The 278,697-nt window shown below is 56.4% G+C and overlaps 1 protein-coding gene across 2 annotated transcripts; it reads left to right on the forward strand.

Moving 5' to 3' along the window:
• Window positions 1-18,279: 18,279 nt before the first annotated feature.
• ppp1r17 (protein phosphatase 1 regulatory subunit 17) lies at window positions 18,280-208,992 on the forward strand. Of its 2 annotated transcripts, none has more exons than XM_072467368.1 (4): window positions 18,280-18,399; window positions 108,351-108,458; window positions 162,019-162,180; window positions 208,671-208,992. In XM_072467368.1, the coding sequence occupies exons 2-4, from the start codon at window positions 108,380-108,382 to the stop codon at window positions 208,730-208,732; spliced, it is 303 nt and encodes a 100-aa protein (XP_072323469.1). In that variant the 5' UTR covers window positions 18,280-18,399; window positions 108,351-108,379; the 3' UTR covers window positions 208,733-208,992. The 2 variants fall into 2 exon arrangements, with proteins under 2 accessions (XP_072323469.1, XP_072323470.1); XM_072467369.1 differs by lacking the exon at window positions 18,280-18,399 and adding an exon at window positions 18,443-18,542.
• The last annotated feature ends 69,705 nt before the right edge of the window (window positions 208,993-278,697 follow it).

Genomic DNA, 278,697 nt, shown 5'->3' on the forward strand with positions numbered 1-278,697 from the left:
CCCACTACAGACGTGAGGCTCACCGGTCTATAGTTGCCGGGGTTGTCTCTGCTCCCCTTTTTGAACAAAGGGACCACATTTGCTGTCCTCCAGTCCTCTGGCACTATTCCTGTAGCCAATGATGACATAAAAATCAAAGCCAAAGGTCCAGCAATCTCTTCCCTGGCCTCCCATAGAATCCTAGGATAAATCCCATCAGGTCCCGGGGACTTATCTATTTTCAGCCTGTCCAGAATTGCCAACACCTCTTCCCTACGTACCTCAATGCCATCTATTCTATTAGCCTGGGGCTCAGCATTCTCCTCCACAACATTATCTTTTTCCTGAGTGAATACTGACGAAAAATATTCATTTAGTATCTCGCCTATCTCTTCAGACTCCACACACAATTTCCCATCCCTGTCCTTGACTGGTCCTACTCTTTCCCTAGTCATTCGCTTATTCCTGACATACCTATAGAAAGCTTTTGGGTTTTCCTTGATCCTTCCTGCCAAATACTTCTCATGTCCCCTCCTTGCTCGTCTTAGCTCTCTCTTTAGATCCTTCCTCGCTACCTTGTAACTATCCATCGCCCCAACCGAAACTTCACACTTCATCTTCACATAGGCCTTCTTCTTCCTCTTAACAAGAGATTCCACTTCCTTGGTAAACCACGGTTCCCTCGCTCGACGCCTTCCTCCCTGTCTGACCGGTACATACTTATCAAGAACACGCAGTAGCTGATCCTTGAACAAGCCCCACTTATCCAGTGTGCCCAACACTTGCAGCCTACTTCTCCACCTTATCCCCCCCAAGTCACGTCTAATGGCATCATAATTGCCCTTCCCCCAGCTATAACTCTTGCCCTGCGGTGTATACTTATCCCTTTCCATCATTAACGTAAACGTCACCGAATTGTGGTCACTGTCCCCAAAGTGCTCTCCTACCTCCAAATCCAACACCTGGCCTGGTTCATTACCCAAAACCAAATCCAACGTGGCCTCGCCTCTTGTTGGCCTGTCAACATATTGTTTCAGGAAACCCTCCTGCACCCACTGTACAAAAAACGACCCATCTATTGTACTCGAACTATATATTTTCCAGTCAATATTTGGAAAGTTAAAGTCTCCCATAATAACTACCCTGTTACTTTCGCTCATATCCAGAATCATCTTCGCCATCCTTTCCTCTACATCCCTAGAACTATTAGGAGGCCTATAAAAAAACTCCCAACAGGGTGACCTCTCCTTTCCTGTTTCTAACTTCAACCAATACTACCTCGGAAGAAGAGTCCCCATCTAGCATCCTCTCCGCCACCGTAATACTGCTCTTGACTAGCAGCGCCACACCTCCCCCTCTTTTGCCTCCTTCTCTGAGCTTACTAAAACACCTAAACCCCGGAACCTGCAACATCCATTCCTGTCCCTGCTCTATCCATGTCTCCGAAATGGCCACAACATCGAAGTCCCAGGTACCAACCCACGCTGCCAGTTCCCCTACCTTGTTTCGTATACTCCTGGCATTGAAGTAGACACACTTCAAACCACCTACCTGAACGCTGGCCCCCTCCTGCGACGTCAAATCTGTGCTCCTGACCTCTATACTCTCATTCTCCCTTACCCTAAAACTACAATCCAGGTTCCCATGCCCCTGCTGCATTAGTTTAAACCCCCCCAAAGAGCACTAACAAATCTCCCCCCCAGGATATTTGTGCCCCTCGTAGATTTATTTGTTCTCAAGGGCAGCACTGTGGATAGCACAATTGCTTCACAGCTCCAGGGTCCCAGGTTCGATTCCGGCTTGGGTCACTGTCTGTGCGGAGTCTGCACGTCCTCCCCGTGTCTGCATGGGTTTCCTCCGGGTGCTCCGGTTTCCTCCCACAGTCCAAAGATGTGCGGGTTAGGTGAATTGGCCAATGATAAATTGCCCTTAATGTCCAAATTGCCCTTGGTGTTGGGTGGAGGTGTTGCGTTTGGGTAGGGTGCTCTTTACAAGAGCCGGTGCAGACTCAAAGGGCCGAATGGCCTCCTTCTGCACTGTAAATTCAATGATAATCTATGATTAATCTAGGAAAAAGGTTCGGCACAACATCGTGGGCCGAAGGGCCTGTTCTGTGCTGTATTTTTCTATGTTCTATGTTCTATGTTCTTTCATGGCTGTGGGCATTTGATGGCCATCTCTCATTATCTTTGAACTCAGTGGTTTGCTAAGGGCAGTTAAGAATCAATCACATTGATGTGGGTCAGGTGTCACATATAAACTAGACCAAGTAAGGATGACAGACTTCCTTCCCTGAAGGATATTTGTGAACCAGATGGGTCTTTAGAATAATCAATGACAGTTGTCATGGTCATCATTATTGAGACTAATGGACAAGCTTTATATTCCAGGTTTATTCCATTTTACCAGCTGCTATGGTAGAATTTGAACCTATTCCCTGGAGCATTAGCCTGGGCCTCTGGATCATCAGTACCATGACATGACTACAATTCCACTGTCTCCCCATTATAACTCTCAAGAACAGAAGAAGGAAGTTTACTTGTAGGTTATGTAAAAAGATAAATCTTTACGATTCAACATGTAAATGTATATGCATATCACCCACTCAATGCACAAACCCCACATAAGAAAATGTGATTACAAATGATTTTTGGCGGCACGGTGGTGCATTGGTTAGCACTGCTGCCTCACGGCGCTGAGGACCCGGGTTCAATCCCAACCCTGGTTTACTATCCATGTGGAGTTTGTGTGGTGGTATGTATTAGGGGTAATACGGTACACCACGTGTCGACAGGCTATAGGTGGAGGGGTGCCAGGTCCTGATAGGATCTGCCACCTACTGGACTCCACCCAGAAATGCCGGTATAAGAACCCAGTTTTTCCCTCCATTTCCCTCAGCAGCTGCATTCTGTAACCACGCTGCTGGGGATAAAGTTCTGCTTAATAAAGCCTTCAATTGACATTATCTCAACCTGCCTCGCGTCATATTGACGGTGCTACAATTTATTAAGCAGAATTTAAATTGAAGAAAACGACGTGGGAACATGGAGCTCCGAATCACCCCGGAGTGCCTGCGCATCGCACCCCAAGCAGCTAACTCGGCCTCTATCTTCAAGCACTGGATGGCATGCTTTGGGAGGACGGTTTCACCGGTGCCATCGCCGCGCTGAAGGATATCTACATCCGGCCCGTCAACCAGGATTTTGCTCGCTACCAGCTCGCCACACGACGGCAATTTCCGGGGGAATCGCTGGACGAGTTTTATCACGCCCTGCAGATCCTGGGTCGAAACTGCAACTGCCCAGCGGTAACAGCGAGTGAACACACAGAGCTCCTGGTCCGCGATGCGTATGTGGCAAGTTTAGCCTCTTACCAGATCCGCCAGAGGCTTCTGGAGAAAGAATCTCTGGGACTTACAGAAGCTCGGGCCCTGGCGGCATCCCTCGATGTGGCCTCGCGTAACGCCCGCGCCTACGCCCCCGACCGCACTACAGCCCCTTGGGCTCCGTGGACCCCCGCTGCGGTCGACTCTCCGACACCCCCCCCACCCCCGCAAACCTGCGCGGCCAAAACACCAGACCAACCGGGGGGGCCCCGCTGCTATTTTTGCGGCCAGCCGAAACACCCTCGGCAGCGATGCCCGGCCCGCGCGGCTACCTGCAAAAGCTACGGGAAGAAGGTCCACTACGCGACGGTATGCAAGTCCCGCGGGGTCGCCGCTATCTCCGGGGAAGAAACGGGACCACAGACCCAGCCCCCCCAGCGATCCACGTGTGACCAACGGACGCCGCTATTTTGGACCCCGGACGCCACGAGGGAGAGATGGGCGCCGCCATTTTGTCCACCCCCGACCGCGCTCGATCCGTGGACGCCATCTTGGCTGAAGGACCCCGACACAGACGGCCACATACTGCCTGATTACGATGCTCAACTTCAACAACCACGTCTGGCTTCGACGACCCTCGACCAGTCGCGACCCCGGATGCTCCAGACTGCAACCACTACAGTCCTAGTGAATAGCTACGAGACGCCGTGTCTTATCGACTCTGGGAGCACTGAGAGCTTCATTCATCTGGACACGGTAAGGCGCTGTTCCCTCGTAATTCGGCCAAGCACCCAGAAAATTTTCCTGGCGGCGGGATCCCACTCCGTTCAGATCACGGGGTTCTGCATCGCTTACCTAACGTTGCAGGGGAGGGAGTTCCGAAATTACCGGCTGTATGTCCTCCCCCATCTCTGTGCGTCCACACTCCTAGGGTTGGACTTCCAATGCAACCTCCAGAGTTTAACATTTAAATTTGGCAGCCCTATACCCCCACTGACTGCGGCCTCGCGACCCTCAAGGTTGAACCGCCTTCCTTGTTTGCGAACCTCACCCCGGATTGCAAACCCGTCGCCACAAGGAGCAGACGGTACAGCGCCCAGGACCGAGCATTTATCCGGTCCGAAGTCCAGAGGCTGCTGAAGGAAGGCATCATCCAGGCTAGCAACAGTCCCTGGAGAGCGCAAGTGGTAGTTGTTAAGACCGGGGAGAAACAGAGGATGGTCATCGACTATAGTCAGACCATCAACAGGTACTCTCAACTAGATGCGTACCCTGTCCCCCGCATATCCGACATGGTCAATCGGATTGCACAGTACAAGGTCTTTTCCACCGTGGACCTCAAGTCCGCCTACCACCAGCTCCCCATCCATCCCGGTGACCGCAACTATACTGCCTTCGAAGCAGACAGGCGGTTATACCACTTTTTAAGGGTTCCATTCGGCGTCACGGACGGAGTCTCGGTCTTCCAACGAGAGATGGACCGAATGGTTGACCAGCACGGTTTACGGGCCACGTTCCCGTATCTCGACAACGTCACCATCTGCGGCCACAACCAGCAGGACCACGACGCCAATCTCCAAAAATTCCTCCAGACCGCTCACGCCCTGAACCTCACTTACAACAAAGAAAAATGCGTGTTCCGCACCGATCGTCTAGCCATCCTGGGCTACGTAGTGCGTAATGGAGTGATAGGTCCCGACCCTGAACGCATGCGCCCCCTCATGGAGTTCCCTCTCCCCCACTGTGCCAAAGCCCTGAAACGTTGCCTGGGCTTCTTTTCTTATTACGCCCAGTGGGTCCCCCAGTACGCAGACAAGGCCCATGCACTAATCCAGTCCACTACTTTTCCCCTGACGACAGAGGCATGCCAGGCCTTTAGCCGCATCAAAGCGGATATCGTAAAGGCCACGATGCGCGCCATCGACGAGTCCCTCCCCTTCCAGGTCGAGAGCGACGCATCGGATGTTGCTCTGGCGGCCACCCTCAACCAAGCAGGCAGACCCATGGCCTTCTTCTCCCGAACCCTCCACGCTTCAGAAATCCGCCACTCCTCAGTGGAAAAGGAGGCACAAGCAATAGTGGAAGCTGTGCGACACTGGAGGCATTACCTGGCCGGTAGATTTACACTCCACACTGACCAACGGTCGGTTGCCTTCATGTTCGATAATGCACAGCGGGGCAAGATCAAGAACGACAAGATCTTGCGGTGGAGGATCGAACTCTCCACCTTCAATTATGAGATCTTGTATCGTCCCGGAAAGCTAAACGAGCCATCCGATGCCCTATCTCGCGGCACATGTGCCAATGTACAAGTGGACCGTCTACAAGCCCTCCACGAGGACCTCTGCCACCCGGGGGTCACTCGTTTCTACCACTTCCTTAAGGCCCACAATCTCCCTTACTCCGTCGAGGACGTCCGAACAGTCACCAGAAACTGCCAGATATGCGCTGAGTGCAAACCGCACTTTTTCAGGCCAGATAAAGCGCACCTGGTTAAGGCCTCTCGACCCTTTGAACGCCTCAGTTTGGATTTCAAAGGCCCCCTCCCCTCCACCAACCGCAAAGCGACTTCCTGAACGTCGTTGACAAATACTCCCGTTTCCCTTTCGCCATACCCTGCCCCGACATGACCGCGTCCACGGTCATTAAAGCCCTCGGTACCATTTTTACACTGTTCGGTTTCCCCGACTATATCCATAGCGACAGGGGGTCCTCCTTTATGAGTGACGAACTGCGTCAATTCCTGCTCAGCAGGGGCATAGCCTCGAGCAGGACTACCAGTTACAACCCCCGGGGGAACGGGCAGGTAGAAAGGGAGAATGGAACGATCTGGAAGGCCGTCCTGCTGGCCCACCGGTCTAGGAGCCTCCCAATTTCCCGCTGGCAGGAAGTCCTCCCGGATGCCCTTCACTCTATCCGGTCCCTGCTGTGCACCACCACGAATCAAACGCCGCACGAGCGCCTCCTCCTCTTTTCTAGGAAGTCCTCCTCTGGAACGCCACTTCCGACCTGGCTAGCAGCTCCGGGGCCCATTCTGCTCCGGAAACATGTGCTGGCGCACAAGTCAGATCCGTTGGTGGAACGGGTGCATCTCCTTCACGCCAACCCGCAATACGCCTATGTGGAGTACCCCGATGGCCGACAGGACACGGTCTCCCTGCGAGATCTGGCGCCCGCCGGAGCTACCCACACCCCCCCAACGCCAATCACCACCTCCTCACTCCCGCCGGTTCATCCCGCAGCCACCCCCTTCCCGGGGGGTTCGGTTCTCCTCCCAGACCCGCCCAGGAGTAAGGACACAGGGGACAGCGCTACGCTCCCAGAGTCGATGGAACTCGAGCCAGCGCCATCACCACCACGCCCACGACGATCGGAAAGGACGACCAGGGTCCCCATCCGGCTCATCGAATCACTTTAATTCTCAACGTTTTCAGTTATTGTGTCTTGTTATAGTTATGGCACCATGCCGACCCTGTTTGGCCCGTTGGCCCAGTTTTCAGGTATTGTGTCTTGTTATAGCTATGGCATCATGCCGACCCTGTTTGGCCCGTTGGCCCAGTTGAAGCGATAATTTTGTGTTTTGTTCAAAGTTACAGCACAGTACCGACTCTTTTCAACAAGGGGTGAATGTGGTGGTATGTATTAGGGGTAATACGGTACACCACGTGTCAACAGGCTATTGGTGGAGGGATGCCAGGTCCTGATAGGATCTGCCACCTACTGGACTCCACCCAGAAATGCCGGTATAAGAACCCAGTTTTTCCCTCCATTTCCCTCAGCAGCTGCATTCTGTAACCACGCTGCTGGGGATAAAGTTCTGCTTAATAAAGCCTTCAATTGACATTACCTCAACCTGCCTCGCGTCATATTGACGGTGCTACAGTTTGCACGTTCTCCCCGTGTCTGCGTGGATCTCACCCCACAAACCAAAGATGTCCCAGGTTGCATTCCCGCTTGGGTCACTGTCTGTACGGAGTCTACATGTTCTCCCCGTGTCTGCATGGGTTTCCTCAGGGTGCTCCGGTTTCCTCCACAAGTCTCGAAAAATGTGCTTGTGAGGTGAATCTGAATTCTACCTCTGTGTACTCAAACAGGCGCCGGAGCGTGGTGAGTCGGGGATTTTCACAGTAACTCCATTGCACTGTTAATGTAAGCCTACTTGTGACAACAATAAAGATTATTAAAAATTGCCCCTTAATTGGACATTTTTTTACAAATCAAAAAATAACATGATTTTCTTGCACATAGGTGTTAAAAGTCGAAAACTTCACTGTCACCCTTGCTTCTTTCGACATTAAGGCTTAAAGTTTGCAGGCCTGTGATTCATTTTTGGTCTACTGAAGAAATAAAGATCGGAGGTTTATGAAAATGGATTTACAGTGGCTGACTGCACGGAGTTGCAAAATTATTTGTCCTCACTCCAGCTGAGGTGTATTCGTACCCCATGCAGTGCTCGAGGCCAGCCTAAATTCTCTGCCACCTGATGCATTTTAGGTCATACATACATACATAGAAGATAGGAGCAGGAGGAGGCCTTTTGGCCTGGTCCTTTTCCTTTGCTGTTCTGGAATTCTTCTGATTTATTTTTTTCTGCCTGCTCCCACAATGTGTCTTATTAAATGTCCTTAAAAAAAACCTTGCTGTCACGTGATTGAACATAGCATCTGTTTCCCAGTCACCTCACAAAATGGTCTCTGACTGCTTGGCCTTTGACACACAGTGGTATTCAGGGCTCACACATTTACACATCCTTGTGACAGAGTGGGATTCCTCTCGCCCCCATTCTTTGGAATTTCTCTCTGAAGACACAGGTATCTGCAAGTCTATTCTGAACAATTTGCATTTGGTTAACAGCAACTATTAATCTCCAGAAAAAGTTAATTGCTTTTTAATGACTTCTGAACAAAATGTCCAACAATATAATTTTAATGTCATGTCTAGACATGCAGGATAGCTTCCATAAGGCCCTTATGTAGTTCCATGTATATTGACAAAAAATTAAAAAAGTCACCTGACTTCTCAGCTCCATTTCGTTTCAATAAACAGTGTGACCATTCTCCATTTTGCTTTAAAGTAGCATGTTACTTTCAGCCTGCGAATCCATATCGTGTAAGCATGACAAGGCCTTGTTTTGCAAGAAAGCATTTAAAAATGATTTAAAACTAGGGCTGATCTGCTGAGTTTAGTGGTCTCATACTTTAGTGGAGACATTCTGATTCCATTGGCTACAGGCCATACTGGGGAGTTTGTCTGCCAGACAATATTTGGATTTGATGGTATTGATGTTAACGTATGTCGATTGGAAGTATTTATTCTGTTTTTAAGCCATCTGTGCTGACAATTTCCATTGGTTGGCATAAACTTTTCCTGATGAAATTTGCTCTCAAGGAATTTTTTTTAAAATAATATATTTTATTCAACTTTTTCGGCCAGACAAAACAGTACAAAGGTTTTTCCCCTTTGTACAACAGCAAAACAAGATAAATAACCGTGACCGTATTTTAACAAATAAATAAATAATATATAAACTAAATGGCAACTGCCATAACAAAAGTAATAGCTCTCCCAAATAATAAAATCAGCAATTCAATATACATAACCAAGTACCAATATCTTTACAAAAACACCCCTGAGGACCCAACTGCCCCCCCCCACCCCGCCCTCTCCACCCCCCCCCCCCCCCCCCACCCCCGGTTGCTGCTGTTACCTTCCCATTTCCTTTATCGTTCTGCGAGGTAGTTAATGAACGGTTGCCACCGCCTGGTGAACCCCTGAGCCGAACCCCTTAGTGCAAACTTTATCCGTTCCAGTTTTATAAACCCTGCCATGTCGTTTATCCAGGTCTCCACGCCCGGAGGCTTGGCTTCCTTCCACATAAGCAGTATCCTTCGCCGGGCTACTAGGGACGCAAAGGCCAAAACATCAGCTTCTCTCGCCTCCTGCACTCCCGGCTCTTCTGCAACCCCGAATATAGCCAGCCCCCAGCCTGGCTCGACCCGGACCCCCACCACCTTTGAAAGCACCTTCGCCACCCCCACCCAGAACCCCTGCAGTGCCGGGCATGACCAAAACATGTGGGTGTGGTTTGCTGGGCTTCTCGAGCATCTCCCACACCTATCCTCTACTCCGAAAAATTTACTGAGCCTTGCTCCGGTCATATGTGCCCTGTGCAAAACCTTAAATTGTATCAGGCTAAGCCTGGCGCACGAGGACGAAGAGTTTACCCTACGTAGGGCATCTGCCCACAGTTTCAATCTCTTCCCCCAGCTCTTGCTCCCATTTTCCCTTCAGCTCATCCACCATGTTCTCCCCCTCATCTCTCATTTCCCTGTATATATCTGACACCCTACCATCCCCCACCCATGTCCCCGAGATCACTCTATCCTGAATCTCCTGCGTCGGGAGCTGCGGGAATTCCCTCACCTGTTGCCTCGCAAAAGCCCTCAGTTGCATGTATCGAAATTCATTCCCTTGGGGCAACCCATATTTTTCCATCAGCGCTCCCAGACTCGCAAACATCCCGTCCAGGAACAGATCCCTCAGTTGCACAATCCCAGCTCTCTGCCATGCTCCAAATCCCCCATCTATTCTCCCCGGGACAAACCTATGATTATTTCTTATCGGGGACCGCACCGAGGCTCCCGTCATTCCCCCATGCCGTCTCCACTGCCCCCAAATTTTCAGTGTTGCCACCACCACTGGACTTGTGGTGTATTTCTTCGGGGAGAACGGCAGCGATGCCGTCACCAGTGCTTGTAGGCTGGTTCCTTTGCAGGACGCCATTTCCAATCTCTTCCACGCTGCTCCCTCCCCTTCTCCCATCCACTTACACACCATTGAAATATTGGCGGCCCAATAGTACTCACTTAAGCTCGGTAGTGCCAGTCCCCCCCTCTCCCTGCTACGCTGCAAGAACCCCCTCCTCACTCTCGGGGTCTTCCCAGCCCACACAAAACTCATGACGCTTTTCTCGATCTTCTTGAAAAAAGCCTTTGTGACCATCACCGGGAGGCACTGAAACACAAAAAGGAATCTCGGGAGGACTACCATTTTGACCGCCTGCACCCTCCCCACCAGTGACAGGGGCACCATGTCCCATCTCTTAAAATCCTCCTCCATCTGTTCCACCAATCGTGTTAAATTAAGCCTATGTAAGGTTCCCCAACTCCTGGCTATCTGGATCCCCAAGTACCGGAAATCCCTTGTTACCCTCCTCAGCGGTAAATCCTCTATTCCCCTGCTCTGCTCCCCCGGATGTACCACAAACAACTCACTCTTCCCCATGTTCAATTTGTACCCCGAGAATTCCCCAAACTCCCCGAGCGTCTGCATTATCTCAGGCATCCCCTCCACCGGGTCCGCAACATACAACAGTAAATCATCTGCATACAATGATACCCGGTGTTCTTCTCCTCCCCTGAGTACTCCCCTCCACTTCCTGGAGCCCCACAGTGCTATGGCCAGGGGCTCAATTACCAATGCAAACAGTAACGGAGACAGGGGACACCCCTGCCTCGTCCCTCTAGAAAGACGGAAGTAGTCAGACCTCTGCCTGTTCGTGATCACACTTGCCACCGGGGCCCTATATAGCAGCTGTACCCATCCAATGAACCCTTCACCAAAACCAAATCTCCTCAACACTTCCCACAGGTAGTCCCACTCCACCCTGTCAAATGCTTTCTCGGCATCCATCGCCACCACTATCTCCGCCTCCCCCTCTGGTGGGGGCATCATCATCACCCCTAGCAGTCTCCGTATGTTCGTGTTCAGCTGTCTCCCCTTAACGAACCCAGTTTGATCCTCATGGACCACCCCCGGGACACAATCCTCTATCCTCGTCACCATTACCTTGGCCAGGACCTGAGCATCTACATTCAAAAGGGAAATGGGCCTGTAGGACCCACACTGCAGCGGGTCTTTATCCTTCTTCAAAAGTAACGATATTGTCGCCTCCGACATAGTCGGGGGCAACTTCCCCCTTTCCCTGGCCTCATTAAAGGTTCTCGTCAAGAGCGGGGCCAGTAGGTCTATATATTTCCTATACAATTCCACCAGGAACCCATCCTGTCCCGGGGCCTTCCCTGCCTGCATGCTCCCAATCCCCTTTACCACCTCCTCCACATCCATCTGTGCTCCCAGTCCCGCCCTCTCCTGTTCCTCTACCTTCGGGAATTCCAGCTGATCCAGGAAATGCATCATTCCCTCCTTCCCTTCCGGGGGCTGAGCCTTATCCAACCTCTCATAGAATGTCTTAAACACCCCATTCACTCTCTCCGCTCCCCGTTCCATCTCTCCCTCCTCATCCCTCACCCCACCTATCTCCCTCGCCGCTCCCCTCTTCCTCAATTGTTGGGCCAGTAACCAACTCGCCTTCTCTCCATACTCATACTGCACTCCCTGTGCCCACCTCCACTGTGCCTCTGCCTTACCCATGGTCAGCAGGTCAAATTCCACATGTAACCTTTGTCTTTCCCTGTACAGACCCTCCTCCGGTGCCTCTGCATATTGCCTGTCCACCCTCAGAAGTTCTCTCAGCAATCGCTCCCTTTCTTTACTCTCTTGCTTCCCTTTCTGTGCCCTTATGGATATCAGTTCCCCTCTGACCACCGCCTTCAACGCCTCCCAGACCACTCCCACCTGAACCTCTCCATTGTCATTAGGCTCCAAGTACCTTTCGATACACCCCCTCACCCTTAGACATATCCCCTCATCCGCCAACAGGCCCATATCCATTCTCCAGAGTGGGTGCTGTTCCTTTTCCTCTCCTACCTCCAGAACTACCCAGTGTGGAGCGTGGTCCGAGATGGCTATGGCCGTGTACTCCGTCCCTGTCACTTTCGGAATCAGTGCCCTTCCCAGGACAAAAAAGTCTATCCGTGAATATACCTTGTGAACATGGGAGAAGAATGAGAACTCCTTACTCCTAGGTCTGATAAATCTCCAAGGATCTACTCCTCCCATCTGCTCCATGAAGTCCTTAAGCACCTTGGCCGCTGCCGGCCTCCTCCCGGTCCTGGACCTCGACCGGTCCAGCCCTGGATCAAGCACTGTATTGAAATCGCCCCCCATTACCAACTTTCCCGCCTCCAGGTCCAGGATACGCCCCAACATACGCCTCATGAAGTTTGCATCATCCCAGTTCGGGGCGTATACGTTCACCAGAACCACCGCCTCCCCTTGCAGTCTGCCACTCACCATCACGTATCTACCCCCACTGTCCGCCGCTATGGTCTTTGCCTCAAACAGTACTCATTTCCCCACTAAAATAGCCACCCCCCTATTCTTCGCATCCAAACCCGAATGAAACACCTGTCCCACCCATCCTTTACGTAGTCTGACCTGATCTGTCAATCTCAGGTGCGTCTCCTGCAACATAACCACATCTGCCTTTAATTTCTTTAGGTGTGCGAGTACCCGCGCCCTTTTAATCGGCCCATTCAGCCCTCTCACGTTCCACGTGATCAACCGGGTTGGGGGGCTCTTTACCCCCCCCCCCCTTGTCGACTAGCCATCCCCTTTTTTACCCCAGCTCCTCACCCGGTTCCCACGTACCCGTATACCCCACCGACGGTGCCCTCCCGCCTCGACCACCCCACCCAAAACAGCTCCCCCTTCCACTTAGCAGTAGCAATCCAGTTAGCTCCCTCCCCCCCCCCCCCCCCCCCATCCGCTAGATCCCTCTCTAGTGTAATTACACCCCCCATGTTGCTCCCAGAAGTCAGCGAACTCTGGCTGACCTCGGCTTCCCCGTTTACCCTCGGCCTCTCACTGTGCGAGGCCCCCACCTTCCTGCGTCCCTGTTCCTGCCTTAATTACCATAGCGCGGGAACGAGACCCGCGTTTCCCACTCAGCCCCGCTTTCCTACCCACCGGCGCCCACAGTTCCTCATACTCCCCCCCCCCCCCCCAAACGAGGGGAAGAGAGAAAATTTACAGGATTAAAGAGTTAACAATTGAAAAATCATCCCCCCCCTTCCTCGTCCCACACAGTCACCCCACCACTTTGCCCCAGAAGCTCTTTCTCTCGCCAGACTATTCCAGCTTCTCGTCCACTATGAATGTCCACGCCTCTTCTGCCGTCTCAAAGTAGTGGTGCTTCCCTTGGTGTGTGACCCACAATCTCGCCTGTTGCAGCATTCCAAATTTCACCTTTTTGTGAAGCACCGCCTTAGCCCGATTAAAACTTGCCCTCCTTCTCGCCACCTCCGCACTCCAATCCTGCAGCTCCGAGTTTTCTTCGCCCATCTTAGGACCATCTCTCTGTCATTGTAGCGGTGAAACCTCACCACTATAGCTCGAGGTATTTCTCCTGCCCTTGGTCTTCGCACCATAACTCGATAAGCTCCCTCCACCTCCAAAGGGCCCGTCGGGGCCTCCGATCCCATTAGCGAGTGAAGCATCGTGCTCAAATATGCCCCGACGTCCGCCCCCTCTACGCCCTCGGGAAGGCCTAAGACTCTTAGATTCTTCCTCCTCGAATTATTCTCCAGGGCTTCCAACCTCTCCACACAACACTTGTGCTGCGCCTCGTGCGTTTCTGTCCTTACCACCAGGCCCTGTATTTCATCCTCAATTTCAGCAGCCTTTGCCTTCACGACCCGAAGCTCCAGCTCCTGGGTCCTCTGCGCCTCCTTTAGCCCTTCAATCGCCTGTAGCATCGGGGCCAACACCTCCTTCTTCAACTCCTTCTTCAGCTCTTCCACACAGCGCCGCAGGAACTCTTATTGCTCCGGGCCCCATATCGAACGGCCACCTTCCGACGCCATCTTGCTTCGAGCTTCCCTTCCTTGCCGCTGCTCCGAAGGATCCACTGCAATCCTGCCGCTATCCTCTCCTTTGTCCATCAACGTCTGGGGGGATTCCCTTCTATTTCACCGCACAGTGATTTTGGCTGTTTAAAATTGCCATTGGGGCTCTTATCAAGAGCCCAAAAGTCCGTTCCAACGGGAGCTGCCGAAACGTGCGGCTTAGCTGGACATCACCGCACCCGGAAGTCCCCCTCTCAAGGAATTTTGACAAAAGTCGAGTGTCAGGAGCAATAAGAATCACCACTACTTGCCTTCAAACAACCGCGCAACCTCAAACGAACCATTGTTTGCAGCAAACTACCCAGTCTTCAGAACAGTGACCACGACACCACACAACCCTGTCATGGCAATCTCTGCAAGACGTGCCAGATCATCGACATGGATACCACTATTACACGTGAGAACACCACCCACCAGGTACGCGGTACATACTCGTGCGACTCGGCCAACGTTGTCTACCTCATACGCTGCAGGAAAGGATGTCCCGAAGCGTGGTACACTGGCGAGACCATGCAGACGCTGCGACAACGAATGAACGGACATCGCGCAACAATCACCAGGCAGGAATGTTCCCTTCCAGTCGGGGAACACTTCAGCAGTCAAGGGCATTCAGCCTCTGATCTCCGGGTAAGCGTTCTCCAAGGCGGCCTTCAGGACCCGCGACAACGCAGAATCGCCGAGCAGAAACTTATAGCCAAGTTCCGCACACATGAGTGCGGCCTCAACCGGGACCTGGGATTCATGTCGCATTACATTCATCCCCCACCATCTGGCCTGCGAAATCCTACCAACTGTCCTGGCTTGGTACAATTCACACCTCTTTAACCTGGGGTTACCCCATCTCTGGATCTGTAAAGATTTAATCACCTGCTAATGCTCGCATTCCAAGCATTGTTTGGCATCTTTGAATTTGTCTATATATGTGTTTCTGGAACAGACCTCTTCATTCACCTGAGGAAGGAGCAGCGCTCCGAAAGCTAGTGACATCGAAACAAACCTGTTGGACTTTAACCTGGTGTTGTAAGACTTCGTACTGTGCTCACCCCAGTCCAACGCCGGCATCTCCACATCATAAGAACTTTTAACATGGGGTTGATGTATGGATGAGGATATGAACTCAAGATGGAACTCTGATAGATTATTTCTTAGTGTCCAAAAAGGTTAGGAGGGGTTATTGGGTTACGGGGACCGGGTGGAAGTGAGGGCTTAAGTGGGTCGGTGCAGACTCGATGGGCCGAATGGCCTCCTTCTGCACTGTATGTTCTATGTTTGTATGTTCTATTATTTCAATTAATTGGAATAGTTTTTTTATAACTTGAATTACATTTTGAGTTCTGTGAACAGATGATTTTCTTTATTTTGCTGTTATTATTCATTTGTGGGTAATTTTTTTAAGGAACAAACCATGAACCCAAAATTGACTTTCATGTGGACAATAAAGTGAAGTTGATTTGAAACACAAACAAGCTCAGTAAGAACTGTTTTAAATATAAAAGGGTCACTTTTAACCCGATACACACACCACAAGCCATGCTGACGGGTGGATTAAGATCTCAGAGTTTGGGCGAGATTTTCCGGCTGTTCACACCGACAGGATCTTACGGCCCCACCAACAGCGCATCCCCACCCTGGGTTCCCCGGCGGTGTGGGGAGGATTCAATGGGAAATCCCATTGAGAGCAACAGGACCAGAAGATTCCAGCCAAAGGCAGGCCGCCTACCACCGCTGCCGGGAAGCCAGAGAGTCTCAGCCTTTGCTTCCCTGTGCTCTGTCAACTGAACTAAACCTCGGAACAGCATACGAGCCATGTCTGTCCCAGCCAGGTGGGGCCTACTTAAGATTTGAAAGTCATGGCTCAATTATACCATTTAACAAGAAAGCTCTGCAAAGCCAGTCGGCACCAAATGTAAAAACAGACCCTGCTCTCAGGAGAAGCCAGAAGGGACCAAGATATTTGAATGATCTTTCCTGAAGATTCACACTTCTTGGTGTAACAATCAATCCGTGGGGGCCCCAGGCTTCTTCCTCAACTTTTGTAGCTGTTATCCCCCTCGCAGATTATCTATCTTGCTCAGAACCATTTACTTCAGTCATATGGCGTCTCGCATGATTCCCACTCCCAACCACTGATCAGGGCATTGGTTTTTGGACACTACTGGGACAAATCTGAATTTAAATATGAGAGCTTAGGGTTAAAATGGCCTGGTCCTCTCTTCAAGGAGCCCTCAGGGGTTTCTTATTTCCCACAGCCTGTCCAAACCAAACACACTGTAAATTCAAATTCAGGCCCTTCAATCGGAAAACATCTATTTTGGTTTTAGGTGCGTTTAGCAGAATGTTTCTCTGTGTCTGCAGCACTGAGAAACACCCTGCTATTCATGGGATCTTTTTTGTTTTTTGGATCCGGGATGTTTCTCTCTGCCAAGGCCGCACTTAGAATCACTTAAATAGGCTCCTCGCAGAGTGGGACGTAATTTTGGAAGGCTGTCCCAATTTTTCCCCCCACTCTTTCAGGCCCCCCCCCCCACATTTTTGACACCCCAACCATGGAGAGGCCCCAGGAACATCACCCCATCCCCATCCACCTGGTAAGGTCACCCAGGACCCAATCCCTGGCTTTGCAAACCTGGCACCAGGGTGCCTTGGTATTGCCAGCCTGGGACCCTGGCAGGGGCACTGTAAGGGTACCAGGCTGACAGTCCCAAGGTGAGTGTAAAGGTACCACCGTGCCTAGTCCCCAACCACGAGGGTCTCTAATGGCCTGGGAGACCCCTCAGGTGCCATTATGACTGGGTCCACATTTGTGTGGACCAGAACGAAATGGCACCCTGCCGAGATCACCCAGGTGTGGCCCTTAGGTCCTGGGCGCTGGGAGAATCCCGCAAACACAAACTAAATTAGCTTAATGGCTCACTTAAATATGCAGATCTGGAACAAGCCCAATTGGGCCCTAGATCAAGATCGCAAGATTCAACGGCCTCGCCGCCACAACAAGTCGGGCATGATGAGGTAACTGAATCGTGACCATTATCTCTAATTTTGCATAGATCCAAAGGTCCCCATTTAGTTAGGGTGCTAGGATGACACTGCAAGGCTGGCAGGGGCACTGTCAGGGGTGGGAGGCCTTACCATGTGGAGAGGGGTGCTCCCAAAGATTGGGGGGGGGGGGGGGGGGGGGGTCCTAAATGGGGCGGGAAGATCGGGGCAGCCTTGGTGCCTAAATCTGCAAGGAACCTTCTGCTGGTGAGCTTCAGAGAGAAACTCCACAGCCCCCCAAAAAACCAATAAAGTGCCAGAGAAAGCGGAGTGTTTCTCGGCGCTGTAGCCGCCAAGGAACACCCCGCTAAATGCGTCCAAAACTGGACGTATTTTCCGATTGAATCGCGCCCAAAAATTCCAAACTTCCATCAGTGTTCACTGATATCTTCAGAAAATAGCTGGGTTGTACCTGTTTTGTTAAAATAACTCATTCCCACATTTCCGTGAGGAATTTGCGAATTGGTGAAACTTTAAAAATAGTATTGTTTAGAAGGTAACTTTTTCAACTAAATTCAGGTTTGAATCCTATTTTACTCCGGAGTCAGCTATTTATTCCAAATGTTTTATGCAATGGAATAGGGACGGGGTAACAAATAATGTAACATCGTATTAAGCGTGAACATGTATAAATCTGTTACTTTTATTGAAATAAAAGACAGTTCAATGCAAAAGAAAGTTATTAATTCAAGTGTTGTAGCCCCAATTGGGTTCGTTTGTAAGTAAGCGAGACATGTGAAGCATCTATCAAGCTGCTAGTCAATCTGTCCTGCGCTCCCAGCAATTTATTGTGGAGCTGTGATTATTTTTTGCTTCATCTGTTCAGATCTTTCGAATTTTCTTCCAAAGTAAGCGTGGACCATGATTACTGCTTACTGTGACGCTACCATTCCAACTGATTGACTTTCTGCCCGTATTTCATTTCTGTGGCTTCTTTAAAGTTCCCATAAAATACAACACTGATGGCTCTCTCAGCGCGTCGTTGAAATTACCAGGCGTCGCAAATTGCCCAACTTTTATAAATGTCAGGGGCTCTGGTAGAACCTGCGCTTTATTTTCTGGAGATGTAAAAAAAAGTCTTCAGGCCATAATTAGTGCTTTGAAAGAGATTAATTGGAAGTGAGGAAAAGCCATGGAAACACAGCATTGCCATGACAACATCCGATGATGGCTAGATAAGCCTGAGGTGAGACTCAGAGCAGTAGAGCAGAGAGATTCTCCTTCATGAAAACAGCTGTCAGCTTTGTATTCGTGAGTAGTAGATCTATATTGCCGAGTATGTGTATTGCTAGTTCTACTTATGTTCCCAGCTAAAACTTTAAAACAATGACAGTGATACAGTCAGCACAGAGCAGTAAAACCTAGATATTGTTAAAAGCTTTCAAATAATAGAGGTAAGTATAATGATGAGTATTCCAGTTAGTGTCCGAGCTCTGTTCAAAAGTTAAAGAAGTTTGCACCTAATTTTTCAAGTTCTATGTAAGTCAATCTGAGAGAAAAGTTAAACTGTGCACTTTGCTAAGAATGACCAAGGGCATGGTTCATTCAGGAATGGACTGTGAACAAGCCATGTATTGTGAAGCAACGTAACTTCCTACAAGACCACAAAGACTTGTGTTTTCAAAGTGCTGTTTTGCCGTGTACGGTGCAGTCAGGCAAATCAGGGTCTAACTGTAATTAAGGAAGAATGATTTAAGTTAGCCGATTAGCTTTTTTTTCTTTCACAGATGAACAAAGTTTCTTCAGGTCATTGCCCGTTACAATTTTTCTTTAACACCCATCAAATGTGAGTTTTGTTTCAGCAATCGTTGAGCAGTTAGTTCCATGCGTGGAGAAATAGGTGTCGGCAGCAAAGGTTGTACCATAGTTAAACAGATTCCTCTCTTCATTGATACTTTATAATTTTTGTATTATGGATTTGGATAAAGCTGAATGGGACCCGAGATGTTTTTTGCCAGGCTGTGGGAATTTGAACAAATTAGTTGTTAATATGATTCTGAATGTCTGGTTGAGCCTTTTTACTTTGGGGTACTAATGAAATTATGTAACTCTTAGGTTTGTCAATTTATTATCTTGTACAATTTTATAACATGAAGTTGAATCTGGAAGCCCAGCTTATCAATTTTAAAAGAGTAGTCTCGAGATGTGGGTGTCACTGACAAAGCTGGTATTTATTTCCCATCGCTGGTTGCCTGGAGAGAGTGTTTATTTTACAATACAATGAAATCTACTTAGGGTGCTATTTTCTGACCTCATTGCGCTCTCGCTCGAGCAAGACGAGGCCGGTGAATAGCAGGAGAGGCAGAAAATGAGAACTGCGCCGGGCGCCAAACTGTTTGCAATGCAACCGGCCCGCTCCCATAGGAGAAATCGGGATCTCACCGTAGTGTGGTGAGAAACCAATTATCACCACTTAAGCAGCATGATTGCACAGTGGTTAGCACAATTGCTTCACAGCTCCAGGGTCCCAGGTTCGATTCCCGGCTTGGGTCACTGTCTGTGCGGAATCTGCACGTTCTCCCCGTGTATGCGTGGGTTTCCTCCGGGTGCTCCGGTTTCCTCCCACAGTCCAAAGATCTGCAGGTTAGGTGGATTGGCCATGTTAGACCCTGATTTGCCTTACTGCACTGTACACGGCAAAACAGCACTTTGAAAACACAAGTCTTTGTGGTCTTGTAGGAAGTTACGTTGCTTCACAATACATGGCTTGTTCACAGTCCATTCCTGAATGAACCATGCACTTAGTAATTCTTAGTAAAGTTCACAGTTTAATATTCCTCTAAGATTGACTTACATAGAACTTGAAAAATTAGGCCCTTAGTCCAAAAAGGTTAGATGGGGTTACGGGGATAGGGTGGTGATGTGGGCTTAGATAGGTTGATCTTTCCATGGGCCGGTGAAGACTTGATGCGGGGCCTCCCCAGCAAGTGAGTGGTCACGCTGGCGCCGATTAGTACTCCTTTTGGAAAACGTTATCTTGGCGGATGGGCTGTTGAGGGGAGCCGAGGGCGTGAGCAGCATTTTTGCCCACATGAGCCCAGGCATGCTGCCCCTGTACTCGGGGATTGAAGGGGGGGAGTGTTCAGTTGTGGGGGGGGGGGCAACTGCAGGGTGCAGCACCAGTTGGGGGTTGACTGCCACAGGGGCTGGGGGTCTCAGGGCTGGGGTACACCTGCGGAGTGGTGGGGTGGTTGGGGGAGCGCGGATGTTTACTGGTCAGCCATGGCAACTATGGTTGCCATGGTTACTATGGTTCCTGAAACCAGGGGAAACCCCAGCCTGTCTGCCCCACTGACCAACTATAACTCCCAATGACCACGGAGGTCCCTGACGGTGCAGCTGAAGGCTATTGCTAATAGAGAATTGGCAATCACGGTTAAATTAGCACTTCATACATCCCAAGTGGATCCTCGTGGGTGGGCAGACCATGTAGCATATGGGGCTCATTGCCTAACATCCCAATCACACCTTGATGCCTGGACACTCTGCCTGAACACTGCTGGAGGCAGCAGCACAGGCACAGCTGTCAACCTCCGAACACCCAAGTGATGGGTCCCAGCCCCGGACACATATCTGCGGCTGGGTGTCCGTGGGCAGGGCATGTCGGGTGGGTGGGGGGAGGCGAGGCCGCATGTGTGGAGGGATGGGGCATGGGATTGGTGGAACAAAGAACCAGAGGCGTCATACTGGTTGTTCTGAGGGTATTTTAATGTTCCTCGCACAAGTGTACAAAAGTGCCCACGATCACGATGGTGCTGCCCACTATCTCCACCCTCCTTCTCCCCTTCCCCCCCACCCCCAATGCACACTCCACTCCTTACACCCCTCCCACCTCCCCTCATCCCCTCAGTGCCCTTAGCGATCCTCGATGTGCTTGGCCCTCCTTGTTGTACCGTTACGTCTAGGTATGTCCCTGGATGTACATCAGAGGTGGAGGGAGCCAATTGCTTACCTCGTCCCATGGCCTTCGATGCCCCGGAGGGGGTCCTCTGCAGGCGCTGAGGCCGGAGAGCCCCAGCTCACTTGTCGACAGCACATGCACAGCTGTTCCGGATGCTGGCTGCGAGACGCAACCTCATCAGAGGTGTGGAACTCGGAGGAGCTGGTGGCTACCATCGTCAGTGCATAGGATGGGTCCGGATTGCCACCCAGCACCCCCTCCTCCCGGGCAGTGCCCATAGGGCCCAGGGTTTCACCTCTGGATGGAAGGGCAGCTGGTTTGAGCCCTTGCTGCCCCTGCATCATCTGGTTATGCCAGCACTGGCAGCTCCCCAATGCCTGCACCATAGAACAGTACAGCACAGTACAGGCCCTTCAGCCCACGATGTTGTGCCGACCATTTATCCAAATCTAAGATCAACCTAACTTACACCTCTTCAATTTACTGCTGTCCATGTGCCTGTCTAAGAGTTGCTTAAATGTCCCTAATGACTCTGACTCCACCACCTCTGCTTGCAGTGCATTCTACGCACCCATTAGTCTCTGTGTAAAGAACCTACCACTGACATCTCCCCTATACCTTCCTCTAATCACCTTAAAATTATGTCCCCTCGTGACAGCCATTTCCGCCCTGGGGAAAAGTCTCTGGCTATCCACTCTATCCATGCCTCTCATCACCTTGTACACCTCTATCTAGTCACCTCTCTGCCTTCTTCGCTCCAGTGAGAAAAGCCCTAGCTCCCTCAACCTTTCTTCATAAGACATGCCCTCCAGTCCAGGCAGCATCCTGGTAAGTCTCCTCTGTACCCTCTCCAAAGCCTCCACAACCTTCCTATAATGAGGCGACCAGAACAGGACACAATACTCCAAGTGTGGTCTAACTAGCGTTTTATAAAGCTGCAGCAAAACCTCGCGGCTCTTAAACTCAATCCCCCTTTTAATGAAAACCAACACACCATACACCTTCTTAACAACCCTATCAACCTGGGTGGCAACTTTGAGGGATCTATGTACATGGACCTCAAGATACCCCTGTTCCTCCACACTTCCAAGAATCCTGCCTTTAACCCTGTATTCAGCATTCAGATTCGACCATCCAAAATGAATCACTTGATCATTTATCAAGGTTGAACTCCATCTGCCACTTCTCAGCCCACCTCTGCATCCTGCCAATGTCCTGTTGTAACCTGCAACAACCCTCAACACTATCATAGAACATAGAACGATACAGCGCAGTACAGGCCCTTCGGCCCACGATGTTGCACCGACATGGGAAGTCAAAAAACAAAAACCATCTAACCTACACTATGCCATTATCATCCATATGCTTATCCAATAAACTTTTAAATGCCCTCAATGTTGGCGAGTTCACTACTATTGCAGGTGGGGCATTCCACGGCCTCACCACTCTTTGCGTAAAGAACCTACAAGTCTGTGAGGAAGGATAGACAGTTGATAGGTGTAGAAGCCAAGTATTTCAAATACAACTAGTATAGGTAAAAGTTAGCTGTTTAAGCATAAATGTTGAGCCCCACTTTTAATACCCATTTATACAGCATAATTCACGTCACTGCGGCGTGCGGCCCGATCACTGCAGCGTGCGGCCCGGTCACTGTGGCGTGCTGCCCGGTCACTGTGGCGTGCAGCCCGGTCACTGCGGCGTGCTGCCCGGTCACTGCGGCGTGCGGCCCGATCACTGCGGCGTGCAGCCCGGTCACTGTGGCGTGCAGCCCGGTCACTGTGGCGTGCGGCCCGGTCACTGTGACGTGCTGCCCGGTCACTGCAGCGTGCAGCCCGGTCACTGTGACGTGCGGCCCGATCACTGTGGCGTGCGGCCCGATCACTGTGGCGTGCTGCCCGGTCACTGTGGCGTGCTGCCCGGTCACTGTGGCGTGCGGCCCGGTCACTGCAGCGTGCGGCCCGGTCACTGTGGCGTGCGGCCCGATCACTGTGGCGTGCTGCCCGGTCACTGTGGCGTGCTGCCCGGTCACTGTGGCGTGCAGCCCGGTCACTGCGGCGTGCTGCCCGGTCACTGCTGCGTGCGGCCCGATCACTGCGGCGTGCAGCCCGGTCACTGTGGCGTGCAGCCCGGTCACTGTGGCGTGCGGCCCGGTCACTGTGACGTGCTGCCCGGTCACTGCGGCGTGCAGCCCGGTCACTGTGGCGTGCTGCCCGGTCACTGCGGCGTGCTGCCCGGTCACTGTGGTGTGCGGCCCGGTCACTGTGGCGTGCTGCCCGGTCACTGTGGCGTGCGGCCCGGTCACTGTGGCGTGCGGCCCGGTCACTGCGGCGTGCGGCCCGATCACTGTGACGTGCAGCCCGGTCACTGCGGCGTGCTGCCCGATCACTGTGGCGCGCTGCCCGATCACTGTGACGTGCTGCCCGATCACTGTGGCGTGCGGCCCGATCACTGTGGCGCGCTGCCCGATCACTGTGGCGTGCTGCCCGATCACTGCGGCGTGCGGCCCGGTCACTGTGGCGTGCGGCCCGATCATTGTGGCGTGCGGCCCGATCACTGTGGCGTGCTGCCCGATCACTGTGGCGTGCAGCCCGATCACTGTGGCGTGCGGCCCGATCACTGTGGCGTGCTGCCCGATCATTGTGACGTGCGGCCCGGTAACTGCGGCGTACGGCCCGATCACTGTGGCGTGCGGCCCGATCACTGTGGCGTGCGGCCCGATCACTGCGGCGTGCGGCCCGATCACTGCGGCGTGCTGCCCGATCACTGCAGCGTGCAGCCCGGTCACTGCGGCGTGCTGCCCGGTCACTGTGGCGTGCTGCCCGGTCACTGCGGCGTGCAGCCCGATCACTGCGGCGTGCGGCCCGGTCACTGCGGCGTGCTGCCCGATCACTGCGGCGTGCGGCCCGGTCACTGCGGCGTGCGGCCCGATCACTGCAGCGTGCGGCCCGGTCACTGCGGCGTGCGGCCCGATCACTGTGGCGTGCGGCCCGATCACTGTGGCGTGCGGCCCGATCACTGCGGCGTGCGGCCCGATCACTGTGGCGTGCTGCCCGGTCACTGTGGCGTGCGGCCCGGTCACTGTGGCGTGCTGCCCGGTCACTGTGGCGTGCGGCCCGATCACTGTGGCGTGCGGCCCGATCACTGTGGCGTGCGGCCCGATCACTGTGGCGTGCTGCCCGGTCACTGTGGCGTGCGGCCCGGTCACTGCGGCGTGCGGCCCGATCACTGTTGCGTGCAGCCCGGTCACTGCGGCGTGCGGCCCGGTCACTGTTGCGTGCAGACCGGTCACTGCGGCGTGCGGCCCGAACACTGCGGCGTGCGGCCCGAACACTGCGGCGTGCTGCCCGATCACTGTGGCGTGCGGCCCGGTCACTGCCGCGTGCTGCCCGGTCACTGTGGCGTGCGGCCCGATCACTGCGGCGTGCGGCCCGATCACTGCGGCGTGCGGCCCGGTCACTGTGGCGTGCGGCCCGGTCACTGCCGCGTGTTGCCCGGTCACTGTGGCGTGCGGCCCGGTCACTGCCGCGTGCTGCCCGGTCACTGTGGCGTGCGGCCCGGTCACTGCCGCGTGCGGCCCGATCACTGCGGCGTGCGGCCCGATCACTGCGGCGTGCAGCCCGGTCACTGCAGCGTGCGGCCCGGTCACTGCAGCGTGCGGCCCGATCACTGCGGCGTGCGGCCCGATCACTGCGGCGTGCAGCCCGGTCACTTGGCGTGCGGCCCGATCACTGTGGCGTGCGGCCCGGTCACTGCCGCGTGCTGCCCGGTCACTGTGGCGTGCGGCCCGGTCACTGCCGCGTGCTGCCCGGTCACTGCGGCGTGCGGCCCGGTCACTGTGGCGTGCGGCCCGGTCACTGCCGCGTGCGGCCCGATCACTGCGGCGTGCGGCCCGATCACTGCGGCGTGCAGCCCGGTCACTGCAGCGTGCGGCCCGGTCACTGCAGCGTGCTGCCCGATCACTGCGGCGTGCGGCCCGATCACTGCGGCGTGCAGCCCGGTCACTGCGGCGTGCGGCCCGATCACTGCGGCGTGCTGCCCGGTCACTGCAGCGTGCGGCCCGGTCACTGTGGCGTGCGGCCCGGTCACTGTGGCGTGCTGCCCGGTCACTGTGGCTTGCGGCCCGGTCACTGTGGCGTGCGGCCCGATCACTGTGGCGTGCTGCCCGATCACTGTGGCGTGCGGCCCGATCACTGCGGCGTGCGGCCCGGTCACTGCAGCGTGCGGCCCGGTCACTGCAGCGTGCGGCCCGGTCACTGTGGCGTGCGGCCCGATCACTGCGGCGTGCGGCCCGGTCACTGTAGCGTGCGGCCCGGTCACTGTGACGTGCGGCACGTTCACTGCAGCGTGCTGCCCGATCACTGCGGCGTGCTGCCCGATCACTGCAGCGTGCGGCCCGGTCACTGTGGCGTGCGGCCCGGTCACTGTGGCGTGCGGCCCGATCACTGTGGCGTGCTGCCCGATCACTGTGGCGTGCTGCCCGGTCACTGTGGCTTGCGGCCCGGTCACTGTGGCGTGCGGCCCGATCACTGTGGCGTGCTGCCCGATCACTGTGGCGTGCGGCCCGATCACTGCGGCGTGCGGCCCGGTCACTGCAGCGTGCGGCCCGGTCACTGCAGCGTGCGGCCCGGTCACTGTGGCGTGCGGCCCGATCACTGCAGCGTGCAGCCCGGTCACTGCGGCGTGCTGCCCGATCACTGCGGCGTGCTGCCCGGTCACTGTGGTGAGCGGCCCGATCACTGTGGCGTGCGGCCCGGTCACTGCAGCGTGTTGCCCGGTCACTGTGGCGTGCGGCCCGATCACTGCGGCGTGCGGCCCGATCACTGTGGCGTGCAGCCCGATCACTGCGGCGTGCAGCCCGGTCACTGTGGCGTGCGGCCCAGTCACTGTGGCGTGCTGCCCGGTCACTGTGGCGTGCGGCCCGATCACTGTGGCGTGCTGCCCGATCACTGTGACGTGCGGCCCGGTCACTGTGGCGTGCTGCCCGGTCACTGTGGCGTGCTGCCCGATCACTGCGGCTTGCGGTCCGGTCACTGTGGCGTGCGGCCCGATCACTGTGGCGTGCTGCCCGATCACTGAGGCGTGCTGCCCGATCACTGTGACGTGCTGCCCGGTCACTGCGGCGTGCTTCCCGGTCACTGTGGCGTGCGGCCCGATCACTGTGACGTGCTGCCCGATCACTGCGGCGTGCAGCCCGGTCACTGTGACGTGCTGCCCGATCACTGTGACGTGCTGCCCGATCACTGTGACGTGCGGCCCGGTCACTGTGACGTGCTGCCCGATCACTGCGACGTGCTGCCCGGTCACTGCGGCGTGCGGCCCGATCACTGTGGCGTGCGGCCCGGTCACTGCGACATGCTGCCCGATCACTGTGGCGTGCTGCCCGATCACTGTGACGTGCTGCCCGATCACTGCGACGTGCTGCCCGGTCACTGTGGCGTGCTGCCCGATCACTGCGGCGTGCGGCCCGGTCACTGCGGCGTGCGGCCCGATCACTGCGGCGTGCTGCCCGATCACTGTGACGTGCTGCCCGATCACTGTGACGTGCAGCCCGATCACTGCGGCGTGCAGCCCGGTCACTGTGGTGTGCTGCCCAATCACTGCGACGTGCGGCCCGATCACTGCGGCGTGCGGCCCGGTCACTGCGGCGTGCGGCCCGGTCACTGTGACGTGCTGCCCGATCACTGTGGCGTGCAGCCCGGTCACTGTGGCGTGCGGCCCGGTCACTGTGACGTGCTGCCCGATCACTGCGGCGTGCGGCCCGGTCACTGCGGCGTGCGGCCCGATCACTGTGGCGTGCTGCCCGGTCACTGCGGCTTGCGGCCCGGTCACTGTGGCGTGCGGCCCGATCACTGTGGCGTGCGGCCCGGTCACTGCGGCGTGCGGCCCGATCACTGTGGCGTGCGGCCCGATCACTGTGGCGTGCGGCCCGGTCACTGTGACGTGCTGCCCGATCACTGCGGCGTGCGGCCCGGTCACTGCGGCGTGCGGCCCGATCACTGTGGCGTGCTGCCCGGTCACTGCGGCTTGCGGCCCGGTCACTGCGGCGTGCGGCCCGATCACTGCAGCGTGCTGCCCGGTCACTGCGGCGTGCTGCCCAGTCACTGTGGCGTGCGGCCCGGTCACTGCGGCGTGCAGCCCGATCACTGCGGCGTGCGGCCCGATCACTGCGGCGTGCTGCCCGATCACTGTGACGTGCGGCCCGGTCACTGCGGCGTGCGGCCCGATCACTGTGGCGTGCAGCCCGGTCACTGTGGCGTGCGGCCCGGTCACTGTGGCATGCAGCCCGGTCACTGCGGCGTGCGGCCCGGTCACTGTGGCGTGCAGCCCGGTCACTGTGGCGTGCAGCCCGGTCACTGTGGCGTGCGGCCCGATCACTGCGGCGTGCGGCCCGATCACTGTGGCGTGCAGCCCGGTCACTGTGGCGTGCTGCCCGGTCACAGTGGCGTGCGGCCCGGTCACTGCGGCGTGCGGCCCGATCACTGTGGCGTGCGGCCCGATCACTGTGGCGTGCAGCCCGGTCACTGCGGCGTGCGGCACGTTCACTGCGGCGTGCGGCCCGATCACTGTGGCGTGCAGCCCGATCACTGTGGCGTGCAGCCCGGTCACTGCGGCGTGCGGCCCGATCACTGTGGCGTGCAGCCCGATCACTGTGGCGTGCAGCCCGGTCACTGCGGCGTGCGGCCCGATCACTGTGGCGTGCGGCCCGGTCACTGCGGCGTGCTGCCCGATCACTGTGGCGTGCTGCCCGATCACTGTTGCGTGCAGCCCGGTCACTGCAGCGTGCAGCCCGATCACTGCGGCGTGCAGCCCGGTCACTGTGACGTGCGGCCCGGTCACTGTGACGTGCTGCCCGATCACTGTGACGTGCAGCCCGATCACTGCGGCGTGCAGCCCGGTCACTGTGACGTGCGGCCCGGTCACTGCCGCGTGCTGCCCGGTCACTGCGGCGTGCGGCCCGGTCACTGTGGCGTGCGGCCCGGTCACTGCCGCGTGCGGCCCGATCACTGCGGCGTGCGGCCCGATCACTGTGGCGTGCGGCCCGATCACTGCGGCGTGCGGCCCGATCACTGCGGCGTGCTGCCCGATCACTGCAGCGTGCAGCCCGGTCACTGCGGCGTGCTGCCCGGTCACTGTGGCGTGCTGCCCGGTCACTGCGGCGTGCAGCCCGATCACTGCGGCGTGCGGCCCGGTCACTGCGGCGTGCTGCCCGATCACTGCGGCGTGCGGCCCGGTCACTGCGGCGTGCGGCCCGATCACTGCAGCGTGCGGCCCGGTCACTGCGGCGTGCGGCCCGATCACTGTGGCGTGCGGCCCGATCACTGTGGCGTGCGGCCCGATCACTGCGGCGTGCGGCCCGATCACTGTGGCGTGCTGCCCGGTCACTGTGGCGTGCGGCCCGGTCACTGTGGCGTGCTGCCCGGTCACTGTGGCGTGCGGCCCGATCACTGTGGCGTGCGGCCCGATCACTGTGGCGTGCGGCCCGATCACTGTGGCGTGCTGCCCGGTCACTGTGGCGTGCGGCCCGGTCACTGCGGCGTGCGGCCCGATCACTGTTGCGTGCAGCCCGGTCACTGCGGCGTGCGGCCCGGTCACTGTTGCGTGCAGACCGGTCACTGCGGCGTGCGGCCCGAACACTGCGGCGTGCGGCCCGAACACTGCGGCGTGCTGCCCGATCACTGTGGCGTGCGGCCCGGTCACTGCCGCGTGCTGCCCGGTCACTGTGGCGTGCGGCCCGATCACTGCGGCGTGCGGCCCGATCACTGCGGCGTGCGGCCCGGTCACTGTGGCGTGCGGCCCGGTCACTGCCGCGTGTTGCCCGGTCACTGTGGCGTGCGGCCCGGTCACTGCCGCGTGCTGCCCGGTCACTGTGGCGTGCGGCCCGGTCACTGCCGCGTGCGGCCCGATCACTGCGGCGTGCGGCCCGATCACTGCGGCGTGCAGCCCGGTCACTGCAGCGTGCGGCCCGGTCACTGCAGCGTGCGGCCCGATCACTGCGGCGTGCGGCCCGATCACTGCGGCGTGCAGCCCGGTCACTTGGCGTGCGGCCCGATCACTGTGGCGTGCGGCCCGGTCACTGCCGCGTGCTGCCCGGTCACTGTGGCGTGCGGCCCGGTCACTGCCGCGTGCTGCCCGGTCACTGCGGCGTGCGGCCCGGTCACTGTGGCGTGCGGCCCGGTCACTGCCGCGTGCGGCCCGATCACTGCGGCGTGCGGCCCGATCACTGCGGCGTGCAGCCCGGTCACTGCAGCGTGCGGCCCGGTCACTGCAGCGTGCTGCCCGATCACTGCGGCGTGCGGCCCGATCACTGCGGCGTGCAGCCCGGTCACTGCGGCGTGCGGCCCGATCACTGCGGCGTGCTGCCCGGTCACTGCAGCGTGCGGCCCGGTCACTGTGGCGTGCGGCCCGGTCACTGTGGCGTGCTGCCCGGTCACTGTGGCTTGCGGCCCGGTCACTGTGGCGTGCGGCCCGATCACTGTGGCGTGCTGCCCGATCACTGTGGCGTGCGGCCCGATCACTGCGGCGTGCGGCCCGGTCACTGCAGCGTGCGGCCCGGTCACTGCAGCGTGCGGCCCGGTCACTGTGGCGTGCGGCCCGATCACTGCGGCGTGCGGCCCGGTCACTGTAGCGTGCGGCCCGGTCACTGTGACGTGCGGCACGTTCACTGCAGCGTGCTGCCCGATCACTGCGGCGTGCTGCCCGATCACTGCAGCGTGCGGCCCGGTCACTGTGGCGTGCGGCCCGGTCACTGTGGCGTGCGGCCCGATCACTGTGGCGTGCTGCCCGATCACTGTGGCGTGCTGCCCGGTCACTGTGGCTTGCGGCCCGGTCACTGTGGCGTGCGGCCCGATCACTGTGGCGTGCTGCCCGATCACTGTGGCGTGCGGCCCGATCACTGCGGCGTGCGGCCCGGTCACTGCAGCGTGCGGCCCGGTCACTGCAGCGTGCGGCCCGGTCACTGTGGCGTGCGGCCCGATCACTGCAGCGTGCAGCCCGGTCACTGCGGCGTGCTGCCCGATCACTGCGGCGTGCTGCCCGGTCACTGTGGTGAGCGGCCCGATCACTGTGGCGTGCGGCCCGGTCACTGCAGCGTGTTGCCCGGTCACTGTGGCGTGCGGCCCGATCACTGCGGCGTGCGGCCCGATCACTGTGGCGTGCAGCCCGATCACTGCGGCGTGCAGCCCGGTCACTGTGGCGTGCGGCCCAGTCACTGTGGCGTGCTGCCCGGTCACTGTGGCGTGCGGCCCGATCACTGTGGCGTGCTGCCCGATCACTGTGACGTGCGGCCCGGTCACTGTGGCGTGCTGCCCGGTCACTGTGGCGTGCTGCCCGATCACTGCGGCTTGCGGTCCGGTCACTGTGGCGTGCGGCCCGATCACTGTGGCGTGCTGCCCGATCACTGAGGCGTGCTGCCCGATCACTGTGACGTGCTGCCCGGTCACTGCGGCGTGCTTCCCGGTCACTGTGGCGTGCGGCCCGATCACTGTGACGTGCTGCCCGATCACTGCGGCGTGCAGCCCGGTCACTGTGACGTGCTGCCCGATCACTGTGACGTGCTGCCCGATCACTGTGACGTGCGGCCCGGTCACTGTGACGTGCTGCCCGATCACTGCGACGTGCTGCCCGGTCACTGCGGCGTGCGGCCCGATCACTGTGGCGTGCGGCCCGGTCACTGCGACATGCTGCCCGATCACTGTGGCGTGCTGCCCGATCACTGTGACGTGCTGCCCGATCACTGCGACGTGCTGCCCGGTCACTGTGGCGTGCTGCCCGATCACTGCGGCGTGCGGCCCGGTCACTGCGGCGTGCGGCCCGATCACTGCGGCGTGCTGCCCGATCACTGTGACGTGCTGCCCGATCACTGTGACGTGCAGCCCGATCACTGCGGCGTGCAGCCCGGTCACTGTGGTGTGCTGCCCAATCACTGCGACGTGCGGCCCGATCACTGCGGCGTGCGGCCCGGTCACTGCGGCGTGCGGCCCGGTCACTGTGACGTGCTGCCCGATCACTGTGGCGTGCAGCCCGGTCACTGTGGCGTGCGGCCCGGTCACTGTGACGTGCTGCCCGATCACTGCGGCGTGCGGCCCGGTCACTGCGGCGTGCGGCCCGATCACTGTGGCGTGCTGCCCGGTCACTGCGGCTTGCGGCCCGGTCACTGTGGCGTGCGGCCCGATCACTGTGGCGTGCGGCCCGGTCACTGCGGCGTGCGGCCCGATCACTGTGGCGTGCGGCCCGATCACTGTGGCGTGCGGCCCGGTCACTGTGACGTGCTGCCCGATCACTGCGGCGTGCGGCCCGGTCACTGCGGCGTGCGGCCCGATCACTGTGGCGTGCTGCCCGGTCACTGCGGCTTGCGGCCCGGTCACTGCGGCGTGCGGCCCGATCACTGCAGCGTGCTGCCCGGTCACTGCGGCGTGCTGCCCAGTCACTGTGGCGTGCGGCCCGGTCACTGCGGCGTGCAGCCCGATCACTGCGGCGTGCGGCCCGATCACTGCGGCGTGCTGCCCGATCACTGTGACGTGCGGCCCGGTCACTGCGGCGTGCGGCCCGATCACTGTGGCGTGCAGCCCGGTCACTGTGGCGTGCGGCCCGGTCACTGTGGCATGCAGCCCGGTCACTGCGGCGTGCGGCCCGGTCACTGTGGCGTGCAGCCCGGTCACTGTGGCGTGCAGCCCGGTCACTGTGGCGTGCGGCCCGATCACTGCGGCGTGCGGCCCGATCACTGTGGCGTGCAGCCCGGTCACTGTGGCGTGCTGCCCGGTCACAGTGGCGTGCGGCCCGGTCACTGCGGCGTGCGGCCCGATCACTGTGGCGTGCGGCCCGATCACTGTGGCGTGCAGCCCGGTCACTGCGGCGTGCGGCACGTTCACTGCGGCGTGCGGCCCGATCACTGTGGCGTGCAGCCCGATCACTGTGGCGTGCAGCCCGGTCACTGCGGCGTGCGGCCCGATCACTGTGGCGTGCAGCCCGATCACTGTGGCGTGCAGCCCGGTCACTGCGGCGTGCGGCCCGATCACTGTGGCGTGCGGCCCGGTCACTGCGGCGTGCTGCCCGATCACTGTGGCGTGCTGCCCGATCACTGTTGCGTGCAGCCCGGTCACTGCAGCGTGCAGCCCGATCACTGCGGCGTGCAGCCCGGTCACTGTGACGTGCGGCCCGGTCACTGTGACGTGCTGCCCGATCACTGTGACGTGCAGCCCGATCACTGCGGCGTGCAGCCCGGTCACTGTGACGTGCGGCCCGGTCACTGCCGCGTGCTGCCCGGTCACTGCGGCGTGCGGCCCGGTCACTGTGGCGTGCGGCCCGGTCACTGCCGCGTGCGGCCCGATCACTGCGGCGTGCGGCCCGATCACTGCGGCGTGCAGCCCGGTCACTGCAGCGTGCGGCCCGGTCACTGCAGCGTGCTGCCCGATCACTGCGGCGTGCGGCCCGATCACTGCGGCGTGCAGCCCGGTCACTGCAGCGTGCGGCCCGATCACTGCGGCGTGCTGCCCGGTCACTGCAGCGTGCGGCCCGGTCACTGTGGCGTGCGGCCCGGTCACTGTGGCGTGCTGCCCGGTCACTGTGGCTTGCGGCCCGGTCACTGTGGCGTGCGGCCCGATCACTGTGGCGTGCGGCCCGATCACTGTGGCGTGCTGCCCGATCACTGTGGCGTGCGGCCCGATCACCGCGGCGTGCGGCCCGGTCACTGCAGCGTGCGGCCCGGTCACTGCAGCGTGCGGCCCGGTCACTGTGGCGTGCGGCCCGATCACTGCGGCGTGCGGCCCGGTCACTGTGGCGTGCGGCCCGGTCACTGTGACGTGCGGCACGTTCACTGCAGCGTGCTGCCCGATCACTGCGGCGTGCTGCCCGGTCACTGCAGCGTGCGGCCCGGTCACTGTGGCGTGCGGCCCGGTCACTGTGGCGTGCGGCCCGATCACTGTGGCGTGCTGCCCGATCACTGTGGCGTGCTGCCCGGTCACTGTGGCTTGCGGCCCGGTCACTGTGGCGTGCGGCCCGATCACTGTGGCGTGCTGCCCGATCACTGTGGCGTGCGGCCCGATCACTGCGGCGTGCGGCCCGGTCACTGCAGCGTGCGGCCCGGTCACTGCAGCGTGCGGCCCGGTCACTGTGGCGTGCGGCCCGATCACTGTGGCGTGCGGCCCGGTCACTGTGGCGTGCGGCCCGGTCACTGCAGCGTGCAGCCCGGTCACTGCGGCGTGCTGCCCGATCACTGCGGCGTGCTGCCCGGTCACTGTGGTGAGCGGCCCGATCACTGTGGCGTGCGGCCCGGTCACTGCAGCGTGCTGCCCGGTCACTGTGGCGTGCGGCCCGATCACTGCGGCGTGCGGCCCGATCACTGTGGCGTGCTGCCCGGTCACTGTGGCGTGCTGCCCGGTCACTGTGGCGTGCGGCCCGGTCACTGTGACGTGCAGCCCGATCACTGCGGCGTGCAGCCCGGTCACTGTGGCGTGCGGCCCAGTCACTGTGGCGTGCTGCCCGGTCACTGTGGCGTGCGGCCCGATCACTGTGGCGTGCTGCCCGATCACTGTGACGTGCGGCCCGGTCACTGTGGCGTGCTGCCCGGTCACTGTGGCGTGCTGCCCGATCACTGCGGCTTGCGGTCCGGTCACTGTGGCGTGCGGCCCGATCACTGTGGCGTGCTGCCCGATCACTGAGGCGTGCTGCCCGATCACTGTGACGTGCTGCCCGGTCACTGCGGCGTGCTTCCCGGTCACTGTGGCGTGCGGCCCGATCACTGTGACGTGCTGCCCGATCACTGCGGCGTGCAGCCCGGTCACTGTGACGTGCTGCCCGATCACTGTGACGTGCTGCCCGATCACTGTGACGTGCGGCCCGGTCACTGTGACGTGCTGCCCGATCACTGTGACGTGCTGCCCGGTCACTGCGGCGTGCGGCCCGATCACTGTGGCGTGCGGCCCGGTCACTGCGACATGCTGCCCGATCACTGTGACGTGCAGCCCGATCACTGCGGCGTGCAGCCCGGTCACTGTGGTGTGCTGCCCAATCACTGCGACGTGCGGCCCGATCACTGCGGCGTGCGGCCCGGTCACTGCGGCGTGCGGCCCGATCACTGTGGCGTGCAGCCCGGTCACTGTGGCGTGCGGCCCGGTCACTGTGACGTGCTGCCCGATCACTGCGGCGTGCGGCCCGGTCACTGCGGCGTGCGGCCCGATCACTGTGGCGTGCTGCCCGGTCACTGCGGCTTGCGGCCCGGTCACTGTGGCGTGCGGCCCGATCACTGTGGCGTGCTGCCCGATCACTGTGACGTGCGGCCCGGTCACTGTGGCGTGCTGCCCGGTCACTGTGGCGTGCTGCCCGATCACTGCGGCTTGCGGTCCGGTCACTGTGGCGTGCGGCCCGATCACTGTGGCGTGCTGCCCGATCACTGAGGCGTGCTGCCCGATCACTGTGACGTGCTGCCCGGTCACTGCGGCGTGCTTCCCGGTCACTGTGGCGTGCGGCCCGATCACTGTGACGTGCTGCCCGATCACTGCGGCGTGCAGCCCGGTCACTGTGACGTGCTGCCCGATCACTGTGACGTGCTGCCCGATCACTGTGACGTGCGGCCCGGTCACTGTGACGTGCTGCCCGATCACTGCGACGTGCTGCCCGGTCACTGCGGCGTGCGGCCCGATCACTGTGGCGTGCGGCCCGGTCACTGCGACATGCTGCCCGATCACTGTGACGTGCAGCCCGATCACTGCGGCGTGCAGCCCGGTCACTGTGGTGTGCTGCCCAATCACTGCGACGTGCGGCCCGATCACTGCGGCGTGCGGCCCGGTCACTGCGGCGTGCGGCCCGGTCACTGTGACGTGCTGCCCGATCACTGTGGCGTGCAGCCCGGTCACTGTGGCGTGCGGCCCGGTCACTGTGACGTGCTGCCCGATCACTGCGGCGTGCGGCCCGGTCACTGCGGCGTGCGGCCCGATCACTGTGGCGTGCTGCCCGGTCACTGCGGCTTGCGGCCCGGTCACTGTGGCGTGCGGCCCGATCACTGTGGCGTGCGGCCCGGTCACTGCGGCGTGCGGCCCGATCACTGTGGCGTGCGGCCCGATCACTGTGGCGTGCGGCCCGGTCACTGTGACGTGCTGCCCGATCACTGCGGCGTGCGGCCCGGTCACTGCGGCGTGCGGCCCGATCACTGTGGCGTGCTGCCCGGTCACTGCGGCTTGCGGCCCGGTCACTGCGGCGTGCGGCCCGATCACTGCAGCGTGCTGCCCGGTCACTGCGGCGTGCTGCCCAGTCACTGTGGCGTGCGGCCCGGTCACTGCGGCGTGCAGCCCGATCACTGCGGCGTGCGGCCCGATCACTGCGGCGTGCTGCCCGATCACTGTGACGTGCGGCCCGGTCACTGCGGCGTGCGGCCCGATCACTGTGGCGTGCAGCCCGGTCACTGTGGCGTGCGGCCCGGTCACTGTGGCATGCAGCCCGGTCACTGCGGCGTGCGGCCCGGTCACTGTGGCGTGCAGCCCGGTCACTGTGGCGTGCAGCCCGGTCACTGTGGCGTGCGGCCCGATCACTGCGGCGTGCGGCCCGATCACTGTGGCGTGCAGCCCGGTCACTGTGGCGTGCTGCCCGGTCACTGTGGCGTGCGGCCCGGTCACTGCGGCGTGCGGCCCGATCACTGTGGCGTGCGGCCCGATCACTGTGGCGTGCAGCCCGGTCACTGCGGCGTGCGGCACGTTCACTGCGGCGTGCGGCCCGATCACTGTGGCGTGCAGCCCGATCACTGTGGCGTGCAGCCCGGTCACTGCGGCGTGCGGCCCGATCACTGTGGCGTGCAGCCCGATCACTGTGGCGTGCAGCCCGGTCACTGCGGCGTGCGGCCCGATCACTGTGGCGTGCGGCCCGGTCACTGCGGCGTGCTGCCCGATCACTGTGGCGTGCTGCCCGATCACTGTTGCGTGCAGCCCGGTCACTGCAGCGTGCAGCCCGATCACTGCGGCGTGCAGCCCGGTCACTGTGACGTGCGGCCCGGTCACTGTGACGTGCTGCCCGATCACTGTGACGTGCAGCCCGATCACTGCGGCGTGCAGCCCGGTCACTGTGACGTGCGGCCCGGTCACTGCCGCGTGCTGCCCGGTCACTGCGGCGTGCGGCCCGGTCACTGTGGCGTGCGGCCCGGTCACTGCCGCGTGCGGCCCGATCACTGCGGCGTGCGGCCCGATCACTGCGGCGTGCAGCCCGGTCACTGCAGCGTGCGGCCCGGTCACTGCAGCGTGCTGCCCGATCACTGCGGCGTGCGGCCCGATCACTGCGGCGTGCAGCCCGGTCACTGCAGCGTGCGGCCCGATCACTGCGGCGTGCTGCCCGGTCACTGCAGCGTGCGGCCCGGTCACTGTGGCGTGCGGCCCGGTCACTGTGGCGTGCTGCCCGGTCACTGTGGCTTGCGGCCCGGTCACTGTGGCGTGCGGCCCGATCACTGTGGCGTGCTGCCCGATCACTGTGGCGTGCGGCCCGATCACCGCGGCGTGCGGCCCGGTCACTGCAGCGTGCGGCCCGGTCACTGCAGCGTGCGGCCCGGTCACTGTGGCGTGCGGCCCGATCACTGCGGCGTGCGGCCCGGTCACTGTGGCGTGCGGCCCGGTCACTGTGACGTGCGGCACGTTCACTGCAGCGTGCTGCCCGATCACTGCGGCGTGCTGCCCGGTCACTGCAGCGTGCGGCCCGGTCACTGTGGCGTGCGGCCCGGTCACTGTGGCGTGCGGCCCGATCACTGTGGCGTGCTGCCCGATCACTGTGGCGTGCTGCCCGGTCACTGTGGCTTGCGGCCCGGTCACTGTGGCGTGCGGCCCGATCACTGTGGCGTGCTGCCCGATCACTGTGGCGTGCGGCCCGATCACTGCGGCGTGCGGCCCGGTCACTGCAGCGTGCGGCCCGGTCACTGCAGCGTGCGGCCCGGTCACTGTGGCGTGCGGCCCGATCACTGTGGCGTGCGGCCCGGTCACTGTGGCGTGCGGCCCGGTCACTGCAGCGTGCAGCCCGGTCACTGCGGCGTGCTGCCCGATCACTGCGGCGTGCTGCCCGGTCACTGTGGTGAGCGGCCCGATCACTGTGGCGTGCGGCCCGGTCACTGCAGCGTGCTGCCCGGTCACTGTGGCGTGCGGCCCGATCACTGCGGCGTGCGGCCCGATCACTGTGGCGTGCAGCCCGATCACTGCGGCGTGCAGCCCGGTCACTGTGGCGTGCGGCCCAGTCACTGTGGCGTGCTGCCCGGTCACTGTGGCGTGCGGCCCGATCACTGTGGCGTGCTGCCCGATCACTGTGACGTGCGGCCCGGTCACTGTGGCGTGCTGCCCGGTCACTGTGGCGTGCTGCCCGATCACTGCGGCTTGCGGTCCGGTCACTGTGGCGTGCGGCCCGATCACTGTGGCGTGCTGCCCGATCACTGAGGCGTGCTGCCCGATCACTGTGACGTGCTGCCCGGTCACTGCGGCGTGCTTCCCGGTCACTGTGGCGTGCGGCCCGATCACTGTGACGTGCTGCCCGATCACTGCGGCGTGCAGCCCGGTCACTGTGACGTGCTGCCCGATCACTGTGACGTGCTGCCCGATCACTGTGACGTGCGGCCCGGTCACTGTGACGTGCTGCCCGATCACTGTGACGTGCTGCCCGGTCACTGCGGCGTGCGGCCCGATCACTGTGGCGTGCGGCCCGGTCACTGCGACATGCTGCCCGATCACTGTGACGTGCAGCCCGATCACTGCGGCGTGCAGCCCGGTCACTGTGGTGTGCTGCCCAATCACTGCGACGTGCGGCCCGATCACTGCGGCGTGCGGCCCGGTCACTGCGGCGTGCGGCCCGATCACTGTGGCGTGCAGCCCGGTCACTGTGGCGTGCGGCCCGGTCACTGTGACGTGCTGCCCGATCACTGCGGCGTGCGGCCCGGTCACTGCGGCGTGCGGCCCGATCACTGTGGCGTGCTGCCCGGTCACTGCGGCTTGCGGCCCGGTCACTGTGGCGTGCGGCCCGATCACTGTGGCGTGCGGCCCGGTCACTGCGGCGTGCGGCCCGATCACTGTGGCGTGCGGCCCGATCACTGTGGCGTGCGGCCCGGTCACTGTGACGTGCTGCCCGATCACTGCGGCGTGCGGCCCGGTCACTGCGGCGTGCGGCCCGATCACTGTGGCGTGCTGCCCGGTCACTGCGGCTTGCGGCCCGGTCACTGTGGCGTGCGGCCCGATCACTGCGACGTGCGGCCCGATCACTGTGACGTGCGGCCCGGTCACTGCGGCGTGCGGCCCGATCACTGTGGCGTGCAGCCCGGTCACTGTGGCGTGCGGCCCGGTCACTGTGGCATGCAGCCCGGTCACTGCGGCGTGCGGCCCGGTCACTGTGGTGTGCAGCCCGGTCACTGTGGCGTGCAGCCCGGTCACTGTGGCGTGCGGCCCGATCACTGCGGCGTGCGGCCCGATCACTGTGGCGTGCAGCCCGGTCACTGTGGCGTGCTGCCCGGTCACTGTGGCGTGCGGCCCGGTCACTGCGGCGTGCGGCCCGATCACTGTGGCGTGCGGCCCGATCACTGTGGCGTGCAGCCCGGTCACTGCGGCGTGCGGCACGTTCACTGCGGCGTGCGGCCCGATCACTGTGGCGTGCAGCCCGATCACTGTGGCGTGCAGCCCGGTCACTGCGGCGTGCGGCCCGATCACTGTGGCGTGCAGCCCGATCACTGTGGCGTGCAGCCCGGTCACTGCGGCGTGCGGCCCGATCACTGTGGTGTGCGGCCCGGTCACTGCGGCGTGCTGCCCGATCACTGTGGCGTGCTGCCCGATCGCTGTTGCGTGCAGCCCGGTCACTGCAGCGTGCAGCCCGATCACTGCGGCGTGCAGCCCGGTCACTGTGACGTGCGGCCCGGTCACTGTGACGTGCTGCCCGATCACTGTGACGTGCAGCCCGATCACTGCGGCGTGCAGCCCGGTCACTGTGACGTGCGGCCCGGTCACTGCGGCGTGCAGCCCGGTCACTGCGGCGTGCAGCCCGATCACTGTGACGTGCGGCCCGGTCACTGTGACGTGCGGCCCGATCACTGCGGCGTGCGGCCCGGTCACTGCGGCGTGCGGCCCGATCACTGTGGCGTGCTGCCCGGTCACTGCGGCGTGCGGCCCGGTCACTGCGGCGTGCGGCCTGATCACTGTGGCGTGCAGCCCGGTCACTGTGGCGTGCGGCCCGATCACTGTGGCGTGCGGCCCGATCACTGTGGCGTGCAGCCCGGTCACTGTGGCGTGCTGCCCGATCACTGTGGCGTGCGGCCCGATCACTGCGGCGTGCTGCCCGATGACTGCGGCGTGCGGCCCGGTCACTGTGGCGTGCGGCCCGATCACTGTGGCGTGCGGCCCGATCACTGTGGCGTGCAGCCCGGTCACTGTGGCGTGCTGCCCGATCACTGCGGCGTGCTGCCCGATCACTGTGGCGTGCTGCCCGATGACTGCGGCGTGCGGCCCGGTCACTGTGGCGTGCAGCCCGGTCACTGTGGCGTGCGGCCCGATCACTGCGGCGTGCGGCCCGATCACTGTGGCCAGCGGCCCGATCACTGCGGCGTGCGGCCCGTTCACTGTGGCGTGCGGCCCGATCACTGTGGCGTGCTGCCCGATCACTGCGGCGTGCGGCCCGATCACTGCGGCGTGCTGCCCGGTCACTGTGACGTGCTGCCCGATCACTGTGGCGTGCTGCCCGATCACTGCGGCGTGCGGCCCGATCACTGTGGCGTGCGGCCCGGTCACTGCGGCGTGCGGCCCGGTCACTGCAGCGTGCTGCCCGGTCACTGTGACGTGCTGCCCGGTCACTGTGGCGTGCAGCCCGGTCACTGTGGCGTGCTGCCCGGTCACTGCGGCGTGCTGCCCGGTCACTGTGGCGTGCTGCCCGATCACTGTGGCGTGCTGCCCGGTCACTGTGACGTGCTGCCCGGTCACTGTGGCGTGCGGCCCGGTCACTGGGACGTGCTGCCCGGTCACTGTGGCGTGCTGCCCGGTCACTGTGGCGTGCTGCCCGGTCACTGTGGCGTGCTGCCCGGTCACTGTGACGTGCTGCCCGGTCACTGCGGCGTGCAGCCCGATCACTGTGACGTGCTGCCCGGTCACTGTGGCATGCTGCCCGGTCACTGCGGCGTGCGGCCCGGTCACTGCGGCGTGCTGCCCGGTCACTGCGGCGTGCTGCCCGATCACTGTGGCGTGCGGCCCGGTCACTGTGGCGTGCGGCCCGGTCACTGTGGCGTGCGGCCCGGTCACTGTGACGTGCGGCCCGGTCACTGTGGCGTGCGGCCCGGTCACTGTGACGTGCTGCCCGGTCACTGTGGCGTGCGGCCCGGTCACTGTGGCGTGCGGCCCGGTCACTGTGGCGTGCGGCCCGGTCACTGCGGCGTGCTGCCCGGTCACTGCAGCGTGCGGCCCGGTCACTGAGGCGTGCTGCCCGGTCACTGAGGCGTGCTGCCCGGTCACTGCGGCGTGCGGCCCGGTCACTGCAGCGTGCGGCCCGGTCACTGCGGCGTGCTGCCCGGTCACTGCGGCGTGCAGCCCGGTCACTGCGGCGTGCTGCCCGGTCAATGCGGCGTGCGGCCCGGTCACTGCGGCGTGCGGCCCGGTCACTGTAGCGTGCTGCCCGGTCACTGCGGTGTGCTGCCCGGTCACTGCGGCGTGCGGCCCGGTCACTGCGGCGTGCGGCCCGGTCACTGTGGCGTGCAGCCCGATCACTGAGGCGTGCAGCCCGATCACTGTGGCGTGCAGCCCGATCACTGTGGCGTGCGGCCCGATCACTGTGGCGTGCAGCCCGGTCACTGTGGCGTGCTGCCCGATCACTGTGGCGTGCGGCCCGATCACTGCGGCGTGCTGCCCGATGACTGCGGCGTGCGGCCCGGTCACTGTGGCGTGCGGCCAGATCACTGTGGCGTGCGGCCCGATCACTGTGGCGTGCAGCCCGGTCACTGTGGCGTGCTGCCCGATCACTGCGGCGTGCTGCCCGATCACTGTGGCGTGCTGCCCGATGACTGCGGCGTGCGGCCCGGTCACTGTGGCGTGCAGCCCGGTCACTGTGGCGTGCGGCCCGATCACTGCGGCGTGCGGCCCGATCACTGTGGCGTGCGGCCCGATCACTGCGGCGTGCGGCCCGTTCACTGTGGCGTGCGGCCCGATCACTGTGGCGTGCTGCCCGATCACTGTGGCGTGCGGCCCGATCACTGCGGCGTGCTGCCCGGTCACTGTGACGTGCTGCCCGATCACTGTGGCGTGCTGCCCGATCACTGCGGCGTGCGGCCCGATCACTGCGGCGTGCGGCCCGGTCACTGCGGCGTGCGGCCCGATCACTGTGACGTGCTGCCCGATCACTGTGGCGTGCTGCCCGATCACTGCGGCGTGCTGCCCGATCACTGCGGCGTGCTGCCCGATCACTGCAGCGTGCGGCCCGATCACTGTGGCGTGCTGCCCGATCACTGCGGCGTGCGGCCCGGTCACTGCGGCGTGCGGCCCGGTCACTGCGGCGTGCTGCCCGGTCACTGTGACGTGCTGCCCGGTCACTGTGGCGTGCAGCCCGGTCACTGTGGCGTGCTGCCCGGTCACTGCGGCGTGCTGCCCGGTCACTGTGGCGTGCTGCCCGATCACTGCGGCGTGCTGCCCGGTCACTGTGACGTGCTGCCCGGTCACTGTGGCATGCGGCCCAATCACTGTGACGTGCTGCCCGGTCACTGTGGCGTGCTGCCCGGTCACTGTGACGTGCTGCCCGGTCACTGTTGCGTGCGGCCCGGTCACTGGGACGTGCTGCCCGGTCACTGTGGCGTGCTGCCCGGTCACTGTGGCGTGCTGCCCGGTCACTGTGGCGTGCTGCCCGGTCACTGTGACGTGCTGCCCGGTCACTGCGGCGTGCAGCCCGATCACTGTGACGTGCTGCCCGGTCACTGTGGCATGCTGCCCGATCACTGCGGCGTGCGGCCCGGTCACTGCGGCGTGCTGCCCGGTCACTGCGGCGTGCTGCCCGATCACTGTGGCGTGCGGCCCGGTCACTGTGGCGTGCGGCCCGGTCACTGTGGCGTGCGGCCCGGTCACTGTGGCGTGCGGCCCGGTCACTGTGGCGTGCGGCCCGGTCACTGTGGCGTGCGGCCCGGTCACTGAGGCGTGCTGCCCGGTCACTGCGGCGTGCAGCCCGGTCACTGCGGCGTGCGGCCCGGTCACTGCAGCGTGCGGCCCAGTCACTGCGGCGTGCTGCCCGGTCACTGCGGCGTGCGGCCCGGTCACTGTGGCTTGCGGCCCGGTCACTGTGGCGTGCGGCCCGATCACTGTGGCGTGCTGCCCGATCACTGTGGCGTGCGGCCCGATCACCGCGGCGTGCGGCCTGGTCACTGCAGCGTGCGGCCCGGTCACTGCAGCGTGCGGCCCGGTCACTGTGGCGTGCGGCCCGATCACTGCGGCGTGCGGCCCGGTCACTGTGGCGTGCGGCCCGGTCACTGTGACGTGCGGCACGTTCACTGCAGCGTGCTGCCCGATCACTGCGGCGTGCTGCCCGGTCACTGCAGCGTGCGGCCCGGTCACTGTGGCGTGCGGCCCGGTCACTGTGGCGTGCGGCCCGATCACTGTGGCGTGCTGCCCGATCACTGTGGCGTGCTGCCCGGTCACTGTGGCTTGCGGCCCGGTCACTGTGGCGTGCGGCCCGATCACTGTGGCGTGCTGCCCGATCACTGTGGCGTGCGGCCCGATCACTGCGGCGTGCGGCCCGGTCACTGCAGCGTGCGGCCCGGTCACTGCAGCGTGCGGCCCGGTCACTGTGGCGTGCGGCCCGATCACTGTGGCGTGCGGCCCGGTCACTGTGGCGTGCGGCCCGGTCACTGCAGCGTGCAGCCCGGTCACTGCGGCGTGCTGCCCGATCACTGCGGCGTGCTGCCCGGTCACTGTGGTGAGCGGCCCGATCACTGTGGCGTGCGGCCCGGTCACTGCAGCGTGCTGCCCGGTCACTGTGGCGTGCGGCCCGATCACTGCGGCGTGCGGCCCGATCACTGTGGCGTGCAGCCCGATCACTGCGGCGTGCAGCCCGGTCACTGTGGCGTGCGGCCCAGTCACTGTGGCGTGCTGCCCGGTCACTGTGGCGTGCGGCCCGATCACTGTGGCGTGCTGCCCGATCACTGTGACGTGCGGCCCGGTCACTGTGGCGTGCTGCCCGGTCACTGTGGCGTGCTGCCCGATCACTGCGGCTTGCGGTCCGGTCACTGTGGCGTGCGGCCCGATCACTGTGGCGTGCTGCCCGATCACTGAGGCGTGCTGCCCGATCACTGTGACGTGCTGCCCGGTCACTGCGGCGTGCTTCCCGGTCACTGTGGCGTGCGGCCCGATCACTGTGACGTGCTGCCCGATCACTGCGGCGTGCAGCCCGGTCACTGTGACGTGCTGCCCGATCACTGTGACGTGCTGCCCGATCACTGTGACGTGCGGCCCGGTCACTGTGACGTGCTGCCCGATCACTGTGACGTGCTGCCCGGTCACTGCGGCGTGCGGCCCGATCACTGTGGCTTGCGGCCCGGTCACTGCGACATGCTGCCCGATCACTGTGACGTGCAGCCCGATCACTGCGGCGTGCAGCCCGGTCACTGTGGTGTGCTGCCCAATCACTGCGACGTGCGGCCCGATCACTGCGGCGTGCGGCCCGGTCACTGCGGCGTGCGGCCCGATCACTGTGGCGTGCAGCCCGGTCACTGTGGCGTGCGGCCCGGTCACTGTGACGTGCTGCCCGATCACTGCGGCGTGCGGCCCGGTCACTGCGGCGTGCGGCCCGATCACTGTGGCGTGCTGCCCGGTCACTGCGGCTTGCGGCCCGGTCACTGTGGCGTGCGGCCCGATCACTGTGGCGTGCGGCCCGGTCACTGCGGCGTGCGGCCCGATCACTGTGGCGTGCGGCCCGATCACTGTGGCGTGCGGCCCGGTCACTGTGACGTGCTGCCCGATCACTGCGGCGTGCGGCCCGGTCACTGCGGCGTGCGGCCCGATCACTGTGGCGTGCTGCCCGGTCACTGCGGCTTGCGGCCCGGTCACTGTGGCGTGCGGCCCGATCACTGCGACGTGCGGCCCGATCACTGTGACGTGCGGCCCGGTCACTGCGGCGTGCGGCCCGATCACTGTGGCGTGCAGCCCGGTCACTGTGGCGTGCGGCCCGGTCACTGTGGCATGCAGCCCGGTCACTGCGGCGTGCGGCCCGGTCACTGTGGTGTGCAGCCCGGTCACTGTGGCGTGCAGCCCGGTCACTGTGGCGTGCGGCCCGATCACTGCGGCGTGCGGCCCGATCACTGTGGCGTGCAGCCCGGTCACTGTGGCGTGCTGCCCGGTCACTGTGGCGTGCGGCCCGGTCACTGCGGCGTGCGGCCCGATCACTGTGGCGTGCGGCCCGATCACTGTGGCGTGCAGCCCGGTCACTGCGGCGTGCGGCACGTTCACTGCGGCGTGCGGCCCGATCACTGTGGCGTGCAGCCCGATCACTGTGGCGTGCAGCCCGGTCACTGCGGCGTGCGGCCCGATCACTGTGGCGTGCAGCCCGATCACTGTGGCGTGCAGCCCGGTCACTGCGGCGTGCGGCCCGATCACTGTGGTGTGCGGCCCGGTCACTGCGGCGTGCTGCCCGATCACTGTGGCGTGCTGCCCGATCGCTGTTGCGTGCAGCCCGGTCACTGCAGCGTGCAGCCCGATCACTGCGGCGTGCAGCCCGGTCACTGTGACGTGCGGCCCGGTCACTGTGACGTGCTGCCCGATCACTGTGACGTGCAGCCCGATCACTGCGGCGTGCAGCCCGGTCACTGTGACGTGCGGCCCGGTCACTGCGGCGTGCAGCCCGGTCACTGCGGCGTGCAGCCCGATCACTGTGACGTGCGGCCCGGTCACTGTGACGTGCGGCCCGATCACTGCGGCGTGCGGCCCGGTCACTGCGGCGTGCGGCCCGATCACTGTGGCGTGCTGCCCGGTCACTGCGGCGTGCGGCCCGGTCACTGCGGCGTGCGGCCTGATCACTGTGGCGTGCAGCCCGGTCACTGTGGCGTGCGGCCCGATCACTGTGGCGTGCGGCCCGATCACTGTGGCGTGCAGCCCGGTCACTGTGGCGTGCTGCCCGATCACTGTGGCGTGCGGCCCGATCACTGCGGCGTGCTGCCCGATGACTGCGGCGTGCGGCCCGGTCACTGTGGCGTGCGGCCCGATCACTGTGGCGTGCGGCCCGATCACTGTGGCGTGCAGCCCGGTCACTGTGGCGTGCTGCCCGATCACTGCGGCGTGCTGCCCGATCACTGTGGCGTGCTGCCCGATGACTGCGGCGTGCGGCCCGGTCACTGTGGCGTGCAGCCCGGTCACTGTGGCGTGCGGCCCGATCACTGCGGCGTGCGGCCCGATCACTGTGGCGTGCGGCCCGATCACTGCGGCGTGCGGCCCGTTCACTGTGGCGTGCGGCCCGATCACTGTGGCGTGCTGCCCGATCACTGTGGCGTGCGGCCCGATCACTGCGGCGTGCTGCCCGGTCACTGTGACGTGCTGCCCGATCACTGTGGCGTGCTGCCCGATCACTGCGGCGTGCGGCCCGATCACTGTGGCGTGCGGCCCGGTCACTGCGGCGTGCGGCCCGGTCACTGCAGCGTGCTGCCCGGTCACTGTGACGTGCTGCCCGGTCACTGTGGCGTGCAGCCCGGTCACTGTGGCGTGCTGCCCGGTCACTGCGGCGTGCTGCCCGGTCACTGTGGCGTGCTGCCCGATCACTGTGGCGTGCTGCCCGGTCACTGTGACGTGCTGCCCGGTCACTGTGGCGTGCGGCCCGGTCACTGGGACGTGCTGCCCGGTCACTGTGGCGTGCTGCCCGGTCACTGTGGCGTGCTGCCCGGTCACTGTGGCGTGCTGCCCGGTCACTGTGACGTGCTGCCCGGTCACTGCGGCGTGCAGCCCGATCACTGTGACGTGCTGCCCGGTCACTGTGGCATGCTGCCCGGTCACTGCGGCGTGCGGCCCGGTCACTGCGGCGTGCTGCCCGGTCACTGCGGCGTGCTGCCCGATCACTGTGGCGTGCGGCCCGGTCACTGTGGCGTGCGGCCCGGTCACTGTGGCGTGCGGCCCGGTCACTGTGACGTGCGGCCCGGTCACTGTGGCGTGCGGCCCGGTCACTGTGACGTGCTGCCCGGTCACTGTGGCGTGCGGCCCGGTCACTGTGGCGTGCGGCCCGGTTCATGTGGCGTGCGGCCCGGTCACTGCGGCGTGCTGCCCGGTCACTGCAGCGTGCGGCCCGGTCACTGAGGCGTGCTGCCCGGTCACTGAGGCGTGCTGCCCGGTCACTGCGGCGTGCGGCCCGGTCACTGCAGCGTGCGGCCCGGTCACTGCGGCGTGCTGCCCGGTCACTGCGGCGTGCAGCCCGGTCACTGCGGCGTGCTGCCCGGTCAATGCGGCGTGCGGCCCGGTCACTGCGGCGTGCGGCCCGGTCACTGTAGCGTGCTGCCCGGTCACTGCGGTGTGCTGCCCGGTCACTGCGGCGTGCGGCCCGGTCACTGCGGCGTGCGGCCCGGTCACTGTGGCGTGCAGCCCGATCACTGAGGCGTGCAGCCCGATCACTGTGGCGTGCAGCCCGATCACTGTGGCGTGCGGCCCGATCACTGTGGCGTGCAGCCCGGTCACTGTGGCGTGCTGCCCGATCACTGTGGCGTGCGGCCCGATCACTGCGGCGTGCTGCCCGATGACTGCGGCGTGCGGCCCGGTCACTGTGGCGTGCGGCCCGATCACTGTGGCGTGCGGCCCGATCACTGTGGCGTGCAGCCCGGTCACTGTGGCGTGCTGCCCGATCACTGCGGCGTGCTGCCCGATCACTGTGGCGTGCTGCCCGATGACTGCGGCGTGCGGCCCGGTCACTGTGGCGTGCAGCCCGGTCACTGTGGCGTGCGGCCCGATCACTGCGGCGTGCGGCCCGATCACTGTGGCGTGCGGCCCGATCACTGCGGCGTGCGGCCCGTTCACTGTGGCGTGCGGCCCGATCACTGTGGCGTGCTGCCCGATCACTGTGGCGTGCGGCCCGATCACTGCGGCGTGCTGCCCGGTCACTGTGACGTGCTGCCCGATCACTGTGGCGTGCTGCCCGATCACTGCGGCGTGCGGCCCGATCACTGCGGCGTGCGGCCCGGTCACTGCGGCGTGCGGCCCGATCACTGTGACGTGCTGCCCGATCACTGTGGCGTGCTGCCCGATCACTGCGGCGTGCTGCCCGATCACTGCGGCGTGCTGCCCGATCACTGCAGCGTGCGGCCCGATCACTGTGGCGTGCTGCCCGATCACTGCGGCGTGCGGCCCGGTCACTGCGGCGTGCGGCCCGGTCACTGCGGCGTGCTGCCCGGTCACTGTGACGTGCTGCCCGGTCACTGTGGCGTGCAGCCCGGTCACTGTGGCGTGCTGCCCGGTCACTGCGGCGTGCTGCCCGGTCACTGTGGCGTGCTGCCCGATCACTGCGGCGTGCTGCCCGGTCACTGTGACGTGCTGCCCGGTCACTGTGGCATGCGGCCCAATCACTGTGACGTGCTGCCCGGTCACTGTGGCGTGCTGCCCGGTCACTGTGACGTGCTGCCCGGTCACTGTTGCGTGCGGCCCGGTCACTGGGACGTGCTGCCCGGTCACTGTGGCGTGCTGCCCGGTCACTGTGGCGTGCTGCCCGGTCACTGTGGCGTGCTGCCCGGTCACTGTGACGTGCTGCCCGGTCACTGCGGCGTGCAGCCCGATCACTGTGACGTGCTGCCCGGTCACTGTGGCATGCTGCCCGATCACTGCGGCGTGCGGCCCGGTCACTGCGGCGTGCTGCCCGGTCACTGCGGCGTGCTGCCCGATCACTGTGGCGTGCGGCCCGGTCACTGTGGCGTGCGGCCCGGTCACTGTGGCGTGCGGCCCGGTCACTGTGACGTGCGGCCCGGTCACTGTGGCGTGCGGCCCGGTCACTGTGACGTGCTGCCCGGTCACTGTGGCGTGCGGCCCGGTCACTGTGGCGTGCGGCCCGGTCACTGTGGCGTGCGGCCCGGTCACTGAGGCGTGCTGCCCGGTCACTGCGGCGTGCAGCCCGGTCACTGCGGCGTGCGGCCCGGTCACTGCAGCGTGCGGCCCAGTCACTGCGGCGTGCTGCCCGGTCACTGCGGCGTGCGGCCCGGTCACTGCGGCGTGCTGCCCGGTCACTGCAGCGTGCGGCCCGGTCACTGCGGCGTGCTGCCCGGTCACTGTGGCGTGCGGCCCGGTCACTGCGGCGTGCGGCCCGGTCACTGTGGCGTGCGGCCCGGTCACTGAGGCGTGCTGCCCGGTCACTGAGGCGTGCTGCCCGGTCACTGCGGCGTGCGGCCCGGTCACTGCGGCGTGCGGCCCGGTCACTGCGGCGTGCTGCCCGGTCACTGCGGCGTGCAGCCCGGTCACTGCGGCGTGCTGCCCGGTCACTGCGGCGTGCGGCCCGGTCACTGCGGCGTGCGGCCCGGTCACTGTAGCGTGCTGCCCGGTCACTGCGGTGTGCGGCCCGGTCACTGTAGCGTGCGGCTCGGTCACTGCGGCGTGCGGCCCGGTCACTGCGGCGTGCAGCCCGGTCACTGTGGCGTGCTGCCCGGTCACTGCGGCGTGCTGCCCGATGACTGCGGCGTGCGGCCCGGTCACTGCGGCGTGCGGCCCGATCACTGCGGCGTGCAGCCCGGTCACTGCGGCGTGCTGCCCGGTCACTGCGGCGTGCGGCCCGGTCACTGTTGCGTGCGGCCCGGTCACTGGGACGTGCTGCCCGGTCACTGTGGCGTGCTGCCCGGTCACTGTGGCGTGCTGCCCGGTCACTGTGGCGTGCTGCCCGGTCACTGTGACGTGCTGCCCGGTCACTGCGGCGTGCAGCCCGATCACTGTGACGTGCTGCCCGGTCACTGTGGCATGCTGCCCGATCACTGCGGCGTGCGGCCCGGTCACTGCGGCGTGCTGCCCGGTCACTGCGGCGTGCTGCCCGATCACTGTGGCGTGCGGCCCGGTCACTGTGGCGTGCGGCCCGGTCACTGTGGCGTGCGGCCCGGTCACTGTGACGTGCGGCCCGGTCACTGTGGCGTGCGGCCCGGTCACTGTGACGTGCTGCCCGGTCACTGTGGCGTGCGGCCCGGTCACTGTGGCGTGCGGCCCGGTCACTGTGGCGTGCGGCCCGGTCACTGAGGCGTGCTGCCCGGCCACTGCGGCGTGCAGCCCGGTCACTGCGGCGTGCGGCCCGGTCACTGCAGCGTGTGGCCCAGTCACTGCGGCGTGCTGCCCGGTCACTGCGGCGTGCGGCCCGGTCACTGCGGCGTGCTGCCCGGTCACTGCAGCGTGCGGCCCGGTCACTGCGGCGTGCTGCCCGGTCACTGTGGCGTGCGGCCCGGTCACTGCGGCGTGCGGCCCGGTCACTGCGGCGTGCGGCCCGGTCACTGAGGCGTGCTGCCCGGTCACTGAGGCGTGCTGCCCGGTCACTGCGGCGTGCGGCCCGGTCACTGCGGCGTGCGGCCCGGTCACTGCGGCGTGCTGCCCGGTCACTGCGGCGTGCAGCCCGGTCACTGCGGCGTGCTGCCCGGTCACTGCGGCGTGCGGCCCGGTCACTGCGGCGTGCGGCCCGGTCACTGTAGCGTGCTGCCCGGTCACTGCGGTGTGCGGCCCGGTCACTGTAGCGTGCGGCTCGGTCACTGCGGCGTGCGGCCCGGTCACTGCAGCGTGCAGCCCGGTCACTGCGGCGTGCTGCCCGGTCACTGCGGCGTGCTGCCCGATGACTGCGGCGTGCGGCCCGGTCACTGCGGCGTGCGGCCCGATCACTGCGGCGTGCAGCCCGGTCACTGCGGCGTGCTGCCCGGTCACTGCGGCGTGCAGCCCGGTCACTGCGGCGTGCGGCCCGGTCACTGCGGCGTGCTGCCCGATCACTGCGGCGTGCGGCCCGGTCACTGTGGCGTGCGGCCCGGTCACTGTGACGTGCTGCCCGGTCACTGTGGCGTGCGGCCCGGTCACTGTGGCGTGCTGCCCGGTCACTGTGGCGTGCTGCCCGGTCACTGTGGCGTGCTGCCCGGTCACTGTGGCGTGCTGCCCGGTCACTGTGGCGTGCGGCCCGGTCACTGTGACGTGCTGCCCGGTCACTGCGGCGTGCGGCCCGGTCACTGTGGCGTGCGGCCCGGTCACTGTGACGTGCTGCCCGGTCACTGTGGCGTGCGGCCCGGTCACTGCGGCGTGCTGCCCGGTCACTGTGACGTGCGGCCCGGTCACTGTGACGTGCTGCCCGGTCACTGTGGCGTGCTGCCCGATCACTGCGGCGTGCGGCCCGGTCACTGTGGCGTGCGGCCCGATCACTGTGGCGTGCTGCCCGGTCACTGCAGCGTGCTGCCCGATCACTGCAGCGTGCTGCCCGATCACTGAGGCGTGCTGCCCGATCACTGCGGCGTGCTGCCCGATCACTGCTGCGTGCGGCCCGGTCACTGTGGCGTGCTGCCCGGTCACTGTGGCGTGCTGCCCGATCACTGAGGCGTGCTGCCCGGTCACTGTGGCGTGCGGCACGTTCACTGCGGCGTGCGGCCCGATCACTGTGGCGTGCTGCCCGGTCACTGTGACGTGCTGCCCGATCACTGCGGCGTGCTGCCCGATCACTGTGGCGTGCTGCCCGGTCACTGCAGCGTGCTGCCCGATCACTGAGGCGTGCTGCCCGGTCACTGTGGCGTGCTGCCCGATCACTGTGGCGTGCTGCCCGGTCACTGCAGCGTGCGGCCCGGTCACTGTGGCGTGCTGCCCGATCACTGTGGCGTGCTGCCCGGTCACTGCGGCATGCAGCCCGATCACTGTGGCGTGCGGCCCGATCACTGTGGCGTGCTGCCCGATCACTGTGGCGTGCGGCCTGATCACTGTGGCGTGCGGCCCGATCACTGTGGCGTGCGGCCCGATCACTGTGGCGTGCGGCCCGATCACTGTGGCGTGCGGCCCGATCACTGTGGCGTGCTGCCCGGTCACTGCAGCGTGCTGCCCGATCACTGTGGCGTGCGACCCGATCACTGTGGCGTGCGGCCCGGTCACTGTGGCGTGCTGCCCGGTCACTGTGGCGTGCAGCCCGATCACTGCGGCGTGCGGCCCGGTCACTGTGGCGTGCTGCCCGATCACTGCGGCGTGCGGCCCGGTCACTGCGGCGTGCTGCCCGATCACTGCAGCGTGCGGCCCGGTCACTGCAGCGTGCGGCCCGGTCACTGTGGCGTGCTGCCCGATCACTGTGGCGTGCGGCCCGGTCACTGTGGCGTGCGGCCCGGTCACTGTGGCGTGCTGCCCGATCACTGCAGCGTGCGGCCCGGTCACTGTGACGTGCTGCCCGATCACTGTGACGTGCTGCCCGGTCACTGTAGCGTGCGGCCCGATCACTGTGGCGTGCTGCCCGATCACTGCAGCGTGCGGCCCGGTCACTGTGACGTGCTGCCCGATCACTGTGACGTGCTGCCTGGTCACTGTGGCGTGCTGCCCGATCACTGCGGCGTGCTGCCCGATCACTGTGACGTGCTGCCCGGTCACTGCGGCGTGCAGCCCGGTCACTGCGGCATGCAGCCTGATCACTGTGGCGTGCTGCCCGATCACTGTGGCGTGCTGCCCGATCACTGTGGCGTGCTGCCCGGTCACTGCAGCGTGCTGCCCGATCACTGAGGCGTGCTGCCCGGTCACTGTGGCGTGCTGCCCGATCACTGTGGCGTGCTGCCCGGTCACTGCAGCGTGCGGCCCGGTCACTGTGGCGTGCTGCCCGATCACTGTGGCGTGCTGCCCGATCACTGTGGCGTGCTGCCCGGTCACTGTGACGTGCTGCCCGATGACTGCGGCGTGGGGCCCGGTCACTGCGGCGTGCGGCCCGGTCACTGCGACGTGCTGCCCGGTCACTGCGGCGTGCGGCCCGGTCACTGTTGCGTGCAGCCCGGTCACTGCGGCGTGCGGCCCGAACACTGCGGCGTGCGGCCCGAACACTGCGGCGTGCTGCCCGATCACTGTGGCGTGCGGCCCGGTCACTGCCGCGTGCTGCCCGGGCACTGTGGCGTGCGGCCCGATCACTGCCGCGTGCGGCCCGATCACTGCGGCGTGCGGCCCGGTCACTGTGGCGTGCGGCCCGGTCACTGCCGCGTGTTGCCCGGTCACTGTGGCGTGCGGCCCGGTCACTGCCGCGTGCTGCCCGGTCACTGTGGCGTGCGGCCCGGTCACTGCCGCGTGCGGCCCGATCACTGCGGCGTGCGGCCCGATCACTGCGGCGTGCAGCCCGGTCACTGCAGCGTGCGGCCCGGTCACTGCAGCGTGCGGCCCGATCACTGCGGCGTGCGGCCCGATCACTGCGGCGTGCAGCCCGGTCACTTGGCGTGCGGCCCGATCACTGTGGCGTGCGGCCCGGTCACTGCCGCGTGCTGCCCGGTCACTGTGGCGTGCGGCCCGGTCACTGCCGCGTGCTGCCCGGTCACTGCGGCGTGCGGCCCGGTCACTGTGGCGTGCGGCCCGGTCACTGCCGCGTGCGGCCCGATCACTGCGGCGTGCGGCCCGATCACTGCGGCGTGCAGCCCGGTCACTGCAGCGTGCGGCCCGGTCACTGCAGCGTGCTGCCCGATCACTGCGGCGTGCGGCCCGATCACTGCGGCGTGCGGCCCGGTCACTGCGGCGTGCGGCCCGATCACTGCGGCGTGCAGCCCGGTCACTGCAGCGTGCGGCCCGGTCACTGCGGCGTGCAGCCCGGTCACTGTGGCGTGCGGCCCGGTCACTGCGGCGTGCTGCCCGGTCACTGCAGCGTGCGGCCCGGTCACTGCAGCGTGCGGCCCGGTCACTGCAGCGTGCTGCCCGATCACTGCGGCGTGCGGCCCGATCACTGCGGCGTGCAGCCCGGTCACTGCAGCGTGCGGCCCGGTCACTGTGGCGTGCGGCCCGGTCACTGCGGCGTGCTGCCCGGTCACTGCAGCGTGCTGCCCGGTCACTGTGGCTTGCGGCCCGGTCACTGTGGCGTGCGGCCCGATCACTGTGGCGTGCTGCCCGATCACTGTGGCGTGCGGCCCGATCACTGCGGCGTGCGGCCCGGTCACTGCAGCGTGCGGCCCGGTCACTGCAGCGTGCGGCCCGGTCACTGTGGCGTGCGGCCCGATCACTGCGGCGTGCGGCCCGGTCACTGTGGCGTGCGGCCCGGTCACTGTGACGTGCGGCACGTTCACTGCAGCGTGCTGCCCGATCACTGCGGCGTGCTGCCCGGTCACTGCAGCGTGCGGCCCGGTCACTGTGGCGTGCGGCCCGGTCACTGTGGCGTGCTGCCCGGTCACTGTGGCTTGCGGCCCGGTCACTGTGGCGTGCGGCCCGGTCACTGCAGCGTGCGGCCCGGTCACTGTGGCGTGCGGCCCGATCACTGCAGCGTGCAGCCCGGTCACTGCGGCGTGCTGCCCGATCACTGCGGCGTGCTGCCCGGTCACTGTGGTGAGCGGCCCGATCACTGTGGCGTGCGGCCCGGTCACTGCAGCGTGCTGCCCGGTCACTGTGGCGTGCGGCCCGATCACTGCGGCGTGCGGCCCGATCACTGTGGCGTGCAGCCCGATCACTGCGGCGTGCAGCCCGGTCACTGTGGCGTGCGGCCCAGTCACTGTGGCGTGCTGCCCGGTCACTGTGGCGTGCTGCCCGATCACTGCGGCTTGCGGTCCGGTCACTGTGGTGTGCGGCCCGATCACTGTGGCGTGCTGCCCGATCACTGAGGCGTGCTGCCCGATCACTGTGACGTGCTGCCCGGTCACTGCGGCGTGCTTCCCGGTCACTGTGGCGTGCGGCCCGATCACTGTGACGTGCTGCCCGATCACTGCGGCGTGCAGCCCGGTCACTGTGACGTGCTGCCCGATCACTGTGACGTGCTGCCCGATCACTGTGACGTGCGGCCCGGTCACTGTGACGTGCTGCCCGATCACTGTGACGTGCTGCCCGGTCACTGCGGCGTGCGGCCCGATCACTGTGGCGTGCGGCCCGGTCACTGCGACATGCTGCCCGATCACTGTGACGTGCAGCCCGATCACTGCGGCGTGCAGCCCGGTCACTGTGGTGTGCGGCCCAATCACTGCGACGTGCGGCCCGATCACTGCGACGTGCTGCCCGATCACTGTGGCGTGCGGCCCAATCACTGCGACGTGCGGCCCGATCACTGCGGCGTGCGGCCCGGTCACTGCGGCGTGCGGCCCGATCACTGTGGCGTGCAGCCCGGTCACTGTGGCGTGCGGCCCGGTCACTGTGACGTGCTGCCCGATCACTGCGGCGTGCGGCCCGGTCACTGCGGCGTGCGGCCCGATCACTGTGGCGTGCTGCCCGGTCACTGCGGCTTGCGGCCCGGTCACTGTGGCGTGCGGCCCGATCACTGTGGCGTGCGGCCCGGTCACTGCGGCGTGCGGCCCGATCACTGTGGCGTGCGGCCCGATCACTGTGGCGTGCGGCCCGGTCACTGTGACGTGCTGCCCGATCACTGCGGCGTGCGGCCCGGTCACTGCGGCGTGCGGCCCGATCACTGTGGCGTGCTGCCCGGTCACTGCGGCTTGCGGCCCGGTCACTGTGGCGTGCGGCCCGATCACTGCGACGTGCGGCCCGATCACTGTGACGTGCGGCCCGGTCACTGCGGCGTGCGGCCCGATCACTGTGGCGTGCAGCCCGGTCACTGTGGCGTGCGGCCCGGTCACTGTGGCATGCAGCCCGGTCACTGCGGCGTGCGGCCCGGTCACTGCGGCGTGCAGCCCGGTCACTGCGGCGTGCAGCCCGGTCACTGTGGCGTGCGGCCCGATCACTGCGGCGTGCGGCCCGATCACTGTGGCGTGCAGCCCGGTCACTGTGGCGTGCTGCCCGGTCACTGTGGCGTGCGGCCCGGTCACTGCGGCGTGCGGCCCGATCACTGTGGCGTGCGGCCCGATCACTGTGGCGTGCAGCCCGGTCACTGCGGCGTGCGGCACGTTCACTGCGGCGTGCGGCCCGATCACTGTGGCGTGCAGCCCGATCACTGTGGCGTGCAGCCCGGTCACTGCGGCGTGCGGCCCGATCACTGTGGCGTGCAGCCCGATCACTGTGGCGTGCGGCCCGGTCACTGCGGCGTGCGGCCCGATCACTGTGGCGTGCGGCCCGGTCACTGCGGCGTGCTGCCCGATCACTGTGGCGTGCTGCCCGATCACTGTTGCGTGCAGCCCGGTCACTGCAGCGTGCAGCCCGATCACTGCGGCGTGCAGCCCGGTCACTGTGACGTGCGGCCCGGTCACTGTGACGTGCTGCCCGATCACTGTGACGTGCAGCCCGATCACTGCGGCGTGCAGCCCGGTCACTGTGACGTGCGGCCCGGTCACTGCGGCGTGCAGCCCGGTCACTGCGGCGTGCAGCCCGATCACTGTGGCGTGCGGCCCGATCACTGTGGCGTGCTGCCCGGTCACTGCGGCGTGCGGCCCGGTCACTGCGGCGTGCGGCCTGATCACTGTGGCGTGCAGCCCGGTCACTGTGGCGTGCGGCCCGATCACTGTGGCGTGCGGCCCGATCACTGTGGCGTGCAGCCCGGTCACTGTGGCGTGCTGCCCGATCACTGTGGCGTGCGGCCCGATCACTGCGGCGTGCTGCCCGATGACTGCGGCGTGCGGCCCGGTCACTGTGGCGTGCGGCCCGATCACTGTGGCGTGCGGCCCGATCTCTGTGGCGTGCAGCCCGGTCACTGTGGCGTGCTGCCCGATCACTGCGGCGTGCTGCCCGATCACTGTGGCGTGCTGCCCGATGACTGCGGCGTGCGGCCCGGTCACTGTGGCGTGCAGCCCGGTCACTGTGGCGTGCGGCCCGATCACTGCGGCGTGCGGCCCGATCACTGTGGCGTGCGGCCCGATCACTGCGGCGTGCGGCCCGTTCACTGTGGCGTGCGGCCCGATCACTGTGGCGTGCTGCCCGATCACTGTGGCGTGCGGCCCGATCACTGCGGCGTGCTGCCCGGTCACTGTGACGTGCTGCCCGATCACTGTGGCGTGCTGCCCGATCACTGCGGCGTGCGGCCCGGTCACTGCGGCGTGCGGCCCGGTCACTGCAGCGTGCTGCCCGGTCACTGTGACGTGCTGCCCGGTCACTGTGGCGTGCAGCCCGGTCACTGTGGCGTGCTGCCCGGTCACTGCGGCGTGCTGCCCGATCACTGCAGCGTGCGGCCCGGTCACTGCAGCGTGCGGCCCGGTCACTGTGGCGTGCTGCCCGATCACTGTGGCGTGCGGCCCGGTCACTGTGGCGTGCGGCCCGGTCACTGTGGCGTGCTGCCCGATCACTGCAGCGTGCGGCCCGGTCACTGTGACGTGCTGCCCGATCACTGTGACGTGCTGCCCGGTCACTGTAGCGTGCGGCCCGATCACTGTGGCGTGCTGCCCGATCACTGCAGCGTGCGGCCCGGTCACTGTGACGTGCTGCCCGATCACTGTGACGTGCTGCCTGGTCACTGTGGCGTGCTGCCCGATCACTGCGGCGTGCTGCCCGATCACTGTGACGTGCTGCCCGGTCACTGCGGCGTGCAGCCCGGTCACTGCGGCATGCAGCCTGATCACTGTGGCGTGCTGCCCGATCACTGTGGCGTGCGGCCCGATCACTGTGGCGTGCGGCCCGATCACTGTGGCGTGCGGCCCGATCACTGTGGCGTGCGGCCCGATCACTGTGGCGTGCGGCCCGATCACTGTGGCGTGCGGCCCGATCACTGTGGCGTGCGACCCGATCACTGTGGCGTGCGGCCCGGTCACTGTGGCGTGCTGCCCGATCACTGCGGCGTGCGGCCCGGTCACTGTAGCGTGCGGCCCGGTCACTGCGGCGTGCCGCCCGGTCACTGTGGCGTGCGGCCCGATCACTGTGGCGTGCAGCCCGGTCACTGCGGCGTGCGGCCCGGTCACTGTGGCGTGCGGCCCGATCACTGCGGCGTGCGGCCCGGTCACTGTGGCGTGCGGCCCGGTCACTGTGACGTGCGGCACGTTCACTGCAGCGTGCTGCCCGATCACTGCGGCGTGCTGCCCGGTCACTGCAGCGTGCGGCCCGGTCACTGTGGCGTGCGGCCCGGTCACTGTGGCGTGCTGCCCGGTCACTGTGGCTTGCGGCCCGGTCACTGTGGCGTGCGGCCCGGTCACTGCAGCGTGCGGCCCGGTCACTGTGGCGTGCGGCCCGATCACTGCAGCGTGCAGCCCGGTCACTGCGGCGTGCTGCCCGATCACTGCGGCGTGCTGCCCGGTCACTGTGGTGAGCGGCCCGATCACTGTGGCGTGCGGCCCGGTCACTGCAGCGTGCTGCCCGGTCACTGTGGCGTGCGGCCCGATCACTGCGGCGTGCGGCCCGATCACTGTGGCGTGCAGCCCGATCACTGCGGCGTGCAGCCCGGTCACTGTGGCGTGCGGCCCAGTCACTGTGGCGTGCTGCCCGGTCACTGTGGCGTGCTGCCCGATCACTGCGGCTTGCGGTCCGGTCACTGTGGTGTGCGGCCCGATCACTGTGGCGTGCTGCCCGATCACTGAGGCGTGCTGCCCGATCACTGTGACGTGCTGCCCGGTCACTGCGGCGTGCTTCCCGGTCACTGTGGCGTGCGGCCCGATCACTGTGACGTGCTGCCCGATCACTGCGGCGTGCAGCCCGGTCACTGTGACGTGCTGCCCGATCACTGTGACGTGCTGCCCGATCACTGTGACGTGCGGCCCGGTCACTGTGACGTGCTGCCCGATCACTGTGACGTGCTGCCCGGTCACTGCGGCGTGCGGCCCGATCACTGTGGCGTGCGGCCCGGTCACTGCGACATGCTGCCCGATCACTGTGACGTGCAGCCCGATCACTGCGGCGTGCAGCCCGGTCACTGTGGTGTGCGGCCCAATCACTGCGACGTGCGGCCCGATCACTGCGACGTGCTGCCCGATCACTGTGGCGTGCGGCCCAATCACTGCGACGTGCGGCCCGATCACTGCGGCGTGCGGCCCGGTCACTGCGGCGTGCGGCCCGATCACTGTGGCGTGCAGCCCGGTCACTGTGGCGTGCGGCCCGGTCACTGTGACGTGCTGCCCGATCACTGCGGCGTGCGGCCCGGTCACTGCGGCGTGCGGCCCGATCACTGTGGCGTGCTGCCCGGTCACTGCGGCTTGCGGCCCGGTCACTGTGGCGTGCGGCCCGATCACTGTGGCGTGCGGCCCGGTCACTGCGGCGTGCGGCCCGATCACTGTGGCGTGCGGCCCGATCACTGTGGCGTGCGGCCCGGTCACTGTGACGTGCTGCCCGATCACTGCGGCGTGCGGCCCGGTCACTGCGGCGTGCGGCCCGATCACTGTGGCGTGCTGCCCGGTCACTGCGGCTTGCGGCCCGGTCACTGTGGCGTGCGGCCCGATCACTGCGACGTGCGGCCCGATCACTGTGACGTGCGGCCCGGTCACTGCGGCGTGCGGCCCGATCACTGTGGCGTGCAGCCCGGTCACTGTGGCGTGCGGCCCGGTCACTGTGGCATGCAGCCCGGTCACTGCGGCGTGCGGCCCGGTCACTGCGGCGTGCAGCCCGGTCACTGCGGCGTGCAGCCCGGTCACTGTGGCGTGCGGCCCGATCACTGCGGCGTGCGGCCCGATCACTGTGGCGTGCAGCCCGGTCACTGTGGCGTGCTGCCCGGTCACTGTGGCGTGCGGCCCGGTCACTGCGGCGTGCGGCCCGATCACTGTGGCGTGCGGCCCGATCACTGTGGCGTGCAGCCCGGTCACTGCGGCGTGCGGCACGTTCACTGCGGCGTGCGGCCCGATCACTGTGGCGTGCAGCCCGATCACTGTGGCGTGCAGCCCGGTCACTGCGGCGTGCGGCCCGATCACTGTGGCGTGCAGCCCGATCACTGTGGCGTGCGGCCCGGTCACTGCGGCGTGCGGCCCGATCACTGTGGCGTGCGGCCCGGTCACTGCGGCGTGCTGCCCGATCACTGTGGCGTGCTGCCCGATCACTGTTGCGTGCAGCCCGGTCACTGCAGCGTGCAGCCCGATCACTGCGGCGTGCAGCCCGGTCACTGTGACGTGCGGCCCGGTCACTGTGACGTGCTGCCCGATCACTGTGACGTGCAGCCCGATCACTGCGGCGTGCAGCCCGGTCACTGTGACGTGCGGCCCGGTCACTGCGGCGTGCAGCCCGGTCACTGCGGCGTGCAGCCCGATCACTGTGGCGTGCGGCCCGATCACTGTGGCGTGCTGCCCGGTCACTGCGGCGTGCGGCCCGGTCACTGCGGCGTGCGGCCTGATCACTGTGGCGTGCAGCCCGGTCACTGTGGCGTGCGGCCCGATCACTGTGGCGTGCGGCCCGATCACTGTGGCGTGCAGCCCGGTCACTGTGGCGTGCTGCCCGATCACTGTGGCGTGCGGCCCGATCACTGCGGCGTGCTGCCCGATGACTGCGGCGTGCGGCCCGGTCACTGTGGCGTGCGGCCCGATCACTGTGGCGTGCGGCCCGATCTCTGTGGCGTGCAGCCCGGTCACTGTGGCGTGCTGCCCGATCACTGCGGCGTGCTGCCCGATCACTGTGGCGTGCTGCCCGATGACTGCGGCGTGCGGCCCGGTCACTGTGGCGTGCAGCCCGGTCACTGTGGCGTGCGGCCCGATCACTGCGGCGTGCGGCCCGATCACTGTGGCGTGCGGCCCGATCACTGCGGCGTGCGGCCCGTTCACTGTGGCGTGCGGCCCGATCACTGTGGCGTGCTGCCCGATCACTGTGGCGTGCGGCCCGATCACTGCGGCGTGCTGCCCGGTCACTGTGACGTGCTGCCCGATCACTGTGGCGTGCTGCCCGATCACTGCGGCGTGCGGCCCGGTCACTGCGGCGTGCGGCCCGGTCACTGCAGCGTGCTGCCCGGTCACTGTGACGTGCTGCCCGGTCACTGTGGCGTGCAGCCCGGTCACTGTGGCGTGCTGCCCGGTCACTGCGGCGTGCTGCCCGATCACTGCAGCGTGCGGCCCGGTCACTGCAGCGTGCGGCCCGGTCACTGTGGCGTGCTGCCCGATCACTGTGGCGTGCGGCCCGGTCACTGTGGCGTGCGGCCCGGTCACTGTGGCGTGCTGCCCGATCACTGCAGCGTGCGGCCCGGTCACTGTGACGTGCTGCCCGATCACTGTGACGTGCTGCCCGGTCACTGTAGCGTGCGGCCCGATCACTGTGGCGTGCTGCCCGATCACTGCAGCGTGCGGCCCGGTCACTGTGACGTGCTGCCCGATCACTGTGACGTGCTGCCTGGTCACTGTGGCGTGCTGCCCGATCACTGCGGCGTGCTGCCCGATCACTGTGACGTGCTGCCCGGTCACTGCGGCGTGCAGCCCGGTCACTGCGGCATGCAGCCTGATCACTGTGGCGTGCTGCCCGATCACTGTGGCGTGCGGCCCGATCACTGTGGCGTGCGGCCCGATCACTGTGGCGTGCGGCCCGATCACTGTGGCGTGCGGCCCGATCACTGTGGCGTGCGGCCCGATCACTGTGGCGTGCGGCCCGATCACTGTGGCGTGCGACCCGATCACTGTGGCGTGCGGCCCGGTCACTGTGGCGTGCTGCCCGATCACTGCGGCGTGCGGCCCGGTCACTGTAGCGTGCGGCCCGGTCACTGCGGCGTGCCGCCCGGTCACTGTGGCGTGCGGCCCGATCACTGTGGCGTGCAGCCCGGTCACTGCGGCGTGCGGCCCGGTCACTGTGGCGTGCGGCCCGATCACTGTGGCGTGCGGCCCGATCACTGCGGCGTGCGGCCCGGTCACTGCGGCGTGCGGCCCGGTCACTGCGGCGTGCAGCCCGGTCACTGTGGCGTGCGGCCCGGTCACTGCGGCGTGCAGCCCGGTCACTGTGACGTGCAGCCCGATCACTGCGGCGTGCGGCCCGGTCACTGCAGCGTGCTGCCCGATCACTGCGGCGTGCTGCCCGGTCACTGTGACGTGCAGCCCGATCACTGCGGCGTGCGGCCCGGTCACTGCGGCGTGCTGCCCGATCACTGCGGCGTGCTGCCCGGTCACTGTGACGTGCGGCCCGATCACTGCGGCGTGCGGCCCGGTCACTGCAGCGTGCTGCCCGATCACTGCAGCGTGCTGCCCGGTCACTGTGGCGTGCGGCCCGGTCACTGCGGCGTGCGGCCCGATCACTGCGGCGTGCGGCCCGGTCACTGCGGCGTGCGGCCCGATCACTGCGGCGTGCGGCCCGATCACTGCAGCGTGCGGCCCGGTCACTGCAGCGTGCGGCCCGGTCACTGTGGCGTGCTGCCCGGTCACTGTGGCGTGCAGCCCGGTCACTGCGGCGTGCTGCCCGGTCACTGCTGCGTGCTGCCCGGTCACTGCTGCGTGCGGCCCGATCACTGCGGCGTGCAGCCCGGTCACTGTGGCGTGCGGCCCGGTCACTGTGGCGTGCGGCCCGGTCACTGTGACGTGCTGCCCGGTCACTGCGGCGTGCAGCCCGGTCACTGTGGCGTGCTGCCCGGTCACTGCGGCGTGCTGCCCGGTCACTGTGGTGTGCGGCCCGGTCACTGTGGCGTGCTGCCCGATCACTGTGGCGTGCTGCCCGGTCACTGTGGCGTGCGGCCCGGTCACTGCGGCGTGCGGCCCGATCACTGTGGCGTGCAGCCCGGTCACTGCGGCGTGCTGCCGGATCACTGTGGCGTGCGGCCCGATCACTGCGGCGTGCGGCCCGGTCACTGCGGCGTGCGGCCCGGTCACTGTGTTGTGCTGCCCGGTCACTGTGTTGTGCTGCCCGGTCACTGTGACGTGCGTCCCGGTCACTGTGACGTGCTGCCCGGTCACTGTGGCGTGCGGCCCGGTCACTGTGGCGTGCGGCCCGGTCACTGTGGCGTGCGGCCCGATCACTGTGGCGTGCTGCCCGGTCACTGCGGCGTGCTGCCCGGTCACTGTGACGTGCTGCCCGGTCACTGTGGCGTGCGGCCCGGTCACTGTGGCGTGCGGCCCGGTCACTGTGGCGTGCGGCCCGGTCACTGTGATGTGCGGCCTGGTCACTGTGACGTGCGGCCCGGTCACTGTGGCGTGCGGCCCGGTCACTGTGGCGTGCGGCCCGATCACTGCGGCTTGCGGCCCGGTCACTGTGGCGTGCAGCCCGGTCACTGCGGCGTGCGGCCCGGTCACTGTGACGTGCTGCCCGGTCACTGCGGCGTGCGGCCCGGTCACTGTGGCGTGCAGCCCGGTCACTGTGGCGTGCGGCCCGGTCACTGTGGCGTGCTGCCCGGTCACTGCGGCGTGCGGCCCGGTCACTGTGGCGTGCTGCCCGGTCACTGCGGCGTGCTGCCCGGTCACTGCGGCGTGCGGCCCGGTCACTGTGGCGTGCTGCCCGGTCACTGTGGCGTGCGGCCCGGTCACTGTGGCGTGCAGCCCGATCACTGCGGCGTGCGGCCCGATCACTGCGGCGTGCGGCCCGGTCACTGCAGCGTGCGGCCCGGTCACTGTGAAGTGCGGCCCGGTCACTGCAGCGTGCGGCCCGGTCACTGTGGCGTGCTGCCCGATCACTGTGGTGTGCAGCCCGATCACTGCGGCGTGCTGCCCGATCACTGTGGCGTGCAGCCCGGTCACTGTGACGTGCGGCCCGGTCACTGTGACGTGCTGCCCGATCACTGTGGCGTGCTGCCCGATCACTGTGGCGTGCTGCCCGGTCACTGTGACGTGCTGCCCGATCACTGTGACGTGCTGCCTGGTCACTGTGGCGTGCTGCCCGATCACTGCGGCGTGCTGCCCGATCACTGCGGCGTGCAGCCCGGTCACTGTGACGTGCTGCCCGGTCACTGCGGCGTGCTGCCCGATCACTGCGGCGTGCTGCCCGGTCACTGTGACGTGCTGCCCGGTCACTGCGGCGTGCAGCCCGGTCACTGCGGCATGCAGCCTGATCACTGTGGCGTGCGGCCCGATCACTGTGGCGTGCTGCCCGATCACTGTGGCGTGCAGCCCGATCACTGTGGCGTGCGGCCCGATCACTGTGGCGTGCGGCCCGATCACTGTGGCGTGCAGCCCGATCACTGTGGCGTGCGGCCCGATCACTGTGGCGTGCTGCCCGGTGACTGCGGCGTGCAGCCCGGTCACTGTGGCGTGGGGCCCGGTCACTGCGGCGTGCTGCCCGATGACTGCGGCGTGGGGCCCGGTCACTGCGGCGTGCGGCCCGGTCACTGCGACGTGCTGCCCGGTCACTGCGGCGTGCGGCCCGGTCACTGTTGCGTGCAGCCCGGTCACTGCGGCGTGCGGCCCGAACACTGCGGCGTGCGGCCCGAACACTGCGGCGTGCTGCCCGATCACTGTGGCGTGCGGCCCGGTCACTGCCGCGTGCTGCCCGGTCACTGTGGCGTGCGGCCCGATCACTGCCGCGTGCGGCCCGATCACTGCGGCGTGCGGCCCGGTCACTGTGGCGTGCGGCCCGGTCACTGCCGCGTGTTGCCCGGTCACTGTGGCGTGCGGCCCGGTCACTGCCGCGTGCTGCCCAGTCACTGTGGCGTGCGGCCCGGTCACTGCCGCGTGCGGCCCGATCACTGCGGCGTGCGGCCCGATCACTGCGGCGTGCAGCCCGGTCACTGCAGCGTGCGGCCCGGTCACTGCAGCGTGCGGCCCGATCACTGCGGCGTGCGGCCCGATCACTGCGGCGTGCAGCCCGGTCACTTGGCGTGCGGCCCGATCACTGTGGCGTGCGGCCCGGTCACTGCCGCGTGCTGCCCGGTCACTGTGGCGTGCGGCCCGGTCACTGCCGCGTGCTGCCCGGTCACTGCGGCGTGCGGCCCGGTCACTGTGGCGTGCGGCCCGGTCACTGCCGCGTGCGGCCCGATCACTGCGGCGTGCGGCCCGATCACTGCGGCGTGCAGCCCGGTCACTGCAGCGTGCGGCCCGGTCACTGCAGCGTGCTGCCCGATCACTGCGGCGTGCGGCCCGATCACTGCGGCGTGCAGCCCGGTCACTGCAGCGTGCGGCCCGGTCACTGTGGCGTGCGGCCCGGTCACTGCGGCGTGCTGCCCGGTCACTGCAGCGTGCGGCCCGGTCACTGTGGCGTGCGGCCCGGTCACTGCAGCGTGCGGCCCGGTCACTGCAGCGTGCGGCCCGGTCACTGTGGCGTGCGGCCCGATCACTGCGGCGTGCGGCCCGGTCACTGTGGCGTGCGGCCCGGTCACTGTGACGTGCGGCACGTTCACTGCAGCGTGCTGCCCGATCACTGCGGCGTGCTGCCCGGTCACTGCAGCGTGCGGCCCGTTCACTGTGGCGTGCGGCCCGGTCACTGTGGCGTGCTGCCCGGTCACTGTGGCTTGCGGCCCGGTCACTGTGGCGTGCGGCCCGATCACTGTGGCGTGCTGCCCGATCACTGTGGCGTGCGGCCCGATCACTGCGGCGTGCGGCCCGGTCACTGCAGCGTGCGGCCCGGTCACTGCAGCGTGCTGCCCGGTCACTGTGACGTGCTGCCCGGTCACTGTGGCGTGCGGCCCGATCACTGCAGCGTGCAGCCCGGTCACTGCGGCGTGCTGCCCGATCACTGCGGCGTGCTGCCCGGTCACTGTGGTGAGCGGCCCGATCACTGTGGCGTGCGGCCCGGTCACTGCAGCGTGCTGCCCGGTCACTGTGGCGTGCGGCCCGATCACTGCGGCGTGCGGCCCGATCACTGTGGCGTGCAGCCCGATCACTGCGGCGTGCAGCCCGGTCACTGTGGCGTGCGGCCCAGTCACTGTGGCGTGCTGCCCGGTCACTGTGGCATGCTGCCCGATCACTGCGGCTTGCGGTCCGGTCACTGTGGTGTGCGGCCCGATCACTGTGGCGTGCTGCCCGATCACTGAGGCGTGCTGCCCGATCACTGTGACGTGCTGCCCGGTCACTGCGGCGTGCTTCCCGGTCACTGTGGCGTGCGGCCCGATCACTGTGACGTGCTGCCCGATCACTGCGGCGTGCAGCCCGGTCACTGTGACGTGCTGCCCGATCACTGTGACGTGCTGCCCGATCACTGTGACGTGCGGCCCGGTCACTGTGACGTGCTGCCCGATCACTGTGACGTGCTGCCCGGTCACTGCGGCGTGCGGCCCGATCACTGTGGCGTGCGGCCCGGTCACTGCGACATGCTGCCCGATCACTGTGACGTGCAGCCCGATCACTGCGGCGTGCAGCCCGGTCACTGTGGTGTGCTGCCCAATCACTGCGACGTGCGGCCCGATCACTGCGGCGTGCGGCCCGGTCACTGCGGCGTGCGGCCCGATCACTGTGGCGTGCAGCCCGGTCACTGTGGCGTGCGGCCCGGTCACTGTGACGTGCTGCCCGATCACTGCGGCGTGCGGCCCGGTCACTGCGGCGTGCGGCCCGATCACTGTGGCGTGCTGCCCTGTCACTGCGGCTTGCGGCCCGGTCACTGTGGCGTGCGGCCCGATCACTGTGGCGTGCGGCCCGGTCACTGCGGCGTGCGGCCCGATCACTGTGGCGTGCGGCCCGATCACTGTGGCGTGCGGCCCGGTCACTGTGACGTGCTGCCCGATCACTGCGGCGTGCGGCCCGGTCACTGCGGCGTGCGGCCCGATCACTGTGGCGTGCTGCCCGGTCACTGCGGCTTGCGGCCCGGTCACTGTGGCGTGCGGCCCGATCACTGCGACGTGCGGCCCGATCACTGTGACGTGCGGCCCGGTCACTGCGGCGTGCGGCCCGATCACTGTGGCGTGCAGCCCGGTCACTGTGGCGTGCGGCCCGGTCACTGTGGCATGCAGCCCGGTCACTGCGGCGTGCGGCCCGGTCACTGCGGCGTGCAGCCCGGTCACTGCGGCGTGCAGCCCGGTCACTGTGGCGTGCAGCCCGGTCACTGTGGCGTGCTGCCCGGTCACTGTGGCGTGCGGCCCGGTCACTGCGGCGTGCGGCCCGATCACTGTGGCGTGCGGCCCGATCACTGTGGCGTGCAGCCCGGTCACTGCGGCGTGCGGCACGTTCACTGCGGCGTGCGGCCCGATCACTGTGGCGTGCAGCCCGATCACTGTGGCGTGCAGCCCGGTCACTGCGGCGTGCGGCCCGATCACTGTGGCGTGCAGCCCGATCACTGTGGCGTGCGGCCCGGTCACTGCGGCGTGCGGCCCGATCACTGTGGCGTGCGGCCCGGTCACTGCGGCGTGCTGCCCGATCACTGTGGCGTGCTGCCCGATCACTGTTGCGTGCAGCCCGGTCACTGCAGCGTGCAGCCCGATCACTGCGGCGTGCAGCCCGGTCACTGTGACGTGCGGCCCGGTCACTGTGACGTGCTGCCCGATCACTGTGACGTGCAGCCCGATCACTGCGGCGTGCAGCCCGGTCACTGTGACGTGCGGCCCGGTCACTGCGGCGTGCAGCCCGGTCACTGCGGCGTGCAGCCCGATCACTGTGACGTGCGGCCCGATCACTGCGGCGTGCGGCCCGGTCACTGCGGCGTGCGGCCCGATCACTGTGGCGTGCTGCCCGGTCACTGCGGCGTGCGGCCCGGTCACTGCGGCGTGCGGCCTGATCACTGTGGCGTGCAGCCCGGTCACTGTGGCGTGCGGCCCGATCACTGTGGCGTGCGGCCCGATCACTGTGGCGTGCAGCCCGGTCACTGTGGCGTGTTGCCCGATCACTGTGGCGTGCGGCCCGATCACTGCGGCGTGCTGCCCGATGACTGCGGCGTGCGGCCCGGTCACTGTGGCGTGCGGCCCGATCACTGTGGCGTGCGGCCCGATCACTGTGGCGTGCAGCCCGGTCACTGTGGCGTGCTGCCCGGTCACTGTGGCGTGCGGCCCGATCACTGCGGCGTGCGGCCCGATCACTGTGGCGTGCGGCCCGATCACTGCGGCGTGCGGCCCGTTCACTGTGGCGTGCGGCCCGATCACTGTGGCGTGCTGCCCGATCACTGTGGCGTGCGGCCCGATCACTGTGACGTGCTGCCCGGTCACTGTGGCGTGCGGCCCGGTCACTGCAGCGTGCTGCCCGGTCACTGTGACGTGCTGCCCGGTCACTGTGGCGTGCAGCCCGGTCACTGTGGCGTGCTGCCCGGTCACTGCGGCGTGCTGCCCGGTCACTGTGGCGTGCTGCCCGGTCACTGTGACGTGCTGCCCGGTCACTGTTGCGTGCGGCCCGGTCACTGGGACGTGCTGCCCGGTCACTGTGGCGTGCTGCCCGGTCACTGTGGCGTGCTGCCCGGTCACTGTGGCGTGCTGCCCGGTCACTGTGACGTGCTGCCCGGTCACTGCGGCGTGCAGCCCGATCACTGTGACGTGCTGCCCGGTCACTGTGGCGTGCTGCCCGATCACTGCGGCGTGCGGCCCGGTCACTGCGGCGTGCTGCCCGGTCACTGTGGCGTGCGGCCCGGTCACTGTGGCGTGCGGCCCGGTCACTGTGGCGTGCGGCCCGGTCACTGTGGCGTGCGGCCCGGTCACTGTGACGTGCGGCCCGGTCACTGTGGCGTGCGGCCCGGTCACTGTGACGTGCTGCCCGGTCACTGTGGCGTGCGGCCCGGTCACTGTGGCGTGCGGCCCGGTCACTGTGGCGTGCGGCCCGGTCACTGAGGCGTGCTGCCCGGTCACTGCGGCGTGCAGCCCGGTCACAGCGGCGTGCGGCCCGGTCACTGCAGCGTGCGGCCCGGTCACTGCGGCGTGCTGCCCGGTCACTGTGGCGTGCGGCCCGGTCACTGCGGCGTGCTGCCCGGTCACTGCAGCGTGCGGCCCGGTCACTGCGGCGTGCTGCCCGGTCACTGTGGTGTGCGGCACGGTCACTGCGGCGTGCGGCCCGGTCACTGTGGCGTGCGGCCCGGTCACTGAGGCGTGCTGCCCGGTCACTGAGGCGTGCTGCCCGGTCACTGCGGCGTGCGGCCCGGTCACTGCAGCGTGCGGCCCGGTCACTGCGGCGTGCTGCCCGGTCACTGCGGCGTGCAGCCCGGTCACTGCGGCGTGCTGCCCGGTCACTGCGGCGTGCGGCCCGGTCACTGCGGCGTGCGGCCCGGTCACTGTAGCGTGCTGCCCGGTCACTGCGGTGTGCGGCCCGGTCACTGCGGCGTGCGGCCCGGTCACTGCAGCGTGCAGCCCGGTCACTGTGGCGTGCTGCCCGGTCACTGCGGCGTGCTGCCCGATGACTGCGGCGTGCGGCCCGGTCACTGCGGCGTGCGGCCCGATCACTGCGGCGTGCAGCCCGGTCACTGCGGCGTGCTGCCCGGTCACTGCGGCGTGCAGCCCGGTCACTGCGGCGTGCGGCCCGGTCACTGCGGCGTGCGGCCCGGTCACTGCAGCGTGCAGCCCGGTCACTGCAGCGTGCTGCCCGATCACTGCGGCGTGCGGCCCGGTCACTGTGGCGTGCGGCCCGGTCACTGTGACGTGCGGCCCGGTCACTGCAGCGTGCAGCCCGGTCACTGCAGCGTGCTGCCCGATCACTGCGGCGTGCGGCCCGGTCACTGTGGCGTGCGGCCCGGTCACTGTGACGTGCGGCCCGGTCACTGCAGCGTGCAACCCGGTCACTGCAGCGTGCTGCCCGATCACTGCGGCGTGCGGCCCGGTCACTGTGGCGTGCGGCCCGGTCACTGTGGCGTGCTGCCCGATCACTGCGGCGTGCGGCCCGGTCACTGCGGCGTGCGGCCCGGTCACTGCGGCGTGCGGCCCGGTCACTGTGGCGTGCGGCCCGATCACTGCGGCGTGCGGCCCGATCACTGTGGCGTGCGGCCCGATCACTGCGGCGTGCGGCCCGTTCACTGTGGCGTGCGGCCCGATCACTGTGGCGTGCGGCCCGATCACTGCGGCGTGCGGCCCGATCACTGTGGCGTGCGGCCCGATCACTGCGGCGTGCTGCCCGGTCACTGTGACGTGCTGCCCGATCACTGTGGCGTGCGGCCCGATCACTGCGGCGTGCTGCCCGATCACTGTGGCGTGCGGCCCGATCACTGCGGCGTGCTGCCCGGTCACTGTGACGTGCTGCCCGATCACTGTGGCGTGCTGCCCGATCACTGCGGCGTGCGGCCCGGTCACTGCGGCGTGCGGCCCGGTCACTGCAGCGTGCTGCCCGGTCACTGTGACGTGCTGCCCGGTCACTGTGGCGTGCAGCCCGGTCACTGTGGCGTGCTGCCCGGTCACTGCGGCGTGCAGCCCGGTCACTGCGGCGTGCGGCCCGATCACTGGGGCGTGCGGCCCGATCACTGGGGCGTGCGGCCCGGTCACTGTGGCGTGCGGCCCGGTCACTGTGGCATGCTGCCCGGTCACTGCGGCGTGCAGCCCGATCACTGTGGCGTGCTGCCCGGTCACTGCGGCGTGCTGCCCGGTCACTGTGACGTGCTGCCCGGTCACTGTGGCGTGCGGCCCGGTCACTGTGGCGTGCTGCCCGGTCACTGTGGCGTGCTGCCCGGTCACTGTGGCGTGCTGCCCGGTCACTGTGGCGTGCGGCCCGGTCACTGTGACGTGCTGCCCGGTCACTGCGGCGTGCGGCCCGGTCACTGTGGCGTGCGGCCCGGTCACTGTGGCGTGCGGCCCGGTCACTGTGACTTGCTGCCCGGTCACTGTGGCGTGCGGCCCGGTCACTGCGGCGTGCGGCCCGGTCACTGCAGCGTGCTGCCCGGTCACTGTGGCGTGCTGCCCGGTCACTGCGGCGTGCTGCCCGATGACTGCGGCGTGCGGCCCGGTCACTGTGGCGTGCTGCCCGGTCACTGCGGCGTGCTGCCCGATGACTGCGGCGTGCGGCCCGGTCACTGCGGTGTGCGGCCCGGTCACTGCGGCGTGCGGCCCGGTCACTGCAGCGTGCAGCCCGGTCACTGCAGCGTGCTGCCCGATCACTGCGGCGTGCTGCCCGATCACTGCGGCGTGCAGCCCGGTCACTGTGGCGTGTGGCCCGATCACTGTGGCGTGCAGCCCGGTCACTGCGGCGTGCAGCCCGGTCACTGCGGCGTGCAGCCCGGTCACTGTGGCGTGCTGCCCGATCACTGTGGCGTGCGGCCCGGTCACTGCGGCGTGCAGCCCGGTCACTGCGGCGTGCAGCCCGGTCACTGCGGCGTGCAGCCCGGTCACTGTGGCGTGCGGCCCGATCACTGTGGCGTGCGGCCCGGTCACTGCAGCGTGCAGCCCGGTCACTGTGACGTGCTGCCCGGTCACTGTGACGTGCGGCCCGGTCACTGTGACGTGCTGCCCGGTCACTGTGGCGTGCTGCCCGATCACTGCGGCGTGCGGCCCGGTCACTGTGGCGTGCGGCCCGATCACTGTGGCGTGCTGCCCGGTCACTGCAGCGTGCTGCCCGATCACTGCAGCGTGCTGCCCGATCACTGAGGCGTGCTGCCCGATCACTGCGGCGTGCTGCCCGATCACTGCAGCGTGCGGCCCGGTCACTGTGGCGTGCTGCCCGGTCACTGTGGCGTGCTGCCCGATCACTGCGGCGTGCTGCCCGATCACTGTGGCGTGCTGCCCGGTCACTGCAGCGTGCTGCCCGATCACTGAGGCGTGCTGCCCGGTCACTGTGGCGTGCTGCCCGATCACTGTGGCGTGCTGCCCGGTCACTGCAGCGTGCGGCCCGGTCACTGTGGCGTGCTGCCCGATCACTGTGGCGTGCTGCCCGGTCACTGCGGCATGCAGCCCGATCACTGTGGCGTGCGGCCCGATCACTGTGGCGTGCTGCCCGATCACTGTGGCGTGCGGCCTGATCACTGTGGCGTGCGGCCCGATCACTGTGGCGTGCGGCCCGATCACTGTGGCGTGCGGCCCGATCACTGTGGCGTGCGGCCCGATCACTGTGGCGTGCTGCCCGGTCACTGCAGCGTGCTGCCCGACCACTGTGGCGTGCTGCCCGATCACTGTGGCGTGCGGCCTGATCACTGTGGCGTGCGGCCCGATCACTGTGGCGTGCAGCCCGGTCACTGTGACGTGCTGCCCCGTCACTGTGACGTGCGGCCCGGTCACTGTGACGTGCTGCCCGGTCACTGTGGCGTGCTGCCCGATCACTGCGGCGTGCGGCCCGGTCACTGTGGCGTGCGGCCTGATCACTGCGGCGTGCTGCCCGGTCACTGCAGCGTGCTGCCCGATCACTGCAGCGTGCTGCCCGATCACTGAGGCGTGCTGCCCGATCACTGTGGCGTGCTGCCCGATCACTGTGGCGTGCGGCCCGGTCACTGCGGCGTGCAGCCCGGTCACTGTGACGTGCAGCCCGATCACTGCGGCGTGCGGCCCGGTCACTGCAGCGTGCTGCCCGATCACTGCAGCGTGCTGCCCGGTCACTGTGGCGTGCGGCCCGGTCACTGCGGCGTGCGGCCCGATCACTGCAGCGTGCGGCCCGGTCACTGCGGCTTGCGGCCCGATCACTGCGGCGTGCGGCCCGATCACTGCAGCGTGCGGCCCGGTCACTGCAGCGTGCGGCCCGGTCACTGTGGCGTGCTGCCCGGTCACTGTGGCGTGCAGCCCGGTCACTGCGGCGTGCTGCCCGGTCACTGCTGCGTGCGGCCCGATCACTGCGGCGTGCAGCCCGGTCACTGTGGCGTGCGGCCCGGTCACTGTGGCGTGCGGCCCGGTCACTGTGACGTGCTGCCCGGTCACTGCGGCGTGCAGCCCGGTCACTGTGGCGTGCTGCCCGGTCACTGCGGCGTGCTGCCCGGTCACTGTGGTGTGCGGCCCGGTCACTGTGGCGTGCTGCCCGATCACTGTGGCGTGCTGCCCGGTCACTGTGGCGTGCGGCCCGGTCACTGCGGCGTGCGGCCCGATCACTGTGGCGTGCAGCCCGGTCACTGCGGCGTGCTGCCGTATCACTGTGGCGTGCGGCCCGATCACTGCGGCGTGCGGCCCGGTCACTGCGGCGTGCGGCCCGGTCACTGTGTTGTGCTGCCCGGTCACTGCGGCGTGCGGCCCGGTCACTGTGGCGTGCAGCCCGGTCACTGTGGCGTGCGGCCCGGTCACTGCGGCGTGCTGCCCGGTCACTGCGGCGTGCGGCCCGGTCACTGTGGCGTGCTGCCCGGTCACTGCGGCGTGCTGCCCGGTCACTGCGGCGTGCGGCCCGGTCACTGTGGCGTGCTGCCCGGTCACTGTGGCGTGCGGCCCGGTCACTGTGGCGTGCGGCCCGATCACTGCGGCGTGCGGCCCGATCACTGCGGCGTGCGGCCCGGTCACTGCGGCGTGCGGCCCGGTCACTGTGACGTGCGGCCCGGTCACTGCAGCGTGCGGCCCGGTCACTGTGGCGTGCTGCCCGATCACTGTGGCGTGCAGCCCGATCACTGCGGCGTGCTGCCCGATCACTGTGGCGTGCAGCCCGATCACTGTGGCGTGCTGCCCGGTCACTGTGACGTGCTGCCTGGTCACTGTGGCGTGCTGCCCGATCACTGTGGCGTGCAGACCGATCACTGTGGCGTGCGGCCCGATCACTGTGGCGTGCGGCCCGATCACTGTGGCGTGCGGCCCGATCACTGTGGCGTGCGGCCCGATCACTGTGGCGTGCGGCCCGATCACTGTGGCGTGCGACCCGATCACTGTGGCGTGCGGCCCGGTCACTGTGGCGTGCTGCCCGATCACTGCGGCGTGCGGCCCGGTCACTGTGGCGTGCGGCCCGGTCACTGCGGCGTGCAGCCCGGTCACTGTGGCGTGCGGCCCGGTCACTGTGACGTGCAGCCCGATCACTGCGGCGTGCGGCCCGGTCACTGCAGCGTGCTGCCCGATCACTGCAGCGTGCTGCCCGGTCACTGTGACGTGCAGCCCGATCACTGCGGCGTGCGGCCCGGTCACTGCAGCGTGCTGCCCGATCACTGCAGCGTGCTGCCCGGTCACTGTGACGTGCAGCCCGATCACTGCGGCGTGCTGCCCGGTCACTGTGGCGTGCGGCCCGATCACTGCAGCGTGCTGCCCGGTCACTGTGGCGTGCGGCCCGGTCACTGCGGCGTGCGGCCCGATCACTGCAGCGTGCGGCCCGGTCACTGCGGCGTGCGGCCCGATCACTGCGGCGTGCGGCCCGATCACTGCAGCGTGCGGCCCGGTCACTGCAGCGTGCGGCCCGGTCACTGTGGCGTGCTGCCCGGTCACTGTGGCGTGCAGCCCGGTCACTGCGGCGTGCTGCCCGGTCACTGCTGCGTGCGGCCCGATCACTGCGGCGTGCAGCCCGGTCACTGTGGCGTGCGGCCCGGTCACTGTGGCGTGCGGCCCGGTCACTGTGACGTGCTGCCCGGTCACTGCGGCGTGCAGCCCGGTCACTGTGGCGTGCTGCCCGGTCACTGCGGCGTGCTGCCCGGTCACTGTGGTGTGCGGCCCGGTCACTGTGGCGTGCGGCCCGGTCACTGCGGCGTGCGGCCCGATCACTGTGGCGTGCAGCCCGGTCACTGCGGCGTGCTGCCGGATCACTGTGGCGTGCGGCCCGGTCACTGTGGTGTGCGGCCCGGTCACTGTGGCGTGCTGCCCGATCACTGTGGCGTGCTGCCCGGTCACTGTGGCGTGCGGCCCGGTCACTGCGGCGTGCGGCCCGATCACTGTGGCGTGCAGCCCGGTCACTGCGGCGTGCTGCCGTATCACTGTGGCGTGCGGCCCGATCACTGCGGCGTGCGGCCCGGTCACTGCGGCGTGCGGCCCGGTCACTGTGTTGTGCTGCCCGGTCACTGCGGCGTGCGGCCCGGTCACTGTGGCGTGCAGCCCGGTCACTGTGGCGTGCGGCCCGGTCACTGCGGCGTGCTGCCCGGTCACTGCGGCGTGCGGCCCGGTCACTGTGGCGTGCTGCCCGGTCACTGCGGCGTGCTGCCCGGTCACTGCGGCGTGCGGCCCGGTCACTGTGGCGTGCTGCCCGGTCACTGTGGCGTGCGGCCCGGTCACTGTGGCGTGCGGCCCGATCACTGCGGCGTGCGGCCCGATCACTGCGGCGTGCGGCCCGGTCACTGCGGCGTGCGGCCCGGTCACTGTGACGTGCGGCCCGGTCACTGCAGCGTGCGGCCCGGTCACTGTGGCGTGCTGCCCGATCACTGTGGCGTGCAGCCCGATCACTGCGGCGTGCTGCCCGATCACTGTGGCGTGCAGCCCGATCACTGTGGCGTGCTGCCCGGTCACTGTGACGTGCTGCCTGGTCACTGTGGCGTGCTGCCCGATCACTGCGGCGTGCTGCCCGATCACTGTGACGTGCTGCCCGGTCACTGCGGCGTGCAGCCCGGTCACTGCGGCATGCAGCCCGATCACTGTGGCGTGCGGCCCGATCACTGTGGCGTGCTGCCCGGTCACTGCGGCGTGCTGCCCGGTCACTGTGACGTGATGCCCGGTCACTGTGGCGTGCGGCCCGGTCACTGTGGCGTGCGGCCCGGTCACTGTGGCGTGCGGCCCGATCACTGTGGCGTGCGGCCCGGTCACTGTGACGTGCGGCCTGGTCACTGTGACGTGCGGCCCGGTCACTGTGGCGTGCGGCCCGGTCACTGTGGCGTGCGGCCCGATCACTGCGGCTTGCGGCCCGGTCACTGTGGCGTGCAGCCCGGTCACTGCGGCGTGCGGCCCGGTCACTGTGACGTGCTGCCCGGTCACTGCGGCGTGCGGCCCGGTCACTGTGGCGTGCAGCCCGGTCACTGTGGCGTGCGGCCCGGTCACTGTGGCGTGCTGCCCGGTCACTGCGGCGTGCAGCCCGGTCACTGCGGCGTGCTGCCCGGTCACTGCGGCGTGCTGCCCGGTCACTGCGGCGTGCGGCCCGATCACTGTGGCGTGCTGCCCGGTCACTGCGGCGTGCGGCCCGATCACTGTGGCGTGCAGCCCGATCACTGCGGCGTGCTGCCCTGTCACTGTGGCGTGCTGCCCGATCACTGCGGCGTGCTGCCCTGTCACTGTGGCGTGCTGCCCGATCACTGCGGCGTGCTGCCCGGTCACTGCGGCGTGCGGCCCGATCACTGTGACGTGCAGCCCGATCACTGTGGCGTGCGGCCCGGTCACTGCAGCGTGCGGCCCGATCACTGCGGCGTGCTGCCCGATCACTGCGGCGTGCGGCCCGGTCACTGCAGCGTGCAGCCCGATCACTGTGGCGTGCGGCTCGATCACTGCGGCGTGCGGCCCGATCACTGCGGCATGCGGCCCGGTCACTGCGGCGTGCTGCCCGGTCACTGTGACGTGCGGCCCGGTCACTGTGACGTGCGGCCCGGTCACTGCGGCGTGCTGCCCGGTCACTGCGGCGTGCTGCCCGGTCACTGCGACGTGCAGCCCGGTCACTGTGACGTGCGGCCCGATCACTGTGGCGTGCGGCCCGATCACTGCGGCGTGCGGCCCGGTCACTGTGGCGTGCTGCCCGATCACTGCGGCGTGCTGCCCGATCACTGTGACGTGCTGCCCGGTCACTGCGGCGTGCTGCCCGGTCACTGCGGCGTGCTGCCCGGTCACTGCGGCGTGCTGCCCGGTCACTGCGGCGTGCAGCCCGGTCACTGCGGCGTGCTGCCCGGTCACTGTGGCGTGCTGCCCGGTCACTGTGGCGTGCTGCCCGGTCACTGTGGCGTGCGGCCCGGTCACTGCGGCGTGCAGCCCGGTCACTGCGGCGTGCTGCCCGGTCACTGCGGCGTGCTGCCCGGTCACTGCGGCGTGCAGCCCGGTCACTGCGGCATGCTGCCCGGTTACTGTGGCGTGCTGCCCGGTCACTGCGGCGTGCAGCCCGGTCACTGCGGCGTGCTGCCCGATCACTGTGACGTGCGGCCCGGTCACTGTGGCGTGCTGCCCGGTCACTGTGGCGTGCTGCCCGGTCACTGTGACGTGCGTCCCGGTCACTGTGACGTGCTGCCCGGTCACTGTGGCGTGCGGCCCGGTCACTGTGGCGTGCGGCCCGGTCACTGTGACGTGCTGCCCGGTCACTGTGACGTGCGTCCCGGTCACTGTGACGTGCTGCCCGGTCACTGTGGCGTGCGGCCCGGTCACTGTGGCGTGCGGCCCGGTCACTGTGGCGTGCGGCCCGGTCACTGTGGCGTGCGGCCCGGTCACTGTGGCGTGCGGCCCGGTCACTGTGGCTTGCGGCCCGATCACTGTGGCGTGCTGCCCGGTCACTGCGGCGTGCTGCCCGGTCACTGTGACGTGCGTCCCGGTCACTGTGACGTGCTGCCCGGTCACTGTGGCGTGCGGCCCGGTCACTGTGGCGTGCGGCCCGGTCACTGTGGCGTGCGGCCCGATCACTGTGGCGTGCTGCCCGGTCACTGCGGCGTGCTGCCCGGTCACTGTGGCGTGCGGCCCGGTCACTGTGGCGTGCTGCCCGGTCACTGCAGCGTGCTGCCCGGTCACTGTGACGTGCGTCCCGGTCACTGTGGCGTGCGGCCCGATCACTGTGGCGTGCTGCCCGGTCACTGCAGCGTGCTGCCCGGTCACTGTGACGTGCGTCCCGGTCACTGTGACGTGCTGCCCGGTCACTGTGGCGTGCGGCCCGGTCACTGTGGCGTGCGGCCCGGTCACTGTGGCGTGCGGCCCGATCACTGTGGCGTGCTGCCCGGTCACTGCGGCGTGCTGCCCGGTCACTGTGGCGTGCGGCCCGGTCACTGTGGCGTGCGGCCCGGTCACTGTGGCGTGCTGCCCGGTCACTGCGGCGTGCGGCCCGGTCACTGTGGCGTGCTGCCCGGTCACTGCGGCGTGCTGCCCGGTCACTGCGGCGTGCGGCCCGGTCACTGTGACGTGCTGCCCGGTCACTGCGGCGTGCGGCCCGGTCACTGTGGCGTGCGGCCCGGTCACTGTGGCGTGCTGCCCGATCACTGTGGCGTGCTGCCCGGTCACTGCGGCGTGCGGCCCGGTCACTGTGGCGTGCAGCCCGGTCACTGTGGCGTGCGGCCCGGTCACTGTGACGTGCTGCCCGATCACTGTGGCGTGCGGCCCGATCACTGCGGCGTGCTGCCCGATCACTGCGGCGTGCGGCCCGATCACTGTGACGTGCAGCCCGGTCACTGCGGCGTGCGGCCTGATCACTGTGGCGTGCAGCCCGGTCACTGTGGCGTGCGGCCCGGTCACTGGGGCGTGCAGCCCGATCACTGTGGCGTGCGGCCCGGTCACTGTGACGTGCTGCCCGGTCACTGTGGCGTGCGGCCCGATCAGTGTGGCGTGCAGCCCGGTCACTGTGGCGTGCGGCCCGATCACTGTGGCGTGCTGCCCGGTCACTGTGGCGTGCGGCCCGGTCACTGTGGCGTGCGGCCCGGTCACTGTGGCGTGCGGCCCGGTCACTGTGGCGTGCGGCCCGGTCACTGCGCGTGCTGCCCGGTCACTGCGGCGTGCGGCCCAATCACTGTTGCGTGCAGCCCGGTCACTGTGGCGTGCTGCCCAGTCACTGCGGCGTGCAGCCCGGTCACTGTGGCGTGCGGCCCGATCACTGTGGCGTGCGGCCTGATCACTGCGGCGTGCGGCCCGATCACTGCGGCGTGCGGCCCGATCACTGCGGCGTGCGGCCCGGTCACTGCGGCGTGCTGCCCGGTCACTGCAGCGTGCTGCCCTGTCACTGCGGCGTGCTGCCCGATCACTGTGGCGTGCGGCCCGGTCACTGTGGCGTGCGGCCCGGTCACTGTGGCGTGCGGCCCGGTCACTGTGGCGTGCGGCCCGGTCACTGTGGCGTGCGGCCCGATCACTGTGGCTTGCTGCCCGGTCACTGTGGCGTGCTGCCCGGTCACTGTGGCGTGCGGCCCGGTCACTGTGGCTTGCGGCCCGATCACTGCGGCGTGCGGCCCGATCACTGTGGCGTGCGGCCCGGTCACTGCGACGTGGTTCCCGGTCACTGCGGCGTGCGGCCCGATCACTGTTGCGTGCAGCCCGGTCACTGCGGCGAGCGGCCCGATCACTGCGGCGTGCGGCCCGGTCACTGCGACGTGCTGCCCGGTCACTGCTGCGTGCGGCCCGATCACTGTGGCGTGCGGCCCGGTCACTGTGACGTGCAGCCCGGTCACTGTGGCGTGCTGCCCGGTCACTGCGGCGTGCTGCCCGGTCACTGCGGCGTGCTGCCCGGTCACTGCGGCGTGCTGCCCGGTCACTGTGGCGTGCAGCCCGGTCACTGTGGCATGCTGCCCGGTCACTGTGGCGGGCGGCCCGGTCACTGTGGCGTGCTGCCCGGTCACTGTGACGTGCAGCCCGGTCACTGTGGCGTGCTGCCCGGTCACTGCGGCGTGCTGCCCGGTCACTGCGGCGTGCTGCCCGATCACTGTGGCGTGCGGCCCGGTCACTGTGACGTGCAGCCCGGTCACTGTGGCGTGCTGCCCGGTCACTGCGGCGTGCGGCCCGGTCACTGCGACGTGCTGCCCGGTCACTGCGACGTGCTGCCCGGTCACTGCGGCGTGCGGCCCGATCACTGTTGCGTGCAGCCCGGTCACTGTGGCGTGCTGCCCAGTCACTGTGGCGTGCGGCCCGATCACTGTTGCGTGCAGCCCGATCACTGTGGCGTGCAGCCCAGTCACTGTGGCGTGCGGCCCGATCACTGTGGCGTGCTGCCCGGTCACTGCGGCGTGCGGCCCGGTCACTGTGGCGTGCTGCCCGATCACTGCAGCGTGCTGCCCGGTCACTGCGGCGTGCGGCCCGGTCACTGTGACGTGCAGCCCGGTCACTGCGGCGTGCGGCCCGGTCACTGTGGCGTGCTGCCCGATCACTGCGGCGTGCGGCCCGATCACTGCGGTGTGCGGTCCGATCACTGCGGCGTTTGGCCCGGTCACTGCGGCGTGCGGCCCGGTCACTGCGGCGTGCGGCCCGGTCACTGCGGCGTGTGGCCCGATCACTGTGGCGTGCTGCCCGGTCACTGCGGCGTGCGGCCCGATCACTGTGGCTTGCGGCCCGGTCACTGCAGCGTGCTGCCCGATCACTGCGGAGTGCGGCCCGGTCACTGCAGCGTGCTGCCCGATCACTGCGGCGTGCGGCCCGGTCACTGCAGCGTGCAGCCCGATCACTGTGGCGTGCGGCCCGATCACTGTGGCGTGCTGCCCGGTCACTGTGGCTTGCGGCCGGTCACTGCAGCGTGCTGCCCGATCACTGCGGAGTGCGGCCCGGTCACTGCAGCGTGCTGCCCGATCACTGCGGCGTGCGGCCCGGTCACTGCAGCGTGCAGCCCGATCACTGTGGCGTGCGGCCCGGTCACTGCGGCGTGCTGCCCGATCACTGTGGCGTGCGGCCCGATCACTGTGGCGTGCAGCTCGATCACTGCGGCGTGCGGCCCGATCACTGTGGCGTGCGGCCCGGTCACTGCGGCGTGCTGCCCGGTCACTGTGACGTGCAGCCCGGACACTGTGACGTGCGGCCCGGTCACTGCGGCGTGCTGCCCGGTCACTGCGGCGTGCTGCCCGGTCACTGCGACGTGCAGCCCGGTCACTGTGACGTGCGGCCCGGTCACTGTGGCGTGCGGCCCGATCACTGTGGCGTGCGGCCCGATCACTGTGGCGTGCGGCCCGATCACTGTGGCGTGCGGCCCGATCACTGAGGCGTGCGGCCCGGTCACTGTGGCGTGCTGCCCGATCACTGTGACGTGCTGCCCGGTCACTGCGGCGTGCTGCCCGGTCACTGCGGCGTGCTGCCCGGTCACTGCGGCGTGCGGCCCGATCATTGCGGCGTGCTGCCCGGTCACTGCGGCGTGCGGCCCGGTCACTGCGGCGTGCGGCCCGGTCACTGTGGCGTGCGGCCCGATCACTGCGGCGTGCGGCCCGATCACTGTGGCTTGCTGCCCGGTCACTGTGGCGTGCTGCCCGGTCACTGCGGCGTGCGGCCCGATCACTGCGGCGTGCGGCCCGGTCACTGCGGCGTGCGGCCCGATCACTGCGGCGTGCGGCCCGGTCACTGTGGCGTGCAGCCCGGTCACTGCGGCGTGCGGCCCGGTCACTGTGGCGTGCGGCCCGATCACTGCGGCGTGCGGCCCGGTCACTGTGGCGTGCAGCCCGGTCACTGCAGCGTGCAGCCCGATCACTGCGGCGTGCGGCCCGGTCACTGCAGCGTGCAGCCCGGTCACTGTGGCGTGCAGCCCGATCACTGTGGCGTGCTGCCCGATCACTGTGGCGTGCTGCCCGGTCACTGCGGCGTGCTGCCCGGTCACTGTGACGTGCTGCCCGGTCACTGTGGCGTGCGGCCCGGTCACTGTGGCGTGCGGCCCGGTCACTGTGGCGTGCGGCCCGATCACTGTGGCGTGCGGCCCGGTCACTGTGATGTGCGGCCTGGTCACTGTGACGTGCGGCCCGGTCACTGTGGCGTGCGGCCCGGTCACTGCGGCGTGCTGCCCGATCACTGCGGCGTGCTGCCCGGTCACTGCGGCGTGCAGCCCGGTCACTGTGGCGTGCGGCCCGATCACTGCGGCTTGCGGCCCGGTCACTGTGGCGTGCAGCCCGGTCACTGCGGCGTGCGGCCCGGTCACTGTGACGTGCTGCCCGGTCACTGTGGCGTGCGGCCCGGTCACTGTGGCGTGCCGCCCGGTCACTGTGGCGTGCGGCCCGGTCACTGTGACGTGCTGCCCGATCACTGTGGCGTGCTGCCCGATCACTGTGACGTGCAGCCCGGTCACTGCGGCGTGCGGCCTGATCACTGTGGCGTGCAGCCCGGTCACTGTGGCGTGCGGCCCGGTCACTGTGGCGTGCGGCCCGATCACTGTGGCGTGCGGCCCGGTCACTGTGACGTGCTGCCCGGTCACTGTGGCGTGCGGCCCGATCACTGTGGCGTGCGGCCCGGTCACTGTGGCGTGCGGCCCGATCACTGTGGCGTGCTGTCCGGTCACTGTGGCGTGCGGCCCGGTCACTGTGGCGTGCGGCCCGGTCACTGTGGCGTGCGGCCCGGTCACTGTGGCGTGCGGCCCGGTCACTGTGGCGTGCGGCCCGGTCACTGCGCGTGCTGCCCGGTCACTGCGGCGTGCGGCCCGATCACTGTTGCGTGCAGCCCGGTCACTGTGGCGTGCTGCCCAGTCACTGTGGCGTGCAGCCCAGTCACTGTGGCGTGCGGCCCGATCACTGTGACGTGCTGCCCGGTCACTGCAGCGTGCTGCCCGGTCACTGCGGCGTGCTGCCCGGTCACTGTGGCGTGCTGCCCGGTCACTGTGGCGTGCTGCCCGGTCACTGTGACGTGCTGCCCGGTCACTGTGGCGTGCTGCCCGGTCACTGCGGCGTGCTGCCCGGTCACTGCGGCGTGCGGCCCGATCACTGTGGCGTGCAGCCCGGTCACTGTGGCGTGCTGCCCGGTCACTGTGACGTGCAGCCCGGTCACTGCGGCGTGCGGCCCGGTCACTGTGGCGTGCTGCCCGATCACTGTGACGTGCTGCCCGGTCACTGTGACGTGCGGCCCGATCACTGCGGCGTGCTGCCCGGTCACTGCGGCGTGCTGCCCGGTCACTGTGGCGTGCTGCCCGGTCACTGTGGCGTGCGGCCCGGTCACTGCGGCGTGCAGCCCGGTCACTGCGGCGTGCAGCCCGGTCACTGCGGCGTGCGGCCCGATCACTGTGGCGTGCGGCCCGATCACTGGGGCGTGCGGCCCGGTCACTGCGGCGTGCGGCCCGGTCACTGTGGCGTGCTGCCCGATCACTGCGGCGTGCAGCCCGGTCACTGAGGCGTGCGGCCCGATCACTGCGGCGTGCGGCCCGATCACTGCGGCGTGCTGCCCGATCACTGCGGCGTGCTGCCCGATCACTGCGGCGTGCAGCCCGATCACTGTGGCGTGCGGCCCGATCACTGCGGCGTGCGGCCCGATCACTGCGGCGTGCAGCACGGTCACTGCGGCGTGCTGCCCGGTCACTGCGGCGTGCTGCCCGGTCACTGTGGCGTGCTGCCCGGTCACTGTGGCGTGCGGCCCGGTCACTGCGGCGTGCAGCCCGGTCACTGCGGCGTGCAGCCCGGTCACTGCGGCGTGCGGCCCGATCACTGTGGCGTGCGGCCCGATCACTGGGGCGTGCGGCCCGGTCACTGCGGCGTGCGGCCCGGTCACTGTGGCGTGCTGCCCGATCACTGCGGCGTGCAGCCCGGTCACTGAGGCGTGCGGCCCGATCACTGCGGCGTGCGGCCCGATCACTGCGGCGTGCTGCCCGATCACTGCGGCGTGCTGCCCGATCACTGCGGCGTGCAGCCCGATCACTGTGGCGTGCGGCCCGATCACTGCGGCGTGCGGCCCGATCACTGCGGCGTGCAGCACGGTCACTGCGGCGTGCAGCACGGTCACTGCGGCGTGCGGCCCGATCACTGTGACATGCGGCACGTTCACTGCTGCGTGCTGCCCGATCACTGCGGCGTGCGGCCCGGTCACTGAGGCGTGCGGCACGTTCACTGCAGCGTGCTGCCCGATCACTGTGGCGTGCTGCCCGGTCACTGCGGCGTGCGGCCCGATCAGTGTGGCGTGCGGCCCGGTCACTGTGGCGTGCGGCCCGATCACTGTGGCGTGCTGCCCGGTCACTGCGGCGTGCGGCCCGATCACTGTGGCGTGCGGCCCGGTCACTGTGGCGTGCGGCCCGATCACTGTGGCGTGCTGCCCGGTCACTGTGGCGTGCGGCCCGATCACTGTGGCGTGCGGCCCGATCACTGCGGCGTGCGGCCCGGTCACTGTAGCGTGCGGCCCGATCACTGTGACGTGCAGCCCGGTCACTGTGGCGTGCTGCCCGATCACTGCGGCGTGCGGCCTGATCAGTGTGGTGTGCGGCCCGATCAGTGTGGCGTGCGGCCCGATCACTGTGGCGTGCTGCCCGGTCACTGTGGCGTGCTGCCCGATCACTGTGGCGTGCTGCCCGATCACTGTGGCGTGCGGCCCGATCACTGTGGCGTGCTGCCCGATCACTGTGGCGTGCTGCCCGATCACTGTGGCGTCCTGCCCGATCACTGTGACGTGCGGCCCGGTCACTGTGGCGTGCAGCCCGATCACTGAGGCGTGCAGCCCGATCACTGTGACGTGCTGCCCGATCACTGTGGCATGCGGCCCGGTCACTGTGGCATGCGGCCCGGTCACTGCGGTGTGCGGCCCGGTCACTGTGGCGTGCTGCCCGATCACTGTGGCATGCGGCCCGGTCACTGCGGTGTGCGGCCCGGTCACTGCGGCGTGCGGCCCGATCACTGTGGCGTGCTGCCCGATCACTGTGGCATGCGGCCCGGTCACTGCGGTGTGCGGCCCGGTCACTGCGGCGTGCGGCCCGATCACTGTGGCGTGCGGCCCGGTCACTGCGGCGTGCGGCCCGGTCACTGCGGCGTGCGGCCCGGTCACCGCGGCGTGCGGCCCGGTCACCGCGGCGTGCGGCCCGGTCACCGTGACGTGCGGCCCGATCACTGCGGCGTGCGGCCCGGTCACTGTGACGTGCGGCCCGATCACTGCGGCGTGCGGCCCGATCACTGCGGCGTGCAGCACGGTCACTGCGGCGTGCAGCACGGTCACTGCGGCGTGCGGCCCGATCACTGTGACATGCGGCACGTTCACTGCAGCGTGCGGCCCGATCACTGTGGCGTGCGCCCCGGTCACTGCGGCGTGCGGCCCGATCACTGCGGCGTGCGCCCCGGTCACTGCAGCGTGCTGCCCGATCACTGCGGCGTGCGGCCCGGTCACTGAGGCGTGCGGCACGTTCACTGCAGCGTGCTGCCCGATCACTGCGGCGTGCGGCCCGATCACTGTGACATGCGGCACGTTCACTGCAGCGTGCGGCCCGATCACTGTGGCGTGCAGCCCGGTCACTGCGGCGTGCGGCCCGATCACTGCGGCGTGCGGCCCGGTCACTGTGACGTGCGGCCCGATCACTGCGGCGTGCGGCCCGATCACTGTGACGTGCGGCCCGATCACTGCGGCGTGCGGCCCGATCACTGCGGCGTGCGGCCCGATCACTGCGGCGTGCAGCACGGTCACTGCGGCGTGCAGCACGGTCACTGTGGCGTGCGGCCCGATCACTGTGACATGCGGCACGTTCACTGCAGCGTGCTGCCCGATCACTGTGGCGTCCTGCCCGATCACTGTGACGTGCGGCCCGGTCACTGTGGCGTGCAGCCCGATCACTGAGGCGTGCAGCCCGATCACTGTGACGTGCTGCCCGATCACTGTGGCATGCGGCCCGGTCACTGTGGCATGCGGCCCGGTCACTGCGGTGTGCGGCCCGGTCACTGTGGCGTGCTGCCCGATCACTGTGGCATGCGGCCCGGTCACTGCGGTGTGCGGCCCGGTCACTGCGGCGTGCGGCCCGATCACTGTGGCGTGCTGCCCGATCACTGTGGCATGCGGCCCGGTCACTGCGGTGTGCGGCCCGGTCACTGCGGCGTGCGGCCCGATCACTGTGGCGTGCGGCCCGGTCACTGCGGCGTGCGGCCCGGTCACTGCGGCGTGCGGCCCGGTCACCGCGGCGTGCGGCCCGGTCACCGCGGCGTGCGGCCCGGTCACTGTGACGTGCGGCCCGATCACTGCGGCGTGCGGCCCGGTCACTGTGACGTGCGGCCCGATCACTGCGGCGTGCGGCCCGATCACTGCGGCGTGCAGCACGGTCACTGCGGCGTGCAGCACGGTCACTGCGGCGTGCGGCCCGATCACTGTGACATGCGGCACGTTCACTGCAGCGTGCGGCCCGATCACTGTGGCGTGCGCCCCGGTCACTGCGGCGTGCGGCCCGATCACTGCGGCGTGCGCCCCGGTCACTGCAGCGTGCTGCCCGATCACTGCGGCGTGCGGCCCGGTCACTGAGGCGTGCGGCACGTTCACTGCAGCGTGCTGCCCGATCACTGCGGCGTGCGGCCCGATCACTGTGACATGCGGCACGTTCACTGCAGCGTGCGGCCCGATCACTGTGGCGTGCAGCCCGGTCACTGCGGCGTGCGGCCCGATCACTGCGGCGTGCGGCCCGGTCACTGTGACGTGCGGCCCGATCACTGCGGCGTGCGGCCCGATCACTGTGACGTGCGGCCCGATCACTGCGGCGTGCGGCCCGATCACTGCGGCGTGCGGCCCGATCACTGCGGCGTGCAGCACGGTCACTGCGGCGTGCAGCACGGTCACTGCGGCGTGCGGCCCGATCACTGTGACATGCGGCACGTTCACTGCAGCGTGCTGCCCGATCACTGCGGCGTGCGGCCCGGTCACTGAGGCGTGCGGCACGTTCACTGCAGCGTGCTGCCCGATCACTGTGGCGTGCTGCCCGGTCACTGCGGCGTGCGGCCCGGTCACTGTGACGTGCGGCCCGATCACTGCGGCGTGCGGCCCGGTCACTGTGACGTGCGGCCCGATCACTGCGGCGTGCGGCCCGATCACTGCGGCGTGCGGCCCGATCACTGCGGCGTGCAGCACGGTCACTGCGGCGTGCAGCACGGTCACTGCGGCGTGCGGCCCGATCACTGTGACATGCGGCACGTTCACTGCAGCGTGCTGCCCGATCACTGCGGCGTGCGGCCCGGTCACTGAGGCGTGCGGCACGTTCACTGCAGCGTGCTGCCCGATCACTGTGGCGTGCTGCCCGGTCACTGCGGCGTGCGGCCTGATCAGTGTGGCGTGCGGCCCGATCACTGTGGCGTGCGGCCCGGTCACTGTGGCGTGCGGCCCGATCACTGTGGCGTGCGGCCCGATCACTGTGGCGTGCTGCCCGATCACTGTGGCGTGCAGCCCGGTCACTGTGGCGTGCGGCCCGATCACTGTGGCGTGCGGCCCGATCACTGTGGCGTGCTGCCCGATCACTGTGGCGTGCGGCCCGATCACTGTGGTGTGCTGCCCGGTCACTGTGGCGTGCGGCCCGATCACTGTGGCGTGCGGCCCGATCACTGCGGCGTGCGGCCCGGTCACTGTAGCGTGCGGCCCGATCACTGCGGCGTGCGGCCTGATCAGTGTGGCGTGCGGCCCGATCACTGTGGCGTGCGGCCCGGTCACTGTGGCGTGCGGCCCGATCACTGTGGCGTGCGGCCCGGTCACTGCGGCGTGCGGCCCGGTCACTGTGACGTGCGGCCCGATCACTGCGGCGTGCGGCCCGATCACTGCGGCGTGCGGCCCGATCACTGCGGCGTGCAGCACGGTCACTGCGGCGTGCAGCACGGTCACTGCGGCGTGCGGCCCGATCACTGTGACATGCGGCACGTTCACTGCAGCGTGCTGCCCGATCACTGCGGCGTGCGGCCCGGTCACTGAGGCGTGCGGCACGTTCACTGCAGCGTGCTGCCCGATCACTGTGGCGTGCTGCCCGGTCACTGCGGCGTGCGGCCCGGTCACTGTGACGTGCGGCCCGATCACTGCGGCGTGCGGCCCGGTCACTGTGACGTGCGGCCCGATCACTGTGGCGTGCTGCCCGGTCACTGCGGCGTGCGGCCTGATCAGTGTGGCGTGCGGCCCGATCACTGCGGCGTGCGGCCCGGTCACTGTGACGTGCGGCCCGATCACTGCGGCGTGCAGCCCGGTCACTGCGGCGTGCGGCCCGATCACTGCGGCGTGCAGCACGGTCACTGCGGCGTGCAGCACGGTCACTGCGGCGTGCGGCCCGATCACTGTGACATGCGGCACGTTCACTGCAGCGTGCTGCCCGATCACTGCGGCGTGCGGCCCGGTCACTGAGGCGTGCGGCACGTTCACTGCAGCGTGCTGCCCGATCACTGTGGCGTGCTGCCCGGTCACTGCGGCGTGCGGCCTGATCAGTGTGGCGTGCGGCCCGATCACTGTGGCGTGCGGCCCGGTCACTGCGGCGTGCGGCCCGATCACTGTGGTGTGCTGCCCGGTCACTGTGGCGTGCGGCCCGATCACTGTGGCGTGCGGCCCGATCACTGCGGCGTGCGGCCCGGTCACTGTAGCGTGCGGCCCGATCACTGCGGCGTGCGGCCTGATCAGTGTGGCGTGCGGCCCGATCACTGTGGCGTGCGGCCCGGTCACTGTGGCGTGCGGCCCGATCACTGTGGCGTGCTGCCCGGTCACTGTGACGTGCGGCCCGGTCACTGTGGCGTGCGGCACGTTCACTGCAGCGTGCTGCCCGATCACTGCGGCGTGCGGCCTGATCAGTGTGGCGTGCGGCCCGATCACTGTGGCGTGCGGCCCGGTCACTGTGGCGTGCGGCCCGATCACTGTGGCGTGCTGCCCGGTCACTGTGGCGTGCTGCCCGATCACTGTGGCGTGCTGCCCGATCACTGTGGCGTGCGGCCCGATCACTGTGGCGTGCTGCCCGATCACTGTGGCGTGCTGCCCGATCACTGTGGCGTCCTGCCCGATCACTGTGACGTGCGGCCCGGTCACTGTGGCGTGCAGCCCGATCACTGAGGCGTGCAGCCCGATCACTGTGACGTGCTGCCCGGTCACTGTGGCGTGCTGCCCGATCACTGTGGCGTGCTGCCCGATCACTGTGGCATGCGGCCCGGTCACTGCGGCGTGCGGCCCGGTCACTGCGGCGTGCGGCCCGATCACTGTGGCGTGCGGCCCGGTCACTGCGGCGTGCGGCCCGGTCACTGCGGCGTGCGGCCCGATCACTGCGGCGTGCGGCCCGGTCACTGCGGCGTGCGGCCCGGTCACTGCGGCGTGTGGCCCGATCACTGTGGCGTGCTGCCCGGTCACTGTGGCGTGCGGCCCGATCACTGTGGCGTGCTGCCCGGTCACTGTGGCGTGCGGCCCGGTCACCGCGGCGTGCGGCCCGGTCACCGCGGCGTGCAGCCCGGTCACTGCGGCGTGCGGCCCGGTCACTGTGACGTGCGGCCCGATCACTGCGGCGTGCGGCCCGGTCACTGCGGCGTGCGGCCCGATCACTGCGGCGTGCGGCCCGATCACTGCAGCATGCGGCCCGATCACTGCGGCGTGCAGCCCGGTCACTGCAGCATGCGGCCCGATCACTGCGGCGTGCTGCCCGGTCACTGCAGCGTGCGGCCCGGTCACTGCGGCGTGCTGCCCGATCAATGCGGCGTGCGGCCCGATCACTGCGACGTGCTGCCCGATCACTGTGGCGTGCAGCCCGATCACTGGAGCGTGCAGCCCGGTCACTGTGGCGTGCTGCCCGATCACTGCGGCGTGCGGCCCGGTCACTGTGGCGTGCGGCCCGATCACTGTGGCGTGCGGCCCGGTCACTGCCGCGTGCTGCCCGGTCACTGCGGCGTGCGGCCCGGTCACTGTGGCGTGCGGCCCGATCACTGTGGCGTGCGGCCCGGTCACTGCCGCGTGCTGCCCGGTCACTGCGGCGTGCGGCCCGGTCACCGCGGCGTGCGGCCCGGTCACTGCGGCGTGCGGCACGTTCACTGCGGCGTGCGGCCCGGTCACTGCGGCGTGCAGCCCGGTCACTGTGGCGTGCGGCCCGGTCACCGCGGCATGCGGCACGTTCACCGCGGCGTGCGGCCCGGTCACTGCGGCGTGCGGCCCGGTCACCGCGGCGTGCGGCCCGGTCACCGCGGCGTGCGGCACGTTCACTGCGGCGTGCGGCCCGATCACTGTGGCGTGCTGCCCGATCACTGTGGCGTGCAGCCCGGTCACTGCGGCGTGCAGCCCGGTCACTGAGGCGTGCGGCCCGATCACTGCGGCGTGCGGCCCGATCACTGCGGCGTGCTGCCCGATCACTGCGGCGTGCTGCCCGATCACTGCGGCGTGCGGCCCGATCACTGTGGCGTCCTGCCCGATCACTGTGGCGTGCAGCCCGGTCACTGCGGCGTGCAGCCCGGTCACTGAGGCGTGCGGCCCGATCACTGCGGCGTGCGGCCCGATCACTGCGGCGTGCTGCCCGATCACTGCGGCGTGCGGCCCGGTCACTGTGACGTGCGGCCCGATCACTGCGGCGTGCGGCCCGGTCACTGCAGCATGCGGCCCGATCACTGCGGCGTGCAGCCCGGTCACTGCAGCATGCGGCCCGATCACTGCGGCGTGCTGCCCGGTCACTGCAACGTGCGGCCCGGTCACTGCGGCGTGCTGCCCGATCAATGCGGCGTGCGGCCCGATCACTGTGGCGTGCGGCCCGATCACTGCGACGTGCTGCCCGATCACTGCGGCGTGCAGCCCGGTCACTGCGGCGTGCGGCCCGATCACTGGGGCGTGCGGCCCGATCACTGGGGCGTGCGGCCCGGTCACTGCGGCGTGCGGCCCGGTCACTGTGGCGTGCGGCCCGATCACTGCGGCGTGCAGCCCGGTCACTGTGGCGTGCGGCCCGATCACTGTGGCGTGCTGCCCGGTCACTGTGGCATGCGGCCCGGTCACTGTGGCGTGCTGCCCGGTCACTGTGGCGTGCGGCCCGATCACTGCGGCGTGCAGCCCGGTCACTGTGGCGTGCGGCCCGATCACTGTGACGTGCGGCCCGGTCACTGCGGCGTGCGGCCCGATCACTGTGGCGTGCTGCCCGGTCACTGCGGCGTGCAGCCCGGTCACTGTGGCGTGCTGCCCGGTCACTGCGGCGTGCTGCCCGGTCACTGTGACGTGCGGCCCGGTCACTGCGGCGTGCGGCCCGGTCACTGTGGCGTGCTGCCCGGTCACTGTGACGTGCTGCCCGGTCACTGTGGCGTGCTGCCCGGTCACTGTGGCGTGCTGCCCGGTCACTGCGGCGTGCAGCCCGGTCACTGTGGCGTGCTGCCCGGTCACTGTGACGTGCGGCCCGATCACTGTGGCGTGCTGCCCGGTCACTGCGGCGTGCTGCCCGGTCACTGCGGCGTGCTGCCCGGTCACTGCGGCGTGCAGCCCGGTCACTGCGGCGTGCTGCCCGGTCACTGCGGCGTGCAGCCCGGTCACTGTGGCGTGCTGCCCGGTCACTGTGGCGTGCTGCCCGGTCACTGTGACGTGCGGCCCGATCACTGTGACGTGCGGCCCGGTCACTGCGGCGTGCGGCCCGGTCACTGCGGCGTGCGGCCCGGTCACTGTGGCGTGCTGCCCGGTCACTGTGGCGTGCGGCCCGATCACTGTGGCGTGCTGCCCGGTCACTGTGGCGTGCGGCCCGATCACTGTGACGTGCGGCCCGGTCACTGCGGCGTGCGGCCCGATCACTGTGGCGTGCTGCCCGGTGACTGCGGCGTGCAGCCCGGTCACTGTGGCGTGCAGCCCGGTCACTGTGGCGTGCGGCCCGATCACTGCGGCGTGCAGCCCGGTCACTGTGGCGTGCGGCCCGATCACTGTGGCGTGCGGCCCGGTCACTGTGGCGTGCGGCCCGGTCACTGCGGCGTGCGGCCCGATCACTGCGGCGTGCGGCCCGATCACTGCGGCGTGCTGCCCGGTCACTGTGGCGTGCGGCCCGATCACTGTGGCGTGCTGCCCGATCACTGCGGCGTGCTGCCCGGTCACTGTGGCGTGCTGCCCGGTCACTGTGGCGTGCGACCCGATCACTGCGGCGTGCGGCCCGATCACTGTGGCGTGCTGCCCGATCACTGCGGCGTGCTGCCCGGTCACTGTGGCGTGCGACCCGATCACTGCGGCGTGCGGCCCGGTCACTGTGGCGTGCGGCCCGGTCACTGCGGCGTGCGGCCCGATCACTGCGGCGTGCAGCCCGGTCATTGCGGCGTGCGGCCCGATCACTGCGGCGTGCGGCCCGATCACTGTGGCATGCGGCCCGGTCACTGCGGCGTGCGGCCCGGTCACTGAGGCGTGCGGCCCGATCACTGCGGCGTGCGGCCCGATCACTGCGGCGTGCTGCCCGATCACTGCGGCGTGGGGCCCGATCACTGTGGCGTGCAGCCCGATCACTGTGGCGTGCAGCCCGGTCACTGTGGCGTGCGGCCCGATCACTGTGGCGTGCTGCCCGGTCACTGTGGCATGCGGCCCGGTCACTGTGGCGTGCTGCCCGGTCACTGTGGCGTGCGGCCCGATCACTGCGGCGTGCAGCCCGGTCACTGCGGCGTGCGGCCCGATCACTGTGACGTGCGGCCCGGTCACTGCGGCGTGCGGCCCGATCACTGTGGCGTGCGGCCCGGTCACTGCCGCGTGCTGCCCGGTCACTGCGGCGTGCGGCCCGGTCACTGCGGCGTGCGGCCCGATCACTGTGGCGTGCGGCCCGGTCACTGCCGCGTGCTGCCCGGTCACTGCGGCGTGCGGCCCGATCACTGTGACGTGCGGCCCGGTCACTGCGGCGTGCGGCCCGATCACTGTGGCGTGCGGCCCGGTCACTGCCGCGTGCTGCCCGGTCACTGCGGCGTGCGGCCCGGTCACTGCGGCGTGCGGCCCGATCACTGTGGCGTGCGGCCCGGTCACTGCCGCGTGCTGCCCGGTCACTGCGGCGTGCGGCCCGGTCACTGCGGCGTGCGGCCCGGTCACCGCGGCGTGCAGCCCGGTCACCGCGGCGTGCGGCCCGGTCACCGCGGCGTGCGGCACGTTCACTGCGGCGTGCGGCCCGGTCACTGCGGCGTGCAGCCCGGTCACTGTGGCGTGCGGCCCGGTCACCGCGGCATGCGGCACGTTCACTGCGGCGTGCGGCCCGGTCACTGCGGCGTGCGGCCCGGTCACCGCGGCGTGCGGCCCGGTCACCGCGGCGTGCGGCACGTTCACCGCGGTGTGCGGCCCGATCACTGTGGCGTGCTGCCCGATCACTGTGGCGTGCAGCCCGGTCACTGCGGCGTGCAGCCCGGTCACTGAGGCGTGCGGCCCGATCACTGCGGCGTGCGGCCCGATCACTGCGGCGTGCTGCCCGATCACTGCGGCGTGCTGCCCGATCACTGCGGCGTGCGGCCCGATCACTGTGGCGTGCTGCCCGATCACTGTGGCGTGCAGCCCGGTCACTGCGGCGTGCAGCCCGGTCACTGAGGCGTGCGGCCCGATCACTGCGGCGTGCGGCCCGATCACTGCGGCGTGCGGCCCGATCACTGCGGCGTGCTGCCCGATCACTGAGGCGTGCGGCCCGATCACTGCGGCGTGCTGCCCGATCACTGCGGCGTGCTGCCCGATCACTGTGGCGTGCAGCCCGATCACTGTGGCGTGCAGCCCGATCACTGTGGCGTGCGGCCCGATCACTGAGGCGTGCTGCCCGATCACTGTGGCGTGCAGCCCGATCACTGTGGCGTGCAGCCCGATCACTGTGGCGTGCAGCCCGATCACTGCGGCGTGCAGCCCGATCACTGTGGCGTGCAGCCCGATCACTGCGGCGTGCTGCCCGATCACTGTGGCGTGCAGCCCGATCACTGTGGCGTGCAGCCCGATCACTGTGGCGTGCAGCCCGATCACTGCGGCGTGCTGCCCGATCACTGTGGCGTGCAGCCCGATCACTGTGGCGTGCGGCCCGATCACTACGGCGTGCGGCCCGATCACTGCGGCGTGCAGCACGGTCACTGCGGCGTGCGGCCCGATCACTGTGGCGTGCGGCCCGATCACTGCGGCGTGCTGCCCGGTCACTGTGGCGTGCAGCCCGGTCACTGTGGCGTGCGGCCCGATCACTGCGGCGTGCTGCCCGGTCACTGTGGCGTGCGGCCCGGTCACTGAGGCGTGCGGCACGTTCACTGCAGCGTGCTGCCCGGTCACTGCGGCGTGCTGCCCGGTCACTGCGGCGTGCTGCCCGGTCACTGTGGCGTGCTGCCCGGTCACTGAGGCGTGCTGCCCGGTCACTGCGGCGTGCTGCCCGGTCACTGCGGCGTGCAGCCCGGTCACTGCGGCGTGCGGCCCGATCACTGGGGCGTGCGGCCCGATCACTGGGGCGTGCGGCCCGGTCACTGCGGCGTGCGGCCCGGTCACTGTGGCGTGCGGCCCGATCACTGCGGCGTGCAGCCCGGTCACTGTGGCGTGCGGCCCGATCACTGTGGCGTGCTGCCCGGTCACTGTGGCATGCGGCCCGGTCACTGTGGCGTGCTGCCCGGTCACTGTGGCGTGCGGCCCGATCACTGCGGCGTGCAGCCCGGTCACTGTGGCGTGCGGCCCGATCACTGTGACATGCGGCCCGGTCACTGCGGCGTGCGGCCCGATCACTGTGGCGTGCAGCCCGGTCACTGCCGCGTGCTGCCCGGTCACTGCGGCGTGCGGCCCGGTCACTGTGGCGTGCGGCCCGATCACTGTGGCGTGCGGCCCGGTCACTGCCGCGTGCTGCCCGGTCACTGCGGCGTGCTGCCCGGTCACTGCCGCGTGCTGCCCGGTCACTGCCGCGTGCGGCCCGGTCACTGCGGCGTGCTGCCCGGTCACTGCGGCGTGCTGCCCGGTCACTGCGGCGTGCTGCCCGGTCACTGCGGCGTGCTGCCCGGTCACTGCGGCGTGATGCCCGGTCACTGCCGCGTGCGGCCCGGTCACTGCCGCGTGCTGCCCGGTCACTGCGGCGTGCGGCCCGGTCACTGCGGCGTGCGGCCCGGTAACCGCGGCGTGCAGCCCGGTCACCGCGGCGTGCGGCCCGGTCACTGCGGCGTGCGGCACGTTCACTGCGGCGTGCGGCCCGGTCACTGCGGCGTGCAGCCCGGTCACTGTGGCGTGCGGCCCGGTCACCGCGGCATGCGGCACGTTCACTGCGGCGTGCGGCCCGGTCACTGCGGCGTGCGGCCCGGTCACCGCGGCGTGCGGCCCGGTCACCGCGGCGTGCGGCACGTTCACTGCGGCGTGCGGCCCGATCACTGTGGCGTGCTGCCCGATCACTGTGGCGTGCAGCCCGGTCACTGCGGCGTGCAGCCCGGTCACTGAGGCGTGCGGCCCGATCACTGCGGCGTGCGGCCCGATTACTGCGGCGTGCTGCCCGATCACTGCGGCGTGCTGCCCGATCACTGCGGCGTGCGGCCCGATCACTGTGGCTTGCGGCCCGATCACTGTGGCGTGCAGCCCGATCACTGTGGCGTGCTGCCCGATCACTGTGGCGTGCAGCCCGGTCACTGCGGCGTGCAGCCCGGTCACTGAGGCGTGCCGGCCGATCACTGTGACGTGCTGCCCGGTCACTGCGGCGTGCGGCCCGGTCACTGTGGCGTGCGGCCCGATCACTGCGGCGTGCTGCCCGATCACTGAGGCGTGCGGCCCGATCACTGCGGCGTGCTGCCCGATCACTGCGGCGTGCTGCCCGATCACTGTGGCGTGCAGCCCGATCACTGTGGCGTGCTGCCCGATCACTGCGGCGTGCTGCCCGATCACTGTGGCGTGCAGCCCGATCACTGCGGCGTGCTGCCCGATCACTGCAGCGTGCTGCCCGATCACTGTGACATGCGGCCCGATCACTGTGGCGTGCAGCCCGATCACTGTGGCGTGCGGCCCGATCACTGCGGCGTGCGGCCCGATCACTGCGGCGTGCAGCACGGTCACTGCGGCGTGCAGCACGGTCACTGCGGCGTGCGGCCCGATCACTGTGACATGCGGCACGTTCACTGCAGCGTGCTGCCCGATCACTGCGGCGTGCGGCCCGGTCACTGAGGCGTGCGGCACGTTCACTGCAGCGTGCTGCCCGATCACTGTGGCGTGCTGCCCGGTCACTGCGGCGTGCGGCCTGATCAGTGTGGCGTGCGGCCCGATCACTGTGGCGTGCGGCCCGGTCACTGTGGCGTGCGGCCCGATCACTGTGGCGTGCTGCCCGGTCACTGTGGCGTGCGGCCCGATCACTGTGGCGTGCGGCCCGATCACTGCGGCGTGCGGCCCGGTCACTGTAGCGTGCGGCCCGATCACTGTGACGTGCGGCCCGGTCACTGTGGCGTGCGGCACGTTCACTGCAGTGTGCGGCCTGATCAGTGTGGCGTGCGGCCCGATCACTGTGGCGTGCGGCCCGGTCACTGTGGCGTGCGGCCCGGTCACTGTAGCGTGCGGCCCGATCACTGTGGCGTGCGGCCCGGTCACTGTGGCGTGCGGCCCGATCACTGCGGCGTGCGGCCCGGTCACTGTAGCGTGCGGCCCGATCACTGTGGCGTGCGGCCCGGTCACTGTGGCGTGCTGCCCGATCACTGCGGCGTGCGGCCTGATCAGTGTGGCGTGCGGCCCGATCACTGTGGCGTGCGGCCCGGTCACTGTGGCGTGCGGCCCGATCACTGTGGCGTGCGGCCCGATCACTGTGGCGTGCGGCCCGGTCACTGTGGCGTGCGGCCCGATCACTGCGGCGTGCGGCCCGGTCACTGTAGCGTGCGGCCCGATCACTGCGGCGTGCGGCCCGATCACTGTGACGTGCGGCCCGATCACTGTGACGTGCGGCACGGTCACTGTGGCGTGCGGCCCGATCACTGCGGCGTGCTGCCCGGTCACTGTGGCGTGCGGCCCGATCACTGTGGCGTGCGGCCCGATCACTGCGGCGTGCTGCCCGGTCACTGTGGCGTGCGGCCCGATCACTGTGGCGTGCGGCCCGATCACTGCGGCGTGCTGCCCGGTCACTGTGGCGTGCGGCCCGATCACTGTGGCGTGCGGCCCGGTCACTGAGGCGTGCGGCCCGGTCACTGCGGCGTGCGGCCCGATCACTGTGACGTGCGGCACGTTCACTGCAGCGTGCAGCCCGGTCACTGTGGCGTGCGGCCCGATCACTGCGGCGTGCTGCCCGGTCACTGTGACGTGCTGCCCGATCACTGCGGCGTGCTGCCCGGTCACTGTGACGTGCGGCCCGATCACTGTGACGTGCGGCCCGATCAATGCGGCGTGCTGCCCGGTCACTGTGACGTGCTGCCCGATCACTGTGGCGTGCGGCCCGGTCACTGCAGCGTGCTGCCCGATCACTGTGGCGTGCTGCCCGGTCACTGCGGCGTGCTGCCCGGTCACTGCGGCGTGCTGCCCGGTCACTGTGGCGTGCTGCCCGGTCACTGAGGCGTGCTGCCCGGTCACTGCGGCGTGCTGCCCGGTCACTGCGGCGTGCAGCCCGGTCACTGCGGCGTGCTGCCCGGTCACTGCGGCGTGCTGCCCGGTCACTGTGGCGTGCTGCCCGGTCACTGTGACGTGCTGCCCGGTCACTGTGACGTGCTGCCCGGTCACTGCGGCGTGCTGCCCGATCACTGTGGCGTACGGCCCGGTCACTGCGGCGTGCTGCCCGGTCACTGTGGCGTGCGGCCCGATCACTGTGGCGTGCGGCCCGATCACTGCGGCGTGCGGCCCGATCACTGCGGCGTGCGGCCCGATCACTGTGGCGTGCGGCCCGATCACTGCCGCGTGCTGCCCGGTCACTGCGGCGTGCGGCCCGATCACTGTGGCGTGCGGCCCGATCACTGCGGCGTGCGGCCCGGTCACTGCGGCGTGCTGCCCGGTCACTGTGGCGTGCGGCCCGATCACTGTGGCGTGCGGCCCGGTCACTGCGGCGTGCTGCCCGGTCACTGTGGCGTGCGGCCCAATCACTGTGGCGTGCGGCCCGATCACTGTGGCGTGCGGCCCGATCACTGCGGCGTGCGGCCCGATCACTGCGGCGTGCGGCCCGATCACTGTGGCGTGCGGCCCGATCACTGCGGCGTGCGGCCCGATCACTGCGGCGTGCGGCCCGATCACTGCGGCGTGCGGCCCGGTCACTGCGGCGTGCGGCCCGGTCACTGTGGCGTGCTGCCCGGTCACTGCGGCGTGCTGCCCGATCACTGCGGCGTGCTGCCCGGTCACTGTGACGTGCTGCCCGATCACTGCGGCGTGCTGCCCGATCACTGCGGCGTGCTGCCCGGTCACTGCGGCGTGCGGCCCGATCACTGCGGCGTGCGGCCCGATCACTGTGGCGTGCGGCCCGATCACTGTGGCGCGCTGCCCGATCACTGTGGCGTGCTGCCCGATCACTGTGGCGTGCTGCCCGGTCACTGCGGCGTGCGGCCCGATCACTGTGACGTGCGGCCCGATCACTGTGGCGTGCGGCCCGATCACTGTGGCGTGCGGCCCGATCACTGTGGCGTGCGGCCCGATCACTGTGGCGTGCGGCCCGATCACTGTGGCGTGCGGCCCGATCACTGTGGCGTGCGGCCCGATCACTGAGGCGTGCAGCCCGGTCACTGCGGCGTGCAGCCCGGTCACTGCGGCGTGCAGCCCGGTCACTGCAGCGTGCAGCCTGGTCACTGCGGCGTGCGGCCCGATCACTGTGGCGTGCGGCCCGATCACTGAGGCGTGCGGCCCGATCACTGCGGCGTGCAGCCCGATCACTGCGGCGTGCTGCCCGGTCACTGTGACGTGCAGCCCGATCAATGTGGCGTGCAGCCCGGTCACTGCGGCGTGCAGCCCGATCACTGTGGCGTGCTGCCCGATCACTGAGGCGTGCAGCCCGGTCACTGCGGCGTGCAGCCCGGTCACTGCGGCGTGCAGCCCGGTCACTGCGGCGTGCGGCCCGATCACTGGGGCGTGCGGCCCGATCACTGGGGCGTGCGGCCCGGTCACTGCGGCGTGCGGCCCGGTCACTGTGGCATGCTGCCCGGTCACTGCGGCGTGCAGCCCGATCACTGTGGCGTGCTGCCCGGTCACTGTGACGTGCGGCCCGATCACTGTGACGTGCGGCCCGATCACTGTGACGTGCGGCCCGGTCACTGCGGCGTGCGGCCCGGTCACTGTGGCGTGCTGCCCGGTCACTGTGGCGTGCGGCCCGATCACTGTGGCGTGCTGCCCGATCACTGCGGCGTGCGGCCCGATCACTGCAGCGTGCGGCCCGGTCACTGCGGCGTGCGGCCCGATCACTGTGGCGTGTGGCCCGGTCACTGAGGCGTGCGGCCCGGTGACTGCGGCGTGCAGCCCGGTCACTGTGGCGTGCAGCCCGGTCACTGTGGCGTGCGGCCCGATCACTGCGGCGTGCGGCCCGGTCACTGTGGCGTGCGGCCCGATCACTGTGGCGTGCGGCCCGGTCACTGTGGCGTGCGGCCCGGTCACTGCGGCGTGCGGCCTGATCACTGCGGCGTGCGGCCCGATCACTGTGGCGTGCGGCCCGGTCACTGTGGCGTGCGACCCGATCACTGCGGCGTGCGGCCCGGTCACTGTGGCGTGCGGCCCGATCAATGTGGCGTGCGGCCCGATCACTGCGGCGTGCAGCCCGGTCACTGCGGCGTGCGGCCCGATCACTGCGGCGTGCGGCCCGATCACTGTGGCATGCGGCCCGGTCACTGCGGCGTGCGGCCCGGTCACTGTGGCGTGCTGCCCGATCATTGCGGCGTGCAGCCCGATCACTGTGACGTGCGGCCCGGTCACTGTGGCGTGCGGCCCGGTCACTGTGGCGTGCTGCCCGGTCACTGCGGCGTGCTGCCCGGTCACTGCGGCGTGGGGCCCGGTCACTGCGGCGTGCTGCCCGATGACTGCGGCGTGGGGCCCGGTCACTGCGGCGTGCAGCCCGATCACTGCGGCGTGCTGCCCGATCACTGCGGCGTGCAGCCCGATCACTGCGGCGTGGGGCCCGGTCACTGCGGCGTGCTGCCCGATGACTGCGGCGTGGGGCCCGGTCACTGCGGCGTGCGGCCCGGTCACTGCGGCGTGCGGCCCGGTCACTGCGACGTGCGGCCCGATCACTGCAGCGTGCAGCCCGGTCACTGCGGCGTGCGGCCCGATCACTGTGACATGCGGCACGTTCACTGCAGCGTGCTGCCCGATCACTGCGGCGTGCGGCCCGGTCACTGAGGCGTGCGGCACGTTCACTGCAGCGTGCTGCCCGATCACTGTGGCGTGCTGCCCGGTCACTGCGGCGTGCGGCCCGATCACTGTGGCGTGCGGCCCGGTCACTGTGGCGTGCGGCCCGATCACTGTGGCGTGCTGCCCGGTCACTGTGGCGTGCGGCCCGATCACTGTGGCGTGCGGCCCGATCACTGCGGCGTGCGGCCCGGTCACTGTAGCGTGCGGCCCGATCACTGTGACGTGCGGCCCGGTCACTGTGGCGTGCGGCACGTTCACTGCAGCGTGCTGCCCGGTCACTGTGGCGTGCGACCCGGTCACTGTGGCGTGCTGCCCGATCACTGCGGCGTGCGGCCTGATCAGTGTGGCGTGCGGCCCGATCACTGTGGCGTGCGGCCCGGTCACTGTGGCGTGCGGCCCGATCACTGTGGCGTGCTGCCCGATCACTGTGGCGTGCTGCCCGGTCACTGTGGCGTGCGGCCCGATCACTGTGGCGTGCTGCCCGGTCACTGTGGCGTGCGGCCCGGTCACTGTGGCGTGCGGCCCGATCACTGCGGCGTGCGGCCCGGTCACTGTGACGTGCTGCCCGATCACTGTGGCGTGCTGCCCGGTCACTGTGGCGTGCGGCCCGATCACTGTGGCGTGCTGCCCGGTCACTGTGGCGTGCGGCCCGGTCACTGTGGCGTGCGGCCCGATCACTGCGGCGTGCGGCCCGGTCACTGTAGCGTGCGGCCCGATCACTGTGACGTGCGGCCCGATCACTGTGACGTGCGGCACGTTCACTGCAGCGTGCAGCCCGATCACTGTGGCGTGCGGCCCGGTCACTGTGGCGTGCGGCCCGGTCACTGCGGCGTGCGGCCCGATCACTGTGACGTGCGGCACGTTCACTGCAGCGTGCAGCCCGGTCACTGTGGCGTGCGGCCCGATCACTGTGGCGTGCGGCCCGATCACTGCGGCGTGCTGCCCGATCACTGTGGCGTGCGGCCCGGTCACTGCGGCGTGCTGCCCGATCACTGTGGCGTGCTGCCCGGTCACTGTGGCGTGCTGCCCGGTCACTGCGGCGTGCTGCCCGGTCACTGTGGCGTGCTGCCCGGTCACTGTGGCGTGCTGCCCGGTCACTGCGGCGTGCTGCCCGGTCACTGCGGCGTGCAGCCCGGTCACTGTGGCGTGCTGCCCGGTCACTGCGGCGTGCTGCCCGGTCACTGCGGCGTGCTGCCCGATCACTGTGGCGTGCGGCCCGGTCACTGCGGCGTGCTGCCCGGTCACTGTGGCGTGCGGCCCGATCACTGTGGCGTGCGGCCCGATCACTGCGGCGTGCGGCCCGATCACTGTGACGTGCTGCCCGGTCACTGCGGCGTGCTGCCCGATCACTGTGGCGTACGGCCCGGTCACTGCGGCGTGCTGCCCGGTCACTGTGGCGTGCGGCCCGATCACTGTGGCGTGCGGCCCGATCACTGCGGCGTGCGGCCCGATCACTGCGGCGTGCGGCCCGATCACTGTGGCGTGCGGCCCGATCACTGCCGCGTGCTGCCCGGTCACTGCGGCGTGCGGCCCGATCACTGTGGCGTGCGGCCCGATCACTGCGGCGTGCGGCCCGGTCACTGCGGCGTGCTGCCCGGTCACTGTGGCGTGCGGCCCGATCACTGTGGCGTGCGGCCCGGTCACTGCGGCGTGCTGCCCGGTCACTGTGGCGTGCGGCCCAATCACTGTGGCGTGCGGCCCGATCACTGTGGCGTGCGGCCCGATCACTGCGGCGTGCGGCCCGATCACTGCGGCGTGCGGCCCGATCACTGTGGCGTGCGGCCCGATCACTGCGGCGTGCGGCCCGATCACTGCGGCGTGCGGCCCGATCACTGCGGCGTGCGGCCCGGTCACTGCGGCGTGCGGCCCGGTCACTGTGGCGTGCTGCCCGGTCACTGCGGCGTGCTGCCCGATCACTGCGGCGTGCTGCCCGGTCACTGTGACGTGCTGCCCGATCACTGCGGCGTGCTGCCCGATCACTGCGGCGTGCTGCCCGGTCACTGCGGCGTGCGGCCCGATCACTGCGGCGTGCGGCCCGATCACTGTGGCGTGCGGCCCGATCACTGTGGCGCGCTGCCCGATCACTGTGGCGTGCTGCCCGATCACTGTGGCGTGCTGCCCGGTCACTGCGGCGTGCGGCCCGATCACTGTGACGTGCGGCCCGATCACTGTGGCGTGCGGCCCGATCACTGTGGCGTGCGGCCCGATCACTGTGGCGTGCGGCCCGATCACTGTGGCGTGCGGCCCGATCACTGTGGCGTGCGGCCCGATCACTGTGGCGTGCGGCCCGATCACTGAGGCGTGCAGCCCGGTCACTGCGGCGTGCAGCCCGGTCACTGCGGCGTGCAGCCCGGTCACTGCAGCGTGCAGCCTGGTCACTGCGGCGTGCGGCCCGATCACTGTGGCGTGCGGCCCGATCACTGAGGCGTGCGGCCCGATCACTGCGGCGTGCAGCCCGATCACTGCGGCGTGCTGCCCGGTCACTGTGACGTGCAGCCCGATCAATGTGGCGTGCAGCCCGGTCACTGCGGCGTGCAGCCCGATCACTGTGGCGTGCTGCCCGATCACTGAGGCGTGCAGCCCGGTCACTGCGGCGTGCAGCCCGGTCACTGCGGCGTGCAGCCCGGTCACTGCGGCGTGCGGCCCGATCACTGGGGCGTGCGGCCCGATCACTGGGGCGTGCGGCCCGGTCACTGCGGCGTGCGGCCCGGTCACTGTGGCATGCTGCCCGGTCACTGCGGCGTGCAGCCCGATCACTGTGGCGTGCTGCCCGGTCACTGTGACGTGCGGCCCGATCACTGTGACGTGCGGCCCGATCACTGTGACGTGCGGCCCGGTCACTGCGGCGTGCGGCCCGGTCACTGTGGCGTGCTGCCCGGTCACTGTGGCGTGCGGCCCGATCACTGTGGCGTGCTGCCCGATCACTGCGGCGTGCGGCCCGATCACTGCAGCGTGCGGCCCGGTCACTGCGGCGTGCGGCCCGATCACTGTGGCGTGTGGCCCGGTCACTGAGGCGTGCGGCCCGGTGACTGCGGCGTGCAGCCCGGTCACTGTGGCGTGCAGCCCGGTCACTGTGGCGTGCGGCCCGATCACTGCGGCGTGCGGCCCGGTCACTGTGGCGTGCGGCCCGATCACTGTGGCGTGCGGCCCGGTCACTGTGGCGTGCGGCCCGGTCACTGCGGCGTGCGGCCCGATCACTGCGGCGTGCGGCCCGATCACTGTGGCGTGCGGCCCGGTCACTGTGGCGTGCGACCCGATCACTGCGGCGTGCGGCCCGGTCACTGTGGCGTGCGGCCCGATCAATGTGGCGTGCGGCCCGATCACTGCGGCGTGCAGCCCGGTCACTGCGGCGTGCGGCCCGATCACTGCGGCGTGCGGCCCGATCACTGTGGCATGCGGCCCGGTCACTGCGGCGTGCGGCCCGGTCACTGTGGCGTGCTGCCCGATCATTGCGGCGTGCAGCCCGATCACTGTGACGTGCGGCCCGGTCACTGTGGCGTGCGGCCCGGTCACTGTGGCGTGCTGCCCGGTCACTGCGGCGTGCTGCCCGGTCACTGCGGCGTGGGGCCCGGTCACTGCGGCGTGCTGCCCGATGACTGCGGCGTGGGGCCCGGTCACTGCGGCGTGCAGCCCGATCACTGCGGCGTGCTGCCCGATCACTGCGGCGTGCAGCCCGATCACTGCGGCGTGGGGCCCGGTCACTGCGGCGTGCTGCCCGATGACTGCGGCGTGGGGCCCGGTCACTGCGGCGTGCGGCCCGGTCACTGCGGCGTGCGGCCCGGTCACTGCGACGTGCGGCCCGATCACTGCAGCGTGCAGCCCGGTCACTGCGGCGTGCGGCCCGATCACTGTGACATGCGGCACGTTCACTGCAGCGTGCTGCCCGATCACTGCGGCGTGCGGCCCGGTCACTGAGGCGTGCGGCACGTTCACTGCAGCGTGCTGCCCGATCACTGTGGCGTGCTGCCCGGTCACTGCGGCGTGCGGCCCGATCACTGTGGCGTGCGGCCCGGTCACTGTGGCGTGCGGCCCGATCACTGTGGCGTGCTGCCCGGTCACTGTGGCGTGCGGCCCGATCACTGTGGCGTGCGGCCCGATCACTGCGGCGTGCGGCCCGGTCACTGTAGCGTGCGGCCCGATCACTGTGACGTGCGGCCCGGTCACTGTGGCGTGCGGCACGTTCACTGCAGCGTGCTGCCCGGTCACTGTGGCGTGCGACCCGGTCACTGTGGCGTGCTGCCCGATCACTGCGGCGTGCGGCCTGATCAGTGTGGCGTGCGGCCCGATCACTGTGGCGTGCGGCCCGGTCACTGTGGCGTGCGGCCCGATCACTGTGGCGTGCTGCCCGATCACTGTGGCGTGCTGCCCGGTCACTGTGGCGTGCGGCCCGATCACTGTGGCGTGCTGCCCGGTCACTGTGGCGTGCGGCCCGGTCACTGTGGCGTGCGGCCCGATCACTGCGGCGTGCGGCCCGGTCACTGTGACGTGCTGCCCGATCACTGTGGCGTGCTGCCCGGTCACTGTGGCGTGCGGCCCGATCACTGTGGCGTGCTGCCCGGTCACTGTGGCGTGCGGCCCGGTCACTGTGGCGTGCGGCCCGATCACTGCGGCGTGCGGCCCGGTCACTGTAGCGTGCGGCCCGATCACTGTGACGTGCGGCCCGATCACTGTGACGTGCGGCACGTTCACTGCAGCGTGCAGCCCGATCACTGTGGCGTGCGGCCCGGTCACTGTGGCGTGCGGCCCGGTCACTGCGGCGTGCGGCCCGATCACTGTGACGTGCGGCACGTTCACTGCAGCGTGCAGCCCGGTCACTGTGGCGTGCGGCCCGATCACTGTGGCGTGCGGCCCGATCACTGCGGCGTGCTGCCCGATCACTGTGGCGTGCGGCCCGGTCACTGCGGCGTGCTGCCCGATCACTGTGGCGTGCTGCCCGGTCACTGTGGCGTGCTGCCCGGTCACTGCGGCGTGCTGCCCGGTCACTGTGGCGTGCTGCCCGGTCACTGTGGCGTGCTGCCCGGTCACTGCGGCGTGCTGCCCGGTCACTGCGGCGTGCAGCCCGGTCACTGTGGCGTGCTGCCCGGTCACTGCGGCGTGCTGCCCGGTCACTGCGGCGTGCTGCCCGATCACTGTGGCGTGCGGCCCGGTCACTGCGGCGTGCTGCCCGGTCACTGTGGCGTGCGGCCCGATCACTGTGGCGTGCGGCCCGATCACTGCGGCGTGCGGCCCGATCACTGTGACGTGCGGCACGTTCACTGCAGCGTGCAGCCCGGTCACTGCGGCGTGCGGCCCGATCACTGTGGCGTGCGGCCCGATCACTGTGGCGTGCGGCCCGATCACTGTGGCGTGCGGCCCGATCACTGCGGCGTGCGGCAAGTTCACTGTGGCGTGCGTCCCGGTCACTGTGGCGTGCGTCCCGGTCACTGCGGCATGCGGCACGTCCACTGCAGCTTGCAGCCCGGTCACTGCAGCGTGCGGCCCGATCACTGCGGCATGCGGCACGTTCACTGCAGCGTGCTGCCGGGTCACTGGCGTGCGGCCCGGTCACTGTGGTGTGCGGCGCGGTCACTGTGTCGTGCGGCCCGATCACTGTGTCGTGCGGCCCGATCACTGTGTCGTGCGGCCCGATCACTGTGGCGTGCGGCCCGATCACTGTGGCATGCTGCCGGGTCACTGGCATGCGGCCCGGTCACTGTGGTGTGCGGCGCGGTCACTGTGTCGTGCGGCCCGGTCACTGTGGCGTGCTGCCCGGTCACTGCGGCGTGCGGCCCGATCACTGCGGTGTGCGGCCCGGTCAATGTGGCGTGCGGCCCGATCACTGCGGTGTGCGGCCCGGTCAATGTGGCGTGCTGCCCGGTCACTGTGGCGTGCGGCCCGATCACTGCGGTGTGCGGCCCGGTCACTGCGGCGTGCTGCCCAGTCACTGCGGTGTGCGGCCCGGTCAATGTGGCGTGCGGCCCGATCACTGCGGCGTGCTGCCCGGTCACTGCCGGGTGCTGCCCGATCACTGCGGCGTGCTGCCCGGTCACTGCGGCGTGCGGCCCGGTCACTGCGGCGTGCAGGATTAGGTTATTGAGTTGGATGATTAGCCATGATCGTGATGAATGGCGGAGCAGGCTCGAAGGGCCAAAAGGGCCTGCTCCTATCTTCTATATATCTATGTCACTGCCGTGTGCGGTCCCGGCCGGTGCTGTGTACAGCTTGATTGTCTCACAACAAATTCCGAACATCCAGAGCAACAATGGGGTAAATGGCCAGAGTATCTGTTTTTAATGCGGAGAAAAAGGTTCACCAGGATATCCTGCTATTGTTTTTTTAATTTGGAACTCCCAATTCTATTTTTTCCAATCAAGGTGCAATTTAGGGTGGCCAATCCCCACCTTGCCAGTGCCCCTGTCAGTTCCAGCTGTGTACCATGACAGTGCCAGGCTGACATCCAGGTGGCTGTGCCATGGTGCCAGGCTGTCACTGCCAAGGTGCCTGGGTGGCACCAGAAGTGCCAAGGTGCTACCCTGCCCAGAGGGCAAGCACCTGAGGGCCTCCAATCCCCTGGGAGAACACCACGAGTGCTGTTCCATCTGGTCCCTATTTGTGGAGAGCAGCACTGAACAGCGCTCGCCCGAGATCTCGTGAGGGTGTTAGATAGCACACTTTGGGTAGATATTAGAGTGAGACTGGCTATCTCACTGCTGTATGAAGATTTGCTAAAATGTGATCCAGCTCACAATGGGCAGGATTCACATTGCGACGTCTCGCATGATTGTGTTAGATTTTGTGAGGCGTGGCAAGACGGGTAGATCCCAGAAGAGGGCTCTCCCAGCATCTACAGGCCATGCTGGGCTGCCTTTCAGAGCAACATGGCTGGTAGATCTCACCCATGAAGCTGATATAATGCTTCTGCACTGTCCTCTTCACAGTTTACAATATGTCCAAGTTTTGTGTCAACCGCAAACTTTGAAACTGTCCCCTGCACACTAAGATCTTGATCATTAATATGTATCAGGAAAAGCAAGACCAATCCCACTACAAACCTTCCTCCAATCTTAAAAATAGCAATTAAGGATTGCTCTCTATTTCCTATTATTTAATATCCATGTTGCTACTACCCCTTTTATTGCATGAGTTATAATTTTTCTCACAATTCTGTTGTGTGGCATTGTATCAAATGCCTTCTGAAAGTCCATGTTACCTCCTCAAAAAACTCCAAATTAGTTAAACATGATTTCCCCTTCAGAAACCCATGTTGGCTCTTCCTAATCAACCAAAATGTTTCTATGTGGCTAGCAATTCTATCTGACTCGCAGAGCCAGAGACCCAGGTTCAATTCCAGCCTTGGGTTACTGTCTGAGTGGAGTTTGCACGTTCTCCCTGTGTCTGCATGGATTTCCGCCGGGTGCTCCGGATTCTTCCCACAGTCCAAAGATGTGAATTAGGTAAATTGGCCATGCTAAATTGCCCCTTAGTGCCAAAAGTTAGGTGAGGTTACGAGGTTATGGGGAAAGGGTGGGGAAGTGGGCCTAGGTAGGGTGCCCTTTCGGAAGGTTGGTGCAGACTCAATGGGCTGAATGGCCTCCTTTTGCACTGTAGGGATTCGATGATTCTATAAAATAATTTTTCTAGAAGCTTGCTCACTACTGATGTTAGACGGACTGACCTGTAATTGCTGGGGCTATCATCGCAATCCTTTTTGACAAGAGCATAACATTTGCCTCTCCAGTTCTCTAGCACCTCTCCTGAGCCGCTGCGCTTCCCACTCTCACTTCCTTCAATATCCTTGGATGCATCTCCTCCGGTCTTGGTGCCTTGTTAACTTTCAGTACTGACAGTCTATTAAGCACTTCCTCCTTATCAATGTTGAATTCTTCCAGGGACAGAATTTTGTTATCTGTCTCCAGGGCCTGTTGCACTGTATTACCAGGGGAAGACAAGCCATGCCCATTTTTACAGCAATTGTTGCAGTATTTTTGTAAGTTAAGAGTTTAAATCTCCCAAAGCTTCTTTTGAAGCTACACAGATAAAGTAGGTGAGTAACAGGGTGGGGTGGGTATGCTTGGGTGGGTATGCTATGTGGATAAAAGGGTAGGGTGGGTAGGAGGTGGGGGGGGGGGGGGGGGGTTATGATGGCAGGTGGTAGGGAAGTTCATTATGCATTACTCTATATGCACCAAAATTATCCCAATCATGAGTGGACTCAGTTTACCAGCTTCGGCACTGAGCACTGGATACTTTGGGCATGCTTTATGGCCCTTGTTACTATCATCCTGCTCTCAGCCATGGCTCAATTGGTAGAACTGTCACCTCTGAATCAGATGGATGTAGGTTTGAGTTCCATCACAGACTCTTTAGCACACAAATCTAGTCTGACATTTCCGAAGAACAAAGGGACCTTGGCATGTTTGTCCATAGATCTCTGAAGGCGGAAGGGCAAGTTAACAGGGTGGTGAAAAAGGCATATGGGACACTCTCTTTTATCAATTGGGGCATAGATGACAAAAGCAGGGAGGACATGATGGAGTTGAAGAAGTGTTGCACAATTGGAGATGCTATCGTTCAGGTGTGCACCACAATCTGAAGGCCCCTTCAGATTTGTGGAACCCTCTCCTCAGGGACCTGAGCCCATACACTCCCCACTCCCCCAGGCCTACCGCCCACCACTGAGATCACCCCCTCTCCCTCCTGACCCCTGACGGCATCCCCTACAATCCCACCCATAGGATCCCTGGTACTTACCTGGTGCGGTTCTGAGACTTAGGCTCAAGCACAGTGCCGCAGTACCTCTTTTGGCCACTTTAGCACTGTGCCTGAGGTGCTGTCAGCCAATCTGATTTGCCAACATCTCTCCAAGGCAGGACATCTGCCAAAGGGCGGATGGAAGTCCCACCTGCTGACAATCAATGCTCAATTGAGCCTGAATGGCAGCGAGCCTGTCAGAGGATGTGTTCCCCTCTGACTCCCAGTGTGGCAGGCGCTGAGCGCTCGCCATCCTGAAAATTCAGCCCCAAGTTTTGTTTTGCAAACATGAACTTCTTCATTATCTGTGTAATTGTGAATGGAGCTGAACAGCAAATAGCCCCACTTCTCACACTGTGATGGTCGGGTGGCCATTTTATAAACCGAACAGTTGTAAATATTTGGGGCTGCGATGTTGCTCTGAGAAACTATTGCAGCTGGAGGAGCCACCAAAGAGCTTTATCCCTGATTCTCATTGAGTTCAGCTTTAAAGGGCTGCTTAGGGTCAGTCTTGCTCATGTACTGTCTTGATGTCAATGAAAATTCTTAGCACATCGCCTCTGGAGTTGAACTCTTCCCTCCATATTTGGATGTCGCTGTAATAAGGTCTGGAGCCAAGTGGCCTTCACGGAACACAAACTGAGCAGCAGTGAACTGGAGCAAGTGCTGTTTGAAAGCACAGTTGCTGACTCTTTCCATCGGTTTGATTGAGGATTAGGCATTCATTGGCCAGATTGAACCTTATTTTGTTTTGTAGGCAGAACATACCCAGGTTATTTCCCGTATTGTTGGCTAGATGCTAATTTTGTAGCTGGACTGGAATAGCTTGGCTTGAGGCATGGTTAGTAATGGACTTGTAAACAAGTCTTTACAATGCAGTTGGAGCCCATACATAGCCTTTTCTTATCGTGATGTAGTGTGAATCAAAGCAGCTGGAGAGTTGGATTTGTTACCACAATGGTCAGATTTTTATTCTCAAGTAATCAAAGAGTCAAATCTACTTCTGAGGTTTAAATATCTTTCATAGGACCAGGTTACTTGCTGACTCCGTGCTTTGTTCATTTGTAAGCAAAGACAAGTAACAAAATGAATCAATAGGAGTCACATGCAAGAAGACAATGTTTTGTTTAAATATGTATTTTTAAATTATCTACTCTTTCATGGGTTGTGGGCATTGCTGGCAAGGCCAGCATTTGTTTCTCATCCATAATTGTTCTTCAACTGAGACCATTTCAGAGGCTGTTAAGAGTCAATCACATTGCTGTCCTGGAGTTACATGTCGGCCAGAGTATGTAAGGTTAGCAGCTATTCCACAGTCCAGGCATGGTTATAATATAGTTCATGTAATTTTCATTAATGCCACCACCCCTTTGCATCTTATATTTAAAACATTCTGTAAGGGAAATGTATTTTAAGAAGCAAATACATGCTCCTTCGAAAAATAGGGTTGACTATAAACGTTTCATTTCTGCTATCTGCTTATTATTCTGCTTTGTTGCAGATTTATATAAAAAGAAGTTCTACATCACCATGACAACAGAGTGTGCATGGTCACCAGAAGAAGCAGATGACAGACTGGACAACAGTGATCAGCTCTGCAAGCACTTAGGTAATTAATCTGGTGTGATATCCATAGAGACAGTTCATTACACCAATGGAAAAAAATGTCATCATCCAGGCTGAAAGAGTGCAGGATGTTTCTTTGAAACATGAGTGGAGTTTGCTTCAGGGCACAAGATTGGCCAACCCAGCCAGCTGGAGGCACAGATGGAAAGTGCATGTCCTTAAACTGCTCGAAATATCAATGGGAAGCGCAGCCCTTAAAAGAGTTGTGTACGACAAGAGTCATTTGATTTGGCAAAAAGAAATGAAGATTATTTAGTTTCCATCAGACATCAGGGGCGCGATTCTCCTACCCCCCACCGGGTCGGAGAATCGCCGGGGGCCGGCGTGAATCCAGCCCCCGCCGTGTCCCAAATTCTCCGCCACCGGAGATTCGCGGGAATCGCGCCGCACCGGAAATCCCCCGGCGATTCTCCGGTCTGCGATGGGGCGAAATCCAGCCGCTGTCAACCCACGCCAGCCGGCGTGGATTGAACCACCTTTCGAACGGCGGGACAAGGTGGCGCGGGCGGGCTCCGGGGTCCTGCGGGGGGGCTTGGCTCGCGATTGGAGCCCACCGATCCGCAGGCGGGCCTGTGCCGTGGGGGCACTCTTTTCCTTCCGCCTTCGCCATGGTCTCCACTATGGCGGAGGCGGAAGAGACCCCCTCCACTGCGCATGCGCGGGGATGCCGTGAGCGGCCGCTGACGCTCCCGCGCATGCGTCGCACGGCAAAGTCATTTTCGCGCCAGCTGGCGGGGTACCAAAGGCCTTTCCCGCCAGCCGGCGGGGCGGAAATCAGTCCGGCGCGGGCCTAGCCCCTCAAGGTGAGGGCTCGGCCCCTCAAGATGCGGAGAATTCCGCACCTTTGGGGCGGCGCGATGCCGGACTGATTCGCGCCGTTTTTGGCGTCGGTCGGCGGACATCGCGCCGATTGCGGAGAATCCCACCCCCTATGTTAAATATACAGCACACAAAAGGTTAATCAGGAAAAGTTGCTGATGTATTTGCTTCTACAGTTGCTCCGTGCATGTGTACATTCCAGTAGACATTTCTACATTAACAGAGCACAATCACAGCCAGATGAAAAGTATCCTCACCATTGGTGTATCACTCCAGTATAATGGTAGCCATGATGTGGAGATGCAGGAGTTGGACTGGAGAGGGCACAGTAAGAAGTCTCACAACACCGAAAGTTAGTGACTCCAAACAAACCTGTTGGACTTTAACCTGGTGTTGTAAGACTTCTTAATCTCTCCAGTATAAAGTATAGGTACAATTACATGGGAAACCCAGGGTCTCATTAGTTTCTGCCGAGTTAAATTAAATGTAAAAAAACATATTCCATTTTTTTAGTCCTCAATCACAGAACTGGCCTCTCCAGGAACTTAATTTGGATTCAAAGTGGATAGAATCACAGAATACTACGTGCAGAAGAGGCCCTTCAGCCCATTGAGTCTGCACCGACGCATGAAAGGCCCTGACCTGCCCACCTAATCCAATTTACCAGCACTTGGCCCACAGCCTTCAATGTTGTGATGTGCCAAGTACTCATCCAGGTACTTTTTAAAGGATGTGAGGCATCCCGCCTCTACCACCCTCCCAGGCAGAAAGTAAACAGAAGAAATAGTTAAATGTGCACAAAACATTCCCAGCAGAGAAGCTGATGTTTGATGAAGCATTAACAATTTGCAGAATTGATTCTGCTGGAAGCAGCTCTGTTTGTTTTGACTCTCAACCTACTGACGCACACCCAAAATATAGACTTGTCGGTTTTTACCACATCTATGAAGTGACCTGGTGTCAGTTTCCAGAATTCTGCTTTTGTTCCAGTTTTATCTGATAATTCATTATTTCCCAAATAACCATAAGAGAACATTTAGATTCATGGTCTGCAGCTGGAAATTTTACTTTCTATTAGTGCCAAAGATTTTTGAAGAAGCTTGTCAAATAGCATAAATTTCTAGAAGGCATTTGTGGAATGTGCACTCTACAAGAGCATTGTAGCTCATGGGTTTATACCACTGATTTCCATAAATACGGACACCAGGAACAAAAGCTATACAAAAAAGAGAAGCGTTATTGGGAAGGTGCACACAGGATTACCTAGTGTCAGAAAGAGCACTGGGATGAAGGCAATGGTTAATGAATATCCAGGGAGATTTTGGAAAGAGGAAATAATTTTAAACATGAAAGGGGAATAAGTTTCAGACAGAAACCCCAGCAATCTGCAATCTGTTTGAGCATCACTGCACTCAAACAGGGAGCTTGAGATTATCTTGCTGACAAGACTGCAATTTGGCAAGTTGGACTAGTTCAGAATTGTAGCTGAATCAACCCTAGGAGTTATGAATTTGGCAGAAGCTGTTGAAAGCTGCAGAAAGTCAGCTTCAGTTGGGAATTGTAGAGTGAAGTTGAACAGGTCCACAGAGATTGAGGGCCAAAGATCAAAGTAAAACTAATGTGAGCAAAAGTGGAGGATTTAGAGGGAAAAATAAAATTGAACATAAATCAACAGTGTGCATAACTATGATACAATGAAGTCATGGAGAGGAGTGACGAGGGTTGTACAGCTGTAGTTGTCTATATGGATTTTCAACCAGTACCTGATAAAGTGATGCATAACTGACTTGTTAATATAACTATATAACTATGAGTTTAAAGTGAGAAATATTAACACAGAGAATAACTTCAAATGGTACTGTTCAAAAGGGAATTGGCTAGGTAATTGAAAGAGAAAAAACTGGAAGACAGCAAGAACAGGAGAGGGGGACTAACTGGATAGCACAAACACAATGGAGTAAATGCCCTCCTTATTTGCTGTAAGATTCTGTGATACCATATAGAGATATAAAATAATTATTTTCTTTTTTCGGCTACACTTTACTGATACTGAAAACTTTGATTTAGTATTCGGATTTAGTTCTGACAGAAATTTATGCTTGCTTAATTTTAAGAGAGCTGTGTTTATATCCTTTTAAGGTAAAATTAGCAAGTATAGCAAGGGGATTGAGTGCAGAGCAGTCCTGCATTGTTTATGGTCAAATTTGTCATTTTTAAAATTGGGAAATTAGTTGATGATTGTCTCAAGGTATGCTCAACTACACATGAACTGTATATTCACTTTGCTACACAAACTAGCAAAAAGAGTTGATAGGAACTGAGCTTCTCAAATCAAACTGCAGCTGATCATCAGTGAACTAATAAAGCCGAGGTTAAGAGAAGACAGAGAGGTTCCGAAAAAGTCTTTTTTTTTGACACAAGATTGTTAGGGTAGCGAATGCCCGATCTGAAACAATGGGTGGAAACAGGATCCATAACAATTTTCTGAAAATTAAAGTGAATACAAACATGGAAAAGGAATATTTAAGGACCTGGGACAAAAGGGAAACCCACGGCAGAGAGCTGTCACAGGCACAATGCGCCGAATGGTCTCTTCCTGTGTTGTGAAGTAGTATGATTTAATAATCCTGCAACAGAGGAACTTGCAAGATGATTTGTTGAGCTCAGGAAAAGTGGGACTGAAAAGTGCAAGAACAGAGAATGAAAATAATTGGAGGAGTAACAATACGGAGCACAAAACAGAATTGATTACAACAATGTGTTAACTACTGTAGATGTAAGATCGTATGAACATACGGACAATGATCTGGAGTAGACCATTTGGCCCCTCGCGCGTGCTCCACCATTTATTAAGATCATAGCTGATCTGATTGGAACCTGCTTCCACCACCTTTGCAGGAAGAGAGTTCAAACAACCCTCTCAGTTGAAAAGGTCACCTCACCTCTGTTATAAATGGATGACCCCTTATTTTTAAACAATGATCCTTAGTTCTAGATTCTCCTACAAGGCGAAACATTCTCTCCACATTCACCCTGTCAATACGCTCAAGATCTTAAGGGCTGGATTCTCTGCCGGCAGGGATCCTCCGTTTCACCGGCAGTGCACTCACGCCAGCGGATTTCCCGACGGCTTGGGGGTGCCCACAATGGGAAACTCCATTGGCTGACTGATGGGACGGATGATCCCGCTGCCAGCGGGGGCACGCCACACCAGAAAATGGTGTGGCGGGACGGAGAATCCCACCCTAAATGTTTCAATCAAGTCGCCTCTTATTTTTCTAAACGCCAGTGGATACATGCACAGCCATTCCTCATATGACAACTCACCCATTCCGGGTATTAGTCTGGTAAACCTTCTCTGAACTGCCTCCAATAAAAAAATAACTTTAAAAGACTATAAAAATAATAATAATCTTTATCGTCACAAGTAGGCTTACATTAACACTGCAAAAAAGTTACTGTGAAAAGCCTCTAGTTGCTGCGATCTACCGGCCGCGTTGTACCCAAAAGGCCTGCCAGCAGATGTCGGGAGGTCCCTCTTCCAGGAGCTACCTGACTCATTACATCTCGTGAGATCTAACCCAATCAGGTGAGCCGTCACAATCTGAATCCCGCCCATTGTGGGCTGAATCACCGTTTTGCAAATCTGCATATCAGCATCATTCAGTGCTGGTCTATACAAAAGGGGACCACACGGGACGGCACTCGTGGGGTCTCCCAAGGATTGGAGGCCCCCAGATGCTTGCTCTCTGGGCAGGGTGCCACCCTGGCACAAGTGCCTCCCCTGCCAGAAGGTACCTTTGAAGTGCCACCCAGATGACTGCCTGGCACTGCCAAGGTGCCCACATGGCAGTGCCAGCTGGCAGGGGTACTGCTCGGCTGGTAGTGCCAAGGTGCCATGCCGGCATTTTTCCCATGATGGGGATTGGGCCTAGGGGTGCCTTGTACAGCTGAGGTGAGGCTTGAGGACCCTCTTATCGATGAGTTGGGGCTTTTCGGGGATCTGGGAGTCGCGTCATGGGGTCGAGAGATCGGGATACCATTTAAAATCGGTGTCCCGATCTCCACTGCACTAATTCCAGCGAGCAAAACACTTCAGTGCAGGAAATGGGACTAAGTGAGGCCTCGTTGGGGAGTTCTCTGCCGAAGCCCCCAATCTGAGTCCCGGTAGGTAGCATGGTGTTTCTCGGGGCTGCCAGAGTTGGGAAACACTCGGCTAAACGCACTGGTTACAGGACTCTGTTCCCATTCAGTTAGATCAAAGAACAATACAGCCAGAAACAAGCATTTCAGTTCTCCAAGCCTGTACCAGTCATGGTACCACCCTTGGCCAAAACCCTCAGCACTTCCTAGTGCTGTATCCCTATACACCCATCCTATCCATGTATTTGTCGAGATGCCTTTTGAATGCCGTTAATGTATCTGCTTCCGCAACCTTCCCTGGCAACGCGTTCCCGGCGCTCACCACCCTCTGTGTAAAATAAACAGCCTCGCATATCTCCTCTAAAGTTTGCCCCATGGGCCTTAAACCTATGCCCCCTGGTGACTGACACCTCCACCCTGGGAAAGAGTGCTTGCCCATCCACTCTATCCATGCCTCTCATAATTTTGTAGACATCTATCAGGTCATCCCTCAACCTCTGTCGTTCTAATGAAAACAGTCAGAATCTATTCAGCCTCTCGGCATAGCTTTCACCCTACAGACCAGGCAACATCCAGGTAAATCTCCTCTGCAGCCTCTGCAAAACCTCCACATCCCTGGTACTGTGGCAACCAGAATTATGCGCAATATTCCAAGTGCGGCCTTACCAAGTTTCTATATAACTGTAGCATGACTTGCCACTTTTTATACTTGACACCCCGTCCAATGGCATTAAGCATTCCATATGCTTTCTTGACTACCTTGTCCACTTGTGTTGCCACTTTCAAAGATCTGTGGACGTGCACGCCCAGATCTCTCTGACTTTCTATATTCCTAAGAGTTTTGCCCTTTACTGTAAATTTCCCCTTTATGTTAGACCTACCAAAATGCGTCACCTCACATTTGTCCGGATTAAGCTCCATTTGCCATTTCTCTGCCCAAGTCATGTCTACCTACTTATGTCCTGCTGTATCCTCTGAGAATCCTCAACACTATCTGCCACTCCACCAACCTTAGTGTCATCTGCGAACTTCCTAATCAGACTGGCTACATTTTCCTCTAAATTGTTAATGTATCCTACAAACAACAGAGGCCCCAGCACAGATCCCTGTGGAACACCACTAGTCACAACATTCCATTCAGAAAAACACCTCTTTACTGCTACCCTCTGCCTTCTGTGACCAAGCAAGTTCTGTGTCCATCTTGCCACCTCACCTCTGATCCCATGTGACTTCACCGTTTGTACCAGTCTGCCATGAAGCACCTTGTCAAAGGCTTTACTGAAGTCCATGTAAACAACACCTACCACCCTCCCCTCATCAATCATCTTTGTCACCTCCTCAAAAAACTCAGTCAAGTTAGTGAGGAACGACCTCCCCTTCACAAAACTATGCTGTCTATCACTGAATCCATTTGTTTCTGGAGTCCCTGAGAATTCTCTCCAATACTTTACCTACTACCGATGTGAGGCTCACCGACTTATAGACCATGCCCTATGCCTTAATAGGATATTATGCAACAGCACATCCTGTAATATATTTGGTGGTAGATGAGTAAATATCCCATGTGTACTTCATATAAAATTTGAAATGATTTTTAATGTTCTCAGGAGCAAAGACTCAAATACATGGCAAATTGCATCTGGAGTCTTTAAGAGGAACTATAGGCACCTAAACTGCCCTATATCGACTCATGTTTCCTTCAGTCAGAAAATTTGAGAATTTGGGCAACAGTTGTAAATTTCAAATTCCTAGCTATTGTAAACAGAGTGAGAAAAGTTGAGGAGTGCATCCTGTTAAACTCCACTGGGGATGTATGTATGAACTAAATTGTAAGGAAGAATCACAAGTAAAATAGCCCAAGATTTGTTCTATAGCCTTAACCCCATTTCACAACCTAACATTACCTGACAGGTTCCAAGCACCCCCTGCTGTTTGAATCCAGACTATTTTCTGCTCACCATAGAAGAATTATAATACATCTTTTTTGTACCCAACACTCCCCTGCCACACTCCCTCCCTTCCTTCTGTATTTATTGACCTGCCCACAAATGGGGAAGGAGGTATTTTGATTACATTCATATTCTTGAATTTGTCTCATTCAGGATACTTTCTGAATCGGATTGAGTCCTAACCCCCTAAATGTATCACAATGATTTTTTGCCTCTCTTTCAGTCCGTGAATTCGCAAGTAGTTAGTTGCAAACTATTCCTTTTAATTGAGACTTGAAATTCAGAATTTAATTATTTTATTGGATGGCTATTAAAGGCCTTTTTAAAACTAAAATAAAAAAGGCTGCAGTAAGATAAATAAACAGAAACAGAGAAGCCTTCCAAAGTTAGAAGTGATTGTTTCAAATGAGAAAAGAACAACAAAAGAGGGTATAGTCAGAATTTTAAAATCCAGTCGCTGCTTAAGCAGGAGCCAACACAAATCCGTGTGTACAGGGGGTGATGGGTGAACCAGATACAGGCAGCAGAGCTTAAGGATGAAATGCAAGATATTGTTCCAGAATACATTAGAATAGCCAAGTCTCAAGATAGTAGATGCATGATATAGTGGTCACAGATGAGTCCGGTGAGAGAGTTCAACGAAAAGGTTTATTGTCAAAGTGAATTATGAACAAGCATAACTCAGGTCCCCCTGGGACTGCACACATCACGGCTCCTACCTGGGCTGACTTTTATGTTCCAAGTCCAATATCCCACTGATGGGTCTCCGCCCCTCAGCGGGGGGAGGGGAGGGGTCGTACTCCACAAGCTCATGGGGCTATTAATCGGTTCATTCTCATGTGGGGTTATAACACATGGCTCAGCTTTTCAACAGCAGATGAATTGAGGCAGGTCCGGATGGGTCAATAGTGGTACAAATAGTCCGTCCAACTGATGGTGCAGTTGTGTGACTGGAAGCTCGTTTTGGGGTCAAATTATCATAGATTATCACAGAATTTACAGTGCAGAAGGAGGCCATTCGGCCCATCGAGTCTGCACCGGCTCTTGGAAAGAGCACCCTACCCAAGGTCAACACCGCCACCCTATCCCCATAACCCAGTAACCCCACCCAACACTAAGGGCAATTTTGGACACTAAGGGCAATTTATCATGGCCAATCCACCTAACCTGCACATCTTTGGACTGTGGGAGGAAACCGGAGCACCCGGAGGAAACCCACGCACACACGGGGAGGACGTGCAGACTCCGCACAGACAGTGACCCAAGCCGGAATCGAACTTGCGACCCTGGAGCTGGAAAGCAATTGTGCTATCCACAATGCTACCGTGAAAATAATTCACCAAAGTTGGGCACAGTTTGGTTCAGCTTACACCAGCTGCTACGATAACATAATAAAATGATAATATTTTACAGGAGATCAAGTCAATATAGAATTATTGAATCATGGAATGTTTACAGCAAAACTGTGCTGCACGCCATATAGGCCACTGTAACCCAATAGCTGGGCAGCCTCATTACTCCATCTCCAGGGATGATGAAGTGAAAGCTGTCTGCATTGTTTTTTTTCTCTGTAGTTGTTTGCTGACAAATCTGGGGACGACCACCTTGGTTCTATCTCTCCCGCGAGTGTCCTGTGCTCTCTTCTGCAACTGAAAGGATCAAGGATAACCCTAAAGCTTTCTATAGATATGTCAGAATAAAAGAATGACGAGGGTAAGAGTAGGGCCAGTCAAGGACAGTAGTGGGAAGTTTGTGCTTGGAGTCCGAGGAGATAGGAGAGGTGCTAAATGAATATTTTCCGTCAGTATTCACACAGGAAAAAGTCAATGTTGTCGAGGAGAATACTGCGATTCAGGCTACGAGACTAGAAGGGCTTGAGGTTCATAAGGAGGAGGTGTTAGCAATTCTGGAAAGTGTGAAAATAGATAAGTCCCCTGGGCCGGATGGGATTTATCCTAGGATTCTCTGGGAATCTAGGGAGGAGATTGCTGAGCCTTTGGCTTTGATCTTTAAGTCATCTTTTTCTACAGGAATACTGCCAGAAGACTGGAGGATAGCAAATGTTGTCCCCTTGTTAAAGAAGGGGAGTAGAGACAACCCCGGTAACTATAGACCAGTGAGCCTCACTTCTGTTGTGGACAAAATCTTGGAAAGCTTTATAAGAGCTAGGATCTATAATCATCTGGAAAGGGATAATTTGATTTGAGATAGTCAACTCGGTTTAGTGAAGGGTAGGTCGTGCCTCACAAACCTTATTGAGTACTTTGAGAAGGTGACCAAACAGGTGGATGAGGGTAAAGCAGTTGATGTGGTGTACATGGATTTCAGTAAAGCGTTTGATAAGGTTCCCCATGGTAGGCTACTGCAGAAAATACAGAGGCATGGGATTCAGGGTGATTTAGCAGTTTGGATCAGAAATTGGCTAGCTGGAAGAAGACAAAGGGTGGTGGTTGATGGGAAATGTTCAGACTGGAGTCCAGTTACTAGTGGTGTACCACAAGGATCTGTTTTGGGGCCACTGGTGTTTGTCATTTTTATAAATGACCTGGAGGAGGGCGTAGAAGGATGGGTGAGTAAATTTGCAGATGACACTAAAGTCGGTGGAGTTGTGAACAGTGCGGAAGGATGTTACAAGTTACAGAGGGACATAGATAAGCTGCAGCGCTGGTCTGAGAGGTGGCAAATGGAGTTTAATGCATAAAAGTGTGAGGTGATTCACTTTGGAAGGAATAACAGGAAGACAGAGTACTGGGCTAATGGTAAGATTCTTGGCAGTGTGGATGAGCAGAGAGATCTTGGTGTCCATGTACATAGATCCCTGAAAGTTGCCACCCAGGTTGAGAGGGTTGTTAAGAAGACGTACGGTGTGTTAGCTTTTATTGATAGAGGGATTGAGTTTCGGAGCCATGAGGTCATGTTGCAGCTATACAAAACTTTGGTGCGGCCGCATTTGGAGTATTGCGTGCAATTCTGGTCGCCGCATTATGGGAAGGATGTGGAAGCATTGGAAAGGGTGCAGAGGAGATTTACCAGAATGTTGCCTGGTATGGAGGGAAGATCTTATGAGGAAAGGCTGAGGGACTTGAGGCTGTTTTCGTTGGAGAGAAGAAGGTTAAGAGGTAACTTAATTGTGGCATACAAGATGATCAGAGGATTGGATAGGGTGGACAGTGAGAGCCTTTTTCCTCGGATGGTAATGTCTAGCACGAGGGGCATAGCTTTAAATTGAGGGGAGATAGATATAAGACAGATGTCAGAGGTAGGTTCTTTACTCAGAGAGTAGTAAGGGCGTGGAATTCCCTGCCTGCAACAGTAGTGGACTCGCCAATACTAAGGGCATTCAAATGGTCATTGGATAGACATATGGACGATAAGGGAATAGTGTAGATGGGCTTTAGAGTGCTTTCACAGGTCGGCGCAACATCGAGGGCCGAAGGGCCTGTACTGCGCTGTTATGTTCTATGTTATATGAAAGGGAAGACCTGTGGGTTGTTAGCAGGAGTTAATGTTTCCCAGTGCTCAAGTTAGGTTTGAGCTTTAATTGTTCAATGGACCACACTTATTGCTTTGAGGCTAAAATATGTATAAAGGGAGGGCAGCACGGCGGCACAGTGGTAGCACTGCAGTCTCACGGCGCCAATGTCCCAGGTTCGATCCTGGCTCTGGGTCACTGTCCGTGTGGAGTTTGCACATTCTCCCCGTGTTTGCATGGGTTTCGCCCCCACAACCCAAAGATGTGTAGGGAAGGTGGATTGAACACGCTAAATTGCCCCTTAATTGGAAAAAATGAATTGGGTACTCTAAAAAAAATTTTTTTTAATTAAAAAAAAATGTATAAAGGGGACGTAGGTGGCACTGTGGAGTTGGAAGAGAAGTGGTTGTGGATCACAATAAAATTAGAGTTGAAGAAGTTTTTTAAAAATCCACTAGCAATTCCTCAATCGGTGCTGGCATTCAAATTATTGGACTGTTTTGAACTTACAAATGTGGATAGACTGCTTGTTTTGACGGGAGTTATATTTGCAGAAAGGCACACCTTGCGAGAACAAATGTCAGGGGTTCTAAAAAAGCTTCATGGACAAACATTCCATGCTGGCAGCCTTCATGACACAAATGGACCGATCAGCAAGAAGGCAGACTATGGAAGACACAATGTTAACGGGATGGGGGGTAGGCTAGGAACAGGCCGCCTAGTTCATTACGAAAGAAGATTTATAACTAAAAATAACAAGGACAAAAACACTTTAACAATTATGACAGGAGGAATGAATTAGGAAATTTCAACAGAAAAACGAACCCCAGGGTCTGGTCAGCCAGTGTTTTAGGTGTGACCATTATGCAATCAACTATTGTGAGTGATATAATTGGGTGTTTCAAACCAAACACAGGTGCAGAAAGTTCTCCTGAATTCAGAAATTGAACTCTGCATTTCGGAGCTTGTGCGGCAGTGGCAGGAGACACTTGACATGTGCATGAGGCTGAGAGTTAAGTGGATAGTCCATTTAGAGAGATGGTCATGCCACAGCTCAAGGATTAAAAAAGTTAAAAAAGGAATATGTGACCACCAAACAGTCAAAAGAAACAGGCAGGTAGTGCAGGGGTCCTCTGGGGTTCCGCTCACAAATCGATTTTCCATTACGGAAGCTGATGTGGGCACTGCTTCCTCCAGAGAGTGCGGACAGAGTGGCTTGACTGTACAGGAGGGCAGGAAGAAGAATGCAGGAGTGATAGTGGGATTCATTAATTAGGGGAGCATTCAGATGTGTCTCGACCGCAGATTTTGGTAGAATGAGGGATGAGGCCCTGCATCAAGAATTCAGGGAGCCAAGCAGTAGATGAAAAAAGGGCTTCAAATATTGTAACCTTTGGAATACTCCTGGTGCCATGTGTTAGCGAGTACAAACATAAGAAAATAGGGTAGCTGAATGCGTTGCTCAAGAGTTGGTGCAGGAGAGAGGTGTTTAGCTTCTTGGATCACTGGAGTTGTTTCTGGGGAAGGTGCAAGCGGGACACCTACACCGGAACCTAATGGGATGGACATCCTTGCAGGTGGGTTTGTTAGTGCTGTTGGGAGGGATTTAAACTAATTCTGGAAGGGAAGGGGACACAGAGTGTTAATACAATAGGGACACAGCATGTTAAGTTCCAAGGGAGTAAGGTGAGGTTGGATGGTCTCTGCTTTAATGCTTGGAGTATCATAGGTAAGAGTTAAGAGCACAGATTTGTGATGTTGTTGCCATCACAGAGACGTGGTTAAGGGAGGGCAGGACTGGTAGCTCAACATTACGGGATACAGGATCTTCAGGCAGGACAGGGGAAAGTGTAAAAGAGGAGGTGGTGTTGCATTATTGCTATTAGGAGGGACGATGTCTTAGAAGGGTCTCTTAGATGGAGCATATTTTTTGAAATGTATTCAAAAGAGCTTTTTATATCATCATGTTGAAGGTCCAACAAGGGATGGTGCAGGGCTGGACCTAGTTCTGGGGAATAAAGCCAGAGAGGTGGTTGAGGTAGCAGTGGGGGTGCATTTAAGTGATAGCGATCACAACACTGTATGTTTTAAATTTATCATGGAAAAGGAAAATGATGGTCTGCAAAAACAGGTTTTGGATTGGGGAAAGGCTGTTTTTATTAAAGTAAGGCAGGATTTCGCAAAAGTAGAGTGGAAACAGTTACGCCTGGGTAAATCTACAGCAGAACAGTAGTGGGGGGGTGGGATGTTCAAAATGGAACTGGTGAGAGTACATATTCAACATGTTCCCTTTCGGTGAAATGTAGAAGCAAAAAGTACAGAGAACTAGGAATATTCAGGGCTGGATAGGAAGGAAAACAGGCTTTTAACAGGTAAAAAGGGAGCAAATCTAACGAGGCTCTTATGGAGTATAGAAAGTTCAGGGGGGAACTCAAAAAAGCAATTAGGAGAGCAAAGAGGCGGCATCAAAGAGCACTGCTGGGCATGATTAGGGAAAATCCCAGTGTACTCCATGAGGTTATCAAGGGAACAGCATATCCAGGGAAAGAGTAGGACCTATTAGGGACCAAGATGATAATCTGTGCGATGTACCGGATGACATTGGTCGGGTTAAATGAGTACTTTACATCTGTCTTCACTTTGGAGAAAGAGGATGTGGTTGCAGAATTCAGACAAAGGGACTGTGAGGTTCTTGAGCAGTTTGACATAGGGAGCGAGAAGGTACGAGAGGTTTTAGCAGGCTTAAAAGAGGACAAATTCCCAGATCAAGATGAGTTGTATCCCAGGCTGCGTTGGGAGGCAAGAAAGGAAATTATAGGGGCTCTGACCAAATTTTTAATTCTTCTCTGGCCGCAGTGGATGTACCAAAGGACTGATGATAGTGAATTTGGTTCCACCTATCAAGAAGGCTGGTGGAGATAAACTAGGGAATTACAGACCAGTGAGTCTCACATCAGTGTTGGGGAAACTCGTGGAGAAATATCTGAAGTACAGAATCAATCTCTACTTGGAGAGGTCAGGTATGATCCGGAACAGTCAGCATGGTTTTGTCAGAGGGAGGCCATGCCTAAGACATTTTCTGAGGAGGTCAACAGTGTAGGTGAGAGCAGTCCAGCTGATGTAATTTATATGGATTTCAGCAAAGCCTTTGACAAGGTTCCACATGTGAGACTGACAAAGAAGGTAAAAGCATGTGGGATCCAGGGAAACGTAGCAATTTGGATCCAAAATTGGCTTAGTGATAGGGGAGAGAGGCTGCTGATAGAAGGCTGTTTGTGTGACTGGAAGCTGGTGTCCTGTGGTGTACCACAGTGTCCCTTTTTGTTTGTGATATATATATATATAGAAATGATGTAGAAGAAAGTGCATGGGGGGGGGGGGGGGGGGGCGGGAGGGAATGATAATAAGTTGGCAGATGACATGAAGATTGGCCAGGTGGTTGATAGTGAAGATGAAGGTCTTAGGTTGCAGGAGGATATAGATGGTTTGGTTAAATGGGCAGATCAGTGACCAATGAAACTTAACCCTGAAAGCTATGAGATGATGCACTTTGGAAGAAATAACACGACAAGGGAGTACTCAGTCAGTGGCAGGACACCAGGAAGTTCCGAGGAACAGAAGGATCTTGGGGTCCTTGTTCACAGATCCCTAAAGGTGCCGACAGGTGAATAGAGTATTAAGAAGGCATACGGGATACTTGCCTTTATCAGACGTGGCATAAATTATAAGATCAGAGAGGTTATGTTGAAGATATAGAGGAGTTTGGTTAGGCCACAGCTGGAGTACTGTGGTCAGTTCTGGTCACCTCACTATAGGGAGGCTATGATTGCACGAGAGAGGGTACAGAGAAGATTCACCAGGATGCTTCCTGGGATGGAGCATTTTAGCTATCAAGAGAGACTGGACAAGCTCGGGTTGTTATCTTTGGAGCAGAGAAGGCTGAGAGGGGATCTGATGAGGTGTACAAAATTGTGAGGGGCATGGACAGGGTGGATAGAAAGCAGCTGTTCCCCTTAGTTGAAGGATCAATAACAAGGGGGCATGATTTTAAAGTGAAAAGCAGGACGTTTAAACGGGAGTTGAGGAATTATCTTTTCATCCAGAAGGTGTTGGGATCTGGAATGCACTGCCTGGGAAAATAGTTGGAAACCTCATAGTCTTTCAAAAGTACTTGGATGAGCACTTGAAATGTCATAACATTCAAGGCTACGGGCCAAGTGCTGGGAAGTAAATTAGAATAGTTTTTCTTTGTCCGTGCAGGCTTGATGGGCCGAAGGCCTCTTCTGTACTCTGGTGCTTTGATGAGCAATAGATGGGGTATATGTAAGAAATATAGAAGATCCCCATTGCAGCCCATAGTGAGTATGCGCTTGGCGACAGATTTTAATAAAGGTGCGGCTTAAGGTATGGGACCTTAAGGTATTGGATAAAGAAAATAACATTTTCATTTTATACTTTGTTGACTTTGTGGAACAGATAATAGAAAAATGGATAGGGACTGGACTGGGGCCACTGGCAAAGTTCCTCACTGACAAAGGGAGGCATCAGCAAACAATAAATTTTGGGGTATATGTCAGAACATGAACATAATAGTTATGAATAAAGCTGTGGAAAGCCCATTTAGTAACGGTTTGTGTGAGATAATCATGCTGTGATAGATTAAAAGCTTTGTAAAATTTTGCCAGCCTTCGGCTTTGGCATGGGCTGTCCATGCAAAGAATTCACTGCAGATGGTAGGGGGCTGCAGCCTATATCAGTTGTTTTTTGTATAAATAGAAAAACTGGTTGAATGTACAAGGTAAAGGGAAAGAGGTAAGGCCCATGGATTGTGAATATGAAGAACAAAAATGGAGAGCATAAGAAACATGTTTGGACAGTAGTTCTGGTAGTGAACATGTCCATCGTGTTATGGGCCAGGGTTTAGAGAACCCCAAAGTGTATCATGGAGTTCACCTGACCCACAACGTTTCATAGATTGTGGTATGGGAGCACATGGCCCACTCTACAGGTGTGGTACAGCAGAAATGGAAAAGTATTTTTTAAAGCAAAACAATGTTTATTCTATGAACTCAAGTTAACCTTTTTAAAACATACAGTAAACATCTTAGCAACCATTAACTCAAATACAACCCCCAAAGACTACAACACTAAGTAATCCTTCAGGCTTTCCTTTTAACATTCATAAGACTTAAAACACCTTTTACCAGAAGCACATTAGATTTACATTCACTACTGAAAACATTTATAATTCTGAATTCACCAAATGATCTTTTGATGGCAGAGAGATCAACAGTACACCTGCTCTGTCTGGCTTCAGCTCCAACACTGAAAATGAAACTAAAACACACCCTGCAGCAAACAGCCTAAAACAAAAGTAAAAAGCTGACAGACAGCCCAGCTCCACCGACTCTCTGACATCACTGCAGTAGTAAACACCCAATTCTTAAAGGTACTCTCACTACAGATATTTATATACACACCCATTTATAAACACCCATTTCTTAAATGTACTCTCACATGACACCTCCCCCAAGAAACCCCCCCCCCCCATCAACTTCAAGATGGTTTCATTTTCACCTTTTCACCATTCTTTAAGAAATTCACACTGTAAATATACAAATAGGTATCCTAATATAGTCCATTTTTTTTCATTCTTCTTCCTCCAAATGAAATCCGTCTCGATTGACAGTCTCTTTGAACAAGAAGGTCTCTGCACGATCCGTGCATTGCTCTACGGCTTGGCATTTCTCTTTAAAGTCAGATACTTTAGTTCAATCTGATCACAGAGTCCCTTTCAATTCTCCAACACAGGAGCATTGGTTATCACAGATTTCAGGCAGTCAAATGCCTGTTGAAAGTCCGCTGTCCATTGAAATTTTCGACGTTTCTTCAGCAAGACCATCAGTGGAGCACTCACCCTCCAAAACGTTTGCTCAAATGTTCGATTAAATCCACTCATGCCTAGAAATCGCATTATTTCCCTTTGTCTCGAGGGTATTGAAAACTCCTCAATAACTGTTGGTTTCTTATCCTGTGTGACCATTTGGCCCTGTCCGATTGTATGGCCAAGGAAAGTGACTTGGGCTTTTCCAAATTCACTTTTGGCTAGGTTTATCACCAAACCCACCTCCTGAAGTCGATCGAATAATTCCATCAGATGTTTGAAATGTTCTGTCCATGTCTGGTTGAAAATTACCAGATCGTCGATGTACACCGCAAGAAACAACTTTGTTAGTTAAGCGTTGAAATGTGGCTCGGGGGTTTTTCATGCCACATGGCATAACTTTGAATTGGTACATATCATCTGGAGTCACAAAAGCTGAAATCTCCTTCATCCTTTCGGATAAAGGTACATGCCAGTAACCTTGAAGGAAATCCAGTTTGGAAATAAAAGCTGATTGTCCCACTTTCTCAATGCAATCCTCCAAACGTGGGATAGAATAAGAGTCTGTTCTTGTAATTGCATTAACCTTTCTATAGTCCACACACAACCGTTGGGTACCGTCTGGTTTAGGTACCATCACGATGGGTGAGCTCCATTGGCTGCAACCCACTTCAATTATGCCATTTTTAAGCATACTCTCAATCTCTTTGTTAACCTGTGCCAATTTTAAAGGGTTAAGTCTATATGGATGTTGTTTGATTGGAACAGCATTTTCCACATCTACATCATGTATAGCCATTTTAGTACTTCCCAATTTATCTCTACAAACTTGCCCATGTGATATCAATAACTCTTCCAGGTCAATTTGTTTTTCCTCTGGAAGTGAACTGAACAATTTAAGAACATCCTCGTTTTCCAATTTAATTTGAGTTATGTCAAATTCAGTCACCTTTGGCTCGTCACTTTGAGTTAGAATCATGAAAACCTCCTCCTTTTTCTCTCCTTCCCTTTCAAAGTACCTTTTAAGCATATTCACATGACACACTCGGTGAGTCTTCCTTCTACCTGGTGTTTTTACCACATAATTCACCTCACTTAATTTCCTTTCAATCTGATAAGGTCCACAAAACCTATCTTTTAAAGGTTCACCTACCACTGGTAACAACACTAAAACTTTATCTCCAAAGGCAAAACTATGAACTTTGGATTTCTTGTCCGCTACCCGTTTTGTCACATTTTGTGCAACTTTTAAATGTTGTCGAGCCAATTCACCTGCTCTAATTAATCGTTCCCTAAAATTTGACACGTAATCCAATAATGTAATTTCCGATTTCTCACTCACCAATTTTTCCTTAATTAATTTAAGTGGTCCGCTTACCTCATGATCAAAAATTAGTTCAAATGGACTAAATTTGGTTGACTCATTCGGTGCATCCCTAATTGCAAACAGTACGAATGGAATTCCCTTATCCCAATCCTCTGGATAATCTTGACAATAAGCCTTCAACTTTGTTTTTAATGTCTGATGCCACCTTTCTAATGCTCCCTGCGATTCTGGATGGTACATAGTTGATTTAAATTATTTTATTCCGAAGCTATCCATAACTTCTTTGAATAACCTTGAGGTAAAATTTGATCCTTGATCCGATTGTATTTCTGTGGGTAGTCCATATCTAGTGAAGAATTTCAGTAACTTCTCCACAATCTTTTTAGCTGTAATATTACGTACTGGAATGGCCCCTGGAAACCTAGTAGACACATCCATTATAGTCAAAAGATATTGATTCCCACTTTTCGGTTTTGGAAGCGTTCCACGCAAGCTTGTAAAAGGTTCGTCAAATGCTGGAATGGGTATTAAGGGCACTGATTTTATCACTGCTTGAGGTTTCCCTTTCACCTGACATGTGTGACATGATTGACAAAATTTAACTACATCTTTACGTAGTCCAGGCCAATAAAAATGTTTCTGAATTTTAGCTTGAGTTTTCCTTATTCCCAAATGACCTCCCACTGGCACCTCATGTGCAACTCGCAACACCTCCTTTCTATACCCTACCGGCAATACTACTTGATGAACTTCTGCCCACCTTTCATTCGCCTGCATATGTAAAGGTCTCCATTTTCTCATCAAGACGTCACTTTTACGGTAATAACACTCTGGTATACACGCAGATTATTCTTCCGTGTATGCTTTCTGATACATCCGTTTTATTTCTACATCTTTTTGTTGTAACGCCGCCAATTTTCCTGAACTAAAAATATCCACCTCATCCTCCACCTGTTCTTGTTCTTTTTCAACCATCTGATCAAAAATCATTTCTGATAATTGCACTTCAACTTCATCTTCACTCTTTGATTTCTCCTCTTGTCTTAACCTGTGACTTTGTGACCTTGTTATTACACAAGCCGGAAAAATCCCAGGATATTCATCCTTCAACACTTCAGTTGTCTGATATTCCACTGGCTTATCAACCACCATCGGCATCACTGCCACCTGCGATCCAGCTATATCATTACCCAAGATAAACTGTATTCCTGGACAAGATAGTTTCTCCATTACTCCTACTCCCACATCACCACTCTTCACTGGACTTCACTGGACTTTCCAACCTTACCTTATATGATTGGCTGTTGCGGGGGAAATTTGCATATGTCCGTGTGCTCATCCTAACTTGAAGGTGTACCTGAGCAAGAGACCCTAACTGTTGAAGTGAAGACAAGCATCCAGCAGAGGGCAGTATAGCAGAGCTGCTGATTGGCTGCTGCGGGGGAAATTTGCATACGTCCGTGTGCTTACCCTAACTTGAAGGTGATTTATGGAGGGGCTGTTGTCAAGTGACACTTAAACCCGAAACACTTCTTCAGTGTTTCCCTCCCTACCCCCTCCTCTAACCAAACAAAAACAACTGCCATAAGGATCAAGAGGAAGGCTCAAGGGCAGGTAGAAATAGAAGGAAGTTGAACCGTGAAGTCACAGACTGCAGGTAAGGGATTGGCTGGTGACTGGTAAGTAGTTTTTCTTTTCTTTTCCCTCAGGTGTTATCGTGCAGGGCGCAGAGGTTGCTGAGTGATAGCTTACGGAGAAGGGGAGTGAATAACAGGTAAGCTCTCTCTTTTTCTTTTTTTATCTAGAAGAGATGGCAGGGAAGGTAGTGCAATGTTCCTCCTGCAGAACGTTTGAGGTGAGGGACGCCGTCAGTGTCCCTGTTGATTTCATCTGTGGGAAGTGCACCCATCTCCAGCTCCTCAGAAACCGCGTTAGGGAACTGGAGCTGGAGCTGGATGAACTTCGGATCATTCGGGAGGCAGAGGTGGTCATAGATAGAAGCTTCAGAGATGTAGTTACTCTGAAGAATCAAGATAGATGGGTGACGGTGAGAGGGGCTGGGAGGAAGCAGTCAATACAGGGATCCCCTGTGGTCGTTCCCCTTCGTAACAAGTATACCGCTTTGGATACTGTTGGGGGGGGACTTACCAGGGGTAAACCGTGGGGTACAGGTTTCTGGCACAGAGTCTGTCCCTGTTGCTCAGAAGGGAAGGGGGGAGAGGAGTAGAGCATTAGTCATTGGAGACTCCATAGTTAGGGGGATAGATAGGAGATTCTGTGGGAACGAGAGAGACTCGCGGTTAGTGTGTTGCCTCCCAAGTGCCAGGGTGCGTGATGTCTCGGATCGTGTTTTCGGGATCCTTAACGGGGAATGGGAGCAGCCCCAAGGCGTGGTCCACATAGGTACCAACGACATAGGTAGGAAAAGGGATAGGGATGTAAGGCAGGAATTCAGGGAGCTAGGGTAGAAAATTAGATCAAGGACAAACAGAGTTATTATCTCTGGGTTGTTACCCGTGCCATGTGATAGCGAGACGAGGAATAGGGAGAGAGAGGAGTTGAACACGTGGCTACAGGGATGGTGCAGGAGGGAGGGTTTCAGATTTCTGGATAATTGGGGCTCATTCTGGGGTTGGTGGGACCTCTACAAAGGGATGGTCTGCACCTGGACCAGAGGGGTACCAATATTCTGGGGGGGAAATTTGCTAATGCTCTTCGGGAGGGTTTAAATTAGTTCAGCAGGGGCTTGGGAAGCTGAATTGTAGCTCCAGTATACAGGAGGTTGAGAGTAGTGAGGTCATGAGTAGGGTTTCAAAGTTGCAGGAGTGTACCAGCAGGCAGGAAGGTGGTTTAAAGTATGTATTTTTCAATGCCAGGAGCATCCGGAATAAGGTGGGTGAACTTGCGGCATGGGTTGGTACCTGGGACTTCGATGTTGTGGCCATTTCGGACATGGATAGAGCAGGGACAGGAATGGTTGCTGCAGATGCTGGGGTTTAGATATTTCAGTAAGCTCAGGGAAGGTGGTAAAAGAGGGGGAGGGGTGGAATTGTTAGTCAAAGACAGTATTACGGTGGCAGAAAGGACGTTTGATGAGGACTCGTCTACTGAGGTAGTATGGGCTGAGGTTAGAAACAGGAAAGGAGAGGTCACCCTGTTAGAGGTTTTCTAAAGGCCTCCGAAAAGTTCCAGAGATGTAGAGGAAAGGATTGCAAAGTTGATTCTGGATAGGAGCGAAAGCAACAAGGTAGTTGTTATGGGGACTTTAACTTTCCAAATATTGACTGGAAACGCTGTAGTTCGAGTACTTTAGATGGGTCCGTTTTTGTCCAATGTGTGCAGGAGGGTTTCCTGACATAGTATGTAGATAGGCCAACGAGAGGCGAGGCCATATTGGATTTGGTACTGGGTAATGAACCAGGACAGGTGTTAGATTTGGAGGTAGGTGAGCACTTTGGCGATAGTGACCACAATTCGATTACGTTTACTTTAGTGATGGAAAGGGATAGATATATACTGCAGGGCAAGAGTTATATCTGGGGGAAAGGCAATTATGATACGACGAGGCATGACTAAGGATGTATCGGATGGAGAGGAAAACTGCAGGGGATGGGCACAATGGAAATGTGGAGCTTGTTCAAGGAACAGCTACTGCGTGTCCTTGATAAGTATGTACCAGTCAGGCAGGGAGGAAGTGATCGAGCAAGGGAGGCGTGGTTTACTAAAGCAGTCGAAACACTTGTCAAGAGGAAGAAGGAGGCTTATGTAAAGATGAGACATGAAGGTTCAGTTACGGCGCTCGAGAGTTCCAAGTTAGCTGGGAAGGATCTAAAGAGAGAGCTAAGAAGAGCAAGGAGGGGGACATGAGAAGTCTTTGGCAGGTAGGATCAAGGATAACCCGAAAACTTTCTATAGATATGTCAGGAATAAACGAATGACTAGGGTAAGAGTAGGGCCAGTCAAGGACAGTAGTGGGAAGTTGTGCTTGGAGTCCGAGGAGATAGGAGAGGTGCTAAATGAATATTTTTCATCAGTATTCACACAGGAAAGACAATGTTATCGAGGAGAAAATTGAGATTCAGGCTACTAGACTAGAAGGGCTTGAGGTTCATAAGGAGGAGGTGTTAGCAATTCTGGAAAGTGTGAAAATAGATAAGTCCCCTGGGCCGGATGGGATTTATCCTAGGATTCTCTGGGAAGCTAGGGAGGAGATTGCTGAGCCTTTGGCTTTGATCTTTAAGTCATCTTTGTCTACAAAGGCCACTGCAGATTACATTAAAGTCGGTGGAGTTGTGGACAGTGCGGAAGGATGTTACAAGTTACAGAGGGACATAGATAAGCTGCAGCGCTGGGCTGAGAGGTGGCAAATACAGTTTAATGCAGAAGAGTGTGAGGTAATTCATTTTGGAAGGAATAACAGGAAGACAGAGTACTGGGCTATTAGTAAGATTCTTGGCAGTGTGGATGAGCAGAGAGATCTCGGTGTCCTTGTACATAGATCCCTAAAAGTTGCCACCCAGGTTGAGACGGTTGTTAAGCAGGTGTACGATGTGTTAGCTTTTATTGGTCGAGGGATTGAGTTTCGGAGCCATGGGGTCATGTTGCAGCTGTACAAAACTCTGGTGCGGCCGTATTTGGAGTATTGCGTGCAATTCTGGTCACCGCAATAATGGAAGGATGTGGAAGCATTGGAAAGGGTGCAGAGGAGATTTACCAGAATGTTGCCTGGTATGGAGGGAAGATCTTCTGAGGAAAGGCTGAGGGACTTGAGGCTGTTTTCGTTAGAGAGAAGAAGGTTATGAGGTGACTTAATTGAGGCATACAAGATGATCAGAGGATTGGAGAGGGTGGACAGTGAGAGCCTTTTTCCTCGGATGGTGATGGCTAGCACGAGGAGACATAGCTTCAAATTGAGGGGAGATAGATATAAGACAGATGTCAGAGGTAGGTTCTTTACTCAGAGAGTAGTAAGGGCGTGGAATGCCCTGCCTGCAACAGTAGTGGACTTACCAACTCTAAGGGCATTCAAATGGTCATTGGATAGACATATGGACGATAAGGGAATAGTGTAGATGTTTCACAGGCTAGGCTCAATATCGAGGGCCGAAGGGCCTGTCTGCGCTGTAATGTTCTATGTTATATAATGGAACACTACCCCTCTCACCCTGAATTCCACATATTACCACCTTTTTTGGCAACATTCTTCCCAAACTACATAACTCCTCATCTCTTACCGTGAAAGATTAACTAGCTCCCGTATCTCTTAAAATTGTGACTTCTTTACTTGCTCCTCCTGATACACAAGTAAACGTTACCCACACAAGTAAATTCTTTAAAGACATCTGGCACCTTCTTCTCAATCACCTCTTGATCAGGCTGGACAATCTTTTGCACCTCCTTCGCTTCACTTGGGCTTTCCTTACCACTTTAACAAACACCACTGTCTTCTCCTGTTTTACCACATCAGCCTTCCCAGTGCTTTTCTTCATCGACCAACACTGTGACTTTACATGGCCTAGCTTATTACAGTGAAAACATTTGAAACTTTTCATTTCTCTTCCACCCTCCTGGATTTCTTTTTTAATCTGAGGTACACTCTCCTTGTTATCTCCCATCAGATCACCTTTACCTTTACCACTTGAGTATTTCTCATGTCCCAGTTTCTGTCCCTCACAGGCTGAAACTGATGTCGGAAACCAAGCTTTGATTTATGAACTAATTCATAATCATCTGCCATTTTTGCTGCTAATCTCGCAGTTTTAACCCTCTGCTCTTCCACATGAGTTCTCACTACATCAGGAATTGAATTTTTAAACTCCTCCAAAAGTATAATTTCTCTGAGAGCTTCATACGTTTGGCCTATTTTCAAAGCCCTTATCCACCGATCAAAATTACTCTGTTTGAGCCTTTCAAACTCCATGTATGTTTGAACAAATTCTTTCCTTAAATTTCTAAACCTTTGTCTGTAGGCTTCAGGCACTAGTTCATGTGCACCAAAGATGGATTTTTTCACCTCCTCTCACGTCCCAGATACCTCCTCTGGTAGTGATGCAAACACTTCATTAGCCCTACCTACCAGCTTTGTTTGAATCAGTAATACCCACATGGCCTGTGGCCATTTTGTTTGTTTAGCCACCTTCTCAAATGAAATGAAAAAGGCTTCTACCTACTTCTCGACAAACCTTGGCAATGCTTGGACATATTGAAATAGATTCCCACCAAGCCTTCGACTATGTTGCTCTTTCTCACTATCCTCATCACTATCATCCAATGGTACGTTTCCCTTTACGTCTGCCAATTTTAACTGACTGTCATGTTTCATGGCCATTTTCTGAAGTTCAAACTCTCTCTCTTTATCTTTTTTCCTGATCTGATCTCCCTTTCTCTTTTGTTTTTTTCTGCTAGGGCTATTCTTTCTTTTCTCTTTTCTTCTCTCTCCTTTTCTTTTTCCTCTCTCTCTCTTTCGTTTTCCTCTCTAACTCTTTCTCTCTCTCTTTCCCCTCTATCTCTTTCGTATTCAAGCTGCTTTACTTCTTTCTCATGTTCCATTTGTTTAATTTGCAACTGAATTTTTGCCATTTCCAGTGAGTCAAACTGTATTTCAGGCAGCTTTAAATGCTTAGCCACCGCCATAATTACCTCATCTTTTCGCATTTTGTCAGGTAATGTTAACTGCAATGTCTTTGCCAAATCTAACAGTCTGCTTTTAGTATCTGTCCGTAAGGTACTGCGGTGACCGTCTCCACCCCCAGAAATTTCAGAGCCTCTAAAAGAGCCATTGTCCACAATGCACTCCCTACCTAAACTGAAATACCACACCTGAAAAGCACCCACAATATGCTCACCCCTCACTGTCTTTACGTTCACAAAGCCAATCCAATAGATAGACTTTTATCCCCCTCGAGACCCCAATTTGTTATGGGCCAGGGTTTAGAGAACCCTAAAGTGTATCTTGGAGTTTACCTGACCCACAACCTTTAATAGGATTGCGGTATGGGGAGCACACGGCCCACTCTACAGGTGTGGTACAGCAGAAATGGAAAAGTATTTTTTCAAGCAAAACAATGTTTATTCTATGAACTCAAGTTAACCTTTTTAAAACATACAGTGAACATCTTAGCAACCATTAATTCAAATACAACCTCCAAAGACTACAACACTAAGTAATCCTTCAAGCTTTCCTTTTAACATCCATAAGACTTAAAACACCTTTTACCAGAAGCACATTAGGTTTACATTCACTACTGAGAACATTTATAATTCTGAATTCACCAAATGGTCAAGAGATAGTCTTTTCATGGCAGAGAGATCAACAGTACACCTGCTCTGTCTGGCTTCAGCTCCAACACTGAAAACGAAACTAAAACACACCCTTACTTTACGAAAGTAAAAAACTGACAAACAGCCCAGTTCCACCTACTCTCTGACATTACTGCAGTAGTAAACACCCATTTCTTAAAGGTACTCTCACTACAGATATTTATATACACACCCATTTATAAACACCCATTTCTTAAAGGCACTCTCACATGACAATAGACAAAGATTAAGTGTTGAAAGAACACTTCATAATAGTAAGGGGAGGTCGCGCTGTGGCAGTCAAGAACAAGCTACAAGGCAGGACGGGGCAGCACAGTAGCACAATGGATAGCACTGTGGCTTCACAGTGCCAGGGTCCCAGGTTTGATTCCCCGCTGGGTCACTGTCTGTGCGGAGTCTGGACGGAGTCCACGTGTCTGCGTGGGTTTCCTCCGGGTGCTCCGGTTTCCTCCCACAGTCCAAAGACGTGCAGGTTAGGTGGATTGGCCATGATAAATTGCCCTTCGTGACCAAAAAGGTTAGGAGGGGTTATTGGGTTACGGGGATAGGGTGGAAGTGAGGACTTAAGTGGGTCGGTGGAGACTCGATGGGCCGAATGGCCTCCTTCTGCACTGTATGTTCTATGTTCTCGAGGGTGTAGCTTAACAAGGTCAAGAAATGTGGCACAAACTAGGAATTCTACAAGGAGCAGAAGCTCATATGTTCGAAAGGAGTGAGTGGGTTCCAGCAAATTAGATGATAAATTAATAATAGATCCAAAACAGCGAGAACTGCAAATTTGGAAAGAATTTGGGGTGTACAGGAAGGTCCCAGATAGGGGATAATGAGTTCTGAAAGATGGATATGCATGGAAAATGTGCTTCCTGATGGAACTCATTAAGCCGAAGTCAGGCTGGTGGCACAAGGCTTTGAAGAAGAATTGGGTGACCAAGGTGTAAGGTAGATTCACCTCGGGCAAGAAAGGTTATTTTGAAAATCTTTTGGCTCTGTTCGCTGAAAGTGCTTGGGAATGCAAGGCGATAGATGGTAACAATGCTTTCTTACAGGGACATCAGCTTCAAAGAGAAATTTTACTTCATTCTCTGAAAGAGGTGCCAAACACAATAAATGTGCTCTGGAAGTTATAATTAACGTGCATACGGGTTGAATGACACCTCCAGAATTTGGTATTTCACAGTGAGACCGACTTTGCTAAAGTTGGACTGTCTTCAGTTGAAAGCAGACTCTGCAATGTTTTATTGGTTGCTAAGGGAAACTTCTGGGCATCTTCATGATGCATGGAGATGCTCTTTTGTGGGGTGGTAGTAGCAAATTTGAAAATACTGTTATTAACGGGCTTAGAACAGAGCTCAAGATTGGAAGTCAGGCCTCTGGAACATTCAAATTCATTGGGAGCGATTCAGTGGTCCCGTTTTGCCCGAGCGAGAGCTTAACGAGGCAAGTGAAGAGTTGGAGAGGCCAAAAACGAGAACCGCGCCGGGTGCAAAACTGTTCACGATGCAACTGGCCTGTTCCCAAAGGTGAAATCGGGATCCCGCCACAGTGTGGTGAGAAATCATAATCACCACTTAATCCCTATTTCCATACAATTAACAGGAGCGACCCCATATCCAACAGTCTTCCGTGATTCAGCAGCCTACCCAGCAAGTGGTCACGCTGGCGCCCATTAGTACTCCTTTTGAAAAATGTGAATCTGGCAAATGGGCTGCCGTGGGGACCCTAGGAGGTGAGTGGCCATCTTCACTCACAGGCAATGAGCCCGGGGCACTGGGCTACCTGCCCCTGTGCTCGGAGGAGTGGGGGGGGTTTACAACCCCAGTTGGGGGTGCGCCGCCGTGGGAGGCTCGGGATCTCAGCACCGGGGGGCGGGGGGGGGGTGGTCCTCCATGACAATACCTGGACCATGTGTTCCCGTTCTGGGGGTAAGACTGGTCCCTGCTGGTCTGCCCACCAACCACCTATAACTTCCATTTAATTGATCGTGGAGGCCTCTGGCTGTGCAGCTGAATGCTATTGCTACTGGGTAATTGGCAATCGTGGTTCGATGAGCACTTCACGCATCCCAAGTGGATCCCTTTGAGTGGGTGTACTATGTGTATATGGAGCTCATTGCCTAGCATCCCAATGACACCTTGATGCATGGACACTGTGTTTGAATACTGTGGGAGGCAGCACCACACACAGCACCCAGAGGATGGACCCCAGTCCCGGGCACATGTCCACGGCCGGGGCAGGGCATGATTGGGTGTGGGGGGGGAGGACCACATGTCTGGGGGGGAATGGGGCATGGGATTGGTGGTAGGCCCGTTTCACGGAACTAAGGGCCAGAGGCGTCATACTGGTTGTGGTGGGGGTATTTTAATGTTCCATTTACAAGTGTTCATCAGTGCCTCACTCTCACAATATGCCACCCCACTATCCCCAGCACCACCCCCCCCCTCCCCATGCACACTCCTCTCCTTACCGCCTGCCATCCCCCCCAGTGCCTCTCAGTGATCCTCGACATGCTTGGCCTTCCTTGCTATACTGCTATGACTAGATGTATCCCCAGGGTGCACATCAGAGGTGGAGGCAGCGAACTGCTTACCATGTCCAGTGGCCTTTGTTGTCCCTGACGGACGTCCTCTGGGGGCTCTGGGGCTGGAGGGTCCTGGTGCACTTGACAGCGCCACATCCACGGCCGCGCTGCCCTGTTGTAGGTGCTGACTGTAATATGGGGCTTCATCAGAAGGATGGAACTCAGGGGAGCTGGTGGCCACCATCGCCTGTCCATAGGATTTGTCCAAGTTGCCACCACATGCCCCCTCCTCATGGTTTGGGCCTGAGGTTCAAGACGGAGGGGCAGCTGGATTGAGCCCGGCTGCCCCTATATCATCTGACGCTGCCAGCCCGGGTGACTCCCCCAATATCTGCACCATGATGTCGACGCCCTCAGCGGTGCTCCTGTGACTGGGATAAACTCCACAGTGCCTCAGCCATTCCCAGCTGTTACCGGAACATGTTCCACAACACCTGATCAAGCTCAGTCTGCTTCTGGGTCACACCCCCCAGCGAGTCAGACTTCTGCTGAAGCCTCATTGACTGCGCGATGCCCTGGACACCTTCCCTAATGTTGCTGACGTTGTGCATCAGGCTCTCCACTGCGGTCACCATCCTAGCAGTGCTGGCCTCGGTGCCACGCATTGCTGCAACATCTTCTGTGCCCGTAACCTCTGAGGCTCCTCCAATCAAAGAACAAAAAACATTACAGCACATGAGCAGACCCTTTGGCCCATGAAGCCTCCGCCGATCCAGATTCCTTGTTTAGACCTACTACTTATTGCCCAAACGATCTGTATCCCTCCATTCGCCGCCCATTCATGTGTCTATCAAGATATATCTTAAACATTGCCATCATGCCTGCCTCCACCACCTCCACTGGCAATGCATTCCAGGCACCCGCCACCCTCTGCGTGAAAATCTTTCTCTGCATGTCTCCTCTAAACTTTCCCCCTCTCACCTTGAACCTGTGCCCCCTTGTATTTGAATCTTTTCACCCTGAGAAAAAGCTTCTGACTATTCACCCTATCTATGCCTCTCATAATTTTGTAGGCCTCAATCAGGTCTCCGCTCAGCCTCCGTCTTTCCAACAAAATCAATTGGAGTTTATTCAACCTCTCCTCCATAGCAAAATGTCTCCAGAACAGGCAACATCCTGGTAAACCTTCTTTGCATTCTCTCCAAAGCATCCATGTCCTTCTGGTAGTGTGGCGACCAGAATTGCATGCAATATTCCAAATGTGGCCTAACTAAACTTTTTTACAATTATAACATGACCTGCCAAATCTTGTACACAGTGCCCCGACCGATGAAGGCAAGCATACTGTATGCCTTCTTGCATACACCTGCATTGCCACTTTCATAGAACTATGGACCTGAATGCCGAGATCCCTCTTTATGTCTTTACGAGGAAAGGTTGAGGGTGCTAGGCCTTTTCTCATTAGAGCGGAGAAGGATGAGGGGCGACTTGATAGAGGTTTATAAGATGATCAGGGGAATAGATAGAGTAGACAGTCAGAGACTTTTTCCCCGGGTGGAACACACCATTACAAGGGGACATAAATTTAAGGTGAAAGGTGGAAGATATAGGAGGGATATCAGAGGTAGGTTCTTTACCCAGAGAGTAGTGGGGGCATGGAATGCACTGCCTGTGGAAGTAGTTGAGTCGGAAACATTAGGGACCTTCAAGCAGCTATTGGATAGGTACATGGATGACGGTAAAATGATATAGTGTAGATTTATTTGTTCTTAAGGGCAGCACGGTAGCATTGTGGATAGCGCAATTGCTTCACAGCTCCATGGTCCCAGGTTCGATTCCGGCTTGGGTCATTGTCTGTGCGGAGTCTGCACGTCCTCCCCGTGTCTGCGTGGGTTTCCTCCGGGTGCTCCGGTTTCCTCCCACAGTCCAAAGATGTGCGGGTTAGGTGAATTGGCCAATGATAAATTGCCCTTAATGTCCAAATTGCCCTTGGTGTTGGGTGGAGGTGTTGAGTTTGGGTATGGTGCTCTTTCCAAGAGCCGGTGCAGACTCAAAGGGCCGAATGGCCTCCTTCTGCACTGTAAATTCAATGATAATCTATGATTAATCTAGGACAAAGGTTCGGCACAACATCGTGGGCCGAAGGGCTTGTTCTGTGCTGTATTTTCTATGTTCTATGTTCTATGTTCCTAAGGGTTCTGCCATTTACTATATAATTCACACCTGAATATGATCTTCCAAAATGCATCACCTCGCATTTGTCCGGATTGAACTCCATCTGCCATTCCTCTGCCTAACTCTCCAATCCATCTATATTCTGCTGTATTCTCTGACAGTCCCCTTCACTATCTGCACTCCAACTATCTTAGTGTAATATGCAAACTTGCTAAACAGACTATCTACATTTTCCTCCAGATCATTTATATATATATATATATATATATATATATCACAAACAGTGGTCTGAGCACTGACCCCTGTGGAACACCACGAGTTACAGATCTCCATTCTGAAAAAAGCCCTTCCACTGCTACCCTTTGTCTCCAGTTGCCAAGCTCATCTTTATCCATCTAGCTAGCACACCCTAAATCCCATGCGACTTTACCTATTGTACCAGTCTGCCATGAGGGACCTTGACAATTGCAATACTAAAGTCCATGTGGATGACATCCACAATCTTTCCCTCATCAATAAATTTTGTCACCTCCACAAAAAACCATCAAGTTGTTAAAAAAGGGGTGGGATTCTCCGACCCCCCCGCCGGGTCGGAGAATCGCCGGGGGGGGTGGGGGGGGGGGGTGGCGTGAATCCCGCCCCGCCGGCTGCCGAATTCTCCGGCGCCGGGGATTTAAAGCCCATCTACACTATTCCCTTATTGTCCATATGTCTATCCAATGACCATTTGAATGTCCTTAATGTTGGCGAGTCCACTACTGTTGCAGGCAGGGCATGCCACGCCCTTACCACTATCGGAGTGAAGAACCGACCTCTGATATCTGTCTTATATCTATCTCCCCTCAATTTAAAGGTATGGCCCCTCGTGCTAGACATCACCATCCGAGGAAAAAGGCTCTCACTGTCCACCCTATCCAATCCTCTGATCATCTTGTATGCCTCAATTAAGTCACCTCTCAACCTTCTTCTCTCTAACGAAAACAGCCTCAATTCCCTCAGCCTTTCCTCAGAAGATCTTCCCTCCATACCAGGCAACATTCTGGTAAATCTCCTCTGCACCCTTTCCAATGCTTCCACATCCTTCCTATAATGCGGCGACCAGAATTGCACGCAATACTCCAAATGCGGCCGCTTCAGAGTGTTGTATAGCTGCAACATGACCTCATGGCTCCTAAACTCAATCCCCCTACCAATAAAAGCTAACACACCGTACGCCTTCTAAACAACCCTCTCAACCTGGGTGGCAACTTTCAGGAATCTATGTACATGGACACCGAGATCTCTCTGCTCATCCACACTGCCAAGAATCTTACCATTAGCCCAGTACTCAGTCTTCCTGTTATTCCTTCCAAAATAATTCACCTCACACTTTTCTGCATTAATCTCCATTTACCACCTCTCAGCCCAGCGCTGCAGCTTATCTATGTCCCTCTGTAACTTGTAACATCCTTCCGCACTGTCCACAACTCCACCGACTTTAGTGTCAGCTGCAAATTTACTCACCGATCCTTCTGCGCCCTCCTCCAGGTCATTTATAAAAACGACAACAGCAGTGGCCCCAAAACAGATCCTTGTGGTACACCACTAGTAACTGGACTCCAGTCTGAACACTTCCCATCAAACACCACCCTTTGTCTTCTTCCAGCTAGCTAATTTCTGATCCAAACTGCTAAATCACCCTGAATCGCATGCCTCCGTATTTTCTGCAGTAGCCTACCATGGGGAACCTTATCAAACACTTTACTGAAATCCATATCAACTGCTTTACCCTCATCCACCTGTTTGGTCACCTTCTCAAAGAACTCTATAAGATTTGTGTGGCACGACCTATCCGTCACAAAACCGTGCTGACTATCTCTAATCAAATTATTCCTTTCCAGATGATTATACATCCTATCTCTAATAAACCTTTCCAAGATTTTTCCCACAACAGAAGTAAGGCTCACCGGTCTATAGTTATCGGGGTTAGCTTCCCAGCGAAGCCTAGGATAAATCCCATCCGGCCCAGGGGACTTATCTATTTTCACACTTTCCAGAATTGCTAATACCTCCTCCTTATGACCCTCAAGCCCTTCTAGTCTAGTAGCCTGAATCTCAGTATTCTCCTCGACAACATTGTCTTTTTCCTGTGTGAATACTGACAAAAAATATTCATTTAGCACCTCTCCTATCTCCTTGGACTCCAAGCACAACTTCCCACGACTGTCCTTGACTGGTCCTACTCTTACCCTAGTCATTCTTTTATTCCTGACATATCTATAGAAAACTTTCGGGTAATCCTTGATCCTACCTGCCAAAGACTTCTCATGTCCCCACCTGGCTCTTCTTAGCTCTCTCTTTAGGTCCTTCCTAGCTAACATGTAACTCTCGAGCGCCGTAACTGAACCTTCATGTCTCATCTTTACACAAGTCTACTTCTTCCTCTTGACAAGTGTTTCGACTGCTTTAGTAAACCACGGTTCCCTCACTCGACCACTTCCTCCCTGCCTGACAGGTACATACCTATCAAGGACACGCAGTAGCTGTTCCTTGAACAAGCTCCACATTTCCATTGTGCCCATCCCCTGCAGTTTTCCTCTCCATCCGATGTATCCTAAGTCTTGCCTCATCACATCATAATTGCCTTTCCCCCAGATATAACTCTTGCCCTGCGGTAAATACCTATCCCTTTCCATCGCTAAAGTAAACGTAATCGAATTGTGGTCACTATCATCAAAGTGCTCACCTACCTCCAAATCTAACACCTGTCCTGGTTCATTACCCAGTACCAAATCCAATATGGCCTCGCCTCTCGTTGGCCTATCTACATACTGTGTCAGGAAACCCTCCTGCACACATTGGACAAAAACGGACCCATCTAATGTACTCGAACTATAGCGTTTCCAGTCAATATTTGGAAAGTTAAAGTCCCCCATGACAATTACCCTGTTGCTTTCACTCCTATCCAGAATCATCTTTGCAACCTCTCCTCTACATCTCTGGAACTTTTCGGAAGCCTATAGAAAACCCCTAACAGGGTGACCTCTCCTTTCCTGTTTCTAACCTCAGCCCATACTACCTCAGTAGACGGGTCCTCATCAAACGTCCTATCTGCCACCGTAATACTGTCTGTGACTAACAATGCCACCCCTCACCCTCTTTTACCACCTTCCCTGAGCTTACTGAAATATCTAAATCCTGGCACCTGCAACAACCATTCCTGTCCCTGTTCTATCCATGTCTCCGAAATGGCCACAACATCGAAGTCCCAGGAACCAACCCATGCCGCAAGTTCACCCACCTTATTCCGAATGCTCCTGGCATTGAAGAAGACACACTTTAAACCACCTTCCTGCCTGCCGGTACACTCCTGCAACTTTGAAACCCTACTCATGACCTCACTACTCTCAACCTCCTGTATACTGGAGCTACAATTCAGGTTCCCAAGCCCCTGCTGTACTAGTTTAAACCCTCCCGAAGAGCATTAGCAAATTTCCCTCCCCAGAATATTGGTACCCCTCTGGTCCAGGTGCAGACCATCCCGTTTGGTCCCACCGACCCCAGACTGAGCCCCAATTATCCAGAAATCTGAAACCCTCCCTCCTGCACCATCCCTGTAGCCACGTGTTCAACTCCTCTCTCTCCCTATTCCTCGTCTCGCTATCACGTGGCACGGGTAACAACCCAGAGATAATAACTCTGTTTGTCCTAGATCTAAGTTTCCACCCTAGCTCCCTGAATTCCTGCCTTACATCCCCATCCCTTTTCCTACCTATGTCGTTGGTACCTATGTGGACCACGACTTTGGGCTGCTCCCCCTCCTCCTTAAGGATTCCGAAAACACGATCCGAGACATCACGCACCCTGGCACCTGGGAGGCAACACACCAACCGTGAGTCTCTCTCATTCCCACAGAATCTCCTATCTATCCCCCTAACTATGGAGTCTCCAATGACTAAAGCTCTACTCCTCTCCCCCCTTCCCCTCTGAGCAACAGGGACAGACTCTGTGCCAGACCTGTACCCCATGGCTTAATCCTGGTAAGTCGTCCCCCCCAACAGTATCCAAAGCGGTATACTTGATAATAAGGGGAACGGCCACAGGGGATCCCTGTACTGACTGCTTCCTCCCAGCCCCTCTCACCGTCACCCATCTATCTTTATTCTTCGGAGTAACTTCATCCCTGAAGCTTCTATCTATGATCATCTCTGCCTCCCGAATGATCCGAAGTTCATCCAACTCCAGCTCCAGTTCCCTAACGCGGTTTCTGAGGAGCTGGAGATGGGTGCACTTCCCACAGATGAAATCAGCAGGGACATGACGGCGTCCCTCACCTCAAACATTCTGCAGGAGGAACATTGCACCACCTTCCCTGTCATCCCCTCTAGATAAAAAAAAAAGAAAGAAAGAAAGAGTTTACCTGTTATTCACTCACCCTCTCAGCAAGCACTCACTCGGCAACCTCTGCGCCCCGCACGATAACACCTGAGGGAAAATAAATAAAAACTACTTACCAGTCACCACCAATCCCTTACCTGCAGGCTGTGACGTCACGGTTCAACTTTCCACTTCTACCTGCCCTCGAGCCTTCCTCGTGATCCTTACAGCGGTTGGGTTTTTTTGGTTAGAGGAGGGGGTAGGGAGGGAACACTGAAGAAGTGTTTTGGGTTTAAGTGTCACTTGACAAGAGCTCCTCCAAGTTAGGGTGAGCACATGGACGTATACAAATTTCCCCTGCAACGGCCAATCAGCAGCTCTGCTCTACTGCCCTCTGCTGGATGCTTGTCTTCACTTGAACAGCTAGGGTATCTTGTTCTGGTACACCTCCAAGTTAGGGTGAGCACACGGACGTATGCAAATTTCCCCTGCAACGGCCAATCAGCAGCTCTGCTCTATTGCCCTCTGCTGGATCAATGCCTACCTCACTCCTCTTATGGTCTGGGGTTTTGGCATTTCTAAAATAGCTTTCTTCTGATCCCCTGGAATCTTTCTCTCCCCTTGTTTAATGTGGTATCCCAAGTACACCACCTCTCCCCGCCCTAACTGCGCCTTCCTGGGGTTGATCTTAAGGCCAACTCGCTGTATGGTTGCTAAGGTCCGGGTGAGGGCAATGGTGTGGTCTTGCCCCCCTACTGAAGCTATTAGGATGTCATCTACATACTGGAGTATGGTACTCTGTGTCCTGTTAAGATTCACTTGGGCGACCACCTCGGTCATGTGCCGCTGAAAAATGGCCGGACTATTGTGAAAGCCTTGGGATAATCTAGTCCACGTATACTGTTTTTCCCCTACGGTAAAAGCTAATTTGTCCTGGTGCTTTTCCCCCACTGGAATAGACCAGAACCCGTTGGCTGTATCTAAGACTGAGAACACATTCTGTTTTGGGCGAAGGTTATTCCAAGTAGTGGTCAGATTTGCCACAATGGGGTATTCCCTTACAGCTTGTTTAAGCTGGTGTAATCTACCGTCAGTCGGTACGAGCCGTCTGGCTTCCTCACCGGCCAAATTGGGGAGTTAGTGGATGAGTGGGTCTCTTTTACTATCTCCTGAGCTTCTAATTCTTGCACTATCTCCCTTACTGCCTCGGTCACTTCCCGTTTTATGAGATACTGCTTAAGTGATGGGTGTGGGTCTCCGGTGATGGTGACTGGAGTCACCTCCAGGCTCCCACAATCTTGCTTGTTTCTGGCCCATACTGCTGGATATGCTTGTGCTATTAATCCCCCACATCCCCTGTTGCCCCCAGTCAGTGGTGACTGAAGCCATGCCGTGGATGCGATGCCAGGCCTTTCTACCCCACCGACCTACATTGTATGGCCCTTTCCACTCAATGGCCTGTGTTTAGTGTTTATTACTGCTCCCAATCGCTCTAGCCAGTCTATTCCGAATATAGTCCCCTCAGCAGTCTTGCATACCCAGATTTGGATTCTAACCATGAAATCTTTGATTTCTAAAAGGGTGGGTTCGCTTAATGTGGCTACACGGACCCCATCCCCCACCCCCCTGATCTGAGTTGTGTGACCGGTTAAGGGTAAATCTATATCGGTGATGGATATTGCGGCCCCAGTGTCTATTAACATTGTGCACGGCTGGCCCCTTAACAGTGCATCAACAAATATCCGGGAGTCCCTTTCTTTACCAATGAGGGCTGAAACGTGTCATTGCTTTAGGGCACTGAACATCTTCGCTAAATCCTCAGCTGAAACCTGTAATACCGATCCTGGGACATTCAACACCCCACTGCCGTTTAGGGCTGTGGCACCCTGACCTTCCTTGCCCCCTCCCTTTGCTCAACAATTTTCCTCCTCGTGTCCTGATCTCCTGCAATTCAGACACCTCAGGAGTCCCTGTTTGGGTTCTTTACACTCCCTTGCGAAATGCCCTTCTTTCCCACAGGTAGAGCACTGCCTTCCTCCTTCTAATATTCCTACGGAGCTAACACGGCAGCCCCTTTCCTATGTTAGCCTCTGCCTTCATAGCCCATGCTAAGACCTGATTAAAGTTGTTCCCTACCGGAAGTCCCAGATCTACGATCCCAGTTAGGTGCGGAACCATTCCATCCGTTAACATTTTTAAAAAGATTTTGTCATCTCTACTGGGGGCTACTGTCCCTGAATGATGCTTAAACGCCTCAAATTTCTTCTCTGCATAATCTTCGACCCTTTCCTTTTATCCCTGTTTAATAAGGTGATCAATGTCCAATTTGGGCTACCTCTCCCTAGGGCAGGGAAATTTGCTACGACTCTTCGGGGGGGGTTTAAACTAATATGTCAGGGGGATGGAAAACGAGCTGTAGTCCAGAAGCCAGTATTGAGAGTAGTGAGGTACTGAAGAACGTATCAAGGTCGCAGGAGTGTACCGGCAGTCAGGAAGGTGGGTTGAAGTGTGTCTACTTCAATGCAAGGAGCATCCGGAATAAGGTAGGTGAACTTGGAGCATGGATTGGTACCTGGGACTACGATGTTGTGGGCATTACGGAGATATGGTTAGAACAGGGACAGGACTGGTTGTTAAAAGTTCCGGGGTTATAGATGTTTCAGTACGAGTAGGGAAGGTGGTAAAAGAGGTGGAGGAGTATCATTGTTAATCAAGGATAGTTTAACGGCTGCAGAAAGGCAGTTCGAGGGGGATCTGCCTACTGAGGTAATATGAGCTGAAGTTAGAAATAGGAAAGGAGTGGTCACGTTGTTAGGAGTTTTCTATAGGCCCCCAAATAGTAATAGAGATGTGGAGGAAGAAATTGCAAAACAGATTATGGATAGGTATCATGGGTGACTTTAACTTTCCAAATATTGATTGGAACCTCTATAGGTCGAACAGTTCCGATGGGGCAGTTTTTGTACAGTGTGTGCAGGAGGGTTTCCTGACACAATATGTGGATAGGCCGACAAGAGCTGAGGCCACATTGGATTTGGTACTGGGTAATGAACTGGGCCAAGTGTTAGATTTGTTTGTGGGAGAGCACTTTGGAGATAGTGACCACAATTCGGTGTCTTTCACTATTGCAATGGAGAGGGATAGGGCCATACGGCAGGGCAAGGTTTATAATTGGGGAGGGGTAATTATGATGCGATTAGGCAAGAATTAGGAAGCATAAGATGGGAACAGAAACTGTCAGGGAAAGGCACAAATGAAAAGTGGAGCTTGTTCAAGGAAAAAATACTGCGATTCCTTGATAGGTATGTCCCTGTCAGGTAGGGAAGAAATGGTCGTGTGAGGGAACCATGGTTCACAAAAGAGGTTGAATGGCTTGTCAAGAAGAAAAAGGAAGCATATGTAAGGATGAGAAAACAAGGTTCAGTTGGGTCGCTTGAGGGTTACAAGGTAGCCTCTGGGAGGTGAGTAGCGACGTTAAAACCACTTACCTTTACAGGAGCAGCGCTTTGGATTTCGGCGGCAGCGGTGCGCAGGGGCCCTCTGGGAGGTGAGTACTTACTTTAACAAGCCTTACCTGGTCCCGTGTCTGTTCTTCTTTCCTGTTTTATTTGTTTTTATATAAGGCGGGAGCCGGAAGTTCGACCCGCGGACCTCTGGGAAGTCCCCCCCCCCCACCCAACCAATAAATTCTGGTGGAGAGGAAACCCGAGACACTACACGTGTAGTGTCTCCCACCCGCCCTCCTCCTCTAACCTAATAATAAGACCCATTGGTGTAAGGTAAGTGCCATATTATATTATTATTATATTATTAGCATTGTGCAGGTCAAGGTTCGGAGGTGGAGGAGCAGTCTCTGTCAGCGAGAGAACCTGAGAACATCTAAGACACTCAGAAGGTAAGAAGGTAAGTAAGTGATTTTTACTTATTTTTACTTTTATACCTTTTTTCAAATTGTGTGTGTCGGGGGGAAACTGAAGTGACATCACAGAAAAGCTGTGGCCAGAGTGGCTGGTTGGGATTCTACCCTAAATTTAAAAAAAATTTGAGTATTTGGTAACTAATTAAACATAATAACTTAATTATAATTTAGAGGGATATCTAAGCCAAAGATCGGAGAGTATTATAGTTAGCTATCGCATTTCTATTAGAAATCTAGTGCTAGGAAACAGATAGTTGACAGTAACTTTGAAATTTTTATAAAAATATTTTAAAAAAAAAGACAATTTTTAATTTTAATTTTAATTAATTGACGCAATGTCAGTTAGAGGGGGGCTGTGCTCTGACTGTGAGATGTGGCAGGTCCGGGAGGCTTCCAGCGTCCCGGATGGCTTCATCTGCAGAAGGTGCACCCAACTGGAGCTCCTCACAGACCGCATGGTTCGGTTGGAGCAGCAATTGGATGCACTTAGGAGCATGCAGGTGGCGGAAAGCGTCATAGATCGCAGTTATGTAAATGTGGTCACACCCAAGGTGCAGGCAGAGAAATGGGTGACCACCAGAAAGGGCAGGCAGTCAGTGCAGGAATCCCCTGTGGTTGTCCCCCTCTCGAACAGATATACCCCTTTGGATACTGTCGGGGGGGATAGCCTATCAGGGGAAAACAGCAGCAGCCAGAGCAGTGGCACCACGGCTGGCTCTGATGTTCAGAAGGGAGGGTCAAAGAGTAATAGTAATAGGGGACTCTATAGTCAGGGGCACAGATAGGCGCTTCTGTGGACGTGAAAGAGACTCCAGTATGTTGCCTCCCTGGTGCCAGGGTCCAGGATGTCTCCGAACGGGTAGAGGGAATCCTGAAGGGGAGGGCAAACAGGCAGAGGTCATTGTACATATTGGTACTAACGACATAGGCAGGAAGGGGCATGAGGTCCTGCAGCAGGAGTTCAGGGAGCTAGGCAGAAAGTTAAAAGACAGGACCTCGAGAGTTGTAATCTCGGGATTACTCCCTGTGCCACGTGCCAGTGAGGCCAGAAATAGCAAGATAGAGCAGATAAACACGTGGCTAAACAGCTGGTGTAGGAGGGAGGGTTTCCATTATCTGGACCACTGGGAGCTCTTCCGGGGCAGGTGTGACCTGTATAAGAAGGACGGGTTGCATCTAAACCGGAGAGGCATAAATATCCTGGCCGTGAGGTTTGCTAGTGTCACACGGGAGCGTTTAAACTAGTATGGCAGGGGGGTGGGCACGGGAGCAATAGGTCAGAAGGTGAGAGCATTGAGGGAGAACTAGGGAATAGGGACAGTGTGGCTCTGAGGCAGAGCAGACGGGGAGAAGCTGCTGAACACAGCGGGTCTGGTGGCCTGAAGTGCATATGTTTTAATGCAAGGAGCATTACGGGTAAGGCAGATGAACTTAGAGCTTGGATTAGTACTTGGAACTATGATGTTGTTGCCATTACAGAGACCTGGTTGAGGGAAGGGCAGGATTGGCAGCTAAACGTTCCAGGATTTAAATGTTTCAGGCGGGATAGAGGGGGATGTAAAAGGGGAGGCGGAGTTGCGCTACTTGTTCAGGAGAATATCACAGCTGTACTGCGAGAGGACACCTCAGAGGGCAGTGAGGCTATATGGGTAGAGATCAGGAATAAGAAGGGTGCAGTCACAATGTTGGGGGTATACTACAGGCCTCCCAACAGCTAGCAGGAGATAGAGGAGCAGATAGGTAGACAGATTTTGGAAAAGAGTAAAAACAACAGGGTTGTGGTGATGGGAGACTTCAACTTCCCCAATATTGACTGGGACTCACTTAGTGCCAGGGGCTTAGACGGGGCGGAGTTTGTAAGGAGCATCCAGGAGGGCTTCTTAAAACAATATGTAGACAGTCCAACTAGGGAAGGGGCGGTACTGGACCTGGTATTGGGGAATGAGCCCGGCCAGGTGGTAGATGTTTCAGTAGGGGAGCATTTCGGGAACAGTGACCACAATTCAGTAAGTTTTAAAGTACTGGTGGACAAGGATAAGAGTGGTCCGAGGATGAATGTGCTAAATTGGGGGAAGGCTAATTATAACAATATTAGGCAGGAACTGAAGAACATAGATTGGGGGCGGATGTTTGAGGGCAAATCAACATCTGACATGTGGGAGGCTTTCAAGTGGCAGTTGAAAGGAATACAGGACCGGCATGTTCCTGTGAGGAAGAAGGATAAATACGGCAATTTTCGGGAACCTTGGATGACGAGTGATATTGTAGGCCTCGTCAAAAAGAAAAAGGAGGCATTTGTCAGGGCTAAAAGTCTGGGAACAGACGAAGCCTGCGTGGAATATAAGGAAAGTAGGAAGGAACTTAAGCAAGGAGTCAGGAGGGCTAGAAGGGGTCACGAAAAGTCATTGGCAAATAGGGTTAAGGAAAATCCCAAGGCTTTTTACACGTACATAAAAAGCAAGAGGGTAGCCAGGGAAAGGGTTGGCGCACTGAAGGATAGGCAAGGGAATCTGTGTGTGGAGCCAGAGGAAATGGGTGAGGTACTAAATGAATACTTTGCATCAGTATTCACCAAAGAGAAGGAATTGGTAGATGTTGAGTCTGGAGAAGGGGTGTAGATAGCCTGGGTCACATTGTGATCCAAAAAGACGAGGTGTTGGGTGTCTTAAAAAATATTAAGGTAGATAAGTCCCCAGGGCCTGATGGGATCTACCCCAGAATACTGAAGGAGGCTGGAGAGGAAATTGCTGAGGCCTTGACAGAAATCTTTGGATCCTCGCTGTCTTCAGGGGATGTCCCGGCGGACTGGAGAATAGCCAATGTTGTTCCTCTGTTTAAGAAGGGTAGCAAGGATAATCCCGGGAACTACAGGCCGGTGAGCCTTACTTCAGTGGTAGGGAAATTACTGGAGAGAATTCTTCGAGACAGGATCTACTCCCATTTGGAAGCAAATGGACGTATTAGTGAGAGGCAGCACGGTTTTGTGAAGGGGAGGTCGTGTCTCACTAACTTGATAGAGTTTTTCGAGGAGGTCACTAAGATGATTGATGCAGGTAGGGCAGTAGATGTTGTCTATATGGACTTCAGTAAGGCCTTTGACAAGGTCCCTCATGGTAGACTAGTACAAAAGGTGAAGTCACACGGGATCAGGGGTGAGCTGGCAAGGTGGATACAGAACTGGCTAGGCCATAGAAGGCAGAGAGTAGCAATGGAGGGATGCTTTTCTAATTGGAGGACTGTGACCAGTGGTGTTCCACAGGGATCAGTGCTGGGACCTTTGCTCTTTGTAGTATATATAAATGATTTGGAGGAAAATGTAACTGGTTTGATTAGTAAGTTTGCAGACGACACAAAGGTTGGTGGAATTGCGGATAGCGATGAGGACTGTCGGAGGATACAGCAGGATTTAGATTGTCTGGTGACTTGGGCGGAGAGATGGCAGATGGAGTTTAATCCGGACAAATGTGAGGTAATGCATTTTGGAAGGTCTAATGCAGGTAGGGAGTATACAGTGAATGGTAGAACCCTCAAGAGTATTGAAAGTCAAAGAGATCTAGGAGTACAGGTCCACAGGTCATTGAAAGGGGCAACACAGGTGGAGAAGGTAGACAAGAAGGCATACGGCATGCTTGCCTTCATTGGCCGGGGCATTGAATATAAGAATTGGCAAGTCATGTTGCAGCTGTATAGAACCTTAGTTAGGCCACACTTGGAGTATAGTGTTCAATTCTGGTCGCTACACTACCAGAAGGATGTGGAGGCTTTAGAGAGGGTGCAGAAGAGATTTACCAGAATGTTGCCTGGTATGGAGGGCATTAGCTATGAGGAGCGATTGAATAAACTCGGTTTTGGGACTTCCGGGTGCGGCGATGACCAGCTGAGTCGCACGTTTCGGCAGCTCCCTGTGAAACGGACTTTTGGGCTCTTGATAGGAGCCCCAACGGCAATTTTGACGGCTAAAAACACTGTGCGGTAAACCAGAAGGGAATCCCCCCTGGATACGGATGGAAAAAGGAGGAGAGAGTGGCCAGATTGCAGTGGATCCTTTAGAACAGCGGCAAGGAAGGCAAGCAAAAACCAAGATGGCGTCGGAAGGTGGCAGTTTAACATGGGGCCCTGAACAACAAGAGTTCTTGAAATGCTGTGTGGAAGAGATAAAAAAGGAAATGAAGAAAGAGCTGTTGGCCCCGATACTACAGGCGATCAAAGGGCTAAAGGAGGAACAAAAGACCCAGGAGCGGGAGCTTCGGGTCGTGAAGGCAAAGGCAGCCGAGAATGAGGACGATATACAGGGCCTGGTGGTGAAGACGGAGACGCAGGAGGCACATCAGAAACGATGTGTGGAAAGGTTGGAGGCACTGGAAAACAACGCAAGGAGGAACAACCTGAGGATTCTTGGTCTTCCTGAAGGTGTGGAGGGAGCGGACGTCGGGGCATATGTGAGCACGATGCTGCACTCGTTAATGGGAGCGGAGGCCCCGGCGGGTCCGTTGGAGGTGGAGGGAGCATACCGAGTGATGGCGCGAGGACCGAGAGCAGGAGAAATTCCCAGAGCCATAGTGGTGAGATTCCTCCGTTTTAAGGATAGAGAAATGGTCCTTAGATGGGCGAAGAAAACTCGGAGCAGTAAATGGGAGAACGCGGTGATCCGCGTTTATCAAGACTGGAGTGCGGAGGTGGCGAGAAGGAGGGCGAGCTTTAATCGGGCCAAGGCGGTGCTTCATAAAAAGAAGATAAAATTTGGAATGCTGCAACCGGCAAGACTGTGGGTCACATATCGAGGGAGGCACCACTACTTTGAGACGGCGGATGAAGCGTGGACTTTTATTGTGGAAGAAAAACTGGAATGAGCGGGTTATTAAAAAGAACGTTCGAACAAAGTGGTGGGGCGAATGTGGGGGGCAAAGAGGGGTTTTATGTACAAATCCTGCGATGTGGTAACTTTTCTCTCTCCCACAGGTGGTGATGGGGGGAGGAGGGGAGGTGGAGGAGATGGGGCGTTGGCCATTGGGGGCGGGGCCAAGGGAGAAGCGCGGGCTTGGTTCCCGCGCTATGATAATCATGGCGGGAATAGAGAAGCAGGAAGGAGGGGGCGTCGCACGGTGCGAGCCGAGGTCACGGGGGGAAGCCGAGGTCAGCCAGAGTTTGCTGACTTCTGGGAGCAACATGGGGGAGTAATTACGCTAGCGGGGGATCTAGCGGGGGGGGTGGGAGGGGGGAATTACTGGGTTGCTGCTGCTGGGGAGAGGGGGGAGCTGGTATGGGAGAGGATGGGCGGGGGGGGGCACCGCGTGGGGGAGATACAGCTGCGTGGGAACTGGGCGAGGAGCTGGAAAAAGGTAATGGCTAATCGACAAGGGGGGGGGGTAGGAAGCCCCCCAACTCGGCTGATCACGTGGAACGTGAGAGGGCTGAACGGGCCGATAAAGAGGGCACGGGTACTCGCACACCTTAAGAAACTTAAGGCAGATGTGGTTATGTTACAGGAAACGCACCTAAAACTGATAGACCAGGTTAGGCTACGCAAAGGATGGGTGGGGCAGGTGTTCCATTCGGGGCTAGATGCGAAAAACAGGGGGGTGGCTATATTAGTGGGGAAGCGGGTAATGTTCGAGGCAAAGACTATAGTGGCGGATAACGGGGGCAGATACGTGATGGTGAGTGGCAAACTACAGGGGGCGACGGTGGTTTTGGTAAACGTATATGCCCCGAACTGGGATGATGCCAATTTTATGAGGCGGATGCTAGGACGCATTCCGGACCTAGAGATGGGAAAGCTGATAATGGGAGGAGATTTTAATACGGTGTTGGAACCAGGGCTGGATAGGTCGAAGTCCAGGACTGGAAGGAGGCCGGCAGTAGCCAAGGTGCTTAAAGATTTTATGGAGCAGATGGGAGGTGTAGACCCGTGGAGATTTAGCAGACCTAGGAGTAAGGAGTTCTCGTTTTTCTCCTATGTCCATAAAGTCTACTCGCGAATAGACTTTTTTGTGCTGGGTAGGGCATTGATCCCGAAGGTGAGGGGAACGGAGTATACGGCTATAGCCATTTCGGATCACGCTCCACACTGGGTGGACTTGGAGATAGGGGAGGAAACAGGAGGGCGCCCACCCTGGAGAATGGACATGGGACTAATGGCAGATGAGGGGGTGTGTCTAAGGGTGAGGGGGTGCATTGAAAAGTACTTGGAACTCAATGATAATGGGGAGGTCCAGGTGGAAGTGGTCTGGGAGGCGTTGAAGGCGGTGGTTAGAGGGGAGCTGATATCAATAAGGGCACATAAAGGGAAGCAGGAGAGTAAGGAACGGGAGCGGTTGCTGCAAGAACTTTTGAGGGTGGACAGACAATATGCGGAAGCACCGGAGGAGGGACTGTACAGGGAAAGGCAAAGGCTACATGTAGAATTTGACTTGCTGACTACAGGCAATGCAGAGGCACAATGGAGGAAGGCACAGGGTGTACAGTACGAATATGGGGAGAAGGCGAGCAGGTTACTGGCACACCAATTGAGGAAAAGGGGAGCAGCGAGGGAAATAGGGGGAGTGAGGGATGAGGAAGGAGAGATGGAGCGGGGAGCGGAGAGAGTGAATGGAGTGTTCAAGACATTTTATAAAAAATTATATGAAGCTCAACCCCCGGATGGGAGGGAGAGAATGATGGGCTTCTTGGATCGGCTGGAATTTCCCAAGGTGGAAGAGCAGGAAAGGGTGGGACTGGGAGCACAGATCGAGGTAGAAGAAGTGGTGAAAGGAATTAGGAGCATGCAGGCGGGAAAGGCCCCGGGACCGGATGGATTCCCAGTCGAATTCTATAGAAAATATGTGGACTTGCTCGCCCCGGTACTGACGAGGACCTTTAATGAGGCAAAGGAAAGGGGACAACTGCCCCCGACTATGTCTGAAGCAACGATATCGCTTCTCTTAAAGAAGGAAAAGGACCCGCTACAATGCGGGTCCTATAGACCTATTTCCCTCCTAAATGTAGATGCCAAGGTCCTGGCCAAGGTAATGGCAATGAGAATAGAGGAATGTGTCCTGGGGGTGGTCCACGAGGACCAAACTGGGTTTGTGAAGGGGAGACAGCTGAACACGAATATACGGAGGTTGTTAGGGGTAATGATGATGGCCCCACCAGAGGGAGAAACGGAGATAGTAGTGGCGATGGATGCCGAGAAAGCATTTGATAGAGTGGAGTGGGATTATTTGTGGGAGGTGTTGAGGAGATTTGGTTTTGGAGAGGGGTATGTTAGATGGGTGCAGCTGTTGTATAGGGCCCCAGTGGCGAGCGTGGTCACGAATGGACGGGGACCTGCATATTTTCGGCTCCATAGAGGGACAAGGCAGGGATGCCCTCTGTCCCCATTATTGTTTGCACTGGCGATTGAGCCCCTGGCGATAGCGTTGAGGAGTTCCAAGAAGTGGAGGGGAGTACTTAGGGGAGGAGAAGAGCACCGGGTATCTTTGTATGCGGACGATTTGCTACTATACGTGGCGGACCCGGCGGAGGGGATGCCAGAAATAATGCGGATACTTGGGGAGTTTGGGGATTTTTCAGGGTATAAATTGAACATGGCGAAAAGTGAGTTGTTTGTGGTGCATCCAGGGGAGCAGAGTAGAGAAATAGAGGACCTACCGCTGAGGAAGGTAACAAGGGACTTTCGTTACCTGGGGATCCAGATAGCTAAGAATTGGGGCACATTGCATAGGTTAAATTTAACGCGGTTGGTGGAACAGATGGAGGAGGATTTCAAGAGATGGGCTATGGTATCCCTGTCAATGGCAGGGAGGGTGCAGGCGGTTAACATGGTGGTCCTCCCGAGATTCCTCTTTGTGTTTCAGTGCCTCCCGGTGGTGATCACGAAGGCTTTTTTTAAAAGGATTGAAAAGAGCATCATGGGTTTTGTGTGGGCCGGGAAGACCCCGAGAGTGAGGAAGGGATTCTTACAGCGTAGCAGGGATAGGGGGGGCTGGCACTACCGAGCCTAAGAGAGTATTATTGGGCCGCTAATATTTCAATGGTGAGTAAGTGGATGGGAGAGGAGGAGGGAGTGGCGTGGAAGAGATTAGAGAGGGCGTCCTGTAGGGGGACTAGCCTACAGGCTATGGTGACAGCCCCATTGCCGTTCTCACCGAGGAACTACACCACAAGCCCGGTGGTGGTGGCTACACTGAAGATTTGGGGACAGTGGAGACGGCATAGGGGAAAGACTGGAGCCTTGGGGGGGTCCCCGATAAGAAACAACCATAGGTTTGCCCCGGGGGGAATGGATGGGGGATATGGAATGTGGCAAAGAGCAGGAATAACGCAACTGAAAGATCTGTTTGTGGATGGGAAGTTCGCGAGTCTGGGAGCGCTGACCGAGAAATATGGGTTGCCCCAAGGGAATGCATTCAGGTATATGCAACTGAGGGCTTTTGCGAGGCAACAGGTGAGGGAATTCCCGCAGCTACCGACACAAGAGGTGCAGGACAGAGTGATCTCAAAGACATGGGTGGGGGATGGTAAGGTGTCAGATATATATAGGGAAATGAGGGACGAAGGGGAGACTATGGTAGATGAACTAAAAGGGAAATGGGAAGAAGAGCTGGGGGAGGAGATCGAGGAGGGGCTGTGGGCAGATGCCCTAAGCAGGGTAAACTCGTCGTCCTCGTGTGCCAGGCTAAGCCTGATTCAGTTTAAGGTATTACACAGGGCACATATGACTGGAGCACGGCTCAGTAAATCTTTTGGGGTGGAGGATAGGTGTGCGAGGTGCTCGAGAAGCCCAGCGAATCATACCCATATGTTTTGGTCATGCCCGGCACTACAGAGGTTTTGGATGGGGGTGACAAAGGTGCTTTCAAAAGTAGTCGGAGTCCGGGTCGAACCAAGCTGGGGGTTGGCTATATTTGGGGTTGCACAAGAGCCGGGAGTGCAGGAGGCGAGAGAGGCCGATGTTTTGGCCTTTGCGTCCCTAGTAGCCCGGCGCAGGATATTGCTAATGTGGAAAGAAGCCAAGCCCCCGGGGGTGGAGACCTGGATAAATGACATGGCGGGGTTTATAAAGCTAGAGCGGATTAAGTTCGTCCTAAGGGGGTCGGCTCAAGGGTTCACCAGGCAGTGGCAACCGTTCGTCGAATACCTCGCAGAAAGATAGACGGAATGGGAAAAAGAAGGCAGCAGCAGCAGCCCAGGATCGGGGGGGGGGGGGGGGGGGGGGGGGGGAGGGGTGGGGGGGGGGGGGGGAGGAGGAACCAGAAGGACTCTCAGGGTTGTTAATATATACTGTATAGTATGTATAGGTCGTTGCTACAGATAATTATATATTGGACTGTTAAATTCTATTTTTGGAGAGTGTTACTTGTGACAAGGCAGTTGCCAATTAGGGCTAGTTTTCATTTTTGTTATTTATTATTTATTCATTTTTTGTTTATAAAATAGGTCATTGTTATTTATGTTGTTATAATATTGTGTAAAGAATGCACAATGTACTGTGTTGGTTGACCAAAAATTTTCAATAAAATATTTAATTAAAAAAAAGAATAAACTCGGTTTGTTCTCACTGGAACGAAGGAGGTTGAGGGGCGACCTGATAGAGGTATACAAAATTATGAGGGGCATAGACAGAGTGGATAGTCAGAGGCTTTTCCCCAGGGTAGAGGGGTCAATTACTAGGGGGCATAGGTTTAAGGTGAGAGGGGCAAGGTTTAGAGTAGATGTACGAGGCAAGTTTTTTACGCAGAGGGTAGTGGGTGCCTGGAACTCGCTACCGGAGGAGGTAGTGGAAGCAGGGACGATAGGGACATTTAAGGGGCATCTTGACAAATATATGAATAGGATGGGGATAGAAGGATACGGACCCAGGAAGTGTAGAAGATTGTAGTTTAGTCGGGCAGCATGGTCGGCACGGGCTTGGAGGGCCGAAGGGCCTGTTCCTGTGCTGTACATTTCTTTGTTCTTTATAGCAAGGAATGAGCTAAAAAAGGGCTTAGGAGAGCTAGGAGGGGGCATGAGAAGTCCTTGGCAGGTCGCGTCAAGGAAAACCCCAAGGCTTTTAACTCTTATGTGAGAAATAAAAGAATGACCAGGGTGAGGTTAGGGCTGGTCAAGGACAGTAGTGGAAACTTGTGCATGGAGTCAGAAGAGATAGGAGAGGCATTGAATGAATACTTTTCTTCAGTGTTTACCAAGGAGAGGGGCCATGTTTTTGAGGATGAGAGTGTGATACAGGCGGGTAGGCTGGAGGAAGTAGATGTTCTGAGGAAGGATGTATTAATAATTTTGAAAAATTTTAGGATCGACAAGTCCCCCTGGGCCAGATGGGATATATCCTAGGATTCTTTGGGAGGCAAGGGATGAGATTGCAGAGCCTTTGGCTTTGATCTTTGGGTCCTCACTGTCCACGGGGATAGTGCCAGAGGACTGGAGAGTGGCGAATGTTGTTCCTCTGGTCAAGAAAGGGAATAGGAATGACCCAGGTAATTATTGGCCTGTTAGTCTTACTTTGGTGGTCGGTAAGTTAATGGAAAAGGTCCTGAAGGATAAGATTTATGACCATTTGGGAAGATGCAGCTTAATCTGGGATAGTCAACACAGATTAGTGAAGGGTAAGTCTAGCCTAACAAATTTGATTGAATTCTTTGAGGAGGTAACTAAGTGTGTAGATGAAGGTAGAGCAGTTGATGTCATATACATGGATTTTAGTAAGGCGTTCCCCATGGTCGGCTCATGAAGAAAGTAAGGAGGTATGGGATAGAGGTAAATTTGGCCAATTGGATAAGTAACTGGCTATCACATAGAAGCCAGAGGGTGGTGGTAGATGGAAAATTTTCAGACTGGAGACCAGTTACCAGCGGTGTACCACAGGGATCAGTCCTGGGTTCTCTGTTATTTGTGATTTTTATCAATGACTTGGAGGAGGGGGCTGAAGGGTGGGTCAGTAAATTTGCTGATGACACCAAGATTGGTGGAGTAGTGGATGAGGTGGAGGGCTGTTGTAGGCTGCAAAGAGACATTGATAAGATGCAGAGCTGGGCCGAAAAAAGAGGAGTTTAACCCTGATAAGTGCGAGGTGATTCATTTTGGTAGGAAAAATTTGAATGCGGATTACAGGGTCAACGGCAGGGTTCTGAGGAATGTGGAGGAAAAGAGAGATCTTGGGGTTCTTGTCCACAGATCTCTGAAGGTTGCCACTCAAGTGGACAGAGCCGTGAAGAAGGCCTATAGTGTGTTAGCGTTTATTAACAGGGGGCGTTGAGTTTGAGAGCCGTGGGGTTATGCTGAAACTGTACATGACCATGGTGAGACCACATTTGGAGTATTGTGTGCAGTTCTGATCACCTCACTATAGGAAGGATGTGGAATCATTGGAAAGGGTGCAAAGGAGATTTACCAGGATGCTGCCTGGTTTGGAGGATAGGTCCAATGAGGAACGGTTGAGGGAGCTAGGGCTTTTCTCTTTGAAGTGGAGGAGGATGAGAGGTGACTTAATAGAGGTTTATAAGATAATGAGGGGGATAGATAGAGTGGACGTTCAGAGACTATTTCCCCGGGTGGATGTAGCATAACTATAAGGGGGCATAACTATAAGATTCAGGGTGGGAGATATAGGAGGGATGTCCGAGGTAGGTTCTTTACTCAAGAGAGTGGTTAGGGTGTGGAATGGACTGCCGGCTGTGATAGTGGAGTCGGACACTTTAGGAACTTTCAAGCGGTTATTGGATAGGCACATGGAGCACACCAGAATGACAGGGAGTGGGATAGCTTGATCTTGGATTCGGACAAGGCTCGGCACAACATCGAGGGCCTAAGGGCCTCTTCTGTGCTGTTCTATGTTCTATGCCATTCTAAATGTTGCAAAGCGGGCGTCTTTGTTACCCCCATCCCTCTGCGAGACCCACGTGCAATCCCTATATGGTTGTGGCATGCTTGCCCATACCAGTGCGGGAATCTTTGCCTTTAACAATAAATGGATATCATACTTGGTTAACCCATGAGCCTCCCGTAATTCATCCAGTTTATCTCAAAAAGGGCCATTATCATCCTGTCATTTTAGAGAGTGCAGTTTGTTCAAGATCATTTGTTTTCCCCAGCTGTGAAGGGCGTTTGAATATGCTGTTCAGTGGTTTGCCCCTCCACCGTTTTCCTCCCAACACGCATTGGGGCTACAGGTAGCGTTTCCTCCTTTTCCTCATAAGGAGGGGGGTATGCATAATCCCCGTGCATTCCCCCCTCGGCACTGTCCCAGTCATTCCCGTAGTCACTCTCCTCCATGACACGTGGTGCGGTCGGGGTCACAGTCCCCACAAATCTGCCCTGCGGTTTTCACCTGTCCCCTTCCTGCGTGCGTCTTACAGCTGCTACTCTTGCCTCCTGCAATTCTTTGCACCCTATGTTCCTTAAAATTTCAGTTGCAATTATTAACCCCTTTTCATACTTATTCTTGGTTTGGCCTGCCCACCAGGCCTTCTGCTCAGCCGCGGGTGGGTCTGGGTTGTATCCTTTCTCCCTCATCTTTGCAATTAACTTACTATTGTGGGTTACAATCATCTGCATGATTGATCCCTCCGGCCCCCATCTATCTTGCTCTACCTTGCTCTTGCTGCCTGTTTTATCTGATCCAGCCATCTCTGCCGTTCACTCTCTCACACACACACACACACACACACACACACACACACCACTCTTGCAGAGTTCCTCCTCCGCAGCTCTACCCTCTCGTGGTTACTCCTGCGGCTACTCCTTTCTCACACTAGGTGAGATCCTTCTAACTCTTTCTCCCGTGGTATTTCGTTCTACGGGTTTTTACTTATGACCAGGCACTTCAATCTCCAAAGCACGTTCCTGAGCAAGTTTTCCTTTCTGACAACCCGGTTTCCCACAATGATTTTTACTTCACCTCATGCGGTCAGACTCTTCCTCCATTTTGTTCTTTAAGATCGCAACTTACGGCCAGCCAACGACTAATGTGGGATCGCTCCCTAACTATGGGTGATATATTAAAAGACACCCTCCCGATTTGGAGCCACATAGTCGCCGGTCGTCCTGTGTTGATATCCTGCTGACTACGCCAACTGTAGGAGGGAAGAAAAACCTCAAAGTCTGCTCTCGACCGCGTGGTGTTGGTAAAACTTCATTTCATTCGGAAAAACTGTGTGCACACCGGAGAAATAGCTTCTGCTACTATCCCGTAGCTTGCAAAAGTCAGCTCTGCCTGTCCTCAGAATTACATGCATATATATTTAAAGTTCTCCAGAGTCACAAGCAGGTATTAACATCACTGAATCATTCGGAACAATACAAAGTGATCAGTATTTTCTGGTCCCCGTAATGGGAAAATGATTAAAGAATACAATATTTCCTTACAACCTCATGGGTTTGTGCTCAACATATTTAACTTGTAGAAGAGGTGCAAATGTGTTGGACAATGGATCCCTTAGACTTAATGGGGCCTCCTGTGTTTCCCTTTTCATATTCAAATGCTCTGTGAGATGATTAAATCATTCCCAATGTGGGTGACTTTAACCCATTGCTTGCTGGTTTTGCCTTGGTATATGTTTAAGCCCTTGCCTGCTGATTTACCCTTGATCTGGGCTAATACAATACTTTGAGACATCTTTATTGTACCAATCCTGACACATATAGCAATTTCTTCTGCTAACAGTAAGTAAGAGAGAAATGGGTGTTTCCAGCACCCTGGTTCTCTTCAAAACTTACTTTCAGTTCAAGGTTTTTACTATGGATGCATTCAGGCCTCTGAAGTTTTAGGAATACAGGACTTAAAGCTTTTCTAGTGAGGGAGAGAGAGAGTCCTTCTTTGGCTGCAGCTTGTAATGTTTTTCCTGTAAACTCGTTCATTCAGATTTTCTGCAGCCGCATGAATAAAGCACTCACTGCCTTTCTGAGGAGGGAGAAAAATCAGGTCCTTGTCTTTCTGAATCCAGGAGTCAAACTGAAACTCCTTGGGACTCTGAAAACCAATCCACTGGGATAGGTTCCAATCACCACCTGCTGCCAGTCAATGAATTGTCTCCCAGCCAATCAATCAAACTGAGTCCCAGCCCATCTCTCTCTGGTGCCGACAAGTTTGAAGCTCCTGTGACTTCTGAATTCTTCATTCTCTCTGCTGCTTGACTTAAAGAGATATTTCCATTAATCACCCATGGATAAAAATGACAATGGCAAAATGAAAGAAAGGGGAAATAAGGGAATAAATAGGAAGGAGCCTTACAGTCCCCCACACTGCCCATGCAGCCTGGTGTCTCACTGGACCCCACCCTGGGACACCTCCTGTGTTGACCCTTGAAACTACCCGCTCATACCCCTATCTACCTCTGTCTTAAAGACACTCAGTGATTTGGCCTCCACAGCCTTCTGTGACAACGAGTTCCACGGATTCACCACCCACTGGCTGAAGAAATTCTTCCTCATCTCTGTTTTAAAGGATCGTCCCTTTAGTCTGAGGTTGTGCCCTCTGGTTCTAGTTTTTCCTACAAGTGGAAACATCCTCTCCACGTCCACTCCATCCAGGCCTCGCAGTATCCTGTAAGTTTCCGATGACTAATGTGAACTCAAAACTCTGCCCTATAATCAGCATTCCCATTGCTCGATAAAAATCTTGGAATTCCTTTCCAAACAGTGCTCTGGGTATACACTATATTGCGTGGACTGCAGTGATTCAAGATGTTAACCCTCGCAAGGGCAATTTTCAGGATGGGCAATGAATGCTGACCTTGTTATCAATACAGACATCCCATGAATGGATAAAGAGAAACAAAATGGGAGTGCAAAGCAAATTGAAGAGTAATGATAATTAGGAGGCTTACCTTAACTACCCTTGTGAGGTCATTAAACAGCTTTGAGCATATCATCTATGTCCTGGTACTACGCTTCTGGCAGTGGCACACTCAAGACCCTTTGCCTACTCCGGCTGGGCAACTTTCTTAGAAACTTTCTTCATCACACGAGCCAGGAAGGAAAAAGGGGATAGATGATTGGTAGTTTATACTGGAACTTTACTGACAGTTCCCTGCAGTCAAACTGCAGTCAAAGTTTCTTGAAGAAACACTGGGTGACTTTAAATGGTGTCAGTAAAGTACACAATTGACACACCAGATTAACTGCCAATGACAATTATGCATTTGGGACATTCTTTATGGTCACATAATTAGGCAAGTGCTTGAAGTGTAGCACCCACCTTGCACACGGAAGAAAAACTTGTTGAGTTGTTCTGAAAGAGAGCGGACTCAGGCATAACATGCCAAATGACCTTGATCTATGACGTAACCATTCCATCTTTTGTACTCCTTATTTTTACCTTTGTCATGATTAACCGCTAACTTAGTCAACATTTAGCACCATCAGAATGGGGCTTGTACGTGTACAGATTCCCATTCATGTCATAACAATTGTCTGATAAGAAACAGTTTTCGGTATATTTCCCCACCCATTCGATTTCTCTCAGTGCAGTGTCTCTGGAACACAAAGTCACAGAATTACACATTAATCATTTTGTGCAGCTGCTCACTGTTTGAAAAGGTTATTCCTCTATTTGAATGAAGTGATGCCACTTGAAGAAGATCACTATCTGCTGCATTCTTCTTGCTCGTATAATAATTGGCTTTTGATGATCGTGACTTGGAATGTACAATTCAATTTATTTCTGCACATTTCTTTCTGTCAGATGATCTTTCAAACCTCTCAGAGCAGCTAATAAAAACCTGTGAAATAAATGAAGAAAGTGAGAAAGAAAAAGCCACAGATGAGTCAAAGGAAGCTGAGATTGAACAGAAAAAGCCAAGGAGAAAGGATACCCCTGTGCAATATGTACCTCCTCTTATTCCAGGTACAGTAGCTTTAACGTAATGTCATTTAATCATGAGAATGAAATTTGAGAATATTTAAATACAGGTTTAGTATCCCTTATTCAAAATGCTAGGGGCCAAGAGTGTCTTGTATTCTGGAATTTTTATAATTTTGGAATACTGTGTTGCAAAGACCCTGGGACACTGCTCGGAGTCACCGGTCGGTGCTGTGTCTGACGAGGGCTGCCCTCCTGACAGGGAATCAGGTACCGGGCTCAATTCATCAGTGCAATAAACTTGTGCCGTCAATTGGAAGGATACACACACGCATGTGTATTCAGCCCCATGAATGGGGCACAGTGCTAGGATCAGCCAACATTGAAAAAGTGTGGATTTCTAAGCTTTACGAATTATGGAATTTCGAACAAGGGACACGCAACCTGTACTGCTTTCTATCAAAGCAGGCACAATTAAGAAACCGTGCTTCGGTGCACACATTCCTGCCATATCTGCTTCTGCTGGTAGTCTGGTGTATTGTATTTGATCCATACAGGGGCCAATGAATTGAAGGACTGCATCTGATCCCTGGCAATATAGGGGCATCGGGCGGGATTCTCCGGTCTCCTGACAGCGTGTTTCTTGGCAGCGGGAGGTGGTGCGCCAATCGCTGGTGGCAGGATTCTCTGTTACCGCTGCTTTCAATGGAAATTCCCATTGAAGCCAACACATGCTGCCAGGAAACCCGCGGGTAGGGTTGTGCTGCCGTTGGAACCAGAGAACCCTGCTGCCAGTGAACAGCCAGAGAATTCCGGCCAGGTTTGCAGTAATTTCCCTCCTGATGTAATAGTCAAGTATGTGCCATGGTGAAACATAAGCAACCCACATGCCAGTCAGAGCTAATAGGATCTCATTGTAGGCTTGGTGAATCACTGGAGTCATCATTCTAAGTCAGGCAGCAGAATGCGCTCCTAGTAGTTGCACTGATTTATCAACTCATATATCCTGTTTTATTTACCCAATGCAACAACTTCCACTTATAAATGCCAAGCATGAAGCTCACTCTTGTTGGAAACTTCCTTCAATTGCTGCCCACAATTTCCAACCATTTAAGAAAAACAATAAGAGCCCAAATTTCAATATATCTTTTCACAAACTCAAAATCTTCCTCTTATGTAGAGCATCTGTTGTTTTCATCTCTGATGGCAATTTTGAGGGAACATTTCTGACAAAAATACTTTCCCAAACATAGTCAAAGTCCCGACGCCGGAGTGAAAACCGGAGTGTTTCACTCCGGTGTCGGAGCCCACTCCCAGCCCCCTATTCTCCCGCCCCCAGGGGGCTAGGAGCAGTTTCATGTATTTAACGCGTGCTGGGCCTTGGCGCCGCGTACAAAGCAACGCCGCATCAATGACGTGGCTGGCGTGGCGTACATGATGTCATCCGCGCATGCCCGAGGCCGCCCCGCAAGAAGTTGGCGGATGGATCTTGCGGGGCGGCGGAGGAAAGGAGGTCCTCCTTTAGAGAGGCCGGCCCGCTGATCGGTGGGCACGGATCGCGGGCCAGACACCATCGGAGGCCCCCCGGTGCAGTAACCCTCCTCTCCCTCCTCCCCCCCCCCCCCCCCCCAGGCCGCCCGCCCAGCGTTCCAGTGCAGTTCCCGCCGGCAGCGGACGGCGCCGGCGGGAACCTGTCGTGTTGGGACGGCCGCTCGGCCCATCCGGGCCGGAGAATCGCCGCTCGCCTTTTGCAAACATCGAGCGGCAATTCTCCGAGCAGCCAGGCGTGATTCTCAAAGCGCTGGTTTGGAGGGGGGGGAGAATCGCGTGCGGGTATCGGGGCGGCGTGGCGGGACTCGCGCGGCACCCCGCCGATTCTCCCACCCGGCGTGGGGGGGGGAGAATTCCGCCCAATGTGTTGTATCTCTCAGTTTTCCCTAACGGTCACTGTAATGATTTTACAAGGGTTGTACTCCTCAAGCAGTCCCACTGTCACGAATAAGGGGCGAAATTCTCCGTTATCGGCGGAAACTCCGCCGATCGGCGCAAAAAACGGCGCAAATCCCACTTGCGTCACGTCATAAAAATGGGCCGATAGTCTGCGGCCCGAAATGGGCTAGCAGCGACGTAACGGGATCCGCGCTTGCGCAGTGGTTCACGCCGTGCAGCGTCATACACGCTGCACGGCGTGACGGCTCATAAGGCCGCGCAGCTCCCCCCCACCCGACCGGAACAGCCGACCGCAACACCCGACTTGATGGCTGGCCGTCGCTCAGCCCCGAGGTTCGAGTCACGCGATGTGGAGGGGCTCCTGGATGCGGTGGAGCAGAGGAGGGACGCCCTGTATCCCGGGCACGGCCGCAGAGTTGCCCCACGCCACAGCCGGCGTCTGTGGAGGGAGGTGGCAGAGGCCGTCACCGCTGTGGCCCTAACACCACGGACAGGCACCCAGTGCCACAAGAAGGTGAACGACCTCGTCAGAGCAGGCAGGGTGAGCGTCCCCCATATCCCCCATATCCCCTCTCCCCCAAATCCCCCCTCCCCATATCCCACCCTCCCCCATATCCCCCCCTCCCCCATATCCCCCATATCCCCCATATCCCCCCTCCCCCATATCCCCCCTCCCCCATATCCCCCCCTCCCCCATATCCCCCCTCCCCCATATCCCCCATATCCCCCCTCCCCCATATCCCCCCTCCCCCATATCCCCCATATCCCCCATATCCCCCCTCCCCCATATCCCCCATATTCCCCCTCCCCATATCCCCCCTCCCACATATCCCCCATATCCCCCCTCCCCCATATCCCCCCTCCCCCATATCCCCCCTCCCCCATATCCCCCATATTCCCCCCTCCCCCATATCCCCCCTCCCCCATATCCCCCATATCCCCCCTCCCCCATATGCCCCATATCCCCCCTCCCCCATATCCCCCCTCCCACATATCCCCCATATTCCCCCCTCCCCATATCCCCCCTCCCCCATATCCCCCCTCCCCATATCCCCCATATTCCCCCCTCCCCCATATCCCCCCTCCCCCATATCCCCCATATCCCCCCTCCCCATATCCCCCATATTCCCCCCTCCCCCATATCCCCCCTCCCCCATATCCCCCCTCCCCCATATCCCCCATATTCCCCCCTCCCCCATATCCCCCCTCCCCCATATTCCCCATATCCCCCCCTCCCCATATCCCCCCTCCCACATATCCCCCCTCCCCCATATCCCCCATATCCCCCTCCCCCATATCCCCCCCCCATATCCCCCATATCCCCCCTCCCCCATATCCCCCATATCCCCCCTCCACCATATCCCCCATATTCCCCCCTCCCCCATATCCCCCATATCCCCCCTCCCCATATCCCCCATATCCCCCCTCCCCCATATCCCCCCCCTCCCCCATATCCCCCATATCCCCAAGTGAATCCAGCCCTAACCTTAACCTCTGCAATGCACGCGCAACCGATGGCGTGCATTCATATACCTGCCTAACACTGTTGCGTTTTACCCCTGCCACCACCCCCCCCCCCCCCCCAGGAGAAGCGCGCACACAACAATAGGGAGCATGTGAGGACTGGAGGAGGGCCCGCTGATGAGAGGCCACTGACCGTACACGAGGAAAGGGCCCTGGAACTGGCTGGCGGACCTGAGGACCGGGAGGTTGCTGAAGCAGAGGTCGGGGCCCCACGAGCAAGTGAGCCACCAACAGCCCGTCCCCATATCCCCCCTCCCCTATATCCCCCTCTCCCGTATCACCTGATCACTGCCTGATGTCTAACCATGCATGCTTCATTGTGTATCGCAGGACCAAACGTCCAGGCACCCATCCCCGCAGATGCAGACCGCCCGCAGGATGCCCCTCGGAGACCACGGGAGACGGAGAGACCCGCACCCTCCAGCATGCGACGCCCGCAGGATGCCCCTCGGAGACCACGGGAGACGGAGAGACCCGCACCCTCCAGCATGCGACGCCCGCAGGATGCCCCTCGGAGACCACGGGAGACGGAGAGACCCGAACCCTCCAGCATGCGACGCCCGCAGGATGCCCCTCGGAGACCACGGGAGACGGAGAGACCTGGAGCAACAGGGAGACGACACCCCCGTCACGTGCGGGAGCGACCACCCAGCGATGAGGGGGGCAGCCACAGGCCCCCGTCACATCCGAGCCAGGACACCACTACCCAGGACACCACTATCCAGGACACCCCTACCCGGGACACCACTACCCAGGACACCCCTACCCGGGACACCACTACCCGGGACAGCTCTACCCGGGACAGCACTACCCGGGACAGCACTACCCGGGACAGCACTACCCAGGACACCCCTACCCGGGAAGACGAAATACCGGACAGTGACTCAGAGTGGATGGGTGGAGACGAACCCCCACCCCAAAGTGCCATGGACTCAGAGTGGGACGAAGAGCACGACACAACGCCACTGCTGTCACCAACACCCTCCACCATCGCAGAAACACTCACCATGGTTGGGCACTTTAGTGATGAGGCGTCTGGTACACTCACTGGTGCGCACAACACAGCCGTCCCGGTACAGCAGGTGGAGGTAGGAGCAGCAGAGGGACCGGGCGGTCGGAGGGCAGCCCAGGCCAAGCGAACATCTGCCGCCCAGATGGATCCCGGGTTCCTGCAGTTACCACACCCACACATAGATCCGATGCAACCACCGACACGGAGACGAGCGAATAGGGTGACGGGTGGCTTGCGGCGGCTGCGGTCGCAGGTGGAGGAGTCCACCCGCGTCCAGGAGCTGGGAGTGGTCCCGGTCATGCGTGCCACCCAGGCTGACACCGCACGGGTGGCGTCCGCGGTGGAGGCAATGGGTGCGACGGTGTCAGACATGGGGAACGGTTTGCGAGGCCTGGGGCCTTCCGTGCAGGCGGCGCCTGTGGCCCAGGAAATGGCTGCCCTCTCACAGGAGGCCATGAGCCAGTGCCAGCGCCAGATGGCAGAGGCGCTCAACGCCATAGCCCAGTCTCAGCACGCCATAGCCCAGTCTCAGCAGGCCATGGCCCAGTCTCAGCAGGCCATGGCCCAGTCTCAGCAGGCCATAGCCCAGTCTCTGCAGGCCATGGCCCAGTCTCTGCAGGCCATGGCCCAGTCTCAGCAGGCCATCGCTGAGGGCATCGGCGCCAGTGGCCATGTGCGAGCTGGCGTCGCACTGTCGCAGACAGGGTTCGACAACCCCCTGGGCTCCATGGCTGCAAACCTGCAGACCCCTGTCGATACCAGCACGGGCCTCCAGGACTGGCAGCGCCAGATGTCGGGGGCGCGTCGGATGGCCAGTCCGTTCGCATCCCCCACCCATATAGAGGCCTGGGGGCCATCGGGCACCCCGAGGGAGGAGGAGGTGGTGTGGTCCGTCCCGGCTCCCTCTGTAGGGGAGGTCCCGGTACACCGCAACACCTCGGACTCCCCCCCTTCCGTCCCAGGTGCATCGGGTGGGCAACGGGCAGGACAGGCTGGCAGCTCGCCATCCCAGTCGCCCGGACCGCAGCCTGGCCCATCTAGGCCAGGACGCCCCAGGAAACGGCCGCCAAAGGGATCCAGTGTCAGAGGGCAGGAATCACAGGAGTCCACCTCCAGTTCTGCTGTACCGTCTGGGGAACCACGTAGACGTAGTCAAAGGGCCCGTAAGGCCAAACAATTAGACACTGAGTAAGTTGGCACGGGTGCAGGGCACAGATGAGTTTTAGGCGCTAGGGCACGTGCATGAACTCCTTTGGTTATTAAAGTCAATGTTACACCTACCGAAGCTGCCTTTGTGCTCTGTCCAAAGTGTGCGGGGGTGTCATGTACGTTGAGCGCAAGTGTGTGTGTGAGGGGTGGTCTTACCTCAGCCCCAGGTGAGTCTGCCCCCTTCCCCCTGGGCCGCCATCAACATCCCCCGGGCAGAGGACGGGACCGTGCGCTGCAGTGTCACAGCCGCATGCAGGGATGGTCCGGGTGGATGGTGGTACTGTGGCCATGGGTCAGACATAGTCCAACGATGTAGAGCCAGGAGCTCATCGGAGGCGGGTTGTCATCATTCTCCATGGCCTGCGATAGACACGCGTCCACCCGCAACTGGGTGAGCCCGGCCCGTTGTGCCGCCGGTGGATCGGCAATTGGGAGTGGGGGGGTGGTGTGCATGCGGGTGGGGTTGGGGAGGGGGGTGAGGGTGCTGGGTGGGTGGATGGGTGGGGGGTGTGGGTGGTCGGCTGTTGTCATGGTGTGCGGTCTGTGGCCATACTACCCGATTCCCACGCCCATCTAGTCAGTGAAGCGGGCGTCTATCAGTCTGTCCCGTGCCCGCTGGGCCAGCCGGTAACGGTGGACAGCCACCCGTCTGTGTCTACCCCGTCTGCCCTGACCATTGCCCCCATCCCCCTCATCTGGGGAGGACTGGGCCTCTTCCTGCTGCTCCTCCACTCCGCCCTCCTCTGCCTGCGGCACATCGCCCCTCTGCTGGGCTATGTTGTGCAGGACGCAGCACACCACAATGATGCGGCCGACCCTATCTGACCGATACTGGAGGGCGCCCCCAGAGAGGTCCAGGCACCTGAAACGCATCTTCAGCACACCAAAGCACCTGTCGATCACTCCCCTTGTCGCTACATGGGCATCATTGTAGCGGTTCTCCGCCTCATTGCGTGGCCTCCGTATAGGCGTCATCAGCCACGATCGCAATGGGTAGCTCCTGTCGCCCAGCAACCAGCCCCTCAGCCGGGGATGGCGTCCCTCGTACATGCCGGGGATGGATGACCGCGACAACACGAATGAGTCGTGTACACTGCCTGGGTGACGGGCGCAGACGTGCAGGATCATCATGCGGTGGTCGCAGACCACCTGTACGTTCATCGAATAGGTCCCCTTCCTATTAGTGAACACGGCCCTGTTATCTGCAGGTGGCCGCACGGCGACGTGCATCCCATCGATCGCGCCCTGGACCATGGGGAACCCGGCAATGGCAGAGAAGCCCACGGCCCGGGCATCTTGGCTGGCCCGGTCCACGGGGAAGCGGATGTAGCGGTGCGCCATGGCATAAAGGGCATCTGTCACTGCCCCGATGCACCGATGCACCGATGTCTGCGATATGCCGGACAGGTCCCCACTCGGTGCCTGGAATGACCCCGTTGCATAAAAGTTCAGGGCCACCGTAACCTTGACGGACACGGGGAGAGGGTGTCCCCCGCCAGTGCCACGCGGTGACAGGTGTGCCAGCAGGTGGCAGATGTGTGCCACGGTTTCCCGGCTCATCCGGAGTCTCCTCCTGCATTCCCGGTCCGTGAGGTCCTGGTATGACTGCCGGGGCCGGTACACACGGGGCGCCCTCGGGTGCCTCCGTTGCCGTGGGGCCGCGACGTCCTCCTCCCCCTCCTCGTCCTGTCGGTCAGGTGTCCCTCCAGCCTGGGCGGCTGCCGCCTGCCCCTCTGCGGCAGCCTGCGCCGCCTCTCTGGCACGCTCCTCCTCCTCCTCCTCCTCCTCATCCAGGGCAACATAGACATGAGCGGCTGCCACCACGGCGGCCAACATCGCTGGATGGTCTGAAAACATGACGGCCTGGTGGGGGGGAGGGGAACGACGACATGTCATCATTGCCCATATCCCCTCCTCCCCCCAGCCAGGTGGCATGGACCGCATGGGTCCAACTGTTGGAGGCTGGCACCTGGCCAGGTGGACCAACTCATTTGCCCTCCCATCACCCACCCCGGCACGGACCCCCCCCCCCCCCAACCTCCACCCCGGCACGGACCCCCTCCCCAACACCCACCCCAGCACGGACCCCCCCCCAACCTCCACCCCGGCACGGACCCCCTCCCCAACCTCCACCCCGGCACGGACCCCCTCCCCAACCTCCACCCCGGCACGGACCCCCTCCCCAACCCCCAACCTCCACCCCAGCACGGACCCCCCCCCCAACCTCCACCCCGGCATGGACCCCCTCCCCAACCCCCAACCTCCACCCCAGCACGGACCCCCCCCCAACCTCCACCCCGGCACGGACCCCCTCCCCAACCTCCACCCCGGCACGGACCCCCTCCCCAACCTCCACCCCGGCACGGACCCCCTCCCCAACCTCCACCCCGGCACGGACCCCCTCCCCAACCTCCACCCCGGCACGGACCCCCTCCCCAACCCCCAACCTCCACCCCAGCACGGACCCCCCCCCCAACCTCCACCCCGGCACGGACCCCCTCCCCAACCTCCACCCCGGCACAGACCCCCTCCCCAACCTCCACCCCGGCACGGACCCCCTCCCCAACCCCCAACCTCCACCCCAGCACGGACCCCCCCCCCAAACTCCACCCCGGCACGGACCCCCTCCACAACCCGCAACCTCCACCCCGGCACGGACCCCCTCCCGGCACTCCCCCGGAGCCCAGCCTACTCTAACCACCCCCCCCACCCCCCCCCCCCCGCCGCACACACACACAAGCCGAGACACACCTCTCCTCAGGCAATCAGTCTGCGGCCACGCCATTTCCTGCCCAGAGCCAACCCCCCAGGCCGTCACTCACCTACTCGCTGGTCGGCGTGAGCCTGGAGCACCGGGTCACGCCGATGAAAAGGAGGTTTGATTCACGTCGACGTGAACGGTCATCACGTCGACGGGACTTCGGCCCATCCGGAAGGGAGAATATCGGCAGGCCGAAAATCGGCTGCCTTGCGCAGACCCGTGACATTCTCCGCGGCAGCGGCGCCATTAACGCCCCGCCGACTTTTCTCCCTTCGGAGACTTCGGCGGGGGCGGGGGCGGGATTCACGGCGGCCAACGGCCATTCTCCGACCCGGCGGGGGGTCGGAGAATGACGCCCAAGATCTGACATATTCGTTTGGCTTGAGGGCCAATATCAACAATGCTCAATGCGCTATTGCTGCTTGATTAGCCAGCAGAAGAGTTTGCAGGACATTCTTGATTGGCTCCCAGTTCTTTCTAAAGTGCTGGATCCAATGGCATTGCTTGAAATAGTGTTCTCCTTCAGCACAGCAGTTCTTCTTTAAAAAAATAAAATAAATTTAGATTCTTTTTTTTCCCCAATTAAGGAGCAATTTAGCATGGCCAATCCACTTAGCCTGCACATCTTTGGGTGTGGCGGTGAGACCAACACAGGCACGGGGAGAACGTGCAAGCTCTACATGGACAGTGACCCAGAGCTTGGATCGAACCCGTGTTCTCAGCGCTGTGAGGCAGCAGTGCTAACCACCGCATCACCGTGCCACCGACCAGAGCAGTTCTGAGTGAAATTGGAAGCCAGAAATTTTGATTTTGATAATCATGAAAATAATATGTAAAATGGATAGAATCCATACATCCAACTAATTGGACAACAGCTTGCTTCTCAGTATGGACAATTGAGGAGCATCCATGGCTAGTTTTTCGCTGGTGTGGAGGAATTTACTGATTTAATTTCAATAAAATATTCTGTAACAAGTCATCCTCAAACTTGCATTTTCATTAATCATCTATCACACCTTAAAATATCCCCAAATCTTTCAAACCTAATTTTCACAGAATCCCTACAGTGCAAAAAGAGGCCATTTGGCCCATCGAGTAGGCACCGCCTCCCCAAAAGTGGAGCCCACCCAGGCCCAACCCCACCCTATCCCCACAAATCCATCCAACCTTTTGGACACCAAAGGGAAATTTTGCATTGCCAATCCATCTGATCTGTATCTCTTTGGACTGTGGGAGAAAACTGGAGCACCTAGAGGAAACCCACATAGACAGGGGGGGAACGTGCAAACTCCACACCGTCACCCAAGGCCGGAATTAAACCCGATCCCTTGCGCTGTGAGGCAGCGGTGCTAGCCACTGTGCCACCGTGCCACTAGGTTTGAACTAATCAGTACTGCGATATCAGGAAACATGGCAGCCAATCTAAACACACCACTAACAGCAGGGAATAAATGTCAGATCGTTTGCTTCAGTGATATTGGTTGAGTGTTAAGTATTGGCCAGATCGTAGGGAAAGTGTCCCTACTCATTTTCAAATGCCCCAAGACATTGTTGCCTATATTTTGTGCTCAGGTTTCTGTTCCTCTTGAGCCACAATTGTCGCCTGGGGCTGAATTTTCCCAGCCCATTCGAGATGGGCTGAGCAGTGGGAAGACTGACAGTATGGCAGGCGAAAGAGTCGGGAGACGATCCCAACATCCTTTGTCGTCATAACACATTTTCAGCAGCAGGAATATTGGCAGAGGGCAACCAGTTGAGCCACTTAAGCCCTTGAGCCAATCAAGGGTTGCTTCCGGTCCTGTGGGCATTTTACCTGCACTGGAAGGATCCCCTGCCACAAGGGGAGGTGGCTAGATAAACTCTCAAAGTCTCCCAGCTGTTTCCAGGAATCAGTGGGGATCGAGGGGCTTTGGTCTACTTTAATGGGTGCTCTGTAGCCCATAGTTGGGAACCCTGGTGACAATGATGGTCTATACTGTAATAAATCTACTTGTGTATCAAACCCGTTTGCTCCCCCAAATGTCAGCACCTGCCTGCCTGGACCAGCTCCCCTACTGAACTAAACTTACTATCTACTTGAGGGCCCCTCTTCCTGGTGATGCAGCCTCAACAAAACTTTTGCCTTCATGGTGCTGTTGAGGTTGCCAATCTACCAACCCTCTGATTGGGCCTGTCGACCTTGGGGTCCTCAATTAGGAGGCAATCCTGGCAGAGGCATTTTAATTGACCATCCGCTGGTAAAATGTCACCCAGACTCCCATCACGCACCAAAAGAAACATGACTTCCTTTTTAGAAGTGGTGGCGGGCACACCCACCATCAAGAAAATTCAGCCTCTCGACATTGAACTCAGTCATCACAGATTGTAACATCAAGGGGGCGATAACTTCTTGACTGCTTATATGTCAGCATTCATACCCTAATCTCTGCTCAATGAAACATGTTCATTATCTGACCCATCGTTTCTTGGGAAACAAGTGGCGGGATTCTCCGCAAACCGGCAGGGCGGGCCATTCCGGCGCCGAGGAATGGCGTGAACCACTGCGGCGACGGCCCGCCCCGAAGGTGCGGAGTCCTCCGCACCTTCAGGGGCTAGGCCGGCGCCAGAGTGTTTGGCACCGCACCAGCCGGCGCGGAAGTGCTTGGCGCCACGCCAACCGGCGCCGAAGGGCCTCCGCTGGCCGGCACGAGTTGGCGCATGCGCGGGAGCGTCATCCCAGCGCATGCACAGGGGTGTTCTCCGCACCTGCCATGGCGGAGGTTGACAGCGGCCGGTGCGGAGGGAAAGAGTGTTCCCACGGCACAGGCCCGCCCACAGATCGATGGGCCCCGATCGCGGGCCAGGCCACCGTGGGGGCACACCCCGGGGCCAGAGCCCCCCGCTCCCCTCCGAGGACTCTGCAGGCCGCCCGTGGAGCCTGGTCCCGCCGGTAAAGACCTGTTGTGATTTACGCCGGCGGGACCCGCCGAACAAGGGCGGCTGCTTGGCCTATCGTGGGCCGGAGAATCGCCGGGGGGGGGCTGCTGTCCCCGCCAAAGCCCCGGCGCCTGCGCTGCCCCCCGATGATTCTCCGACCGGCGGGGGGTCCAGGACTGTAGAAATATTTCTTGACTGTTCTTTCATCTCCTGAAAGCAGTGTTCTAGTTTTGATTGGACCTGAACTTAATCTTGCTCACTTCTCTGGAGCAAAATATGTATTATTTGCTGGTGGGTGATTTTTTTTTCATGATTTTTTTTCTTTTTTTAATGAATTTAGAGTACTCAATATCTTTCTTCCAATTAAGGGGCAATTCAGCGTGGCCAATCCACCTACCCTGTACCTCTTTGGGTTGTGGGGCTGAGACCCGCGCAGATACCGGGAGAATGTGCAAACTCCACATGGACAGTGACCTGGAGCAGGGATTATACCCGGGTTCACAGCGCTGTGAGGCAGCAGGACTAACCACTGCGCCACTGTGCCACCCTTACTACTTGCATGGTGATGCTGATAAACAGTTTGGTATCACTATATATTTCACAGGTCATGCTGATGTTTTCATTTCAAACAGTTTTAAATGCTATGGAATTATGCACAAGCTTCCCATAACAAGTCGTGCCTCACAAACCTTATAGAGTTCTTTGAAAAGGTGACTAAACAGGTGGATGAGGGTAAAGCAGTTGATGCGGTGTATATGGATTTCAGTAAAGCGTTTGATAAGGTTCCCCATGGTAGGCTACTGCAGAAAATACAGAGGCATGGGATTCAGGGTGATTTAGCAGTTTGGATCAGAAATTGGCTAGCTGGAAGAAGACAAAGGGTGGTGGTTGATGGGAAATGTTCAGACTGGAGTCCAGTTACTAATGGTGTACCACAAGGACCTGTTTTGGGACCACTGCTGTTTGTCATTTTTATAAATGACCTGGAGGAGGGCGTAGAAGGATCGGTGAGTAAATTTGCAGATGACACTAAAGTCGGTGGAGTTGTGGACAGTGCGGAAGGATGTTACAAGTTACAGAGGGATTAGATAAGCTGCAGCGCTGGTCTGAAAGGTGGCAAATGGAGTTTAATGCAGAAAAGTGTGAGGTGATTCATTTTGGAAGGAATAACAGGAAGACAGAGTACTGGGCTAATGGTAGGATTCTTGGCAGTGTGGATGAGCAGAGAGATCTCGGTGTCCATGTACATAGATCCCTGAAAGTTGCCACCCAGGTTGAGAGGGTTGTTAAGAAGGCGTACAGTGTGTTAGCTTTTACTGGTAGAGGGATTGAGTTTCGGAGCCATGAGGTCATGTTGCAGCTATACAACACGCTGATGCGGCCGCATTTGGAGTATTCCGTGCAATTCTGGTCGCCGCATTATAGGAAGGATATGGAAGCATTGGAAAGGGTGCAGAGGAGATTTACCAGAATGTTGCCTGGTATGGAGGGAAGATCTTCTGAGGAAAGGCTGAGGGACTTGAAGCTGTTTTCGTTAGAGAGAAGAAGGTTAAGAGGTGACTTAATTGAGGCATACAAGATGATCAGAGGATTGGATAGGGTAGACAGTGAGAGCCTTTTTCCTCGGATGGTGATGTCTAGCACGAGGGGACATAGCTTTAAATTGAGGGAGATAGATATAGGACAGATGTCAGAGGTAGGTTCTTTACTCAGAGAGTGGTAAGGGCGTGGAATGCCCTGCCTGCAACAGTAGTGGACTCGCCAACACTAAGGACATTCAAATGGTCATTGGATAGACATATGGACGATAAGGGAATAGTGTAGATGGGCTTTAGAGTGGTTTCACAGGTCGGCGCAACATCGAGGGCCGAAGGGCCTGTACTGTGCTGTAATGTTCTCTGTTCTATGTTCTAAGTCCAAAGATTTTTATCAGTTTTACACATCTGTTTTTGGAGTAACAATGAAGAAAGGGGTGCATGAATGAATAGTGGATTAAGTGCAAACAAACCAATGGTAACATTTTCTAAATTGATTTTTTTTTGTTACCTGTAGAATTACACAGTGAAAGTTATGGAAACATAGGCCGGGATTCTCCAGTATCCGGCGGGCGGGCCGTTCTGGCGCCGAGGAGTGGCGTGCACCACTCCGGCGTCGGCCCGCCCGTTAGGTGCGGAATCAAAACCGGTAGGCCATGTGGGCCGGCGCCGCGCCAGTCTGTGCCGAAGTGCCTTCGCCGTCTGGCGCGAGTTGAAGCCTGTGTGGGAGCACCAGTGTGTTCTGGCGCATGCGCAGAACCACTGGCGTGAACCCTGCACATGCGCCGGGAGGGTTCTTCTCCGCGCCGGCTATGGCGGAGCTTTACAGTGGCCGGCGCGGAGGGAAAGAGTGTCCCCACGTCACAGGCCCGCCCGCAGATTGGTGGGCTCCGATCCCGGGCCAGCACACCGTGGGAGCCCCCCCCCCCCCCCCCCCCGGAGCCGGATCCCCCCGCGCCCGTCAAGGACTCCGCAGGTCGCCCGCAGAGCCAGGTCCCGCCGGTACGGACCTGGTCTAATCCACGCCGGCGGGACTAACCGAAAACAGGCGGCCGCTCGGCCCATCGCGGAGCGGATAATTGCCGGGGGGTCCGCTGCCAACGGCCCCCGACTGCTGCAACGCAATTCCCGCCGCCGCCAAAAAACGGCACCGGAGGATTCGGCAGCTGGCCATAGTTACCAATAATTCTGTGAATAATCGATAATGCTGGAGTTAATCTCTGATTGGACAGTCCCACAGGGAACATGAATTAGAGAACTGGGGCTGCAACATTTTAGCTCTATCTCGAATCATTGCTGCCTTCAAGCATGACATACTAGTGAGAGCTGAGTTGTGTTTCCTATAAGTACCCCCTTTTGAAGAAAGGAAAGTAATTGCACTGTCTCAATGAGACAGCACACAATTCAATTAAACTGTTATTGACTTCACTCAGTTTTTTCTGAAGAACATAATCATGATTTTATGTCACGAGCATGCTTTGGCAGCTCTGTCTCATTTCCCCAAGGTAAAACACACTACTTAAGCAGCTGCTGTGAGTAGTTACTCTGCTGATATCTGTACAATACCAGATACTGGGGGCGGGATTCTCTGATCCTGAGGCTAAGTGTTGACGCCGTCGTAAACGCCGTCGTGTTTCCCGAAGGCACCAACACGGCCTCAGGATCAGCAATTCTGGCCCCTACAGGGGGCCAGCACAGCACTGGAGCGACTCACGCCGCCCCAGCTGTCGATCCCGGCGTCAAATGGGCATCGTGGGGTTCGCGCATGCGCAGTGGCACCGGCGCCAATGCGTGCATGCGCAGTGGCTCCCTTCTCCCCGCCGGCCCCGACGCAACATGGTGTAGGGCTACAGGGGCCAGCGCGGATGAAAGGAGGCCCCCGGCCCGAGAGGCCAGCCCACCGATCTGTGCGTCCCGATCATGGGCCAGGCCACAGCGGAGGCCCCCCCCCCCCCTGGGGTCGGACCCCCCCTCCCCTCCCACAGGCAGCCCCCGGACTCTCCACGCCGAGGCTCTGTCGGGTAAGACCAGGTTAGAACGGCGCCGGCGGGACCTGTTTTTTTAGGTACGGCTGCTCGCCCATCCCGGGCGGAGAATCGCTGGGGGGGGGGCGGCGTAGAGCGGCCCCCGGCCGGCGCCGAGCCAGTGCCAATGGCGCTGATTCTCCGCTCTGTGGAGTCGCGGCGCGGCGATTCTCCGGCCCGGCCCCGGGCTGAGAGAACCCACCCACGATGTTTCCAATTGCAGAGGTCCCGGACTGGATTCTCCGATTATGAGTGCTGATGCCGGCGTGGGAACGATGGCGTTTTACGACCAAAAAGATGGCGTAAAATGGCCACCGATCCTCCATCTGGTCAGGGGCTAGCAGGCACACAACCTAGAGTACCCGGTTCTAGCTGTGGATACGGCCGAAGAATTGCCGAGTCCGTGGCCACGCATGGGCATGGCGGCGGTCTGCAGTGGCAGCGCCATGCAGCATGGCGCTGGCTACACCCGGACCCGGCCTGCCAGATAGTGAACCCCTTTTGTCAGGCTCTGTAGATTGGCACTCCCCTGACTGGTGGCACTGAACTTGTTCCGCAGCCGCCCGTTGAGTTCCCGGAAACAAATAGCATGAGTGACTGACGGTGTCGGGAACTCGGCCCATCGGGGGCGGAGCATCGGGGGAGGGCCTCAGGTAATGTCATGAGACGTCCATACGATGTGCAGCGTACTCTGCGAGTTTGCCTTTTCGGGGGGGGGCAGAGATTGCAAAAGCGGCACCGTCCCCCAATTTCGGCACCAACGGGGATTCTCCGGCTGATCGCCGAATGCGATTTCGGCATTGGTGACCGGAGAATTCCGCCCCCATGTCTCAAAAGTCATATATTCTTCTTCCATTTTGTTTATTTTATGAAAATCGCTCTATTTAAAAACTTCAGAGGTGCATTTTAAGGGAATCGGACCATTAAGAGATAGACAGGATAATACCAATAGATAACAAAGAGATGGCAGAAATATTGAAAAATTATTTCAGTTCAGTATTTACGAAGAAGTTAGAACATGTAGACATGACATTGAATGAAAAAAGTAGGCGGTCTTGCCTTGCAGTGGGTCGGATCCCTGCCTCTGAGCCAGCAGCACGCAGTCTGAAGCTCCAGACCTTGATGATCAAGGAAGGTGCATTCATAACGTGGACAAAAGTGTTGAGGTCAACCTGCAAATCCTTTCAAACACACCAATAGCTGTCAGTAAGAGCAGGAGAGACACCTTGGGCTGGATTCTCCGATTTTGAGGCAATGTCCCCACGCCAGCGTGGGAACGGTGGTGCTTTACGACAGAAAAAATGGCGTAAAACAGCCACCAATCCTCCGTTTGGCTGGGGGCCAGCATCAAGGCAGCGGAGAGCACCCGGCTTTAGCTGCCGAAACAGCCCGGAGAATTGCTGGGTCTGTGGCTGCGCATGCACATGGGCCAGGCCTGCAAAATAGTGCCCCCCCCTTTGGCCGGCTGGTACACCCCGGACCACCCCCTTGATGTGGTGGGTAGGCTGGGTCGATGTGGACTGCACTTGATGCAGTGTAGCGAGAGACAGACCTCCAACACTTCATAAGATGCAACACAATTTTATTTAACACCTAAACTATTATACATATTCAACTGTGGGTTGACACTCTGCTGACTTGACTGGAGACCTGATACTAGCCTAACCAGACTTACTAGCTACCACATGGTGTTTGCACTGGCCAGCTCACTAACTCTGAGTGTCCCAGAGGCTGGGTCCCGAGAGAGAGGGAAAACTGGTGCCCTCTGGCTTTATAGTGGTCGTGTCCTGTCTGGTGATTGGCTGCTCTGTTCTGTGTGCTTACTGGTCATCCTGTGTGTGAATCACTGCATGTCTGCACTCCATTATATACATAGATGGATATTATGACATCTCCTCCCCCTTTTTTTTTGTTGTATTGTGTGTGTTGAGATAATAAATATTAAGGTGCATGTGCGTGTGGATGTGTATACGTGCGCGACTATACACAGAATGTGCTAAAATGTCCTTATGTACACAGGAAGGTGTCGCTTGTGCAGCTATAGGGCAGATGAAATGGTAAAAAACGATATTTACAGAGGTCAAAATGATAAGGTAACACAGTTGTGGAAAAGTTCAGTCTATAAGTTTAGTCTCTGTGGCGGTCGACGACTTTTGGTTGACCGCCTCAAGGGTGGATCAGGGGCCGCCTGCACTTGGATAGGCAGGACCGCCGCCAATGAGGTTGTCGCAGAGGTCGGCAGGATTGCTGGTAGATCGGTGCCCTCGTGGTAGGGCACGTCCGGAGGAAGCATTGTGTGAGGCGGGACATCATGGTTGGGTGGCGGGCGTGGAACTCTGCGCAGCGCCCGTCTGTTGCGTCGTAGGAAGGAGCCATCAGCCATACTGACGAGGAACGATCTCGGGGCCACTTGCTTGACCACCACAGCTGTGGCGGACCAGCTGCCGTCAGGCAACTGCACACGAACACGATCAGTTGGGACCAGCTCGGGGAGATCCGTGGCATGAGCGTCGTATGCTGACTTCTGTTGGGCCTGAGACTGCTGCATCTTTTGTGTGACCGTGAGGTGGTCAAGGTCTGGAACATGGATGGCTGGAACCGTGGTTCGCCGAGTGCGGTTCATGAGCATCTGCGCTGGAGACAACCCAGTGGACAGCGGGGATACTCTGTATGCCAGCAGCGCCAGGTTGAAGTCGGAGCCTGAGTCTGCAGCCTTGCATAGTAATCCCTTGACGATATGGGCCCCTTTTTCGGCCTTCCCGTTTGACTGCGGGTAGTGGGGGCTGGAGGTTACGTGACGAAAGTTGTATAGGCGGGCAAAATCAGACCATTCCTGGCTGTAAAAACAGGGACCGTTGTCACTCATCACCGTGAGCGGTATCCCATGCCTGGCAAACGTTTCTTTGCATGCTTTAATCACCGCCTGCGATGTGAGGTCGGACAGTTTCACCACTTCTGGGTAATTGGAGAAGTAGTCGACCAGGAGGACATAGTCACGGCCCTTGGCGTAGAAAAGGTCAACACCGACTTTGGACCATGGGGAGGTCACTATCTCATGTTGCTGCAGAGTTTTTTTGGGTTGAGCTGGCTGAATTTTCTGACATGTGGGGCAGTTGAGGACCGTCTTGGCAACGTCCTGGCTGATGCCCGGCCAATAGACTGCCTCTCGAGCTCTGCGTCGACATTTACCGACCCCCAGGTGACCCTCATGGAGTTGGGCGAGCACCATAGCTCACATGCTCTGCGGAATCACAATCCTATCGAGCTTCATGAGGATGCCGTCCACTACCGTCAGGTCGGCCTTGACCTTGTAAAGCTGGGGACACTGTCCCTTCTGCCAGCCATTCGTGAAGTGTTGCATCACACGCTGTAGCAGAGGATCCTTGGCCATTTCCTCACGAATTTGGATGACCCTCTCATCAGTGGCCGAAAGGTTGGAGGCACCTGCGCATCGATTTGGCAGACAAAGTCAGTTTGTTCACATGGTGTGGTGATAGACCTGGAAAGGGCATCTGCGACAATGAGTTCTTTGCCTGGCGTGGAGACAAGTTCAAAGTCATACCGGCGTAGCTTTAGAAGGATTCGTTGTAACCGAGGCGTCATGTCATTCAAATCCTTCTGGATTATGTGGACTAATGGCCTGTGGTCCGTCTCAACCGTGAATTTTGGGAGGCCATACACATAGTCGTGAAATTTGTCGATTCCCGTTAGGAGGCCCAGGCATTCGTTCTCAATCTGAGCGTACCGTTGCTCAGTGGGTGTCATGGCTCTGGAGGCATACGCTACCGGGGCCCATGAGGAAGAGTCATCCCGTTGGAGGAGCACCGCCCCAATACCATCCCGGCTCACATCAGTGGATATTTTGGTCTTTTTGGTCGGGTCGAAGAACGCCGGAACCGGGGCTGTGGTGAGTTTTGCCCTGAGCTCACGCCATTCATTCTCATGAGCGGGCAGCCACTGGAATTCCGTCGACTTTTTGATGAGATGGCGGAGGGCTGTGGTGTGTGCCGCCATGTTGGGAATGAACTTCCCGAGGAAGTTGACCATCCCTAGAAAGCGGAGGACCACCTTCTTGTCCTCTGGGGTCTTCATGGCACTGATCGCCGAGACCTTGTCAGCATCTGGCCGCACGCCTTGCTGCGAGATGTGGTCACCAAGGAATTTGATTTCTGATTGACCGAATGAGCACTTGGCTCTGTTGAGTCGGAGGCCATGCTCATGGATTCTGTGGAATACCTGCTTGAGGCGATCAATGTGTTCTTGAGGAGTTGTGGACCAGATTATGACATCGTCAACATACAGGCGCACCCCCTCGATACCCTCCATCATCCTCTCCATGATGCGGTGAAATACCTCTGAGGCAGAAATGATGCCAAAAGGCATCCGGTTGTAGCAGTAGCGACCGAATGGGGTATTGAATGTGCACAGCTTGCGACTGGATGCATCCAGCTGTATTTGCCAGAACCCCTTAGAGGCATCCAGCTTCGTAAAGAGTTTGGCATGAGCCACCTCGCTGGTCAACTCCTCTCGTTTTGGTATCGGGTAATGTTTCCTCATGATGTTGTGGTTTAAATCCTTGGGGTCGATGCAGATTCGAAGCTCCCCTGACGGCTTCTTGACGCAGACCATGGAGCTGACCCAGTCTGTGGGTTCTGTGACCTTTGATATGATGCCCTGGTCCTGGAGGTCCTGTAACTGCTGCTTGAGGCGGTCCTTGAGGGTGCCGGCACCCGACGTGGTGCATGGATCACAGGGGTGGTGTTTGGTTTGAGCAGGATTTTGTGTCGGTATGGGAGTGTGCCCATTCCGTCGAACACGCTGTGGTACTGCGTGATGATGTCATCAATTTCAGCCTGGAAGGTCTCATCAGGTGAGACCGTCGCCTGTGAGGATGACATGGTGTGGACTCGCTGAACCAGGTTCAGGAGTTTGCAGGCCCAAGAACCGAGCAGGGATGCTCTGTCAGGTCCCACGATCTCAAATCGCTTTAAATGACTTATTGGAAACTCCAAGTTGGCATGAGCCACTGGCAGCTATGGCATTGCCATTGTAGTCAAGGAGCTGGCTGACCAGTGGAAGAATGCTTGGTCTGATGAGGATGGTGTCAAGATCGGATTTGGAGATGAGGTTCGCCAATGCGCCGGTGTCCAGTTTGAACCGGATGCGAGCCTTGTTGACTGTGAGGACAGCACACCACTCGTCGTCGGGGTCCACGCTGAGGATCGGGAGGTGCTTCGCTGTCTTGGAGAAAGGCAGCGCATGCTTCATAATGATGCCCACCCGGTATGGAGATTTGAGGCATGCAGCATCAGGATCTGTTGGGCTGTCGGGGTCAGAGTCTGGCATGGCCTGCTGTATTGAACAGACGCTTCTGCGCTGTGGCTGGGATCGCTGGATGCTGGGCAGTGGAGCAGATTTGCAAAGGGCTGCGTAGTGGCCAAGCTTGCCACACTGTAGACGCCGTCGTAATTTTGCTGGACATTGCTGCTTTAAATGGGCCACAATTCGGACACGTCATGACGCCAATGTCAGCGCGTTCCGTGCGGCATCGCGCATGTGCAGTGCGGTCGAACGACTTGCGCACCTGCGCAGTCTGGTCGTCGGTCTCGCTGTCCCCTCGTTCGTGGCGCGCATGCGCAGGGGCCCGTGAAAAGCGCGCGGAATGGCCACTCTCGTCGATACATAGGCCCTGCATTTGTGCGATGGCCTGCACCCATTCTGCCTCGTGGGAGGTTAGCTTTGCCGTTTCTGCCGCCCTGATGTGGGAGTGCCGATTGTTAGCATGTTCATGGAGATCGCACGTTTCGATGGTGATGGCGATGGTGAGCTGCTTGACTTTCAGGAGCTGCTGGCGAAGGGAATCGGAGTGGGGGGGGGATCGAAAACGATCTGATTCCGGATCATGGAATCAGTGGTCGAGTCATAATTACATGACTGCGTGAGGATGCGGAGATGGGTCAGAAAGGATTGAAAATGTTCATCCTTACCCTGAAGCCTCTGCTGGAAAACGTACCGTTCAAAGCTCTCATTCACCTCAATTTCGCAGTGGCTGTCGAACTTCAGTGGGACTGTTTTAAATTTTGTCTTGTCTTCGCCTTCAGCGAATGTAAGGGAGTTGTAGATGTGGATGACGTGGTCCCCGGCTGTGGAGAGAAATAATGTGATCTTCCAGGCGTTCGATGCGGCCTTGAGGTCGGTGGCTTCTAGATAGAGTTGGAACTTTTGTTTGAAGATCTTCCAATTTGCACCGAGGTTGCCGGCGATGCGGAGATGCGGAGGAGGGCGGACATTTTCCATGTCACCGGATGGCTGTTTGCTGGTCAACGCTGATTCACTCAAGGTAGGTCCGTCTGTTTGCTGGTCAACGCTGATTCACTCAATCCCGGGAACTACAGGCCGGTGAGCCTTACTTCAGTGGTAGGGAAATTACTGGAGAGAATTCTTCGAGACAGGATCTACTCCCATTTGGAAGCAAATGGACGTATTAGTGAGAGGCAGCAAGGTTTTGTGAAGGGGAGGTCGTGTCTCACTAACTTGATAGAGTTTTTCGAGGTGGTCACTAAGATGATTGATGCAGGTAGGGCAGTAGATGTTATCTATATGGACTTCAGTAAGGCCTTTGACAAGGTTCCTCATGGTAGACTAGTAAAAAAGATGAAGTCACACGGGATCAGGGGTGAGCTGGCAAGGTGGATACAGAACTGGCTAGGCCATAGAAGGCAGAGAGTAGCAATGGAGGGATGCTTTTCTAATTGGAGGGCTGTGACCAGTGGTGTTCCACAGGGATCAGTGCTGGGACCTTTGCTCTTTGTAGTATATATAAATGATTTGGAGGAAAATGTAACTGGTCTGATTAGTAAGTTTGCAGACGACACAAAGGTTGGTGGAATTGCGGATAGCGATGAGGACTGTCGGAGGATACAGCAGGATTTAGATTGTCTGGAGACTTGGGCGGAGAGATGGCAGATGGAGTTTAATCCGGACAAATGTGAGGTAATGCATTTTGGAAGGTCTAATGCAGGTAGGGAATATACAGTGAATGGTAGAACCCTCAAGAGTATTGAAAGTCAAAGAGATCTAGGAGTACAGGTCCACAGGTCATTGAAAGGGGCAACACAGGTGGAGAAGGTAGTCAAGAAGGCATACGGCATGCTTGCCTTCATTGGCCGGGGCATTGAGTACAAGAATTGGCAAGTCATGTTGCAGCTGTATAGAACCTTAGTTAGGCCACACTTGGAGTATAGTGTTCAATTCTGGTCGCCACACTACCAGAAGGATGTGGAGGCTTTAGAGAGGGTGCAGAAGAGATTTACCAGAATGTTGCCTGGTATGGAGGGCATTAGCTATGAGGAGCGATTGAATAAACTCGGTTTGTTCTCACTGGAACGAAGGAGGTTGAGGGGAGACCTGATAGAGGTATACAAAATTATGAGGGGCATAGACAGAGTGGATAGTCAGAGGCTTTTCCCCAGGGTAGAGGGGTCAATTACTAGGGGGCATAGGTTTAAGGTGAGAGGGGCAAGGTTTAGAGTAGATGTACGAGGCAAGTTTTTTACGCAGAAGGTAGTGGGTGCCTGGAACTCGCTACCGGAGGAGGTAGTGGAAGCAGGGACGATAGGGACATTTAAGGGGCCTCTTGACAAATATATGAATAGGATGGGAATAGAAGGATACGGACCCAGGAAGTGTAGAAGATTGTAGTTTAGTCGGGCAGCATGGTCGGCACGGGCTTGGAGGGCCGAAGGGCCTGTTCCTGTGCTGTACATTTCTTTGTTCTTTGTTGTTTGTAGGTCCGTCAATTTTCAGTATCACTCACTGGTACCATGATGTGTTGGGTAGGCTGGGTCGATGTGGACTGCACTTGATGCAGTGTAGCGAGAGACAGACCTCCAACACTTGATAAGATGCAACACAATTTGATTTAATATCTAAACTATTATACATGTTCAACTGTGGGTTGACACTATGCTGACTTGACTGGAGACCTGATACTAGCCTAACCAGACTTACTAGCTACCACATGGTGTTTGCACTGGCCAGCTCACTAACTCTGACTGTCCCAGACACTGGGTCCCGAGAGAACGGGAGAACTGGTGCCCTCTGGCTTTATAGTGGTTGTGTCCTGTCTGGTGATTGGCTGCTCTGTTCTGTGTGCTTACTAGTCATCCTGCGTGTCAATCACTGCCTGTCTGCACTCCATTATATACATAGATGTATATTATGACACCCCCAACAGTGCCCCAGCCCCTGATAAAGGTCCCCCATGCCCTCGCCCTCCCCTAACTGTGGCGGCGCTGGACTGAGTCCGCAGCCGCCATGCCGAGTTCCCGACGGATAAGACGACATGCGACCAACGCCGCCGGGAACTTGGCCTGTCGGGGGCGGAGCATCGGGGGCGCGGGCCTCAGGCAATGTCCTGAGGCCATCGATACGCCACTTTGGAGGGACAGCGCGAAAGCTGCGCCGCCCCGGATTTGGTTGTGAACGGGGATTCTCTGGCCGATTGCCGAACGCGATTTCAGCATCAGTGACCGGAGAATCCCGCCCCTTGTCAGTCATGCTCGATATGGGGTGGCGACAGACTCGTGACCTGTTCCAGGAACAACTAGTTATGGAAACAGACAAAAGTCTGCCTTAATGCATCACTAGGTGTAGGAAGAGAATTGGAACTGAAAAAAGTGAATTTAAAGAAAACAAAACGATTGTGTTGAATAAACTAATCAAACTCAAATCTACAGGAAAGATAATTTATTGAATGACCACGAGGCATGGTAGAATATTGGTAGATTTCAAAACACAAATGGTAATTTCCAAGGAGAATATAAGAATATTTCAATTTTTCTCTGCTTATATTATTACTTAAACTATTTTCCAGTCCCGTCAGTGGCAGGTGCCATGGCAGAAAGAACAGGAAAATGTGGACAATAGCAAAATGCCAGTTTTCTGCTGGCGCAAAAATAAATAGCAATTTTCAGCTTCCCAACTTTCATGGTGGGTCGGGTAACACCTTCTGACAAGTCAGGAACCACGTTTGAATATCATGAGTGTTTATTAACGAGGCAGTTTACCTGAATCATGCACCCATTCCAGATCAAATGGCCGCACTGGCGGCCAATTGGACTGGCGTGAATCACGCAAGTGCTGAGCAACACTTAACCCATGACCATGAGGTATGTTCACCTAATTTTCATTGTGCTGTGCTCGCAATTGCTCTGAATCTGTGCCAAGGCCGAACTAGCAGGACTAACAATGGTGAGTAAGAGCCAAGGCTTACCACACGGGACCAGTGTGGAATGGGCTGGATGACAAAGGTGGTGGTGGTGGGCTGTTATTCAGCAAAAGATTTCACAAACACATGACTGGGATATGGCGGGGGTTGACAGCACACTGGCATAGCAGGTAGCACTGCTGTCTCACAGAGCCAAGGACCCGGGTTATGTCTGTGTGGAGTTTGCATGTTCTACCCGTCTCCTGCGGATGCTCCGGTTTCCTCACACAGTCCAAAGATGTGCAGGGTGGATGGATTGGCCATGATAAATTGCCCCTTAGTGTCCAAAGATGTGTAGGTTAGGTGGGGTTACGGGGTTAGCGGGCTAGGGCGGTGAGTGGGCCAACGTGAGGTGCTCTTTCAGAGGGCCAGTGCAGACTTGATAGGCAAAATAACCTCCTTCTACATTGTAGGGATTCCCAGGTATTTGTGCCAAAATTTAGATGGCTGTGCTTGACATGTCTGTCCTGGTCTCAATCCAGGGGGGCGAGGGCCTGTCAGGTATACCCAGTATGGTGCACAGGGCATGGTCAGTCCCTCACACACATTGGTCCTGGAGGTTGATAGCTTGGCACTGGGCCTCAAATGGCACAGTCACAGTCAGGGGAGGCATATGCAGCCTGAAGATGGAGAACAGGTAAAGTAAGGTGAGTGGGAGATGGCAGATGGGGAGGCGGCGAGGGCAAGCATTTAATGGTTTCATCGGGGAGCTGGGGGGGGGGGGGGGGGTCTCTGTAAGTCATTATACAATAGGCCTCAAGATGGGGATGGGATCAGGTCTACAAGGGGAATCGGGACATCAACATCAAATGGTTCATGGGGGAGGACAGAGATATCAACTATCATAATGGTGAGATCAAGGATTAGAGGGGGAGGAAGAAGAGTGATTGGAGGGAGTGAAGAATGTATGTGATGCTCCTTCAGCACGATGGGAAGGATTTCGACAGTCATGTTGGTGGCGGAAGGGGTGGGCACTCAAAGCTTGGCTGCACGATGCCGGGCCCCGCCCAACACTATGTCTGCGTCCATGCCTTTACCTGGGCCGCCATAACTGGCAAGGAGTCCATAAAGTGCAGGGCTGCAATTACCTCATCTCACGCGACAGGCGTTCGCGGCTGGTGGGCAACATGAGTCGGCTGAGGGTGTCCTGGTACAGCATCTTGGTTGCTGGACGATGTTCCAACATGTATTCATACGCTTCCAGGTGCAGCGCCCAACGCCGAATGCGGATGGACGCCACGGGGAAGGGGGCGACTCTGTCCTCCTCAAAACATTGCTGACATGGGCTTGTGGTCCATGTAAGCCGTAAATGTATGCCCATAGATGTACTGGTGGAGTCGCTTCACCCTGAAGAGTAACGCCAAACCTTCCTTTTCGATATGTGCATAGTTCCGCTCTGCCGCTGCCAGGGTGCGTGAAGCAAATGCAATGGGCCGCTCAGTTCCGTCATCCATTTGGTAGCCCCGATGTCATAACAACAAGAGCTTGGACGAGCCAAATGATCAGCAGATGCGAAAATGATCGCTACTGCTTCACCTCGTCGAAAGTTATCTGTTGCAGTGGGTCCAAAACCATTGTTGGCCCTTCTTTATTTTTAATTTTAAAAATTTTTTTTGTAATTCTAAGCAATTTTATTGAGGTATTTTTGGCATATTAAACAATGACATTGTATAGCACTGTACAAAAAGAAAAGCAAATAACGCACAGCACACACCACAACTCCATTCTCGCAAGGACCTGCCTAAACCAGCCCCTACTCTACTCTATCCTGGCCCACCTCCCGCTGACGATTAATTCTCCGTGAAGAAGTCAATGAATGGCTGCCACCTCCGGGCGAACCCCGATAGTGAACCTCTCAAGGTGAACTTAACCTTCTCTAGACCGAGATAGCTCGCCATGTCCGATAGCCATACTTCGGTCTTCAGGATCTTTGAGTCCCTCCATGCCAACAGTATTCGTCGCCGGGCTACCAGGGAAGCAAAGGCCAAAACATCGGCCTCCCTCTCCTCCTAGACTCCAGGGTCCTCCGACACCCCAAAGATTGCCACCTCAGGACTCATTACCACCCCAGTTTTCAAAACCCAGGACATGATGTCCACGAATCCCTGCCAGTACCCCTGAGTTTAGGGCACGACCAGAACATGTGCACGTGATTAGCCGGCCCACTGGCACATCTGGCACACTTGTCTTCCAGCCCGAAAAATTTACTCATCCGGGCCACCGTCATGTGGGCCCGGTGCACGACCTTAAACTGGATCAGACTGAGCCTGGCGCATGTTGCGGTCGTGTTTACTCTGCCCAGAGCTTCTGCCCAAATACCGTCCTCCATCTCCCCCCCGAGCTCCTCTTCCCACTTAAGCTTCAGGTCCTCAGTTTGTGTATCCTCTGCTCCCAATAGTTCCTTGTAAATATCTGAGACTCTACCCTCACCTAACTCTCCCCTCGATACTACCCTGTCCTGCCTCCCCTTTGGGGGGAGGTGTGGGAAGGACAGCACCAGCCTGCGCACGAAATCCCGCACCTGTAAGTATCTAAAGTCATTCCCTCCCGCCAGCCCAGATTTCTCCTCCAACCCCCGCTTGCTCAGGAAGCTCCCTTCCAAGAACAGATCTCCCACCCTCGCAATCCCGCCCTCCACCACAGTCATTCATGTTTCCCGGGGCAAATCAGTGATTGACGCAGATTGGGGTCCACACCGATGCTCTCACTTCCGCTATATGCCTCCTCCACTGGCCCCAGATCCGAAGAGACGCTACCACTATAGGGCTGGTGGAGTACCACGCCGGCGGGAGCAACAGAGGCGCCATAACCAGGGCTGGTAAACTGGTGCCCCTGCACGAAGCAGCCTCCATTCGCTCCCAAACTGACCCCGTACCCACCATCCATTTCCTTATCATCGCTATGTTGGCCGCCCAGTTCAGCAGCTCCAGTCCCCTTCCACTCTGTTCCTTTCAAGTATCACCTTCCTCACCCACAGGGACTTCCCCGCCCAGACAAATCCTAGGATAATTTTATTCAGCCTCTTAAAGAAGGATCTCGGGAGAATCGTCATCTTAACAGTCTGCACCCTCCCCGCTAGTGACAGTGGGAGCGCATCCCAACTCCAAACCTCCTCCCTCACTCGTTCCACCAGTCGGGATAGGTTGAGCTTATGCAACTTGCCCCAGTTCCGTGCCACCTGTATCCCCAAGTATCTGACGCTTTCTCGTACCAGCCTGAACAGCAACCCCTTCAGCCTACTCTCCTGCCCTCTCGCCTGAATTACGAACAACTCGCTCTTAGCCATGTTCAATTTATATCCTGAAAACCGGCCAAATTCCCTCAGGGTTTCCATGATACCGTCCATCCCCGCCATTGGGTCCGATACGTATAACAACAGGTCATCCGCGTATAATGAGACTTTATGTTCCACTCCCCCCCCCCCCGGACCAGCCCTTTCCAGTCCCTTGAAGCTCTCAGAGCAATTGCGAGGGGCTCTATGGCCAGCGCGAACAGCAGTGGGGAGAGAGGACTGCGGTGCAGTCTGAAGTAATCTGATGTTGTCCTGTTCATCCTTACACTAGCCTCTGGGGCCTGATATAACAGCCTAACGCAGTCAATGAACCCCTCCCCGAACCCAAACCGTCCCAGCACCTCCCACAGATGGTCCCACTCAACCCGGTCAAAAGCCTTTTCCGCATCCATTGCTACCACTATCTCTGCCTCCCTGCTCTCCGGGGGCATCATAATCACATTAAGCAGCCTTCTTAGATTGGCCACCAGTTGCCTACCCTTTATGAACCCGATTTGGTCCTCCGCAATTATGTCCGGTACACAGTCCTCAATTCTAGCCACCAAGATCTTGGCCAGTAACTTAGCGTCTACGTTGATCAAAGATATTGGACTGTAAGACCCACAAGCCTCCGGGTCTTTATCCCATTTCAGAATAAGTGAAATAGTGGCCTGCGACATCATCAGGGGGAGAACCCCTCTGTCTCTTGCCTCGTTTTTTAACCCTGACCAGCACCGGCCCCACTATCTTGGCAAACTTTTTATAAAACTCCACCGGTACCCATCCGGCCCCGGGGCTTTACCCGACTGCATGACCTTCAGGCCCCCCAATACCTCTTCGATCCTGACCAGGGCCCCCAGTCCGTCCACCAAACCCCTACCCACTCTTGGGAAGGTCAGTCCATCCAGGAATCGCCTCATCCCCTCCGGTCCCCTGGGGGGTTCCGAAGTGTACAGCTTACTATAAAAGTCCCTAAACACCTTGTTCAGCCCTGCCAGGTCCCCCGCCAGATTTCCCTCCCCATCCGCTATCCTTCCTATCTCCCTAGCCGCTTCTCTAATCCTTAGTTGTTGCACGAGCATTCTGCTGGCCTTCTCTCCATGCTCATATATTGCGCCTTTTGCCTTTCAAAGCTGCTGTACGGCCTTGCCTGTAGTCAGCACTGTCAAAGTCAATATTTTCCCGCTTCTGTGGTAGAAAAATTCAACACACTCGTTAAGACAGAATAACAAGCTTTATTTTCGAAAACAACTGCTTGCAGTAATGGCTGAAACTTGAAGTCAGAGAGCAGTCAACAAAACTGCTCAGTCTGTCACAAGTTCCGCACTATTCACGGAGAATTAGATCAATATTTATACAGTAACTTTATCAAGATTATGTGACAACAGTATGGTCAGGAGTTTGATCAGAAATACAAACGGAAACAAAGACCAGACCATCTTTGGTCATATCACTCATACCATTATTTAGTCCTCGGAGGGAACATTGAAAGGTCAGAATAGACTTGTTTCTTCCTGAACTTATCTTTGTTTTAAATTCCTACGGCCCTGGGTTATGACGAGTTAGTTTTATCAGGAGTTGCCGAGGTCCGGTGTTTTGGAATGGCTCGACCTTCGCTGATCTTTTCAGACTTCAAGTTATGCAGAGTTGGCCTACGGCCATACTAGTCTGAATAGTTAGGGCAGTATTCTTTACCTGGGCCTGGGGAGCTGGAATGAGTAGTTTCAGTCTTTCTGGTATTGTATCAAACCTTTTGACCAGTCTTCCCATTGACCAGTTTTCCCATCATGCCATTACTTAATTCGTACCATATCACATTCCCTCCTTTTGTCATATCATGACAACTAGTTAAATAGGTATATCCATGACTCGTTTGAAAATGCATTTATACAAGCAATCCTATCCCTAGTAGAATTAGGAGTAGTAGAATGAAGGCATTAAAGACCCAATCAAATAATCCGTGACCCAACCATCCTAGCCAACCCGGCGGGTTATAGTCATGAAATTCACTGCCAATCTCTTGAATTTGAGTAGCCTGTCTCTTAATATGGTCGGCCAGGTTAGTGATATTTTCAGAGCCATCTGGAATATAAGTACAGCATTCTTGACCTATGATAGCGCACGTTCCTCCCTGCGAGGCTAACAGATAATCCAAAGCCAGTTGATTTTGTAATGCCACTGTCCGGACAGCTACTAGCTCAGCTGAGACCTCAGCCAGTGCCTGACCAGTTTCCCTGGCTTCTGCTGCCGTTACGTTCGCCAGTTGTTCCAATGCTGTGGCCATGTGGATCAGTTCGTGGGATGCCTTGCTCGTTCCGTACAAGGGAAAGGCCATCATAAAGAACTGTTCCGTTTTAGAAATAGTCCTTTTTGCTCACGGGGGGGAGTGCTTTCGGGTGGGTAGGTGACGCATTTGAGGTACAACATATCCCAAAAAGCAGGATCCTGTCCAATCAATGGGGAGCCATGGATATGCTTTAGTGCCGCATATGAAATAGGTTCCATTATAGGCCATAAAATCATCAGCTGATGTCATCCAGGGGATTGGGGATGTCTGTTCCCATGAAATGTTAGAGGTTATATTCCATACCTTGGACCAATCACAGTTAAACATGCCCTTGTGGGATATGCCTGGTACCGGTCCTTGCCAGTCAACTGTAAGGTTGCACCTACTTTGCCCCATTAACTTTCCTTTCCTTGATTTATTAAAACACATGGAACCTTGAACATTATACGAGTGGACAGTGAGGGAGGGTGGAGTCAAGGCATGATTATAGGTAGGTTGATACGAAGTATGTAGATGTATCCAACTTGAACGTCCTTCAAGTTTGACGGAAGTTGGTGTAGTCAGCAGTACGAGGAAGGGTCCGCTCCAGCGTTGTCCTAGTTTCTTTCTGTCCCAGTTTTTCACCAACACGTGGTCTCTGGGTTTGATCACTGGATATCGAGGAACGGCTGTCCCTGCCGTTACTGGGAGATGTGCCTGTTTTACCTGTGAGTGGAGAAACTTCAGAGAAAGTGTTAATTGCTTCAAATAGTTCTGCATTTGTTCCCCCATCATGTGGAGGTCTACTCCCTCTAGGGAGTTTTCATGGGCATCCCAGGGAGTCCTCATTGGCCGACCATAGACTATCTCTGCAGCTGACAGTCCGGTCCGCGAATGGGGAGTCACTCGCATGTGAAACAGTGCCAAGGGTAATACTTTTAGCCAATTTAACCCAGTTTCTTCAGTTAATTTAGATAATTTTTCTTTTAAAGTCCCGTTGGCTCTTTCCACAATTCCTGCAGCCTGCGGGTGATACGCGCAGTGCAGTTGCTGTTTAATTACGAGTGCTTCGCACAATTCAGTATTGATCCGAGCTACAAAATGTGGTCCATTGTCTGAGCTCACCATTTTGGGTAGCCTAAAATGAGGAATGACTTCCGTTAACAACAACTTCACCACTGTACGTGCCGTACAATTAGTGGTGGGGAAGGCTTCAATCCATTTACTAAACACATCGATTATTACTAAACAATATTTATAGCACTGTGCTTTTGGCAATTCGATAAAATCAAGCTGTATACAGGCAAAAGGGCCATCTGGCAAGGGAGTGGTTCCTGGAGGGCATTTAATGCCTTTACCCTTATTATGTTTCATGCAAATGACGCATTGATCCAGCCGTGTTTGCGCTGCTGATTTCAAATCTGGGTGCCACCAAGTTTTCAGGAGTAGCTGTACCATTCCCTCCTTGCCAAGATGGGTACAAGAATACAAATAATCAATAAGTACCGGCAATAAAGAATTCGGAATACAAACTTGACCAACGGGAGTAAGCCAGAGGTCTCGTGTCAAGGAGTGTGAACACCCCATTGACTTCCATAGTGTGCGCTCGGAATCAGAGGCGTCCCTCTGTAAATTTTGAACTTCAGTTATGTCTGGCATGCCCTTCGTTCCTAATGCAGGTACCTGGTTTAGAGCCTGATTAGCCTCACTGGGAACAATCAGAGAGGCTGATATAGCCGCAGCCTTAGCAGCCGAATCAGCACGGGCATTTCCTAATTGAACAGGAGTGTCCCCCTTTGTGCGCGCAGCACAATTAATAACTGCCAATTGATTAGGAAGCTGAATAGCATCGAGGAGATTTTTAATCCAAAGAGCATTTTAAATGGGAGCTCCCGCAGAGGTGAGAAAGCCTCGCTGTTGCCAGAGGCGACCGAAATCATGGGTCATGCCAAAGGCATACCTAGAATGAGTGTAAACATTAGTACTTTTATCTGTGGCCAAAATACATGCTCGAGTAAGGGCAAATAGCTCGGCTTTTTGCGCAGAGACAGGGGTCTCGAAGGCTGCTGCTTCCTGCACGTCAGTGTCGGTTACCACGGCATATCCCGACTGTGGGGTGCCAGTGAGAGAAATGGAGGAACTGCCATCAACATAAAAAATTAGATCTGGATTATCAATAGGCCGGTCCGTTAAATCCGGGCGAGGCGCGGTAAGGAAGTGATTCCGAAGCAAACAATCGTGTGGCGGGTCCGCAAGGTTATCGGGGGGCTGTTCGAGGAACACAGCAGGATTTAAGGTAGAACAGTAATGAAAAGAGAGGTAGGGGTATTGCAATAGTGAAACCTCATAGCGGCTCAAGCGGGCATGAGTCAGATGCTGGGTTTGCTGATGAGACGTTAGGAGAGCCACAATAGAGTGCGAGGTATGCACTTGTACTGGCTGGTGAAGGGTCAGATTAGAGGCCGTAAGAATTTGGGTGCAGGGAGGTAGACCGCAAGCTACAGGACCAATTTTGTAGAATAGTAGGCGACCGGGCGACGTCGGTCACCGTGTTCTTGTGTTAGAACACCAGTGGCACATTCAACAAGAACATTACCGTACAACTGAAAGGGTCTGTCATACATAGGTTGTCCTAGAGCTGGGGCGGTAGCCAGGGCATTTTTGAGAGTAACAAAAGATTGTTTTGCTGAATCAGGAAGTTCAAACTTAAGAGGAGCATTTTGACAGGAGTACAGAGTTATGTCTTTAGTATGGACAGTGACATTCGGAATCCATTGTCTGCAAAAGTTCACCAATCCTAAAAAGGCTCGCACCTGCTTGGGCGACGTAGGAAATATCATAGAATTTACAGTGCAGAAGGAGGCCATTCGGCCCATCGAGTCTGCACCGGCTCTTGGAAAGAGCACCCTACCCAAGGTCAACACCTCCACCCTATCCCCATAACCCAGTAACCCCACCCGACACTAAGGACAATTTAGCAAGGCCAATCCACCTAACCTGCACATCTTTGGACTGTGGGAGGAAACCGGAGCACCCGGAGGAAACCCACGCACACACGGGGAGGATGTGCAGACTCCGCACAGACAGTGACCCAAGCCGGAATCGAACCTGGGACCCTGGAGCTGTGAAGCAATTGTGCTAACCACTATACTACCGTGCTGCCCACTGGGGTCTGCAGTATAGGAGTAATGCGTTCCTGAGTAAGGGAGCAATCCGTAGCACTTATTAGGGCACCCAAAAATTTGACCTTCCGTTGGCCTTTATGAACTTTAGCAGGCGGGATCACATATCCCCATGAATGGAGACGGATGAGCAGGTAAATGAAAATCGCTTATTGTCACAAGTAGGCTTCAATGAAGTTACTGTGAAAAGCCCCTAGTCGCCACATTCCGGCGCCTGTTCGGGGAGGCTGGTACGGGGATTGAACCGTGCTGCTGGCCTGCCTTGGTCTGCTTTAAAAGCCAGCGATTTAACCCAGTGAGCTAAACCAGCCCCATGTCACGTTGGTTAGCGTTGAAGTCAGGGCTGGCAAGGAGTAAGTCATCAACCTATTGGATGATGGTGGAGCCACCAGGAGTTGATAATGTCACTAACTGGGAGTGCAATGCTTGTGAGAAAAGGTTGGAGAATGAATGAAGCCCTGTGGGAGCCTTGTCCAAGTGTATTGGCTGCCCTTAAACGTAAAGGCAAACAAATACTGTGATTCGGGGCGAGGGGTATCGCAAAAAAGGCATGTTGTAAATCAACAAGGGTGAAAACAGTCGCTTCTGGTGGGACATTACAAACAAAGAACAAAGAAATGTACAGCACAGGAACAGGCCCTTCGGCCCTCCAAGCCCGTGCCGACCATACTGCCCGACTAAACTACAATCTTCTAAAAGAACAAAGAAATGTGAAACTAAGGATTGTCGCCGGGTTTGGGACAATAGGATGTAAGGGTTCCACTATCTGATTAATACGTCGGAGGTCTTGGACCAAACGCTATTCGGATGGTCTTCCTATCTTAGGAACTGGAAGAATCGGGGTGTTACAGGGCGATTGGCATGGTACCACAATTCCCTGTTGAAGGAATGATTGAATCATGACCGAGACTCCTTCTTCAGTCTCGGGGCGCAAAGGGTACTGTGAAATCGAGGGCAAGGGCATGTTAAGTTTAACTTTAATAACAACGGGAGGGACATTAGTGAGACCACTTTGAGTTTGGAGTCCGCCCATAAATCTGTGGGTAGTTCAGAAGTCATTGATTGGACTGAACGATGATGATGGTGCCAATGAGGACAAATGGGCATTGAAAATATTCTAAAGTGCCTGCGGGTAGGATTTGACTTCCATTAAAGAAAGGATCAGCTTGTCCTCGCAGTGCAGCTGCCAGAAATCCCAAGGACTTGGCACTGTAGCCTTCGTTCACAGAAAGGGTCACGTGGGGTGACACAAGTCCCGACTGACGCCAGGGACCATGGGATAAATTGACAAGAAAGGCAGACCCTTCTTTTCCCTTAGCGAGGCCAACAAAGGAAACTGGTTGTAGAGAACTGAGGGCGTCTTGGTAAATGTTCTCCAAATCAGGCGGGCATCCTGATCGTATGATCGTAGCAAAGAGTGACATGTGGATCGGGAATATCTAAGGGAGGTGAAAAGTGTGAGGGATCAAAATCAACCGCCCATCACTGTGGAGTAGTGAAAAGGGGAAAATTTGGAAGCTGGGCCTGCGGGATAGCTGATATAGTAATGCCGTTATCAAGGCAAACAATGTCCACCTGCAAGGGGCACAGCAAGTCACGTCCGGCCAGGTTGACACCGAGGACGCGGGCAACTGTGAAACGGATGCAACATTCCCGGCCCTCAAATTGAACAGAGAGCGGTTTCGTAAGCGGATAAACAGAACCTTCCCCCATGAAACCAGCAAGTTCCACATGCTTACCAGAAAGGGAAAAGCAATGTTTCTGAATTAATGTCCAGTCTAGCGTAGAATGAGTAGCCCCGGTGTCAATCAGGAAGGGGATAGGCACGCCCTCTATGTAAATCGTAGCGGTGGGCTCGTCAGAGTGGTCTGTTGAGAGGACCGGAAAGTTCGATCTGGCTAGTCAGTAGGGGTTAGAGGTTGTGAAGGGTGTCTGCCGATGGGGTTGAAATCTACCTTGTCGTCGGGGTGCTGGACAATCCCTAGCGTAGTGGCCTGTACGTTGACAGTTGAAGCAAGTGATATTATATTTGGCAGGAGGACGACGCGGAGGAGCGCTGTCGAAATCCTCCATGTGTGGAGTGAAGGGGTAAGGAGCCTGTGAGCGGTAACCAAATTCAGGACGGTCCGTGCAATCTGGGCGATAGTAACGTGAATCTGTCTGAGAGTTCTGAACTTTAGGAGCTCTTCTTTGAGAGGGACGTTGGATGAATTCGGATTTAATTTTGGGCGAAGTGTCTTTGTAACAGGTCTCACGGTTGCGGCCATTGCTCCAATAATAGAACACAGCACGTTTCATTTGAGGTTTAGAATTGTCAGACCAGTCCATGTTATTAGTTTTAATACTGGATGCTACACGGTCAGGCAAAACCTGCATTAATAGTGCATTAAATTGGGGAGAATGTGTTCCTACATTGAAAGCAATGCCCAAGGAGTAAAGAGTGTACACGCCACAAAAGCAGTCAAAGAATTCTGGACCATCTTCCTTGGAAGTGGGGGTACATTCAAGGAGTTTGGCGATGTCAACGGGTTTACGGAGAGCCCGTTTTAGTGCAGGGAACATTAAAGTACGCTGATCGTCCTCCGTTTGGTGTGCGGCGCTGAAGGCCGTCCACGTGTCCCCATGAAGTCTTAATTAATTTTTCCATCTTTCCCCTAATTCTGGGGGAAGGGATGAATAAATCAGTGAATATTGATCACGTGCGGTAGCACCGTACATGGTCGCAGTTCTCCTCAAAAACTCAGTGAACCCCTCTGGGTCCTCTTTGCAGGAGGGACATTGGGCCATGATCAAACATAGCTCATGGGGTTTAAAAGCCTGCCACACCTCAATGAATGGGTCATCATTATCACCAGCGTGGGGGTTAATAACACTCCTAATGGGATAATTTGCAGTGGGAGGTGGTGGCAGAAAAGCTTCCTCCTCCTTAGGTTGGAGTGATAAATCAAGAAAAGCCTGATTAACAGAGGTGAAGGGTTGTTCCATATTAATGGCTTGCGTATGTGACCGAGTGCGTGTTGCTACGGGGGATGCGTTAGCAGGAGTTTCATTGGCAGTGGGACCATAAGGGGGAGTCTGGAATTGGGACGGTGGAATTGTAGAGTCAGGATGTGCAGGATGAGGGTGGGGTCCAGAGGTTAAATCCTCCTCCTCTTCTGTATCGCCTGAATAGGGAAACATCGGCATGCCAGAACAACTGGGAGGATCCTCCTTTCGTTTAATTTGATTGGCTAGTCCTCTTTGCCTATTGGTTGGAGATTTTTTATTTTCGCCTTGTTGTTTATGCTTTCTATCCCCAAAGTTCACATTCCAATTTTAAAGTCTCCCAATTTTTTGCTTTACCATCCACACAATCATCAATCCCTTTTCTACGGGCGTTATCTCTCCAACTCGTTAATAGTGATTGTTCATGGCGCTTACTGGATTGTTTTTTTCCACTCTGCCAAATGATTTTCTCAGCAGAAATGCAATTATCGTAGTTCCAAGTGCCCCCTAGTGGCCAAGTATCATTACCCAATTTATTGTTCAGCGCTGCAGAAAATCTTCGTAAATTACGTTCATGAGAAGGGTTTTCAGAGCACATGAAGAATTGCCCCCGGTTTTGTCTAAGCTCTGCCCCATAATGTCAATGAAATGTGCCCCTGGCAATCAAAAAAAATCCCTGGTACCAAAGTGTACAGAGGTCCCTGACCCAAATGTAAAGCTGTAAATAAGCAAGAGGTCCCTGACCTAAGGCTAACCACAATTGGGGTCCCTGACCCGCAGTACTCTACTAACAGTTTAATAAGTACAATTTAGATTCGAGCACCGTCACCTGCTTAGTTACTTCCGTCAGGGATGAGGGGTTGAACCACTAATCCGAGAGAGAGAGAGAGACCAAGGTTAATCTTACCTTGTGCCGGCGTCTGTCTCTTTCCTCCGGGTCTGGCTCGATCACTTCTTCAGTCCCCCACGGAATTCACTCAGGATATTGGTAACTGCTCGCTTGCGCCAAATGTCAAAGTCAATATTTTCCCGCTTCTGTGGTAGAAAAATTCAACACACTCGTTAAGACAGAATAACAAGCTTTAGTTTCGAAACAACTGCTTGCAGTAATGGCTGAAACGTGAAGTCAGAGGGCAGTCAAAAAAACTGCTCAGCCTGTCACAAGTTCCGCGCTTTTCATGGAGAATTAGCTCAATATTTATACATTAACTTTATCAAGATTATGTGACAACAGTATGGTCAGGGGTTTGATCGGAAATACAAACGGAAGCAAAGACCAGACCATGTTTGGTCATATCACTCATACCATTATTTAGTCCTCGGAGGGAACATTGAAAGGTCAAAATAGACTTGTTTCTTCCTGAACTTATCTTTGTTTTAAATTCCTACGGCCCTGGGTTATGACGAGTTAGTTTTATCAGGAGTTGCCGAGGTCCGGTGTTTTGGAATGGCTTGACCTTCGCTGATCTTTTCAGACTTCAAGTTATGCAGAGTTGACCTACGGCCATACTAGTCTGAAAATAGTTAGGGCAACATTCTTTACCTGGGCCTGGGGAGCTGGAATGAGGAGTTTCAGTCTTTCTGGTATTGTATCAAACCTTTTGACCAGTCTTCCCATTGACCAGTTTTCCCATCATGCCATTACTTAATTCGTACCATATCACAGCACCCCGAACTCGGCCTGCAGCCTCTGTCATTTCCTGAGTAACTCTGGCCTCGGGGACCCCGCGTAGCTCCTGTCCATCTGTAAAATTTCCTTAACCAGTCGGTCCGTTTCTGCTCTATCTGTCCTGTCCCTATGACCCCGGATTGAGATCAGCTCCCCTCTCACCACTGCCTTCAGTGCCTCCCAGAGCACCGCTGCTGAGACTTCTCTGGTATCATTTACCTGCAGGTAATTCTGCATGCAACTCCTGAGTCTCTCACACACCGCCTCGTCCGCTAGCAATCCAACTTCCAGCCTACATTGTGGGCGCTGAAAAATATCCTGACAAATCTGTCGATCTACCCAGTGCGGAGCATGGTCCGATATGGCAATTGCCGAATATTCTGCCCTCACCATCCCGGCCAGCAAGTCCCTACTCATGACAAAGAAATCAATTCGGGAATACACCTTGTGTACGTGGGAGTAGTACGAAAACTCCCTCGCTGATGGCTGGCTAAATCTCCATGGATCAGCTCCCCCCATTTGCTCCATGAACCCACTCAGTTCCTTTGCCATCGCTAGCAACCTGCCCGATCCAGACTCGGGTCCAGGACTGTGTTAAAGTCCCCACCCATGATCAGTTTGCGCAAGTCCAAGTCGGGGATCTTCCCTAGCAACCTCCTGATAAAATCCGCATCGTCCCAATTACGGGCATACACACTAACCAAGACTACTCTCACCCCTTCGAGCTTACCCCTAACCATAACAAAACTGCCGCCCCCATCCACAACTGTACCCTCTGCCTCAAATTGAACCCTTTTATTAATCAGGATCGCAACCCCCTAGTCTTAGTGTCGAGCCCCGAATGAAGGACCTGACTAACCCAGCCCTTCCTTAGCCTAACCTGGTCTGCCACTTTCAGGTGCGTCTCCTGCAGCATGACTACATCCGCCTCCAGAACCCGCAAATGCGCGAATACACGTGCCCTCTTCACTGGCCCGTTTAGCCCTCTAACATTCCAGGTGATCAGCCTGGTTGGGGGGCACTTCGCCCCACCCCCCTATGCCGATCAGCCATCCCCTTTCCTAGGCTTACCCCCCAGCCATGTGTCACGCATCCTCTGGCCCGCCCATGACCCCCTCACTGTTGCCATGTCCAATTTCCATCCTCGTCAGCAAATCAACTCCCCCCTCCCCACCGCCGTGCCACCCCCCCCGCCCCCCCCCCCCCCCCCCCCAGCAACACCATCCTATCACCTAACCCCTGCTCTAATCTAACTATATGAACACTCCACACCTGGCTTCCATTGACTAGCCCACCCAGCTAGCCTGGTGGCTCCCAGCTTCGGCGTCAGCACGTCCCTCACCCATTGTTCCCTATCTCCCCTCCCCCTGGCCCATCCATACCACTTCCCCAAACCAGCACTGTTTAAACAAAAACTCTATACAAGTCAGAAACATCCCCAACAATAGTGCAATTTAAATCAAACAGATAGAGATAAGAAGTACCAGGCACTCTCAGCCCTTCCCCTCCACACACAGAAAAAGATTGCAAAAAATTCCCCCGAAACCCCAATCATAACCGCACCTTTTTAACTATTTTCTTTTTTATATTTTCCCCCACCAAAACTCCAAACAAACAAGAAACCCAAAGAAAACGTTCAAGGAAACCACAAAAAAGAACAGGAAAAACACATCGCAACCAAATACATCAACCTAAAATGGTCGAAAAAACTAAAAGAACGGACCCAAGCATGCAGGCATCTCTCACAGCGAGAGAGAAACAAAATAGACTTAAAAGCTCTACCATGAGTCCAAGAGTCGTCAGCTCAGTGCCAGCCTTGCTTCTTAACAAAGTCCATCGCCTCCTCGGGTTCCTCAAAATAGTGGCGCTGACTCTCATACGTAACCCACAGTCGCGCTGGAAAAAGCAGCCTGAACTTCACCTTGTTCTTATGCAAAATCTCCTTCAGCTGCCTGTAGCACCCCCCACCCCCACCCCCTCCTGGCCAGCTCAGTACTCAGGTCTTGGTAAACACGCAGGGTGCTATTGTCCCAAGTACAGCTTTGTGTGCTCTTGGCCCACTGCAGAACCCGCTCCTTGTCCAAGTACCTGTGGAACCGGACCACCATCGCTCGTGCGGGACACCCTCATCGCGGCTGCCTCACCTGCACTCTGTGTGCATTGTCCACCACTGGCGTGCGAGGGAACACCTCATTCCCCAGCAGCTTCTGAAACATACCCTCCACCTACGCGGCAGCACCCAGCCCCTCAGCCCCCTCCGGGATGCCAACGATTCTTATATCCTGCCGACGAGATCTGTTATCCAGGTCCTCCAGCCTTTCCAGGAGCATTTTTTGCTGATCCCTCAACCTCCGAATTTCCACGTCCACCACCGTTTGAAAGTCGGCCTGCTCCTCCACCGTCTTCTCCAGCTTTTGGAGCTTCTCAGCCTGATCATCCAGCCTTTATTCCAATCTGTCAATCGACTTCTGGAGCGGCTCCAAATTATCGCGTTTCAGAGCTAAACAGCCCTCCTACATGGCCTGTAGCAGCTGCTCCATTGTAGGCTGGGCTTCGGCATCTTGCTCTGGACATCGGCCATATTGGTCTCTCTCACAGCCACCATTGTGCCCTTGCTTGACCACTTCTTCTGCTGTTTACGGTCCCTCTGGCTTCTTAAGTCCATACAACTCTGTATGGATTCAGCGCCTGAGTACTATTGCTTTCCAGTTCCACGCTCAAAAGCGCAAAAAAGTCGGGGGAAAAGGTTCAAAAGTCCGACTGAAACAGGAGCCACCAAATGTGCGACTTACTCCCTCATAGCCACCACTGGAAGTGTTGGCCCTTCTTTATTAACAGATACAGTGGACCAACACTGCCAAATTTGGAATGAACTTGCCGTAATAGTTGATTAGGCCCAAGAAAAAGCGGCGTTCCGCCGGATTGCTCGAACCTTTTCTTCCACTGAGTGCAAGTGTTACGGGCCAGGGTTTAGAGAACCCCAAAGTGTATCATGGAGTTCACCTGACCCATCACTTTTAACAGATTTTGGTTATGGGGAACACAAGGGCCCACTTTACAGGTGTGATGCAACAGAGAACTAAAAGTATTTTTAAACAAAAAAAACAATGATTGTTCTATGAATTCAATGAACATTTTTAAACACACAGTAAACATCTTAGCAGCTATGAACTAAAATACTCCCCCCAAAGAATACAGTACTCTATAAGTAACCCTTAATCTTTCCTTGCAACATCCATTAGACAAATACCCTCTTCAACACAGACATGAGGTTTAATTTCTCTACTGAGAGCAGTTATCACTTTTAGATTAGCAAGTGATTTGAAGACATTCCTTTCATACAGAGAGAGACCAGAATTACACCTGGTTTCTCTGCATGCAGCTCCCAATCTGCAAAACAAAACTACACCTTGTAGCTGACAGCCCAAAGCGAAAGTAAAACAGACAGACAGCCCAGCTCCACCCACACTCTGACTTCACTGCAGCTATTTGATAAACACCCATTTCTTACAGGTACATCCACTACAGCTATTTGTTAAACACCCATTTATTAAAGGTACTCCCACATGACACAGAACATTCTGGTCCACCTTGTAACCTAAGTAGACCACTTCTTTTGTGTGAAATACATACTTTTCATGCTGTAGGCGCACCCTGACTGCCTTGGAACAACATAGTATATCCTCTAGGTTCTTCATGTGTTCCTGGTCGGACAAACCGGTGATCAACACATTGTCCAGGTAAACTGCTACCTGCGGCAATCCTTGGAGAATGTTCTCCATTACTCGCTGAAAAATGGCACATGTGGAGATACTCAAAAGGCAACCGAGTTTACTCATACAGACCCCTGTGTGTATTGATGGTCACTTAATTCCATGAGGCTGGGTCCAAAACTAATTGTAGATAAGCGTGAATCATGTCGATCTTGGTGAAGGTATGCCCTCCGCTGAGCCGTGCATATAGGTCTTCATTCCTGGGCACCAGGTAACAGTCCAAACCGGACGCCCAATTAATCGTCATCTTATAATCCACACAGAGGTGGACAGAGCCATCAGGCTTCATGACTGACACAACTGTCGTAGGCCAATCCGTGAACAGCACCGGGCGATGATCCCCAATTCTGCAATCCATCTTAGGCTTCATTGTGTAGAGGATGGGATGGGCCTGAAAATACCGTGACTAGGCCTCGAGGTTCAGCAAAATCCTGGCGGAGGCCCTGTGGATGGTATCTAGTCTGTCTTGAAAGACGCCCGGAAAGCTTGCCAACACCATGTCTGGCCCACCGGGGTACCTGCGGGACACCTGTTGTAAATCCAACCGGAGACGCTTCACCCAATCCCGCCCAACCAAGCTGGGGCTCGAACCTTTCACTAGCATCAATGGTAGGTTCAATAACTGTGTCCCAAATTCCATGGGGACTTCCAAGATGCCCGCGATGTCCAAGAGTTTCCCTGTCAATTTTGCCAGCCTTGCGCTGTTGTCCCGCAATACCAAGCCATAGATGCCCGAGTGGACTCAGTCATAAGTGTGGCAGCTGATTGCTGAGACCGCTGCTCTGGTATCGAGCTCCATCTGGGTAGGGAGCCCGTTGATCTGGACCATCACTCGGATGGGTGCCACCCGTGGTGCCGAGATACAATACAGAGGTGGGCTTCCCTCCTGGTCTTCCACAAAATGGGTCCGTCCCCTGGGACAGTCATCAGGGGTGCAGCGGCGTGCTTCCCCACTGGCGTCCATTTCGCCAGCTCCTCCAGTGACTGGCGAGTCCATCTCACAGAGTGTTGGGGTGCTGGGGGGTCTCACCGGGAAAATGCTGGTCCTGGCCTCGAAGATGTCCCCAATGGCGGAAGTCCTGAACTACAACACAGGGCGAGGGCGTTCTGTGTCCAGCTGGGTGCCCTAGGCCGAAGGCAGCCATTCCACGAAGCTCCTGGATACCGTGCTTTGCGCCTTCCCAGGACAAGGTCATTTTGGTTGCCTTCTTCAAAATGAGATGCGTTTCCCCCAGAAAGCGTTCTTGGGTCGGCGCTTCATGGATCCCACAGACCAACTGGCGTCTGAGTGCCTGGGATATGATTGGGCCGAACTCTCAGAACTCGGTGAGTTTTCATAATTGGGTGACCGTGTGAAAACGTAAACGGCAGACTATCAGTGGCAGCTTAGGATCAAAATGGTTAATAAATTACCTCCGCAAACTGATGGGTTTTGGGTGAGTCCGGCAAGTTAAAGTCTTGATGATACTGTAGGTGTCTGCCCACCGACTGTGAGGAGTCACCGTTTGTCACCAACAATGTTGTTGAGCCGAAAGAAGTAGTACATTCACTCGATATATTGGGTCCAGTCATCCCTCTCGGTGTCGAAAGCCTCTAACATTCCGATATAGTGGCATACACGCAGCCTGGATGGAAGCCTCCTGAGACCTAGTCACAGTGGGCCTGGTCAGGAAAAATTGGCATCCTCTGCAGCTCCACTTTGCCCTCATTGCCAGTGTAAAGTTCCAGGCGAGTGACCAAACGGAAGCGATGACTATAAGAAAAATATTACACTACACCTCCTACACTCAGAAGGATCTCACTTGGGCCAAGGTATTTATGTCCCCTGGATTAAGGGGATGGCTCTGCCCCCTCATCTAGGGAGAACATACTCCGGTAAGCACAGGGAGGTTCCATTGGTGTGGCCATTAACATTCTTCGCATGTGTTCCTGCAGGAGAGAAAGTCCCAGGCAGTAGGGAAAGGGCATGGACCAGTGATGGCATTCTGATTATCACTATCCTAACTCCAATGGGGGAGGAGCCGCTCGAGCTTACAGAATAACGGGGCGGCTCTAGTTTGGATGCTGAGGCCAAATTTCAATCAGAGGAGGATGAGTGACCTTAGAAATGACCATGTGAGTAAGTATCAGAGTAGTCTGGTGGAGAGCATGCAAATAATCATCCCTGAATGTGGAGCCACTTGGGATCTTGCTTCTGCAAAGTCCAAAAGTGTGATCCCGCTGTGGCTTTGTTGTCAGGACTGGCTACAGTTCCTTGACCTGAGGCTAAAAGGGCCTGAGCTCAAGCTGCAGGCTTCTGGCTGGTCACAGCTTTGTTCTGGACTCTAGTGCTGGGGCCCCTTAAATATGCCAGCAGCACCTGCTTCCACATCAGATGCTGACACAGCTGTCACCTTGCCCCACTTCTAGAAGCTGTGTGGTCAGGGATCATGAGGAGGCAGTGATGCAGTGGCATTGTCATTGGCTACTAATTCAAATGCTCGGGTCAATAGTCCTCCCCCCGAAAATCGGCATACTCATGGAGTACGCGGCGCCGAGTATCCACTGCCTCAGGCCATTGCCTGAGGCCCGCCATGCGATGCTCCGTTGCCGACCAGCCGAATTCCCGACTGCGTGGCTTACGTGTGCTCACACTGTCCAGGATCCTCGCATGGCAGCTGCGGACTCAATCCGGAGCTGCCACAGTCTGGGGGAGGGCTGATTGGCGGGAAGGGGGGGTTTCATTCGGAGCTGGGGGCAATTTGGGCGGGGGGTCCGGGGCGCGCGAGCGGTCAATGCGGGGTACTACCTGGCCGGTCCAGGTCCGCAGGCTGAGTCAGCCATGCGCTTGGGCGGCCTCTGACCCGGAAGTGCTGGGGGCTGTATCAGCAGCAAGAGCTGTGAGCTCTACGACAGCTCCCTGCTAGCCCCCAGCAAAACGGGTAATCTGTGGCCTTTTGTTGCCAGTTTTCCTGACATAAAAGACCACCATTTTCACAATGGCCTGGGGACTTAGGCCCCAAAACGGAGATTCCAGCCCATGGTTTCCTTGATTTCTCCTTTAACTAATTGACAAGTAAAAGCTTCATCAGCTGGATCAATTTTCGAGTCATGGAGTCAGTTAAGGCACAGAAGGAGGTCATTTAGTCCATCAAGTATCTGCCAGTTGTCCATTGAATAATCCAGTCAGTCCCACTCACCCTGTTCGATTCCCGTAGCCTTGCAGATTCATTTCCTACAACTGCCCATCTAATCATTTTACAATCATTGGTTGTTTCTGCCTCCCCCTGCATCTATGTGCCCTAGTCCTTCTACCATCATGATAAATAAATAAATAGATTATGTTTCATAAATAGATGTATTGAGAACAAAAGCAATGAATTATGCTGAAGCTTTGGACCCGATTCTCCCCCAAAATTTCAAAGTTAATTTGTGGTGGGTTTTTCAGGGAGTCTCCCGCCGCTATTCAATGACACTTATCACTTTTTTGGGGCCCGCTGGAGCTTCTCACCGGTTTAGCCCACACTTCGAATTTTGTTTAGCGTTGGGGGGGCTGAACTCAGAGATCGGGCCGCCATTTTGAAAGGGTGTCCCGATCTCTAGGTGAGCTTGTGGGTCACCCCCACCCATGGGCAATGTCATCCCCCCCACACATATTGACACTACCCCACACCTTCCAAGTGAACACACCCCATTATGGGGTCCCTGGCGGTCCCCCCTCTTCAGCAGCCCCCCCCCCCCCCCTCCTCCTCAGCCTCCTTACAGCAACCCTTCCTTCTCGGACACACACCCAACCTCCCGGAGGCACCTACTTACCTGCCCTGCACCCCTGCACTCCCCCTCCACCCTCATTTCATAGGCATGGCCCCCTTGCCCCTAGGCAGTGCCACCCTGGCTCTTGGGCACCCTTGCACTCTCACCCTGGCAGTGTTCCTGCTGGCTTGGCAGTGCATCCGGGCACGTCGGGAGTGCAAGGGGCCCACGTTCCAGGGGGAGGACCAGGGAGCCACCCTGCAATCACCCTGACCACTCTGGGGTCTCTGCTGGCCCAGGAGATAATTGTGTTGGCCCCCGGGTGATGTTTTGCCTGGTCCACGTTTGTGTGGACCCGCACTGATTGCCGCCCGGCTGCAGCCTCGGCGGGGAGGCCGAAGAATCGAGGGAGGCCACTGGATCCTACTTCTGCGAGCATCATTCGGTGCCGCCCATTTGGGGCGGGGTTCCGACTCCAACGTCTTGCGGGGCATCATAGAATCTCGCAAGGCGCTGAGGATGTCGGGGGCTCGCTGCAAGCCTCCCCGGCATTCTCCGGCCGTGTTGCGCTCAAGTGAGAGCCCAACGTGGCCGGAGATTCTCGCCCTTTATAAATCTTTGGTTATTGCGGCCAGTTCTGTCATCCCACTTTTGGAAGAATGGGAAGGTCCATGAGGGGATGTTAAAGAAATTTACCAGAATGGTTCCAGTGATGAGAAATTTTAGCTACACGGTTGGACAAATTGGGAGTTATTCTCCTTGGACCAAAGGAGATTGGAGCCAGATTAAATTGATGCGTACAAGATTTTGACAGGTTTGGATCAAGCAGACAATTGTAACTAAGTATGCAGAGAAATTTCTCAAATGTGAACCAGGAATCTTAATCCCATAAGTACCATGATATAAAGAAATCAAGGCTCATTTAAAATGGAAGAAAAGTTGAAGATTAAAACAGGAAGTGAAAAGGATGTTTAACCATTACGGTTGAGCATCATTGGCTCTGTCAGCTCACTGGAATTTGTAAAAACCCTCACCTCACACTATCGCTAGAAACTCTCCCAGCTCCAAGCCTCAGCCTGTGCCCTTTGAACTTACAGATGTAATACCCCTTGATAGGTGAGAGAACCTTTCAGTATCTTGACGCTACTCCCGACAATTCAAATGTGAACCTCCTGTACTATGAACCTCCAAGAGGGAATCCCCAGCACATCATTGGGGGATCCCCAAAATCCAACACTGGAGAGCCAGGTGGTTACAGGCCATAACATGAGGCATAAAGCCATAAAACGATAGTGGTGTTGCCAATTAGTGCACTAATTATTAGATACGTGACTTCTGCTGTCTTCCATGAAATAACAAAGGATTGATCACACTTGGAGCTTGTCTAATGCACATTTCTTCATCTGACTTTCTTTGCTTCAGGATGACTGAAACTGTTTTAATTGTGTTCCATTCCAGGTGTAAAAATAATGAAAAAGGAGAAGCGGGCAGTGTTTGCAGAAGATGATGAAAAGGATTGAAACAAATTGATTACTTAATCGTTTTACAACAGAGACGAGTCATTAGTTCTCTTTTAATTTCCTCTTCTGTATGTATTTTGTTGCCTGCTCTACTAAATACATATTAATGCATAAATGTATTCTGATTCAAGTAAATGGATAAATGTTGTTGAAGTCAATTGGAAAAGTGAATGGTCATAGCTATAATTGGTTTACGATTCCTGTTACACCATTATTATTTTATGTATTAATCATCAAATTAAAAAAAATAGACTCTGTAATGCCTTGGCGATTGAGTCATTTGACACATTGGCATAAATTATTTCCTCCTGACATTGAGTGAACCCATGTCAGGAGGTCCAAAATGGAGGCATGCGGATTTGCAATTTCAAAATTACCTGCTGGTTCCCACTGGACATCATTTTCCTCAGGGTGGGAAACATTGTGATTTGCAACCTGATGCAAATGGAAAGTGACATCAGGTCCAATCATTATTTAAATTCCTGCTGCAAATGTGAGTTTTGTGAGTCCCTGAAGTTTGTGTGAACTATGCCAGGTAAGTCAATTTGTGAACCTGCTGAGAGGTTTGGAATCGTGGGTAAGGAAATTTTGAAAGTTCTTGCCAACTTCAAATGTCATAACAATGTTGAATGTTGTATATAAATGGGTCAGCTAGATACATGGATTTGTAAAGTTCAGAGAGCTTTTCAGACTTTGAAAAAAATGATGCCATTGCAAGACCTCTCCGATTGAAACTCCATTGAGACTTTGCAAAAAATGGAGCAGATGGCTGGACACCTGGTCAAGTGATTTTACGTAATTCATTGGTCTCTTTAGGGACTGTTTATTCAGTTGCGTAATCTTATTTTGAACATATGGTTGAGTTCCAAGCCCCACTAATGGATTTCTCTCAGCTTGGGTTGTTGACACAGCTGTGAGGGGTCTCTGGGCTTTATTTGGCCATTTTCCAAACATATAATAGAATTGAATGTTTTCAAAATAATTTTGATTGGCTATTTGTTTATTTTGACAGATTAATGTTTATTTGAGATCAGGATGTTTTCAAGGAGAATTTTATATAATTCCTACAGTGCAGAAGGAGGCCATTCAGCCCAAAAATTCTGCACCGATCCTCTGAAAGAGCACTGTATGTAGGCCGACGTCCCGACCCTATCCCTGAAACTCAGTAACCCCACTTAACATTTTGGACACTAAGGGGCAACTTTAGCATGGTCAATCCAGCTAACCTGCACATTTTTGGACTGTGGGAGGAAATCAGAGCACCTGGAGGAAACCCATGCAGACACTGGGAGAATGTACAAAACCCACAGAGACAGTCACCCAAGGCTGGAATTTAACCCGGGTCCTTGGTGCTGTGACGCTGCAGTGCTAACCATTGTGACACCATGACACCCCCTGATATCTTTGTGTTTTATTGACAGGTTTATGAGCTGTAGGGAATTTCTTTCAAGAGGTGCTTAACGACAGTTTATTTTATTATTTTCTGAACACTTTGAAGAATTCCAATTGTTTTTATGTGGCTCAAGAGTTCTGTACACAGTGGATATATAGGGTGAGTGGGCATCGAGGGGGCAGGCAGAGAATGCAAGATATCAAGGACATGAAGGTCGCATGGGAGATATGAGAGGGCTTGCATGGGCATGAAGGTGGTTGTAGTGTTAGGTCAGTGGGCATAAAAACTATGTGAAGGACTCAGCCAGTGTCTCAGTGAACTGAGTTGGGCTTTTTAGTTCAGCTGGGGAGGGGCCACAGAGTGTTAATGCAATAGGGACACAACATGTTGAGTTTCAAGGGAGTAAGGTGAGGCTGGATGGCCTCTACTTTAATGCTAGGAGTACCATAGGTAAGGCAGATGAGTTAAGAGCTTTATTGCCATATGGAGTTATGATGTTGTTGCCATCGCAGAGGCGTGGTTGAGGCAAGGGCAGGACTAAAAGCTCAGCATTCCAGGCAATAGGATCTTCTGGAAGGACCAGAGAGGGTGTAAAAGAGGAGGAGGTGTTGCATTATTATTTAAGGAATCTGTTACTGCATTGAGGAGGGTCTTCTAATGAGACTTTGTGGATAGAACTTAGGAATAAAAAGGGGTCAGTCACACTGCTGGGTGTGTATTATAGATCACCGAGTAGTCGGCAGGCAATAGAGGAGCAGATATGTAGAGAATTCACTGAGGTGTGGAAAAACAATAATAGAATAATTTTATATCAGGGGATTTCAACTTCCCCAACAATAATTGGGATAGTCACATTGTAAAGGGTTTAAAGGGGGCAGATTTCTTGAAATGTAATCAAGAAAACTTTTTATATCATCATGTTGAAGGTCCAACAAGGAATGGTGCAGGGCTGGACCTATTTCTGGGGAACGAAGCTGGACAGGTGTTTGAGGGAGCAGTGGAGGAATATTTTAGTGATAGCAACCACAATGCCCTACATTTGAATTTGTCGTGGAAAAGGAAAAAGATGGTCTGCAGAAACAGGTTTTGAATTGGGGAAGGTTGATTTTATTAAAATAAGGCTGGATCTGGCCAAAGTAGACTAGGGACAGCTACTTCTGCGTAAATCTACAGCAGAACATTTGGGGGCATTCAAAATGGAATTGGTGAGAGTACAGGTCCAACATATTCCCTTCAGAGTGAAATGTAGGAGAATTCCCAACGACGAGGTTCACTTGAGCTTGCACAAAGTGTGATGGCTGATGAGGGAGAGAGAGGGGATATGGAAAGTGTCCAACATCGCCAACATGTGCTGACAGTTGTGCCGCTGCCAGGGCCGGGGGAATGGCGGGAGGTGGCCAGGTGGCTGCAGGTTCAGGATGGATGCACACCATTGCCGCCGTCTGCCAGGCAGCCATGCTGCTGCACATGCTACTGACTGTCCACTGTGAACATAGTGCCATGGCCACCCCCCTGGGGTGCCCTCTTGACCCAGCTGACCCAATGGGATCGGCTCTCCAGCGCAACCAGTGCATCTTGTTGGCTAGGATGAGTGTGCTTGGGGAGTGGAGTGTTAATGCACTGCTGCAGCTAGTCAGCCTGTCGAGTGCCAATCCCGACACCGGCAAATTCAACACCATTTTCCATTGGAATCGATCGTGTGACACGTGTTGCCGGTGTTAGCCCCTCAATGGTCAGTGCATTGGTCCAGGTGTGGCACCAGTTTTGCTGAAGTCCACTAATCCTGCCCCAACAACATTTAGGGCCAGATTCGGTGGTCGGCAATGGCAAAAATGTATTCAGCGGACGGCCAGAGAATCTAAATTCCCGACGAAATGGGGGCGGCGCCGCTTTTGTGAAGCTCCGCTCCCTCCAAAGTGGCGTACTGTCAGAGTTCCCGACGGCGTGGGACACGGGTGGTCTCATCTGTCGGGTACTCGGCATGGCGGCTGCGGACTCCGTCCATTGGCGCCGCAGTCAGGGGTGGGCCGATCCGCCAGCAGGGCGGGACCTATTTGGGGCTGGGGGCACTGTGGTCGGGCTGTCCGGGGAGCACGAGCCGGCCGGAGGGGGGACTATTTCGCGGGCTGGGTCCGCGAGCGATCTCTGCCATGAAGCACGGCGCGGCCGCTGCAGGCCACCGCCACACCCATGTGTTTGCCATAGACCCAGCAATTCTCCAGGCTGGATCAGCAGCTAGAGCCTGGTGCTCTAGGCTGCCTCCCTGCTAGCCCCTAGCAAAATGGGGAGTCGGTGTCTGTTTTACGCTAGTTTTCCTGACGTACAACGCCACCGTTCCTACGCCGGCATGGGGACATAGCCCCAGAATTGGAGAATCCAGCCCTTAGTCTCAGGTACGGAAAATCTGGCAAAGGGACTGTAAGGTTCTTGAGCAGTTTAACATAGGGAGTGAGGAGATACTGGCAGTTTTGACAGTCTTAAAAGTGGGCATATCTCCGGATGAATTGTATCCCATGCTGCTGTGGGAAATAAAGGAGGAAATTACAGCAACTCTGACCCAAATTTTTAATTCGTCTCTGGCCACAGTGGAGGTACCAGGGGACTGGAGGACAGCTAATGTGGTTCCACTTTTCAAGAAGGGTGGTAGAGATAAACGAGGGAATTACAGACCAATAATTCTCACATTAGTGGGAGGTAAAATATTGGAGAAAATTCTGAAGGACAGAATCAATCTCCACTTGGAGAGGCCAGGTTTGATCAGGGACATGGCTTTATCAGAGGGACGACATGCCAAACAAGGTTGATTGAATTTTTTGAAGAGGTGAACAGTTGTGTAGATGAGGGTAGCCCAGTTGGTGTAGTTCTTTGGGTTTTAGCAAAACCTTTGACCAGGTCCCACATGGTCAACCTTAACATAAAAGCACATGGGATCCAGGATCATGTGAAACAAAATGAAAATCGCTTATTATCACAAGTAGGCTTCAAATGAAGTTACTGTGAAAAGCCCCTAGTCACCACATTCCGGCACCTGTTCGGGGAGGAATTGAACCTTGCTGCTGGCCTGCCTTTAAAAGCCAGCAATTTAGCCCTGTGCTAAACCAGCCCCATATTGGCAATTTGGATCCAAAATTGGCTTAGTGATAGGAGACAGAGGGTGGTGGAAGGCTGTTTGTGTGACTGGAGGCGGTGTCTACTGGTATTTCCCTAGGAATCAGTGCTGGGTCCCTTATTATTTTTGATATATATTATTATTTTATTCATATTTTAAATTTAGAGTACCCAATAATTTTTTTCCCAATTAATGGGCAATTTAGGGTGGCCAATCCACCTAACCTGCACATCTTTGGGAGTTGGGGGTGGGGGGGACCCACGTAGACATGGGGAGAATGTGCAAAGTCCACAAGGACAGTGAACCAGGGCCAGGATTCGAACTCAGGTCCTCAGTCCCACATGCGGCCCGATATATATTATTATTACATATAGAAAAGATATAGAAGAAAATGTGGGGGGAGGGGTGATAAGAAAGTTTGCAGATGACACAAAGAGTGTCCGGATGGTTGATAGTGAAGAAGAATGTCTTACCTTACAGGAGGATATAGGCAGATTAGCCAGATGGGCCGATGAGTAGCAGATGGAACTTAAGCCTGAAAAGTGTGAGGTGGTGCACTTTGGAAGGAGTAACACGAGAAAGGACGTCCTCAGTGAATGGCAGGACATGAGGAAGGAGGAACACGACAAGGGAGTGACAGGACGCTCGGAAGCTCAGAGGAACATAAGGATCTTGGGATACTTGTCCACAGATCCCTGAAGGCGGCAGGACAGGATAATAGTGTAGATAAGAAGGCATATGGGACACTTGCCTTTAAAAGTTGTGTCATAGACTCTAAAGCAGTGTGGTTATGTTGGTGCTGTACAGGACTTTGGTTAGGCTGGAGTACTGTGTTCAGTTCTGATTGCCTCACTATATGTGATTGCACTAGAGAGGTTGATGCAGAGGAAATTCACCAGTATGTTGCCTGGGATGGAGCATTTTAGCCATGAAGAGAGGCTGGATAAGCTTGGGTTGTTTTAGTTAGGAACATTACAGACAGTTACCCGCATAAACGACCAAGGAACACACCCGCCAACTCAACAGACTGATCAAGATCTTGGACCCAGACCTTCACAGCACCCTACGTGTTCTCATCCCACGTACTCCCCGCGTTGGAGATCTCTACTGCCACCCGAAAATACACAAGGCCAACACACCAGGCCTTCCTATCGTATCAGGCAATGGGACCCTGTGTGAGAACCTCTCTGGCTACATCGAGGGCATCTTGAAACCCATCGTACAAGGAACGCCCAGCTGCTGTCACAATACGACAGACTTCTTACAGAAACTCAGCACCCATGGACCAGTTGAACCAGGAACATTCCTCGTCACAATGGACATCTCGGCACTCTACACCAGCATCCCCCATGACGATGGCATTGCTGCAACAGCCTCAGTACTCAACATCGACAACTGCCAATCTCCAGACGCAATTCTGCAACTCATCCGCTTCATTCTGGATCACAACGTCTTCACCTTCGACAACAAGTTCTTCATCCAAACACATGGAACAGCCATGGGGCCCAAATTCGCAAATATGCCAACATCTTCATAGAATTTACAGTGCAGAAGGAGGCGATTCGACCCATCGAGTCTGCATCGGCTCCTGGAAAGAGAGCACCCTACCCAAGGTCAACTCCTCCACCCTATCCCCACAACCCAGCAACCCCACCCAACACTAAGGGCAATTTTGAACACTAAGGGCAATTTATCATGGCCAATCCACCTAACCTGCACATCTTTGGACTGTGGGAGGAAACCGGAGTACCTGGAGGAAACCCACGCGCCCACGGGGAGGATGTGCAGACTCCGCACAGACAGTGACCCAAGCCGGAATCGAACCTGGGACCCTGGAGCTGTGAAGCAATTGTGCTATCCACAATGCTACCATGCTGCCCACAAGTTTGAAGAAGACCTCCTCACTGCAAAGGACCTTCAACCGACGTTATATACCAGATACATCAATGACATTTTTTTCCTTTGGACCCACGGTAAGAATCACTGAAACGACTACACGATGACACCAATAAGTTCCATCCCACCATCAGACTCACCATGGACTACTCTCCAGCATTCTTGGACACACTCGTCTCCATCAAGGACGGTCACCTCAGCACTTCGCTTTACCACAGGCCTCACAATGCTCCACTTCTCCAGCTTCCACCCTGAACACATTAGCGACGCCATCCCCTATGGACAAGCGCTCCGTATACACAGGATCTGCTCAGACGAGGAGGAGTGTAACAGACATCTACCAACGGTGAAAAATGCCGTTGTACGGACGGGATATGGCGCTCGACTCGTCGATCGACAGTTCCAATGCGCCACAGCAGAAAAACGCACCGACCTCCTCAGAAGACAAACACGGGACACAACCGACAGAGTACCCTTCGTCATCCAGCATTTCCCCAGAGCGGAGAAACTGCGACATCTTCTTTGCAGCCTTCAACACGTCATTGATGAAGACAAACATCTTGCCAAGGTCATCCCCACACCCCCAGTACTTGCCTTCAAATGACCGCGCAATCTCAGACAGTGACCACGACACCACACAACTCTGCCACGGCAATTTCTGCAAGACGTGCCAGATCATCGACATGGGTACCACCATTACACATGAGAACACCACCCACCAGGGACGTGGTACATACTCGTGCGACTCAACCAACATTGTCTCCCTCATACGCTGCAGGAAAAGATGTCCCAGCGCGTGGTACATTGGCGAGACCATGCAGGCGCTGTGACAACGGATGAACGGACATCGCGCGACAATCACCAGGCAGGAATGTTCCCTTCCAGTCGGGGAACACCTCAGCAGTCGAGGGCATTCAGCCTCTGATCTTCGGGTAAGCGTTCTTCAAGGCGGCATTCAGGACGCATGACAACGCAGAATCACCGAGCAGCTACTTGTAGCCAAGCTCCGCATACATGAGTACGGCCTCAACCGGGACCTTGGATTCATGTTGCATTACATTCACCCCCCACTATTGGGCCTGGGCTTGCAAAATTCACACCTCTTTAACCTGAGTTTATCCCTCTCTCCATTTGCCCCGTCTAGACCTATAGACTTAATTCCCCGCAAAGACTCGCATTCAAAGTATCGTATTGCATCTTTGACTTTGTCTAGATATATGTTTCTGGAACCCACCTCTTCATTCACCTGAGGAAGGAGCAGTACTCCGAAAGATAGTGAACAAAGAACAAAGAACAAAGAAAAGTACAGCACAGGAACAGGCCCTTCGGCCCTCCAAGCCCGCGCCGACCATGCTGCCCGACTGAACTAAAATTTTCCACACTTCCTGGGTCCGTATCCCTCTATTCCCATCCTATTCATGTATTTGTCAAGACGTCCCTTAAATGTCACTATCGTCCCTGCTTCCACCACCTCCTCCGGCAGCGGGTTCCAGGCACCCACTACCCTCTGTGTAAAAAACTTGCCCGTACATCTCCTCTGAACCTTGCCCCTGGCACCTTAAACCTATGCTCCCCAGTAATTGACCCCTCTACCCTGGGGACAAGCCTCTGACTATCCACTCTGTCTATACCCCTCATAATGTTGTAGACCTTTATCAGGTCGCCCTCAACCTCCGTCATTCCAGTGTGAACAAACCGGGTTTATTCACCTCTCCTCATAGCTAATGCCCTCCATACCAGGCAACATCCTGGTAAATCTCTTCTGCAACCTCTCTAAAGCCTCCACATCCTTCTGGTAGTGTGGCAACCAGAATTGAACACTATACTCCAAGTGTGGCCTAACTAAGGTTCTGTACAGTTGCAATATGACTTGCCAATTCTTATACTCAATGCCCCAGCCAATGAAGGCATGCCGTATGCCTTCTTGACTACCTTCTCCACCTGTGTTGCCCCTTTCAGTGACCTGTGGACCTGTACACCGAGATCTCTCTGACTTTCAATATTCTTGAGGGTTCTACCATTCACTGTATATTCCCTACCTGCATTAGACCTTCCAAAATGCATTACCTCACATTTGTCTGGATTAAACTCCATCTGCCATTTCTCCGCCGAAGTCTCCAAACGATCTAAATCCTGCTGTATCCTCTGACAGTCCTCATCGCTATCCGCAATTCCACCAACCTTTGTGTCGTCTGCAAACTTACTAATCAGACCAGTTACATTTTCCTCCAAATCATATATATATACTACGAACAGCAAAGGTCCCAGCACTGATCCCTGCGGAACACCACTAGTCACAGCCCTCCAATTAGAAAAGCACCCTTCCGTTGCTACTCTCTGCCTTCTATGACCTAGCCAGTTCTGTATCCATCTTGCCAGCTCACCCCTGATCCCGTGTGACTTCACCTTCAGTCTACCATGAGGGACCTTGTCAAAGGCTTACTGAAGTCCATATAGACAACATCCACTGCCCTACCTGCATCAATCACCTTGTGACCTCTTCGAAAAACTCAATCAAGTTAGTGAGACACGACCCCCCCTTCACAAAACCATGCTGCCTCTCACTAATACGTCCATTTGCTTTCAAATGGGAGTAGATCCTGTCTCAAAGAATTTTCTCCAGTAATTTCCCTACCACTGACGTAAGGCTCACCGGCCTGTAGTTCCCTGGATTATCCTTGCTACCCTTCTTAAACAGAGGAACAACATTGGCTGTTCTCCAGTCCTCCGGGACATCACCTGAAGACAGTGAGAATCCAAAGATTTCTGTCAAGGCCTCAGCAATTTCCTCTCTAGCCTCCTTCAGTATTCTGGGGTAGATCCCATCAGGCCCTAGGGACTTATCTACCTTAATATTTTTCAAGACGCCCAGCACTTCGTCTTTTTGGATCTCAATGTGACCCAGGCTATCTACACACCCTTCTCCAGACACAACATCCACCAATTCCTTCTCTTTGGTGAATACTGATGCAAAGTATTCATTTAGTACCTCGCCCATTTCCTCTGGCTCCACACATAGATTCCCTTGCCTATCCTTCAGTGGGCCAACCCTTTCCCTGGCTACCCTCTTGCTTTTTATGTACGTGTAAAAAGCCTTGGGATTTTCCTTAACCCTATTTGCCAATGACTTTTCGTGATTCGAAACAAACCTTTTGGACTTAATCCTGGTGTTGTAAGACTTCTTACTGTTTTCCTTAGAGCAGAGAAGCTGAGAGGGGACCTGATTAAGGTGTATAAGATAATGAGGGGTATGGGCAGGGCGGATAGAAATCAGTTGTTCCTCTTAGTTGAAGGGTCAATAACAAGGGGGCATAATTTTAACGTGAAAGGCAGGATGTTTAGAGAGGATGTGAGGAAAATAATCTTCGGAGGGTGGTGGGAATCTGGAATGCACTGCCTGGGAGGGTAGTTGAGGAGGAACGTCTCAATCTTGAAAAAGTACTTGGATGAGCACTTGAAATGTCATAACATTCATGGCTTTGGGCCAAGTGTTGGGAAGTGAGATTAGTGTAGATTGAGAATATTTGTTGTTGGTACAGGCTTGATGGGCTGAAGGGCTTCTTCTGTGCAGTATGATTCTATGATTCATCCCCTGCCACTCTCAGTTACTGCTTGCCTCCATTCCAACCTCAAACTTGCATCAAGAGGCAATAGCCTCGACCCCAACCCACACCGACTCTCAGAGGTCATTTAGGATATCATAAAGATGTTGGAAAGCATGATGAAATATCTGGGCTTGGGATGCAGTGATCGAGCAGTGCACCTAACCCCCCAATTTAAAAAAAGTGCCGTTGCTTTTAAACTTACAACTTTTTAAAAATCCAAATTTTTCAAGTGAGCCCCACACTTGTTGGATGCATGACGAGGAGCCGGACTCTCCGCAGTTACGCGCTGAAATCGTGAAACGCAATCGGCCGGAGAATCAGCTCTGACCCCCGAAATCGGCTTTGACGCCGGTTTCGCGGCAATATCCGATTCACCAGACCCCCCAACACAACAGAATCGTGGCGCCCGCCGCGCGGCCCGGAGAATCGCATTAGGTGCCCGGACAACCGATTCTCCGGGGCCTCAGTGATTCTGTAGCCCAGATGGGCTGAAGTCCCGACGGCGTAGTTCTAACCACCTATAAACAATCTTGATGCCGGTGTGCTGGCTGATGCAGCAGCGGGAGGAGGTAGGAGTTGGCGTGGGGGGACCGCGGACTCCTTAAACGGACACCGGCTGTGCTTTCTGCGGTGGTGGCCCTGCCAGGGTCGGCGGAGGGGAATGGTGGGGCAGGTCGAGCAGTCGGGGAGCCGCCGACATGACAGGGCAGTGCCCACGCACGAACCCCATTATGTCGGCCATCTTGATGGCCCCCCATCCCGGCCCATTGGTGAATGCAGGGTAAACGGCGTATGGGTGGGTGGCACCCCCCGCCCCGGCCACCCCAATCAACCGGCGACAGCCTCCGGGGTACCACACAAGGCCACACCGACGGCAGCCCCCAGTGAGGGCAGTGCCATCAAACGGTGGCCATGGCAGCAGGGACCTGGCAGGGCAGGAGTGGGGGTCATGCGTGGCTGGGGCATGCGGTGCCAACCGAGGCGACCATGTAGCCCGTGGTACCTGGTTGTGCACCGGTTCAAGCGCCATGGTAATATGTTCTCCCCTCACCCCCTGCAGGTTATAATGTCTGGGAACCACTCAGCGATGTTGGCCGCCTTGCATGCAGTCCTCTGGCAGCGTGAATGCAGGCGTCTCAGAGAGGAGGTGGAGGCTGCAGCAGAAGAGCGGGCCACAGAGGGGCAGGTGCCAGCCGCCAGGCTGCTGGGCTGCCTGCCCGACAGGAGGAGGAGAAACAAGATGAGGAGGAGGAGGTGATGGTAGTGCCAAGGATACGCCTGATGAGGCCCCACGTGTACCGACGCCGCCCGGAACTCCCGGACCGGATTGCGGATGGCCCGGGAAACCGTCGCTCACATCTGCCACATGATGGCACTCCTGGCACCAGGTGGGACTGGGGGTGGACACCCTCTCCCGGTGGCCGTCAAGCAACGGTTGCCCTCAATTTCTATGCCACGGGGTTGTTCCAGTTGCCGACTGGGGAGCTGTTCGGCATCTCCCAGCCATCGGCGTTCCAGTTGCCGAGTCGGGACCTGTTCGGCATCTCCCAGGCATCGGCACACAGGTGCATCCATGCCGTCACTGACACCCTTAATGTCCTTGCGGACCGGTGCATCCAGTACCCGGTGATACAGAGGCCACAGAGCGACGCGGAGAACCGCTACAATGATGCCCATTGTGCAACCAGGGGTGTGCTTGAGAGGTGCTTCGGGGTGCTGAAGGTGCGCTTCAGGTGCCTGGACCCTCTGCAAGGTTCCCCCGGGTACTAGTCAAGGAGGGTCGGTCGCATCGTTGTGGTCTGCTGTGTCCTCTACAATATAGCCCAGCAGAGGGGCGATGTGCTGGAGGAGGAGGAGGAGCAAGGGCATGCCTCTCCAGAGAGGTGCCGGCCATGCACGGGAGGCTGCACTATGCTATCGGCAGGGCCAGCGAGCACGGAACGCTTTGATCGACGCACGTTTCACCAACTGGGGGGGTTGCTGTGCAGGGTTATGGACACCACAATACCGCACCGCCTCACCACCGAACACCCTCTCCTCCCTCACCACTGAACACCCTCTCCTCCCTCACCACCGAACACACTCTCCTCCCTCACCACCGAACACCCTCTCCTCCCTCACCACCGAACACCCTCTCCTCCCCACCACTGAACACCCTCTCCTCCCTCACCACCGAACACCCTCTCCTCCCTCACCACCGAACACCCTCTCCTCCCCACCACTGAACACCCTCTCCTCCCCACCACTGAACACCCTCTCCACCCCCACCACTGAACACCCTCTCCTCCCTCACCACTGAACACCCTCTCCTCCCCACCACTGAACACCCTCTCCTCCCCACCACCGAACACACTCTCCTCCCCACCACCGAACACACTCTCCTCCCCACCACCGAACACACTCTCCTCCCCCACCACTGAACACCCTCTCCTCCCTCACCACCGAACACACTCTCCTCCCTCACCACCGAACACCCTCTCCTCCCCACCACCGAACACCCTCTCCTCCCCACCACCGAACATCCTCTCCTCCCCACCACCGAACACACTCTCCTCCCCACCACCGAACACCCTCTCCACCCCCACCACCGAACACACTCTCCTCCCCCACCACCGAACACACTCTCCTCCCCACCACCGAACACACTCTCCTCCCCCACCACCGAACACACTCTCCTCCCCCACCACCGAACACCCTCTCCTCCCTCACCACCGAACACCCTCTCCTCCCCACCACTGAACACCCTCTCCTCCCCACCACTGAACACCCTCTCCACCCCCACCACTGAACACCCTCTCCTCCCCCACCACCGAACACACTCTCCTCCCCCACCACCGAACACACTCTCCTCCCCCACCACCGAACACCCTCTCCACCCCCACCACCGAACACCTTCTCCTCCCCACTACCGAACACCCTCTCCACCCCCACCACCGAACACCCTCTCCACCCCCACCACCGAACACCCTCTCCACCCCCACCAACGAACACCCTCTCCTCCCCCACCACCGAACACCCTCTCCTCCCCACTACCAAACACCCTCTCCACCCCCACTACCGAACACCCTCTCCACCCCCTCCACCGAACACCCTCTCCTCCCCCTACACCGAACACCCTCTCCTCCCCACTATCGAACACCCTCTCCACCCCCACCACCGAACACCCTCTCCTCCCCCTACACCGAACACCCTCTCCTCCCCACTACCGAACACCCTCTCCACCCCCACTACCGAACACACTCTCCTCCCCCACCAACGAACACCCTCTCCTCCCCACTACCGAACACCCTCTCCTCCCCCACCACCGAACACCCTCTCCACCCCCACCACTGAACACCCTCTCCTCCCCACCACTGAACACCCTCTCCTCCCCACTACCGAACACCCTCTCCACCCGCACCACTGAACACCCTCTCCTCCCCACCACTGAACACCCTCGCCCCCAACACCACCGAACACCTTCACCCCTGTGGTAGTATGTATTGGGGGTCATGTGGGACTGGAAGCCCTAATGTCATTGGCTGACAGATCCCGGGTCCTGGTTGGCCGTTGACCTCATACTCCGCCCTGAAGGCGAAGTATAAGAAGCCGGTGCCTTCCCCCGCATGCCAGTTTACTATCGGGCTGCTGGGGAACAGACACGCTTAATAAAGCCTCATCGACTTCACTCTGTTTGTCTCACGGAGTCTTTGTGCGCCACAACCCCCCACACCACCGAACACCCTCACCACCCCCACCATTGAACACCCTCTCCTCCCTCACCACCGAACACACTCTCCTCCCTCATCAGCGAACACCCTCTCCTCCCCCACCACCGAACACCCTCTCCTCCCCCACCACCGAACACCCTCTCCTCCCTCACCACCGAACCCACTCTCCTCCCCCACCACCGAACACACTCTCCTCCCCCACCACCGAACACCCTCTCCTCCCTCACCACCGAACACACTCTCCTCCCCCACCACCGAACACCCTCTCCACCCCCACCAACGAACACCTTCTCCTCCCCACTACCGAACACCCTCTCCACCCCCACCACCGAACACCCTCTCCACCCCCACCACCGAACACCCTCTCCACCCCCACCAACGAACACCCTCTCCTCCCCCACCACCGAACACCCTCTCCTCCCCACTACCGAACACCCTCTCCACCCCCACTACCGAACACCCTCTCCACCCCCTCCACCGAACACACTCTCCTCCCCACCACCGAACACCCTCTCCACCCCCACCACTGAACACCCTCTCCTCCCCCACCACCGAACACCCTCTCCTCCCTCACCACCGAACACCCTCTCCTCCCTCACCACCGAACACACTCTCCTCCCCACCACTGAACACCCTCTCCTCCCACCACTGAACACCCTCTCCTCCCCACCACCGAACACACTCTCCTCCCCACCACCGAACACCCTCTCCACCCCCACCACTGAACACCCTCTCCTCCCCCACCACCGAACACCCTCTCCTCCCCCACCACCGAACACCCTCTCCTCCCCCACCACCGAACACCCTCTCCTCCCCCACCACCGAACACCCTCTCCTCCCCCGCCACCGAACACCCTCTCCTCCCTCACCACCGAACACACTCTCCTCCCCCACCACCAAACACCCTCTCCTCCCCCACCACCGAACACCCTCTCCTCCCTCACCACCGAACACACTCTCCTCCCCCACCACCGAACACACTCTCCTCCCCCACCACCGAACACCCTCTCCTCCCCCACCACCGAACACCCTCTCCTCCCCACTACCGAACACCCTCTCCACCCCCACTACCGAACACCCTCTCCACCCCCTCCACCGAACACCCTCTCCTCCCCCTACACCGAACACCCTCTCCTCCCCACTATCGAACACCCTCTCCACCCCCACCACCGAACACCCTCTCCTCCCCCACCACCGAACACCCTCTCCTCCCCACTACCGAACACCCTCTCCACCCCCACTACCGAACACACTCTCCTCCCCCACCAACGAACACCCTCTCCTCCCCACTACCGAACACCCTCTCCTCTCCCACCACTGAACACCCTCTCCTCCCCACCACTGAACACCCTCTCCTCCCCACTACCGAACACCCTCTCCACCCGCACCACTGAACACCCTCTCCTCCCCACCACTGAACACCCTCACCCCTAACACCACCGAACACCCTCACCCCCCACACCACCGAACACCCTCACCACCCCCACCACTGAACACCCTCTCCTCCCTCACCACCGAACACACTCTCCTCCCTCATCAGCGAACACCCTCTCCTCCCCCACCACTGAACACCCTCTCCTCCCCCACCACCGAACACCCTCTCCTCCCTCACCACCGAACACACTCTCCTCCCCCACCACCGAACACACTCTCCTCCCCCACCACCGAACACCCTCTCCTCCCTCACCACCGAACACACTCTCCTCCCCCACCACCGAACACCCTCTCCACCCCCACCACCGAACACCCTCTCCTCCCCACCACCGAACACCCTCTCCACCCCCACCACCGAACACACTCTCCTCCCCACTACCGAACACCCTCTCCACCCCCACCACCGAACACCCTCTCCACCCCCACCACCGAACACCCTCTCCATACCCACCAACGAACACCCTCTCCTCCCCCACCACCGAACACCCTCTCCTCCCCACTACCGAACACCCTCTCCACCCCCACCACCGAACACCCTCTCCTCCCCCACCACCGAACACCCTCTCCTCCCCCACCACCGAACACCCTCTCCTCCCCCACCACCGAACACCCTCTCCTCCCCCGCCACCGAACACCCTCTCCTCCCTCACCACCGAACACACTCTCCTCCCCCACCACCAAACACCCTCTCCTCCCCCACCACCGAACACCCTCTCCTCCCTCACCACCGAACACACTCTCCTCCCCCACCACCGAACACACTCTCCTCCCCCACCACCGAACACCCTCTCCTCCCCCACCACCGAACACCCTCTCCTCCCCACTACCGAACACCCTCTCCACCCCCACTACCGAACACCCTCTCCACCCCCTCCACCGAACACCCTCTCCTCCCCCTACACCGAACACCCTCTCCTCTCCACTATCGAACACCCTCTCCACCCCCACCACCGAACACCCTCTCCTCCCCCACCACCGAACACCCTCTCCTCCCCACTACCGAACACCCTCTCCACCCCCACTACCGAACACACTCTCCTCCCCCACCAACGAACACCCTCTCCTCCCCACTACCGAACACCCTCTCCTCTCCCACCACTGAACACCCTCTCCTCCCCACCACTGAACACCCTCTCCTCCCCACTACCGAACACCCTCTCCACCCGCACCACTGAACACCCTCTCCTCCCCACCACTGAACACCCTCACCCCCAACACCACCGAACACCCTCACCCCCCACACCACCGAACACCCTCACCACCCCCACCACTGAACACCCTCTCCACCCCCACCACCGAACACACTCTCCTCCCCACTACCGAACACCCTCTCCACCCCCACCACCGAACACCCTCTCCACCCCCACCACCGAACACCCTCTCCATACCCACCAACGAACACCCTCTCCTCCCCCACCACCGAACACCCTCTCCTCCCTACTACCGAACACCCTCTCCACCCCCACTACCGAACACCCTCTCCACCCCCTCCACCGAACACCCTCTCCTCCCCCACCACCGAACACCCTCTCCTCCCCACTACCGAACACCCTCTCCACCCCCACCACCGAACACCCTCTCCTCCCCCACCACCGAACACCCTCTCCTCCCCACTACCGAACACCCTCTCCACCCCCACCACTGAACACCCTCTCCACCCCACCACCGAATACCCTCTCCTCCCCACTACCGAACACCCTCTCCACCCCCACTACCGAACACCCTCTCCACCCCCTCCACCGAACACCCTCTCCTCCCCCACCATCGAACACCCTCTCCTCCCCACTACCGAACACCCTCTCCACCCCCACTACCGAACACCCTCTCCACCCCCTCCACCGAACACCCTCTCCTCCCCCACCACCGAACACCCTCTCCTCCCCACTATCGAACACCCTCTCCACCCCCACCACCGAACACCCTCTCCACCCCCACCACTGAACACCCTCTCCTCCCCCACCACCAAACACCCTCTCCACCCCCACCACCGAACACCCTCTCCTCCCCCACCACCGAACACCCTCTCCTCCCCACTACCGAACACCCTCTCCTCCCACACCACCGAACACCCTCTCCTCCCCCACCACCGAACACCCTCTCCTCCCCCACCACCAAACACCCTCTCCACCCCCACCACCGAACACCCTCTCCTCCCCCACCACCGAACACATGCACCTCCCACACTGCCGAAACACCTGCATGCACATCCCCCTTCATTATATATCCAGCTGCAGCACAACGAGCTGGGGGCACTGGGTTGGCAGTGACAGTGGGTCTGGTCTATGGGATGGAGGATGATGACAGCCCGCTCTGCAATGAGCTCTGAGCTCCACATCGTTAGACAATGTTTGACTCATGCCCACAGTAGCACCTTCCACCTGGCATCCCGGCATGCGAGCTGGCCAGTCCATCACATGGTCCTGTCAAATCGCTGGGGATGGGGTGGTGGGAATGTTTGGGGGGGTGGGCTGCATGGCCCACCCACTAGGCCTCACTCGTCCATCACCCCCCACTCCCAATTGCCATCACTTACCGCCCCAACACTGCAAAAATCAGAGCACAGAGGTACGTTTCATCGGTGTTAACATGTGTTTAATGTGCAGAGGTACATACAGTCTGTGCCCTAGCCCCTGTAACTAAACTGTGCCCAGCACCCATGCTAACTTAACTGGTGTCTAACTTTCTGGCCTTACGGACCCTAACATTATGCCTAATTGGTTCCCCAAATGGTACAACAGGAGTCCCGGTTGGCGCACGTTTCCTGGGGCGACCTGGCCTCGATGGGCCCGGCTGCTCCTTGGGCGTCCCGGCTGGCGTGGTGCCGCCCGGTTCTGACCGTTGTCCACCAGAAGCCGGCACCAGATACCGGCACGGGCCCCAGCACCCCCTCCTCCCTCGGGGTGCTCGATGGCCCCCGGGCTTCTCCATGGGATGGGAATGTGAGTGGGGCCAAACTCTGAGGCCCCCCCGACACCTGACGCCGCCAGTCCTGGATGTGGGACCGCACTGGTATCAACCAGGGTCTGAACGTTAGCGGCCATGGATCACAGGGAGTGGGCCATCCGTGTCTGGGTCTGTGCGACGCCGGCCAGCACCTGGGCAATGGTGCCGATTGTCTCAGCCATAGCCTGCTGAGACTGGGCCACACTGAGAAGCGCTGCTGCAATCTGCAGATGGCTCTGGCACATGGCTGCCTGTGCGCGGCAGCCCTGCCTTGGGCCATGGCCCCCGCCTGCACAGATAGCCCCAAGCTTGCATAACCTGACCCATGACCGACACCGTCACCCCCATTGCCTCCACCGCGGACGCCACCCGTGCGGTTTTGGCCTGGGTGGCAGCCATGACCGGCACCACTCCCTGCTCCTGCACACTGATGCACTCCTCCACCTGCGTCTGCAAGTGCTGGAAGCCGGCCGTCATCCTCTCCTCTAGTCCCTGGGTCCCTGACTGCACCTGAACTATGGTTGGGAGTGGAAATTCCAGGAACCCAGGACCCATCTGGGCGGCAGCTGGTTGCTGGGGCAGGTCTGCCCTCCGACCGTCCGGCTCCTCGGTTGCTCCTACCTCCATCTGCTGTACCAGAGTGTCTGTGTGTTGCGCATCAATACGTGTCCCAGAAGCCTCCTCCCTTAAGAACCCAGCTGAGGTGATAGTCTCTGAGATGGTGGAGGGTGTTGGAGACAGCAGTGACGGAAAGTCTATGTCATCATCGGGCCCTAACTCCAGGGTCTCCTGTATGTTGGTTTCCTGTGTGTCAGTCCCCTGTGTGTTGGTCCCCTGTATCGTGGTGTGCTGTCTGTCTGACGCGGCTGTGGGAGAGAGGGGTTACGGAAAGTGTCCAATATCGCCATAGTTTGCTGACAGTCGTGCCGCTGGCCAGGGGGCCTCTGCCAGGGCTGGGGGGCGTAGTGAGGGGTGGCCAGGAGATGGGCCCACAGTAGACCCCCCATATGATCCCCACCAGAGGCCCCCATATCAGAGATCCTTTCACCAGAGACCTCCACCAGAGGCCCCATACCTGAGACCATGATTAGAGACCTCCCCGTACCAGAAAACACACCATAACAGAGACCCCCCATCAGAGACCTCTACCAGAGGCCCCCAGCAGAGACCCGCACAACAGACTCCCACTTGAGGCCCACCCTAAGACCATAAGACCATAAGACATTCGGCCCATCGAGTCCACTCCACCATTCAATCATGGCTGATTTCAACTCCATTTACCCGCGCTCTCTCCATAGCCCTTAATTCCTCGAGAAATCAAGAATTTATCAACTTCTGTCTTAAAGACACTCAACGTCCCTGCCTCCACCGCCCTCTGTGGCAATGAATTCCACAGACCCACCACTCTCTGGCTGAAGAAATGTCTCCTCATCTCTGTTCTAAAGTGACTCCCTTTTATTCTAAGGCTGTGCCCCCGGGTCCTAGTCTCCCCTGCTAATGCGAGGGGCTCATTAGTCTAGGGGTATGATTCTCGCTTCGGGTGTTTGGGTTTCGTAATTTGCGAGAGGTCCCGGGTTCAAATCCCGGACTAACTCTGGTGGATTCAGGCAGCTCTCTGTCCCTTTCATTTGGGGCAGCACGGTAGCATAGTGGTTAGCACAATTGCTTCACAGCTCCAGGGTCCCAGGTTCGATTCCGGCTTGGGTCACTGTCTGTGCGGAGTCTGCACGTTCTCCCCGTGTGTGCGTGGGTTTCCTCCGGGCGCTCCGGTTTCCTCCCACAGTCCAAAGATGTGCAGGTTAGGTGGATTGGCCATGCTAAATTGCCCTTAGTGTGCAAAAATTGTCCTTCGTGTTGGGTGGGGTTACTGGGTTATGGGGATAGGGTAGGGGTGTGGGCTTGGGTGGGGTGCTCTTTCCAAGAGCCGGTGCAGACTCGATGGGCCGAATGGCCTCCTTCCGCACTGTAAATTCTATGAAAAATTCTATGAAACAACTTCCCTACATCCACCCTATCTAAGCCATTCATTATCTTGTAAGTTTCTATTAGATCTCCCCTCAACCTCCTAAACTCCAATGAATATAATCCCAGGATCCTCAGACGTTCATCGTATGTTAGGCCTACCATTCCTGGGATCATCCGTGTGAATCTCCGCTGGACCCGCTCCAGTGCCAGTATGTCCTTCCTGAGGTGTGGGGCCCAAAATTGCTCACAGTATTCTAAATGGGGCCTAACTAATGCTTTATAAAGCTTCAGAAGTACATCCCTGCTTTTATATTCCAAGCCTCTTGAGATGAATGACAACATTGCATTTGCTTTCTTAATTACGGACTCAAATCACCCATATCAAAGACCCCATCAGAGACCCCCTGCACTGACCCCCACAAGCTGCCCACCATATCAGAGACCCCCCAGAGGCCTATATCAGAGACCCCACCAGAGACCCTCCACCACGGACCCCTCATACCAGAGGCCGTCAACTTGAACCCCAGAAAACACTCCCATATCAGAGACCCTCATAAGAGATCCCCAAGGGTCACCGTTCAGTGGCGAGAGCTCCCAGAGACCCCATAAATAGGGAGGCTACCCCAGGGTCACATGTAAATTCCTAGGTGTGCACAGCACCAAACATCGCCCATGTTGACACTATCACCAAGAAAGCACAACATAATCTTTACTTCCTCAGGAAACTAAGGATATTCGGCATGTCCACATTAACTCTTACCAACTTTTACAGATGCACCATAGAAAGCATCCTGTCTGGCTGCATCACAGCCTGGTATGGCAACTGCTCGACCAAAGACCGTAAGAAACTTCAGAGAGTTGTGAACACAACCCTCGGTACATGTGACAATAAACAAGTCCAAATCCAAATCCAAAACTAAAAGGACTCCCAACAAGGACCCCCTGAGTAAAGGGACCCCTCACAGAACCCCCCGATTCCCCCCCCACAGAACCCCTTCCTACTCCCCCCAGAAAAGAGACCCCTGCCTGGAAACGAGAGAGCAGCACAGTAGCATAGTGGTTAGCTCATTGCTTCACAGCTCCAGGGTCCCAGGTTCAAATCCCGGCTGGGTCACTGTCTGTGCGGTGTCTGCACGTTCACCCCGTGTGTGCGTGGGTTTCCTCCGGGTTCTCCGGTTTCCTCCCACGGTCCAAAGATGTGGGTGTTAGGTGGATTGGCCATGATAAATTGCCCTTAGCGTCCAAACAAAATATAAAGTGGGGATTACTGGGTTACGGGAATAGGGTAGATACGTGGGCTTCAGTAGGTTGCTCTTTGTAAGGGCCGGTGCAGACACGATGGGCTGAATGGCCTCCTTCTGCACTGTAAATTCTCTGATTCTATAAGTCTATGATTCAGTCCAGACAGGGGCCATGAAAAACATTACAGCTGTAACACTTACCTGAAAGCTCCACGTGCACATTCCTCGAAGAAGAATAGCTGTGACCTGTGCTTCAACCTCGCAGATCCAGAGGAATGCACTTAGTACTTGGAATGCACTTATCTTGGATGTGGAATATGTTTCGAAACATTGGGGTTTCACGACTTCAAGCCACTTATCCATGAATGGATATGGATGGACCAAGGATGCAATTGGTTTGTGGAAGCTGTCAATCACAGCCCATTACAAGAGAGTTATGAATGGCTTGTAACTAATGGATCGGCAGTGTTGAACACAGAACCCAGCTGTTCTCCTTCCAGGAATGGACACGTAGAACTCCCAAGTAGGTGTTACAGCTGTAATTATTCTCACTGCCCTGTCTGGACAGCTTTCTAGTTTCCAGACCATAAGACCATAAGGCATAGGAGACAGGGGTCTCTTTCCTGGGGGGGTGGTCTGTGGGGGGTCCCTTTAGTCAGTGGGTCACTGTGGTGTATCATTAGTTAGGGGGTCTCTGGGGTGATTTCCATATTACAGAATTTCCTGGGGGGGGTTCCCTATTCATGGGATGCCTGGGGAATTCTCCCTGTTCATGGGGTTTCTGGGGTGCCTCCCTATTCATGGGATCCCTGGGGATGTCTCCCTATTCATGGGGTTTCTGGGGCACCTCCATATTCATAGGATCCCTGGGGAAGTCTGCCATTTCTAGGGTCTCTGGAGGGGTTTCCCTATCACAGTGGTCTCTGGGGGGGGGGGTATGTCCCTATTGCAGGGGTCCCTTCGGTGATCTCCCTATTTAAGGGGTCCCAGGGGTGGGTCTCCCTATTCCAGGTGTCTATGGGAGGGGTTCTCCTTATTGCAGGCTTCCCTGGGTGGGGGGTCCTCCCTATTACAGGGGTCCTTGGGGGGGGTCTCCCTATTCCAGTGGTCCCGAGGTGGATCACCCTCATTAGGGGGGAGCTGCTCAGTTCACCCATGTACTTGAGGGTGGGGGGGTCACCCAGGCAATCCAGGGTGCTTTGTGGTGCGGGAGAGGGGGTGGTTGGGACTGATTTGCACTGCAAGGGGGTTAGACTTTGTGATGCCCGCTTAAAATGACAGTTGAAAGTGGGATTTCCTCGGGAATTGCTCATATTCCACGCCATGCATAGATTTGCATGGCAAGGAATACGGAATTGCATTCCGATTCCCAGGAGGAATCACAATTGGTGCAATTCTCATCCGGCAGGAGAACATAGGCTGGGATATTCTGTCCAGCGACTCCGGAATCGCGAATCACGATCAGGCAGAGAATTGAGTGATGACCAAAAACTGAGATCGCGGGCGTCTTGGCGGCGGCATGAATGCGGTCCACGCCGTGTGGCGGTATGAGCATGCAAAACGTACTGTAGCATGCATTAACATCTCATTAATGGGATTGACTCAGTAATCTCCACCTCCCTTGATGCTCCACCCCCGCCAGGCGGAAGTAAGAATGGCGAGATTCACTTGTGGTCTTTAAAATCGGGAAACAGGCGCCATGGCTCCTGAGGGAGAGAGAGGAGGCAAGGATAGTTTCCAATAGCATAACGATGGGCTGACAGTTGCGCCGCAGGAAGTGGAGGCATCTGACAGGGCCGGGTGGAGTAACGGGGGGGGGGGGCAACCAGGGAATGAGCCATGGGGTCGGGGTGTCCCCCCGCCACCAGGCTGTCCAGGTATGGAAAGCCATAACCGCGGCCTGCAAGGCAGTCACCTGGCTGCGCACTCCACTGACTGCCCCGGTATCCATCAGATGTGCAGAGCACCACCGACCACATGGGTGCCCTGCTCACCCCCCCAGCCCACAAGGAGCCCACAGACCGCAGCCAACCCATCAACGGGATGGGCATGATGCAGCCCAGCCAGTGGGCCACCAGTTGTTGGCACACCTCAGTGTATCCATTCGAGGCGTTGCCCCACTGGAAGGGCAGAGGGGAGCTGCACAGTACACCTCGACCACCCACGGTGGCACACTGCCCCTCGCCAGGATGCCCCACCAGTGACACCATCAGCCAGCACACCATGCAGGACTACCGGCCATGACCAAGCCCTGCCTGCCCACTGCGCCCCTGCTCCCATCCATCGTGTCCGCAGATCAGTGGGCACAACTTGTAAAGGTATCCACAGGTCACCGCAACTATAGTCCCAACAGGTGCCCACCCCCCGGCCAAGCCCCATCCGCGAACCTTGCCCGCACGTATGCCATGAAGCATGGCGCCGGTTGGTGACGCACTGTGCCCACAACCCCCCCCCCAACAACCTGGTGCCACCCATGCTGCTGACGTGTCACATGGCCAACGCAAGGAGGATCCCTACAGTACACCGCACAGGAAGGCGCAGGATGGGGGCCACAGAGCATACCGCTGGCATGGGTAGCATCAGCCACCGGTACCCCTGCCGTCTGGGATGGGTGGCGGGTTAGAGGCCCTCAGTGCCAGGCACCGCAGGGCCAGGTGTGGTGTGCGGAAAGAAAAGAGTTGGGGGTAACGGCCAGGGGTAGGGGTGGTATTGTGAATGGTGAGGGACGAAATGTGGGGGCAGGCACTGCAGTGCTAGCCAGGGTCACCGTGTAGCCTGTTGGACCCAGATGGGCATGGGGGTACTCGCCATGCAAACATGTCTACCCTTTACTCCTTGCGGGCAAAGGGGTATTTCAGAGTCCAGCCAGGGATGGTTGGCATCTCCCTGGTAGGGGCAGCACTTGCAGATACATTGAGGTTGCACGAGCAGGAGTGCTCGGGAAAGACCCTGCAGAACAGGAACGTGCCCCAGAGGAGCCATGGGGACTTTCCGGACGCCGACTGGGGACATGTCCGAGGTCCCTCAGACCTCAGTACACAGGTGCAACTGCACCATCATGGAGGAACTATATGCCCGGTGGCACAACACATCAAACTCAATACAAATTGAGCCACCAGGTTGCCCAAGCAGTGGGCTGCGTCACCATCACTGGAATTCCCCAGATTCAGGGGGTGATCAATGGTACACATGTCCCACTACGAACACCGCCGTATGAGGGGATGCCCTTCACAAACTGGAAGGGCTTCCATTCGCTGAACATGCAGCTGGTGTGTGACCACCAACTGCACATAATGCATGTCTGCGCCCGACATCCAGGCAGCGTGCATGATGCGCTCATCCTGGCATACTCAATGGTGCCTGACACATTCAAGGCGCTCACTTGGATGAGGGGTTGGCTCTTGGGCGACAGGGGTTGCACCTGCACACCAACTTTTTGCGAATCGTGCACCAGCACACCCAGGTCCCTCTGCACAGCAGCATGTTTTAACATCTTACCATTTAAATAATAATCCATTCTGCTATTCCTCCCAAAATGGATAGCCTCACACTTGGCAACATTGAATTCCATCTGCCAGACCCTAGCCCATTCACCTAACCAATCCAAATCCTTCTGCAGACTTCCGGTATCCTCTGCACTTTTTGCTTTACCACTCATCTTAGTGTCGTCTGCAAACTTTGACACATTGCACTTGGTCCCCAACTCCAAATCGTCTATGTAAATTGTGAACAACTGCGGGCCCAACACTGATCCTTGAGGGACCCCACTAGTTACAGGTTGCCAACCAGAGAAACACCCATTTATCCCCACTCTCTGCTTTCTGTTAGTTACCCAATCCTCTACCCATGCTACCACTTTACCCTCAATGCCATGCATCTTTAGTTTATGCTGCAACCTTTTGTGTGGCACCTTGTCAAAAGCTTTCTGGAAATCCAGATATACCACATCTATTGGCTCCCCGTTATCTAATGCACTGGTAACGTCCTCAAACAATTCTACCAAATTAGTCAGACACGACCTATCCTTTGTGAACCCTTGCTGCGTCTGCCCAATGGGACAATTTCCCTCCAGGTGCCCCGCTATTTCCTCCTTAATGATAGATTCCAGCATTTTCCCTACAACCAAAGTTAAGCTTATCGGCCTATAATTACCCGCTTTCTGCCGACCTCCTTTTTTAAACAGTGGTGTCACGTTTGCTACTTTCCAATCCTCTGGGACCACCCCAGAGTCTAGTGAATTTTGATAAATTATCACTAGTGCGTTTACAATTTCCCTAGCCATCTCTTTTAACACTCTGGGATGCATCCCATCAGGGCCAGGAGACTTGTCTACCTTTAGCCCCATTACATAAGAACATAAGAACATAAGAACTAGGAGCAGGAGTAGGCCATCTGGCCCCTCGAGCCTGCTCCACCATTCAATGAGATCATGGCTGATCTTTTGTGGACTTAGCTCCACTTTCCGGCCCGAACACCATAAACCCTTAATCCATTTATTCTTCAAAAAACTATCTATCTTTATCTTAAAAACATCTAGTGAAGGAGCCTCGACTGCTTCACTGGGCAAGGAATTCCATAGATTCACAACCCTTTGGGTGAAGAAGTTCCTCCTAAACTCAGTCGTAAATCTACTTCCCCCTATTTTGAGGCTATGCCCCCTAGTTCTGCTTTCACCCACCAGTGGAAACAACCTGCCTGCATCTATCCTATCTATTCCCTTCATAATCTTATATGTTTCTATAAGATCCCCCCTCATCCTTCTAAATTCCAACGAGTACAGTCCCAGTCTACTCAACCTCTCCTCGTAATCCAACCCCTTCAGCTCTGGGATTAACCTAGTGAATCTCCTCTGCACACCTTCCAGTGCCAGTACGTCCTTTCTCAAGTAAGGAGACCAAAACTGAACACAATACTCCAGGTGTGGCCTCACTAACACCTTATACAATTGCAGTAGAACCTCCCTAGTCTTAAACTCCATCCCTCTAGCAATGAAGGACAAAATTCCATTTGCCTTCTTAATCACCTGTTGCACCTGAAAACCAACTTTTTGCGACTCATGCACGAGCACACCCAGGTCTCTCTGCACAGCAGCATGTTTTAATATTTTATCATTTAAATAATAATCCCTTTTGCTGTTATTCCTACCAAAATAGATAACCTCACATGTGTCAACATTGTATTCCATCTGCCAGACCATAGCCCATTCACTTAGCCTATCCAAATCCCTCTGCAGACTTCCAGTATCCTCTGCACTTTTTGCTTGACCACTTATCTTAGTGTCGTCTGCAAACTTGGACACATTGTCCTTGGTCCCCAACTCCAAATCATCTATGTAAATTGTGAACAGTTGTGGGCCCAACACTGATCCCTGAGGGACATCACTAGCTACTGATTGCCAACCAGAGAAACACCCATTAATCCCCACTCTTTGCTTTCTATTAATTAACCACTCCTCTATCCATGCTACTACTTTCCCCTTAATGCCATGCATCTTTATCTTATGCAACAACTTTTTGTGTGTCACCTTGTCAAAGGCTTTCTGGAAATCCAGATATACCACATCCATTGGCTCCCCGTTATCTACCGCACTGTTAATGTCCTCAAAAAATTCCACTAAATTAGTTAGGCACGACCTGCCCTTTATGAACCCTTGCTGCATCTGTCCAATGGGACAATTTCCATCCAGATGCCTCGCTATTTCTTCCTTGATGATAGATTCCAGCATCTTCCCTACTACCGAAGTTAAGCTCACTGGCCTATAATTACCCGCTTTCTGCCTACCGCTTTTTTTAAACAATGGTGTCACGTTTGCTAATTTCCAATCCGCCGGGACCACCCCAGAGTCTAGTGAATTTTGGTAAATTATCACTAGTGCATTTGCAATTTCCCTAGCCATCTCTTTTAGCACTCTGGGATGCATTCCATCAGGTCCAGGAGACTTGTCTACCTTTAGCCCCATTAGCTTGCCCATCACTACCTCCTTGGTGATAACAATCCTCTCAAGGTCCTCACCTGTCATAGCCTCATTTCCATCAGTCACTGGCATGTTATTTGTGTCTTCCACTGTGACGACCGACCCAAAAAACCTGTTCAGTTCCTCAGCCATTTCCTCATCTCCCATTATTAAATCTCCCTTCTCATCCTCTAAAGGACCAATATTTACCTTAGCCACTCTTTTTTGTTTTATGTATTTGTAGAAACTTTTACTATCTGTTTTTATATTCTGAGCAAGTTTATTCTCATAATCTATCTTACTCTTCTTTATAGCTTTTTTAGTAGCTTTCTGTTGCCCCCTAAAGATTTCCCAGTCCTCTAGTCTCCCACTGATCTTTGCTACTTTGTATGTTTTTTCCTTCAATTTGATGCTCTCCCTTATTTCTTTAGATATCCACGGTCGATTTTCCCTCTTTTTACCGTCCTTCCTTTTTGTTGGTATAAACCTTTGCTGAGCACTGTGAAAAATCACTTGGAAGGTTCTCCACTGTTCCGCAACTGTTTCACTATAAAGTCTTTGCTCCCACTCTACCTTAGCTAGTACTTCTTTCATCCCATTGTAATCTCCTTTGTTTAAGCACAAAACACACGTGCTTGATTTTACCTTCTCACCCTCCATCTGTATTTTAAATTCCACCATATTGTGATCGCTCCTTCCGAGAGGATCCCTAACTATGAGATCCTGAATCAATCCTGTCTCATTGCACAGGACCAGATCTAGGACCGCTTGTTCTCTCGTAGGTTGCATTACATACTGTTCTAGGAAACTATCGCGGATACATTCTATAAACTCCTCCTCAAGGCTGCCTTGACCGACCTGGTTAAACCAATCAACAAGTAGATTAAAATCCCCCATGATAACTGCTGTACCATTTCTACATGCATCTGTTACTTCTTTGTTTATTGCCTGCCCCACCATAATGTTACTATTTGGTGGCCTATAGATTACTCCTATCAGTGACTTTTTCGCCTTACTATTCCTGATTTCCACCCAAATGGATTCAACCTTATCCTCCATAGCACCGATGTCATCCCTTACTGTTGCCCGGATGTCATCCTTAAATAACAGAGCTACACCACCTCCCTTACCATCCACTCTGTCCTTCCGAAAAGTTTGATACCCTCGGATATTTAACTCCCAGTCGTGACCATCCTTTAACCATGTTTCAGTAATGGCCACTAAATCATAGTCATTCACGATGATTTGCGCCATCAACTCATTTACCTTATTCCGAATACTACAAGCATTCAGGTAAAGTACACCTATGTTGGCTTTTTTACCTCTGTTCTGAATCTTAACACCTCGATCAGTAACCTTTCCTAAGTTATATTTCCTCTTAACCTTTCTCCTAATTTTCCTTGTCGTCGAACCCATATCTTCATGTAACAACCTGCCGCGTCGCTTACCATTAATGTTTTCACTTCCCGTTTTATTTCTTTTAGTATTCCTGGTCCTATTCACTGAGCTCCCCCCAGTCACTGTACCTTGTACTGTCACCCTTTTTGATTTTTGACTATGGCTTCTCTGCCTTACACTTTCCCCCTTACTGCCTTTTATTTCTGTCCCTGTTCTACTACCTTCCATCTTCCTGCATCGGTTCCCATCCCCCTGCCACATTAGTTTAAACTCTCCCCAACAGCTCTAGCAAACACTAGGACATCGGTTCCAGTCCTGCCCAGGTGCAGACCGTCCGGTTTGTACTGGTCCCACCTCCCCCAGAACCGGTTCCAATGTCCCAGGAATTTGAATCCCTCCCTCTTGCACCATCTCTCGAGCCACGTATTCATCCTCTCTATCCTGACATTCCTACTCTGACTAGCTCGTGGCACTGGTAGCAATCCTGAGATTACTACCTTTGAGGTCCTACTTTTTAGTTTAACTCCTAGCTCCCTAAATTCAGCTTGTAGGACCTTGTCCCGTTTTTTACCTATATCGTTGGTGCCTATGTGCACCACGACAGCTGGCTGTTCACCCTCCCCCCCCCAGAATGTCCTGCAGCCGCTCCGAGACATCCTTGACCCTTGCACCAGGGAGGCAACATACCATCCTGGAGTCTTGATTGCGTCCACAGAACCGCCTGTCTATTCCCCTTACAATTGAATCCCCTATCACTACAGCCCTGCCATTCTTCTTCCTGCCCAGCTGCGCAGCAGAGCCAGCCACGGTGCCATAAACCTGGCTGCTGCTGCCTTCCCCTGTTGAGCCATCTCCCTCAACAGTATCCAAAGCGGTATATCTGTTTTGCAGGGAGATGACCGCAGAGGACACCTGCACTGCCTTCCTACTCTTGCTCTGTCTTTTGGTCACCCATTTACTATCTCCCTCAGTACCTTTCACCTGCGGTGTGACCAACTCGCTAAACGTGCTATCCACAACGTCCTCAGCATCGCGGATGCTCCAAAGTGAGTCCATCCGCAGCTCCAGAGCCGTCAAGCGGTCTAACAGGAGCTGCAACTGGACAAACTTCTTGCACGTGAAGGAGCCAGGGACAGTGGACGTGTCCCTGAGCTCCCACATCACACACGAGGAGCATGACATGGGTCTGAGATCTCCTGCCATGTCTTAAACCTTCGGTTAACTTCAACAACTACAACTTCCAAAAAAAAACAAAGAAAAAATAAATAAATAAATACCAATGAAAAGAAAAAAACAGAAAAACTATTTACCAGTCACAAAAAGCACTTCCTCCCAACCCAGCTTCAAATTCCCACCCAGATTCAAATTCCCAAACTCACTCTTTGCTGTCTCACTCTGGTTGTCTTCTCTCTGGCTCACTGGGAGAACTCACTGGGAGTGAGTTTACAAGTTGCTCTTTTTAAACTGTCCTGAATTGACTCCCCTCCCCCACCTGCTTTTAGATCAAAGTAGATTAAAGTGACTGACACTTAACTGCCAACCAGTTCTGTGAGTGGGTGGGGCAGCCCTTGTTAACCTACACTGCACAATACTAGCTTAATTTAAATTAATTTAAACTCCTGAAATTTAAAAGGAGCTGCCTTACTGATTCAATTCAATTCAATTCAATTCCCACCTACATTCAAATTAGCTTGATTAGCTTGCCCAATACTGCCGCCTTAGTGATTACAATCATCTCAAGGTCGTCACCTAGCATATCTTTATTTCCATCAGTCACTGGCATGTTATTTGTGTCCTCCACTGTGAAGACTGACCCAAAAAACCTGTTCAGCTCCACAGCCATTTCCCCGTCTCCTATTATTAAATCTCCCTTCTCATCTTCCAAAGGACCAATATTTACCTTAGCCACTCTTTTTTGTCTTATATATTTGTAGAAGCTTTTACTATCTGCTTTTATGTTCTGAGCCAGTTTACTTTCATAGTCTACCTTACTCTTCTGTATGGCTTTTTTAGTAGCTTTCTGTTGTCCCCTAAAGACTTCCCAGTCCTCTAGTCTCCCACTAATTTTTGCCACTTTGTATGTTTTTTCCTTCAATTTGATACTCTCCCTCACCTCCTTAGATATCCACGGTCGATTTTTCCCCTTCCTACCGTCTTTCTTTTTTGTCGGTATGAACCTTTTCTGAACACTGTAAAAGATCGCTCGGAAGGTTCTCCACTGTTCCTCAACTGCTTCACCATGAAGTCTTTGCTCCCAGTCTACCTTAGCTACTTCTTCTCTCATCCCATTGTAATCGCCTTTGTTTAAGCACAAAACACTAGTGTTTGATTTTACCTTGTCATCCTCCAACTGTATTTTAAATTCCACCATATTGTGATCGCTCCTTCCGAGAGGATCCCGAACTATGAGATCATTAATCAATCCTGCCTCATTACACAGGACCAGATCTAGGACCGCTTGTTCCCTTGTAGGTTCCATTACATAATGTTCCAGGAAATTATCCCCGGCACATTCTATAAACTCCTCCTCAAGGCTGCCTTTACCAACCTGGTTAAACCAATCGATATGTAGATTAAAATCTCCCATGATAACCGCTGTACCATTTCTACATGCATCCGTTATTTCTTTGCTTATTGCCTGCCCTACCATCCTGTTACTATTTGGTGGCCTATAGACTACTCCTTTCAGTGACCTTTTCGCCTTACTATTCCTGATTTCCACCCAAATTGATTCAACCTTGTCCTCCATAGCACCAATATCATCCCTTACTATTGCCCGGATGCCATCCTTTAACAATAAAGCTACACCACCATCCTTACCGTCCATTCTATCCTTTCGTATAGTCTGATACCCTTGGATATTTAACTCCCAGTCGTGACCATCTTTTAACCATGTTTCAGTAATGGCCACTAAATCATAGTCATTCACGATGATTTGTGCCATCAACTCATTTACCTTATTTCATATACTACGAGCATTCAGGTAAAGTACACTTATGCTGTTTTTTATGTCTTTGTTATGAATCCTAACACCTTGATCAGTAACATTTTGCAATTTATTTTTCCTCTTACCCTTTCTCCTAATTTTCCTTGTCTTTGAACCCATATCTCTACATAATAACCTGTCACATAACCTGCTGCCTTGATCTCCAGTTGATTAATTAATTTAAATAATTAAAACAATTGTTTTTCATAGAACCTCAAGGATAAACCCGAACACCAACCAAACAAAAACACAGCCCTCTCTCGCCACTCACCCGAACTCAGTCACTCACCTAAACTCAGATGCACTCTGTTCCAATAAGCACTCAGTCACTCACCTAAACTCAGATGCACTCTGTTCCAATCAGCACTCAGTCACTCACCTAAACTCAGATGCACTCTGTTCCAATCAGCACTCCGTGTCTAAAGGCATTCCTGCCACACCTTTTGTGCACTCACCTCTCCTAGTACTGTCTCGGCTCTCTCCTCCCGCGCTTTTTAAATCACCCGGCTCTCTCCTCCCGCGCTGTTTTCGCTGTCCTGGCTCTCTATCCTCCCGCGATTTTAAAATCTCCCGGCTCTCTCCTCTCTCACTGTTTTCGCTGTCCCGGCTCTCTCTCCTCTTGCGCTGTTTTCGCTGTCCCGGCTCTCTCCTCCCGCGCTTTTAAAATCTCCCGGCTCTCTCCTCCCTCACTGTTTTCGCTGTCCCGGCTCTCTCTCCTCTTGCGCTGTTTTCGCTGTCCCGGCTCTCTCCTCCCGCGCTTTTTAAATTTCCCGGCTTCTCCTCCCGCGCTGTTTTCGCTGTCCCGGCTCTCTCTCCTCTCGCGCTGTTTTCGCTGTCCCGGCTCTCTCTCCTCTCGCGCTGTTTTCGCTGTCCCGGCTCTCTCCTCCCGCGCTTTTAAAATCTCCTGGCTCTCTCCTCCCTCGCTGTTTTCACTGTCCCGGCTCTCTCTCCTCTCGCCCTGTTTTCGCTGTCCCGGCTCTCCTCCTTTTTAAATCTCCCGGCTTCTCCTCCCGCGCTGTTTTCGCTGTCCCGGCTCTCTCTCCTCTCGCGCTGTTTTCGCTGTCCCGGCTCTCTCTCCTCTCGCGCTGTTTTCGCTGTCCCGGCGCTCTCCTCCCGCGCTTTTCAAATCTGTCATATCACAATCAACCACTAAATAGAGCTAGATGCAGGATTAGACAAAGCAGTGATTAATAGACTTCTGGAAGAGAGCTGGAGAGGAGAGCTACAGAGAGCAGTGATAGAGAATTCAGTACAGTATTAGATAGAGTGTTGAGACTAGTCTAGCTGAGTAGAGATTGTATATTAGATTATTGTTTACTTTAGGAGTGGTGGAGCTTAACTTATATAGTGTAAATAAATGTTAGCTTTGTCTATGAACTTAGCTTCTGTCATCTTTGTGAACACTACAACATTCATCCTGAAAACAAGAATCACAAAGAACACCACATGGTACCAGGCATGTGTTCCTAAAAAGTATGCATTGAGTAGAAAGTTAGCATAGTGCCTCGAAAGAAAAGCAGAACAATCAAGCCGCTACATAGTTCTCAGCACCAAGTTCCAGATCACTGATGGAAGGTCTGAAAAAGCCAGAACACTTCAGGACGAATGGTAAACTAAGTCGAAATTGGAAAAACTTCAAAAAGCAATTTGAAGTTCGTCTATTTGCCTCTGCATTAGAATCTGATCCCAGAAAAAACACACTACAATTTGACTGGACTGCAGGCATTAGAATTGTTTAATTCATTTGAATTTACAGACAGAGAGGATAAAAAAAGTTTGGTGGGTGCTCTCTGGCTTGTTCACCGTCAGAAACCTGGGTCTCCATATCGGAGTCCAAATCCTCGACTTCCCGTATTTCTGCGTTGAGTTCCCCCAAGGGGCAACGCCCTTGGATCCATTGGTCGTCTGACTTGAACCTGGTACCTCTGGAGAAGTTTCGCATGGAGCTGTCTTCCTGCATCTGAGGTGGTCCGTGTGGTTTTTCACCACTTGGTCCTGAGCTCGAAACTGCCAAACTACCATTCCGATGATCCACTTGCTGCCGTCCGCGAAGATTCAAATATAAACTGCGTCACCTAGTCTGAACTGTCTGATCTGTGTCTGCCTGATTCGGCAAGTACCTGCTGCTCCTGACTGTGGCGTACTTTCCCGCCAATATCTGGGAACTCGAGGCAGATTAGGAGACTTCAGCCCATTAAAAGCTTAGCTGCTGCTACATATGTGGGTTGATAGGGTAACAAAATAAAAATCTGGCCAGTGCTGTGTCAAGAGACCCCGAGGTCTGCTTCAGCGAGTCTCTTTAAAACGTTTGCACCACCGTTTTGCCCAGCCCATTCAAAGCCGGATGGTACGGGACCTCGGGGATGTGACACACCCCGTTTGCCTTCACTAAACTTCTGAACTTTTCGCTGATGTGCCATTGTCAATGACTAACACTTCCGGATACAGTGTGTACTGAATGAGAGTTGCAGTTTCTCAATCATCGCCTTTGAAGTTGTAGATGACATCCTGTGGACCTCTAACCACTTTGAATGGGCTTCCACAACAACTAGAAACATGGAGCCCTGGAAAGGACCAGCAAAGTCGGCATGAATCTGCACCCAAGGCTGACCCAGCTATTCCTATGGGTGAAGAGGTGCGGCAGGTGGGAGTTTCTGCTACTCCTGGCAGACACCTCACTGCAGAGCCAACCTCTCTATTTCCGCATGCAGGCCTGGCCACCAGACGTAACTTTGGGTGAACATTTTCATTTTTGATACGTCTGGGTGCCCGTTATGCATATCTTGCGGTATAAAGTCTTGACCCTTGTGTGGGACTACGATGCAAGTGCCTATAAAAGGATGCCATCTTCGATGCTGAACCCGGGAATTTTAATTGAAAAAGCCTTTAAGTCGTTAGCCAGTTTCCCGTGTTGATGACCATATAGCACAATATGGTGGACTTTGGACAATAAAGGATCTGTTTGAGTCCGTGCACGTATATGGGCTGCTGTGACTGGTAACGTATCCATGAAGTTCAACGTCGATACCATTTCACCGGCTCTGGGGGGAATCGGAGATTGCGCGGCAACGGAAGTCTACTCAGTGCATTTGCAATCTGTGTTCCTGGTCAGCGTTCGAATGCTCGAACTCGGATTCATGCATCGCCAACAGGAGAGCCCACCTCTGGATATGGGCTGATGTGATGGGAGGAATAGTCTTGTCCTTGAAGAGTCCCAACAATTGTTTGTGGTTCCCTCAGAATTGTAAAATGGCGCCCATGCACATATTGATGGAATGTTTTTTTGACTGTGTAAACTACGGCCAATTCTTCTATTTCAATTTGTGCATAGTTTCTCTCTGCTGCAGCCAGAATTCTGGAAGCAAATGCAATCGATCCCTCTCTACCGTCATCCATGTGGTGTGACAACACAGCGTTAATGCCATGCAGTGAGGCATTGCACGTGATTAAAAGTGACCCGGAGAGTTAAAACAATGGGAAAAGGGAGAGCAGAGTGAGAAACTGCGCAGAGAGAGACAGACCCAGAGAGTTAAAACAACAAAAAACATGAGAGCAGCTTCAGAGTGAGAAATAGCACGGAGAGAGGTGGACCCGGAGAGTTAAAAGAGCGAGAAAAGACTCATCATAAACAGAATGGGAAAAACAAAGAGTGACATTACATGAAAGCGATAAATTCATTGGCTGGTAAGTTACCAACTGCTGGTAACTAACTGCTAATTTACATTACCTATTCTAATTTACTTCCAGTTAGATGTTAAAAGGAGAAATATTTTACAGATGCAGGGCCAGGCGATGTGTAGTTCCTGCATGATGTGAGAACTGGTGGTCCTGTGGTGGTATGTATTACGGGTAATGTGGTACCTGTGAAGCCGAGAGGCTATTGGCTGACAGGTCCCGGGTCCTGGTTGGATCTGCCGACTTCTGGCTCCGCCCTGAAGGCGGAGTATAAGAGCTCGAGCTTCTCCCCGCAGCCTCATTCTGTTGCTGAGCTGCTGGGCACAAGTCTCGCATAATAAAGCCTAGATAGACTTCATCGCTTCTCGTCTCGCGTAAGTCATTGTGCGCTCCAATTTATTCAGCGAGCTTAAAAGACTATGGAGCTCCGGATCGCCCCGGAGTGCCTGCAGATCAGCCCCCATGCAGCGAACTCGGTGGCTGTATTCAAACACTGGCAAGCATGCTGGCAAGTAGCCTTTACCTCCGAACGGCCCCCGGCCGGATCACGGAAGAGCAGAAAATGCAGGTCCTGCATTCGAGGGTAAGCCCGGAAATTTACTCACTAATAGAAGATGCAGAGGATTTCCCGTTAGCGCTCGCATTGCTGAAGGGCATCTACGTTCGGCCCGTAAACCAGGTCTACGCGCGCCACCAACTCGCGACGAGACGGCAAATTCCCGGAGAATTGCTCGAGGAATTCTATGGCGCGCTGCTGATTTTGGGACGAGGCTGCAACTGCCCGCCGGTGAACGCGATCGAACACACGGACCTGCTAATACGTGGCGCATTCGCGGCAGGTATGAACTCTCCCCAAATTCGTCAAAGGCTTTTAGAAAGAGAGTCGCTAGGACTCTCAGAGGCACGGGCCCTTGCGGCCTCCCTTGATGTGGCCTCCCAAAATGCCCGCGCCTACGGCCCCGACCGCGCGGCAGCCCCTTGGGCTCCGTGGACCCCCGTCGCGACCAACTCCCCGGCAACCCCCCCCCCCCGCAAGCTTGCGCGATTAAAGCACCAGACCATCCCGGGGGGCCCACTGCTATTTTTGAGGACAAGCAAAACACCCCCGGCAGCGCTGCCCGGCCCGCGCAGCTACTTGTAAAAGCTGCAACAAAAAGGGCCATTACGCGGCAGTGTGTCGGTCCAGGGGGGTCGCCGCAATCACCGGAGAATAACGAGGACAGCACATCCCAAACACCCCCCAACCCCCCCCCAGCGCCCCATGTGTGACCCGCGGGCACCACCATTTTGGGTCCCAGGCACCACTAGGGGATAGGCGCCGCCATCTTGTGACCCCCCCCAGCCACGTGCGATTCATGTGGGCGGCCATTTTGTCCACCCCGACCACGTGCGACCCATGGGGGCGGCCATTTTTTCCACCATCGCCACCATCTTAGGTGACAACAAAGGACCCCAGCATCGACGGCTCCACGGGGTCCGAAGAAGACGCCGCGACACTACTACCACGACTGGCTTCGGTGACACTGGATCAATCGCGGCACTGGACGCTCCAGACGACAACAACAACGGTGCTGGTCAACGGATACGAGACGCCATGCCTGATCGACTCCGGGAGCACTGAAAATTTTATTCACCCAGACACGGTAAGACGTTGTTTTCTGGTCATCCATCCAAGCACGCAAAAGATTTCCCTAGCTGCAGGATCCCACTCAGTGGAGATCAAAGGGTTCTGCATCGCAAACCTAACAGTGCAAGGGAGGGAGTTCAAGAACTACAGGCTCTACGTCCTGCCCCAACTCTGCGCGCCCACATTACTGGGATTAGACTTCCAGTGTAACCTTCAGAGCCTAACATTCCAATTCGGCGGCCCAATACCCCCACTCACTATCTGCGGCCTTGCAACCCTCAAGGTTGAACCACCGTCCTTGTTTGCAAACCTCACCCCGGATTGCAAACCCGTCGCCACTAGGAGCAGACGGTACAGCGCCCAGGACCGGGCATTTATCCGGTCTGAAGTCCAGCGGTTGCTGAAAGAAGGCATAATCCAGGCCAGCAATAGGCCCTGGAGAGCCCAGGTGGTAGTCGTAAAGACCGGGGAGAAGCAAAGGATGGTCGCAGACTATAGTCAGACCATCAACAGGTACACGCAGCTCGATGCGTACCCTCGCCCCCGCATATCCGACATGGTCAATCGGATTGCTCAGTATAAGGTCTTTTCCACCATGGACCTCAAGTCCGCCTACCAACAGCTCCCCATCCGCCCAGGTGACCGCACGTACACCGCCTTCGAGGCAGACGGGCGGCTATACCACTTCCTAATTTGGCGTCACGAACGGGGTCTCGGTCTTCCAGCGGGGGATGGACCGAATGGTTGACAAGCACGGGTTGCAGGCCACGCTCCCGTACCTCGACAACGTAACCATCTGTGGCCACGATCAGCAGGACCACGACGCCAACCTCTAAAAGTTCCTTCAGACCGCAAACGCCCTGAGCCTCACATATAACGAGGAAAAATGCATTTTTAGCACAAACCGTTTGGCCATCCTGGGATACGTAGTGCGCAATGGAGTAATAGGCCCCAACCCCGAACGCATTCGCCCCCTTATGGAATTTCCCCTCCCCCACTGCTCCAAAGCCCTGAAACGTTGCCTGGGCTTCTTTTCATATTACGCCCAGTGGGTCCCCCAGTACGTAGACAAGGCCCGCCCGCTAATACAGTCCACTACCTTCCCGCTGTCGACAGAGGCTCGCCAGGCCTTCAGCCTCATCAAAGCGGATATCGCAAAGGCCACGATGCGCGCCATCGATGAGGCCCTCCCCTTCCAGGTCGAGAGCGACACATCCGATGTAGCTCTGACGGCCACCCTTAACCAAGCGGGCAGACCCGTGGCCTTTTTCTCCCGGACCCTCCACGCCTCAGAAATCCGCCACTCCTCAGTGGAAAAGGAAGCCCAAGCCCAAGCCCAAAAGGAAGCTGTGCGACATTGGAGGCATTACCTGGCCGGCAGGAGATTCACTCTCCTCACCGACCAACGGCCGGTAGCCTTTATGTTCGATAATGCACAACGGGGCAAAATTAAGAATGACAAGATCTTAAGGTGGAGGATCGAGCTCTCCACCTTTAACTATGAGATCTTGTATCGTCCCAGAAAGCTGAACGAGCCCTCCGATGCCCTGTCCCGCGGCACATGTGCCTTTCTTTTATTTAGTTAATTAACTTAAAAGTTGCTGTTTGGTTTAGAAGAAGGTGAATTTTCAATCAGCTTTAAACTGGCTTCTACTTGTAGGCACTTGCAGCTGGAGCTTGTTAATTAGTTAATTGGATTATGCCAGTTTTTCAGAGGCTAGATTCACAGTATAAAAGTGATCCCCTACAGTGCAGACTTTGTTTGCACTGAGTGCTGAATTTGGTGCATTTGAGTGCGATAGTGAGAGTTTGGTGACCGAGGGAGTATAAGGCTTCATTTTTATCTAAAGTTTAATCTTAATTAATTAATATTAATTAGAGATAGTATAACAGCTGCAGAAAGGCAGTTCGAGGAGTATCACCCTATTGAGGTAGTATGGGTTGAAGTCAGAAATAGGAAAGGAGCAGTCACCTTGTTAGGAGTTTTCTATAGGCCCCCCAATAGTAGCAGAGATGTGGAGGAACAGATTGGGAAACAGATTTTGGAAAGGTGCAGAAGTCATAGGGTAGTAGTCATGGGCGACTTTAACTTCCCAAATATTGAGTGGAAACTCTTTAGAACATAGAACATAGAACAATACAGCGCAGTACAGGCCCTTCGGCCCACGATATTGCACCGAAACAAAAGTCATCTAACCTACACTATACCATTATCATCCAGATGTTTATCCAATAAACTTTTAAATGCCCTCAACGTTGGCGAGTTCACTACTGTAGCAGGTAGGGCATTCCACGGCCTCACTACTCTTTGCGTAAAGAACCTACCTCTGACCTCTGTCCTATATCTATTACCCCTCAGTTTAAAGTTATGTCCCCTCGTGCCAGCCATTTCCATCCGCGGGAGAAGGCTCTCACTGTCCACCCTATCCAACCCCCTAATCATTTTGTATGCCTCTATTAAGTCTCCTCTTAACCTTCTTCTCTCCAACGAAAACAACGTCAAGTCCATCAGCCTTTCCTCATAAGATTTTCCCTCCATACCAGGCAACATCCTGGTAAATCTCCTCTGCACCCGCTCCAAAGCCTCCACGTCCTTCCTATAATGCGGTGACCAGAACTGTACGCAATACTCCAAATGCGGCCGTACCAGAGTTCTGTACAGCTGCAACATGACCTCCTGACTCCGGAACTCAATCCCTCTACCAATAAAGGCCAACGCTCCATAGGCCTTCTTCACCACCCTATCAACCTGGGAGGCAAGTTTCAGGGATCTATGTACATGGACACCTAGATCCCTCTGCTCATCCACACTTTCAAGAACTTTTCCATTAGCCAAATATTCCACATTCCTGTTATTCCTTCCAAAGTGAATCACCTCACACTTCTCTACATTAAACTCCATTAGCCACCTCTCAGCCCAGCTCTGCAGCTTATCTATATCCCTCTGTAACCTGCTACTTCCTTCCACACTATCGACAACACCACCGACTTTAGTATCGTCTGCAAATTTACTCACCCACCCTTCTGCGCCTTCCTCTTGGTCATTGATAAAAATGACAAACAGCAACGGCCCCAGAACAGATCCTTGTGGTACTCCACTTGTGACTGAACTCCATTCTGAACATTTCCCATCAACCACCACCCTCTGTCTTCTTTCAGCTAGCCAATTTCTGATCCACATCTCTAAATCACCCTCAATCCCCAGCCTCCGTATTTTCTGCAATAGCCTACCGTGGGGAACCTTATCAAACGCTTTGCTGAAATCCATATACACCACATCAACTGCTCTACCCTCGTCTACCTGTTCAGTCACCTTCTCAAAGAACTCGATAAGGTTTGTGAGGCATGACCTACCCTTCACAAAGCCATGCTGACTATCCCTGATCATATTATTCCTATCTAGATGATTATAAATCTTGTCTCTTATAATCCCCTCCAAGACTTTACCCACTACAGACGTGAGGCTCACCGGTCTATAGTTGCCGGGGTTGCCTCTGCTCCCCTTTTTGAACAAAGGGACCACATTTGCTGTCCTCCAGTCCTCTGGCACTATTCCTGTAGCCAATGATGACATAAAAATCAAAGCCAATGGTCCAGCAATCTCTTCCCTGGCCTCCCAGAGAATCCTAGGATAAATCCCATCAGGTCCCGGGGACTTATCTATTTTCAGCCTGTCCAGAATTGCCAACACCTCTTCCCTACGTACCTCAATGCCATCTAATCTATTTACCTGGAGCTCAGCATTCTCCTCCACAACATTATCTTTTTCCTGAGTGAATACTGACTAAAAATATTCATTTAGTATCTCGCCTATCTCTTCAGACTCTACACACAACTTCCCATCCCTGTCCTTGACTGGTCCTATTCTTTCCCTAGTCATTCGCTTATTCCTGACATACCTGTAGAAAGCTTTTGGGTTTTACTTGATCCTTCCTGCTAAATACTTCTCATGTCCCCTCCTTGCTCGTTTTAGCTCTCTCTTTAGATCCTTCCTCGCTACCTTGTAACTATCCATCGCCCCAACTGAAACTTCACACCTCATCTTCACATAGGCCTCCTTCTTCCTCTTAACAAGAGATTCCACTTCCTTGGTAAACCACGGTTCCCTCGCTCGACGCCTTCCTCCCTGCCTGACCGGTACACACTTATCAAGAACACGCTGATCCTTGAACAAGCTCCACTTATCCAGTGTGTCCAACACTTGCAGCCTACTTCTCCACCTTATCCCCCCCAAGTCACGTCTAATGGCATCATAATTTCCCTTCCCCCAGCTATAACTCTTGTCCTGCGGTGTATACTTATCCCTTTCCATCCTTAACGTAAACGTCACCGAATTGTGGTCACTGTCCCCAAAGTGCTCACCTACCTCCAAATCCAACACCTGGCCTGGTTCATTACCCAAAACCAAATCCAATGTGGCCTCGCCTCTTGTTGGCCTGTCAACAAACTGTGTCAGGAAACCCTCCTGCACACACTGTACAAAAAACGACCCATCTAATGTACTCGAACTATATCTTTTCCAGTCAATATTTGGAAAGTTAAAGTCTCCCATAATAACTACCCTGTTACTTTCGCTCTTATCCAGGATCATCCTCGCCATCCTTTCCTCTACATCCCTAGAACTATTTGGAGGCCTATAGAAGACTCCCAACAGTGTGCTCCTTTCATGTTTCTAACCTCAGCCCATACTACCTCGGAAGATGAGTCCCCATCTAGCATCCTCTCCGCCACCATAATACTGCTCTTGACTAGCAGCGCCACACCTCCCCCTCTTTTGCCTCCTTCTCTGAGCTTACTAAAACACCTAAACTCCGGAACCTGCAACATCCATTCCTGTCCCTGCTCTATCCATGTCTCCGAAATGGCCACAACATCGAAGTCCCAGGTACCAACCCATGCTGCCAGTTCTCCTACCTTATTTCGTATACTCCTGGCATTGAAGTAGACACACTTCAAACCACCTACCTGAACACTGGCCCCCTCCTGCGACGTCAAATCTGAGCTCCTGACCTCTATACTCTCATTCTCCCTTACCCTAAAACTACAATCCAGGTTCCCATGCCCCTGCTGCATTAGTTTAAACCCCCCCAAAGAGCACTAACAAATCTCCCCCCCAGGATATTTGTGCCCCGCAGGTTCAGATGTAGACCATCCTGTCTGTAGAGGTCCCACCTTCCCCAGAAAGAGCCCCAGTTATCCAGAAATCTGAATCCCTCCCGCCTGCACCATCCCTGTAGCCACGTGTTTAATTGCTCTCTCTCCCTATTCCTCATCTCACTATCACGTGGCACGGGCAACAACCCAGAGATAACAACTCTGTTTGTTCTAGTTCTGAGCTTCCATCCTAGCTCCCTGAAAGCCTGCCTGACATCCTTATCCCCTACTTCTCCACCTTATCCCCCCCAAGTCACGTCTAATGGCATCATAATTTCCCTTCCCCCAGCTATAACTCTTGCACTGCGGTGTATACTTATCCCTTTCCATCCTTAACGTAAACGTCACCGAATTGTGGTCACTGTCCCCAAAGTGCTCACCTACCTCCATGTTTTAGTAAAATGTCGTTAGTGCCAATGTGGACCACGACTTGGGGCTGCTCCCCCTCCCCCTTAAGGACCCGGAAAACACGATCCGAGACATCACGTACCCTTGCACCTGGGAGGCAACATACCAAACGTGAGTCTCTCACGCTCCCACAAAATCTCCTATCTGTGCCCCTGACTATCGAGTCCCCAATTACAAATGCTCTGCTCCTCTCCCCCCTTCCCTTCTGAGCAACAGGGACAGACTCCATGCCAGAGGCCCGTACCCCATGGCTTACCCCTGGCAAGTCCCCCCCCTCACAAGTATCCAAAGCGGTATACTTGTTTCTCAGGGGAACGACCGCAGGGGATCCCTGCACTGACTGTTTTTTCCCAGTCCCTCTTACAGTTACCCATCTATCTCCAGTCTTTGGTGTAACTAATTCCCTGAAGCTGCTATCTATGACCCCCTCTGCCTCCCGAATGATCCGAAGTTCTTCCAACTCCAGCTCCAGTTCCCTAACTCGGTCTTGGAGGAGCTGGAGATGGCAGCACTTCCTGCAGGTAAAATCAGCAGGGACACTAACGGAATCCCTCACCTCAAACATCCTGCAGGAGGAACATTGCACTCCCTTCCCTGCCATCCCTCTAACTTTCTACCAAGATCTGGCCAACAACTAAATTAAATTTTTTGTATTAAAAAAATATTAATAACAATAATAAAATATGGTACTTACCTCACACCAATGGGTTTTATTATTAGGTTAGAGGAGGAGGGCGGGTGGGAGACACTACACGAGTAGTGTCTCGGGTTTCCTCTCCACCAGAATTTATTGGTGAGGGTCTTCCCAGAAGTCCGTGGGTCGACTTCCTGTTCCCACCTTAAACACTAACATTTTTTTTTTTTAAATTTAAAGGAGAGACTTACCTCCCAGAAATCACTTCCGCACTGCCCCCGCTGAAATGGACTAGCCTGCTCCGCTCCTGCTGAAATCGACTTGGCCTGCAAGGTAAGTAAGTTGTTAATCAGTACTTACCTCACCCCAGGCAGCGACCTTTTAAACGGTCCCCTCTGCCTCGCAGCTCCCGCGCTTTTTCAAATTCCTGCGCTGTTTCTAAGGTCCCAGCTCTCACTCCCGAACTAAACAGCTGACCTGCAAGGTAAGTAAGTTAATCAGTACTTACCTCACCCCAGGCAGCGACCTTTTAAACGGTCCCCTCTGCCTCGCAGCTCCCGCGCTTTTTCAAATTCCCGCGCTGTTTCTAAGGTCCCAGCTCTCACTCCCGAACTAAACAGCTGACCTGCAAGGTAAGTAAGTTAATCAGTACTTACCTCACCCCAGGCAGCGACCTTTTAAACGGTCCCCTCTGCCTCGCAGCTCCCGCGCTTTTTCAAATTCCCGCGCTGTTTCTAAGGTCCCAGCTCTCACTCCCGAACTAAACAGCTGACCTGCAAGGTAAGTAAGTTAATCAGTACTTACCTCACCCCAGGCAGCGACCTTTTAAACGGTCCCCTCTGCCTCGCAGCTCCCGCGCTTTTTCAAATTCCCGCGCTGTTTCTAAGGTCCCAGCTCTCACTCCCGAACTAAACAGCTGTCCTTTAGATCAAATAGTTTGGATGGGGTGGTGTTTGTGCAGTGTGTCCAGGAAACTTTTCTAACACAGTATGTAGATTGTCCGACCAGAGGAGGGGCAATATTGGATTTAGTGTTGGGTAATGAACCAGGGCAAGTGATAGATTTGTTAGTGGGGGAGCATTTTGGAGATAGTGACCACAATTCTGTGACTTTCACTTTAGTAATGGAGAGGGATAGGTACGTGCAACAGGGCAAGGTTTACAATTGGGGGAAGGGTAAATACGATGTTGTCAGACAAGAATTGAAGTGCATAAGTTGGGAACATAGGCTGGCAGGGAAGGACACAAGTGAAATGTGGAACTTGTTCAAGGAACATGTGCTACGTGTCTATTACATAGATTACATAGAACATACAGTGCAGAAGGAGGCCATTCGGCCCATCGAGTCTGCACCGACCCACATTAATCCCTCACTTCCACCTTTTCCCCGCAACCCAATAACCCCTCCCAACCCTTATGGACACTACGGGTAATTTAGCATGGCCAATCCACCTAACCTGCACGTCTTTGGACTGTGGGAGGAAACCGGAGCACCCGGAGAAAACCCACGCACACACGGGGAGAACGTGCAAACTCCACACAGACAGTGACCCAGCGGGGAATCGAACCTGGGGCCCTGGCGCTGTGAAGCCACAGTGCTAATCACTTGTGCTACCGTGTGTCCTTGATATGTATCTCCCTGTCAGGCAGGGAAGAGATGGTCGAGTGAGGGAACCATGGTTGACAAGAGAGGTTGAATGTCTTGTTAAGAGGAAAAAGGAGACTTATGTAAGGCTGAGGAAACAAGGTTCAGACAGGGCATTGGAGGGATACAAGATAGCCAGGAGGGAACTGAAGAAAGGGATTAGGAGAGCTAAGAGAGGGCATGAACAATCTTTGGCGGGTAGGATCAAGGAAAACCCCAAGGCCTTTTACACATATGTGAGAAATATGAGAATGACTAGAGCGAGGGTAGGTCCGATCAAGGACAGTAGCGGGAGATTGTGTATTGAGTCTGAAGAGATAGGAGAGGTCTTGAACGAGTACTTTTCTTCTGTATTTACAAATGAGAGGGGCGATATTGTTGGAGAGGACAGTGTGAAACAGATTGGTAAGCTCGAGGAAATACTTTTTAGGAAGGAAGATGTGTTGGGCATTTTGAAAAACTTGAGGATAGACAAGTCCCCCGGGCCTGACGGGATGTATCCAAGGATTCTATGGGAAGCAAGAGATGAAATTGCAGAGCCCTTGGCAATGATCTTTTCGTCCTCACTGTCAACAGGGGTGGTACCAGGGGATTGGAGAGTGGCGAATGTCGTGCCCCTGTTCAAAAAAGGAACTAGGGATAACCCTGGGAATTATAGGCCAGTTAGTCTTACTTCGGTGGTAGGCAAAGTAATGGAAAGGGTACTGAAGAATAGGATTTCTGAGCATCTGGAAAGACACTGCTTGATTAGGGATAGTCAGCACGGATTTGTGAGGGGTAGGTCTTGCCTTACAATCTTATTGAATTCTTTGAGGAGGTGACCAAGCATGTGGATGAAGGCAAAGCAGTGGATGTAGTGTACATGGATTTTAGTAAGGCATTTGATAAAGTTCCCATGATAGGCTTATGCAGAAAGTAAGGAGGCATGGGATAGTGGGAAATTTGGCCAGTTGGATAACGAACTAGCTAACCGATAGAAGTCAGAGAGTGGTGGTGGATGGCAAATATTCAGCCTGGATCCCAGTTACCAGTGGCGTACTGCAGGGATCAGTTCTGGGTCCTCTGCTGTTTGTGATTTTCACTCATGACTTGGATCCCTTCTGGGAGGTGAGTAGTTAGTTTAAAAGCACTTACCTTTACAGGAGCAGCCCTTTGGATTTCGGCGGCAGCGGTGCGCAGGGGCCCTCTGGGAGGTGAGTAGTTAGATTAAAAGCCTTACCTTTACAGGAGCAGCCCTTTGGATTTCGGCGGGAACCGGAAGTTCGACCTCTGGCAAGTCCCCACCCCCCCCCCCCCCCAACCAATAAATTCTGGTGGAGAGGAAACCCGAGACACTACACGTGTAGTGTCTCCCACCCGCCCTCCTCCTCTAACCTAATAATAAGACCCATTGGTGTAAGGTAAGTGCCATATTATATTATTATATTATTAGCATTGTGCAGGTCAAGGATTGGAGGTGGAGGAGCAGTCTCTGTCAGCGAGAGAACCTGAGAACATCTCAGAAGGTAAGCAAGTGATTTTTACTTTTATACCTGTTTTTCAAATTGTGTGTGTCGGGGGGAAACTGAAGTGACATCACAGAAAAGCTGTGACCTGAGTGGCTGGTTGGGATTCTAACCTAAATTTTTTTGAGTATTTGGGAACTAATTAAACATAATAACTTAATTATAATTTAGAGGATATCTAAGCCAGAGATCGGAGAATATTATAGTTAGCTATCGCATTTCTATTAGAAATCTAGTGCTAGGAAACAGATAGTTGACAGTAACTTTGAAATTTAAAAAAAAGTATTAAAAAAAAAAAAAAAGACAAATTTTAATTTTAATTAATTGACGCAATGTCAGTTAGAGGGGTGCTGTGCTCTGACTGTGAGATGTGGCAGGTCCGGGAGGCTTCCAGCGTCCCGGATGGCTTCATCTGCAGAAAGTGCACCCAACTGCAGCTCCTCACAGACCGCATGGTTCGGTTGGAGCAGCAATTGGATGCACTTAGGAGCATGCAGGTGGCGGAAAGCGTCATAGATCGCAGTTATGTAAGTGTGGTCACACCCAAGGTGCAGGCAGAGAAATGGGTGACCACCAGAAAGGGCAGGCAGTCAGTGCAGGAATCCCCTGTGGTTGTCCCCCTCTCGAACAGATATACCCCTTTGGATACTGTCGGGGGGGATAGCCTATCAGGGGAAAACAGCAGCAGCCAGAGCAGTGGCACCACGGCTGGCTCTGATGTTCAGAAGGGAGGGTCAAAGCGCAGAAGAGTAATAGTTATAGGGGACTCTATAGTCAGGGGCACAGATAGGCGCTTCTGTGGACGTGAAAGAGACTCCAGGATGGTATGTTGCCTCCCTGGTGCCAGGGTCCAGGATGTCTCCGAACGGGTAGAGGGAATCCTGAAGGGGGAGGGCAAACAGGCAGAGGTCGTTGTACATATTGGTACTAACGACATAGGCAGGAAGGGGCATGAGGTCCTGCAGCAGGAGTTCAGGGAGCTAGGCAGAAAGTTAAAAGACAGGACCTCGAGGGTTGTAATCTCGGGATGACTCCCTGTGCCCCGTGCCAGTGAGGCTAGAAATAGGAAGATAGAGCAGACAAACACGTGGCTAAACAGCTGGTGTAGGAGGGAGGGTTTCTGTTATCTGGACCACTGGGAGCTCTTCCGGGGCAGGTGTGACCTGTATAAGATGGACGGGTTGCATCTAAACCGGAGAGGCATAAATATCCTGGCCGCGAGGTTTGCTAGTGTCACACGGGAGGGTTTAAACTAGTATGGCAGGGGGGTGGGCACGGGAGCAATAGGTCAGAAGGTGAGAGCATTGAGGGAGAACTAGGGAATAGGGACAGTGTGGCTCTGAGGTAGCGCAGACGGGGAGAAGTTGCTGAACACAGCGGGTCTGGTGGCCTGAAGTGCATATGTTTTAATGCAAGGAGCATTACGGGTAAGGCAGATGAACTTAGAGCTTGGATTACTACTTGGAACTATGATGTTGTTGCCATTACAGAGACCTGGTTGAGGGAAGGGCAGGATTGGCAGCTAAACGTTCCAGGATTTAGATGTTTCAGGCGGGATAGAGGGGGATGTAAAAGGGGAGGCGGAGTTGCGCTACTTGTTCAGGAGAGTATCACAGCTATACAGCGAGAGGACACCTCAGAGGGCAGTGACGCTATATGGGTAGAGATCAGGAATAAGAAGGGTGCAGTCACAATGTTGGGGGTATACTACAGGCCTCCCAACAGCCAGCGGGAGATAGAGGAGCAGATAGGTAGACAGATTTTGGAAAAGAGTAAAAACAACAGGGTTGTGGTGATGGGAGACTTCAACTTCCCCAATATTGACTGGGACTCACTTAGTGCCAGGGGCTTAGACGGGGCAGAGTTTGTAAGGAGCATCCAGGAGGGCTTCTTAAAACAATATGTAAACAGTCCAACTAGGGAAGGGGCGGTACTGGACCTGGTATTGGGGAATGAGCCCGGCCAGGTGGTAGATGTTTCAGTAGGGGAGCATTTCGGTAACAGTGACCACAATTCAGTAAGTTTTAAAGTACTGGTGGACAAGGATAAGAGTGGTCCGAGGATGAATGTGCTAAATTGGGGGAAGGCTAATTATAACAATATTAGGCGGGAACTGAAGAACATAGATTGGGGGCGGATGTTTGAGGGCAAATCAACATCTGACATGTGGGAGGCTTTCAAGTGTCAGTTGAAAGGAATACAGGACAGGCATGTTCCTGTGAGGAAGAAAGATAAATACGGCAATTTTCGGGAACCTTGGATGACGAGTGATATTGTAGGCCTCGTCAAAAAGAAAAAGGAGGCATTTGTCAGGGCTAAAAGGCTGGGAACAGACGAAGCCTGTGTGGCATATAAGGAAAGTAGGAAGGAACTTAAGCAAGGAGTCAGGAGGGCTAGAAGGGGTCATGAAAAGTCATTGGCAAATAGGGTTAAGGAAAATCCCAAGGCTTTTTACACTTACATAAAAAGCAAGAGGGTAGCCAGGGAAAGGGTTGGCCCACTGAAGGATAGGCAAGGGAATCTATGTGTGGAGCCAGAGGAAATGGGCGAGGTACTAAATGAATACTTTGCATCAGTATTCACCAAAGAGAAGGAATTGGTAGATGTTGAGTCTGGAGAAGGGGGTGTAGATAGCCTGGGTCACATTGTGATCCAAAAAGACGAGGTGTTGGGTGTCTTAAAAAATATTAAGGTAGATAAGTCCCCAGGGCCGGATGGGATCTACCCCAGAATACTGAAGGAGGCTGGAGAGGAAATTGCTGAGGCCTTGACAGAAATCTTTGGATCCTCGCTGTCTTCAGGGGATGTCCCGGAGGACTGGAGAATAGCCAATGTTGTTCCTCTGTTTAAGAAGGGTGGCAGGGATAATCCCGGGAACTACAGGCCGGTGAGCCTTACTTCAGTGGTAGGGAAATTACTGGAGAGAATTCTTCGAGACAGGATCTACTCCCATTTGGAAGCAAATGGACGTATTAGTGAGAGGCAGCACGGTTTTGTGAAGGGGAGGTCGTGTCTCACTAACTTGATAGAGTTTTTCGAGGAGGTCACTAAGATGATTGATGCAGGTAGGGCAGTAGATGTTGTCTATATGGACTTCAGTAAGGCCTTTGACAAGGTCCCTCATGGTAGACTAATACAAAAGGTGAAGTCACACGGGATCAGGGGTGAACTGGCAAGGTGGATACAGAACTGGCTAGGCCATAGAAGGCAGAGGGTAGCAATGGAGGGATGCTTTTCTAATTGGAGGGCTGTGACCAGTGGTGTTCCACAGGGATCAGTGCTGGGACCTTTGCTCTTTGTAGTATATATAAATGATTTGGAGGAAAATGTAACTGGTCTGATTAGTAAGTTTGCAGACGACACAAAGGTTGGTGGAATTGCGGATAGCGATGAGGACTGTCTGAGGATACAGCAGGATTTAGATTGTCTGGAGACTTGGGCGGAGAGATGGCAGATGGAGTTTAACCTGGACAAATGTGAGGTAATGCATTTTGGAAGGGCTAATGCAGGTAGGGAATATACAGTGAATGGTAGAACCCTCAAGAGTATTGAAAGTCAAAGAGATCTAGGAGTACAGGTCCACAGATCACTGAAAGGGGCTACACAGGTGGAGAAGGTAGTCAAGAAGGCATACGGCATGCTTGCCTTCATTGGCCGGGGCATTGAGTATAAGAATTGGCAAGTCATGTTGCAGCTGTATAGAACCTTAGTTAGGCCACACTTGGAGTATAGTGTTCAATTCTGGTCGCCACACTACCAGAAGGATGTGGAGGCTTTAGAGAGGGTGCAGAAGAGATTTACCAGAATGTTGCCTGGTATGGAGGGCATAAGCTATGAGGAGCGATTGAATAAACTCGGTTTGTTCTCACTGGAACGAAGGAGGTTGAGGGGCGACCTGATAGAGGTATACAAAATTATGAGGGGCATAGACAGAGTGGATAGTCAGAGGCTTTTCCCCAGGGTAGAGGGGTAAATTACTAGGGGGCATAGGTTTAAGGTGAGAGGGGCAAAGTTTAGAGTAGATGTACGAGGCAAGTTTTTTACGCAGAGGGTAGTGGGTGCCTGGAACTCACTACCGGAGGAGGTAGTGGAGGCAGGGACGATAGGGACATTTAAGGGGCATCTTGACAAATATATGAATAGGATGGGAATAGAAGGATACGGACCCAGGAAGTGTAGAAGATTGTAGTTTAGTCGGGCAGTATGGTCGGCACGGGCTTGGAGGGCCGAAGGGCCTGTTCCTGTGCTGTACATTTCTTTGTTCTTTGTTCTTTGTTTGGATGAGGGAGTTGAAGGGTGGGTCAGTAAATTTGCAGACGATACGAAGATTGGTGGAGTTGTGGATAGTAAGGAGGGCTGTTGTCGGCTGCAAAGAGACATAGATAGGATGCAGAGCTGGGCTGAGAAGTGGCAGATGGAGTTTAACCCTGAAAAGTGTGAGGTTGTCCATTTTGGAAGGACAAATATGAATGCGGAATACAGGGTTAACGGTAGAGTTCTTGGCAATGTGGAGGAGCAGAGAGATCTTGGGGCCTATGTTCATACATCTTTGAAAGTTGCCACTCAAGTGGATAGAGTTGTGAAGAAGGCCTATGGTGTGCTCACGTTCATTAACAGAGGGATTGAATTTAAGAGCCGTGAGGTGATGATGCAGCTGTACAAAACTTTGGTAAGGCCACATTTGGAGTACTGTGTACAGTTCTGGTCGCCTCGTTTTAGGAAGGATGTGGAAGCTTTGGAAAAGGTGCAAAGAAGATTTACCAGGATGTTGCCTGGAATGGAGAGTAGGTCTTACGAGGAAAGGTTGAGGGTGCTAGGCTTTTTCTCATTAGAACGGAGAAGGATGAGGGGCGACTTGATCGAGGTTTATAAGATGATCAGGGGAATAGATAGAGTAGACAGTCAGAGACTTTTTCCCCGGGTGGAACAAACCATTACAAGGGGACATAAATTTAAGGTGAAAGGTGGAAGATATAGGAGGGATATCAGAGGTAGGTTCTTTACCCAGAGAGTAGTGGGGGCATGGAATGCACTGCCTGTGGAAGTAGTTGAGTCAGAAACATTAGGAACCTTCAAGCAGCTATTGGATAGGTACATGGATTACGGTAAAATGATACAGTGTAGATTTATTTGTTCTTAAGGGCAGCACGGTAGCATTGTGGATAGCACAATTGCTTCACAGCTCCAGGGTCCCAGATTCGATTCCGGCTTTAGTCACTGTCTGTGCGGAGTCTGCACATCCTCCCTGTGTCTGCGTGGGTTTCCTCCGGGTGCTCCGGTTTCCTCCCACAGTCCAAAGATGTGCGGGTTAGGTGAATTGGCCAATGATAAATTGCCCTTAATGTCCAAATTGCCCTTGGTGTTGGGTGGAGGTGTTGAGTTTGGGTAGGGTGCTCTTTCCAAGAGCCGGTGCAGACTCAAAGGGCCGAATGGCCTCCTTCTGCACTGTAAATTCAATGATAATCTATGATTAATCTAGGACAAAGGTTCGGCACAACGTCGTGGGCCGAAGGGCCTGTTCTGTGCTGTATTTTCTATGTTCTATGTTCTATGTGCCAACGCACAAATAGACCGCCTCCAAGCCCTCCACGAAGACCTCTGCCACCCGGGGGTCACCCGATTCTACCATTTTATAAAGTCCCGCAACCTCCCCTACTCTGTTGAGGAGGTCCGTACAGTCACCAGGAACTGCCACATCTGCGCAGAGTGCAAACCTCACTTTTTCAGGCCGGATAGAGCGCACCTGATCAAGGCTTCCCGCCCCTTTGAACGCCTCAGTTTGGATTTCAAAGGGCCTCTCCCCTCCACCGACCGCAACGCATACTTCCTGAACGTGGTGGACGAGTACTGCCATTTCCCCTTCGCCATCCCCTGCCCCGACATGACAGCGGCCACAGTCATTAAAGCCCTTGACACCATATTCACACTGTTCGGTTTCCCCGCGTATATCCATAGCGACAGGGGGTCCTCCTTCATGAGCGACGAGCTGCGCCAGTTCCTGCTCAGCAAGGGCATAGCCTCGAGCAGGACGACCAGCTACAACCCCCGGGGGAACGGGCAAGTAGAGAGGGAGAACGGCACGGTCTGGAAGACTGTCCTACTGGCCTTACGGTCCAGGGATCTCCCAGTTTCCCGGTGGCAGGAGGTCCTCCCGGACGCTCTCCACTCCATCCGGTTGCTGCTGTGTACCACCACTAACCAAACGCCTCATGAGCGCCTCCTTGTCTTCCCCAGGAAGTCCTCCTCCGGAATGTCGCTGCCGACCTGGCTGGCGGCCCCAAGACCCATCTTGCTCCGGAAACATGTGCGGGCGCACAAATTGGACCCGTTGGTCGAGAGGGTCCACGCAAACCCGCATGCGTACCCCGACTGCCGACAGGACACGGTCTCCCTGCGGGACCTGGCGCCCGCCGGCAACACACACACCCCCCCCGACACTGATCACCCCCTCCCTGCCACCAGCGCACCCCGCGACCGCCCCTTTCCCGGGGGGAGCGGTCCTCCTCCCGTGCCCGCCCAGGAACAAACAGCGAAACGCTCCCGGAGACGACAACGCCCGAGCAAGCACCTGCACCACCACCGGGGCTGAGGCGATCGACGAGGAAGACCAGACCGCCCGCTCGACTCGTGGAATCCGCGTGACACCAAGAAAAAGAAAGAATGTTGTTGTAACAAAAAAAAATTTTTTTTGCCCGTGTTGTAAACAGTTCTCACAAACTTGTACATAGCCCAGTGTAGGGCTAAAGCTGTATTAACACATTCTGAAATTTGTTCCAGGTCCAGCCTGTAAACCCCATGCGAACCACCACCCCGCCGGGTTCCTTTTTAACAAAAGGTGAATGTGGTGGTATGTATTAGGGGTAATGTGGTACTTGTGAAGCCGAGAGGCTATTGGCTGACAGGTCCCGGGTCCTGGTTGGATCTGCCGACTTCTGGCTCCGCCCTGAAGGCGGAGTATAAGAGCTCGAGCTTCTCCCCGCAGCCTCATTCTGTTGCTGAGCTGCTGGGGACAAGTCTCGCTTAATAAAGCCGAGATAGACTTCATCGCTTTGGATTCATCATTATTGGATAAGCATATGGGTGATAATGGCATAGTGTAGGTTAGATGGCTTTTGTTTCGGTGCAACATCGAGGGCCGAAGGGCCTGTACTGCGCTGTATCGTTCTATGTTCTATCGCTTCTCGTCTCGCGTAAGTCATTGTGCGCTACAGGTCCCTTGTGAACACATCTGTAGTAAGTGTTGGTTGCTTGAGGAACTACGGCTCAGAGTTGATGAGCTTCAGTCTGAGCTTTGGACGCTGCGACACATCGTGGAGCGGGAGAGTTACCTGGATGCTGCGTTTCAGGAGGCAGTCACACTCCTTAGATTAACCATCTTGAAGTCGGTCAGTGATCAGAGACAGGAGGGTGTGGCTGTGAGTGAATTCATTTTTGAATTCATGGGACATTGGCACCAGTACTGGGGAAGGAGAGACCTGTTCCGTTGGGATGATCGTCACCTGAATCAAGCTGGGACCAGAGTCCTGGCAAATTGCATAACTAGGGCTGCAGGTAGGGCATTAAACTAAATAGTGGGGGGGGGAGGGTGGGGGTTCAGTTGCGTGGAACATTTTTAAATCAAAGTTAAAGGAGAAGGTAGAAGTGCAGGTTAATGGTGAGGACTTTAAATGAGTTAAAGGGGCTGAGGGCTCAGGAGAGGTTAGTAAAGTTTGCAGAACACGTAATAGAACAGAGAGTACAGAAAGAGGCAGGAATCTAACTTCTGGCACAGCGGATAAGTGAACAACAATAATAAGGGGGGAGCGGTCAACGCAGGACTGAGGGTGTTGTACCTAAATGCACACACTATACAGAACAAGATAAATGAGCTTGTTGCGTACTTCGAAATTGGCAGGTAGATGTTGTGGCAGAGATGTAGCTGCAAGAGGTTCAGGGCTTTTAATCTACATATCCAAGGATATGTGTCCTATTGAAAGGATAGGCAGATGGGCAGAGGGGAGGTGTTGCATTGTTAGTAAGAAATGAACTTGAATCAATAGAAAGATCCGATATAGGATCAGAAGATATAGAATCTCTGTGGGGAGAGTTGAGACATTGCAAAGGTAAAATGACCCTGATGGGAGTTATGGCAAACCCCCTAGCAGTAGTCAGGATGTGGGGCAGAAAATAAATCAGGATATAGAAAAGACATATAAGAAAGCCAATATTATAATAACCATGGGGGGACTTCAATATGCAGGTAGACTGGGAAAATCAGGTTGTTCCCCACTAGGGAACAAGCAATTCTGGATTTGGTGATGTGTAATAAGGCAGACTTGATTAGGGAGCTTAAGGTGAAGGAACCCTTACGGGGAAGTGACCATGAGATTCACCCTGCAATTCGAAGGGCAGAAGCTGGAATCAGATGTTACGGTTTTACAATTGAAAAAGGTAACTGCAAAGATATGAGGGAGGAGCTGGCCAGAGTTGGATTGGAAAAGGAGCCGAGCAGTTGAACAGCAATGGCAGAAGTTATTCGGGAGGCACAATAGAAATTCATCCCATGGAGGAGGAAAAATGCTAATATGCTAAGGGGAGGACAAGGCAACCATGGCTGACAAGGGAGGTCAAGGAGCATAAAAGCAAAAGAAAAAGCATACAATGTGGCGAGCATTAGTGGGAAGCCAGAGGATTGGGAAACCTTTAAAAATGAGCAGAGAACAACTAAAAAAGCAATCGGGGGAAGAAGATGAAATATGAGTATAAGCTAGTTAATAATATAAAAGAAGGTGTCAAAAGTTTTTTCTGATACATAAAAGATAAGAGAGAGGCAGGAAGGTACATTGGACCACTGGAAATTGAAGCTGGAGAAGTAGTAATGGGGAACAAAGAAATGGCAGAGGAACTGAATAGTTACTTTGCATCAGTCTTCAGAGCGGAAGACACCAGTGGGACACCAGAACTTCAAGAGAGTCAGGGGCATAGGAGAGTGTAGTGGCCATCACTAAGGAGAAGGTGCTGGGGAAACTGAAAGGGCTGAAGGTGGATAAATCACCTGGACCGGATGGACTACACCCCAGGGTTCTGAAGGAGATAGCTGAGGAGATTATGGAGACATGATGGTGATCTTTCAGGAATCATTGGAGGCAGGGAGGGACCCAGAGGATTGGAAAATGGCTAATGTAACACCCCTGTTTAAGAAGGGAGATCGGCAGAAACAGGAAATTAAAGGTTGGTTGGCCTGACTTCAGTTGTTGATAAGATTTTAGGGTCTATTATCAAGGATGAGGTTGCAGAGTTCTTAGGAGTGCATGATAATTGAGCGGCACGGTGGCCCAGTGGTTAGCACTGCTGCCTACGGCGCTGAGGACCCGGGTTCAATCCCGGCCCTGGGTCACTGTTTGTGTGGAGTTTGCGCATTCTCTCCATGTCTGCGTGGGTTTCACCCCCACAACCCATTAGGTGGATTGGCCACGCTAAATTGCCCCTTAATTGGAAAAAAAAGAATTGGATACTCACATTTTTTTTGAAAAGGGTGCATGATAAAATAGGACTGAGTTAGCATGGATTCATCAAGGAGAGGCCATGCCTTTCAAATCTGTTAGAATTCTTTAAGGATCTAACAAGGAAGTTAGACAAAAGAGAACCAGTGGACGTGATCTATTTGGATTTCCAGAAGGCCTTTGACATGGTGCTATACAGGAGGCTGCGAAATAAGATAAGAGCCCATGGTGTTAGAGGCAAGGGACTGGCATGGATAAAGGATTATCTGACTGGGCAGAAGGCAGAGAGTGGGGACAAAGGGGTCCTTTTCAGGATGGCAGCCGGTGATTCGTCATGTTCCGCAGAAGTCACTGTTAGGACCACAGCTATTCACAATATACATTAATTATCTGGAAGAAGGGCATTGTTGCTAAGTTTGAAGATGATTCAAAGATAAGTTGGGGGACAGGTTGTGCTGAGGAAGCCCAGAGGCTGCAGAAGGAGTTGGCCAGGCTAGGAGAGTGGGCAAAGAAGTGGCAGATGTGGAAAAGTGTGAGGTATGCACTTTGGTAGGAAGAATAGAGGCATAGACTATATTCTAAGTGGGAAAGGCTTCGGAAATCAGAAGCACAAAGGGACTTAGGAGTCGATTTCGGCGGCGTGAGAGCAGCTGGTTAGTCAATTTCAGCGGGAGCATTGCGGAAGGAGGTTGCTGGGAGGTAAGTCAACCTTTAAAAGCACTTCTCTTTGCAGGGGCAGGCCAGTCGATTTCGGCGGCGTGAGAGCAGCTGGTGAGTCAGTTTCAGCGGGAGCATTGCGGAAGGAGGTTGCTGGGAGGTAAGTCAACCTTTAAAAGCACTTCTCTTTGCAGGGGCAGGCCAGTCGATTTCGGCGGCGTGAGAGCAGCTGGTTAGTCAATTTCTGCGGGAGCATTGCGGAAGGAGGTTGCTGGGAGGTAAGTCAACCTTTAAAAGCACTTCTCTTTGCAGGGGCAGGCCAGTCGATTTCGGCGGCGTGAGAGCAGCTGGTGAGTCAGTTTCAGCGGGAGCATTGCGGAAGGAGGTTGCTGGGAGGTAAGTCAACCTTTAAAAGCACTTCTCTTTGCAGGGGCAGGCCAGTCGATTTCGGCGGCGTGAGAGCAGCTGGTTAGTCAATTTCAGCGGGAGCATTGCGGAAGGAGGTTGCTGGGAGGTAAGTCAACCTTTAAAAGCACTTCTCTTTGCAGGGGCAGGCCAGTCGATTTCGGCGGCGTGAGAGCAGCTGGTTAGTCAATTTCAGCGGGAGCATTGCGGAAGGAGGTTGCTGGGAGGTAAGTCAACCTTTAAAAGCACTTCTCTTTGCAGGGGCAGGCCAGTCGATTTCGGCGGCGTGAGAGCAGCTGGTGAGTCAGTTTCAGCGGGAGCATTGCGGAAGGAGGTTGCTGGGAGGTAAGTCAACCTTTAAAAGCACTTCTCTTTGCAGGGGCAGGCCAGTCGATTTCGGCGGCGTGAGAGCAGCTGGTTAGTCAATTTCAGCGGGAGCATTGCGGAAGGAGGTTGCTGGGAGGTAAGTCAACCTTTAAAAGCACTTCTCTTTGCAGGGGCAGGCCAGTCGATTTCGGCGGCGTGAGAGCAGCTGGTTAGTCAGTTTCAGCGGGAGCATTGCGGAAGGAGGTTGCTGGGAGGTAAGTCAACCTTTAAAAGCACTTCTCTTTGCAGGGGCAGGCCAGTCGATTTCGGCGGCGTGAGAGCAGCTGGTGAGTCAGTTTCAGCGGGAGCATTGCGGAAGGAGGTTGCTGGGAGGTAAGTCAACCTTTAAAAGCACTTCTCTTTGCAGGGGCAGGCCAGTCGATTTCGGCGGCGTGAGAGCAGCTGGTTAGTCAATTTCAGCGGGAGCATTGCGGAAGGAGGTTGCTGGGAGGTAAGTCAACCTTTAAAAGCACTTCTCTTTGCAGGGGCAGGCCAGTCGATTTCGGCGGGAGTGGAGCTGGCTGGTTAGTCAATTTCAGCAGGAGCTGAGAATTTTTCTTTTTTTTTTTTAAATTAGTTTTTTAGGCGGGATCAGGAAGTCGACCCGCGGACGTCTGGGAAGACCCTCACCAATAAATTCTGGTGGAGAGGAAACCCGAGACACTACACGTGTAGTGTCTCCCACCCACCCTCCTCCTCTAACCTAATAATAAAACCCATTGAGGTAAGTACCATATTTTTATTATATTATTATTATTTTTTATAAAAATTTAATTTAGTTGTTAGCCAGATCTTGGTAGAAAGTTAGAGGAATGGCAGGGAAGGGAGTGCAATGTTCCTCCTGCAGGATGTTTGAGGTGAGGGATGCAGTTAGTGTCCCTGCTGATTTTACCTGCAGGAAGTGCTGCCATCTCCAGCTCCTCCAAGACCGAGTTAGGGAACTGGAGCTGGAGTTGGAAGAACTTCGGATCATTCGGGAGGCAGAAGGGGTCATAGATAGCAGCTTCAGGGAATTAGTTACACCAAAGATTGGAGATAGGTGGGTAACTGTAAGAGGGACTGGGAAAAAACAGTCAGTGCAGGGATCCCCTGCGGTCGTTCCCCTGAGAAACAAGTATACCGCTTTGGATACTTGTGGGGGGGGGGACTTACCAGGGGTAAGCCATGGGGTACGGGCCTCTGGCACGGAGTCTGTCCCTGTTGCTCAGAAGGGAAGGGGGGAGAGGAGCAGAGCATTAGTAATTGGGGACTCTATAGTCAGGGGCACAGATAGGAGATTTTGTGGGAGCGTGAGAGACTCACGTTTGGTATGTTGCCTCCCAAGTGCAAGGGTACGTGATGTCTCGGATCGTGTTTTCCGGGTCCTTAGGGGGGAGGGGGAGCAGCCCCAAGTCGTGGTCCACATTGGCACCAACGACATAGGTAGGAAAGAGGACAAGGATGTCAGGCAGGCTTTCAGGGAGCTAGGATGGAAGCTCAGAACTAGAACAAACAGAGTTGTTATCTCTGGGTTGTTGCCCGTGCCACGTGATAGTGAGATGAGGAATAGGGAGAGAGAGCATTTAAACACGTGGCTACAGGGATGGTGCAGGCGGGAGGGTTTCAGATTTTTGGATAACTGGGGCTCTTTCTGGGGAAGGTGGGACCTCTACAGACAGGATGGTCTACATCTGAACCTGAGGGGCACAAATATCCTGGGGGGGAGATTTGTTAGTGCTCTTTGGGGGGGTTTAAACTAATGCAGCAGGGGCATGGGAACCTGGATTGTAGTTTTAGGGTAAGGGAGAATGAGAGTATAGAGGTCAGGAGCACAGATTTGACGTCGCAGGAGGGGGCCAGCGTTCAGGTAGGTGGTTTGAAGTGTGTCTACTTCAATGCCAGGAGTATACGAAACAAGGTTGGGGAACTGGCAGCGTGGGTTGGTACCTGGGACTTCGATGTTGTGGCCATTTCGGAGACATGGATAGAGCAGGGACAGGAATGGATGTTGCAGGTTCCGGGGTTTAGGTGTTTTAGTAAGCTCAGAGAAGGAGGCAAAAGAGGGGGAGGTGTGGCGCTGCTAGTCAAGAGCAGTATTACGGTGGCGGAGAGGATGCTAGATGGGGACTCTTCTTCCGAGGTAGTATTGGCTGAAGTTAGAAACAGGAAAGGAGAGGTCACCCTGTTGGGAGTTTTTTATAGGCCTCCTAATAGTTCTAGGGATGTAGAGGAAAGGATGGCGAAGATGATTCTGGATATGAGCGAAAGTAACAGGGTAGTTATTATGGGAGACTTTAACTTTCCAAATATTGACTGGAAAATATATAGTTCGAGTACAATAGATGGGTCGTTTTTTGTACAGTGTGTGCAGGAGGGTTTCCTGAAACAATATGTTGACAGGCCAACAAGAGGCGAGGCCACGTTGGATTTGGTTTTGGGTAATGAACCAGGCCAGGTGTTGGATTTGGAGGTAGGAGAGCACTTTGGGGACAGTGACCACAATTCGGTGACGTTTACGTTAATGATGGAAAGGGATAAGTATACACCGCAGGGCAAGAGTTATAGCTGGGGGAAGGGCAATTATGATGCCATTAGACGTGACTTGGGGGGGATAAGGTGGAGAAGTAGGCTGCAAGTGTTGGGCACACTGGATAAGTGGGGCTTGTTCAAGGATCAGCTACTGCGTGTTCTTGATAAGTATGTACCGGTCAGACAGGGAGGAAGGCGTCGAGCGAGGGAACCGTGGTTTACCAAGGAAGTGGAATCTCTTGTTAAGAGGAAGAAGAAGGCCTATGTGAAGATGAAGTGTGAAGTTTCGGTTGGGGCGATGGATAGTTACAAGGTAGCGAGGAAGGATCTAAAGAGAGAGCTAAGACGAGCAAGGAGGGGACATGAGAAGTATTTGGCAGGAAGGATCAAGGAAAACCCAAAAGCTTTCTATAGGTATGTCAGGAATAAGCGAATGACTAGGGAAAGAGTAGGACCAGTCAAGGACAGGGATGGGAAATTGTGTGTGGAGTCTGAAGAGATAGGCGAGATACTAAATGAATATTTGTCGTCAGTATTCACTCAGGAAAAAGATAATGTTGTGGAGGAGAATGCTGAGCCCCAGGCTAATAGAATAGATGGCATTGAGGTACGTAGGGAAGAGGTGTTGGCAATTCTGGACAGGCTGAAAATAGATAAGTCCCCGGGACCTGATGGGATTTATCCTAGGATTCTCTGGGAGGCCAGGGAAGAGATTGCTGGACCATTGGCTTTGATTTTTATGTCATCATTGGCTACAGGAATAGTGCCAGAGTACTGGAGGACAGCAAATGTGGTCCCTTTGTTCAAAAAGGGGAGCAGAGACAACCCCGGCAACTATAGACCGGTGAGCCTCACGTCTGTAGTGGGTAAAGTCTTGGAGGGGATTATAAGGGACAAGATTTATAATCATCTAGATAGGAATAATATGATCAGGGATAGTCAGCATGGCTTTGTGAAGGGCAGGTCATGCCTCACAAACCTTATTGAGTTCTTTGAGAAGGTGACTGAACAGGTAGACGAGGGTAGAGCAGTTGATGTGGTGTATATGGATTTCAGCAAAGCGTTTGATAAGGTTCCCCACGGTAGGCTATTGCAAAAAATGGGGAGGCTGGGGATTGAGGGTGATTTAGAGATGTGGATCAGAAATTGGCTAGCTGAAAGAAGACAGAGGGTGGTGGTTGATGGGAAATGTTCAGAATGGAGTACAGTCACAAGTGGAGTACCACAAGGATCTGTTCTGGGGCCGTTGCTGTTTGTCATTTTTATCAATGACCTAGAGGAAGGCGCAGAAGGGTGGGTGAGTAAATTTGCAGACGATACTAAAGTCGGTGGTGTTGTCGATAGTGTGGAAGGATGTAGCAGGTTACAGAGGGATATAGATAAGCTGCAGAGCTGGGCTGAGAGGTGGCAAATGGAGTTTAATGTAGAGAAGTGTGAGGTGATTCACTTTGGAAGGAATAACAGGAATGCGGAATATTTGGCTAATGGAAAAGTTCTTGAAAGTGTGGATGAGCAGAGGGATCTAGGTGTCCATGTACATAGATCCCTGAAAGTTGCCACCCAGGTTGATAGGGTTGTGAAGAAGGCCTATGGAGTGTTGGCCTTTATTGGTAGAGGGATTGAGTTCCGGAGTCGGGAGGTCATGTTGCAGCTGTACAGAACTCTAGTCCGGCCGCATTTGGAGTATTGCGTACAGTTCTGGTCACCGCATTATAGGAAGGACGTGGAGGCTTTGGAGCGGGTGCAGAGGAGATTTACCAGGATGTTGCCTGGTATGGAGGGAAAATCTTATGAGGAAAGGCTGACGGACTTGAGGTTGTTTTCGTTGGAGAGAAGAAGGTTAAGAGGAGACTTAATAGAGGCATACAAAATGATCAGGGGGTTGGATAGGGTGGACAGTGAGAGCCTTCTCCCGCGGATGGATATGGCTGGCACGAGGGGACATAACTTTAAACTGAGGGGTAATAGATATAGGACAGAGGTCAGAGGTAGGTTCTTTACGCAAAGAGTAGTGAGGCCGTGGAATGCCCTACCTGCTACAGTAGTGAACTCGCCAACATTGAGGGCATTTAAAAGTTTATTGGATAAACATATGGATGATAATGGCATAGTGTAGGTTAGATGGCTTTTGTTTCGGTGCAACATCGTGGGCCGAAGGGCCTGTACTGCGCTGTATTGTTCTATGTTCTATGTTCTATGTTCTAGTTCAGGATTCTCTTCAGGTTAACGTGCAGGTTCACTTGACATATAGGAAGACAAATGCAATGTTAGCATTCATGTCAAGAGTGCTAGAATACAAGACCAGGGATGTCCTGCTGAGGCTGTATAAGGCCCTGGTCAGACCCCATATGGAGTATTGTGAGCATTTTGTGGTCTTGTATCTAAGGACGGATGTTCACAAGAATGATCCTCGGAATGAAGGACTTGACATATGAGGAGTGGTTGAGGACTCTAGGTCTGTACTCAATGGAGTTTAGAAGGATCGGGGGGGATCTCATTGAAACTTATAGAATAGTGAGAGGTCTGGGTAGAGTGGATGTGGAGAGGATGTAACCACTGGTAGGAAAAACTTGAACCTGACGGCACAGCCTCAGAATGAAGGGAGCACCCTTTTAAACTGAGATGAGGAGGAACTTCTTCAGCCAGAGGGTGGTGAATCTGTGGAACTCTTTGCCACAGAAGGCTGTAGAGTCCAAATCACTGAGTATCTTTACTTGAGTGAATGCCTCTTGCCATGACACTCCCCATGCCCATGGCTGTTTTTCTTTCAGAATGACGTGCAGGGGTCTCTCACGATTGCGAGACCAGCGATGAATTTTCTGTAATAATTCACGAGCGCCAGAAATTAGCACAGCTCAGTTGTGTTTTCTGGCGCATGGGCCTGTTGTATTGCCCGCACCTTCTCTTCAATTGGTGTTGTTCTTCCCAGTCTACACGGTACTCTAAATAAATAACCTCTCTGATGAGGAAGACACATTTCCCTCTTTTGAAGCGAATGCCTGATTCTGAAGAGCAGCGGGGTGCCTCGTCTAAGTTACCCAAGTGTTCTTGCTCCGTCGTACCAGTGGCCAACACATCATCCAAATAACGTGGCAAAACCCTCAGAATATTTTCCATGATGCGCTGGAAAATGGCGCAGGCCGACAATACACCAAAGGGCAATCTAGTGTACTCATGAAGGTATTTATAGTCATGTATTGTCTGGACTCAGGGTCTAAATCCAACTGAAGATAGGCATGATTCATGCCAAACTCTGTGGATTTTGCATATAGATCCTTGATGCGTGGCATTGGATACCTATCCAATCAGGAGACCTGGTTTACTGCCAATTTATAGTCACCGCAGAATTTAAGTTTGGTCTGGTTTCAAGACGGGGACAACTGGTGCTGCCCAATCAGTGAATTTTGCTGATCAAATAATCTCCTGGCCCTCCAAGCGGCTGAGCTTTGCCTCAACCTTCACCAGTAGCTCATAGGGGATTGGACAGGTCCGAAAAAATTTAGTCTGTGCTTCAAGGTCAACATGAATTTTTGCCATGGCTCTCTTGATTTTTCCCAGCCAGTTTGGGAAACTTTGGGGTATTTCCCCAACACCTCATAGAGGCCTCCAGCAGTCATCTGAAAAATCCACTGCCAATCTAGGGCTAATGTGGAGATGCCGGCGTTGGACTGGGGTGAGCACAGTAAGAAGTCTTACAACACCAGGTTAAAGTCCAACAGGTTTGTTTCAAATCACTAGCTTTCGGAGCGCTGCTCCTTCCTCAGGTGAATGAAGAGGTAAGTTCCAGAAACATATATATAGGCAAAGTCATAAATGCAATACGATACTTTGGAATGCGAGTCTTTGCGGGGAATTAAGTTTACAGGTCCAGACGGAGCACCTGGAGAGAGGGATAATCACAAATTAAAGAGTCTCAAGCCAGGACAGTTGGTAGGGTTTCGCAAGCCCAGGCCAGATGGTGGGGGGGTGAAAGTAATGTGACATGAATCCCAGGTCCCGGTTGAGGCCGCACTCATGTGTGCGGAACTTGGCTATAAGTTTCTGCTCGGCGATTCTGTGTTGTCGTGTGTCCTAAAGGCCGCCTTGGAGAAGGCTTAACCGAAGATCAGAGGCTGAATGCCCTTGACTGCTGAAGTGTTCCTCGACTGGAAGGGAACATTCCTGCCTGGCGATTGTCGCTCGATGTCCGTCCATCCATTGTCACAGCATCTGCATGGTCTCGCCAATGTACCATGCTTCGGAACATCCTTTCCTGCAGCGTATGAGGTGGACAAAGTTGGCCGAGTCGCACGATTATGTACCATGTACCTGGTGGGTGGTGTTCTCACGTGTAATGGTGGTACCCATGTCGATGATCTGGCATGTCTTGCAGTGACTGCCATGGCAGGGTTGTGTGGTGTCGTGGTCGCTGTTCTGAAGGCTGGGTAGTTTGCTGCAAACAATGGTTTGTTTGAGATTGAGCGGTTGTTTGAAGGCAAGTAATGGGGGTGTGGGGATGACCTTGGCAAGATGTTTGCTTCATCAATGACGTGTTGAAGGATGCAAAGAAGATATCATAGTTTCCCCGCTCCTGGGAAGTACTGGACGACGAAGGGTACTCTGTAGGTTGTGTCCCTTGTTTGTCTTCTGCGGAGGTCAGTGCGGTTTGTTGCTGTGGTACGTTGGAACTGTCGATCGATGAGTCGAGCGCCATATCCCGTCCGTATGCCTAGGCGGTGTAGCCAATCGTGCCCTAACAGACCAGGGCTTTGACTTTTGACCACAATCAACAGCAGCCTCACAGATTGCTGCCTGTAAATCATCGGGCCCACCATGGTCCCAGCAATGGCAAGTGGTTTCCCATGCAGGTTGACTTCGAATCATGTGAACCATTGTACTCCTGATTAAATTTTTTCAAACATTTGTTGTCTATGACGAGCGGTGTTCGTTCATTTGAACGGTGATCAGAATGGGGCAACTTTGGGTGCCGCAATGCAGTTCAGCTGCATGCATTCATCATCGGTCTGTTCCAAATGAAAAGTGCGGACTCTGGGTTGCCCCTTGAGCCACCACGAGGTCCACCATGCCAGGGCCACAATAGCAGAGACCATCTGAGCCCATCCCCCCAGCACCACAAATCCCCTCCGAACCCCTCCCCCTTGCACCGCACAGCAGCCTCCAACGCCCGGACTGCCTGGGAGAACACATCAAAGAGATTTTGTGCAGCAAAATCACACGCTTGAGTGATTGGAATGCGCTTTCATCTCTTTGATGTGTGCAATGTTTACAAACTTTGGCATTTCACCACTTAGGCCACTTAAGCATGAAGGGAAATGAATGGATCAAAGCTGCAGATGGTTCTTACGAGCTGTCAATCACAAATCACTACTCTAAAGGCATGAATGGATTGCACACAGTGGATCTATGGGAACCAGAGTTTCGCCTTCGAGGAATGAACATGTGGAGCAGCACGATAAGTATTACAGCCATAATGCTTCCCAGAGCTCCTCTCTGGATGACTGTCTAGCTCTGTGAGGGGTGTCTGTGGAGGGGGTTCCTTTAGGCAGAGGCACTCTGGGGGTGATAACACTAATACTGAGGTCCCAGGGGGAAGCCCCGATTACAGGATCCCATTGGGGGGGGGGGGTCTCCCTATTACAGTGGTCTTGTGGTGTTCCACTATCACAGGGGTCCTTGAGGATCCTCTTATTACAGAGGTCCATTGGGGGTCCCCTATTACAGAGCTCCTGGGGGTGGGTCACCCAGTACTTGAGTGTGGGGGTAACCCAGGCAATCCGGGGGTGGGGACTGCCATCAGTTGGTGGGGGGGGGGGCGCGAGTCAGGACTGATTTACTGCATGCTGGGGGGTCGGGGCTGACTTGCGGTGTGGATGGCGGGGGGGGGGGAATCAGGGCCGACTTGCGGTATGCTGGGGCGGTTGAGGCCGACTTTCAAGAGGTTGGGTGGTGGATCAGGGGTGATTTGTGGTACGATCGGGGTCGGGGCCAACTTGTGGTGCGGGGGGCAGGTGGCCGGCTGCAGGACCCCACTATCGGGCTGACCGCTCAGGAATTTGAGCCACAAATTTTAAGAGGATGTTTGCTGGAGGGATGTGTTGAAGTAATAGAAAGATTATAAGTGTTTGATAAAAATCAATGGATTGGAACTAGTTGGGCGGCATCATCTCCTTCAATACAGTAATTTTAACCTGATCAATTTCAGAGATATCTTGCAGCTGAAAATGGCTGAGATACATCCTTAGATGTGGAGGATTGTCCTATCAGGTGCTGCCAATTTCCAGCTGAACACTTCAAAATCACTCAAGCGTGAAGGGAGGTGATTGGAAAGCACTTAATTCTGTTTGAAGTGGCCCAGGACCTGTCAATAAAAGCTTGATGTTTATTAACATTGTGGTTAGAGCATTTCAGAGTTACTCAAGCATGAAGGGAGATGAATGGAGCAATGCAGACAGCTGTGTGTGTGTGGAAGCTGGCAATCACAGCCTACTAAAATGAATATCAAAGAGGAATGAATGAAAGGCTTGCAGCTCAATGATCTGAGGGGTTTGACATTATACAAATGTACAGCATGTGAAGAGTTAATGTTATCTTAAGCCTAGCCACTAGAGGGAGCTAAGGGACAGTACTGTCAATAGTAATGACTCTTGGGCTGGGGAGGAGACTAGATCTGGAGCTGACAACAATAAGATTCATATTGTATTGCACAGTTAGTTAAGATATAATTTTTATAGTTAGTAGATAGAGATAGTGTTAGTGAGTGTAGTTTAATTCTAATTTGCTATTCAGAATAAGTGTCAAACTCAAATTTAGTCGTGTTAATAAAATTAGTTTAGTTCTTCAAAGGAGCTTCATGTATCTTTGTGATCACTACGCCTTCCATCCTGGAAACCCACTAAGATCACCACAGGCTTCCAGGAATGGACAGCTTTAAATTTTAAAGTACCAATTTCCACATGGTACCAGGTCATGTATTCCCGAAAAGCAAGCAGTAAGAAAGAAAAAAATCAGCGCATCGCTACACATCGAAATTTGTAAAGAAAAAAGAAAAAAACGAGACCAACATGGATGCTGTTCAAAAACTAGATACCTTCAAGATGTCCGGTAAACTGAGTTTAAATTGGAAAAACTTCAAGCAGCAGTTTGAGGTCTTTCTCTCTGCCTCTGCACTTGAATCAGCTCCTGGCACTAGAAAGATAGTTCTCCTACTAAATCTAGTACGTCCGCAAGCATTTGAATTCTGTAACTCATTTGATTTCTCAGGAAGGAAGATAAAAATAAGTATGAGAAAGTTATTGAAACATTTGACTTTCATTGCAAAAAACAGGTCAATGAGATGTATGAAAGATACACGTTTTAAAAAAGGTGCAGCTAAAAGGCAAATCTTTTGACTCTTTTCTCACTGTTTTGAGGCTCCGAGCGCAATCCTGCAATTTTTTCTCAATTATTGAATCAATCCTGCATGACCAAATTTTGTTTGGCATATATGAAGAGCAAATGCGGGAACATTTCCTAATAAAACCAATCTTAACTTTAGAAGAAGCTGGCAGCACGGTGGCACGGTGGGTTAGCACTGCTGCCTCACGGCGCCGAGGTCCCAGGTTCGATCCCGGCTCTGGGTCACTGTCCGTGTGGAGTTTGCACATTCTCCCCATGTTTGCGTGGGTTTCGCCCCCACAACCCAAAGATGTGCAGGGTAGGTGGATTGGCCATGCTAAATTGCCCCTTAATTGGAAAAACTCTAAATTTATTGTAAAAAACTTTAGAAGAAGCCATCAACCTCTGTAAAGCAAGTGAGAAAGCCACCAATGAATATGCTGAATTCAGATCCCATGAAAAAGGTGCAAACTTCAGCAACGCGGTTGGCGTCATTGCCTCTGTGGCGCTGCTTAAAACAAATCCCGCTGCAGCAGGTAGCCGTTTTGCACAGGCGGGGGGTAAGAAAAAAATGCAAAATGGACATTCAATGTTCTGCGCATGTGCCGGATCTGTTTGCACATGCGGACTTTGAAAAAGGACGCAAACTGGAAGTTGACCGATTTGCGCTTGCGCAAGAGGGATTTACGCAAGACGTCACCAATGTGATGACATGTATGCGCTGTGGGCACTCCCGCTTAAAGCAACACAGTCCTGTATTGGGTAAAAGATGTACAACATGTAACAAACTTAATCATTTTGCTACAAAGAACAATACAGCACAGGAACTGGCCCTGTAGCCCTCCAAGCCTGCGTCGACCATGGTACCTGCCTAAACTAAAACCCGATGCACTTATGGAGTCCGTATCCTTCCATTCCCACCCTATTCAAATATTTTTCTAGGTGCCCCTTAAATGCTGCTATCGTACCTGCTCCCACCACCTACCCAGGTAGCACGTTCCATACATTTACCACCCTCTGTGTAAAAAAACTTGCCTCGCACATCTGTTCTAAACTTTTCCACATGCACTTTAAACTTATGTTCCCTTGACTTTCCTACTCTAAGAAAGAGCATTTGACGATCCACTCTGTCCATGCCACTCATAATCTTGTAGACCTCTATCAGGTTGCCTCTCAACCTCGTTCCAGTGAGAACAGACTGTTTTTATCTAACCTCTCTTCATAGCTAATGCCCTCCATACCAGGCAACATCCTAATAAACCGCTTCTGTACCTTCTCCAAAGTATCCACATCCTTCTGGTAGTGTGGCCACCAGAAATTTACACAATATTCCAAATGAGGCCTAACTAAGGTCCTGTACAGCTGCAACATGACTCACCAATTTTTATATTCAATGCCCTGGCCAATTAAGGCCGTCATGCCACATACCTTCTTGACCACCTTATATGTATTAAACTCCATTTGCCATTTATCTGCCCAAGACTCCAACCAGTTTATATCAAGCTGTGTCCTCTGACAATCCGCTTCACTATCCGCAACTCCGCCAATTTGTGTGTCATCTGCGAATCTACTAAACAGACCAGTTACATTTTCCTCCTCTTCACAAAACCCTGCTGTCCATCACTAATACGTCCATTTGTTTCCAAATGTGAGTAAATCCTATCTTTAAGAATCTTTTCCAATAATTTCCCTACCACTGATGTAAGGCTCACCGGCCTATAATTTCCTGGATTATCCCTGCTGCCCTTCTTAAACAATGGAACAACATTGGCTACTCTCCAGTCCTCTGGAACTTCACCTGTAGCCAATGAGGATACAAAGATTACTGTCAAGGCCCCAGCAGTTTCCTCCCTTGCCTCCTTCAGTATTCTGGGGTATATCCCATCTACTTTAATCTACACAATGCAGATCTAACATAACAACAAACCATAATCAATTTAAAAAGGCATTTCCACAACATAAAAAAGTCAACACTATACAAAACATGGAAGAAATTTTTTTTTTTAAATCAAAGATTGATCTCACTATGCTTACTTCATTGGACAACTTCATAATAGAAGCAATCACTAAAACTAGTGAAGATGATACTGCTGAAAAACTAATTAGGCAACTATCCGATAGGAATAAAGATTGGATAGAAACATTGATAATTAATGGTTCAGAGGTGCAATTTAAATTGGACACTGACGCACACACTAATCTGATAACAGAATCGAATTTGGGCAAAGTAGAAACCCGTCCAAAAGATAAAAAGACACATTGTAGATTAACAGACTACAATGGAAATTAAATAGCAACAAAAGGTTCATGCTATCTCATAGTTCAGAGTGGTGACATTAAAATTCCACTTGATTTTGAAATTGTGGATGACACAAAATCCTCACTCATTGGAGTAGAGGCATGCCTTAAATTAAACCTGGTGAAATTAATTAAGCATGTCAAAGAACCTCAGCATGAAGATGAGGAAAAGATTTAATACTTGCGGATACGTTATCCAGAGCCACAATGCACGAGGATAACAACATTGTTGACCTTGTACTCAGTATTGAAGCACAAAAGCTAACTTCATCACAGCAATGCTACCCGTCACAGATGCTAAACTGCAAATAATAAAGGCAGAAATTCTACAAGATGCGACACTTCAGCAAGTGATGCAATGGGCTTCATTCTCCGACCCCCCAGCGGGTCGGAGAATGGCCGTTGGCCGCCGTGAATTCCGCCCCCGCCGCCCACTGAAGTCTCCGAAGGGAGAAAAGTCGGCGGGGCGTCAATGGCGTCGCAGACCTCGGAGAATGGCACGGGTGGGCGCAAGGCAATCGATTTTGGGCCTGCTGATATTCTCCCGTCCGGATGGGCCGAAGTCCCGTCGACGTGATGATGGGTCACGTCGGCG

This window comes from Scyliorhinus torazame, chromosome 11 (assembly GCF_047496885.1).
Source record: "Scyliorhinus torazame isolate Kashiwa2021f chromosome 11, sScyTor2.1, whole genome shotgun sequence".
In the NCBI taxonomy this organism is placed as follows: domain Eukaryota; kingdom Metazoa; phylum Chordata; class Chondrichthyes; order Carcharhiniformes; family Scyliorhinidae; genus Scyliorhinus; species Scyliorhinus torazame.

What these genes read in the sequence shown, in the direction of transcription:
- ppp1r17 (XM_072467368.1), top strand. Translation starts at nt 108,380, where the DNA reads ATGACAACAGAGTGTGCATGGTCACCAGAAGAAGCAGATGACAGACTG. An exon ending in TCAGCTCTGCAAGCACTTAG is followed by an intron (nt 108,459 to 162,018) that starts GTAATTAATCTG and finishes TCTTTCTGTCAG; the next exon opens with ATGATCTTTCAAACCTCTCA. An exon ending in TGTACCTCCTCTTATTCCAG is followed by an intron (nt 162,181 to 208,670) that starts GTACAGTAGCTT and finishes GTTCCATTCCAG; the next exon opens with GTGTAAAAATAATGAAAAAG.